At 56.7% G+C, this 274,666-nt stretch overlaps 13 protein-coding genes across 15 annotated transcripts; 6 read left to right on the top strand and 7 right to left on the bottom strand.

The window, feature by feature from the left end:
• Positions 1–5,648: 5,648 nt before the first annotated feature.
• Positions 5,649–13,614, bottom strand: SLC25A10 (solute carrier family 25 member 10). The gene is made up of 11 exons (XM_079904660.1): positions 13,386–13,614; positions 11,240–11,359; positions 10,557–10,671; positions 10,420–10,468; positions 10,123–10,164; positions 9,213–9,256; positions 8,993–9,063; positions 8,618–8,710; positions 8,220–8,297; positions 7,252–7,308; positions 5,649–7,162 (listed from the first exon to the last, which is right to left on the bottom strand). Exons 1-11 carry the CDS (start codon positions 13,476–13,478, stop codon positions 7,061–7,063), a joined length of 864 nt encoding a protein of 287 aa, XP_079760786.1. The 5' UTR covers positions 13,479–13,614; the 3' UTR covers positions 5,649–7,060.
• Positions 13,615–16,796: 3,182 nt separating this feature from the next.
• MRPL12 (mitochondrial ribosomal protein L12) lies at positions 16,797–20,558 on the bottom strand. Its single transcript, XM_079903604.1, has 5 exons — positions 20,370–20,558; positions 19,588–19,774; positions 19,331–19,414; positions 17,439–17,573; positions 16,797–17,341 (listed from the first exon to the last, which is right to left on the bottom strand). The coding sequence occupies exons 1-5, from the start codon at positions 20,441–20,443 to the stop codon at positions 17,225–17,227; spliced, it is 597 nt and encodes a 198-aa protein (XP_079759730.1). The 5' UTR covers positions 20,444–20,558; the 3' UTR covers positions 16,797–17,224.
• Positions 20,559–21,882: 1,324 nt separating this feature from the next.
• Positions 21,883–35,376, bottom strand: HGS (hepatocyte growth factor-regulated tyrosine kinase substrate). The gene is made up of 22 exons (XM_079903589.1): positions 35,268–35,376; positions 33,697–33,781; positions 33,298–33,373; positions 32,833–32,925; positions 31,210–31,333; positions 30,048–30,100; positions 29,558–29,626; positions 28,759–28,883; positions 27,645–27,723; positions 27,480–27,578; positions 27,296–27,391; positions 26,595–26,633; positions 26,377–26,517; positions 26,217–26,276; positions 25,506–25,716; positions 24,993–25,165; positions 24,778–24,918; positions 24,518–24,695; positions 23,666–23,799; positions 23,461–23,580; positions 23,214–23,303; positions 21,883–22,795 (listed from the first exon to the last, which is right to left on the bottom strand). Exons 1-22 carry the CDS (start codon positions 35,302–35,304, stop codon positions 22,685–22,687), a joined length of 2,334 nt encoding a protein of 777 aa, XP_079759715.1. The 5' UTR covers positions 35,305–35,376; the 3' UTR covers positions 21,883–22,684.
• A 127-nt stretch (positions 35,377–35,503) lies between these two features.
• On the top strand, positions 35,504–38,872 carry ARL16 (ARF like GTPase 16). Its single transcript, XM_079905202.1, is given in 5 exon segments — positions 35,504–35,682; positions 35,684–35,894; positions 36,528–36,641; positions 37,253–37,368; positions 37,507–38,872. Coding segments are annotated over 5 exon segments (708 nt in total). The 5' UTR covers positions 35,504–35,587; the 3' UTR covers positions 37,679–38,872.
• An 11,842-nt stretch (positions 38,873–50,714) lies between these two features.
• CCDC137 (coiled-coil domain containing 137) lies at positions 50,715–56,657 on the bottom strand. Its single transcript, XM_079905201.1, has 6 exons — positions 56,515–56,657; positions 55,959–56,092; positions 54,293–54,515; positions 52,730–52,812; positions 52,500–52,579; positions 50,715–52,324 (listed from the first exon to the last, which is right to left on the bottom strand). Exons 1-6 carry the CDS (start codon positions 56,652–56,654, stop codon positions 52,103–52,105), a joined length of 882 nt encoding a protein of 293 aa, XP_079761327.1. The 5' UTR covers positions 56,655–56,657; the 3' UTR covers positions 50,715–52,102.
• Positions 56,658–56,845: 188 nt separating this feature from the next.
• Positions 56,846–58,270, top strand: OXLD1 (oxidoreductase like domain containing 1). Its single transcript, XM_079904661.1, has 2 exons — positions 56,846–56,911; positions 57,730–58,270. Exons 1-2 carry the CDS (start codon positions 56,852–56,854, stop codon positions 58,129–58,131), a joined length of 462 nt encoding a protein of 153 aa, XP_079760787.1. The 5' UTR covers positions 56,846–56,851; the 3' UTR covers positions 58,132–58,270.
• Positions 58,271–61,524: 3,254 nt separating this feature from the next.
• Positions 61,525–62,809, top strand: PDE6G (phosphodiesterase 6G; the record flags this gene model as incomplete). Its single annotated transcript, XM_079904965.1, has 3 exons — positions 61,525–61,670; positions 62,170–62,210; positions 62,695–62,809. 3 exons carry the CDS (start codon positions 61,525–61,527, stop codon positions 62,769–62,771), a joined length of 264 nt encoding a protein of 87 aa, XP_079761091.1. The 3' UTR covers positions 62,772–62,809.
• Positions 62,810–64,509: 1,700 nt separating this feature from the next.
• Positions 64,510–68,230, bottom strand: TSPAN10 (tetraspanin 10; the record flags this gene model as incomplete). Its single annotated transcript, XM_079905297.1, has 3 exons — positions 68,192–68,230; positions 66,313–66,905; positions 64,510–64,972 (listed from the first exon to the last, which is right to left on the bottom strand). Exons 1-3 carry the CDS (start codon positions 68,225–68,227, stop codon positions 64,510–64,512), a joined length of 1,092 nt encoding a protein of 363 aa, XP_079761423.1. The 5' UTR covers positions 68,228–68,230.
• Positions 68,231–73,752: 5,522 nt separating this feature from the next.
• Positions 73,753–129,886, top strand: NPLOC4 (NPL4 homolog, ubiquitin recognition factor). Of its 2 annotated transcripts, XM_079903590.1 has the most exons (17): positions 73,757–74,039; positions 77,227–77,307; positions 84,957–85,069; positions 89,544–89,720; positions 91,739–91,787; positions 92,511–92,605; positions 94,782–94,905; positions 97,218–97,397; positions 100,562–100,648; positions 102,606–102,677; positions 103,099–103,225; positions 107,851–108,011; positions 118,274–118,345; positions 121,006–121,101; positions 122,256–122,372; positions 123,984–124,086; positions 127,559–129,886. In XM_079903590.1, the coding sequence occupies exons 1-17, from the start codon at positions 74,025–74,027 to the stop codon at positions 127,714–127,716; spliced, it is 1,827 nt and encodes a 608-aa protein (XP_079759716.1). In that variant the 5' UTR covers positions 73,757–74,024; the 3' UTR covers positions 127,717–129,886. The 2 variants fall into 2 exon arrangements, with proteins under 2 accessions (XP_079759717.1, XP_079759716.1); XM_079903591.1 differs by lacking the exon at positions 121,006–121,101 and having other exon boundaries at positions 73,753–74,039.
• A 2,822-nt stretch (positions 129,887–132,708) lies between these two features.
• FAAP100 (FA core complex associated protein 100) lies at positions 132,709–142,933 on the top strand. 2 transcript variants are annotated; one of them, XM_079903588.1, is made up of 10 exons: positions 132,709–132,935; positions 133,132–133,250; positions 134,096–135,057; positions 136,255–136,411; positions 136,955–137,727; positions 137,821–137,957; positions 139,209–139,325; positions 141,327–141,413; positions 141,833–141,970; positions 142,274–142,933. In XM_079903588.1, the coding sequence occupies exons 1-9, from the start codon at positions 132,771–132,773 to the stop codon at positions 141,962–141,964; spliced, it is 2,649 nt and encodes an 882-aa protein (XP_079759714.1). In that variant the 5' UTR covers positions 132,709–132,770; the 3' UTR covers positions 141,965–141,970; positions 142,274–142,933. The 2 variants fall into 2 exon arrangements, with proteins under 2 accessions (XP_079759714.1, XP_079759713.1); XM_079903587.1 differs by having other exon boundaries at positions 142,277–142,933.
• Positions 142,934–144,102: 1,169 nt separating this feature from the next.
• Positions 144,103–151,064, bottom strand: FSCN2 (fascin actin-bundling protein 2, retinal; the record flags this gene model as incomplete). Its single annotated transcript, XM_079905072.1, has 5 exons — positions 144,103–145,349; positions 145,487–145,654; positions 146,026–146,147; positions 146,609–146,765; positions 150,239–151,064. 5 exons carry the CDS (start codon positions 151,062–151,064, stop codon positions 145,144–145,146), a joined length of 1,479 nt encoding a protein of 492 aa, XP_079761198.1. The 3' UTR covers positions 144,103–145,143.
• Positions 151,065–166,217: 15,153 nt separating this feature from the next.
• ACTG1 (actin gamma 1) lies at positions 166,218–169,141 on the top strand. Its single transcript, XM_079904448.1, has 5 exons — positions 166,218–166,375; positions 166,813–167,181; positions 167,457–167,895; positions 167,997–168,178; positions 168,267–169,141. Exons 2-5 carry the CDS (start codon positions 166,819–166,821, stop codon positions 168,408–168,410), a joined length of 1,128 nt encoding a protein of 375 aa, XP_079760574.1. The 5' UTR covers positions 166,218–166,375; positions 166,813–166,818; the 3' UTR covers positions 168,411–169,141.
• A 37,617-nt stretch (positions 169,142–206,758) lies between these two features.
• On the bottom strand, positions 206,759–261,446 carry BAHCC1 (BAH domain and coiled-coil containing 1). Its single transcript, XM_079903663.1, has 27 exons — positions 260,939–261,446; positions 241,490–241,665; positions 231,326–231,460; positions 226,247–227,992; positions 225,856–225,964; positions 225,310–225,518; positions 224,999–225,157; positions 224,557–224,753; positions 224,045–224,378; positions 222,133–222,969; positions 217,951–218,150; positions 217,676–217,812; positions 216,931–217,041; positions 214,608–214,728; positions 213,476–213,771; positions 212,538–212,716; positions 212,137–212,438; positions 211,802–211,909; positions 211,580–211,715; positions 211,381–211,495; positions 211,204–211,279; positions 210,970–211,078; positions 210,114–210,233; positions 209,789–209,965; positions 208,496–209,682; positions 208,096–208,332; positions 206,759–207,504 (listed from the first exon to the last, which is right to left on the bottom strand). The coding sequence occupies exons 1-27, from the start codon at positions 261,118–261,120 to the stop codon at positions 207,298–207,300; spliced, it is 7,902 nt and encodes a 2,633-aa protein (XP_079759789.1). The 5' UTR covers positions 261,121–261,446; the 3' UTR covers positions 206,759–207,297.
• Positions 261,447–274,666: the final 13,220 nt, after the last annotated feature.

A 274,666-nucleotide genomic window follows, 5' to 3' on the forward strand; every position in this document is an offset into this window, starting at 1 on the left:
CGTGGATCTGAGCTCCAGGGACAGACCCCCAGCTTGTAGCACCAGCAGGACGGCAACTTGGCCGTGAGGACAAGCTGCACACGCCCCCCAGCCCCTGCCACTGCCAGGCAGTTGGGTGGTTGGGAAGGCCGCTGCCCAGCCCCTGGAGATGGGGAGGGCAGCTGTGGGAGCCGAGCTCAGAGCAGCCTCCCAGAGATGGTAGTGGGCCTCTGGGTGCTGTGTTGGGTGCTCCTGCCACCGCCTTTTGGTCCCTCCAGCTTGTCAGCAGTTAGGAGGTGGGGGAGAGGGTGGTGTCAGAAGGAGGGGAACCAAACCAAGTGACTCCTCTTTCCCGGTGTTTCCGTCATCTTTTGGGAACTAATATCTCTTGTAAAAAATAAATACTTTCCAATGACTGGAGATTCTTCCACCTCACTTCTGTTTTTATTTTTTCTGTTAAATTTAAGCAACGTGGGGAAAATACCTGGTGGCAGTGGTTGTTCTTCTGGGGAGGGGTCAGGGCCCGGGTTTGTCTGGAAGGAAGTAAATTATCCCCAGAAAACCCTGCTGTGTGTGCAAATTTGTATTGTGGTGAACCAACTTGAAACAAATATTTATAAACACATAGACTGACCATTGGCAGTAACAAGGGAGTAAGGCAGGAAGGACCTGGATGGCGCAGCCATGTCCCTGGGCTGGCTGGTGGAGGCCAGCTCCCTTCCCAGGCTGCCTGCCCTTACCTGCTCCATCTGGCCCTCTGTGCTCCTTTGGGCTGATTTCAAGATTCACGCCTCGTCCCCAGCTGTCCCAAATGTCAGCAGCCTCATTCCAGGATCCAAAATTCTACGAAGGGCTGGTTCAAAGGGCCGGAGCAGGGACTTTCCTGGTGGCGCAGTGGATAAGACTCCGTGCTCCCAATGCAGGGGACCTGGGTTCTATCCCTGGTCAGGGAACCAGATCCCACATGCATGCCACAACTAGGGATCCTGCAAGCTGTAACTAAGACCTGGCGCAACCAAATAAATAAATATTTTTTTAAAAGGGGGTGGGCCTGAGCAGGATGGGCACTTGTGAGGAGTGTGTACATCACAAAGATGTCCTCACGTCCCTTCTTTTCCCCAAAGTCCCCAGGGTCCATCATATCAGTGTGGCTCTCTGACCACCTCTGGCTCTGTGGGCGTGGCACCTGCATCCCTCATTTAATGTGTTCCTTGCATCAACCCAATTCTTTTTTCCAAGTTAAATATATTCATTTCCCTTCTAAGCAAAACATGTAATGAATACGAGATTTAACATTTTTATGAAACATTATAAATGATGACATATGCTGTGATCCCATCTTTTTTTTAATAAATTGATGGATTGATTGATTCATTGATTGGCTGTGTTGGGTCTTCGTTGCTGTGTGTGGGCTTTCTCCAGTTGTGGAGAGCGGGGCTACTCTTTGTTGCGGTGCACGGGCTTCTCATTGCGGTGGCTTCTCTTTGTTGCAGAGCACAGGGTCTAGGTATGCGGGCTGCAGTAGTTGTGGCACGTGGGCTGCAGTAGTTGTGGCTCGCAGGCTCTAGAGCGCTGGCTCAGTAGTTGTGGTGCACGGGCTTAGTTGCTCCGAGGCACGTGGTATCTTCCCGGACCAGGGCTCAAACCTGTGTCCTCTGCATTGGCAGGTGGATTCTTAACCACTGCGCCACCAGGGAAGTCCCGATATGATCCCATCTTAACGAGAAGTTTTCTTTCTGTGTCATCTACACCCACACCGGCTGACGAGGCATGGATAGACGTGGAAGCATATTTTTTATTTGTTTTGCTCTCTTCTCTCCACCATTCTGTATTGCTTGAATTTTTTTTAAATTGAAAAAATATGGACTGTTTCACAAATCCGCGTGTCGCCCTTGCACAGGGTCATGCTAATCTCTGTATCATTCCAATGTCATATATGTGCTGCCAGGGGGAGCACCAGACAGCATCACTGGGACACAGTCCGATGTCAGAGATAAACAGCTGGATGGTGGAGTGCAAAGGGCAGGTTCTAGTCAGCACTATACTCGCAGTGGGGACAATTCCAGGGTGAATTGAACTCAATTTCGATTTGTGTGGCGGTGACTGGTGTTTTAAAGTGAGAATGTGGGAATTGGGAGGGGTAGCTTAGTGGAGTCAGGCAGCAGACAGTTAAAGCATGCAGGCGCCTGGACCCTGAGACCCCCATCTGGTTCATGAACAGCGCTTGTCCAAGGTAAGCCTCTGTTTTCCCACAGAGACCCGAGATGCCCGTCCTCAGGCGGGCACTTTAAGGGGGGCTGGAGTCACCCCGGGGATGCGGCTTGAGCTGTCAGAAACCAAGGCTTTCTAGGCCTGATGCAGAAGCAGGCCCAGAGGAACCTGGCTGGAGTTTGGTCAAGGAGCGCAAACCTTGGTTACCACATACCATACAATCCCTCCATTCAAAGTGCACAATCTGGGCTTCCCTGGCGGTGCAGTCATTGAGAATCTTCCTGCCAATGCAGGGGGCACGGGTTCAAGCCCTGGTCCAGGAAGAGCCCACATGCCGCGGAACAACTGAGCCCGCGAGCTACAACTACTGAGCCTGCCTGCCACAACTACTGAAGCCCACGTACCTAGAGCCCGTGCTCCCCAACAAGAGAAGCCACTGCAGTGAGAAGCCCATGCACCACAAAGAGTAGCCCCCGCTCACCACAACTAGAGAAAGCCCGTGCACAGCAACAAAGACCCAACGCGGCCCCAAAAAAAAATAGATTTATTTAAAAAAAAATAAAGTGCACAATTCAGTGATTTTTAGTATATCCATAGAATTGTGCGACCATCACTCTACTACATTTGGAACATTTTCATGAGTCCAAAAGGAAACCAGTCTCCTTCAGTAGTCACTTCCCCCTTCCTCACACCGCATCCCGGCTCCTGGCAACCACTAATCTACTTCCTGTCTCTGGATTTGCCTGATCTGGACACTTCATACAAATGGAATCACATAATAATGTGTGGTCTTTAGTGACTGGCTTCTTCCACCCAGCGCAGCGTAATGTTTTCAAGGTTCATCTATGCTGTAGTGCGTCAGCGTTTCCTTCGTTTTTATGGCCAAATAGTATTGCATTGTACACAATATACCACATTTTACTTATCTGTTCATCAGGGAACGGACATTTGGGCTGTTGCCACCTTTTCGGCGTTATGAGTAATGCTGTTCTGAAGATGCCTGTGCAAGTTTCTGTGTGGATGTGTGTTTCTAAGCCCCTGTAGCAACCGGCCCAAACTTGGCCAACACCTGCCAGCTTCCCTAATTTCTGCCTCCGCTTCCAGCTCAGGACCAATCAGAGAAAGCCAAGTAGGCTCCCCTCAGCAACCACACAGGTTGCAGCACCTCCAGTTGGCCGCCCACAGCTTCCCCGAGCCCACTCGGGGCGCACCTGAGCCCCCCTTTCACTATGAAGCTGGCCCCTCCTCTGCCTGCCTTTGAGTCTCTGCCAACATGCAAGTGATGGGGCTGTCTCCCTGCTACAGCAAGCTGAGAACACAGCCCCGCTTGTTCTCATTTGCAGGGTCTTCGTTCATTTCTACAAGGTTTATAGTTTCAGCTTTGTGATCCATTTCCAGGCGGTTTGTGCATGTGTGTGGGAGGGTCCAAGCTCATTCTCCACGTGGACGTCCAAAACCATTTGTTGAAAAGACCGTCCTTCCCTGCTGCCTTGTCTTGGCACCCTTGTTGTAACTTCTTGACAACGGCTACTCATTGTGTAACTTTTTGTAAACGATCGTCTTTCTTTAAGAAAGAAAGGTGGAGATTGAGTCATGAAATGCTGAACTTGCTTCCCTGCCAGAGTGTGAAATCCATGCTTCCTTACCTGGGGTCAGGTGACCTGCAGGTGGGGCCGGCCCACTGCTTAGCTCACCTTCTCAGGCTGGTTCTGAACCCACAAAAGTGGAGAACTCCCCGGGGAAGGGCCTTGCCCCTGACCTGCCCCAACCTTCCTGCTGCCCCCGGTCTGTCTCGTTTTCTTTCCCCCCTCTGTGCCCCTGTCCAGGAAGCTGGGCCTCTGCAGGGCGGGTGGGCAGGCACTGTGCCCGAAGCCCACCCCTATGGCCTACCTGGAAACCTAGCATCCCTTCACTACCCTCTGCACCCCCACCCTGCAGTGCCCCACCCCAAACCAGACGGGGCTCCTCCCCCCACCACACACTGGTCCAGGGAGCGCCACATAAACTGGCTGGGCTGGAAGGAGGCTGGTGAAATGCCAACTTCCCGGCTTGCCCGGGCACTTCCGCAGGCAAGGAAAGAGGATCCCAACGCTCCAAACCAAAGCAGCTTTCAGGACAGAGAACGCGGCCCTGTGTGGGCAGCATTTCTGAACTACGCTGCCTTTTCAACCTGCCAGGGGTCCGAGAGAAGCAGCCTGCCCCACGAACAGCCACGCGCCCTCACCGCTCCCGCTTTACAGTGTGGGCTCTGGGTTCCAGCCGCTTCAGCGGGGCTCCAGCCTGAGCGCGGGGGCAGCATCAGGCCAGACCCAGGGCGAGGCTCCTTGTGAGACCCCCCACCCACCCACCTGCCCAGGGCCCAGGAAGTCTGGCCCGCACCCCAGCCCCCCACACCGACCATGCATTTCCAGGCCAGTAGCTGCCTCGCGCCCAAACGCTGAGGCAGGACATGCACTCCATACCCTGTACAGTAGCCCAGAAATGTGACCCTAATCCAGATCCATCTGCTGGTTTTAGGAAATTCACAGACGGAGGAAGGAGAGGCAGCTGGATCAAGGACCTGGCTTATCCTGTGAAGAAAGGATGGGGAGGGGACGCCGGCAATAGAGAGATGTGAGTAGGAGACCTCAGCTGGACTGGATTCAAACGAAACCAACTTGACAACACGCATGTGGCAACCGAGAAATCTGATGATGGTAACACGGGCCACTTTGTTTCCTACGTGTTAGTTACTATTGTAGTTATGTTAGATTTTCTTAAAGAGCATTTTCAGAGACTTGTGAAGTATTTATCTATAAATGACAGGACATCTGGGATTTGCTTCCAAATAATCCAGGGGTGGGGAGGGTCTGTGGGGTGTGAACACCTCAACATGAGTCTGGTGAGAGCTCACCGCTGAGGCTGGGGGCGGGGTGGGGGCATGTGGGTTTTATTTTTTATTTTTTTGCGGTACAAGGGCCTCTCACTGTTGTGGCCTCTCCCGTTGCGGAGCACAGGCTCCGGACGCGCAGGCTCTGCGGCACATGGGATCTTCCCGGACCGGGGCACAAACCCGTGTCCCCTGCATCGGCAGGCGGACTCTCAGCCACTGCGCCACCAGGGAAGCCCTGTTGTTTTTTTAAAGTAACAGCTTTGTTGCGATATAGTGGTTATCAGGTTACAGAGCTGTGCAACTATCACCAAGACCTAAAATTCTACTTTTTATCTGCTTGAAATGCTCCACAGTTCTCCTTGCTTCACGGCTAGGGTGCCAGAGGCGTTGATGTCTGAATGAACTGCCCAGGGCATCTGTCCTGTCCCCTGGCTGGGGCAGCAGGAGCCCTGGGGCAGCTTCCACCTGTCCTGGGACATCAAAAGGCCTCAGGATGGTACTCTCACCAGCTCCTGCCCTAGCCTGCCTGTCTGAGGGCCTGCAGCCCATAGAACCAGGGTCTCCCAGGCCCTTCTGGGTTTGCTGGACAATAGGCCAGTGTCCAAAACCCCAGGGCTCTGACTCAAGGGGCACCTCTAGGGAGACCAGCCAGTCCTACTGGGAAATCTTATTCCTAGGGGGTTTGTAGCACCAGATGCTTGCTGGGAAGGGGCAGTCCTGTGGGATCCACAGTGACCTGGATCCAGGACCTCAACACTGACCACCCCTAGATGTGCAGGCCCTGCTCTCGCCCCAGCCATCTGTCCACAGGCCATCCCAGTGTATCCAGGCAGGGCTGCAGCTTCTCCCCTCCTCTGGGCCCTACTCCTCCATAAACCCAAGAGCCCTCCTTGGAGGGTGCAGAGGATGGTCTTGTAGCCTGAGACAGCGAGGCAGACTAGTTAGTGGCCTGGACACAGAAACCAGACCCAGCACTTCACCGCCCTTTATTAACACCCCTGTAGGGCGACGTGGAAGTGCTGGCCACTTGCTGGGGGGGCGGGGGGTGTGGCACAGTGGCCAGGTGACTGGGGGAGGCGGACAGATGCAGCTCCCAGCCCATCTGCAGGCTGCTGTGGCGGTGGAACCTGGGCAGTGGCGTTTTGGCTGACCAGCTGCTGGGGACCTTGCAAGTGACCGCTGTGTAGACAGGAGCCCCTGTGGACATGCCACTCCTGCTCAGGGAGCCAGGAGGGGACACTGCACGCTTCATGAAGACAGCAGCCGCCTGCTGGCACTGAGAGGTTTTGGTGAAACTGATTGTTAAAGCAACTGGGGATGGGCTGGACCGGGGGGCAGGGGTGTGGGGCACCTGTGGGTCACACCCAGACCCTCCCTCCTGGGTACTCATTCTGCCCTGGCCCGGCAGCTGTGCGTGCGCAGCTACCTTTGAGAACATCATAAAAGCTATGGTCCCTCTCCTGGGATGAAAGTGCAGGTGCACGGGTCATTTGGTGAGCGATGCTGGGGGTCCACACCCCCACTCTATCACCCAGGTCCTCGGTGGAAGCTGCTGGAAGACAGTGCTGGGGGCCCTGGGCTTAGTGAAAGGAAGAGACTACAGGGGCTGGAGACTCCAGACTGCAGAAAGCCTGGACAGCCTGCCCCTCCCAACTCCAGGGTCAACTGCCTACTTGGGGAGAGAGAAAACTGAACCTGGGGCCTAGACACCTTCCTCTGAGGGAGTCACTGGTGTGCAGAGGAGGCCGCTGGACATCAGGTGGGGAGAGCCTGGGGTGGGCAGCAGGGGGTGGAGGTGTGGGCAGCAGCTCAGGAGGGGACGATGGTTACTGGGCTGGCCAGGCAGGCTGGGGCGGGGGTCCTGAGCCAGGGAGGAGGGGGTCGGAGCACGGCGGGCAGGTGCTGGGCTCAGGGGAGCGCTCAGCTGCTGACCCTCCAGGACTCTGGAAAATACTGGGGCAGGGGGCTGGGCATGACCCATCTGCTCCTACGGCCACATCAGGACGGCACTTTGATGCCGAAGTGTTTGCGAAGCTGCTCCAGAAACACAAACGTGAGTACGGTGTGGGGCATGAGGCGGATGCCGGCAGGCACGAGGCCCTGAGGGAGAGAGGAAGGGGGATGTGAAGATAGCCCTGGAGGGAACCCCCCTGCCCTGCCCCCCTGCCCCAGCTACGCCCCTGCTTAACCTTGTAAAAGGCCAGCGGCCCAAGCTTCGCTGTCTCCATGGCACAGTGCAGAACACCCTGCAAAAAACGCAAGATAATGCAATAAGATGGAAAGCTGCTTCTCGAAAGGCACAAACGCCCACCCCCCACCCCCGCACCTGATGGCAGGCATGAGTGTGCAAAGCAGCCTGCAAGTTCAAAGGTAAACACGGGAGGTGGGGTTGGCAGGCACAAAGGTCAAGGGCTGCCCTGCCCACTAACCAGGCAAAACTAGAATCTGAAAAAACACCCAGGGCCAGGCTGACCTGCCAGGCACCTACGGTGCTTGAGCGGCTGCCATAAAGGCACAGAAGACACTGTGCGTGATGGAGGGAGCCTCGGACAGGTGCTTGGCCCCAGGCGCTGGACCTGCCGACCTGCACCGTGCCGAGTTTCACTGACTGCAGTGATCCAACTGCCTCTGTTAACGAGTCAAAGAATCTGATTTAAAAACACATACAGGTGGCTTCCCTGGTGGCACACTGGTTAAGAATCCACCTGCCAATGTAGGGAACACAGGTTCGAGCCCTGGTCTGGGAAGATCCCACGTGCTGCAGAGGAACTAAGTCCGTGCGCCACAACTACTGAGCCTGCGCTCTAGAGCCCACGTGCCAACTCCTGAAGCCTGCACGCCTAGAGCCCGTGCTCTGCAAGAAGAGAAGCCACCGCAGTGAGAAGCCCGCGCACCGGAACGAAAAGTAGCCCCCGGCTCGCCACAACTAGAGAAAGCCCGCGCGCAGCAACAATGGACCCAACACAGCCAAAGATAAATAAATAAATAAACAAATTATTTAAAAAAAACAAAAACACACACAGAGCCCAGGCTGCTGCAGGCCTGACGGCAACCGGGAGGGATGCAGTCATGGGTGGAGGGGCAGAGCCTCATCCACACCCTGGCACAAGGACACAGGCTCACCCAGCAGCAGCAGCAGGGCGAGGCCCCCACTCACCTGATACTCGCCCTTGGCATTCATCAGCCGGGTCTTCAGCACATCCAGGGGCTGGCACAGGAATGTGGCGCATCCACCCTGGAAGGCAGGTTGTCGCCAATGGGTCTGCCAGGCAGGGCGGGTGGGCACCCCTCACCTCCCTCACCCCCCTCACCTCCCTCACCCCCCTCACCACAGGACTATCCTGGACCCCCAGGGCCATGGAGGACAACAGGAACAGTCTTGGCCTGGGCTCTGGGGGAATCCATGGCCTCCTCCCCAGGACCCTGGCGCCTACTAATGCAGCCTGAGAGGGGCAGCCGCCAGATGGGCCAAAGCCTCCTGCCGTTCTGAGCCCTTGCTCATCCCAGGCGCCCTCAGCTCCCAAGGCTGGTCAGGGCCCCACCCCCGCCACTCACCGCAATGAAGCTGGCGATAAAGTGAGTGAAGATGCTGTCGGACAAGTACCCCGTGCTGAGAACCAGCTGCTTGGCTTGGTCATAGCAGGACAGCTGTTGGGGGAGCAGGGATGCTCAGGGCCCAAGGGACAGCCCACAGCTCGGGGGAAAGCAGATGGGGCCCACGATGACACCAGCTGGACTGGCCAAGTACATGCTCTGTGGGTCATCCACCGTCACCACACCTGGGCGGACAGATGAGGCCCAGGCCGGCCTGAGCCCACCTCCCCGGCCCCATGTGTGTTTGTGCCCACTGCCTTCCTCTGGGACCTCTCAGAGGGCTGCGACCAGGCCCCCCAGATGCTGCCCGAGTCCCACCCCAAGCGGAAGCCCTACCTGGCCCACGGTGACCAACATCCCTCGACTGGACGCCATAGTTGCGCCCGAGAACAGCTTCTTCAGACCCTCTGTCGGGGGAAGGGAAGAGGTTGGGTGCCCGGCCCAAACCCCTCCGGCCTCCCCCCAAGTCCTTAACAGCGCTCTCCCTAGGCCCGCTCCTGGGTCCCAGCTGGAGGCTGCCCCAGGCCCCCACCGTGCAAAGGACCTCCCCTCTCACCTTCTCGGGCCACGCGGTACAGGCCGTCCAGGGCGTGGGCATAGCTGCCAGGGGACAGAGAGTGGGCCCATGTGAAGCTCTTCCTGACCACTGGCTCCCTTGGGAAGGTCCTCCCCATCACAGGCCATGCCCCCATCACAGGCCAGGAGGAAGTCAAAGTGCCACAGGGGCCAGAGAACAATGGCCTTTTCTGACAGCTCAGAGCAGTCTCCCTGCTCAGGGGACTTCAGGGCCTGAAGATCCCAAGTTCCACAGGAAAACACCCTCTGTTGGGGCGGGGGGGGGGGGCGGGCTGCCAGCTCTGAGGCTAGTCCTGTCTGCAGGCCGTTACCAGGGGCGAGAGGATGGGACGCCGTGCCGGGCCCCCTTCCCCACAGCCTATGCTCTGGCCAGCGAGTGGCCAGTGGGGCCACCTGGAGCCACACTTCTCCCTGGACTGGCCGATACCAGTGCCCAGCGTTTATTACAGCATCGGTCCATAAACAGGGCCTCAGAATCCAGGGTCTTAGGTTTCACGCAAAACGGTGTTTTTACCACGAAAACAACCACCCAGCTCCCAAACCCTTTTGAAGACCAAACTCATTTAAACTTCTAAACCACCCTTCATGCAAACGTGCACAGGTGCAAGAAGGAGTAAAGAGTGACCAACCCCTGCCCACCTCCCAGTCCAGCCCCCAACCCCGGGGTCCTCCCACAGGGGAAGAAGAACCCAGAGGTCCTGGAAGCCCCCTCAGGATTCCAAAACAGACGCTCACAATGTATGATTCCAAAGGCTGTCAGCCGCCCGACCTGCTCCCCGTGACCCCACAGGAGTGGTACCCTGTTGGAGTCCCCACCGGGTCCCGGCAGAGCTGCTCAGGGGTCTTCTCAGCCCCATCCCCCAAACCCTCGGGCACACCATGCTACTCACTTTCGGCGCTGATTCTGAGGCAGCTTCATGTCATTCTGCATCCTGAAACAAGCAGAGGGTTCAGGGGGCGGCAGGGCCAGACGCCCCACAGACCCCAGCAGGCGTCAGGGGCTCCCTCTGGCAGTGAGCAGCCGGCCCCGCCCAGGGCTGCCCCGCCACAGGCTCAGCGCCATCCCCCAGTGCCCCAGACCCTGAGGTCTGAGTGGCTTGTTCCAGGCTGAACACACTGAGACCCCAGCGAGCGAGGCCGGCCCCACCAGGGGACAGCAAGACCCCAGCCTCGGGGACTGCACTGACCTGACGTTGACCATGTCCGCGGGGGTCCCCACGAAACCGCCGATACAACCTGTCACAACAGCCAACATGTGACCATTGGCAAGGGGTCACATGACCCCCGCCCCACCTGCCCCGCCGCTGCCCAGCCGGCTGCTCACCACTGATGGAGCCCAACAAGACCTTCTTGTAGAAGGGCAGGGGGCCCTCGCTGCCCTTGGTTACCTGGTCCCGCACGGTCTCATAGATGGCAAATCGAGTCAGGGAGTAGGTCATCTGGGGAGAAGGGGCCCAGCTCAGAGGGTGCAGGGGGAGGGACAGCGCTGGGCACCCCCCACACCCCTGGCCCTCCAGTGCATGGTCGTCACCACGTGGACCACAGGGACACCCAGGGACCTCTCGGCCAGCAAGCAGCTGAGCCAATTCGTGAACCCAGGGCTAGCTGAGTCCAGGCCCCGCACCCTCCTCTTCTCCCGCCTCGCCCCTGCCAGCCTCAGTATCCCCATCTGTAGGCGGAGGTCTCGGGCCGGCTGTGAGAGCATGGCCAACTCTGTGCAAGGCAGAAGCACATCTCACACTGCCACGCCCTGCACCCACCCGGGGGGCTGCTGGCTCCCCAGGCCTTACGGTTCCTTCCTCCTAAGCAGCCTTGAAAAGGAGAAAGTAGCTTCCATGCCCACAGGGCATCCACGGTGGACAAGAGGCGCGACTGGCCTGGGGGAGGCCAGCGATCCCTCTGCCTCCTTGGGCTGAGTGTGGGCTCTGGGATCAAGACCTAAGGGACCCCTGGCCGTGAGTCCCACCCACCCACTACCCCGGGAGGTGGGGAGCCCCCCAGAGGTACCTGTCTGCACAGGGAGGCGCTCAGCCCATTGTAGAGAGCCAGGATGCCGTCGGAGCGCACCACCTGCAGCGCCATCCCCGTCATGCGCAGCTTCACCTCCTGCTGCGTCTGTAGATGCACCTGTGGGGAAGCGGGTCGCACCTGCTCAGAGCCACGGCCCATCTGGAGCTGACCAGGGCCAGCTCTGCTCTAAGCCCTTTTCCACAATCTTCCACCTTTACATGCTGAGCCTGTGGGCCAAGTGCTACCAGCACCCGCATTTAGAGACAGGAAACTGAAGCCTTAAAGGGCACCAGCTGGGGAGTGGAGCCGGGACTGTGTCCACGGCTGGCGCCAACCTCTTTTTCACACCACCATCTCACAAGAGACAATACCAGCCGACATGTGAGCCCAATTCCACCTGCCATGGGGTGGAGTCGTCAGCTCCACCCTTTAGATGTGGACACTAGGCAACTCCAGGTCCCCACTTTGTAGCCTCGCCTGCCTCTCGACAGAGGCAGAGTTAGGGGGGCTCAGAGTTGACCTGAAGAAACATGGGAGACTCGGAAGAGGTGGGTGAGAATCCGGGGGCGCACAGGGGGAAGGGCGCCTCAGAGTCCATCCCTGCAGCACACTCTCCAGCCAAGTCAGGTCCTGGCTGGACCCGCGGAGGCAAGTTACTGATTCTTCTGCCTCAGTTTCTCTCAGTGTGCTGTGAACTGGGAACAGAAGGCCCTCTGGGCCTGGGGGCAGGGCGGCCACACAGCAGCCTCCGTGAAGGCGAGAAGCCACAGTGAGGGTTCAGCCAAGACGTGGGGCAAAGGCAGAGCTCAAGGAGTTTTAAGATACTTTTTCCAAAGACGATGACGAGAAGTAAAAACCCTGGCCAGGGCCTCCCCTGCTGGAGGCCTCCATGGCTGCCGGCACCGCCCGCTTCACCCCAGCACGGGGCCGTGTGCTCCCTGGGCCAGAGGGCGGCCACATTCCTGTGTCTGCCGGCCTCCCAGACTCCCACCCCCACCCCAAGCGCTCTGCAGCAAAATAGCACCTGGGCGGAAGGGAGGGGGCAAGGGGCAGTGACGCCCCAAGGAGTCTTGGACAAGTGACTCTAGGCTGGCCCAGGGCCAGGGAGGGCTCCAAGAGCCCCCGGAGGCTGTGTCCACATCCAGGCAGAGACAGTGAGCCTCATCCTCCCGAGCCTGCGATGGGGGAGGCAGGAGGGCAAAGGGACCTGTACGGGCATCCAGAAAGTAAAACAAAACAGGCATGAGAAGGGGTTCCTCTCTCCACAAACCAAAAAGCACCTTCCTACCTGGCCCTGCTCTGCCAGGCCACGTCACAGGCCCTGGGGGCTACCAGGAGCCATGCAGGCCTCTCCCAGGTCTCTAAATGCCAGAGGGGCTACCAGCTTCAGCCCCATCCCCAACATCTGCTAATCCTGCTTTTCCTGGTGGCCAGGCTTGATGGGTGGCTGGGTCAGCCCAGGACACAGGTGCCAATCCCTCCCAGGGGGCCAATGTGGGGTGCAGGCTGCTCTGGGTGGGGATAAGGAAGGGGGTGGCCAGGGGGCTGCCCTTGCCAACAGGCCCCACAAGACCACAGCCCAGGTTCCCTGGCCCAGGGCCCACTGGCCAAAATTTGCTTTGTGCCTCTGGCCCTTCTTTGTTGTTTGTGGTGAGGAAAGGGCAGAAAATTGGCCTGCCTCAGGGACAAGGGAGTCTCTGTCTTGTTCTGCCCCATAAGCATTTTTTCAAAAAAACGCAGAAACAGTGATTGCTTCTCCCTGGGAGAAACAATCACCTTCACTGGGCAGGACCTGCATGCAGCCTTGGGATCATGGCTTCCAGATGCCCACCTCCCAGGAAGAAGCAGCCCAAAGCAAGGTTGCCGGCCACATCCTTCCTCCGTCTGTGTGTGTGTGCTTGGCACCCAGTAGGCAGAGGGAGCGCATGGTCCTGCCGGGGTGCCTCCAGCTGCGCTCAGAGAACCACCCCCTCAACGTGTCAGCCAGGAGAACGAGTGTCCTCAAAAGTGCAGGGTAAAGTGCCTCAGAGAGGCCAAGGGACCAGTCCAAGGTCACACAGGTAGCAAAGTGGGGACCATGGGGCACCTCCGCCGCCCGCTCCACGCAGAGCCTCTCGGCGGACCCTCCCCGCGCCGCACTCACCTTGACCAGGTCCAGCGGGTGCGTGCAGCAGGCGGCCCCGCACGACGCCAGCCCACCGAAGTACCAGCGCGACACGCGCGCCTCGGCCGCCATGGCCCGGACGCCGCCGCCACCGCCGCCGAGGAGCGTAGGTGTCCGGCCCCGACCCCGACACAGCCCTTGAAGCCCGGACACCAGCCCCGCCCCAGCCGCAAAACGGCCCGTTCCGCGCCGCCGCCCGTTCAAAGGGCTGCCGGCCACCCGCGCCCCGCACAGCCAATGCGCCCGCGCGGCCCGGGGGAGGAGCCGAGGGGGCGGGGCCCTTAAGACCCCGCCCCGAGCCCGGGGGCGGGGCCCCCGCCTTAAAGCGGCCGCGGCCGGCAGGTCAACCTCGTGGGCCCCACAGAGCCGCCTAGAGGACCCCCACTGGTGTGGGCCGCGCGAACCGCAGGGAGCTAGCGGGTGAACCTCCCTCACTCCCCCCAGGGACCTGCGTCCTCCCCCACCCTGCGCCGGCCAGCCCGCGGGGCCGCCCTGGAGCCTAGGGCACGTCTGCGAAGGTCACGGCCCGAGTGGCCTGGGCGCTTTGCCAGCCCCCACCCCTCCTAGAGGCCTGCCTCCCGTAAGTGCCCGCCCCCCGTCGCGGCCCTGGACTTGCACCCAGTGTCCCACCCCCGCGGCGCAGACTCCGGGACGCGTACAGCTGCTTAGAGGTTGCGGCAAACCTCCTTAGGACCAACCTGCGGATTACAGGAAAACTAGGGACAAAGGCAATTCGGAGAGACTAGCCGCCCCGCCTACCCGCCCCTCCCAGAACGCCCAGCCAATTCCAGCCTTAGGCCTGCTCTGACCACACGGCCCCAGGCAGCTACCCTGAGGCGGCCCAGGAGAGGGCTTTGGGGCGTGGGGCTCCGGCTCCTGGGAGGCGGCAATCAGCAAACTGCCTGCCCCAGCCTGGCTCCAGCAGGAGATGCACATCTCCCAGCAAACCGGAAGTGCAGGTGTGCTGCTAGCCCAAAGGCGCACCTGCCAGGCAGAGAAATCTGGGTCCCCAGGGCCGCTTTTGGGTGGGGCTACATGGACCTCGGGGGAGGCAGAGGCAGAGACCCCTGCACTAGTAAGGACCTGTATCCTGCTGTCCTAGCTTGGCCACTGCAGCCCTCACCCCAAGGGAGAAGGGTGACAGGCATCAGGGAAACAACCCCTGGCCCCCTGGGCCCACCGAGCACCCTGAATAACAAGTCCAGCCTGGTCTCTGAGCACCCAGTGATTCTCTGTGAGAGGCATTAGGTGCCTGAGCAAACCCTGCTATTTGCTTAAAGCGGCCACCTGGAGACTAAGGAAACTGTGTCTTCCAGAACCCCAGGAGACCTTGACCCCTGTCATCAGTTGGGAACATGAACAGCTGGCTCCAGATTTCCAGCCCAGAAATGCCAAGGAGCCCAGGGTGGGGCAAGGGGTAGTGCTTTGCTGAAAGGGCAGTTGGAAATGTGGGAGGAATCCTGGAAAACGGGAAGTGCCCCGAGACTGGAGCACCCTTTTTAGAAAAAGGTGGATTGTGCAAACTATAGGTCACGGAACTCAAAAAGATCCCAGATTCTCAAATGGATCCTAAAGACTTGTGCAGAAGTCTGAGAGAGTGATGGGGAGGTCAGGCGAGGGCTTAAGGACAGGGCTGCCAGGCCAGGCCTCTCTGGGATCTGGTGTCTGTGCTGCGGCATTTACACATTTCCTCTTGGTGCCTGGGCAGGGAGGATGGAGCCATGTGGGTAGCCTGGCAGACGCCAGGGTCCCTGGAATTGGCGGGGAGGGGGGTGGGGGTGTCTATGGGGGTGAGAAGCACGTGAGTCAGCTCTGGATCTCCCTCTGCTGCGTCCTCTGTGACCATTTCATGAGCCTGGACGAAGGCCAAATCCTACCAGGCTCCAATGGAATCTTGTAAGGTCTTGCACGGGTTTCAGCAGGGCAACTCAGGATGCCCAGCAGACCCACCTCCTAACGCCAAGCCTAAGGGCCAAGTGGGCTCCAGGGACCCAGGGTGATCCCCAGTGGCACACTCCACCCATTTCCAGGTCTGAGGCACTTTAGGGCCACCTACAGGCTGGAGCAGATCAGGGGGAGGTGGAGGGGCCAGGACCCCCAACAGGAGGCCTGGGCCAGGGAGCTGCCTGGGAAGGCAAGGCCCAGGATCTTCACAGAGCCTTCAGGTAGGACTTCAAGGTCAGGTGGGAGCACCATGGCAGCATCCCATGTGTTGTATACAAGGCGGGAGAAGTCGGGCCCGATGGTCCCAGAGGTGCAGTCACCCGCAGCATGGAACAGAGGGCCCCATCCTTGGGGGGTGGGGTGAGGGGAGCCCCAGTTGTCACACCAGCTGCCCTGGAAAGATGGAGGAGCTCAGAGCATAAGCAGCCTTTCCAGGTCACTGGCGGGTGGGGGAGGCCCCGTGACCACGAATGCCTGGGCGGGGGGGTGTCCCTGGGCCTGGAACCACTCCCTGCCCCTAGGAAAAGGCAGCAGGATCAGCAGGCCACACCCAGCCCCAGGTGGCCAACAGTCCCCTCTGCTAAGAAAAGGCACACCCAGAGATCTGCTGCTGGCGAATCAGTAACCTCATGGGCCACAGGCTTGGCCAGTGGGGCTCTCTGGTCAAGGGGCTGCCTACCCTGTCCTTGGACCCTTCCTACAATGAGGGCCAGCCGGGGGCACGTCCTCAAGGAGGACACCTAGGTGGCGTGGGGGATGCTGGGCACACCCACCTGGGAGCCTGGCAGCTCCTGGGCCTGTCCTGAGCCGTCCCACCGAGAGGGTGGCATTCCCAGACCTAGTGTCCCCTTCTGGTCCCTCAGAGCCAAGGGAGGGGGCTCCAGGTAGGACCTGGAGACCCAGGCCAGAAGGGGTGGGCCCCCATGGGTCACAGGAACTATGTGCCTTCCCAGAGTGGACACTCAAAATGCCCTGTAGCCACCTGCCCTCCCGCTCTGCCCAAAGCCCCAGGGGCCGCCTGCCATGGGCCAGTGAGGAAGGAATCTACCGCCCCCTCCCGGGCCCCGCTGAGATGGAGCTTCCCCAGGAGAAGGAAGACAGGGGTCCTTGGAGCAGGAGGGCACTAGGCAGGGCCTGCAAGCTTGGGCGGCCACGGCCATCTGTAAACACCACTCTGGCACCAGGCCACCTCTCGCACCTCGCCCCTGGCTCCACGACACAGCTCCCTGAGCCCCCTCTAAGGGAGCAGCTGACACCAACTGCTGCAGGTTGCAAAACACATCCTCCTGCCTGCTGGGCAGCCTCTCACAGGGCTGCTGTGCCCACTTATGGTACACACCTCACTCCCACCTGCCCAGGCCAGGGGCTGCATGTGCTATTGAAGACCGCCAAAGTTTAAGGGCAAGGAGTTCCACAGGCGCCCCACACCAGCTCCCAGGTGAAGATCTGGTACCAGCCACGCAGCAGCTGCTGCCCCTGCAAGCAGGACAGGCAATGCCCAGAGCCCCCTGTGCTGCCTCTGGGCTGCTGTCTGCAGTGGGATCTCAGAGGACAGCCCCCTGCATATAGTGCCCACCTGACAAACAACTCCACACACAGGGCCTGGACAATGCATTTTTCCCAGCAGCCACAGCGGGGCATGTACACTCTTGGTAGTTTCTAGAGTCCTCCCTGGGGCTGAACGGGCAGTGGCTGCCCCTCCCTCTCCATCTCAGCAGGTCCATCCACATCTGTCCCAGAACGGAGTTGGCCATGTAGTGCGGGTGCCCAGTTCTGCTCCGAGGCCACTCTGTCCGCTGAGCCTGGGTGCTTCGCGAGGAGCAGGTAGAGCCCCCCTCGGGGCCCGGGACCCCTGTCCACAGTCCTCTGGGCGGCTACTCCAGAACCACGGTGCCGCCCACCGCCTCTAGGGCCGCCTTGATCTTCTCGGCCTCGGCCTTGGCCACATTGGCTTTGATTTCCTGAGGCAGGGATTCCACCAGCTTCTTTGCCTGCCAGAGAGCAAAGTCAGAACCTGGCCTGGGCCTGGGCAGGCCTGAGAGCTGTCAGTGACGGTGGGAGAGGGCTGTGCGGTGCACGGAGCCTCACCTGGACGAGGTTGATGCCCTGGACGAAGTTCTTGATTTCCTTGATCAGCTTCACCTTGTCCACAGGTTTTGCCTCTGTCAGGCGGACGGTGAAATGCGTCTGTTCTTTTGGTTTGGGGATGTCTTCTTCTGCTGCCTGGGGGATGGAGGGAGGGAGGAAGTGGGTGGCGAGATGAGAAAGGATGGGGTGAAGCAAGCAGATTCACTCCTGGGCCACCATGTCCTGTAACCCCAAAGGCAAGGCCCAGGCCGGCTGCCCAGCAAAGCCTACGATCCCAGTGGGAGGCCACAGCAGGCCAGGTAGACCCAGGCTGCCCAACTGGGCGCTCTTCCTCCCTCACCCACTCCGCTCCATCTCTCCAGAGGCTGCTCGAAAACTGCCTTCTGTCCCCACCACCCAGCACTCTAGTTTCCTTGTCCTTTAAAAATTGTAACTTACGAGACAAGGAAGAGCGACACCAAAAGTGCTCTGCACATAAAATAACGCTACAGAAAAGCAGTGTTGGTGCAGCGGTCAGCCAAGCCCAAGGTTACATACTGATGACAAATATACAATCAGCTTCAGCTCCACCAAATGACCAACGATGGGACGACCGGGCATGACAGAGCTCCTACTGTCACGAGTGAGGACTGCAGCGCCCCTAGAGCAAGGACCACATGACCCAACAGCCTGGGGCAGTCCTGGTTTGGGTCTGCTGCCTAATTATTAACAGCACCCCTTTATTCTTAAAAGTGCTCCAGTTTAGACAAGTTACACAGTCTCTCTCTCCTTGCCCCAAATGTTCAGACTGTAAAGCCACCTTCCAGTTCACAGTAGAGGGAGAAGTGGATGACGCTGGTGGAACCATCAGACACATCTGGGACGTGGGACGTTCCACAGGACCCCTGACTTGGTTTCCTTAGTAGGTGATGGCTGGGGGGACGGGGCTGAGGGCAGCGACCCAGATTTAAGAGGCTTGAGAAACCCAACAACCAAATGCAACACACAGACCTTGTTTGGATTTGAGTAAACCGACTGTTTTAAAGAAAGTCTGGAACTATTAGCAAAACTTGAAAGGGCTGGGATAGAAAACCCTGCTAATTGTACTTGTTGTGCAAAAAAGCTCACGGCAAGGATGCTGGTCAGAATGGATGCTGCAGCACACGAGGCAAAACAGATCTGAAATCTGCCTCAATCTTCAAGAGATGGGAGAAGCAAATATGGCAAAACCTTTACGATTATTGAGGCTGGGAGATGGATATATGGGTAATTGTATTATCATTCCTCCTTTTGTTACAAGTTCGAGACTTGTAACAAAAATTACAAATAACCCAAACCAAACCATACCCAAAATTAGTTTGTGGACTCAAGTCTTCTGGTTTCCACAAAGAGACCCAAAGTTGCCCCAGCCATCCAGAGGATGGGGCTGCCCCTCACCTCCCCCACTCTCTGCTCCAGACTGACATGCTCTATGGCCCACGTGCCTGCCATCCCTCTGCCTCGCTGTCATCCTCAACTCCTCAAATTTTCCCTCAGAGTCACCTCCTCATTGCAGCCTTCCTTGAAACTGTAACCCTCCCCGTTTCTTAAGTTTCTTCCTTTTTCTTTTCCCCGTTCTGTTTGATAAAATTTCTTTTTTTCTCGTTTTCTCTCCTTTGGCTGTTCCCCTTCTACTAGGAACGTGGTCTTCATATGGGCAGGGACCTGCACATCCTTGGCAGGGAGGAGGTCCCAGGGAGGCTGCAGGGGCACCCATAGCCAGAAAGCGCACGCAGACTCGCAGCGTGTGTTTGGTTGATGCAGAAGCCAGATGAGGGACGAAGAGAGAAACCTGGCTATGTGAGGTGAGGCAAGACGGCAGCTGGACACCAGAGAAACACCTCTTTGTGCACGGGACCCCAGCCTGATCTCACCTCGGGGGCTGCTGCGGCAGGGGCAGCACCAGGCACCACGCCACCCATCGGCATGAACCCCACATCCTGGATCTTCAACGTTTTCTGCAGGAACAGAGAAAGGTAGTTTCAGGAGCTGGCCATCACACCAAGACACGCTCAGGGACATGCCTGGCAAGATCCTTGCATTCATGGAGCACCCTTTGGACAATTTACCAAATTCCCAAATACCCCAGGAAAGGGCCCCAGACCTCCCTACCCGGCCTGGGCCATGATACCTTCAGGAGCTCGTTGAGGTCTGAGATCTCCAGCAGCGTGAGGCTGGCAATGTCCTGGACCAGCTGCTGGATCTTGGGGGGGTACTCCTTGGGGGTGTTATCCAGGGGGGCACCAGCAAGGGCCTCCCCCCCTCGATGGCTGCTGCATCTCATCAGGCGCACGGAGCAGACACGAGGTACCTGTTGCCTAACCCCCATTCAAACAGAGTCATCAGCCTGGCACAAGCAGGTGACACGGACCAGGTAGGTAGGTGCCATGAGCTCAGAAGATCTAGCTCCTTGGTCCTGACTCAGGTTCTCAGACTCCAGGGTCCACGTGGATAAGAAAGGGATTTCCCAACTACTTTATGTTCTTCAAAGGGCCTTAGAAACCCACGTAACTGTAATGCAGACACGCTACCCACGACGTTGTTTCCGGCTTGGATGAACTATACCAACCCACAAAGGTAAGGCAATTACTTGAATGCATTTTGCGGCACAAAGCCTTTCAGAACCTAGGGCCCCTGGCGGCAGAACGCCAGATCCACTCATGGAAGTCCTACCATGTCACTGTGATGCCGGGGAAACTGAAGCTCGGAAATAATCAGGGACCGGTCCAAGGTCATCCTGGGCCACGCCGGAACTATCGGCGGCCCCCGCGGTTAGGGGATCGTCAGGAGGGGGCCCCGCGCCCACCACCCCCGTAGGGACCCACCGAGTCCGGGGTGGCCCCCCGCCCGCGGACGCCGCCCCGACCTGCACCCTCAGTGCCCGGCTGCCCGGCCCTCGGCGGCCTGCGGTACCTGGCGAGGCGGAGGGCGGCGGCTCGAAGCCTAAGACACGGCCCCCATAGAAGGCTTGCGGCCGCCGGCAGCATCGCTCCGCAAGCGAGAAGGTCACACGCGGCTCCCAGTAGGAGGGACGCTCTAGCTGCCCGGACCGCCGAGCATACGCGCTGGGGGAGGACGCTCTAGCCGCCAAGACCGTCGAGCATACGCTGTGGGGAGGGCGCTCTAGCCGCCAGGACCGCCGAGCATGCGAGCTGGGTGTCGGGGGAGGACGCTCTAGCCGCCAGGACCGCCGAACATAGGGGTTGGGGATGACGCTCTAGCCGCCCGGGCCATCGGGCATAGGAGCTGGGGGAGGACGCTCTAGCCGCCAGGGCCATCGGGTATAGGAGCTAGGGAGGACGCTCTAGCCGCCAGGGCCGCCGAGGAAACGAGCTGGAGGAGGACGCTCTCACCTCGACTTGCCTCCTCTCGCTCCCAGGTTACCCCGAAGACGATGGACGGGACAGGCGCAGACAACTCTGTGGTGGCGGCCGGACAGCGGCTGGCCCGGGCTCTCCGCCCCGGGGGGTGAATGAAGCCCAGAGAAGGCTGAGCCACGGCGTGGGTTCCGTCCGAGTCGGGCTGGACCCCCGGGCAGTCCCACTAGGGACGACCGGCCGGGACTTGGCCCTATTGGACGGCACAGTAATGCCTGCACCCGAGCCCGGGCTCGTGAAGTTTGCGCTACCGCAGGGCGGGCTCGAGGGTCCCCAGTTCCCTTCCTGGGTAGCTTCGCCCCGGGGGTCCGGCTGTCCGTGGCCTGTGGTCACCTGGCGGCAGGAGCGCCCCTACCCTCTGGGCCGCCTTCTCCTCGGTTTCCTCCTGTACCTAAACGGCTGCCTTTCCGGCCAGCACGGGCGCACCTTTTGTCCTTCCGTCCTGGCCACCCTGGAAGCCAGGCCGCCGCCCTCCGCCTGGACCAGACCCGCAGGGAGCTCGGGACTCGGCTTACAGCGTCTGCTAAGGGTTGTGATTGAGCCCGGAAGGGGTCAGACGGGGTCCTGGGAGAAGAGCATTTGTAAGCCTGGGCTCTGTCTCCACCTGCCAGAAGCCTCTGCATCCCTGCCTTAGTCCAGCTCCTAAACATCTGGCACATGGGGTATCCCAAGCCCTTCAGGTCCTGGGGCCTTTCCTCTTTAGATGCAACAGAGAGCATGCCCCCTCGCTGCTGTCCCAGACGCCACAGATGATTTCCTAAGAGCCCAGGCAGAACAGCCCTGACTTTAGATCAGAGCCAGGAGACAGCGCTGCTCTCGGCCCAGCACCTCTGTGATTCTGGCCATTCCTTTGACGTGAGCTCTGTGCCTATTAAACTAGTCCATTCCTTCGCAGACAAGCTAAAATGGGGGTCACCCAAGAGGTCTGTCCAAAGTCTGTGAAATGTTCCGAATCCTGAATGCAAGAGGCTGCGAGTCTGCGTTGTCTTAAATGTTTTCTTCTAGGCTACGACTCTCAACTGGCATCCCAGACTCAGACTGGCGTCAGGGCAGCACAGGGCTGGGTGGAGAGAGGACAGCTCCTCAGTGCTCAGTCTCAGGGAGGAAAACAGCAGATCTCAAGGCAGAGCAGCATCTACCAGTTGAGACTCCTGTGGAGCTGGGCCTGGGGCGAGAGGCAGCTGGCCTGTGGGGAGGCACCTTATACACCCCTGTCCACAGCTGGACCAGCTGCTCAGCACCTCTCTGTGCAGACACCCGAATACTTGTTGAAAGACATTTTATTATCACTGTTCCATTCTGTCTACTCAGGGCACTGGATGAGATGACGGCTCAGAAGCAGAGAAGCTGGAGACAGGCCCCACCCTTCCTGTGAGGGCCAGAGCACCCCTGCTGACAGCCTGCAGGGGAGGACTCTGGGGAGCACTCACGCTAGTCACAGGCCACAGGCCCTAAGGTGTCCTGGGTGGGAACGGGAGGGCATGAGCTGTGTGGGGCAGAGACCCCACTCCACCTGGCCCTCTCGGGACCCGACGTGCTGGGCTGGGGGCTTCCTCTCAGAGAAAGTCCTTCCCTACCACCCTCCCCGCCGAGGCCCAGCCCTGGGGAGAGGAGCCAGACACCAACTCAAGAAGACAGGGACAAGGATGGGGCCTGGGGGGGGACGAGAAGCCAGCAGGTGAGGACAAAGATGGAAAAGGGCCAGGGTGAAGGGTCACCCTGCCCGTGCAGAGCAGGGACACTACACGCAGAGGGGAGAGAACGAGGCAGAAGGACGACGCTAGTTAGAGACGGAGGCGGTGGTTTTGGAGAACCGTAGTGTTACTCTGGATGGGGAGCTCCCAGCCGTGGTCAGTCAAACGAGATGAGCTGGGCTTCGCTGCCCTGTGGCGGCGGCCCCTGTGGCGGCGGCTGCTGGGCCACTGGGGGCTGCTGCTGGGGAGGGCCGCTAGAGGGCGCCATCTGTTGGGGGGGGGACACATGGCCCATCGGTCTGTCCTCCCTCTCCAGGCCCCAGCCACCCCACCCTATACCGGCTCCTCTCCAGAACATGCCACATCCCAGCCTTGCCCTGGTACTCAGGCCCCTCGAGCCCACCCTCCCGACTCCCTGCACTCTTCCTGTCCCCAGCAGAGCCCAGACCCCAGGTGTTCCCGATTCATGTCTGTGGACCGGAGATGATGTGACCTTGGGCTTTTTAGTAAATGCGTGGTTTGGCACCTGTAGGTGTTGCTAAGTGTCTGTCCTGGTCCTGCCCGCAGAGCAGCCGTCCTGCCCCACACTGGCTGCACTTCCCAGGGCAGCCCCGCTGCTGAGGGGGGTCCACAGCAAAACCTGTCCCCCGTCATGACCCATGGTGTTGGCCCCGGGAGAGGCTCACCTGCGGGTACACGGGCTGCTGCCCCGAGATGTAGGGCTGCTGCGGGGGCGGCAGAGGTGCGTCTTGGCCGGGGAGGGTGGGCATGAGATTCTGTGGAGGATAAAACAACCCCACACTGAGAAAGGAGCTCTGTAACCAGATAAACACCAACCAGCGAGGAGAGGGCAGTGGAGGGGACGTGGGGCGATGAGCAGAGAGTGGAGCCTGCCCAGCACTGCCGCCACCCGATGCCCCCACAACCTCTCACCTGCATGCCGTAAGGCTGGTAGCCCATGGACACTGACTGGCTCCCCATGTAGCCCATGGTGCTGGACTGTGGAGGCTGGGAGATGGCCGGGAGGCTCTGCGGGGCCTGGGAAGCCACGTTCTATGGAGGGGAGGAGGCAATGGAAGAAGGCTGAGCCCAGTTGCCCCAGTGGCCTTGTAGGGGAGGGGGCGGCCTTCCCACCTACCTGATAGCCCTGCGTGGGAGTGGGCTGGTAGGATGAGTAGGCTGGGCTGGTGGTGGGCCCGGTGGGGCCCTGAGGGGCTGCCTGCGTGCCAGCGGCCCCTGCTGTGTACATGTAAGCGCTTACCATGCTGGGATCTGGAGGAAAAGAGGAAAGAGCTCACCACCCCGAAGTGGCGAGGACGGTGGGGGCCCTCTTCTGACCTTTCCTTCTCTTTATGACTTTTGGAACCAAGTTTGTGTTTCACATTCTCACGAAACGAAAGTAAGTGAAATCAACAAAGATAGCAAAGGACCCCCAGAATGTCACACTCTCCGAAGACCAGTGACACCCAAACAGGGGTTGTCTGCAAGATGACGGGCCAGTGCTCTTTGGGAAGTCAGTGTCACAGAATGCCAGGGCAGACCAAGAAACATTCTAGATTAAAGGAGGTGAGAGAAGCAGGACAGCTAAACATGTGACGGGTTTCCTGTTGTCACGAACGGGGTACTGGGACTCTGTGGGAGCTGAGCCGGCTATGGACACAGTCACAACACGGCCTCAGAGCCCTTGTTCCGGCATCTGTACCCAGGCCGTGGGGAGCATCCTGGTTTAGCAAATGCACCGAGGCCTCTAGGAGTGAAAGGCGTCACACCTGCCATGCACCCTAAATCGGGTCAGAAGAAAAAGTGTGTGTGGAGAGGGCAAGTGCTGACAAGGAAATGTCTGGGAATCTGAAAAATTCTTTGTACCATTCTGCCAACTGTTTTGTAACTCTGAAATCACACTGAAATAATAAAAGAAGAAAGGGATAGGGTCCGGGGCTCATCTGGGCTGTCGGCCCTCCGCCCGTCCGCCCCACCCCCACCCCGTTACCTGCTGCGGCCCCAGGCATGCTGGGGTAGGGGCCGCTGGTGGCTGGGGCCGGCTGGCTCATGTACATGGTGTGCATGGGAGAGCCCTCCACTGAGCCCGCTGGGCTGAAGGTCCCCGCAAAGCTTGCTGGGCCAGAGGGCTGGTACAGCACGCCCCCCGCTGCAGGCATGGCCTGGAGCTGGGGATAGAGAGACGGCTTTCAGGGCAGTTCTCAGTTACCAGGGTGCCTGGAGGGAGTGGGACGTGTGGCAGGCACGTGCCTGGGCATAGGGCAGGGAGAAGGCTGGCATCTGGGCCCGCATCTGGATGGTCTGCTTCTGCTGCTCCAGGCGCATCTGCCGCTCCTTCTCCTGCTCCTGCAGGCGCTGGATGGCCAGCTGCCGCTGCACCTCCAGGTACTCCTGTGGGCCATGAGGCAGCCGTCAGTGCTGGCTTTGCCCCCCACACCCCCAGGGCTGGGCCGCCGCTGCCGCACCTGCTTCTTCTGCCGCATGATCTCCAGCTTCTGGGCCAGCTGGATCTGGCGCTGGCGCTCGGCCTCCTCGGCTGCGCGGCGCAGCTTCTCCCGGTGCTCCTCCCGCAGGGCACTGAGTGCCCCCCGGGCGTCACGGATCTGCGCCAGCTTGTCCTGCAGCCCCTCGTAGTACACTGTGGGGAGAGGGCAGAGCGGGGGCCTTGGCAATGGCTCCCCAGCTGAGCGCTTGTCAACAGGGCACAGCTGGCATAAGGGCTCCAGGGTGGGTGGGCAAGCACGCACGCACGCACACACTTCCTCCAGCTGACTGTCCGGCGCTCAGTGGGACGTTTCCTGCCACTGGGACTATTTCTTGTAGAACCCAAGGTCCCTCAGGGCAGCCCTGCCCACACGACCCCAGGCCTGATGACGCCTGGTGGAGGGCACCCACTGCCCCGAGGGGATGTGGCCGGCCCCTGACGGGAGCCCCCGTAGCCCCGGAGGGACGCCCGGGAGGGTGTGTGCGGCACCTACGCCTGCGCTCATCCAGCTGGTTGAGCAGCTCGAGCAGCTGGGGGTGCATGCCGTTGATGGACTGGAAAAGGGACAGCACGGCTGAGTCGTTGGTGATGCTGCGGCCCCGCACGTGGTTGCTCTTCATGCGGTTGACAAAGGTGGTGACGGCATTCTGCAGGGCTTTCAGGAACTGTGCGTGGCTCTCCTCCGACTCCCCATTCTGGTATTGCTGCCGGGGCACAGGGGGTCTGGCTGAGTGCCTCCTTCGCCCCCAGGTCCCCGAGCAGGGGCAGGGACCCACCATCTGGCCGCTGAGCTCCGAACCTGCTGCACATCTGACTTGGTCCTCCCGGTGGGTCTGCAAGGGGCACCCTCAGCACCCGGTTCACACGTGAGGAAACTAAGGCCCAGGGAGGCTTGGGTTTTACCCAGAGACGCAGTGTGGCCGAGACAAGGCTGTCCTGGCTCTAGCCTCGTATTCCCCTGGGCACCAAAGTACAGAGCCCCAGAATATTCCAATCCATTCAGGGTAGGCCGCGAGTAGCCGAGCTCTGGCCCACAGCCAGCCCAGTGAGGTTCAACGGAGAGCCATGAGCTGCAATGGCCTGCCTCCAGGAGGTCACTGAGGACACAGCTCGGCCCTCCTGATAGATGCCTGGGCAGGGCCTAGCACACTGCGCTCCGGGAGGCCAAGTATGCCCCCAGCCTGAGGAGGGAGCCATGGCTTACCTCACTAAAGGGGCCTCCGGCCGGATTTACAGGTTGAGGGTCTGTCTCCGGGAGGGAAGTCTGGAAAACACCAGAGAGTGACTGGGACTCCGCCCCTGGCCTGTCCTGGCAGCCCCCTCCCAAGGGACCATGGCCAGGAGCCTGAGAGCAGCCCCCTTACCTCCACACTGGCAGGGACTGTGTGTGCCTCCCCAGGCTGGGCGGCGGGCTCTGCCAGAGGCACCGGTGCAGATGGCGTGGGGCTCTTCCGAGCCTCCTCCTGCTTCTTCTCCCAGTAGTTCCGGTTGAGGTACCGGGCGAGCTGCACAGGCAAGAGGGGGTCACTCCCAAGGGCCAGGAGGCAGCAAGGGGAAAGCACCACACACAGGGTGTCCTCACCTCGGGGTCGATGTCTTCAGCCAGAGGCGCCGACGAGTTCTGGGGAGATGTGGGGGGTGTGAGGCGTCATAGGCCGGAGCAGCAGCAACCCTGGCCATCGCTCAGGAGGCCTGGATGACGCAGCCGTGACAGTGGACCCTAGAGGCTGGCCAAAGCCTGTCTGAACCCCAAGGGGCTCCAAAACTGTAGAAAGGGCGCAGCGTGGTGCCCCACCAGCCCTCCCACGAACCACAGGTACAGGTGGGCAGGTGGCAGGGCTGCTCTCAGCCCCACCCACAGAGCCCTGCAGAGTTTGCAAGTGACTTTCTAAACCTTTTCTCCCACCTGCCACCCACCCCCTATTTACAAAGAGAACTGAGGCCAAAGAGAGGCTGGGTCCATCCCCAAAAAGCAGACCTGTGACGGCCCCACTGAAGGCCAGAAAAACGCAAAGCCCCTTTGACCCCAGGGGTTCTCACCTCCTCCTGCTCTTGGGGGTGTGAAAGAGACCAGGGTCTCGACAGTGAGACCGCCAGCCTTTACAGTGCCCTCTATCCCACAAGGGTCCCGACCAGGGAGCTGAGACCCGTGGGCGCCAGGCCGCACCCTGCCCCTGCCCATGAGACATGTGCCTCTAGGTTGGGGCACCCCCCCCCCGCCTCCCCACCCCACCATGGGAAGGGGGTCCAAGCCAGTGGGGCTGAGCCGGAGGGCGCGCTCACCACGGGCGAAGAGTACAGGCTGCTGGCAGGGGGTGCTGACGAGGCCACAGGTGTGGGCTCCGCCTTGGGGTACGCGGCATAGGCCGACTTCTGTCTCTGCAGGAGAACCAGGAGAAGGGTGTCGCGAGGGTGCCCCCGGACTCCCCTGGCAGCCCCAGACTCAGTGAGGCCACCCCCGGCTCACCATCCTCTCCTTCTCTTCGGCCTCGGACTGCGACAGGGCCAGGGCCAGCTGCAGCTCCTCTTCCTCTTGCAGGGCCGTCTCATCCCTCTTCGGGGGCAGCTGAGGATGGCAGGGCAGGGTGAGCCGGGCCCAGGGCTGAGGCGCCCCCGCAGGCCCGGGCAGTACCTGGGACTGCTGCGACAGGGGGCTGGTCAGGTACTCCGGGGGCAGCTCCGTCGTCGAGGCAGCCTTTCCCTCCGCTTTCCTGGAGGAGACAGGACGCTGTACGTTATCGGGCACTGTACCCCTGGCCCCCCACAAGTTCTCAGGACACAGCCTGGGGCTTCCCTCTGACGTCCCCACAGAAGGAAGACGGGGGTTCCACAGACCACATTCCAGAGAAAAGCTGGACCCTCAAACCAGCTGTCACCTCTGGGCTGTGGAGCCCTGGGTAAGTCACTGGCCTCAGCTACAGCTCCCCCTCCTGCAAATGGGGCTCAAACACCCGCCTGGCTCCGGCTTTCCACAGAAAAGGACCTCCTGGTGGAGCAGCCTGCAGACACCACTTCACCAAGGGATCAGATTCCATCACTGATGCTGGGACAGATGGACAGCACAGGCTCCCAGGCCAGAACCTGTCTCTAACCACGAGGAAACCTTGGACCCAAACCTAGGGATGTGCCACAACGGCCTAGGCCCCTCAGCGACGTCCTCGTCACAAAAAATGAAGCAAATAAAACATGCTGGGTTAGGAAACTGATGTGGTGGCTGGGTCCTGACAGGACAAAACCGCCGCAGGATGTTACTGGGACACGGGAACCCTGGACAGGGACTGGGCAGTAGGTGTCAGAACCACGCTGATGCTAAATGCCCCAACTCGACAGCCGGCAGCAGTCACATGGGGAAAGTTCATCCAGGGAAGCGCACGTAGGAGGTCGAGGCGAGGAGGACAGGGTGCCTGCAGCTCACTCTCAACTGGTTCGGGACACAACGCGTACGTGTCTGGACACGCAGGCAGATGCGGGGAGGGCAGGTGTGATGGAGTCAATGGGGCCGAGGGACCCGGGCTGCGGGAGGAGCAGGGTGTGTGTGTGGTCTCCAGACTGTTCCTGCATCTCTTCTCTAAGTGTCACTCCCAAACTAAGACGTTACAAAAAGAAACCTGAGCAATTAGCTAGCAGGTCTCAGAGCCGGGGGCCCTGCTGGGCTCTGTCCAAGTCTGCCGCTCCCCCCGCCTCCTTCGCCCGCCCCCGATTACCAAGGTAGAAGCTGGCTCCGCTCAGTGTCCAAGGGGACTTACTTGTTGAGCTGCTCGTAGCAGGGCTCGCACACACGCACCTCCTTCTCGATGCCAAACTTGGGGATGGTGGAATACTTGGAGGAGCATTTGCCGCAGAAGATCTGGCCGCATGCCCGGCAGTGGTGCTGCGACACGGGACAGGTCAGGGCAGCCTGGCCGGCCACCCCTCACGCCCACCCCCCGCCCAGCACCGCCCACTGCAGGACGCGCCAGACCAGGTCTCCCAGGCCAGGGTGGGCAGAAGGCAAGCCCAGGAGGCCACAAAGGCCCTGGGGGAACAGGGTGCACTTGCAAGCTCTCAACTGTAGCCTCCACTTTGAGGAAAAGAAGTCAAATTACGAAGAAAAATTCACAAAAAACATGCATGAGTTGTCCCGATAAACGAGTTTTGCTGGACGGTGAGTCCGGTGAGTCTGCTCAGATGCCCCAGGCCCCAGCCTTTGCCATGGCCAGCCTGGGCTTCGGTGGGAAGAGGGAGGGTCCAAGCTGCACAGGCCAAGTCAGCTGAGGAGACTTGGCCAAGGGGCTATTGGCCGAGGCAACGCAGACCCAAACCCCCAGCCCCGGGCGTGGGGTATACTCCCGTTCCCAGAGGGGTGCAGCCTTGCCCGAACTTCCCCTGACAGCACTGACCATCAGACACCAACCCTAGGTGACCACACTCCCTACACTGCCAGGTCCCAGCCAAGACAGAAAGGCCCGTGCGTGGGTGCGGTGGCCTTGTGATGACAGCAGGTGGCCTGGGGTCTGCCCCGGCCAGGCGTGGAGCCAGGTCCCTCCCCAAGGCGGGTGCACTCACCTTGCGGGTCATGACCCCGAACTGCACTCGGCACCGGTGGCACTCCTCAGCATCCACCCAGTCGGGGGCCTGGGGACAGGCAGAGTCGGGTCACATAGTCCCTGCCCTCCCTGCCGATCCCCGCTTCCCACAGGTGTGTGCAAGGGACTGGAGCCAACTCACTGCAGGCATGACTCGAGGAAGGATCCCCCTCCAAAACAGTCTTCCTTTCTTTCTAAAGACCTTACAGCAAGACTTCCTTCCCACAGCTTTGGGGATATCTAAGTATTTGTCTTCACGGCTGTGGGAACCACAGCCCGAAGGCACCTTGAACTGGTTCCTGTCTCGACCTGCAGACACAGCTGCATATTCTACTGAAAAAAGTCAAGCTTTCTCGTTCTTGAGACAGATCAGCAGCTCACCTGCTGCCAACAAGCCCAGATCCCAGGGCTTCCCTTCTGCCTTCTCACAGCAGCCTAACTCCTAGACCTCCAGCACCCCGTGAACTCACTCTCTCCGCCGCAAACATGGCATCGCTCTCCTTGAACTCCGGGAAGACGTGTCCTGGAGAAAGGAGGCCGCTGTTACCGCCAAGTGCTGCCTAGTGGGCGAGGCCCATAGCCTCACCTGCCCGAACCCATCTGCCCTGAGGCCTCCAGAGCTGCATCCTAGCTCTTGGCATCTGCCTCCCCAAACAGACAGAAGAGCCCAGAGCCCCGGGGCAGAAGGCACGGTGACCCCACACTGGGCAAGGGCGCCTTGGGGCACAGCTCAGCCGGCCCGCCCCCCAGCTGGGGTGGCTCCCCACAGGCCGCTCTGTCCTGGGGACCACACACAGAGCCAGGCATTGCTCCCACCTCATCAAGGCCTCATAGACATTCCCCAGTCCATCTGGCTCCTGGTCCCGCACCCCAGCCAGGCATGCTTCCCAGAGCTCTTAAAAGTTGGAGTTCCTAAGCTGTTTTTTGAGACATGGACCCCTTGGGAATCCCATGAAAGCTTTGTTTTTGTTTTTGGCCATGCCGTGTGGCTTATGGGGATCTTAGTTCCCCAACCAGGGGTCCACCCAGGCCCCCAGCAGTGAAAGCCTGGAATCTTAACCACTGAATCGGCAGGGAATTCCCCCCCGTAAAGCTTTGCGCGTTCTCTCTCGTGTATAAGGTCCAGGGATTGGGAGCTTGAGGCCAGCTCACCGACCTCATCACATAGTGTCTGCACGGTCCTGCCCACCCCGCGGCCAGCAGGCGCTGCCCCCGCTCCCACTCCATGCCTCATCTTCAGGGCCAGAGGACCTGCCCTCCCCCGCCACAGCACAGGTGGGAGAGGCCCCAGCCCAGTCCTCTCATTCCATGCCTGGTGAGAGCACCAACAAATCCTCCAAACAAGGCCTGAATCCACCGCCCTCCTTGCCAAAGCCCACCACCTCTCCGCTGGCACCGCAACAGCCGGGAGGAACGCGCGGTGGGCCTTAAGAAGCACACCTCAGCTGCCACACCCCCACTTACAACTCTCTAGGAGTTTCCGCTGTGCCCAGAGCACAGTGCTTCCCCCACTGCGCACGGGGCGGGCACAGCCACCCTTGGGCCCGCCTTGTGCAGGGCAGCCCCTCACCTCCTGGTGGCATGTCCCAGGCCTGGCGCTGGACCCTGCTGCTCCCCACTACCCTGACTCACCTTCCACCTTCATGATCTGGTACGTGTCCTGAACGACCTTGTATTTGGGCTCGTTCCGGAATGCATGCGCCCAGGCCTGAATCAGGTACAGGATCTTGTTTCGGACGTTTACTTCCACCTGCCTCTGTGGAGAAGGGAGGAAAGAAGATAAGAACCTTGGGAGAGGCAGGTGCCAAAGAGACATCTCGGCACGAAAAAGCAGCTGGCAAGACCCCAACACTCCGAGCAACTGGGGCTGGCAGAGGTGGGGCGGGTCCCCCAAGTGGGGCACCAGGGCCATGTAGTGACCCACTCCCCAGACCCAGGCCTACTTTAGGAAGCCCTGTCCCCAAGGACAAATCCATTGCACCTGTCTGCCCACTCAGGACCTGGACTTATCTTTAACCGCCTAGGTGAAGCTGCGCATCCCTCAGGTGGAGGCTCTCAAACCCCTACTGCCCCGTAACTACCTGCCTCTCCCCACCCCATCACCGTGCCCTACAGGACACTGACTGCCTAGCGAGCTCCTCAGCCTGTAACCCACTCTGTTGCCAGCTAAGGCCAGCCTCTGACAGGCAGAGCCAATCAGGCCTGGGCTGAGGAAGCAGATGCACGGTCGGCTGGCCCCCTCCTTCCAGTCATAGGCAGCGCGGGCAGGCGGGGGAGTGGCTCCAGAAAGTTCCCCACATACAGAGCCACCACCACCACCAAGCTGAAGCACAGACAAGCACATTTCTAGAGCTCTCTCAGGAGCCTGTCCACACACGATGCTCAGGATGGCGGGTCAAGGAAGCTGCTTCAAGACACCAAGCACAGCTCACGCGCCAGGGCTCCCACTCTCCCCTGTAATCGGGGTCTGGTCAGCGGACCCCTTTCCGGTAGCCCTGCCCCTGTGAGGACTCAGACCATGTACAGTGTGAACAGGACACGATTGTGCCAGGACAAGGAGGGCGGGTTCTAACTCCTCTGCTGTCACCCAGGCCAGAGCAGGGGCTGGCCAAGTCACTAGTCAGGGCTTTGGAGAAGCCCCGCCGTCAGCTCAGCCCCAGTCGGGCTCCTGGCTGTGAGGCCCACAGGCCCCCAAAGGGCCCAGGCCACAGTGGCGGCGGAGTTGGTGCTGGGGCTTCACTCCCTGGTTGCCACCTAGGGCACCCACACCCTCAGCTCCGTGGGATGCCCCTCACCCACGGGGGGCCGGGGGGCGTGTAAAACCCACTGCCCTGGCGTCCCTGCTCTGCTGTTGCTGTTCCCTAACTCTCCCTCCACAAGCACTCATGTGCCTCCCTGCTCAGAATTCTACCCGAGCCTTTGGGGACCCCAGGCCTCCACTTACAACCTCTGCCCATGGCACACAGCTCCCTCCCCACCTTCTCCACTGCTCAGTGAGCATCCCCTGCCCTTCAAGACTCAGCTCCTGCCCCCCAGGAAGCCTTCCCAACTTTGCAGGAGGAGTGGGGTCTCCTCCACACCCCCAGATGCAGCCCCGCTGACTTCTGGGAAGGCCTGACCTCACAAGGCAGGGACCACGAACGCTCGCCTTCCAGCCCTCCAGCACCTGGCACTGTTCCCACCAGCAAAGCCCCAAGAAGCCCGTGTGGTGGCGCACCCCAGTCTGGGCCTCCCTGCTCCCCACAGAGTGCCCACCTTCAGCAGCTCCTTCAGCTCCTCCATGGTCTGCTTGTTCGCCACCTCATCATGAACCGTCTGGCCACAGTTCTTCACCACGGACTCCATGACCTGCAGGCCCCAAGGTAGGGTAGACTTAAGTCTCTGGTCAGGGCAGGAACTCCCCGTCCTGGACGGGCCCACCTCCCCACAAGAAGGCAGGCCTCAACAGGGCCCTCAGGCCACCCAGCCGGACAAGAAAGCCCGCGTTACAGCCTCTGAGGCAGGAAGCAGCCAGGGGTACACCTGCTTCTTCTAACTCTGTGTTTTATCACCAGGGACAGACACTGGAGTCAACCTCAGGGCCCACACATGTCAGCCTCAGGTGGAACAGCTGAGGCATTGCTCCCAGTCCTGCCCCACGGCCCCAGTGCCTCCACTTCTGGCGGTGTGCCCATCCCTGCTATCCCCACCAGTGCCACCTGGCGTACAGGGTCTGATTACCTCTAGGGCATACAAGGCCACGTGGGGATTCTTGTCATTGACTTTCTTCTTAATGGAGCTCACTGCATATTTTGCTCTGACAGAAAAAGGCATTGATAAAAGCAGAAAGAGAAAAAGAGAAAGAAAACAGCCTCTAAGACTGAGAAAAGCCCACCCACCATCTGGTCCCTGAGACACCCCCCAGGCAAATGTCCAGGTAACTGTGCCCTCCCAAGCTGTACAGAGAAAGTCCTTTAATCGTCCCAAGATCTCAAAAACCCCAGCACACAGACCACACAGTCCTCCACCAGGGCCTCACACGGTTGGCTTCCATCCGGGCAGGATCTTGGAAGATGAGCGGACACCAAGCAACCCTAGTCCACGGGGTGGCCACCCCATTGCTTTTGAGGGAGCACTTACTGCGTGTCCCCCTGGCGGATCAGGTCACAGATCTGGAGGATGGACTCCCAGTCGGTCTCCAGAAGAAGTTGGCTGGTCGCTTTGTCTAAGACAGAAACTCACCATTACAGGGGCTCATCCTGCTCTGTAATTCCCCAGGTGGCCCCCCACCTCAGCAACAGGCAGGAAGGACTGCCCCCTTCCCATTTTAGACATTTGGACCAAACAGAAAACTACTGAAAATGCTCCTGACACCTGACAATAACCATGAAAGCACTGTCCTTCCTGAAAGACAGACAAACAGGTTGGAAAATAACAATGGAGAACGCTGTTGTGAGCTTTTTACGTGCCAAGTGCTGTTCCAAACATTTTTACGTGAACTCACTCAATTCTCACACAACCTTAAGAGTTAGGTGGTATTTCCACCTTCTCTGAAGACAGAGAAACTGAAACAGAGAGGTGAGGTCACTGCCTGAAGTCACAAAGCTTGCTGGGGCAAAGCCAGAATTCAACACTATACTCAGCTGTTTCTCAACAAAGAGAACTCTGCTGCCTCATCCCTCAGAGTCCCTGGTTTTTCAGAAGCTTAACCTATTTGATTAGGTCTCAGCTGAGGCATGGCTGGAGAGGCATGCAGCAGAGACCCCAGTGCTCTGTTTCACGTGTTTTGTGAGGCGCAGACAGGATCGACCCGCCAAGGATTCTCCAGCTACCACCTCTAGTCTATGTCGCTGTGGCCTCAGACAGACAGATGTGCTGCTCAGGGGTTGCTCTCCAGCCCAGCCAGTACCATCTTCCCTGGAGTTGTACAAATGGTCAACATGGATCTGGGAGTAACTTCTGGACTAACCACTGAAGGCCTGAACAACCTCATAAGCTGAGCTCCTCGGCCTGTATGTTCAATGAGCAAGAAAGGCGCCTCATCTGAGGTCCCTCTGAAACCATATTCAAGGAACAAGAAGGGCAGGCTCGGGTTGACCATTCCAGTACCCAGAGCACCGATCCCAAACACAGAGCACACACGGTTTCATGGAGTGGTGGGGGCTCGCCCATAAAAATCGATTTTCCTTCCTAAAATCTGTGACCTCCAGGAGGCTCAGAAGGATCAGCTATCCACCCCAGAAAACAGAGGAAACGCCTTCCTAGCCCTGGGCGCTTCCGGGAGCCCAGTGGGGACACAGGGCGCAGGTCTGGGTCCCTGGGGAAGCAGCGCTCCAAAGAGCTTGGCAGGACCTACAGAGGACATTGCTGGCTCCACCCTCTGGGGCCCATGTATGTGTCAGAACTCCCAAATCCCATGCAACCTAGGTTTCGGTATGGAGAGTCTACTGAGATTTTACTATTTCACTGAGTCACCCGTTTTCGTGACTCAGGACGTGAGGCCTGTTCGGCCAGACGCTGGTGGTCGTTTCCCCAAGGCTCCTGGCCCGTCTCCTACGCGGACCCTCCTTTACTCGGCCGGCGCCGGGGCCGCGCCCCGGACCGCCGGCCCTGCGTCGCCTGCGCGCCCGCCCAGGGCCCGGGTGGCACGGCGGTCGCCCCGGAGCGCTGGGGCCCAGGGGCTTTCGCTCCGGGGGCGGGGGCCGCGTTACCTAGGAGACGCTCGAAGGTGCCGCTGCCGCGCCCCATGGCGACCCAGGAACCCGACCTGACGCCGCAGCTCTCCCCGCTGCGAGCCGGCGCGCCCCCGACTTCCGCTTCCGCCTGCCGTCTCGAGTGCGCGCACGCGCACGTCGCTGGCCTGCTCGCGAGCCGCGGGGAGGCGGGCCTTTCCGCTCGCCCCAGACGCTGGGCGCAGATTGGACCGCGCCCACTGAGACGGTAAGCGCTGAGAACCAATGAGCAGCCCGGGGGCAAGGCCTGGCGTCGCCAGGACGCCGAGCCACGGGTGTAGAGTGGAGCGGGGAGCGGGATGTGTCTTCTGCTTGGGGCCACGGGTGTGGGGAAGACGCTGTTGGTGAAACGCTTGCAGACTATCCTTCCGCGCCGGGTCGGGGGGATGGGGCCTGGGGCGCAGGTCTGGGTCCGGGGCCTGGGGGTTCGGGGGCCGCTGGTGGCGAGCGGGGTGGGGGGCGCCCGGGCGGGGGGCGGGGCGCCCGGGGCGGGGTCCGGCCAGCGCTCCCTCCTCGGACCAGCTCGGAGACCTTGACTACCTCGCACAGCTGAGCTCCCGGGATGGGAAGGTCGACCTGGGCGATCTTCCCCCCACGCGGCCCACGGTAGGCGTCCGGCCTCTTGCAGGTTTAGGAGAAGTGGGTCCCCTTGCGGTTAGAAGAGCGCTTTGGGTTCCTTTTTTTTCTTTTTTGTAATATTTATTTATTTGGTTGTGGCAGGCGGGCTCCTTAGTTGCGGCATGCATGTGGGATCTAGTTCCCTGACCAGGGATCGAACCCAGGCCTCCTGCATTGGGAGCCCTGAGTCTTCACCACTGTGCCCCCAGGGAAGTCCCTGGGTTCCTTTAAATGGAAGCTGGGGTCTGGCGGGTCAGTGTGTTCAGTACAGACTTGAGGTGGTGTCGCCGCGGGGAGCCTGGCTCCGCCTGGACAGAGTCCCAGGGGATCCGGAGCCTCCCGCCCCTCACTACTGGTCAGACTGCATTTGCTGCTCGCCGCACAAGGCGAATCCCGCTGGTGGGCGTTGGTGCCCTGGCCACAGCCAGCCTTGAGGGTTCTGGACGCCTGGGAGCATCTTCAGGCCTCCTCCCTTACGGTTCCACCTTAGGGCCTAAACACTTGAGAAGACCTATGCTGGGGGTTAGGTTGGAGTGTAAAGGGCTGGGCACGTTGCTATCCAGGAGTTCCGTGTGGGAAAGCGCTTGTGGTGGTCTCTGTGCATCCTGTTTTTTTCCACAGGTGGGTACCAACCTAACGGACATCGTGGCTCAGAGAAGGATCACCATCCGGGAGCTGGGCGGGTGCATGGGCCCCATCTGGTCCAGTTACTATGGAAACTGTCATTCTCTCCTGGTAGGTCCTGTTGTTCTCTCCTGGTAGGTGGTAGTCTTTTGAACTTCCTTTGGGGAAGTATGTCCCTATTCTAGCGTTGTCTAGTCCCCAGTTTCACTTTGTGTGGGATAGAGTTTGGTTTCCTGGGCAACTGTGCGAGTCAGGGAAACAGGGTCCAGACTAGAGTTGCTTCCTTCTGGGACCCCAGCCTGATCCCTAGGGCTCCTGAGCCCAGGCTAACGTGAAAACTCACAGAAGGCTTGCTGAGGGCAGTGTTCCTTTTCTGCAGGTAACTGTGCCATCCACTCACTGCCTTATTGTCCTGGGTGTGTTTTTACATTTTATGTTTGAATTCTATATCCCCTGGTTCGTCCCATCCTGGCAAGGCCTGTGCCCCAAATTCTAGGACCCTTCCTTGGAAAAGTAATGGCCACACAAGTAGAGACTTCCGTGTAGGTGGAAACAAATAAATAACACCGGTCCTTCTTGCACAGCTCCCTCCCCTCTGCTTCTCCCTTTCTGGAAGCCTTTCTTGCTCTTCCTGAGCCAGGCCCGTAATGCGAGGAGAGGAGGTCTGGCAGGGATAGTGTTCCATTGCAGGGGGGTCCTAATTTCCATTTACTTCTTTCCAGTTCATGGTGGACACCTCTAACCCTACCCAGCTCTCTGCATCCTGTGTGCAGCTCCTGGCTCTCCTTTCGGCAGAACAACTTGCAGAAGCATCGGTTCTGATTCTCTTCAACAAAATGTACGTGTCTGTGAGCTGAGAGGAAATGCAGGGGTGCCCCAGGGCGGAGCTCCTGTGGAGTGTAGCCAGGAGGGTGGCTCGTTAGGGAGGGGGTGCAGCGATGGCAGCCCAGTCTGACAGGTATTGCTTTCACTCCAGTGACCTGCCGTGTTACATGACCATAGAAGAGATAAAGTCGTTAATCAGGCTCCCGGACCTCATTGCTTGTGCCAAGCAGAACATCACCACGGTAGAAATCAGTGCCCGGAAAGGCACTGGCTTGTCAGAAGTGCTGCGCTGGCTCGAGGACACCCACAGAACGAATGGTTGACTGCAGGGCCGAGAAGCATGGCTGGCCTGCTCTGTGGCAAGAAGGCAGAAGCAAGCATTACTTGGCCTCTGGCCATCTGCTGCTTTTATAAGGGCAGGATAAATCCTAGAAGATGGGGTTCTGTGCTGAGTTGCAGTGATGGGTAAACTGAGGCACCCAGGTTATAGAATTCCTGACATCTGCCCTCTGGCTCCAGAGCTGGGAGAGGAGGACAGGCCTTCCAGGTGGCTTGTGTCCTACACCATCCTGGGATGGTTCCAGGGGATTTGTTCCCCTGCCCACCAGGAGAGCTGCTCTCTCAACTCTGATACAAGCTCCAACCTGTTGAGTTTCTGATACCTTGACAGTACAAGGAAGCTTGTGGGAAAACACCTATTGCTTGGTGCATTTGTGTCCTAGGGCCTCTGTAACAAATCGCCACAAATGGTGGCTTGCAGCAGCATAAACTTACATTCACGGTGCTGGAAGCCAGAAGTGTGGAGGCTCTGAGGGAGAATCCATTCCCTGCTTCTAGTGGCTGCTCGTGCCGCTTGGTGTCGTTGGCTTGTGGCTCGCAGGACTTGAATCTCTGCCTCTGTCTTCACGTGGTCTTCTCTCCTCTTTTTATAAGGAGGATGTAGGGCCCACCCTAAATCCAAGGTGATTTCATCTCAAGATCCACAGTTACATGTGCAAAGATCCTTCTTCCAAAGGTCACCTTTGCATGTTCCGGGGGTTACAACTTGGACGTATCTTTTGGGGCCACTATTAAACCTACTGCAGTCTAGTAAGAAATCCTCTGCTTCTGCGTGTTGTTGTGAGTTTCCTACAACAGCTTCCTCTGTCTCAGCTGGTGGTCTAGCTCATTGGGCCATCGGCCCAGGCCCTCAGCCTCCTCACGGTTTCCAGTTGGTCACTCTGCGGGGGTGAGGGGAGCTCTGTTCTACAGAGGTTTTAAATGGTGCTCCGAGAAAGCTCTGTATGTCCTGCAGGGCAGTGCGGTCTCAAGTCTTCCTTTCCCTGTTGAAGCGATAGGCCTCCCAGTTCAGTGCTGCTGCTCCCTGGGAAGGTTCTCAATTGGCTCTTGGATGTGCAGGGCCGGTGCCACCTTCTCAGGCAGACCACGTAGTTGCCAGTGGCCCCCCTCCGTGGTGGGTCTGTGGAGATTTCACAGGACCCACAGTGACTGGCTGGCAGATGTCCCCCAATCTCAGGGCACTGAGGAGAGCGTGGCCAGACCTTGAAGTGTCAACCATTCATGGGTCACATGCCTAGTTCATCTTTTGGCTTGATGCAGGTGTGTTTTAACAAAGCATTTTAGCATTTTCCAAATGAGGCTGGTACAGGTGGCACTGTTGAGGCCCTCCGAGGGCTTTTGGAAGGCCGGCATGGCCCCCATTGGTCTCATGGGGACCCAGGGCCCCAGCACCCCTGGGTCTCTCTAGGGCGGGAACAGTTCACACCAGCCTGCCTCGGCCACCCCTGCGGTTGTGTCTTTGCCCCAGCCACTCTGACCCCAGGGCCAGACATCCAGGCCCAGAGGGGACAGGCAGGGCTACATCCGTACTCCAGGAGATTGGCCTGAGGGGTCTGGGCTCCCGTTGCCCTGTGTCCTCGACCCGCTCCTGTTTCCCTAGGTGCTCTGAGAAGTGGCTCTCGGTTGAGTAAATGTCCTCTGTGAAGAGATCCTGGAGCTGGGCAGGTGATCCTGAAGAGCCCTGAAAACAGTTTTCCCAAGACCTGCAGGACAGAGCAGCCAGTTTTGGGAGGTGGTGACTGGCTGGACGGCTCAGTCTGAGGCCATGGAACGGTGCTCTGCGGTGCCCATAACACCTGAACACGGGTGCAGCGGTGGTTTGGAGCCCTAGTGGGGACCGCTCTGTGACTGTGACCCTGGAGTGGGTGCTGGCCACCTGGAACCTGTCTTTTCCCTTCTGGGATGAAGCGAGGTTCTGAGCAGAGGCTGTCTGGGACCTGAGAATCTGGTGAGGGGCTAGGCACTCTCCCTGGAGAACATGCCACCTGCACATACTCCCCGTTCGCCCACGTTACAGGGTGAGCTTCTGAACACTGGGGTCCTGCTAGGCCCCCTAACACCACCCCGCAAGGTTGGCTATCAGAGGGGCCCATCCATCCTCAGTGTCCCCATTCTCAGAATTGCCTACAGAGCTTGGCAACATGGTGGCTGGACGGCCCCAGAGCTGCTGACGTGGCCTGGGTGCTGCTGGGGCCTCGCCACCTGCCTTGGTGGCTCCTGGACTTGGCCATGCTCTGGCTAGCCCCAGCCCTCCTTTCCTTCTGCCAAGCCTCCCACAGGGCCTCCTCTCCTCCCCTTCTGTGCCTTCCAATCCCCACAAGCCCCTGCTCAGTGTTTCCATCAGGTTGTCCCCCACCCCCACTCTGGTCAGCTGCGGGTAGAGAGCTCCAGGTCAGCCAGGGCTTCAGTTTCCACCAGGCCTTGCTTCAAACTGCTAATGTGCCAGAAATGGCACATAAATTCCACCTTCCATGTCCTCCACTGAGGGTGCTGGGGATTGTGCCAGAGAGCAGGAAAAAAACAAAACGGCTCAGGAAGAGACACAGGTCGGGGGAGAGACGGACCTGGGATTTCCAGGTCCCTGCTACGAGCAAAGGCCACAAATTTCAGGAGAGACAGTTCTGAACGGCCCCATCCAGTGATGGAAATGCCCACCGGCGCTTGGAAAAGCCATTGAGCCTGCATCTCCGAGTTTCCAAGTATGGACTCCAACCATGGAGTGAATGACACCTGGGAATAATGTGCTGCTCAGATCTGCTGGGTTTTATTACCAAGAAAAAAGCGTGTTTCAACTAGGGGAGGAGACTGCCTTCCTCTGTGGCTCCTAAGCTGACATGTAGAACAGGCCACCCTGAATGACAGCCTGATGTGCAAACCAGCAGGCCACCTGTTAGTGCACCTTATAAACTGGTGTGTCTGGTGGAGCGGACACACCTGCCCCTGCTGTTGGGTTCCTCTGCTGTTCTTGGTCTGGACCTAGTGAGTGCCGGGATCTAAAAGAAGGAGCAGCAGAGCTAAGTGGCCCTAAGAGGGAGGAGCTCTGTTCCCACACACACACAGCCCGAAGCTGGGGCAAGTACTCCATCCAGCGGGAGGGAAAGCAGCAGCCGTGATACTTGCCTGCACAGCCCACTATGGACCCTCAAATTCCATGTGGATGCCACAGGGCCCTCTGAACTCAGTACTGACGTCTCAAAAGTGCTGATGAAAAAAAAAAAAAGGGCTTCCCTGGTGGCGCAGTGGTTGAGAGTCCGCCTGCTGATGCAGGGGACGCAGGTTCGTGTCCCGGTCCGGGAAGATCCCACATGCCGCGGAGCGGCTGGGCCCGTGAGCCATGGCTGCTGAGCCTGCACCTCCGGAGCCTGTGCTCTGCAACGGGAGAGGCCACAGTAGTGAGAGGCCCGCGTACCGCAAAGAAAAAAAAAAAAAAAGTGCTGATACTGCCACCTGGTGTCTGTGTTCCCAGACTAGCTTCGGGGGTGCAAGAGTCCCCCAGGTATCAGGCAGGAGCAAAGCAAAGACCGCCTCCTGCTGGCCCCAGGCCCACAGCAGGCCTGGAGCACCAGTGCCATCACGTGCAAGTTTTGTATTTTGTATAAAGTATAAAACAATATGTTTAAGATAATTCACTTGCTCACCTGTTAAAAATGAGTAAAAGAAAATAGTTTTAAAATATCAGTAAAATTAGGGGAATTTCCTGGCGGTCCAGCGGTTAGGACTCTGTGCTTTCACTGCAGAGGGCCCAGGTTCAATCTCTGGTCCGGGAAACTTAAGATCCTACAAGACACGTGGCATGGCCAAAAAAAATACATCAGTAAAATTAGATAATTTAATGAATTGTGAATTTCATTCACAAAGTGATAGCTTTTTAATATTTAGGAGTAAACTGTCAAGAAATGTAAAGGACACATACGAAGGAAACCACAAACTAGCAGCAAGGAACAGAAAAGATTTATATACACAGTGGTTCTTAACTGGGGCAGTTTGGCCAGTCTGTAAGTATTTTGGATGGTACAGCTGCAGGGTAGGGACTGTGCTACAGCATCTATATGTATCTATAAATATAGAGAGAGGGAGAAAGAGAGAATGAAATTTATTTTAAGGAACTACCTCGGGACTTCCCTGGTGGTGCAGTGGTTGGGAATCCGCCTGCCAATGCAGGGGACACAGGTTCGAGCCCTGGTCCAGGAAGATCCCGCATTCCGCAGAGCAACTAAGCCCATGTGCCACAATTACTGAGTCTGTGCTCTAGAGCCTGTGAGCCACAACTACTGAAGCCCACACGCTCTAGAGCCTGTGCTCTGCAACAAGAGAAGCCACCACAATGAGAAGCCCGTGCACTGCAACGAAGAGTAGCCCCTGCTTGAAGCAACTAGAGAAGGGCCGCGCACAGCAATGAAGACCCAATGTCACCATAAATAAATAAATAAATAATAAGTTGAAAAAAATTTTAAAAATAAGAAAACATTTTAAAAAAGGAACTAGCTCATGTGATTTTGGAACCTGGCAAGTCCAAAATCTGCAGGATGAGCAGCAGGCTGGTGACCTGGGTTGGTGGTATATTTCCAGTCTGAAGGCCATCTAGGGCAGATTCCTTCTTGCTTTGAGGGGGAGGTCAGTCTTTTCTGTTAAGCTCTTCAACTGATTGGATGAAGCCCACCCACCTGTATTATGGAGGGTAATCTGCCCTACTCATAAGGTCTACTGATGTAAATGTTAATCTCATCTAAAAAACACCTTCACAGAAACATCTAGAATAATGTCTGTCCCATGGTGGACATGAAAGTGAGTTCCTTGGTCTGAAGAAGTGATGGTCTGCTGTCCAAACTGGTGCAATATCTTCTGTTGTGATTCTTTCATAGTATTCTGAGCATTTGCATCTACCACCAGGGCAGCAAAGCACAGTCCAGGGTTGGCGCCTCTTCATGTCAGGACCCCCTGTAGCCCCAGGCTCCTGGCATCAGTCTGACTTGCCCCCTATGCTCAGGGCCTGCCCACCAGGGCACCTGCTGTGCAGCCATCTGTGGTCTTGGTGTCTCACATTGGCAGATGGGACCGTTGTTACTGACATTTTGGGCCTCAGAGGGCGCAAGAGGACTACAGGCACCTCAGAGATACTGTGGGTTCCTGTCCAGACCACCGCAATAAAGCGAATATTGTAATAAAGTGAGCCACACAAACAGTTTGGTTCCCCAGTGCATACGTTTGAAATATTGTGAAAATTACCAAAATTTGACACAGAGACATGGAAGTGAGCAAGTGCTGTTGGAAAAATGGCAACCATAAACTTGCTTGACACAGGGTTATCACAAACCTTCAATTTGTAAAAAACACATTATCTATGAAGCGTAATAAAACGAGGTCTGCCTGTATGTCTAGATTCAGCCCATCTCTGCGTTGCTGCAGTGCCCCATGTCCACAGATTTCATGGACCCAGGTGGCTATCTCACGGGAGCATGTGGGGATAGTTTGTCAGTTCCAGTCACCTTCCAAACCCGGAAAGGGGTTCTTCTGATGGACACTAATATGTCCTACTCTAATGTGCCCCTCAAATTCCCACAGTGATTTCCACAGGGCTGTGCCCCGAATGGGCATCCTTTAATAAGCCAGGTTTCCACTGCCCTCCTGCCTGACCATATAGCCAGGCCACTGGCCACTACCCATGAGTAATAACTCAAACATATGGGCTTTTACCACTGCTCAGTTCTTCCATCATTGTTAGAAAAACTGCATGTAATTCAGCCCAAACGAGCTGGTCCATTTTTACCTTTTTCAGTTAGTCTCCATTCTCTGGTCTTTATGTAGCAGCTTTCCAAACGAGATGTTGTCCATTCACTTTGGAACTGCCGTCCACAAACCAAACAGCTCTTTGTTGGTCAGTCGAGAGCTGGTGATAGGGCACTGTCCAAGTGAAGGCAGAATCCAGCACTTCCTCATGCAGTTCCAGAGTCAGTGCTGGGGGCAAAAGAGGCTTCCTGCCTCCTACACCTCCTTGCTTTCCCCAGGCACCTTGGTCTGGTATAAACCATTTCCACTTTCATATTTATATGGAACCCTTCTGAGGACTGCCATCCCCATTAAAGTGCTTCTCTGACATCGTCCTAGACATCATAGCTTTGTAGGAGCTTTAAGATCATCTTATGTCCTTCAGTCATTGGGGTAGCTTCAGTTAATGTCAGATGGCAAGGTGGTAAACCTTGAGAGTGGTAAACCCCCCTCAAGTGGAAGTTCTCCTGTCCAAAGTCCCAGCAGCCGTCGCTGGGGGGTGCTCACAGGCTCTCACCCTCCACACAGGGCCACCGCACAGAGAATCTGTCCCTGACTAGCACCCCAGCTTCTACCCCCACACTGTGTGGGCTCAGCCAACCTTACCGGTTCCCATTTAGCATGTCCTGAAAGGCAGTTACATGCCTTCTGTTTTATAAGACTAGGTGGGGGGAATGTCCCCCAGGCAGGTACAATGTCCGTCCCCATAATACAATCAGGTAAAACAGATGCAACCACTTCACACAACGCCTGTTCAAACATGCCAATTCTACACACCCTTCCCTTACTTCCGTCAACTTTTACATTCCTAACTGTGGCCTCCGGTGTTTCAGTTTTACAACACTGGGTAGGGGAAGTGTCCCCAGCCATCCCTGTAAAATCCCTGTAAATTCAGGTTGGGAGAGACAACTTCTGTACATAATACTTGCCTAAACATTCCAACTCTCATAACCCCACCAACCGTGACACTGTCACATCCTCTCAGTCTGACTGCATCCAAGTCAGGGCTTCACCAGGCTTTTGGTACCAGTCTTTGGGCTCCTGGGTCAAGGAGTCCTGGAAACTTCTCTTCTCCACCCCCTATTTTACCCACTCTTGTGCAGAAGTCCCCAGCGAGGGGTTGAGCCAAGAGACCCAGGCCTTCAATCTTTATCTTGGTTAACTGACCTAACTGTTGACCCAAGTGATTGCTGGTTGGGATTCTCAGTGTAATCTCTGCCTTCCGGCTGTTAAATGTCTCCAAACTGGGGTAAACAGAGCAGACGTGTTTGGGGCCCTTTAATGTTGGGGCTCAACATAGGGTCCCTTTGGTCTGCCCAACCTAGGTATTAAAACCTTTGTTTTAACCCCATCAGTGTCTGTTTTATTCAACCCATTTCTTTTTTTTTTTGGCCACACCACAAGGCTTCCAAGATCTTAGTTCCCTGACCAGGGATCAAACCCGTGCCCTCTGCAGTGGCAGCTCAGAGTCCTAACCACTGGACCACCACGGAATTCCCCATCCCATTTCTTTTCTTTTCTTTTTTTTTTTTGCGGTACGCGGGCCTCTCACTATTGCGGCCTCTCCCGTTGCGGAGCACAGGCTCCAAACGCGCAGGCTCAGCGGCCACGGCTCATGGGTCCAGCTGCTCCGCTGCATATGGGATCTTCCCGGACCGGGGCACGAACCCGTGTCCCCTGCATCTGCAGGCGGACTCTCAACCACTGCGCCACCAGGGAAGCCCCCCATCCCATTTCTTAATAACCATCTAAAGGGGGGTGGGGGAAGGGTGAGGTTTGGGGTTAGCAGATGCAAACTATTATATATAGGATGGATAAACAAGATTTTACTGTATAAGCACAGGGAACTATATTCAATATCCTGTGATAAACCATAATGGAAAAGAATATGAAAAAAAAGTGTGTGTATATAACAATCACTGTGCTATACAGCAGAAATTAACACAACATTGTAAATCAACTATACTTCAATAAAAATAAATAACCATCTAATGACTGCTATCCTGCTCATCCCTTCCTGATTCCTTTTTTCTGTCTCTTTCAATATTTGCTCTATTCATCTTCTCATAACCCTTTAAAAATTTCCACCTTGTTGGGAAGAGCCCCTTCACTCTGCCCTGGGCCTCTCTCCATTCTCTTGTTAGCTAACATACTGTTCTCTGCAATACCCTTCAGTGCAAGCTGAGATAGCAAATTCCCTAAGGCTTCCCAAATTGTTTTTCGATTTTGCAGTAAGAGGGTGCCCAAGTGAAAGGGGCCCCCTTAATCACAGCATTTACCGTGACCTGGGTAACAGGCATATTCAGCAGCTGAATATCCCAGTCATCATAAAGCCAGTCCCACTGGCTTGCATACAAAGGATACCAGTGGCCTCATCTGGGGTGTTCCACGTGGCATTTACAGGGGGAGTAATATGTTTAGATAAGAGATATACCCATATATTCATATTTCATTTCTACTTACTGAAAATTCTTCTGCGGCCATTCTTCCTCCATTAAAATCAGTCTTCCTGGGCCAAATTTCACAGGCTTAAAAAACTTTAAGAACATCTTATTTCTTCTTTGAGTCTTCATTTTTTAAAGTCAGGAATGAATTTTACTGTTCTGACTGTAATAGGGAAGAACCTTGTATTCTATGACAAGTTTATCACTAAAGGGATGTTGCCTATTAGCTTAAATTACACATAATGGCCCATCTCTGGGAACCCTGCCTCCCAGGTAATGAGCATGAAGCTAAAATTCTTTTTTTTTTTTTTTTTTTTTTTTTTTTTGCGGTACGTGGGCCTCTCACTGTTGTGGCCTCTCCCGTTGCAGAGCACAGGCTCCAGACGTGCAGGCTCAGCGGCCATGGCTCACGGGCCCACCCACTCCGCGGCATGTGGGATCTTCCCGGACCAAGGCACGAACCCGTGTCCCCTGCATCGGCAGGCGGACTCTCAACCACTGCGCCACCAGGGAAGCCCGAAGCTAAAATTCTTTTAGCTCACAGGAAACATCCTGACCAGGTGCACCTGTGAAAGGGTGCAGGAGGAAAGCAACACTCCTGTCCAGAGTCTGGCTGGAACCAGGACTTTTACCCCCTTTCCTTTCAGTATAAAAGAAGCCTGAATTCTAACTTGGGAAGATGGTTCTTTGGGATGCTAGTCCACCACCTTCTCAGTCTGCTGGCTTTCTGAAAAAAGTTGCTATTCCTTGTCCCAACACCTCGTCTCTCAATTGGCCTGTCATGTGGCGAGCAGTATGAGCTAGAACTTGGTAGCATGACCAGTTTTTCTGTTGATTAGTTTTACCAATCCCATTTTTCTCAGGCAAGTTTTTGCACTTTCAGGACTCCCACAGGACACGATTCTCCTGGTGGTCTGGGGTCCTCTTCCCATTGTGCGGTTGGCTGTGTTGTCCGTGGCAGCACCACGCCTCCCTCTACTGGGTAAATGCTGACAGCGTGTAATGATGTCAAACACGTGAGAAGTTGCGGACAGTTTTCCCCACTAGGGAGACTTGTTTAGCCGAGTGCCCGATGGGGTCGCAACCCTGCAGGACGGTCCTTCTGGAGCCTCAACTCAATTCTGACACAACCCACCCCGAGATACAGATTCCACAGGTTAAGAGCTCAGTCTTACAAAACTGTAAAACTGCCCCCCACCTCCTTCAAAGGCCAATCACAAGCTTGAGTTGTTACCTCTGTTTTTGACCGACCAGCTATAAATCAGAGGTTCCCAGGACCTCTCCTCAGGTTCAATTAATTTGCTAGAGCGACTCACAGACTCAGAGACACAGTTCACTTACTAGATCACCAGTTTGTTATAAAAGAAAATGACTCAGCCAGATGGAAGATGCATAGCGCAAGGTATGGGGAAAGGGCAGAGCTCTCATGCCCTTTCCAGTGCACCACTCTCCCCATATCTCCATATGTTCACCAACCTGGAAGCTCTCTAAACCCTGTCCTTTGGGTTTTATAATTGATTGAATCATTAATTCAACTTCTAGGCCCTCTCCCCTCCCCCGAGGTTGGGTAGTAGGGGGTAATTGGAACTGAAAGGTTCTAACCCTCTAATCACAAGGTTGCTTCTCCTGGCAGCCAGCCCCCATCATTTGGTGAGCTCCAAAAGCCAATTCATTCACCTCACAAGAGACACCTTTGTTGCTCTAGTAAGAAAATTCCAAGGGTTTTAAGAGCTCTGTGCCAGAAATGGAGATGAAGACCACATCTACATTATACATAAAGCACACTATCACACATCGATTCCAAATTATTTTTCAGTATTCTCCCTATGGATGTCGAATCCACTGGGGTAGCCTTCAACTCTGTGTTCATTAATGGGCTAAACCAGGACTTTCTTGGTTAAGAGAATTACAATAGAATGGGAAACTATGTCCTCTCCAGACTTAATTTGGCAAACCTGCACCCTAGATGATTCTACTAAGAAAAAAACCATTAAAATCCTTAATATCCAACTTCAGCAGATGGAGTTCCCTAAGCAAAGTCCTCTCAGCCTCCGTCATTACTGTAAGAAGCCAGGATATTGGAAGAAAGACTTCTAGAAACCAAAACGCTCCAGGCATCTTCAGTCAACTCATCTTTCCAATGTCCTCCCACTTCCCAGTGATGGGACTCCAAGGAATCTGGAGCTTTTCCAAGCCTCCCTCTTACTCAGCTCAGAGAAACAACTCTCCAGACTGGGAATGAATTTCTATACTGGAGCTACACTCTCAGTGCTCAAGCCCATTACTACTGAACAGCCCGTGCCTCGGAGCACAATTCCAATAGTGGAGTTTCCAATAAACCTTAGCAAGTCATGAAAAAAGACAGGAATCCACAGGACTTAGTGCTCTTCCAACAGGAGTGAACACATCATGCCCTTACACCAGACTGGTGGTAATAAAGTGAGGGGGCTGGTTGATATTGCTGTTTAAAGTGTTGCACATTGTGAATTTTAATACCAGTGTGCAGGCTTCAATGTTGCTTTTCCAAGTAATGAATTCTCAGCTGACGATATCAAACTTTTAAAAAAATTTTTTAATGTTTTATTTTTGGCTGCATTTGGTCTTCATTGCTGCACGCGGGCTTTCTCTGGTTGCGGCGAGCAGGGGCTACTCTTCGTTGTGGTGCAAGGGCTTCTCACTGCAGTGGCTTCTCTTGTTGCGGAGCACAGGCTCTATCTAGGCTTGCGGGCTTCAGTAGTTGCAGCACGCAGGTTCAGTAGTTGTGGCTCATAGGCTCTAGAGTGCAGGCTCAGTAGTAATGGTGCACGGGCTTAGTTGCTCCGCGGCATGTGGGATCTTCCCAGACCAGGGCTCAAACCCGTGTCCCCTGCATTGGCAGGCGGATTCTTAACCACTGCGCCACCAGGGAAGCCCGATGATATCAAATATCATGCAGCATTTTGTGGGAAGCTGTTGGATCCAGGGTTGGTGTCACATTCCCAAAATAAAATCCAGAAAAACTGTCCACAATGCTCCCTCCCAGGAGCTCCAAATTGCCTGATGGACCATTCGACGTTTGCCAAGTGGGTTTCACAGAGCTGCCCACTATCTCATGGGTATAAATAATTCCTGGTAATGATGTGCATGTTTCCTCAGTGGACCGAAGCTTTTCCACGTAGACAAGCCACTGCTGCTCTGTGGCTAAGATCCCATGGGAGAGGAACGCTTCTTGAACTTCATAGTGATTGGGGATCCCACGTTATTTGGTCAAGTGCTACGAGTCTGTGCCATTTGGCCAGTTCTCATCAAAACCCCCTTGGGTCGGAGTAAGCGCCAATGAGAACGTGATCGGAAATCTCCCCCTAATATCAGGAGAGCTGGCTGATTCTGCAGCCCAACAATTATCACTTGACTCACTGGCTAAAATACTTTTAGACAACCACATAGCCTTCGATTTCCTACTTGCTGAACAAGGAGGCATTTGTACGATTGCAAATACTACATGGATAAACACTTTTGGAGAAGTAGAAACTCAATTACACAAAATGAGGACACAAGCCCAAATTTCACCTGACTCTCTCTGGTCCTTTGATTTGTTCAGCTGGCTACCTTCAGGTCTAGGGTCATGGTTTAGAACCGTCATACAAACTAAATGTCATATTATTTTTCATTCTGCTTTGCATATTTTTTATGGTTTTGTTTTGTTTTGGCCACACCTCGTGGCTTGTGGGGTCTTAGTTCCCCAACCAGGGATTGAACCTGGGCCTTTGGCAGTGAAAGCACAGAGCCCTAACCACTGGACAGCCAGGGAATTCCCCATTTTTAAACTTTGTACATGTTGCCTGTCAACCCCCTGTAGAAATGACACAATGAATAGTATGATGTTGGCTCAATGCCTTGAGATGACTGCCCATGCCTGTACCTTCATAAGACAAGATTTTAAGAGGGAAAATGGCTGAGAGTTCCTCCTTCTTTGTTACTCAAATGTGGGCTCACTTGGTTTCAATCACTATGCCCTTTTCCTCTGATGTGAGACATGACGTCCAGGAAAGGTCCTGGTGCTGAGGGACAAAACACAATTCCACTAAAACTGATCAGTGATGCTCTCAAGGAAAGATCTTCATCTAAAGGGGGGAATGTGGAAATGAGCAAAGGAAAGCTCAATCAGAATGGGGTAGGGAAGCTATGATGGGAGGGCTCTCAAGCATGCATCTCTCACCACAGCTCACAGACCCAGCAGGAAGGAAGGTCTCCATCTGGCCCAGCGACAAGCTACCCACTGATTGCAGCCAATGGAAAACCACCAGGGCCCTCCTAATTTCCTCCTAAAACCTAATAAAAGCTGACCTTCCGTTTGTCTCCTCCAACTTGCCAGTTTGCTTGTCCTAAACTGAAATTCTTCTGATTCCAAATAAACTCATTTTGGCTAAAGACCTTATGCCGTTCTTAAGGTCAACACCTTTAACCCGGGCCGAGTGTCTTGATGGCTGATCCTACCTGGGTTCTGTCTCTAGGGATGACCCGAGTGTGGGCTCCATTTCTGAGGGGTGATACCCAGCTTGTGGGTCCATCTCTGAGGGGTGACCCCTGGCCTAGTCACCATCTCTGATGGTAAAGCCAGCCTGAGCTAAGTTGATCCGTTTTAGGGGCACTCTGACAAGGGCCTGAGGGAATGTAATTTTCACATTTCATGTGACCAAAGGCAAACGTCCCTCACCACGACCTGTTTCCTCATTGCCACATTCATAACTGTACTTGCACTGTATCCAAGAAACACTGGTGTTTCTCAGCGACCCCACCTCACCCCTTGCTCTTGCTGCCCTGCCTGTGTCGGGACCCTATTGTGAGAAGGATGCCAACATTGAACCAGAGATGTGCTGCCTGCCCAACTGCCATGTGATGGGGGCAAATCCTGGCTACTGCAGAGCAACCAGCGCCTGGGCATCCCACGCGGGGGCCGGGGCCACCCGCCATGCAGAAACACACCCCGAAAGAGTGACAGCCCTGATTCCAGGTAGAGCTTCCACAACTTAAATTTTTTAATTCAAAAATAAACTTTGCAATGGGAGAGGCCACAACAGTGAGAGGCCCGCGTACCGCAAAAAACACAAAACAAAAAAATAAACTTCATTACATAAAATGCAAACTTGGGGAAGAGCAAAACAGATTCCACAGAACTCCACGCTCATTCTCTAGGATTGTCAGTACTGAGGCCTGGCGCTGACTGAGCTGTCCAGGCCATCTTTGCTGGCTAGAGAAGCCCAAGCCGGAGAGAGTGAGGGAGCCCGGCAGCTGTCCTTCTCCAACGGGGCTATGAGTGGCCTGCCCCTGTCCTTCCATGTTCAATTGCTAACAGTCTGTAAGCCCCATCCCCATTCTCTCATTTGTATCCCACATCTGAGCAGGATGATAAACCCAGGTGCTCCCTCCTTTGGCACCTGTGGGAGATTCAAACCTCGCCGGGCCCTGCCCTTGGCAGGAACTCACACGGCCCCTCTGACCACAAGAAAGTCCTGGGCTGGGCTCCTGTCCTTGCTGTCAAGCCACTCTAGACCTGCTGGAGAGCCCTGCCCTGTCCTCCCCAGAGACCTCGATGACATAAGGACCCAGCCTCCCCAAACCTCGATGTGGGTGGCTCAGTCTCCACACCCAAACATGAGCTGGGGTGGCTCCACCTGCCCTGCGAGGACTGTGACAGCAGTGCCGTGAGCTGGTCTAGGTGGCCTAGATGCTGACCCCCGCCCTTTCCCCACACCAACCTGCTGCCTGGCTCTCGCTCTAGCTGTACTGCTCTGTCGAATCCAGCAGAGCCTCGCTTATGGATTTAGTTAACCGAAACCGGCAGTGTCTACAACTAACTGGTATCTAGGGACAGGATTATGGGATTGGCCCTCTGTAAAGTGGCCCTAGGTTGTGTCTCAGCCTGGACCTCTGTTTCAGAACAAAGCTATATGTGACGCTAGGCTCAAGGGAATGATGCTGGCTGCATCTCACCCAGGCACTGGCCCCATCTCCGGGGGCTCAGGAGACAGACGACGCCCTGTGTGAGACATGGGGCCGGCGGGTGGTCACTCACGAAACAGCAGTCTTTAGGGAGAAAAAACAGGAGCCCTCTCCCCCACTTGAGTCCCAGGATGTGTGCCAGGGAGAGGACTGTTGACTGCAGGCCATCTGCCCATCTACCCCCAACCCAGGTGCAGCGTCTCTGGTCCCTCACCATCACAGCTGCGTCTTTGGTTTCTTCCCAGAACGGAGGTGGGGTGGCCGTGGTGACTGAGCCCCCTGCCGCTGCTGCTGCAGTTTCTTTAGCGCCCTGTAGGCGTTCACAGCCCGCTCTCTCTCCTCCGCCACGATCCGCTGTCTGGCCAGAGAGGGGGTCAGAGGCTGGGACACACCGCCAGGGCTTAAAAGCATCTTCAGCATCAGCGATTTCTTGCCAGGCTGAGGAAGAGAGAGAGGGAGGTTGAGGCACAGATTCAGGAAGGAGGGGAGGTAACAAAGAGCCTAGGCCAGCCCAATAGCTTAAGCCCAGTGAGAACATGGTGCTCTCCACCTGTGTGCCCTGAACCAGGCAGCACCGAGGGGCAAAAAGGGCAACTCCCCCACCCCTGCTTACCTGGCCCCTACTTGTGCTCATCCTGGGCTTGGCAGTCAGCTCTGGGGGCTGCAGGGCAACCTCACCAAACTTCACCGTGTCTGGAGGGGCAGAGAAGAACAACTGAGGCCTGCTGCCCACACAACCACTGCAGCCCTGGAACCCGGAGCCACTGTCCACCCACCCACCGACCCTGGGGAGACAAGGCTGCCCCGAACCAGGGCTGACACAATTGCTTTGTGAAGAGCTACCTCGGAGTAGCTCCTGCTCCAGCCTTTCTGCTGCCTTTTCCTCCCTCCTCTGCTGGACCTTAACCAGCCGTCGCTTCTGGAACCTGGGAAGAGAGCACAGTGCTGTTCACTTTCCTAAACTCTCAATTCACTGGACTCAGGAAGAGGCAGAGGTCACCCCTGCCCACGAGGGATGCATCAGGAAAGACCCCAGGTGGCTGCCTCTGAACCCCAGGACCCACAGAGAGCGCTCCGAACCTAGGAGGCCCCGCCAAAGTTCCAAGTCAGGGGTCCTCAGCGGCTGCGGCTGTACCTCTACAGCCCATCGGACAATGTCTGGAGATGTTCTGTGTTGTCACAACGTCGGGGGGAGAGGGGTGCTCCTGGCACCTCATGGGTGGAGGTCAGGAATGCTGCTCAATGCCCTACAGTGCACGGAATGGCCCCCACCCCAGAGAATCAGCTGTCCCAAGTGTCAACTGTGCTGCTGTGTGTAAACGGCCCCGCACAGCAACATGTGTGACATGGTCCCTTATTGTTACTAGAATCAACGTTCAATGAGTTTTAGAGATCACTGTGGCTTTAGGTGGTACCTGGGATATGTTTTGTGTGATGTAATTTTCACTGGCTAACGTAAGTACATGTATGGTAAGAATCTGGACGTAAGGAAACTCTACAAAGCTGAAAATGATCTAACTTTCACAGCTTTTAAAAGAATTTCTTCCTCTTTTTTTTTTTTAATTTAGGCCACACCGCATGGCATGCAGGATCTTAGTTCCCCAACCAGGGATCGAATCCACGCCCCCTGAAGCGGAAACTTGGAGTCTTAGCCCCTGGACCACCAAGGAAGTGCCCAGTTTTAGAGAAATTTCTGATGAAAGCCTGGCTTGATTCAAGACAAAAGTTGCAGTAAAGGCAGAAACACATCTCAAAAAGCATTTGTTTGCTGAAACTACTGCCCCAGCTCCCACCCACAGGCTCAGGGAGGTGGCACACAGCTTGCATCCCAGACTTCTCCAGGGCTGAGGGTAGGGATGGGCAGGGGAGCTGCAGCTGGCGGTGGGCTTCCTCCTGGTGCCAATTTCACCACTTTACCCACCAGGAAGCTGAGTCTGAGAGGTCACAGAACTTGTACAAATGACATAGCTACAGACTCTCAAATCTCTTCTGGGCTGGAAAGGTGAACCCTGGAAACCAGTTTCCGTGGGGTAGGCACAGTCCCCTGACGGCCTGCGGGCCCTCCTGGGAGGACACTGAGCCTCACTGTTTTTCTACTTCCCTGAAACAACTGGCCTGGGGTAGACAGCTGGCCCTCAACCTCCCTTGGCTCTTGGACACCTTGATGCTTTCCAGAGAGAGGCACAGACAGAGATAGGCCTTCGGAGCTCTGTGGGTTCAGAGCCTCCCAGAAACGCTGAGGTTAAGTGGCTGCAGTACAGAGAAAAACACCCACTGACTCCAGGTCCTGCTCGGCCTGAATCATGGGGTAGGTGGGGTGCCCCCTGGCAACAAGATGCTGTCAGTACAGAAGAAATCGGTGGCACCCCACAGCCCTGCCTCCCAGCCCCTGCAGCCCCCACTCACGCTTTCTTCCTCTCCGACTTCCCCTTCTTGGGAGCCGCCTGCACCTCAGGCTGCCGGCTGGCCTGGTTCTTGCTGAGGAACAGCACATGCTGCGCCTCCTGCGCCATGCGCTGCACATAGGCCCTGTCGGACTCCCACTTCTTCTGCTCGAACTTGGGTACAGCGATGTCCGGCTCCACTCCCTTTGCTTCCTTCTCCAATGTCTTACTGAAGGCCACCTGGGCTGAGGACAAAGGGAGACCTCAGAGGGGAAAGTCGTGAAGCGAAGGCAGGAGGGAGCAGGTGGCGCTGGGCTGGCCGCCCATGTTTATCTCCCCTCCCCAGGCCACGGGACGGGAAGACCACGTTCACGTGGGAGCTAAAAAGGATCTAAGATGCCAGCTGGGGGGAACCTGGGGTGGGACCCCTACAGCCCACTGGTACATGTCAAAGATGTCCTCTGCAGCTCGGTTGAAAAAGGAAACAGGAAACAACCTAAGTACCCGTCACTAGCTGACTGGCTGAGCGAATCCCCCTACGTTCATCCAGAGACGTCACTGCACAGCTGCTAGGAGCTCGGTAGAGCTACGATAAGGACGTGGAAAGACCTACAAAATCCACTGGTAGCGAAAACCCAGGACACCAAACAATATAGAGAATGAAGGTATAGCTTTTACCTCATAAATATGTGAAAATATGCATATTTCCCCTGGGAGGGTAAACAAGACAGACAGCAGTTTCTTTTAGGGGGAGGGAGCAGGATTGAAAGACAGGGAAGGAGGCCACGCCTCACCTCATATCTTTCAGTACTGTTTAATTTCACCACGTGTGTAACTTTATGTCTTTTAAATAACTTAAACCCCAAAAAGAGCTGATTCAATAGAGCATGGTTCAGAATGTGCCATCTTCCATCTGGGCCAGCGCCCTCCTCTACCCCTCCCCCTCCTCAACTCTTTATTTCACTATCGCTTTGGTAGCCATCTAGCCCCCAATGAAAAGCCTAAGGTTGACAAAGAAATTACAAAACAGCATTGCTGAAAAATCAGTCCCATGTTTGGGAAAACAAATAACTGTACGTGTACACAAAACACAAACACGCTGGACCCCATTCCCCAACATCTGGAGTGTTATCTCTGGCAGAGGCTGACAGCTGGGCACCCTACCTGGCCTTGGGGGAAGGGTGGGAGGGATGAGTTTCTCAGGGGGTCTGATCAACTCCCTCCATAACCTCTAGAAACCATACACTTCTCTCCACCATGATTTCTGCACTCAGGTCCAAGGAACCATCATCACTTCTTACTTGCAAGAGCCTTGCTGGCCTGCAGTGTCCTCTCGCCCCCTCGACTGTTACACAGTGACCTTTCCTTCAAGTAAATCTGAACTGACTGTCCCCTCTGATGGATCTCCACTACTCCTGGGAGGGGAAAATCAACGCTTCCACCTTGGCCCAGGAGGCCCCAGGGGCTCCTTTTGGAGCCTCACCTGAAACCACACCGCCACCTGCTGCCAGCCACCACTCTGGCCCTGGTGACACCAGCCTTTGGTCAGTCCTCCACATGCTCCTGCACCGCCTGACTGCTGGGGTGTGGCAGATTTCTTCTGCCTGAAACGCCACTGAATACTTGTGCAATTAAGTAGATTCAAACACGCAAGGCTTTATGGCCACCCAGCAAGGGCCTGCAGTTACCCTCTTTCTTCCTCTTCTTGTTACTGATGGGGTTTTTCATCTCCTGGCGGCTCCTCATGATCTCTCGGAGCCGGAAAGGGATTTCCTGTTCATCTTGGTTCTTAGGCTGGCAATTCACTTTCTTCTTTTCTTTGCTGGGAAGGAGAACACGGGGGTGAGACACGTCTCCAATCGAGCATAAGCAGAATCAGAGAAACCGAAGCTGAGCCTGGAGAAAGAAACTTCGCAGGCCATCCTGGCCGCTGTAGTGCGTGCCGGTCAAGGGAACACGGCCTCATCCTCGCCCGCCCGGAGGCTGTCCCTGGACCGGTTTCTCACAGGACGCTGGGTGGGGGGCGCTCCGAGAGCCCCAGGGAGGCCCGTCACTCCCTGACCTCGTCCAGGATAGCAAAGACGGCGCCCCGGAAGGTGACAAGTGCCACACCGGAGACTCCCTCACGCCTCCGCCCACCCGGCTGACCCTCCGGGCCGTCCACCGCACGGACCACACAGCGCGCTGGGCCCGGTGCGGGGAGGGGTGCCGGGGAGTCTTCAGGACGATGAGACCGGCACCCACCTGCGCGGCCCCGGCCGTGGCGCCGAGCGCTGCTTCCCCGGCTCCTGCTGCCTCCGGCCCTGCGGTCGCCCTGGGCTCCCTAGCCCAGCCGTCCCCGCCGTCCTCGCCGGCGCCGCAGCTCGGCGCCGGGTTCCCGCCATCTACACGCCCTGCGCTCAAAAGAGAAACCACTTCCGCACTCCCGCACGGTCCGGCCCCATGCCCACCATTTCCGCTTCCTGCGCTCACTGGGGCTGTGCAGCTCGCTGACGGGCCGGGATTGGCCAGAGCGGCCGCCATTCACAGCTCGGGCGGGGCCGACTGGGGGGCGCCTGCGCCGTGGGCCAGGCAGTGGGCGATGCTGCTGTGGAGTGTGGCTCGGGGAGGCTTGGCCGTGTCAGTCGCTGCCCGCGGCCTGGCAAGTACCGGCGAGGAGGGGGACGGGGTGCATTCGGGAGGCCGGGCGCCGCCGGGGCCGAGAAGCCCCGCTCTCCCGGCAGCCGGGCAGAGCCCAGGGTAGCGCCGGCGGGTTCTGAGCTCGTTCCCTCGTCCAGTACCTGTTGAACACCTGCTTTGTGCGAAGCCTTTGGGGAAACCTCAGTGTACAAGGAGTTGGCGCCCCTCGCAAGAGGAGTTAGAGAAATAAGTAAAGTTTGCGCCTGTGTTCAGTGCCCTGGAGACAGAGCAGGGAAGGGGACCCGGGGGCCGGGGTGGGGGCTGGAGGTGGGGAGAGGGCTGCCCACTGGCCTTTGGGAATGACTTGGGCTTCTCATGTGACAGAGAGAAACAGGAATGAAGGGGTGATGCGATTAGTCAGAATGCTCACGGGGGAGGGACGTGGCAGTACTGGTTGGAGAGGGAGAGGTGGCTGTGTGGGCTGGAGCTCACAGCCTTCTGCCCTCGCCATACTCCTGTCCACCGGGCAGAGGCATCTTAGCTGGAGGTGCAGTCTCAACCCCCACCATCTGCTGGAGGGCACGCATAGTGCGAGGCCTTGAACCCAGCATTTCTCATGAACCTGTGGCTCATCCTCGTACCAAGCGTTACATCCATTTTACAAATGGGAAACTGAGTCTATAGGTGAAGTAACTTGTCTAAGGTTACGCAGGAAGTGAGGAAACTGAGAAAGACGTGGAGCCCCCTGCCAGTGACAGGAGTCCGAAATTTCCCCAGAGCTGGAGGCAGGCAGAGCCTTACCAGCTTTCTGGAGACTCATGTGCTTATCTGAATCCTTAGGGGCCACTATCCAGCTGGGACTGGGGCCAAAGGCTTCCTGGAGGTGGCAGCATTCTTCACAGGATCCGAGTCCGTGAAGGCCACAGAGAGTTCAGGAAGGACCATGTGGAGGGGGGCTCCCAAGCAGGTGCAGCGGGCACTGGGCAGCCCGAGTCCTCCCTGCCTGGTGGGGGCCCCTCAGAACCCCTGTACCCGCCACCCCCTGAGCTCCAGCCCCCCACCAACTGCTGCATGAGCGGCTGCCCCAACTGCGTGTGGGTGGAATATGCAGACGCACTGCTGCAGCACTACCAGGACGGCGGGGAGCGGGCCCTGGCCGCCCTGGAGGAGCACGTGGCTGATGAGAACCTCAAGGCCTTCCTCCGGATGGAGATCCAGCTCCGTATGAGGAGTGGAAGCTGAGCCGCCTGGCCAGACAGCCTCACCCCGACAGACTCCTCCTCAGGATGCAGCACAGCCTCCTTTATCCACGGCCCCTTTGTGCAGCTGGTGTCGACGGGATTGTTTATTGACTTTGCCTGAGAATAAATAAGCTCTGTGTGGTGGTTAGACAGGAGGCTTTTGTGTTGTCATCCATAGGCGTGTATTACCTCAAGGAAAGCACGTGCAGATGTCATTGTATGTCCACTGGGCACCTACAGCCTTCACCAACCTGTGAGGTTGGCTAAACCTGTTTCCTTGACTATTCAAGTGACAGTGACCCCAGGGGCCCCCTTCTATGTCCCAGCATCCCAGAAGTCCCAGAGGTCAGCTCTGGTTACTCTCAGTGGTGCAGCAGAGGGAGGACCATCCGGTCCTGAGAGGTTGCTGTTAGCAAAGCTCTGGCAGGCACAAATGCCCGCAGATGGCCTGGAATGTGCCCCATTCATCCAGCTGCAGGCTTTCAAGCTCTGATACCAGTGGCCTGGACAGACAGGGTTAAATGAATTTATGCCTGTTTTATCTTCTCTCATTTAAGGGAAAAGCTTGGGTTGTTATAAGGCTTCACAAAGAATTTGAGCTGATAAGCAGGCCTTCCCAGGTAGGGGCCTTCAATGTAAAGCCAGAGTTTCCCACAGAGACAGATCTGTGGACAAGAGAATGAAACCACACAGCCACAAAACGTGCTGCCATGCTAATGCCTGGGGATACACCCGGTAGTGCGGGCTGTCTTGGCCAGCTAGTGATGTCATCCAGAAGCAGTTTTGGTTGGTTCAGAGAAACATGATTATAGCAATACATGTTTGTTACACTTTATGTCAGAGAGCATCTACTCCAACCCTGTCCTACAGATTTGAAAATGGCCCAGGAAGAGAAAGGTTTCCCTAGAGACAAAAGCACAGCAGAGCCTAGTGGGCTTGGGGCCCCCGAAGGGGTCTACAACATGGAGGTGGATTACCTCAGAGATGTAGGAAGAGGTTTACTGTATTTTTCTCAAAAACACATATTTGTGAAAGATTTTCTATGTGTGTATGATACCAGGGCAGATCTTTGAAGTCCCAGGAGGAGGGAACTAGGGGAAGGGGAGAGATGTACAATAGAAAATGCACCACATGGCATGAGCAGTAGGTGCAAAGGCCCTGGGGTGGAAGAGGCTCCTTGGAGCACAGAGAGCAAGAGGAAGGGATGAGAGGTGAGGCCAAAGAAGTGGATCGGGACAGGCTATGCAGGGTTTTGGGGGCCACAAAGGCAGGTTCCTCAGCAGTCAGGATAGTAAGGGTGGGGAGGCCTAAGACAGCAGCCAGTGCCGTCTCATCCTTGCTTCAAAAATGAGCAGCTTCGGGCTTCCCTGGTGGCGCAGTGGTTGAGAGTCTGCCTGCCGATGCAGGGGACACGGGTTCATGCCCCGGACCAGGAAGATCCCACATGCCGCGGAGCAGCTAGGCCCATGAGCCATGGCCGCTGAGCATGCGCGTCCGGAGCCTGTGCTCCACAACGGGAGAGGCCACAGCGGTGAGAGGCCCACGTACCGGAAAAAAAAAAAAAAAAAAAAAGAGCAGCTTCAGGAGAGTCGGGCTGTTCATGGTCACACGTTCCGTTCCTGCCCTGACCCTGCCCCCTGCTCGTCCTTCCTTCAGGCCCTTGACCGCACCTGAGCCCCTTCCCCCATCTCAGGGAGTCCTCGGTGCTGCTACCCACCCCACAATCTCATTAGTGTGGTGTCAAGGCACAGTCCTAATCAGATTACCCAGCTGCAGGATAAATGCCCAGCCAGCACCCTGCCTAAGGGAGGCCTGCCACTCACACCCATGGTCCCCTGAGACCTGCCCCGGTACTTGGTGAGTAATGACCTTCCCAGGTTGCTTTTCCTGGTGGCCACTTACCCAAGGGCGTTAGTGGGTATCTGCCCAGAGGGTGAGGAGTGGGCGGGATTTTCACCACCATCCTGAGGTCTGGGTCTGGGGGAGGCCACCTACTGCCCTGTTCAGAGAGGACACCCAGCCCATCACCTCCTCTGTTCCTCGTGCCAAATAGTGGTGCAGGCTGTCCCCCAGACTAGCAGTGGTCTCGGAGCCTCAGGCCACACACAGTCAGCCAACCTGAGTGGGCACCAGCCACAGGCCAGGCTACGGCTGGGGCAGCTTGGGCAGCGGTTTCCATGGGAACAGCATCTGATAGTTGGCTCTCTATCAGGGCTCAGAGCTGCCCACGCCAGGCCTGTGGCCTGGGACTAGAGAAGGGGTCCAGCTGGGCCTACACTACCTAGGCTGTGAGGAGTGGGTGTTGTGGGGTTTGAGCAGCCGGGGCCACCAGACCTGCTGCTGTCCAACTTGGACCCCGTGTAGATCCAGCTCCTGTCCCCTGGTTCCTCTCAGGCTGCTGCTGGTCCCGGCACAGAGACCGAACCTTAGGGAAGGAAGGTCCACAGTGGGGTCCACCGAATCCCAGGTGCCCTGGCACCTACAACCAGGCCTTCCTCGCTGGTAGAACCACCTGTTCTTGCCTCCCGGTTGATCTCAGCCCCTAATACTCTAACAGGCAGCTAGCGGTGGCCCCAGGCTGGAGTCAGGCATTGCAGCCCACAAGTGGGGAGGGGGGCAAGAAACAGGACCCAAGAAGTGGTGCCTGAGCACCGGCTCAGTGCCAGGGCAGTGGCTCCTCTCTGCATCATGTACTTAGCCCCAGAACTTTCTGGGCTTATAGTGGACCCTGAGGAATTAGGGTCTCCCTCTGGTGCTAATAGGCTTAGAGGAAGGTGAGCTGCCCCTGGCCTAGGTCACCAGGGCTTAGGGCCTCGAGGGGGGGACTCCGGGGGAGAGGAGGAGGGGAGGTCACCCTGTGCAGTGGGTTCAAGGACACCAGCAGGTGATGCTGGTGCCCAGTGAGTGGCTGGGGCGGGGTGGGGGGTGGGACGGGGGAGGTAGGGTATTTACCAGCAGAGGGAAGACGCTGCTGGGGCCAGGGCTACACAGCTCGCCTGGGCGTTTCATTGTGACACAGGCCCCTCCCCTGCCCGGGCACCCTGCCCTCCCATTTCTCGGGTTACCGTTATTGGCACCGCTAGGTGCCTAACATGCCACCATGAATGAGGCCAAGTGTCCCACCCCAGGGATTGGGATGGGGAATGCAGGAGAAGGGGGAGGCAGTGACGAGGGGCACACCGGGGGGCCACCCAGCACTCTCAGCCCCTGCCTGGGGCTCCCTGGGACAGGGGGCTGCTGTTTGAGTCATACTGGGGACCGGTGGGTCTCATGTTTCAGGGTTTCCTCTGCTCTGGTGGGTTGAGACCTGAGAGGTGGGTCGGAAGCAGGAGGGCCCACAGCGTGAGGGAGTCCAGAAGCCGAAGGTCACCGCGGGGTCTCTGCCAGCCTGGCCATGAACCTGGAGCCGCCGAAGGCCGAGATCCGGCCGGCCACCAGGGTGATTGGGGGGCCCGTCACTCCCAGGAAAGGGCCCCCCAAATTTAAGCAGCGGCAAACCAGGCAGTTCAAGAGCAAGCCCCCCAAGAAAGGCGTCCAAGGGTGAGCAGAGCTGTGGGAGGGCTGGCCCTGAGGGGGGTGGAGGGCCCACCTGCTGCACAGGAGGGAGATGGGGCCTTTCTGGTGCTAGAGGCCATGGCAGGGGCCTTCAGGTTGGGGGGCTGGGTGGGGCCTCAGCCACCCTTTCCTGGTGGAAGGTGGTCCCATCCTCTTAAGCAGGTGGTGCGGGTCTTGAGGGCCTGAGCCGGCCTGTCTCAGCGTCCCCCATTCCCTGGCATGGGGGGCGGGGGGTGGAGGGGACTCGGGGGGCGGGGCTCCTGTCACCCTCTCTAGCTGTTCTTGTCCGGAAAGCACACCCACCCGCGGCCACCCAGACACTCAGCCACAGCCCCACCAACTGATATGTCTCCCTGCACCCAAAGAGCCCCATGTGTACACACCCAGGACACACTCAGACACACCGCGTTCCCAGGAACCTGCACTCAAGTGTATGCACACCCCCTCTCCGCTCTTCCTGGCCCTGACCGCTCTGTTCTTGTAGGTTTGGTGACGACATCCCCGGAATGGAAGGCCTGGGAACAGGTATGACGGCCACTAGCGTCCACCCAGGTCCCCCCCACTTGCCCACCCCCCAGTGTGCCTGGGGCCCCATCAACCCTGCCCCTGCTTCCTCAGGCAGAGGCTCACTTAGGGCACCACCCCCAGCTGTCCTTCATTTTTTTTTCCCAACTTCAAGCTTCAGACACCACCCGAGTGGGGTTGTTCCTACTCAGCGGGTCCACCGAGTGCTTGGAGGGGCTGGAAAAGACCAAAGCTCTTGCTGTCCCCTCCCCCCAGCAGCAAGGCCCACCTTCCTCTGGCCCCCTCCCTGGGCCTGCTGCACCCACTCTCTTCCTGGGCAGGGCGCCCATTCGACACACCCCAAAGGTGGTATGTCCTGAAAAGAGGGCTGTACACCCTGGACTTGTACTCTCACCATTGGGGTGTGGACAACAGGGCCCGGAGGGGATGGTGGCTCCTGGGGCCATGGGACCCTCCTGGACTCACTGGCCCCCTTGTCCTGCAGACATCACTGTCATCTGCCCATGGGAGGCCTTCAACCACCTGGAGCTGCATGAGCTGGCCCAGTACGGCATCATCTAGCACTGGACCCCGGCCCTTGACCCCTCCATGCCGCTGCCCTTTCTGACCCCTGCTCAGGATTCCTGTGAGCAGGGCCGCCCCCCCACCGGAGGGTTCCAGAGTGTCCAGAGATTGTGTCTGGAGATCCCCGCAAGGCGGCGACCTCAGGCCCATGGAAGCTAGTTCCCGGGAACCCACCAACTCCCTGCAGGATACCCTCTCCGGCCGGCCAGGCCTGGCTTAACTTCTAGAGACACTGGTCCACAGACCCTCTCCTCCCATGGCTGGAAAGCTAGGGCAGGCCTCCCAGGAGTGTCCCCTGTCCTGCCTGTCTGGGCGTGAGGACAAGCTTCCCCCACTAGCCCTTCCCAGCTGAGGCCCTTGCACTGGCGGAGTGGGTGGCAGGAGTCCTGCGGGCGTCAGTGAAAGAGCAAGACCCCTCTGGACCTGTCACACCAGCAGGATGCTTGTCCTTTCCAACATGGCCCATGTCCTGTTTCAAATAAAATTAGCGTGTCCCCCACCACTTGTCTGGGATGTGTTGTCAGTGGGGGCAGGGCCCAAGGGTGGAGTCTCTTCAGCAAGAGTGGACGGATGTGGACATTGGTGGCAGGGATGGCAGGGGCCTGGCCAGGCTGAGGGAAGGAAGCACATCGGGCACTGAGCCAGCCTCTTGATGGCTGGACTGGGGCAAGGCAGGCAGCCCCACGTACTCCGGGGGCCAGAGCTCAGGTCAGGGGGAGGGAACACCTATCTGCTCCCCACAGGTGAGGAAACAGGTGCAGGGAGATTGGGCCCAGCCAGAGCATCCTTACTGTCCACTAAAGCTGGACAGTAACCTTACTGTCCACTAAAGCCTACCAGTAACCCTGCAATTCCGCTCCTGACACCACACCCAGGAGAAGCAGGGCACGCTGCCACACACAAACCTGCGGGAAACTGCCCCCAGTGGCAGTCATCTTCGGGAAGCTGCCCAAGTGCCTATCCACACGGACGTCGGGGGGTCCGTTCACACAGCAGTGACCAGAGAGTGACTCTCAGGAAGGGGGCCCCTGTGATCGTATTTATGTGAAGGCCAGAAAAAGCCACGCTAACCAAAGGCGACACAGTTCCAACAGGGGTGACCTCGAGGAGGAGATGAAGGACCCTGCTGGGGCTGGATCTAGACCTGGTAGTGGGTCCACAGGTGTGTGGATAAGTAAGAACCCTCAGGCTGCCCACTTAAGGTTGGTGCAATTTACTGTATGAGTGATACATCTCAATAAAACTTACCGCCCCCCCAAAAAAAAAGCACTCTGGAGGGAGAGGCCTGGGCCTCATCCTCAACCACCACAATGGACAGGAAAGGGGGAGGTGGCCCCAGAGGAGAGCAGGAGCCAGGCTATGGTGAGGACGTGGGGACTCATAGACTGGGCTTGGAGGTGTTGGAAGTGGGGGGGGTCAGTGGTGAGAGTCAAAAGTGGTCAGATGTGGAGATCGGAAGTGAAGGTTGGGGTGAGGGTCTGAGTTGGGGCTCAGTGGCAGGATTTCATCCAGTCTCGCTCGCCCCCCACTCTCCCTGCCAGCCAGGCTTTGCCTGCACCCTCTGTGGGAGGCAGACGCTGGCCAGGCAGTCGTTGGGGTCAGCTTACACTCGGACCATGGCAGCGTTTACAAGCAAATGGGCAGTGTGGGGGAAAGGGGACCCTGGGGAGGCAGAGGCCAGCAGGTGGAGGAGGCCTGGGGGCCCAAGGTGCGTGTCCACAAGCACCAAGGCGGGTTATTCTGACACCTTCCCTGGGAGGGGAGGGGAGGCCTGCAGCCCCAGACCCCATCCGGGTGCCCTGGTCTTTCGTCTCACCTGCCAGTCAGCCCGGGGCCAGTTTGGCAGAGGGGAGGGCACTGAGTCTGGGGGTCCTGTGGACAAGCCCTCACTCTCTGCTGCCCTCTTGTGGACAGCCAGGGCCCTCACCAGCTGGATGGCCAGCAGGAGCTCTGCCCCCTGGACCACCACGACAACGATGGCGTAGCCACCTGCAGCCCAGATGTTGCTGCGCAGCCACTGGAGGAGTGGGGGGCTGCAGCCCTCCAGGTGCACCACCCTCTGGGCCGCGTCCTCATCCAGGCCCAGGGCCCCGAAGCCACACTGGTCATTGACTGAGGCTCCATCTTCCCAGGGGTCGATACAGCAGGAGGCAGGAAGGCTGCAGGCCTGGACCCCAGGGGAGCTGCAGTTAAAGTACCTGCAAGGGCACATGGGAGCATCAATCTGGAGGCCAGGGCCCCTGGTCTTGGACCCCAGCGCTGTGTGGAATGTCTCCTACCCGCCTTCAAACTTCCATAGCCACACACACATAGGCACGCAGGCATGCACATGCGCATGCATGCAAGCACACAGGCAAGAATGCACACACACATGCACACTGGCAGGCATGTGCACACACACATGCACACGCACACACACTTGTGCACACACAGACACACACACGATACCCAGCTCTCTATAATTCATCCCAGCACTACATAGGCCTCTGTACAAGCTTGGTTAGAAGGCACACACTGCGTAAGACAGTTGAAGGGAGGCAAGGGTTTGATGGGGGCTGGAAGTAAGACGGCCTCACTCCACAGATGCTGCTGAGTTGGTCTGAGCCGCAGAGCTGGAGTGGGAGAAGGCGGGTTGAGGACTGGTAGAGGCTTCTGTAGTGGTCACCGGGTCGTGGTGGGGGCATGAGGGGCCACGCTGGGCAGCAACAAGGGATGGGAGGCTTGGGAGGAGCTCGCAGGGCCTCGAGAGAGTGTTGCTCTTGTCACTCACTTCAGGCAGCCCTCAGGTGCCCTTGGCCTTTGACTGGCATCCAGGGCCCTGTGACCAGCAGGCTCACCCTTCGCCCTCCCTCACAGGCACAGTCTCATCTCCTTGAAGAATGGGCTTCAGTAAGGCAGGGGCTTGGAGGTCGGCAGGCTGGGTGGCATCACAACACCAGAAAGGGCTGCCACCGACCCAAAGTCACGCTCGGCCACCAAATGAGAACAATCCAGATGGGTGCTTCTAAGGTGCCCAGGAAGAAGGGCCCAGCATGTCGCAGGGACTGTTGGGTACAAATGGCTGGTTTTCAAGAGTCTCCATATGGCTCTAAACACACCCATGTACACACACACACACAAACACACACACACACACACACACAGTGGAGGGAGAACTGTGGAGTCATAGTCCGAAATGATGTCCTGAATTAAACTAAAAGTTATTTTCAATTGACATTGAGATGTACGATGTCCTTACTGAAAAAGAAAAAAAAAACAACCCCCAAAAGTGACTTTCTAGCTCTACTGGCTGAGCTTCTCTATTAACATCCCTGCATGACCACGTGGCCCTGGCTGGGCCTGAGTGTGTACATGCGCAAGTGTGCCCACATGAGCGTGTGCGCACATATGTGTACAGGTGAGGAGCCTATACAGGTGAGTTTGTGTATAGGTGAGTATGTGCATGTGAGCGTGTGTGTGGCCTGCCTCCGCTCCAGCCCCAGGGACCCTGCCGGCCACCATGGGGCTGCCCTCCGCCCTTTCAGGCTCTAGGACTCACAGGTTCCGCTGCCAGTCCTGGTAGGAGGCCACCCCGCAGCACTGCAGCCCGAGCTGAACTTGGTCAATGAGGAAGCACAGGTCTGGGTCGTCTTGGTAGTGGGTGATGGCCATGCGTAGGACGTGCTCCAGGTCATCCTGTAACTGGCCCCAGAAGGCCACCACCAGGGCCCCTGCCACGGCCTCCAGCACCAGAAAGGCAAGGATGCCCCCAGAGAAGCAGCGCAGCAGAAAGGCGTTCTCGCAGAGGGCGCCCAGGCAGCCTGCCAGGCTCACCGCACTGAACGCCAGTCCGCCCAGCACCAGCCCCAGCATGGGGTCTGCGGGCAGGGGGCCCCCCCAACTACTCCCCAGAGACCCCTTGACGGCCAGGCCCCAGAGTCCGATGGCCAGGGCCAGCAGACTGAGCAGAGAGAAGACAAAGTTGGACAGGAAGATCAGGCACTTGAGGAAGCTGCTTCCCCAGGGGAAGCAGCAGGCCAGGACCCCCCCAGGGCCTGCCCTCCGGGCCTGGTCCTCCCAGGGTGCTGGCCCTGGGTGGCTTGAAGTGAGGGGGCTGCTTCTGGCGAGGGGTGGTTCCTGATCCCCAGCATCCTGCAGAGGGAGGAAGAAGAGGGAGGTCTCACCAGGGCAACCCTCTTCCCTCAGACCCTGTGACGCTCAGCTGGGAGCAGGGTCAGAGCCTGCAGGGGGGAGGAAGCTGGAAGGTGAAGTTGGAAGGTGAAGGCGGAAGGGGTGCACAAAGACCCTAGAAGGCCAGGGACATGGGGGCCTTAAGGCTTGTTCTGCTTGGCCGAGCAGCAGAGGGGACGGTGAGGGGCTCTGGGGGCAGGGAGAGGAGAGGCCAGGAGACCGGGGCTCTGTGGGGTGCAGGGCCTCCCGAGGACCCCACCTTGCCCTCCAGCGGGACACTCAGCCAAGCTTGGGGGCCCTGGCCTTACCACAGAGAAAATTAACAGGGTGCTGACGGTTGGGGGGTCACCCCCTCTCTCGGTTCCCCCCACCCTCCTCTTGGCTCCCCAACAGAGGACTGGCTCACTGATCATGAGGTTGGGAGAAGCTGCAAAGCCAGTTCCATTTGGCCCCTTGATGGACAGTCTCCACTTCAGATATGCCTGCCTCTGCAGCCCCTCCACTGGCAGGCAGGTATGGGAGGGCTTCTGCCCCCTCTCTGCAGGGGGAGGGGCAGCAGGCCCTTGAGTTTGGTTGTGGGGGAAGAATGAGGAAGCTAAGGCCCCAGGCCTGGGCAGGGCTCCCAGTTTACCAGGAAGAAGCTGGCCCTTCACTCCCCACCTGCCTGACCGCATCAGAGCACAGGAAAGGAGGGTTATTGATCAGCACCCCCCAGAACTCAACAAGTCAGTAAGAGCAAAAGGCCAGGCTGCCGGCTTGGCCTTCAGCCCCGTCTGCACCCTGAGCCAGAGCCCACCCCCCGACCCGCCAGATCCACGGGGAGGCCTGCCGGATCTCCTGTGCAGGGGCCATACCAGGCTGAGCGGATGGCAGCCTCGAGGAGGGGGCAACAGGGAGGTGAGAAGGCGGGGCAGGTCGCAGGTGGGTGGGGGACAGGGAAAATGTGAGGGTGGCCTGATGGCCCTGGTGGGCACCATCCCCTGGGTGTGCGCTTTCCTTGGGGTGTGGACACGCCCCATGCCGTGTCAAACACAAGGGCAAGGGCGGGTCACCTTTCAGAGTCTGAACAGGGCGCTGGGGGAGGTTAAGGCACCTGATTAATGAAGCCCCACCCCAATCTTAGCAGCCCCTCCTGAGCACCCACCTGCTGGCTAGCCCCAGCACACAACATGGCTCTGGGGGGCCAGGGTGGGGAGAACCCAGCCGGGGACATCTCCAACCCCAGCAGGCCTCCAGGCACGGCTTACCTGGGACAGCAGCGGGCTCCTTTCCCCCTCCTCCATCCTCCACCAGGAGAGGTGTGCTGGTCCCCCGCTGGCCTCTCTGGCTGGGACACCAGGGCTGGTGCTGCCTGTGCCCCCGGCTGCTCTGTGAGCTGTGAGCCCCACCGGGACTTTGCAGTCACGATCGGATCATGTGAGGAGTCATAGTTTAGGGCTTAAGACAGCCTCTGCTTGTTGAGATGCAAAGGATCCTTCTTGAGCCCAGATTCTTGGCCTCGCTCTGTGCAGGCATGACGTGGGTGGGGCTGTCAGGGGGCAGACCTCATGGGCATCTCCACAGGGCCCCCGTGTGGGCCTCAGCCTGGCGGGTCCAGTGGTGCCCCTCAGCTCAGCCCGAAGATCAGACCCTGGCTCCCAGTAACAGCCCGGGAGACCTGCCCACAGCTAAACGCCAATGTATTCCGATTTATTCACTGCAAGAAAGAAGTTTTATGTATATATGTGCATATACATACGTATACACATACATATATGTGTATGTATATATATTTTTAATTTTTATTTATTTTAATTTTATTTTTGGCTGCATTGGGTCTTCGTTGTTGTGCACAGGCTTTCTCCAGTTGCGGCGAGCAGGGGCTACTGCTCGTTGTGGTGCGTGGGCTTGTCGTTTCAGTGGCTTTTCTTGTTGTGGAGTATGGGCTGTAGGCGTGCAGACTTCAGCAGTTGTGGCTCACGGGTTCTAGAGCACAGGCTCAGTAGTTGTGGCGCACAGGCTTAGTTGATCTGCAGCATGTGGGATCTTCCCGGACCAGGGATCGAACTTGTGTTCCCTGCATTGGCAGGCGGATTCTTAACTACTGCGCCACCAGGGAAGTCCCTATAAGTGTATATTTGAAGTGCCTTTATTTTTTTTAAGAATTTATTTATTATTTATTTTATTTATTTTTGGCTGCATCGGGTCTTAGCTGTGGCCCGCAGGCTCCAGGGCGTGTGGGCTCTGTAGTTGGCGGCACGCAGGCTCTCTAACTGAGGTGCACGAGCTCAGTAGCTGTGGCGTGGGCTTAGTTGCCCCACAGCATGTGGGATCTTAGTTCGCCGACCAGGGATCGAACCCGCGTCCCCTGCATTGTAAGGCGGATTCTTTACCACTGGACCACCAGGGAAGTCCCCCTTTGTTTATTTATTTATTTTTTAATCACTGGCTAGATCACATCCTTCCTGGTTTTGAGGTGGCTGGGATCCCCCACCCTCTGAGCTTCTCAGGAGTAGGACTTTGTCACGGTTACTATTGTGCCCTAGTGCTTGGAGGGACCCCAGCCATGCAGCTGCCACCTCTGCAGGCAGCGATGTGCTCCAGGCTCTCTGACCCTGCATTGTCGGCCCTTTCACCCTGGCTTGGATGCGGTGGAAAGACTGGCTCAGAGCAGACCCCTACCAGCCAACAACTCTAGAAGACCTTGGGCACGCACTCCCACACCTCCTGGGTCCTGCTTGTGGAGTGCATGAGGCTATGACGTGCGTCGACGCTGCTGTTGGCTTCTGTGGCCGGAGGCCGTGGTGGGGGCAGAGGCTGCCAGGGGCCCCTCTGCAAACACGTGTGCGTGGCAGGAAAAAGGGTGGCCTCCGGGGTATGTGTGTGCCGCATCCCGTCTCCACCATCCTCCCCACTCCCTTTCTCAGCTTCTTCCGTTTGATGTTTAAGCCTAGCCTCTTTTCCTCCATTTAGTCACCATTTTACAGTCCAGCCACATGGGCTGCTTGCTGGGCCTGAAACGCCTGGCACTTGTGTGCCCTGACCTATGCCATCCCCTGAAATCTCCTCCTGGTGTTCAGTTCCAGAGTAGTACGGCCGAGGGAACACTTTTCATTTTTATTCGCTTCATTTGTCTGTGTTCTTGCTTTGGGTCCCCCACTAGCTTCTCCCAGAACAACTACCCCACGGAGCCCAGCCTACACTCCGGCAGAGGGCCAGCTGAGTTTTAAGCCACTGAATGAGGAGAGTTTGTTAACACAGCATTATTGTGAGCACAGATGACTGACACTGGGTTTATTCTCTGTCAGGGACTGTTCTGAGCCCTACAACAGTGAGGAAACCTGACAATCCCCCGTCATAAGGTGCTTACATTTGAGTACAGGGGAAGTCACAGAGTAAGCAAAGAAACCAGTAAATACATGCTATTTTATAAGGTCATGAGTGTTAGGAAGCAAGGAAAGGAAATGGCTGGTGGAGGGTGTTGTCTTATATCAGGTGATCAGAGAGGCCTCACTGTAGGAAAATGTTGGGTTCCTAGGTATACACCCAAAAGGATTGAAAACAGGGACTCACACAAATACATGGATATACACGTTCACAGCAGCCAAAAGGTGCAAACAACCCGGGTGTCCATCAATGAAGAATGGATGAACAAAACGTGCTCCATCCATACCGTGGATTATTCAGCCATAAAATGGAAAGAAGTTCTAACACAGGCTGCAACATGGATGAACCTTGAAAACATGGTGCTCAGTGAAAGAAGCCAGACACAGAAAGTCCACATACAGTACGATTCCACTTATATAAAATGTTCAGAATAGGTAAAGCCATAGAGACAGAAGGTAGATTAGTGGTTGCCAGTGGCTGGGGGAGGGGGAAGTGGCAGCTAATGCTGAAGGAGTGTAGGGCTTCCTTCCGGAGTGACGAAAATACTTTAGGACTAGATAGAGGAGGTGGTTGTACAACACTGGGAATGTACTACATGATACTGAGTTTTTCCCTTTAAAATGGTTAACTGTATGTTCTGTGAATTTCATATCGTTTTACAAAAATAAAAGAAGAGGGCTGAGAAGAAGCCGAAGGAAAAGAGGGAACGAGGGACTTCCCTGGTGGCCCAGTGGTTAAGACTCCACACTTCCAGTGCAAGCGGCGCGGGTTCAATCCGCAGTCAAGGAACTACGATCCCACACGCCGAATGGCGTGGCCAAGAAGAAAAAAAAAAGAAAAGAGGGAACGAACCTCGTGGATTTTCTCAGGTCAGGGTCCCTGCGAGGCCAACCCTGGTCACTGGGGAGTGTCTCAGGATCCAGACCCGGGAAGGAAACAGCATTGTGCCGGTGGAGGGAGAAGGCGAGCTGTCAGGCAATCTCAACAGAGTCCTTGGTGATCCCCGCAGCTCGGATGGCCTGCAGAGTCATCCCAGATTGAGACATGGGTATGCGCCTTGATAGCCATCCACTGTTATTGGGCATGAGCTGCCTGGGGAAGGGACCGTGATCTGGAGTGAGCACAGTCCCCGAAGGGGAGCTCAGCCAGGGCTGCCAGCAACTTCAGTCTGAGGGCAGTGCACTTGGCACACACTGTAACTGAATGTGGGGTCCAGCTGCTCGCTGCTCAAAAGCCAATAAAGAGGCAAGGCTGGTGGAAAGGAAAGTTTGCTTTATTTCTGAGGCTGGCAATGGCGGGGTCCGGGGAAGGGGAAGGGCAGACTCCTGTGCAAAGGCCGACTCCCCTCCACTGACAAGCAGTGGGCAAGAGCTTTTATAGACGGAGGGAGGGGGCTACATGCAGAGACAGCACAGTCAGCTCTGATGGTCATCTTGAAATTGGTCCTTGGTGGTCTGACCAGCATCATCTTGATTGTTCTAAGTACAGTTAATCTTCAGTTCCAGGGTCAGTTTGTTCCCATTTCCATGAGGCCAATTCTCAGAATTGTGGTAGCTTCTGTCATGGCTACAGTCTGGTCATCATGTAGTTAACTTCTACCTGGTGGGGGTTTCAGTACCTATAAAACAGCTCACATGGGCTTTCCTGGTGGCACAGTGGTTGAGAGTCCGCCTGCCGATGCAGGGGACACGGGTTCGTGCCCCAGTCCGGGAAGATCCCACGTGCCACGGAGCGGCTAGGCCCATGAGCCATTACACTGAAGCCTGCGCGTCTGGAGCCTGTGCTCCGCAATGGGAGAGGCCACAACAGTGAGAGACCGTGTACTGCAAAAAAAAAAAAAAAAAAAAAACAGCTCACAGGGCCCGGCTCAGAATACTATCTATAGCCCTTGAGGTGGAACTAAAGGTCCTTGACCTTGCTTACTGATAAACTATTATTGTTTTGTCCCCTTTGACTATTTTCCTTTGTTTCTGTATTTTCTCATTTCTCTGATTAAACTTATTCTTTGGCTAAAGTTTTTCCACAGACAAAAGGCAGGCGGAAGACATGGGGGGCATAGACCATAGGGTCCTGTTCTGTTTCAACACTAGGCTGACGTGTGCAGGAAGAGCGCTTCAGGCCTGTAAAGTACCTTAGGTGGGAGCAAGCCTGGAAAGTTTGAAGAAGAATGGCTGTTCGAATTTTGCTCCAAGTGAGATGGGGAGATGACAGGTGTTGAGTAATGTGCATTCCGACCTGACTCATGCTTTAAAAGGACCACTCAGGCTGCTGTGCTGCAGGCGGAAGGTCAGGGCAAGGACGGGAGCTGGAGGTCAGGCCTTGTGCAGCGAAACTGTGTCTCGTCCCTTCCTCAAAGGGGACACACCCAGCCTCATCAGTTACCGCAATCAGGCTCCAAAGCCAGGCTCTCTGGGAGATGGTCATCACCTCTCAGGCCCCATCTCAGCCTTGTTCTGATATAGAGTAGCCTTCGGATGAAATCATAGTTACCACTACTGTTATGGGCCGAACTGTGTCCCCCCAAATTTATATATTGAAGTCCCAACCCCAGCACCTCAGAATGAGACTTAGAGGTAGGGCCTTTAAAGAGGTAATTAACTTAAAATCAGGTCATTAGGACGGGCCATCCTCCAATGACCTTATAAGAAAAGGAAAATGGGACTCAGAGAGACACCAGGGATGCACCTGTGCAGAGGGAGGACACAGGAGGAAGGCAGCTGTCTGCAAGCCAAGGAGAGAGGCCTCAGAAGAAACCAAACCGGCTGTCCCCCTGATCTCAGACTTCCTGCGGGGGAGAGGAAATGAGAGTAACAACCTCCTAACTGTTTTCAACACAGGAGACAAACACAATCTGAAATTGAATCATGGGATTAAAAAACATAGTTTAGCCTCTTAGAGGTTTTCGTAACTTTTTTTTCATAATCATAGGCAAGGTCAGCTACCAAATGTGCAGGGCCCAGTGCAAAATAAAAATGTGGAGCTCCTTGCTGAAAACTATTAAAGGTTGCAAGACGGTGACGGCAGAGCATTGAATCAAGTGTGAGGCCATTCGGAGCCACACACGTGGGTGCCCATGAAGCTGGCCCTGAGGGCAATTTTAGGATATTGTATCTCCGTGGCAAAGAAGCATTTATCTAAAATGTGGTCGAAATTCATTCGTTTCTCTTATGTTAGATTCAGGGAAAATGCCTTCTTAAAAAATACATATCATGAAGGTATGATGTCACCTTCCCGAAGGTATTTCTCCATTTCCATGGGACCAGCGAGGCGCTGGGAACGTCCAATTCGAGACCACCGACCGCTCTCCTGGGCGAGACGCGCGTTAGTGCTTCCCTCCCAGCTTCTCTGCAGCGTCTCTCCACTGCGTGGCCAGCCGGGGGCGCCCCTCCGCGGGGAGCCCGGTGCGGGGCCGCCCTGCGCAGGCGCGGACCGTTGGTGGGGCCGGAACCTGGTTGAGCGGCCGGAACCTGATCGCGCGGCCGGAACCCGGTTGCGCGGCCGGAACCCGGTTGCGCGGTCGCGTGGCCGGGGGAGCGCGTCGGGCGAGGCACCGGACGTCGCGGCGGTGGCGGCCGGGCGGTGAAGCTGGAGCGGCGGTGGCGGCGGCGGCCGGAGGCCGGGGCTGGGGCTGAGGCGGGGGTCGGGGCTGCAAGGCCCGCGGGGCGGCAGGCAGCGGCGGCCCGGGGCTCAAGCCCGGATACGGGAGCGGCCACCATGGCCGAGAGCATCGTGAGTGGGGCGGCCGAGCGGGAGGGTGCCGGGATGAGGCAGCAGATTTGCCGGCGCGGCTTGCGGAGAGGCCCAGCGGCCCGCCCTCCTCTTCATGGGCCGGCCGGGTGGCCGGGCTCCCGACCTCCTCTTTTCAGCTCCTCCCGTCCCCGGCCGACGGGGGAGGCCGGGCCGTCCGCGGGGTGTGGGTTGTGCCGGCCTTTCCATTCCTGGTCGCGGGGGTCGCGCTTGGAGGGGCTGCAGTTCCTCGGGGCCGGGGCTACGATCCCTCCTCGCCTCCTGTCCGTCTGTCTTGCCTCCTTTCGTCGCCCCAGTGAGTGCCTTGTCATGGGTTCCTTAAAAGGAGAGCACTTTCTGTAAACGGGGACCCCATCCCACGAGAGGAAGCTGCTAAGAAGGGAAACGGTGGCCTGGTGGATGGCAAGGAGACCTTAACAGCTACCTGTCTGTAAAGGGATGTTATAAAGGTTGATCTCATTTTGTACCCTAAGTCAGGGATTGACACACTCCCTTTCCCTGCTTAAAGTTAAAAAAAAAAAAAAAGTGAAAATCGGAAAAAACTGGCCATCCCTTAACTTGTGGAAAGTTTCCTCTCAGAAGTCAGTATAGCCGGAAAAAAGCCAACAGACCAGCTGGACAGAAAAATTTTTGGTTAACGTTAAGGACCACCTGGGATTTCCTGGAGGAAGCAGAAGCAGTATGGGGTGGCAAGTCATGTTCAGAATTTGGCCATGGGAGAGCCTCTGCAGTTTTGCCAGGTGTCTGGGAATGGCATTCATCCTCCTCTCTGGATGCTCTGGGCTGCAAGAACCTCCAGCTCTGGACTTTCAGGCTTTCATCCGGTGACTCCTCCTAATGCAGCTCTCCATTCAGGGGCCCTGGCGTCTGCTCCGTGTTTCCCAGCCTGGAGATGAGCAGTGGGCATGAATGCCCCAAGAGAAACGAGCAACTGATTCCTTTTAAAATAAGATTTACTAGTCTTTGGTGACTCACTCTAGAAATAGGTTAAGAATTAGCACTCAAATCTGCTTCCAGACTTTCTCTTTACTGTAATATTTTTGACCAAATTGAAGTAACCGTGGACACGTGAGTTGTTTCAGAGAAGGCCACTTTTCTACTAGCGTATGTAAGGCTAGGGTCTCATTGATAGCATGGATCTCTTGTCGAATTTCTCAGATTGTCAGGAATTAAAACATGATTCTTCTGAAATTTATTTCAAAAGTTTTTATTTATTCAGAAAGAGGTCTTCTAAAATTTTCTATGGGATAACTAATTTTTATCTCACCAATTCTTTGACTCCCACAAGAAACATTCTGGGCTCATTTTCTTATAAATAGGGAAACTTAGTTACCAAGAAGCTATGTGTCCATGTTGCCTGGTCTGTCTCTTGTGTATTTTACTTTATACCATGTGTCAAAGGCCAAGTCATACCTTCCCTCAGTATGAATTATCTTTGTCTCTTGGAGTTAAATACTGAGCTTAGCTTGGAAACCTGGACTGCCGTGCCCTGTTGTAAATGAACAAGTAGAATAAGTTCTTAAGCTTTAGAGCTCTCCAGAAACGTGTTATCCTGACCTTTAGCTTCTCGAGGTGTGGAGTGTCATGCTCTTGGTCCTAAGTGAACAGTCAAAGCAACAGTCATAGAGTCCCTCAAAGAGAAGCAGAGTTCTTTACTTCTTAACCTGCCTCAGTGTTGGAGACAGATTTCAGAAACAAATAAATGGGAGTTTACCTAATGCCCAGGCTGTGTATTAAGAAGACATTTTTCTAGATGTTGAATCCAGAGTAAAGCGTACTAGAAATCAAAAGTCAAAATAACTTGAGTGCACATAGATGAGTGAGAAAGTTAAACAGATGTTGTTAAGAAGCAAAAAGAAAATATTTTATGCTCTTAACAATTGGGATTTCATAAGGCTTGTTCAACACAAAATCTTAAAAACTGAGAACAATATGGGACAAAGGCTTTTCAGTTAAGCAAAAGTTATTAGAAAATGAGAAAGACATAGGCAAGCTATTTCAGCAAAATCTAGATGATTCTTGTTTGATAAAGGTGGACAGATCGAAAGCCATTGTGGCATTTTGTCCTGTATCAGTGAAAGTCTTTTTAAAAACAACTGCTTGTGACATTTCTTGTCTGTATAGTGTTGTTTTGAATACAGTGTACTGTGCAGTAGTTGCTGAGGGGAGTAACTATAACATGAGTACTCATGTAACTATAACATGAGTACTTTCTGGCACATTCTGTTCCTCCCATGCCTCAGGTGGTTGGAACATCCTCTGTCTTGCTGGCGGCAGGGCATGCCGGTTTATGCTACCCACTGAGGCAGGACCTTGGATGGTTGGCCAGGGCATAATAGCACATTTTCACTGGGCTTCGATCAGCATGAAAATCAAGTCTAGAAAGTGATGCTCCGTCCAGTTGTCTTCCAGGCCTAGCAACCATTTCAGGCTTGCCATGAAAATACATTTTTTTAAAACCCTGCCAAGTTTTACCGTGGTATTAAACACCTTTTTTCTTTTCTTTTATTCTTTTTTATTGAAAGTAAATAACAAATTAGAGGATTTCCTGTGATCCTTTTTATGTTTTTAATTGTTTTTTTTTGTTTGTTTGTTTTGGCTGCGGGATCTTTGTTCCCTGACCAGGTATCTACCCCGTGTGCCCTCAGCTTTCACTGTGGAGTCCTAACCACTGGACCACCAGGGAATTCCCTGTGATCCTTTTTTTTTTTTTTTTCCTGTTATCCTTTTAAGTTAGTCTAGTCTGTGTATGGATCCTGGAACAAAGTGAGATATTTTTTAAAGAACTCAGTTGTTCATGATTCATGGTGGGTTTTTTCCTGCTGATTTAAAAAAAAATTTTTTTTGTAAATCGGAAGAGAAAAACGTTAGTGTTTCAGATATATTCTTTATAAATAATGGTTAAAAATTGAAGTCGTATTTTTCTTAGTGAAACGGTGAGAGTTGAGAATTAGGGCAGTCCTCTTAGGATGTCCTCCCATGAGCTGATGTCTCTCAGACCTCTGCTTCATTTTCTAGAAACATTGGGTTGGGTGTTGGCAAGGGGAAGGGTGAGGTTTGGCTCTAAGTTTCGGTGACCCAGATGCTGAAAGACTGCAGAGGTTAGTTTCAGTAATAGGTCAGGACCTTCCTAGTCTGTGCAGTAACCAACTTGTTTCATTTACCACAGATAATTCGTGTTCAGTCCCCAGATGGGGTGAAGCGGATCACAGCAACAAAGAGAGAAACAGCTGCAACATTTTTGAAAAAGGTACTTGTGGCTTGGGTATTGACCTTCCTTCATCCTCTACTGTTATTCCCTTCCTGTTGTGTACCTTTTCTCTTTTCCTCATTTCCTGAGTCCGCCCCCTCCCAAGTTCAGTCTCTTGTATTGCTTTTCTCTGTCATGATTGGTGGGACTGTTACAGGATCAGAAGTGTCACAGCTGACCACTGCTAACCATTGCAGGACCAAGGGCCCAAAGGTCAGTGTAAAAGGATTTCACAAGAGGAATATTTATGAGTGAAAAATCAGAGAATGAGAAACTTGAATTGTCCATCAAAGGGGAATTGCTAACATGTATAGAATGATCCCATTTTGTTCTTAAAAAATTAAAGCCACATACACAAATTGTTGTGTGAGAATATGGTTTGAAAGAGCACAAGCCAGACCTAAAAGGGGCAACCCCAGGAGGGGAGGCCAAAGTAAGGAGAGTGGCTTTTGCTTTATACTTCATACCAGAGGTTGGCAAAGCATGGCTTGTGGCTGGCTGCCTGTTTTCATTGGAACACAGCCACACTCATTGGTTTATGCACTGTCTGGCTGCTTTTGAGCTCCAGCAGCAGAGCTGAGTAGTTGTGACAGACTATATGGCCCTTTACAGAAAAAGTTTGCCAGCCTCTACTTTATACATTCTTTACTATTTGAATTTGTTGCAGGCAGCTGTTACCTTTGTAATGATAAAAAATATCATTTTTCACTGTTCATAAGCAAAAAAAATTGTCAGGTCACAGACTGTTAGAGCCAGAGGGAATCTTAGATGTCATGTAGTCTGATCTTTTTATTTTCACAAAGGTGGAAACTGAAGTCCAGGGAATAAAGAGATTTGCTGAGGATCACACTGTGTTCTGTTAGGGAAGCCACAGCACTTACCTGGGAAGTTTGGCTTCTGAAAGGTAGTTGCTATCCTGATTCCAACAGTGCTGCTTAAGTGACCGTATTTACAAGAATAAAAGGAAAAAATCAGGTGCAATAGACAGCAGAGAAGAGAATCTCTATGTCTTTGTGGACTTTTTAATATCTTACTCTTTGCTTTTTTAGTAACAGCTGACCATTGTCAGCTTGCTCCTGGAGATGGTGCTGGGATACATTAAATGCTCGAGTTCTTGAGAGATTGTCTGAGACAAAGATTAAGTATTATGTAGCTATTGCTTGGACAGTTGTGGGGATAAACATGAGATGTAAGAGGACTGCATACAGTTGTTCTTTACTTTTCTGAGTCTTTGTGATACGGAAATTTCTTAAACTTAAATCTGTAGTAACCAGGGGACTTCCCTGGTGGTCCAGTGATTAAGGCTCCACGCTTCCCCTGCAGGGGGCACAGGTTACAGGTTTGATCCCTTGTTGGGGAACCAAGATCCCGCATGCTGTGCAGTGTGCCCCAAAAAAAAACCTTAAAAAAAAAAAATCTAGTAGTCATGTAGAGATATCATTTCATTTTGTTTTTAACTTGAGACTTTTGTGCTTGGCATCAAATGTAGAGTTGTTGGACAGGTTAAATTCAGATGATTTCAGAGAAACCTAAAAAGTCAGGATTGTAGTTCTGACTTTTATTTGCCTCAGAAGTATTCCTAAAATCCTGGTGTTTCCTCTGGTAGTTAATTGTTGTCTTGCATAGGGAATATAGACACAATAACTGTCATTGGATGTGGATGGAGTCAGGGAGGTACAGTTTAGTGTTGACTGATTAATCGCTGAAGCCATCATCAACACGGTAGTCATTGTTTAGGAGAAATTTTCTTGGGAATACTCAAAAACAAACATTTATTACTCTGAAGTAATGTTTCCCCTCAAGTGAAAATCGTTTTCTCTGATTATACAGATAATATGGATTAATTATAAAAGGCTCAAAAACAATACAGGAAAGTATAAAGAAGTAAGAATAACTCAAGATTTTATTAGCCAGAAATAACTGTTAATGTAACGTCTTTATGTGTACACATGTGCAGACACACAGACACACACACACACCTCTCTGCATGTGCATGTACACATACTTTCACCAAAATGGGATCATACTATACTACTGCTGTATTTTCATCAAATCTGACTGAGTTTAAGGAGAAACATTTACTTATTTAGTTTTTAAAAAATTAATTAATTTAAAATTAATTTATTTAGTTTTGGCTTTGTTGGGTCTTCGTTGCTGCGTGCAGGCTTTCTCTAGTTGCGGCGATCAGGGGCTACTCTTCGTTGCGGTGCACGGTCTTCTCATTGCTGTGGCTTCTCTTGTTGCGGAGCACGGGCTCTAGGTGCGTGGGCTTCAGTAGTTGTGGCTCGTGGGCTCTAGAGCGCAGGCTCAGTAGCTGTGGTGCACCGGCTTAGTTGCTCCGTGGCATGTGGGATCTTCCTGGACCAGGGCTCGAACCCGTGTCACCTGCATTGGCAGGCGGATTCTAAACCACTGCACCACCAGGGAAGCCCAAGGAGAAACATTTATGTATCAGTAAGAAAGAAAAAAACGCTGTCACACCTACTTGTAGCATTTTATTTTATATGTAAAGTGCTTTTTTAGACTGATTTGGAAAATAATGTATTTTAATCATGTATTATGTATTTGTAATGAGGAAAATCCAATTGAAATTAATTGGGTAGGCTCTCCCTATGAAATCATATTCAGAGTCCAGCCCTCCTGAACCTTTTTTTTGACTCAGCTGTCAGCGTCATGCTTACTGATGGGGTCACTGTCTGCCCTCTCGGGAGGGTCAGTTTGCCAGCTGCCGACAGCTGTTCTGCAGGTGCTGGTGCTAGAGTGCTTACGAGCAGGGCTCAAAAACTGAGGTCCCTGTTCCTTCCTTGATTGATCATTAAATGGATTGTTTGATAGAAATGTTGAGGGGTGACAGTTGTTTAGCTAACTGGGTGACAGGTTTGCATGAGCCCAGGCAGTGACCCGTACGTATGTCAGCCCTGCTGCCCTGCAGGCAAGAGTTGTAAGCCTCTTGCTGTAAGATGCACCCGTTCTAGTGAAGTTCAAATCTCACCTTGTGATCATTTGTGTCCTGCTTTTTTTCACTTGACAATAGGTTATGGACATAGTTCTATGTCAATAAATGTAGTTTTACGTCTCTTTTTTTTCTGTGGTAAGAAAAATAACATAAAATTTGCCGTGTAAACCATGTTTAAGTGTACGGTTCAGTGGCATTAAGTACATTCACAGTGCTGTGCAGCCATCACCACCGTCCATCTCCAGAACTTTTCCATCTCCCCAAACTGAAACTCTGTCCCCATTAAACACTAACTCCCTCTCCCCCTCCCCCAGCCCTTGGTAATCATTCTACTTTCTATCTCTATGAATCTGACTCCAGGTATCTCACATAAGTGGACTCATACTGATTTTTTTTTTAAGATTTTTTTGATGTGGACCATTTTCTTAAAGTCTTTATTGAATTTGTTACAATACTGCTTCTGTGTTATGTTTTGTTTTTTTGGCTGAGAGACATGCAGCATATTAGCCCCCCGACCAGGGATTGAACCCGCACCCCCTGCATTGAAGGCAAAGTCCTAACCACTGGACTGCTGGGAAGTCCCTTGATTTTTAATAATTAATAATTTGTGCATTTGTGCCCTATAAGTGGGCTTTGAAATGGCCTTCCTGTCCCCTCACAGACTTGCCTGAAAAGTGTATATTGACCACTGTGAACATTGTTGGCTCCAACTTGCTGTCCCTATACTTGACAGCCTTACCCTGATTTAATATGTGGCATTATGCCCTCTAAGGAAATTGGTTTTGCGAGTGTGATGAGATGGCTTGCATTGAAAATCTCTCAGGATCTTGAGTTACTGGTTCCTTTGAGACCATCTAATGCTTCTCACTCAGGAATTCCTTCTCGGGCTTCCCTGGTGGTGCAGTGGTTGAGAATCTGCCTGCCAATGCAGGGGTCACGGGTTTGAGCCCTGGTCTGGGAAGATCCCACATGCCACTGAGCAGCTAGGCCCGTGAGCCACAACTACTGAGCCTGCGCATCTGGAGCCTGTGCCCCACAACAAGAAGAGGCCGCAACAGTGAAAGGCCTGTGCACCGCAATGAAGAGTGGCCCCCGCTTGCCACAACTAGAGAAAGCCCTCCCACAGAAACGAAGACCCAACACAGCCCAAAATAAATTAATTAATAAATTAATTTAAAAGAATAGGAACAATCATTAAAAAAAAAAAAAGAATTCCTTCTCTGTGAATCACCAGACCATAAACCCCTCCAGGACAAGTTCTTCTGGCTATCTTGCTCGCCGGTGTCTTCCTTCACCTCCACGACCCAGGAGTTTGCTTCTGCTGCTGTCACTCCCCTGAAGTGGCCCTTATTGAGTCACCCCAGATCCTACCTTTATCTTTTTTTTCTTTTTCTTTTGGCCACGCTGTGTGGCTTGTGGGATCTTAGTTCCCCAACCAGGGATTGAACCTGTGTCCTCGGCAGTGAAAGTGCTGGACCACCAGGGAATTCCCCTCAGTCCTATCTTAACTGGCCTCTCAGCAGCAAGTGACGTTTTCCCTTATAATACTTAAACTTTTTCTTTTAACTGTGAAATAAAATACTTGCTAAGAAATGCTTGAAAAATATGAACAGCCAAAATGATTGATGATGAAGCAAATACCCAGTGCCAGTCTCCAGCAACCATAGGTCAGCCTTCCTACTCCCTCACCCTGTCACCCCTCTCCTGACTTGATGGGGGTTGCTCCCCCACTTTTCTGTGTTTTACCACACAGTATGCATTCCTAAACCCTAAATTTTAGTTTTGCCTATTTTGAACTTGAGATAACTGGAATCATGCCATGTATTCTTTTCTGTTACCTTCAGTTATAAACATTTGTATTAATTTTACTTCGTACCATGTTTCTGGTTTTATTACCTCAGGTGTGAAATAAAATTTTTAAGATTTTAATCGTGCTTTTTTTTTTTTTTTTGTGGTACGCGGGCCTCCCACTGCCGCGGCCCCTCCCGTCGCGGAGCACAGGCTCCGGATGCGCAGGCCCAGCGGCCACGGCCCACGGACCCAGGCGCCCCGCGGCACGCAGGACCCTCCTGGACCGGGGCATGAACCCGCGTCCCCTGCATCGGCAGGCAGACTCCCAACCACTGTGCCACCAGGGAAGCCTTATTGTGCTTTTATAAGACTCTGCTAAGATTTTTTTTTTAATGCCTGGTACCTTATGTTAGATTTTTGTATCTTTAGATAGAGAATTCACAGAGTTCATAGAAGCGGTTATTTTCACAGGAGCATCATATAAAACCTAATACATGTATTTCTTCATCTCCCGAAAGTGGGCTTCAACATATGGGAAGTAATGTTGTTGGTTATCGTATTTGAAAATGCAGCTGAACCTCAGTCCTGGTATAAAGCACAGAGCTCAGTTATGTGGTCACAGGGAAGTTCCCTCTGCCCATAGGGCTGCCCACATAGCACCGTGCTCCACTCTGGAGATTGCCTTACATCCCAGGAGTGCTGTGCTAACTCACACAGCCGACATTCCTGGTACAAGAGTTCTTTCTCATTCTTGGCAATAATTGCAGTGCTTTGTCTACAGAAAAACAGAATGGTTTTGCAGAATAAAGTGCCACAATTTGTTAATTTCGGTTTATATCTGTTTCAGAAAAAGGAGTCATTAATTTTAGTCTTTATTTTTGCCTTTTTTGCTCTTGGGAATACAGATTTCATGGTCTTAATTTCCTGGTGCTTTATTTATTTTTATTTATTTATTTTTTTTGCGGTACATGGGCCTCTCACTGTTGTGGCCTCTCCCGCTGAGGAGCACAGGCTCCGGACGCGCAGGCTCAGTGGGCATGGCTCATGGGCCCAGCCGCCCCGCGGCATGTGGGATCTTCCCGGACCAGGGCACGAACCCGTGTCCCCTGCATTGGCAGGCGGACCCCCAACCACTGCACCACCAGGGAAGCTCAAAAATTTATTTATTTATTTTTGGCTGCGTTGGTTCTTCATTGCTGTACACAGGATTTCTCTTGTTGCAGCGAGCAGGGGCTACTCTTTGTTGTGGTGCGTGGGCTTCTCATTGTGGTGGCTTCTCTTGTTGCGGAGCATGGGCTCTAGGCGCGCGGGCTTTAGTAGTTGTGGCTCGCGGGCTCTAGAACACAGGCCCAGTAGTTGTGGCGCACAGGCTTAGTTGTTCTGCAGCATGTGGGATCTTCCCGGATCAGGGCTCGAAACCGTGTCTCCTGCATTGGCAGGCGGATTCTTTTTTTTTTTTTTTTTGGCGGTACGCGGGCCTCTGACTGTTGTGGCCTCTTCCGTTGCGGAGCACAGGCTCCGGATGCGCAGGCTCGGCGGCCATGGCTCACTGGCCCAGCCGCTCCACGGCATGTGGGATCTTCCCGGACCGGGGCACGAACCCCTGTCCCCTGCATCGGCAGGCGGACTCTCAACCACTGCGCCACCAGGGAAGCCTGGTAGGCGGATTCTTAACCACTGCGCCACCAGGAAAGGCCCTATAGATACTTTCAATCATTTTTTTAATCAGAAAGTACTGTTAGTACATAAAGTTAATCTTTAAACTCGTGTTTTCCTTACAGTAAATAAATTCTAGGTTTTATCAATAATTCCTTGTTAAAGGGCAAATCAATCATAGGTAAAAAGCAGCAGGTAGAACAAGGTATAAAATGGGGGGAGGGGGTGAGCCTTTGGGTGCCTCAGGGACATGCGGCTCCTCCCTGGTCCTGTTCCTGACCTGTGGTTGTTGCTCTGTCAGGATTCTCCTGGCAATTCTGTGATGGTTTCCTACTGTGTGATTTGGAGTTCTTACCTTTGTGTGTCCTCTGCGTCGGAGTTTCTGTCTGGTGTTGTTCAGCCTGAAGGACATCCTCTGGCATTTATTGTGGTGGAGGCTACGGGCAACAGGTGCCCTTGGGTCTTGTCAACCTGAGAACGTTTTCATTTTGCCCTTTTATTTGAAGGGTATTTTCTCCAGATGGAGAATTCTGAGTTGACAGATGTTTATTCCTGCCTCAGCACTTTAAAGATGTTGTTCCATTGTCTTCTGGTCTCCATTGATCTTTGGATTTTAGCAGTGTGATGATGACATGCCCAGGCGTAGTTTTCTCTTTATTTATCCTACTTTGGTTTTGCTGAACTTCCTGGATTTGTTACTTTTATGTTTTTCATCAAATTTGAGGGTTTTGGCCATTCTTTCTTCAAATGTTTTTCAGTCCTAGCCTTATTCTCTTCAACTGAGGATCATTTGATATTGTCCCAGGGGTTCCTAAGACTGTTCATTTTTCTTTCAAATCTCTGTCTTCAGATTATTTGGCTTCTGTTAACTCATCTTTAATTAACTTTGTTTTTGTCATCTCCCTTCTGATGATAAGCCCACCCAGTGAATTTTCTATTTCAGTTATTGTGTTTTTCAGTTGTAGAATTTTTGTTTGATTCTATTTTATCATTTCTATTTCTCTGCCAAGATTCCCTGTCTTTTCTTTGTTTAACTGTACTCTGATGATCCTAAAAGTCAAGCTCCAGATCTGACCCTTCTCTTGGCCCCAGACTCAAATTTCCTCATGAGAGAGCAAAATAACAAGAGAAATTTGGTTAATGAGGAGCAGTTTCTAAACTCACTAGTAATGTCTGATATATATGTGGTCAGGGTAGTGAGACTTCAATATTTTATTAAATCTCTGTTGTTTGGGTCTTGTTTTAGGTCGCAAAGGAGTTTGGCTTCCAAAATAACGGCTTCTCAGTTTACATCAATAGAAACAAGACTGGAGAAATAACAGCGTCATCTAACAAATCCCTCAACCTGCTGAAGATCAAGTGAGTGCCCGAGGGGAGAGGGCGGGGAGTAGGGAGGGCATGCTGGCACCAGTTACCCGCCTGAGGTTGCTTAGTTCTCTCCTTTTTCCTTCTCATGCTACTGTGATTACGGTCCTGAACGCAGACCAAAGTGCAGGTGACTGTGCTTCTTGCCAGGTGTTTGGCAGCCATGCTGAATCTGTAGTTACTGTTGAGCCGGTTTGATTGACTTGCGGAATTCGGGGATGTGTGTCACGAGAAGGAGTTATGGTCCTGGGTTGTGTGTGCACCTGCACACTCAGCTGCTTCACTGCGGAGAAGGACCTTGAATGTAGCTCTGTGCGTCGTTCTGCCTCAGGACCTGCTTGGTAGGTTGGGGGGCTGGCAGTACTGTGGCCTGTTGCCCACGCTGTATTTCTTGCTGGCAGGACACCCTGGAGTGCCTTAGAATTGATGGGTAATGTCAGAAGGAGTTTCTAGGTTGCAGAGACCTCTTCCTGCATCCCACTGCCTGTTTTTCTAGTTTTATGGGAGCACAGCCACATTCATTCATTTATGTGTTTTCATGCTACAAGGGCAGGGCTGAGTGATTGTGACAGAGACTGTATGGTCTGCAAAGCCGAAAACGTTTACTATTTGGCCCTTTACAGAAGAGGTTTGCTGACTCCTGTCTGAACTGCCTGGGCACACCTCACGTATCAGTGAGCAGAACCCTTCAAGTCATCTTAATCCTCAGACAGAGGGCAGGGAATTCTCCCATGGGGCTACAAGCAGCCTGGCTGCTGTAGCCACTGCCTGAGGGTTGGGCTGGGCTTTGCTGGCACTTGGCTGTGTGCCTTTTACCAGTCAGAATAATAGGCTATTTTGGCAGTTTGGTCATTTTTAGGTTCACAGCTAGTATATCAAGGGGGGAAAAATACAATTTCAGCATTAATTTATTTGTTCTTCAACAAATATTCGCTCGGTACCTGCTCTTTGCCTGCCGCTGTGATGATGTAAAGCCTTTCCCTGTTTACGTTCGTTTCCAGTGGGTGAGGGTCATCTTTCCTCCCAGCTTGCAAAGGGTTTTTGCATCTTGAGAATCACTTCCTATGGGCGTTACTCGGGTTTGGACTCACACCCAACACTCACTGGCGGTGTGCCTGGGAAGTCACCTAACCTCACTGGGCCTCACCACCCTTGTCTGCAAGGGGGTGGCGATGCCTCCTCCACATGGTTGTCCGGTGCCTGCACATGATGAGCACTGCAGGGGTGGCAGCTGTGTGTCTAAGCTATTCTGATGACTGGATGCCAGAAACGGGGGCTGCAGAGTGAAACACCCTGTCTACCTGAGGTGTGGTCACAGTTGGATGGCATGTCTTTCTGGATTATCCTAGAGCATGTCTTTCCAGTGATAGTTGTGATGCTTGTTGAGCAGCACAAGCCCAAACTTGAGAACCTTGTCCTGTCACCGCTCGAGAGTTACTGACCATGTCTGTAAGAGTGTGGTCACCTTGAGCTCCTTGTGGGTTTCACTCCACTACCTCTGCTTCCATTGTCGCAGTTCAGCTGGCTGTTATAATTCTCTTGTTCATTTGTAGGTTCTTTTTTTCTCCTCTGGCTGCTTTTAAGATCTTCTGTTTGTCTTGGGGTCCTGTGGTTTCTGTTTGACCTGTCCAGGTGTGGATTCCTAGTTGGTTGGTTGGTTGGTTTAATGCTATCTGATGTAAGATGTGTTTTCTGTATCTGCAGGTTAGGTCTAGAAAATTCTTGGCCATTATCTCTTTATTTTTTTTTAAGATATTTTATTTAATTTATTTTTATATTTTGTTTATTTATTTATTTGGCTGCGTCAGGTCTTAGCTGCGACACATGGGATCTTCGTTGCAGCACACAGGCTTCTGTCTCTAGTTGTGGCATGCAAGCTCAGTAGTTGCAGCACGCAGGCTCTAGAGCACGTTGGCTTATTAGTTGCCCCGCAGCACGTGGGATCTTAGTTCCCCAACCACGGATCGAACCTGCATCCCCTGTATTGGGAGGCGGATTCTTAACCACTGGACCACCAGGAAAGTCCACATTATATCTAAATATTACCTCTCCCCCATTCTCTCTATTATTTCAGTGATTACGTTTTTTACTTTTTTCTGTTTAATTCTGTTTGATTCCTTTCAGCCCTGGCTGTTAGGTCATGTGCTCGCAGGGGCTCCTTCCCAGCTCCTGCTGTGCTCTCACCCTGACCCCCAGGCTTCCAGTGAAGACTGCTGGGTTCCCTGGAGGCTCTGCCTTGGCCTATCACACACCGGATGCTTCCCTCTCGGGTCTTGAGGAGTCTGGGGTCTGTCTGCCCCGAGTGAATTCAGGGTTTGTGAGGATCCTTTCACACTGTTGCTGTTGTTGTCTAGCCTGTCCCTAAGCAGGGGATTTGGGAAGAACTGCCGAGTCTGCAGCCCCTCTGCCCACTCTCCGAGCCCCTTGTCATTGCGGATAGTCTCTTGTTGCTTGTACTCCTTTTGTTCCGTTTCCAGCTAGCATTCCATACGTAAGTTTATATTCTTTGTCTTGAATTCCACACCTGAAGTCCTTGGCTGTCTAAATCTTTTGATTGTTGTCTGCCCTCTGTTGCTCCCAGTGGCTTGTTTCTCTTTTATGTTTGGTGACTTTTATTTGAGAGCTTATATTTGGCCAATCTTGGTCTTAGGGGGCCCTGAAAGATTGGGGTTGGTGACTTTTCTGCGGAGAAGCCATTTGCTTCTCTCGGCACAAGGGGGCGTCATGGGCCCAGCACTTGAGTTAATTTCTGTCTGGTTTCCTGAACCAAGTAGCATCCCTGATTTTACCCCGGACACATGGCGGAGCAGGCCTTTGGTTACAGACTTCTCAGCAGTGATTTTTTCCCCTACAGCATAGTGGATGGAGGCAGACAGGATTCCTCCTTGATTCCTGTTTTTAACTGGTGGGTTTTTCCCAGCGGTTGAGACATCCTTCAGACATCTGGCTTTGTGTGGCATTTCAGGTTCAGCAGCTCGCTTTGGGCAGGCAGGCTCAAGGCCTCGTCTCTCGTGGCCCAGACAGTGGCTATAAGCCAAGCTCAGGGTTCCCATAATGGGCTGGCCGGAGGTTCCTTCACTATTCTTATTTGAGCTGCTGTGGGTTTTTGGACCCTTGGGGAAACTCTTTTCTTTAGAGCTCCACAGTGCATTTTAGAGGATATTTGTTAAAACTGATGTAGCATTTGAGCCATGTATCCTGAAGCTGGAGGGTGTTTAGGAATATCTCATTTGCTGTTAGAAACAAATCTTCAATTACAAGTTGGTGATTTTATCACCCTAAATTATGGGAGGGAAAAGAGGGGCGAGCAGACCCGTTGAAGAGCTGCAGCCCAGCCTCCTGCTGTCCCAGCTGTGGTACCTGCTCCTATTCTCTCCGTTTGTTGATTGGGGGCTGCAGGCAGTTCTTTCAGTCTTTCTTCCTGTATGTGCATCTTGTTGAGAGCAGTGAAATACTTGCTTGGTGGTGGTGCTACAGCTTTTCCTCCTGTACTGGTGTTGAACACGCTGAGTGTCTCGGGACCTGCAGTGCTCCCAGGTGGGGACTGTTCACCCATACCGGCGGGGTGGCAGTCAGGCTCTGGCAAAGTCAGTGGTGGGTCTGACAGTGGAAGGACGCCATTTACATTGAAAATGATCGAAAACCAAATATTGTCCTTTGCACTGTGAATCATGGCAGCCTTTGTGGAAAGCAGTACGTCAGTGGCTTTAGGAACAAACAAAACTCCTGAGGTCTAACGGGCCCTCTCCCAGAAATCCACCCTACGGCCGGGAGACCGTGCGACTGCCCGTCTCTGGGCGTTTCCGCGGTGGGGCCTGTGGTGGCAGTCCCACAGGGAGCCATGTCCGTCATGCGGGGAGCAGCAAAGCGTATTGTGAGGCAACTTCACTGCAGAACGTTGATTAGACGTAGACCGTGTTTGGAGGGATTATGAGAGAACAGCAAATGCAGAAAATGTGTCTCTTATCATCTCAGGTTTGTATATCAGTGACGTGTGTTATGTACACATGTATTTGTGAACGTAGAGAAAGCAGGTATGTCCCAGGCAAGTAAATGGGGGGCAGCTGAAGAGAAGGCCAGGGAACGAATGAGGGAAAGTGGGAGCTAAGCAGAGAAGGAAGAGGGAGGGGGCCATGCAGCTCCAGTGTCAGCTATGATTTTGTGTGTTCTTTGTGGAACCAGGTGCGTGTATGCGTGTGCAGCATAGATGGCGCAGCGTGGTTGTAAGGAAGTTATGTTACAGTCCAGAGAGCCTGCTGCTGACCTTCATGGGGGAAGAGGCATAGGGGAGGTGGGAAAAGAGAACTCTGGTCTCTTAAAATTGGAAGCCTCATTGTTTAGGCCTGCAGGGTGGTTGATGTTGCTGTTTGCAGGTTTCAGAGGTTCTCACACCTGAGTTGATCTTCTGTGCAGCTCAGGTTGTGAAGAAAGGAAGGCGGCCTCTACTTAACATTTGTCATTTGAACAGGCATGGAGATTTGTTGTTCCTGTTTCCCTCGAGCCTTGCTGGACCGTCGTCTGAGATGGAGACATCGGCCCCACTGGGGTTAAAGGCCTGTGGTGCTCCCAATGTGGTGGAAGATGAGATCGACCAGTACCTCAGCAGGCAGGACGGGAAGATCTACAGGAGCCGTGACCCACAGCTGTAAGTGCCTGCGGGGCCACAGTGTCAGTGAAGTGAAATGTCTGTAACGTGCCCTGATAAAGAAATGTAAGTTTTGAGTTTGACCATCTATTTTCAGATTACATCTCACTTCAAGCTGTTCTGTGAGCTTTTTCTCATTGTTTGAATCTCAAAGTATGCTCCACGTGTACTTTATTATTATTATTATTTAAAATACACTGTGATTGTCTTTTTTTTTAATTAATCAGTTTTTACTTTTGGCTGCGTTGGGTCTTCGTTGCTGCATGTGGGCTTTCTCTAGTTGTGGCGAGCGGGGGCTGCTCTTTGTTGCCGTGCGCAGGCTTCTTACTGCAGCGGCCTCTCTTGTTGCGGAGCACAGGCTCTAGGTGCACGGGCTTCAGTAGTTGTGGCACGCGGGCTCTAGAGCATAGGTTAAGTAGTTGTGGCATCAGGGCTTAGTTGCTTCGCGGCATCCCGGACCAGGGCTCGAACCTGTGTCCCCTGCACTGGCAGGCGGGTTCTTAACCACTGCGCCACCAGGTAAGCCCCACATGTAGTTTAAAATTTTCCAAGTGTTGAGAACTAAGAGTTCTAAGAAGTCCTCACCGTGGTGTTCCCCTGAGACACGTGCATGTGCAGAGTGGGCTTTAGCAAGTGTGACAGGGTGGAGGGGGTGGTACCTGGGCACCTGCTGGTGCAGGTCCTTGTTCACGTTGTCTCATTTAACTTTAGTGGAGGAATCTCAACCTTCCATATTCAGTACACTCTTTCCGTTCTTCTAGGGAACACTTCATTTGCTGAAGGTGCTGCTCCTTCTTTGAATATTCACTTTTCACCAAGGATTGTATAAAATGCTTATGCTTGTATACATTTGTTTATTATAGATTTTTTGCAGTTCTTTTTAAGGAAACTGTTTAGAAACATCTGAGTTCACACTCAATGATGTAAAATTGTCTGAGCGAAGATTGTCTCTTCAGTGGAGTCTTTGTAACTGCATCACCCTGTAATCAAGACATTGAGATACTGGGATTCCACATGCTGCATTAGTGACCTGTATGTCTCAGATCAAAGGGCCCCAGATTGTTCTGAGCTGCAGTTGGCGTGGAGCCACTCTGTGGCTGTGGCCATCAACTGGCTCTCTGCCCCCATTTGTGTTCTTCCCAGGGACCCAGTGCCACTCCTACCCCGATCCGTGTTTGTGAGGCCTCATTAGGAATCTTTTTGAGTGTGCACGTGCCTGTGCGTGCATCACCTGTAAGAGTCTGCCTGTTGGGAGACTCAGGCCCTTTCTTCTCTGAAATATAGAATGCGGTGCACCTAGGAGTTCTGACCCCATGTGAACAGTGCTGTGACTGAGCCTGTTGGCGCCTGAACGCATCTCCACTGTCCTACTATGCACAGACTGAAACCCACAGAGCCAAGCGTTATTTTCATGCTTTTTTCCAAAATATGCATGAAGTGGGTGTTTTCCACACTTTAGCTATTTATGTACCATTCTCAGGGTTTTTTTTTTACATCTTTATTGGAGTATAATTGCTTTACAATGGTGTGTTAGTTTCTGCTTTATAACAAAGTGAATCAGTTATACATATACATGTTCCCATATCTCTTCCCTCTTGCGTCTCTCTGCTTCCCACCCTCCCTGTCCCACCCCTCCAGGCGGTCACAAAGCACCGAGCTGATCTCCCATTCTCAGGGTTTTTGCCATGTCTATGTACCAACTTTCTTAGTCTTTACCAAACGTTTTTATTTAAATTGACTTTAAATCCATTCAGTTTTGCTTTTAGTTTGTGGTAATATCCATGAAATCAGTTAATATCCATGAAATCACAGGTTTGGTGCACTGGTCGGTGTTTTCTAATACACACCAAAATATTAAACCATTAAAAACTGTTCACCACATACCATTTCAGATAATTTCATGTGGATGGGGAAGTACTTTATTAGGTATGATGTGCCTTTTAAGTATCAACATTCAGGGAGGCAGCAGCAGAAGAGCAGTGTGCTGACACTGTGCGTTTCTCTTCCCTGTGCTCTAGGTGCCGACATGGGCCTCTGGGGAAGTGCGTGCACTGCGTTCCTCTAGAGGTGAGAGTCCGAGTAGAGTGAGTTCCCAGAGCCGTCTTGACACTTCCCCTAAGTCCCTGGGCTGGGTCAGAGTGGTTCAAGGAAGTTACCTATTTATTGCCCTGGGCCTCATATTCCCACTAGTGCAGGCTGCACTGAGAGGATGAGCCTTTATTTATGGGAGTGACCTTCTGGGTGGATTATGAACGGCTGGGACATGGGTATTGCTGTGATAAAGGGGCAGCATTTACACTGGGCTCCCTGGACAGTCCTTTTAAAACCTGACACAAAGCCGGGCCTGGCGGTTTTCATGCTCATCATTGTTTTGATTTACTCTACCCTGCATCTCACGTCTCCTCTACTGATTTGTCGTGGTGAGGTTGAGAGTTACCACAATAATGCCGACTGGTGACTGGTTGACACTGAATTTACGGCAGGAAGGCCAACCTGATTTTCTTCATGAGGCTCCTCTTGCTTCATCTTGTGGCTTTTTTTTTTTGCAAAATTTACCTGATATTTATTTGACTTAGAGCATTTTGTGTTTAATAGAGATTCATTTCAATCTTGAAAAGATAACTGGTACACAGAGAAGAACTTGGTTCTGACTTAGAACGATAGTGAGGACCCATCACCAGTTCCCCCTCACTGCCTGCCCACCCGCCTCGGGGTTTGGCGGGTGGAGGCTGCGACCGCGACCGCGACCCCAGCGGCGAGTGCATGACTGTTGACTGTGTGTTTTGGCAGCCTTTCGACGAGGACTACCTAAATCACCTGGAGCCTCCCGTGAAGCACATGTCCTTCCACGCCTACATCCGGAAGCTGACCGGAGGGGCCGACAAGTAAGCGGCCTGAGGGCAGGGGGCGGCACCCATGTGGCTTTGGGGCACAGAGTTCGTTTTCTCTCTCTGGCACGTGTTGCTTAAAGCCCCTGGGCATATGAGTGAGAAAAGTAAAGATCAAAGTCTGGGCATGAAGTCTTTGTATTCGTGAATCTTGTCCTGATTCTAAAAGAGAAACAAGTCGGGGGAGACTCTGGTCCCTGCTGTAATCCACAGTGCACAGTGCATGGGCAGAGGCCAAGCAGGCAGAGGCCAGGCTGTGGAGGCCCAGGGGCACCCCGCTGACCTTCCTTCGGGTATGCGGTACCCTGGCAACTTAGTTGTTTCTGAACCTGGATGAGATAAGGCGTGATGGTGGTCAGTCTTCTGTCTGTGGAGTCTGCCCTTTGCCCTGGAAGCTGCCTCTTTATCAACTCAATTTCACAGCTGTAGCGGGGCTGAGGCGGTGGCGCTGTCCATGGCTTGGCCTCTGGTGCCTCAGCATTGTTGTCCGCAGGCTCGGCCAGGCGGGCAGCGTGGGTGGGGTTGGGCAGTGGGGGCAGCTGTCTCTTGGCTCTTAGAGCATGCTGTGACAGTGGCAAGCTGAGAGCAGTTTGATTTCTTTTAAACTACGTCAGGTACTTGCCTGTGCAACCCCCTTCTGTTGATATGCTCACCTCACCAGAAAGTAACGGACTTCTTACTGTGATTTTATGATTCCTATCCATGCAGGGAGAGGAGACGGTGGCTGAACCCGAGTCAGCAACATTTTGTGAAGAATGTCATGTTGGCCTGCTCGTAGTTTTTCTCTGACAACCCGCTAACATCCTAAAATGACTTTTAAAAAAAGTTAGACCAGGAAAAAAAAGATCCCACCAGAAGCCCATTTTTGCCCACTTGTGGGGTAAGCTCTGGAGCTGTCTTGACCAGAGCATGAGTGTGCTGGGACCTGTCTGCCTTTTGTCCGTCTAGGTCAAGGGCTCACTTGTTGCTGTTGTTAACGTGCAGCCTAGGTGGCAGTCATTGCTTCCCAGGTGCCATCGTTCCAGCATGCCGCTGGCTTGTGAGGACAGGACTATTCACTGGACCATTTGTGAACGGGAAAGTGGCAGAGGGTGAAGTCACTTGTGCAGGCTCACCCCAAGTCCACAGTGGGGCCCAGGACATCCTCACTGACCAAAAGCAGAGTGAAGATATCTTTGTTATGTATCCTAATCAGGTTTTTTCTATGAATAAGAATTTTATACAGAAGTCTAAGTACTAGACTCATAAAGTAAATGTTTCTGATAAATTGATGGAACTTGAAAAGAACTTCATTTTCTGTCAATGGCATAGGTTAGATCTAGATATTTAGCAGTACTGTTGAAAATCTTATGCGGTACATATATACAATGGAATATTACTCAGCCATAGAAAGGAACGGAATTGGGTCATTTGTAGAGATGTGGATGGACCTTAGAGTGTCATACAGAGTGAAGTAAGCCAGAAAGAGAAAAACAAATATCATATATTAACGCATATATGTGGAATCTAGAAAAATGGTACACATGAACCTATTTGCAGGGCAGGAATAGAGACGCAGACATAGAGAACAGACATGTGGACACGGGGACGGGGAGTGTGGGACAAATTGGGAGATTAGTTTTGACATAAATACACTACCACGTGTAAAATAAATAGTGGGAACCTGCCGTATAGCACAGGGAGCTCAGCTCAGTTCTCTGTGACGACCTAGATGGGTGGAATGGGGGTGTGGGAGGGAGGTCCAAGAGGGAGGGGATATAGGTATACATATACATATATATGTAGTATATATGTGTATGCATATATACGTATATACATATATGTACATTCACTTCATTGTACAGTAGAAGCTAACACAACATTGTAAAGCAACTACAATTTAAAAAAAAAGAAAAAGGAAAAAAAATCTTCATAGATGTCAGTGGTAGTGAAAATTAAAACTGCTTTTATTGGAAAATAGTTTTGTATTCTTGTACAGTCTAGTGTACAGGACAGAAGCTACAACACCATTAGAATAAGTTTTAGCACATTTTCCCTGCTGTGGATACCACGTGCTTAGCTCCTGAGAACTCCCTTCAGGAAGTGTAAGATACCTGACATTTTATTTCCAGCCTCCTGCTACACTTTTCACCATTGTAATGTTTAATTAATTAAGTTGCCTTTTCTTTTTCAGGGGGAAATTTGTTGCCCTGGAGAACATCAGTTGCAAGATTAAATCAGGGTGTGAAGGACACCTTCCGTGGCCTAATGGCATCTGTACTAAGTGCCAGCCAAGTGCCATCACTCTGAATAGACAGGTGAGATGTTCGCTGTATCCATCTAGATGCAGAAAGCAGTAGATTTGTGTTCATGGCTGAGGAGTGAAAATGTCTGGAAAAGCCCCTCCTTGGAAAGGAGCTGCTGGTAGCAGTGTGAGTTACATGGGGCAGAGTCTCGGGTATTTTGGGGCTGATTGATTGACCCTTTTATGGAAATCATACACTGAGGACATTATTTGTAAGATCTCTAGCTCTTTCAAGCATAGAGGGGAGCCTTCAGTTTTCTGTTTTGTTGGCTTGTGTGGAGGCAGAATTTACTTGGCGACTGTTTAAAATGCTCAGTGGTTGTGACTTTACCTTTTAAGAAACTGCGGCTCTGGAAGTTGGTAGTTGAACAGAACTGCCCTGGGACCACCTCAGGGCATCTGTCCAGGCCAGGTTAAGAAGGGGGCTGGACTCAGGAAGGAGCGAAAAAAGAATCAGGGAAAACTGTGTGCAGTTATTCTGGCTTTTTCCACTCTTATTGTCCAGCCCTCCAAAAATAACCCTCCTCATCTTTCCCCTGCCACTGCCAGCCCATGTTTAGCTCCTTAGAATTCCATCCCTCCTTAACTGTTTGAGCACCTTTCTTCCCTTTCTTTCTCTCCTTCCCTCCATCCATCCCTCCCTCCCTCCCATTCTCTTCTTTCCTTCCTTCCTCCCTTCCTTCCTTTCTGTTTATTTTGGCTGCATTGGGTCTTCGTTGCTGTGCATGGTCTCTAGTTGTAGCGAGTGGGGGCTACTCTTCGTTGCCGTATGTGGGCTTCTCATTGCGGTGGCTTCTCTTGTTGCAGAGCACGGGCTCTAGGCACGCGGGCTTCAGTAGTTGCAGCATGTGGGCTTCAGTAGTTGTGGTCCTTGGGCTCTAGGGTGTGCAGGCTCAGTAGCTGTGGCACACGGGCTTAGATGCTCCGTGGCATGTGGGATCTTCCCGGACCAGAGATTGAACCCCTGTCCCCTGCATTGGCAGGTGGATTCTTAACCACTGCACCATCAGGGAACTCCCCTCCATTTTTTTTAAAATTTTGTTTTAATTTTTTTTGGCCGCGCTGCACGGCATGCAGGATCTCAGTTCCCCAACTAGGGATCGAACCCTCGCTCTCTGCAGTGGAAGCGCAGAGTCTTAACTGCTGGACCGCCAGGGAATTCCCCGTCTCTCTTTCTTTGTGTCTTAATTTCTTTTTGAAAACTTTTTTTTTGACCTAGAGATTGTGAAAACCTGCGTTTTAGGCAAAATCCCAGTAAGATTAATTTGAATTAATTTAATGAGAGTCCCACCCCTACCCCTCCCACCCACTAGAATCTGAAGTCGTCTTAAGGGCATAGCACATTCTTTTTTTTTTTTGGCCACCCCGTGTGGCATGCAGGATCTTAGTTCTCCAACCAGGGATCGAACCTGTGTCCACTGCATTGGGAGCGCAGAGTCTTAACCACTGGACTGCCAAGGAAGTCCCGAGAGTACATTCTTTTTTTAAAAAAAAATAATAAATTTATTTATTTATTTATTGGCTGCGTTGGGTCTTCATTGCTGTACGCAGGCTTTCTCTTGTTGCAGAGACTGGGGGCTATTCTTCATTGTGGTGCGCAGGCTTCTCATTGCGGTGGCTTCTCTTGTTGTGGAGCACGGGCTCTAGGCGCGTGGGCTTCAGTAGTTGTGGTGCATGGGCTTAAGTTGGTCCACGGCATGTGGGATCTTCCCTGACCAGGGCTCGAAGCCATGTCCCCTGCATTGGCAGGCGGATTCTTAACCATTGTGCCATCAGGGAAGCCCCCGAGAGTACATTCTTAAAGTAAGTGTGTGTGTGTGTGTGTGTGTGTGTGTGTGTGTGTGTGTGTGTGTGTGTGTGTGTGTGTGTGTGTGTGTGTGTGTGTGTTTTAAAAAGCTAGGTAAGGGCTTCCCTGATGGCGCAGTGGTTAAGAGCCCACCTGCCGATGCAGGGGACACGGGTTCGAGACCTGGTCGGGGAAGATCCCACATGCCGCGGAGCAACTAAGCCCGCAAACCACAGCTACTGAAGCCCGCGCACCTAGAGCCCGTGCTCTGCAACGAGAGAAGCCACTGCAATGAGAAACCACAGCTACTGAAGCCACTGTGCACCGCAATGAAGAGTAGCCCCCACTCGCTGCAACCAGAGAAAGCCCGTGCGCAGCAACAAAGACCCGACACAGCCAAAAATAAAATAAAATAAATAAATTTTGAAAAAAAAAAAAAAGGTAGGTAAAAGATACTTGTGAACAGTTTGTGATAAAATAGTAAATTATTTATTTTTGATGGAGTGTTTTAATTTAGCCCATTGTTGTTAACTCTACAGAAATACAGACATGTGGACAACATCATGTTTGAGAATCATACAGTTGCTGACCGCTTCCTTGACTTCTGGAGGAAGACAGGGAACCAGCACTTCGGGTACTTGTATGGACGGTACACGGAGCACAAAGACATTCCTCTTGGTATCAGGGCTGAAGTGGCTGCGATTTATGAACCTCCTCAGGTAGATGTGAACAGGATTTGCTGTCTACGGGTCTCTGTATTGCTTTGTTTTGAAGGCTGTATGGGAGCCCTTTCAGGTTGCATGCTGCTTCTCTTACTGTATCATTTGCCCAGTCTATCTCTCTCTCTATACACACACACACACAGTATTTATTTTCTGAATTATTGGAAAGTAAGATCATGGCCCCTAAATATTTCAGTGTATATTTCCAAAGAATAAGGACACGTTCTCATATAACAAGTACACTGAGCAACTTAAGTAAATTGAACTTCGATACAATATTTTTATCTAATCTGCCATCTTATTCAACTTTTGTCAGTTCCCCCAAAAGTGTCATACAGTTGCCCTCTCTCTTCTGCTTCTGTATCTCCTCTGTCCATGCCTACAATCAGCTGTCCCAGGATTTATGGAATTAGAGTCACAAAATTACTCAAGTTCTTTATCTTATGCCACACATGTAACTGTCTTAATAACAATATCAAAATTACCACCAGTGTAGGACTGAAAACAGTTCAAGATTGTTTTGGTGGGAGGGGAGGGCCCCTAGGGTATATCCCACTAGGGACCAGCAGTTGGTTACTGTGTTTTAAAGTCACTTGGAAGATCTTCCCTGTATGATTACGTCACCAACGAGTTACACGTTTACGTTCATTTGCTTTATTTTCAGTATTTAGGGATTGGATTTACGTATATATTTTTTATTTATTTATTAAATAGATTTACTTATTATTATTATTATTACTTATTTATTTATTTATTTATGGCTGCGTTGGGTCTTCGTTGCCGTGCGCGGGCTTTCTCTAGTTGTGGCGAGCGGGGGCTGCTCTTCGTTGCAATGCGCAACCGCTTCTCATTGCGGTGGCCTCTCTTGTTGCGGAGCATGGGCTCTAGGCGCGCGGGCTTTGGTAGTTGTGGTGCGTGGGCTCAGTAGTTGTGGCTCGTGGGCTCTAGAGCACAGGCTAAGGAGTTGTGGCTCACGGGTTTAGTTGCTCTGTGGCATGTGGGATCTTCCCGGACCAGGGCTCAAACCCGTGTCCCCTGCATTGGCAGGCGGATTCTTAACCACTGCGCCACCAGGGAAGCCCATATATATTTTTTAATTTGTATAATTATGTAAAATGTTTATATGGTTGTATAGTATATATTATATAAAATATTTATTTTGTCTTATAGTATATAAGTTTACTACAAAAGTGAAGATTGGAACTGTATTGCATCCTGGTTCATGATGTGCTGAGGTAGTTGGGGGAGGGTCTTGTGCCTGCAGGTGACTGTGATGTAAAAACACAAAAACATGGTGCGCTGAGGCATGGCCAGAGGGGTGAATGGAACACAGTAAATGTTAGTGGCTGAATTTGGTGGTGGGATATCGGTGTTCACTGTAAATTCTTTAACCTTTGCTGTATGTCTGAAATTTTTTATTTAAAAAAATGTTGGAAAAGTAAAAAAAAACTGCACATTTGCAAAGTGAGGTCTACAAACAACGTCTTCCCCTTCATCTAATTTCCTCCCTCTCCTACAGGTAGCCCCCACTTTAAGCAGTTTTTGGCTTAGATCTCTAAAGTTTGAATTTTTTTTACCATAAGCAGATATACAGATATTTCACACTATCCCCTCCTTTGTCTCTGGGTGGGCACCACGCCGTATACAGGTGTGTCACCTGTGCCATGTTCTGGAGATCTCACCGTGACTGGTCTACTTTTTAAATAAACTAGGGTCTGAAACTGCAGGCCTTGTGGCCACTGGCTGGTGTGCAGGTGTGTGGCTCCTGCACAGATGCTGTTTCTTCCCTGGCTGTATTTATACAGATTGTGTGTCATCTACTCCTTGGATATTCTCATTATTTACTGAGAGCTACAGATGAAATGTTTGACCAGGCCTTTTATGATGGTTCACTTCCAGGGAGACGTGAGATGGCAGTAGATGCTCACCCAGAGACCCTGCTTGTCTGACTCTTTGGGCACTGAGTGTGCTCTGTCAGTGGGAGCTGCTTTTGGAAGCACAAGACATTCCAATTCAGTTTTGAGGAGGGTCCTTTCATGAAGCATTTCAACAGTTCTGTTAAGAGTATGATTGAACAAAAATCGGAACAGAAGCCTCTGGTGTCCAGACTACTAACAACATCATCAGAGCTCCCAAATTGGGGATCTTGGAGGTTGAAACACTTGACCTCTAATAACCTCCAGCTCATTAGAAGTTGAAGCTCATGCTGCCACATGTCATGAAACAAAATCCTTAGGTTTGTTCTGAGTTTGTGCTTTGACCTGTGCTCTGGAGGTATTAATGATCTCCATATGGGTCATACCCAGCAACATAAAGTTCTTTTGTTATTTTGCCAGGATTTGACTAATTTACAAGGATATACCCAATTAGTATAACTCAATTTGGAATTACCTTCACTTTCATAATCTGTAGCCGGGTCTTCTGCTCAGTATGATGCTTAGCTTTATGAGCTGCATTTCAGTGCAGATTAAAGATTTCAGCAAGCTTTGTCCACTGCAGGAAGTGGGATCCTGTGGCCAGTGTAGGTTGCATGTGAGCCAGCCCAAGCCCCCCGCCACTGCCCCAAGCTGAGGGCTCTGCCCACCGGGTCAGCAGGTTACCGATTTCAGGTGTCCTATCCTTGGCTTAGGGTGTGTGTATCTGTTGTACTCTCTCACTCTGCCATGCCTGTGAAGCTAAGCACTGTCCCTGCAGGAGCTGCATACGAATTTTCAAAGACTGTTTTTTGGGAACGAACGTTACCTTACAGCTCTAATCTTACCTAATCTAGCCAAGCCTATTTGGAGTGAAAACTATTTATCCAAGGGAGTTTTGAAACTAACTTCTATCCCCAATGAAGGAACCTTAAGGTGTAGAGAGCCTTCCCTAGTCCTAAACAACCACATGTTTCATGTGGAGCTGCTGACATGAACCAGCCTGAATACAGCCTCTTCATGTTCTCTAAACCTTGATTAAAAGCAAAGCACAGCCCTAGACGGGAAGAGCCTGGAGGGCTTGGCCTGTGTTATCTGGTTGAGCTTTTCCCGCTGCCTTAACTCTCCTTTTTGGCAAGGGGGAGACCGGTGCTCCTTTGTGACACCTGAGCCAGAAATGGAACAGAGCTGCTGTGCTGCTTTTCTGAACCCCTCCTCTAAGTACATCTCTCTTTAATACCCCCACAGATTGGTACACAGAATAGCTTGGAGCTTCTTGAAGACCCAAAGGCTGAGGTGGTTGATGAAATTGCTGCCAAACTTGGCTTGAGGAAGGTACTGATTCTCTTGGCCTTGAGGGAGGCGCCCCGGCTCTGTGTTGGGGACATCTAGGTGGGTGGTATGGCCAGACCTGGTCTGGGACTGAACTCCCAACTGCACAAGGTCAGGTGCAGGCCTGGCACGTTTTGAAACCTTGCTCGTGTTTATTGGGTGCCCAAAAAAGGATCCCAGTGCAGGGACTGTTATATTTAAATCCACCAGACATACTTCTTAAGGATTGCCTCAAAGTGGGGGAGGAAAGAAGCAGCAGGAGCAAGACCCCTACTTCCTGCCGGAGGGGACCTTGACGCCAGGCTCTTAAGGCACATCCTCCTAGGTGTGAGCTCTCCCTTCACGTGTCTGTTTGCGCTCATCGTTTTCTGTCCCCCACACTTGGAGTTTCTCGTGGTCCCTCTTCAATCCTCATTGAACCTCCTGTTTATAATTGAGCCATCTGAGCGTGTAAGCCTTCTTAGTTTTCCTGGGCAGTTAGAAGACAGAAGAATTTTCTTTTTGAGTCTCATGATCTAGTTTATCTCACATCTTTGGTTAAGTTCCTAGGAACTATAAAGATGGCGTTTTATAGATAATGTTGAACTGTGAATTTGAACACATCTTAGGAATTCACTCTTAGTAGCTATGTAAGTTTTATCCTTTATTTCCTAATCAATTTAGACAGTGAGAAATAAACTCCCTACAGATAAACAGGGAAGACTGGAAATGTGCCTTATAACCCAGGAATGCTGCGGAACAAAGTCACTGTATCGTTTTAAGAACAAAAAAGTCCTGTTGTTTCTAACAAGGAGTCAGCATCATGATTTAGGGGCATGTTTTGGTTTAAATTCTGGAATTTTCTCGTGTTCAAAAGAGAAATCAGTGTCCCTGATTTTTTTTGCCTATGTTTGTTATAAATGTTTGGTCATGATAATCATAATTAGAAGATCTTGAAGTTACTTAAATGCCTTTCTCCAAACACTGGTTCCTTAGCCCTAATTTATCTCAGCTTGATTTTGGTTCTGCTTTATTTACTGCTGAGTTACATTTATCCTTTAAGTCTCATTTTCTCCATTGCCATCCTCCTCGGGGGTTTTGTTCATTTGGGCATTTTTAAAGAAAATGAAAGTCTCCAGATTTGCCTGGTCATGTCTGCAGGAGATGGAATTGAAGAGTTTCATGTCAGGGTTGTGCTAGAGAGGGTCACAAGCACCAGATCACTTCTCCGAAGGGCAGAAGTGGGTGTGTGTCTGGATTCCAGCCCTGCTCTTAGACCTCCCAGCCAGGTTCTGGTTCAGGAATGGTAATCAGCTGCGAGGTTCATGGGCACAGGAAGGCCAGGGATCACAGAGCACACAGACAGGCACTGTTGCTGTAGCAGGACGTGCCAGGGAGGCTGACCCTGCCCCAAGCCCTGGGACTGGCGTTTCAGATCCGTGTACCCTCAGATGCTTCCCTTAGCCCCACACCGGAGCTTAGAGGAGCAGCTGCGCAGTCTCCGTTCTATCATTCTTTTTTATTTTACATGCATTCTCTGGGGAGTATGTTTTCCTGTCTTACGGAGAAAGCCCTAGTATCTGAAGTGGCATTGTCTTTATTTGCTTGCTTGTTCTCTGTCTTCCTCTCTGGAGTGTAGATTCCCTTTTCACTGATGTTCTGTTAATTTTATGCACCCGGGGGTCCCCTGCACCTAGCATAGTGCAGGGCACAGAGGTGGTGCTGAGAAGACTTTTTCTAACGAATAAATGAGATGTGCTCGTTTGCCCTCATCTCCACCCGGCAGCACCAGGGGGAGGACGGCCAGTGTCAGCTGAGTAGAGTTTGAGAGCCCTGGTGTGGACAGTGGCTTAGCTGAGGAGCTGACTCACCTGGAAAGAAAGAACTGGCTTCCAGGAGTCTCCTCTCTTGGCAGAAGCTAGAAGACATTCGTCACCTGTTTCAGGGAGAGACTCAGAAGGTATTCTTCTCTTTTATGCAGGTTGGCTGGATATTTACAGACCTTGTCTCAGAAGATACCCGAAAGGGTACAGTTCGATATAGTCGAAATAAGGTGAGAGGGGGCAGGGATGCTCGCTCGGCCAGAGCTTGTTATGGACCAGCTCTGGGCTGCACTCTCCGGTGTCTCTGCACAGCTCACCCTGGCTTTTAGACCATGTTATTTTCAACACAGTGTTCTTGATAAATTAAGGCTGGGTCTGTTCATTCTGTCTCGGAGATCAGAGAGACTTTACCTTTATAAACCACTGCTTTTTGGAGGTCAGCCCATCAGGTGGATTGCCTGTGCTTCTAAGGCGTTACTGGTTACACGTGTTTTTCTGTAAGGAGTTGGTAACAGTCAGGAATTACAGGTACTTGCTTCACCGTAGTTTGTGATGTGTCATAGTTTAGTTCTTAATATTTTCTAAAGAAGAAATAGAAGCATATTTTGACATGATGCTATAAAACTTGGTATGCTGGTTCTCTTTTCTTAGGACACCTATTTCCTGAGTTCAGAAGAATGTATCACTGCAGGAGACTTTCAAAATAAGCATCCCAACATATGTCGACTCTCTCCAGATGGACATTTTGGATCCAAGTTTGTTACTGCAGTGGCTACAGGTATAAATGGGGACATTTATATTGTAAATATTACTACCTTGTTAATATGTTTTGTTCCTCTTTCAGTAGCTTTGCATTCTTAACTTAGTTACAATAGATTTTCTTTCTTTCCTTCTTTTTTTTTTTTTTTTTGGCTGCATCGCGCGGCATATGGGATCTTAGTTCCCTGACCAGGGATCGAACCCGTGCCTCCTGCAGTGGAAGTGTGGAGTCTTAACCACTGGACCGCCAGGGAAGTCCCTACAATAGATTTTCTTAATGGGCCTGTGAGACATAAGATTCTTCTTTTTTGGTTTGCGGCAAAAATCTTGAACTACTCAGCATCACACAAAACTACTAGAATTGCGGCCTCAGTGTAGCCCTCCTCTAGTCCATTCTCTTGGCCTCAGTCCAAGTTCACTTGGTTCTGGAGAGTTCTGGGCTATCTTTGCCCCTTTGCAGTAACCAAGGATGACTCTGTCTAGCTGTGCAGGAGAAGAGGGATTTACTGTTTCTGTTACTTTTTTATTTATGAGTGGGAGTGTCATTTTAAGAAACCATTTCCATAAAGCTTGTTTTTGGGAGTGATGAGTGTGTGTGTGTGAGATGTTGTGCACATCATACTACATGTTATGTACACCATGAATATATAATAATAAAAGACTGTGGCCTTAAACAAGTACCACCAAATCTTTTATACCATACTTGAGATGCTGTCCTAGAGAAAAGCCCGGCGTAAGACCGTATGATTTGAAAGAAGGAGGAACTTGAAACTTGGCGAACCAACTAATAAAAACAATCTCTTTGGTCAGTTTTTTAAAGTAAACACTAACCTCTATCCTGTGAAGACTTGGGTTCTACCATCACAGAGATGATAATCCAGTTTGTTCATGGTAACCATGCTTCCTCTAGTTCAAAATACCAGTTTACAAACAGCCCAAGCATGTAAGTAACTAGATCCCTTATTAATCCCAGCTGAGCCTGTTACCACTGCCATGGGAAGGAAAACATCTATCATACTGTCTGAATTTTTAAGATCCATTTGATTTGAGATCCATTTAGAGTGACCAGCACCTTCTTTTTGAAATGAATGTACTTTGGGGGCATGAGAGGCCATGGCTGCATTGTTCACATGTTAGCATAAATTAATGGGGTCAGATGCTTAAGGAAGTGGATGGGAGTTTGGACTGGGATTTGTGGAAGCAGTAATTCCGTAGCATAGAGTCCTTCCACGGGGGCAGATGGGGCAGGGGGCCTGTTGTGATGAGAGCGCTCAGGGTAGCAGGAGCCAAGGAGGAGAGCAGAGAAGAGACACGTTTTACATAATCAGAATTTTGCCAAGCCAGCTTTCTGTTTGATGAAGGGGAGGAAAGTATTCTCTTTCTACTCTCTGCATCACATAAACCCCTGCCCTCTTCATTTAGGCTGAGATTCTGGGTCCAGGCATTTAGGCTGGTGGTTCTCAAGCCTATCAGACTGGACACCCTCTCTTTAGAACATTTGTGACACCTCTTTACTATCCAGAAAGTGAAATTCATAGATAATATACCTGCCCACACACCTGATTCTAAAAAAGAAAGCAGAGTAGTAGGCTGACTGTAACATTGAGGAGAAATAATAGTGAAGGAGCATGCATGTAATAAGACAGTGCATTCTGCATGCCAGTGCTTGGGGACTGGTGCCTGCTGAGGAGAGCACAGGGGAGGAGCCGGAGCTGCCAACCTTGTGGGGCGGGGCCTGCACAGGCATCAGTGACGTGGTTCCCAGACACTCAGCAGCTCTCCACGGAGCTCTGAGCCAAGCAGGGCCCTTCCTCAGCTTATGTGGTATCATGCTCCTAGAGGATTCGCTGTGTGTTAAAGCTGGGCGTGTTTGTTTCTGTGGCTGTGTATAAAATATAATTGATTCTAATCCTAGATCATCACAAATAGGGGTTTTGCCTACAGGAGTGTTAGGGGGACATTTCAAGGCCATGTGGGATGTGGAACAGTTCTTTATTGTGTGGGACTCCCTGGTCACAGCAGGACGTCTGGTACCTTTGACTCTAGCCTGCTAAAACTGGCAGCCCCTGCCCCCCGCTGCCCCCCTTCGTTGAGACAACCAAAAATCATCTCCACAGATTTCCAGAACTGCTTCTTGTGAGAACTGCTGTTTTAGGCTTCCATGGGCTCCCATGGTAACCTAACCCCTTTAATTACTGTTTCTGTGGGGAATTATTCAGTGGGCCCAAAGAACTGGTACATGTTTTGAATTATAAATAGTTTCCAACTTGGGGGCTGCCTGTACTTTCAGTTATTGACTCAGTTGGAAATTTGGAAATCATAGATTGACCTTGGAATTTTTGCCTCCGAAATTGGCACTTTACTAGGGTTTTCGAACTATAAGGCAGAAAATCACTTAACTTATAATAAGATCTGCAGTTAGAGTCCTTTCACATCTGTGCTGATTTGTCCCTCTTGGTAATGCTGTGAGATGCTCAGACTCATAATTCCTCTCCCTTTCCCAGGGGGCAGCGATGGAAGGTGGTTATCCAAAGTGTCAGAGATCTTCTGACTCCAGACAGATTGTTCTCTTCCTCCTCTTCAGTGGTTCTTGACCAGGGACGTGTTGGTACCCTGGGGAGCTGTTTGAAATGCCCTTGCCGAAGTCCCATCCTTAAGACCCTGATGGGACAGGAAGGAGCAGTCCTGTGTGTTTATGGCCGTCTCCCGGGAGACTGGCTGGTGTGTCCCGGGGTTCATGGTGCTTCCATGGTCACGCTGCTGTCAGCTCCCCACAGCTGCTGCTGATGCTGCAGGCCCAGATGCTGGCTGGGGTGTGGGGGCCTTACCATTTGGCCTTGTGTCTGCAGATCCCTTCTAAGAACTTCTCTAGCTTGAAACCTTTAGGGGAAAAGAGTGATGATTACATGTGGGGTTTGCTCATGTGCACATGAAGGAGCTTGTGGAAGGAGAATCATCACAGAGTCCAAGTTTAAACTCCCTGCCACGATGCTGGTGTCTGTGTCTCGGTCACCTGGCACACTCGCACTCATTTCTCAGCTGTGCATGTTACTTTCTGGGCTGCGTCTCAGACTCAATAGCAGCTGTCCTTTATCACCGCCCCTTTCCATCACACAGTGGACTTCCTGATGGACTGATTTGGGAAGGGAATGAGAGTTAACTGGCCTGGCCTGCTTCATCTCTGGGACGGTACCAGAGCAAGGTTCAGAGAACCCCTCAGGACCTGGTTTCTTGCTTTTCCACATGGAATGGGGAGCTTGCGGTTCCTGTCAGTGACTCTGCCTTTGGAGACTGTCCATATGGACTGAGTTTGCTTTTTTTAAGAATCTTCTGTTTTATAAATACAGCTTTCCATTTTTCCCTGGTTCTCACAGGCCACATCTATCTCAAAACCAGCACAGGTTTACAGTACACACACCAAGGGCGGCTCCTCCAGGTTCCTTCCCGACCTCCTCTGCTCCTTGTGAACTGCACACTCGTTGTGCTATGACGTTCATTCCCCGGATTGCACCAGAGGGTCACATGCCCTGTGTTTGCTGCCTTGACCTTAGTTAGCGGTCACTGTCCAGGCCTGGCCACCTCCCCCGAGTGTGAGTTGAGGGCCAGAGAGAAGATGCTAGGCTTGACTATCCACCGGGCCTTTGGAGCCCAGCGTGACGCAGCATTTGGAAGCCAGCTGCTGTTGGCCTCTGGTGTGCAGAGTCGAGCAGACACAGGCCCCTGTTTGTCCCTTGGGGGCTGGCTCTGCCCTGTCCTTCACATTTTTGATTGCTTGGCCATCAGATCGGCTTTCTGGTAAATGTTTGAAAGCCAGACAGATAAAATTTCTGTTCCCTGATCAGTAACTTATTCTGTTTTTGTCAAAGAAACTAAGATAGAGATATTGAAGGTTTTTTAAAATTCTCCAAAGCCATAAAAATGATGGCTGTTACAGTTGTCAGTGTGTGACCCTGATTCTGCAGGGGAGGAAGATGGCTGCATGCTCGGTACTGCCTGACCTCCTGACCCGTTTGGGATGGGTTTTACCCTTGTCCCAAACTGTAAGCCCTACTGTGGGTTTCTTTGGAGCAGGGCCTGAGAGAGGTTAGAATGGAAGGCGTGGAGGGCAGGGCTCGGTGCAAGGAGAGCAACCTCCTAGGCATTGTGGTGGGGTCCACGCCTCCTTGATGTGCCGGCTGCACAGGTGTCTGAGGTCAGGGCTGCTCTCCATGCTATGCAGATACTGACACTGTGCTGGGAAAGGTTTCTGTGTTCTCCCATCCACTCCCATTCGTCTCCCTGCATTCACTCAAGAACAGAATTTGCTGGAACACAGGGCTCTGTCTGTTGTTCACATCTCTGTGATACTAAAAACCAGAAGCCCAAGTATGCTTTTGGGTGGGTGTTGGAGAAGGTTTAACAGTCTTGCCTCCCGATTCTGAGAGAGTGTGTCGCTGGTGGGGCCTGTTTGAGGAGCTGCAGTGGCATCTGCACACCCTGTGCTCAAGGCCTTGTGCCCAAGGCTGTCGTAAAACTGCTGTCAAACATTTTTGATTCTTACCCAAGACACACTCATGAGAGTTGGTTCTGCAGGTCCAAAGTAAAGGATGATACTTGTTTTGAACGTCCTTTGGAGGATTCTCGCTGAAGGTCTCTCTTTTGCAGGTGGCCCCGACAACCAGGTGCACTTTGAAGGGTACCAGGTGTCCAATCAGTGCATGGCGCTGGTCCGAGATGAGTGTTTGCTGCCCTGCAAGGACGCCCCTGAGCTCGGCTACGCCAAGGAGTCCAGCAGCGAGCAGTACGTGCCTGATGTGTTTTATAAGGTAAAAATGCAACGGTACCGAAAGAGAGAAGTGGATGGAGAGCAGCATGGACACTGACCTGTCCTGGACGTTGCTAACTTTGGTGCATTCTGGCCATGGGAGCTGTTGGTCAGCCGTGGTCGTCTAGAGCCTAGCTTGTGGATAAGGGACTCTTTGGCATTTCCAGGGCCTTTGTTAGCTACTCAGGCAGGCTTCTGTGGTGTTAGGGCTTATAAGCAGAAGTGGGGGTGACACGCCCTGGGTTTAGGGGTACATAATACAAGTGAAACCACTGCAACACCGACTGTTTCAGTTTCTGAAAAGGAGAAATGGTGCCTAACAGGGCCTCAGCAGGAGTGAAGGTTGGAGCTGTTTGGCAGAAGTTAGGCTCTCCTGAGGGGACCAAGTTTAGGTTAACCGCTTAGATGAGCAGTTCTCCATTTCTAAACCTTTGTTTCCTGTGAAAGCTATAAAAATGATTTTTTTGAAAACTGTGATCTGGTTTGAACAAGTCGGAGTTGGGTGCTTCCCTGGGAATTAGCAACACGGCTCCCATCCTCCTCATGGGAGTTGCTCTGGTCACAGGCAGGCATCCTGCCTGTTCCCCGTCCTGGGCAGACTTTGGTTTCCATCTGGCACTGCTCTGTCTTTAATATTTCTTGTGTTCCCGGCTGCTTTTGTGTGTCTGAGAAGTACGTTGTTCTCCATTTCTGAAGGATATTTTCACTGTGTAAGGAGTTCTAGGTTGACAGGTCTGCTCACAATCTCACTGCACTTAGGCCACAAAGACCTGCTGGCAGAAGGGGCCTGGAAATAAAATAGGCAAGCAATGAAAACCCAGAAAGAGTGATGATCTAATTTCTTTAAAATGATTTGATATCTTTCAGCAATTTTTTTATATCAGTGTGTGCATGTCTAGTCATCGTTTTGTTGTTTTTATTGTTCTAGCAAGTCTGCATTTTTTTTTTATTTATTTTTAAAAATTTTATTTAGTTTTTTAAAATTCTTTCTTAAAAATATTTATTTATTTATTTGGCTGCACCAGGTCTTAGTTGCTGCACGTGGGATCTTTGTTGCCGCATGTGGGATTTTCGTTGCGACATGTGGGATTTTTTAGTTGCAGCATGTGGGATCAAGTTCCCTGACCAGGGATCAAACCCAGGCCCCCTTCACTGGGAGCACGTAGTCTTAGCCACTGGACCAGGGAAGTCCCTAAGTCTGCATTTTTAAACAGCTTTATTGAGATGCAATTCACATACCACACAATTCACTCATTTAATGTGCCCGGCTCAGGGGCTCTTAGGATGTTCACAGGGTTGTGTAATCATCACCACAATCTAATTTTAGAACATTCTTGTCCCCCCAAAAGAAGCCCTACATCCTTTAACGGTTACTCCCCAGTCCTCCCAACTCCTGGCAACCGCTGATCTGCTTTCTCTGAGGTTTCCCTGATGGAATCCTACAGTGTGTGGTCTTTTGTGACTGACTTTTCACCACTAACCGTAATGTCTCAAGGTTCCTCCGTGCCTGCAGCCTGCAGTACTTCATTCTTTTCATTGCCGAATAGCATTCAGTGGTATGGGCGCAGCTTACTACCTGCGGGATGCATCAGACACCCAGGAGAGCGCCTAGAAGCTGAGGGGCTCTGGGGCCTCGTCCTGGTGGTGATTTGGAGACCAGAGACTACCTGATTGTGACAAAGACTTCACCTCTTCAGGGATCAGAAGTGGGGCTGAGACCCTGTCTAGAGCTGGCTTGTCCATGCTGTGGGTGTCTGTGGCAGTGGGTGATGTGCAAAGGAAGGGCACAAGGGCCTGAGAGTCTTGTCCCTGCTCCTGGTCTCCTCCTCAGCTCTTTGGAATGAAAGTCTTCAGTCTGCTTCTGAATCAGCGCTGCTGCGTGGTCCGAGGGCTGCGGGGGCGGGGACTGTCACTGAGCCAGGAAGGCCAGGCCAGTAGGTAGCGAGCAGTCTGTCTTTCCTCTGCAGCAGGCAGGCCTCGCTGTTGTATCTGCTCCTTTCAGGTGGTGGCAGTGGAGGGACAGAGTGAGGCTGGACTGTGACAACTTGCTTAGATGACCCCTCAGATTTGGGGACAGTAAGGAGCCCCAGGAAAGGGTTCTCCATATCATTCTTGAAAGAAAATATTTCCAAAGAGCCTTGTTTAGGAACTCCCATTGTATCTTCCCTCCTGTGGTGTTTAATAGCAATTACCTGGCTTGATAACACAGATCTCACCCTTACACAAATCCTGTGTAGGCATCAGGTACTTTGAAGAATCATTAGTTTTAAACCATTATTAAACATTCACACATCAAGTCACGCCACGCTGGGAACCAATGTGAGGGTTCAGTCTTTCCCTCAAAAGTTTCTATCTTATAAGATGCATTTGTATGGCACTGTTTTGTAATGTAGAATCTATGTTTTGACTCAGTTTTAGACCCTGAGACCTGGTGGTCCTGCTGGCTGCCGTCCTGAGCCTTTTGGCACAGCTCACTGGTCTGGGGGCCGTAACGGGGCCTGTTGTCCTTGTGGAGAGCCCCTCCCCTTTAGCCACAGAGGCTTGTGCAGCCCCGGTGCGCTCAGTGTGCATGAATACATTGCTCCAGGGTCATCAGGCTGCCATTTCTTTCTCTTTTCAGAGTTTTAAAAATTAAATATAGGGACTTCCCTGGTGGCACAGTGGTTAAGAATCCACCTGCCAATGCAGGGGACCAGGGTTTGAGCCCTGATCCAGGAAGATCCCACATGCCACAGAGCAACTAAGCCCATGCGCCACAACTACTGAGCCTGTGCTCTAGAGCCTACGAGCCACAACTACTGAGCCCGCGTGCCACAACTACTGAAGCCTGCGTGCCTAGAGTCCATGCTCCGCAATAAGAGAAGCCACTGCAGTGAGAAGCCTGCACACCACAACAAAGAGTAGCCACTACTTGCCGCAACTAGAGAAAGCCCACGCACAGCAACGAAGACCCAACACAGCCAAAAATAAATTAATTTAAAAAAATTAAATATTGAGTAGATATGAAAGATTATTTATAAAACATGTTTAAGGAATAAAAAAAGCAGAAATACCAATCCTGAGTCTCTACCCCAGAGTTAAGGACCAGAACGTTCCTGTGGCCTCTGAAGCTGCTGGATCCTTCTCTCTGCTTCTGTCTCCTTTTCTCCCCCCTCCAGAGGGAGCACTACCTTCGGGGGTGCACTATGACATTCTTGCTTTTCTTCTAGTTTTACCTCCTTTGTGTGTTTTCCTAAAGCAGGTGTTGAGTTTTATATGTTGCTGCACACTGTAGACCCAAAACTGTGTTCTTTTGTCCTTGGAGATGGGCCACATTCACTTATCCCGGTGTGGCCTGAGACCTGCCTGCATGTGGCCATCATGTCACCTCGGCATGTGCCCACTGCGAGCAGAATGCCGTGCGAACCACCACGCTCCGCAGCCTTGGGCCCGAGTCCCACTCCCCACTCAGACACTCATGAGGCATTTCCTTGAGCTGTAACTGTGCCGTCCTGATCATAAGTGAGGCCAGACTCCTTTTTCTTTGTTTGTTGGCTCGTCCTGTCTCCCGTAACGTGCTTGTTGTGTCTGTTTCCTCTTCTTCCCTGGGTGGTTCAATCTTTTTCTCCCTGCCTCTAACCCTGTCAGTCAGGGGTGTGACACCTCTGCCTCTCCACTCCCATGGTGTCATTGAGGCAGAAAGTTTATGTTTCCATGTGGTCAGTTTTCTGAATCTTGTCTTTATGGTTGGCATTTTGAATCACAAAGAAAGTCTGTTATCTTGTCTTCTCTAAGGTTGATGTTTTTGGATTCTTCTTCTACCTGGGATTATTTCAGATGTGTGGTGTGAGATAGGGGCCCAGTTTCCTTCTTAGTTTTTAGTCATATACTGTCTGAACACCATTTATTGGGAAAAACCCTCTTCTTTCTCTGTTGATCTGTGGTGCCTTTCCATTACCAGTCGTCTCTGTGATCGTGGCTGTGTCTCTGTCCTCCCTTCTGTCCACTGGCCGGTGTTCCTCAGCCAGCACCAACGTCGCACTGTCCGAGTCACTGTAACTTTACTCTTCGTCCCTGATCCATCACAGCCCTTCCCTGCTTTTCTTCCCGAGCTCTGACTGTTCCTGACCCTTCACTCCTTCATGGAGACTTGCCTGCAGGTTGCACACAACAAATAGGTCACGCCCCCCCCCCCCCCCCCCGCCCCGCAATGTGTGTGATGCTGCCCTTTGTTTCTTGTTCTTTGACCTCTCTCAGAAAGTTAGGATTTTTCTCCTTGAAAGCCTTGTCCGTCATTTGTTAGATTGTTCCTAGGTACTTTATAGTTTCTACATATTATAAAAACTACCATTTGGCAGTTCAGCTGTTACTTGTTCCTCTAATTTGTATGTGTGTTCTGGGTTCTCCACACAGATGAGTGTATTATCCAGGAGTGACAGTTCTTTTTCTCCCTTCCCTTCATTTTCACTCCTCGTGCTGGCTAGGGCTTCTGGAACAATGTCTAGTGATCAGCACTTTTGTCTGGTTTTTAATTGTAAAGGATGTGCTTTCGGGATTTCATCATTAACTATGAGTTTGCTGTGGGTTTTTTTGTTTTTGTTTTTTTGTAGTACCCTTTATCAGGTTGGAAATTTGCTTTTTATTTCCATGCCTTGTAAGTTCCTTGCCCTTAAGAAGAGAGCTCCCTTTTGCCGTGGAACACACGTTATTTCCTTAATCATGCTGCTGTTTTCTTAGATCGCTCACTTGCCTGTTAGTGAGAGCAGGCTAGAAGGGCTTCCCAGGATTGTTTATAGCCCTGTAGGATTTGAGACACTCATTTCTCATACGTTTCAGGAAAATACCAGTTTGAGCAAAGAGACCTATGAAAGCAAACATTTAAGTAATCCTTTTAGTCCTCCTGTGGGCTTTGGGGTTGGATTTAAAATATACCTTGTAAACAGGACACGTACCCATATTTGTCTAAGGCTGTTCATCATGGTGTTATCTGTGGTAACAAAAACTTAAAGCAATCTAAAAGTCTAATAACGGGCATTAAATTACAATACATCTATATGGTGGGATATTCTGTGATCACTAAAGGTGTGTGTTTGAAAATTACTTGAAGGTATGGGATAAAACTCATGATGTAAAATTACAAATGTATCTATATACAGTAAAATCCCAATTAACTTTTTGTTTTTTAAAGGCACACTTGTAGATGTTGATGCCTGTACGTATACACGTTTGTATGTGCGTTCACACAGGAGATGGGGGTGGAAAGCTTGAGGGTCCACCCTTGTCTACAGCTCTGATCTGTCTGTCCTAGGAAGTCCCGTGCAGCCAGTGAAAGAACGGCCGGGGAGCACCTCCTGTAAAGGTGGGGAGAGGTGCACACAGAGGAGGGTTTTGGAGCGAGGATCTAGTCAGCCGGCGAGGGGATGCTTGGGGACGGGCAGCAGAACGGTGAGGTGCATGGTTCCATGTGCATTAGGAGTGCAAGCCTTCTAAATATTAACTAAGAACATTTTATTAATGTGAAATCAAATGTATATTTTTTATGGGAAATCCTGCATTACAGGTTAATAAGGAAATAGATACCCCAACACGCCTCTTCACCTGTCCTTCCAGCACCCCGCGTGCATGCATGGACACGTGGACGTTGACAGGGCCTTGCCTCTGGAACCGCAGCCTCTGCACTCGGTCCAGCTGTGGATAGGGTGCGGCGTCCCTCGCCAGACCCCGGGGCTACAGTGATGAGCAAGTCACAATCATCCTCTCTTCCCAGGTGGTCTGTTGGTGGCTGTTGAGGTGTCCAGTGCAGCGTGGAAGTTAGCCAGGTGGGGAGGAAGCCCATCTGGGGGCCACACGTCCAGAGGGCATGGTGCATCTAGGGGTCCCAGGCTCAGTCTGGCTGGAATGTGCACGTGATGGGGGTGGTGGGCAATGAGAAGCCAAAGAAAGAAAGATGGAAGGTGATTCTGGAACAATCTTGCTGGATGTGGCGTGAAGGGGGGTCTGGAGGCAGGAGGCTTTTGCAGCAACATGAGTGTCAAATGCCAGGGCCGATCCAGGAGGGGCAGCAGGAGAGAGATGTGCGGTGGGGTCTACCGTCCAGTGTGAGGTGCGGCTGGAGGAGCTGAAGGCCAGGCCGTGGGGAGGGAGCTCCCCGGTGTGGAAGATTCTTTCTGGGTACAGAGTCCGGTGGCCAGTGAGAAGGCTGGTGCCACAGTCCAGGTGACATGTGTCTGCTCCCCATGGCATTTGGGGATGGAGAGGGTGTCCTGGAGCCAAGAGCTCCATGGGCCTTGCACGGTCCCGGGGAGGACAGGATGGAACTGGGTCTCTGGTTTGGGTGAGTGGTGGGTGCTGGAGTTGTAAACCTTGATGAGTAGTGGTGAGAGCAGGGGGGGTGGGGTGAGTTCAGATGCCCGTGTTTGAAGTTTGATGTGGTGGGACCGGAAGGAGGTTGAGAGGCCCTTTTCACGGTTATCTGCCCAGAAACCCCAAATTAAAGCCTTGGAAGTAGAGGAGAGAAGCCGAGATTGGAGACCCCAGGGAACACTGCTCTTAGGCAGCTGCCCAGGTGGAGGGGCAGCAGGGTGGGTTCCTGGCATGAAGGGTGGTTGTGGGCTCAGTGCTGAGGAGTTGGAAGAGTTGACAGGTGGCTGCAGCAGGGAGGAGAGAGCATGCAGGCAGCTGCGGCGTCGCGGCTGTGGAGGGGACCAGCGCTCTCTGGGGGGACTGTGGAGTCTTCTCTGTCCTAGGCATCATTTACTGACCTGTCCTCAGCCCGACACGGGTTTGTCCCAGCATCTGGCACTTACCAGAAGTGCTTTGTGGCTCATCCAGGAGCTCACTCCATGTGTGTGCTGAGTTACTTGAGACATTCCAAGCAAACCATTCCATGCGTTGTTTTGTCAAAGGATAACATATATTTCAAGGGTTTCGTGTGGTCTCCCAAAGTTCCTCCAAGAAGGCTGCAGTTACATGCTCAGACTGTGCCGCAGGCCAGCCCTGCGCTAGTCTGCTTGCCTGCCTGGGCCCTGCTCTCAGGACCCCATGCTCTGCACTCACTCTGTCCCAAGTCCCCTGTGTGTGTTGGTGTTTTCTTTATGAATCGCCTCTGTGTGCCCTGAGGTATTTGTAAGGTGGTTCATCACTTTCACATTCGTTTGTGAAGTCTTTATACATTAACCCTTTGTCATATATTGCAGACACATGCCAGGATATCATTTTCTTTATACTTTTCATACAAAGTAAGGTGTAACATTTTGTGATTTCAAAGGTACGTTAATCCTTTTTCATTGTAATTCCTGCCTTTGTCATCATACTTAGGAAGTAATTCTTTACCTCAAAGCTGTATATTTACCTACATTTTCTTTTAGTGCTTTTACTTTTTTTAATTTTTAAATTAAAAATTTTTTCTTTTATTTGGCTGCATTGGGTCTTTGTTGCGGTGTGCGGGCTCCTCATTGCGGTGGCTTCTCTTGTTGTGGAGCACGGGCTCTAGGCACGCGGGCTTCAGTAGTTGCAGCACGCGGGCTCGGTAGTTGCGGCACGCAGGCTCTAGAGAGCAGGCTCTGTAGTTGTGGCGCGTGGGCTTAGTTACTCCGTGGCATGTGGGATGTTCTCGGACCAGAACTCGAACCCGTGTCCCCAGCATAGGCAGGCGGCTTCTTAACCACTGCACCACCAGGGTAGTCCTAAACGGGATTCTTTAAGAAACTTTGTCCTGAGAAATTTTTTTCTTGCTTTATTCTGCGAAGTCTCAGAAACTGCTAGTTTCACTTGTTACCTTCTTGCCAGTTTTGTAAGAAGAAAAGCAATACATTAAGGATTTCATTTTCCTTTTCCAAAGCAAGATGGTGCCACCCAGTAAGTGGAGTTTGCTGTTGTCCTGGCACAAAGCCTGCCTGCCTTTGAGCTAACAAAGACAGAGATCCCTGGATTTCTTGTTGATGTTTCCAGACATGGCCAATAGCAGGTAGCGAGGCACCAGGGACCTCAATTTCTGACTCTCCCAGTGTCTTGCTCCAGGTGGAGATAAAATTTCTGACACTTTGGCAGCTGCCAAACTAAGAATTAAGGTGTCTTCCTCCTAGTGTACTCTGCCTGACATTTGCTAACGCCCATAAAAAGTAATTGCCTTTTAAAATGGTGTATGGGGCTAAGGCTTGGTTGGCAAAAACATTTGAGTGAAGGCATGGGGGAGAGATAGAAGGTACCTGCTTTTCCTCCAGGGAAGAGAAGGGGATGCAGCACCTTTATTTTCTTGGGGAGCAGAAGGATGCAGTGGGGTAGTTAAATTTGAAAGAGAATAGCATGACACACAAAAAAGAGAGGGGGGCATTTAACAAGAATCATCCCTAGAGGGGAAGATTAAAGCGAACAGGTGCTGGGAAAATGTCTCTGCATATTAGAGCTTAATTAGATTTGAAGATGAATTCCAGACGGGCTAATTATGTGTGAATTGTTGCAGGTTGTTTCTTGTAGGGGCAAGCGTATATTTTTGGAAATGGTGATTTAGTTCGATTGGGTTTGATTCCCGCCTCCTACCGTATTTCCTCCAGTAGAAACTACCGCTTCTGGGGCCCCAGGACCCACTCAGCAGGCCTCATACCTTGGGCTGCCACTGTCAAAGCTGGTAGAGCCACGGAAAGCCAGGCCCAGCCTACCTGCTGCAGCAACGAGCATGCGGAAGGACCAGGGACTCTTGCCCAGGTGGAAGGGACCGTATTCCAACCTCAAAGGAAGGCAGACAGACAGAACGGACACTGTTTCCAGGAACCTGTCCTTTGATGGTGCTCCTGCTCCCTATGTGGCTGGCTTAGATGTGTTTGGTTAGATGTATTTGGACCGTTTTCTGGAAGGGCAGAGGGGCAGGCTCTTGCTAGCAACTCTCTGGGTTGTGAACAGAGAAAAGGTAGGGAAGGTGTGGATAATCTGAGATGTGCTGCGGACCAGAGAGTTTAATTTCTGGGGAAAATAAAATAAAAAAAGAGCAGGGCCACATGGAGCCTCTGGAATTCCTATTAGGATAATGGACTCGGTTTAATGTAGGACAGCCTGAGAAGGTTGTCTCAAAAGATGGCATGGGCCTCGGACATCCCCGGAAGGTGTGATGTGCTAGGGGTGGCTTTGTGTCACCTGCACACCTCAGAGAGATCTGCTTGACACCCATTAGGGTCTGAGCTTTAATAAACATAAACTTTTATGTAAGGCCCCATAATTGGAAATTATGGATGTATAATTTATATATGACTTGAATGATTTATATAACGTTAAGTGATGATTTAAATAGAAAATATGACCCCCTCTTGCAGAATCTTTAATGAAAAGTGTTGGTTCTTATGAATTTATTTCTAGAGCTGTGTTTGAACTCAGCAAGTTTGACATAAATCAGATCTCATTTTCATTTTATGATTAATGAACATATGCTGGCCATTTTTCCCCATAATTAAACTATGTTCCATGCATCTGATAAAGCAAAAGAAGTTTAGACTTTGACAGATTGGTGGTGGTGGTTTTCCATGTCTGCGTATTTGTGTGTATGTGTACTGATTTGTGTGTGTGTTTATTTTATTAATGTATAAGGATTAAGTTTCCATGAAGTTGGGTTTCCAGAGGTGTGTGTAAGGTTGTTAAGAGTTAGCATTCAGGTGTGAGACTAGGAGAGCTTATAGAGGAGGAGGGGTACAGATGTAGCCTGACGGGGTGGGAGCCCGGGGTCTGTGTCTCCACAGCTTTAGCACCAGGCTGGTGCGCTCTCTCTCTCTCTCTCTCTCTCTCTCTATATATATATATATTTGTTTGTTGCTACGTTGGGTCTTCGTTGCAGTGCGTGGGATTCTCATTGTGGTGGCTTCTCTTGTTGTGGAGCATGGGCTCTAGGTGCGCGGGCTTCAGTAGTTGTGGTGCATGGGCTTAGTAATTGTGGCTCACGGACTCTAGAGCATAGGCTCAATAGTTGTGGCGCATAGGCTTAGTTGCTCTGCGGCATATGGGATCTTTCCCGACCAGAGCTCGAACCTGTGTACTCTGCATTGGCAGGCAGATTCTTAACCACTGTGCCACCAGGGAAGCCCCCAAGGCTGCTTTCTTGAGTCTTGGCCGTCATCAAGAGCTCCAAGAAGTGATGGAAGGTGGATTCACTGCAAAAATATGCACATTTTCCTCTCTGCTTTTCATATACTTCAACAAGAATTGTAGTAATTTAAGGGCTGAGACAAGCGTGTGAATGGAAAACCTGTCACAGGTCGGCACACCTGCACTCACCCCCTGGACCTTTGTCTTGTGTTTCAGGACATAGACAAGTTTGGCAACGAGATTACCCAGCTGGCTCGCCCCCTGCCCGTGGAGTATCTGATCATAGACGTAAGTGTGTGTCATCTCCCCCTGGAGGTCAGGACGGCTTGGGGTGGCCTCGCAAGGGTGGCGGCTTGAATACCTGCTCTTCTGCCTGCACAGGACAGGCATCCAGAGGTGTTCTGAGTCACTGAGCTCCTGGCATCCCTGAAAAGCTAGAAACCTTAAGGGCTTTTCATTTTTTATTTCCTTAAAAACAATTTAGGGGGTTAACTTCTCCCAACCTAAAGTGTAGCAAAGGACCACCGACAAGGCCAAGCAGCCTCTGGAGGTCAGCGAGCCTCTCCCTGGCTCTGTGCACAGGTGCTGCCCTGGCCACAGCTCAGAGGCCCACTCGTGGGGGCAGCATGGTCTCCAGGGGGCACTCCAGGAGCCAAGAAGGTACCTGGTACCGACACGCCTTCCCCAAGTCTCAGCTCCTTTCTGGGGGTGTGCTCTGCTCACGGAGATGTGGCCACAGTGCAGAGGGGAGTGCGTGCTGCAGGACTAGAGCCTGATGCATTTGCAGTAGTCAGCGCTCTGTCCAAAGGGTATGGGAGGCGGCTCATTTCCTAATTGCTGCCTGCCAGGATGAATTCAGGCTGCATTTGGACTAGGATGGGCATATGATTCAGGCCATAAAGTATCATTGCATTTGGAGCAGTGGGTCCCTGTGAGCTGAGCCCGCCAACGCTCCATTCCAACTGACAGCTCCCGAGAACATATTTATTACCTAGGCCATAAAGGCATCTGCTTTTTAGACTACCTAGGGTGTAATTAAGATGAAAACAGATTGATGGAGCATACACTTAGGAGGAGTCTGTGTGATTTAAAGCCAGCTTCCTGAGGTCTTCTCTCCCAGTGGCCTCCCCATCCCTTTCCTTTCACAAAGGAGCTAAGTTCTTGCCTTAGTGGTTGTCACTGTAGTGTTTGGTTGATGGGGGAGCATTCCACCCTGTGATACCCAAGCGCTCTCTTACTGTGTAAGGAGGTTGGAGCAGGTGCCCAGACAGGTGTGCTCAGCTCCTCGCCCGGCCCCAGACCCCAACCTGACCAGGGCATCTGATGACTAAACCTCATGACCAGGTGGCTCTTCCAGGCTTCTGCAGAGGTGCTCTGCAGGTGGCCAGGCATCAGCTAGGTGACAAGGCAGGCTGGGTAGGGAGAGGATTTGAGCACAAAACAAAGTGCTCACCACCCTGCATCCTCTCCCCCGGCATCTCGGATGTTCAGGCTGCAGTGTGAACCTCGGTTCTGTTGCTCTCCAAGGTCTGTTGCAATTACAGGTCTAACAAATACTTCCCTAATTCCACATTTACTTAACTAGTGGGTCTACTGTTGTTGCTGGTCCACTCCTTTATCTGCCTTTCAAAGCGAGGGGCGAGAGCAGGCCACAGGCCTTGCCTCTGCAGCAGAGTGGCCCCTCTGCCATCTCTAGAATCATGACAACAGTTGAGACTGAGCCCCACATGTGCCACCCATTCTGTGGGCTCCACGTGTCTGGGTGCATTTGATCCTCACGGCAGCCTTAGGAGGCTTGGGCTCTCTGGTCGTCTGTATCTCTCTGATGAACAGAGCGAGGCCTCACAGTAGGACTTGGCAGTGTGCTCAAGGCCACACCTTGTGCCCTGAGGCCACGTGGTCTCGTCCATAAAAGGCCAGCGGGGCTCGATTTAGGGAGCTGCTGATGGCTCAGCTTACCGTTCACAGCGCTGGCACAGTCACAGCAGGTCCTGGGCCAGCAGGCCTGGAACAGCTCGCTGCCTTCACTGATGCAGAAAACAGGCCAGAGCAACATTTTCATTCTTTAGAAATAGTCCCGAAGGAACCAGAATAGCTACGCTAAATCTGGACGAGGTATAATCTGCTGCTGCTAGTGTTATATTGCAGAGAAAAAGCTGTGTCAACCAAAAGATGGCTGATGATGGCTAACACTTGGGTGTGTTTTGGGGGAGGAGCATCTGCCAGGAGGAATGAGAAACTGTACTTGTATTGATTCTTGCACATTTGCCACTGTCCCTGTAGCTTCTATTGATTGTAGGATTTAAAATCCCCTCTGTCGTTTCTAAAGCATGTCTGAGCCAAATGAAGGGCTTAGGCTCCCCTTTGGACACAAGCTCCTGACTCCAGCCATCTTCAGGCGAGAACCATGCCTACATCTCAATGGCCTTGCTTCTCTTCCTGCCTGGACATGCCCAGGCTCCATGGAGTGGTGCCTGGGAATTCAGAAGGCTTCAGCCAGCTCGCTGGAGGGCACTGTGGCTCTCAAAACCATCAGGGGCTGGTTCTGCACATGCCCTCCAGACCCGGTGACAGGAACAGAGTCTGCTCCTGAGATGGCGCTCACACCTGTGCTCTTTCCTGTGGCCCACTCTCTGGTTCACCCGCGGCAGCAGGAGAGCAGCTGTGTGAGAGGCCGTCCCAGTGGGGCTGGAGTTAGGAACCTGCCCACAGGCACCATGATCTTACCAGTCATGAAAAACAATTCTTCCGTTTGCCTTCCAGAGTCACAGTTTTCAGAGTTTTCATTTAGGGGCTGTCCTAATAGTTAAGCATTCCCTTCAGTGTAGAACAGTTAGGACTCTTGCTGCTGTGAGCAGCTCAGGGCTCCAGGGAGGGGTGTGCTCAGGGCCCACACCCTTGTTTATAGCACAGTTAATTTATCACGGGTTTGTGTTTTCGTTCATTAGATCACAACAACTTTCCCCAAGGATCCAGTTTATACTTTTTCTATTTCACAAAATCCATTTCCTATTGAAAACCGGGATGTATTGGGTGAGACACAGGTAAGCTCTTTGTCTTTAGAAACATAATTTAGAGTCCCTACTGTTTGTTTATCTAGTGTCACTATTGTTTTTCTAGAAAGTAGCAAGCTTTCTGACTCTCCTGATTTGTTTTTGTGACAAAACCTGGCTAGGCCTTTGTCTAAGACACTGCTGATCACATGAGCCCTCTCCAGGGCAGGGGCAGTGGATGAGCACAGAGGCAAATCCCTGTAAGCCCTCAGGCCTGTGGATTTGCTGGAAGGACCATTCTCAGGGGGCCTGTTTTATTGGTCACTTCTTGTCCTCTCCCAACAACGTTATTGATTGTTGGTAAGCGTTGTCTTTTGTGACAATGTCTCACTTTGCTGCGTGCTCTGCCCCCTACCTCATTACCCTGCCATGTTTCTCAGGCACCATCCAAGCCGTGGGGGCTCATGTGGCCTGGCCACCTTGGCTCTCACCTGCACATCAGGCCCGATCAGAACTGCTGTGACTGCCTTGTCCTGCCACATCAATGGTCTGTGAACACACATCCCAAGTTGATAACAGGCACTACAGAAAGGGGCCTGGTTAAAGAATGTGTACAGTGAGATTGTCTTCTGAAGCTGTGATTAGTGTACAAGGCCTCTCTGATGCTTTGGTTTCCTCACTGCCCATCTGCCCAGGTGCTTGTGGAGGTGCAGAGCCACTGACTGGGGTGGCACTCTTGAATCTCCCGCTTTCACTCCTGTTGAAAGTGTTAGTGTCACGTAATCCTCCCCACCGCCCCCCGATTCCTACTCCTCACTACCGTGCTGCCCTGGATCAACAATGTACCTAGACAGACGGGGCTTCTCCCAGCCCCGCAGTGGCCCTTCCCACTCCCACTGGCCCCCAGAGGTGAGTTTGAACATGTCTCACAGCTGGGTCAGCTTCACAGACATGTTGCTTACACTCTTCCATAAGTCAAATGTACTGAGAGTGTTTTCCTGGGAGATGAGGCCACAGCTTATTCTGCAACTGTGCATTCCTCTGTCCTTGGCTCCCAGTAAGTGGTTCTGGAAGGAGACGGGGAGGCCCATCCATCAGCGCCGAACGTGTTCAGTTCCATCTTTGTAGGACAGTGGCTTTCCTGCGACTCTGGCTTGGGACTAACGGGTGCTCGTGTCTGTCTCCCCCCATACCTGGCACTCCAGGACTTCCACAGCCTGGCCACCTACCTGTCTCAGAACACCTCATCCGTGTTCCTGGACACTATCTCGGATTTCCACCTCCTGCTGTTCCTGGTCACCAATGACGTCATGCCTCTGCAGGTACGGGCCAAGTGGGCTTCTACTCCTCAGACCAGAGCATGCTGGGCAGCACCAGAGCAGCTAAGTCCCCCTTAACCTGTCCTGTGGGCAGCAGCTTTGCACAAAGGCCTTGATAGAAAGGTGAATTTTTCACTTGCAGCGTTTACACTGGAACAGCTTGTTCAAAAGTGTCTGCCCTCTGTGATGGAGGACAGTTCCTCCATTTGTTAGAACCACATGGGACGCAGAGGCCGCTTAGCTCTGTGTCCTTCTAGTGGGAACATGAGGGATCCAACAATTTAAAAATTCCTGTTGGAACAGTTTGAGAATCCCAGCCTCTGCTTCTTCCCGATCTCTCTCCCCTCTTCCCGAATCAGCTCCAGTTTATCACCTTGGCCCAGAAGGTTGGCCAGCGTCCAGGCCCCAGGCACACAGCTGCACAGTTGGCGTTTTTAAGACATGCTGTTGGGGGGGATGAGGGCGAGTGTTACAGATGGCGGCTGCTTTCTGAGCAGCACAGGGCCAGCAGGGCCGGCCAGGAAGCCCTTGCGTGGGTTGTGTCATGGCTGTCCTTTTACTTTGGCCCTTTTCCTGCTTGGGACCCAAGGAAATGCATTTCTGCGAGGTGACAGAGTAGAAAGGAGAGGCTCCTTCCTCCCACTGCTTTTCTATGTCAGGTGGCCTATAGCTGTTCTTATATCTTGTGTCTGTGTTTTGTCCAAACTACCCATTTGTGATACTTGACACCAGGCACCCCGAAACTTTTCACTGGCTTTGCCTTCCCTGTTAAGCCCAGAGAGTTGCACCTCCAGCCCCCGGCTTAGCTGCTGCCCCTCCGGTTGGGGAGGTGGTGAAAGCTTAGGGCCTTCTCCCTGGAAAACGTGTGCTGTTTTGCAGTCACTTACTTGTTAGGAAGCATTTTCTGTAAATACTGCCTGAGAGCCCCTGGAAGGCTTTCGAAGTCTCTCGTTATAAAAACTATTTAGGGCTTCCCTGGTGGCGCAGTGGTTGAGAGTCCGCCTGCCAATGCAGGGGACACGGGTTCGTGCCCCGGTCCGGGAAGATCCCACATGCCGTGGAGCAGCTGGGCCCGTGAGCCATGGTCGCTGAGCCTGCGCGTCCGGAGCCTGTGCTCTGCAATGGGAGAGGCCACAACAGTGAGAGGCCCTCGTACAGCAAAAAAAAAATAAAAATAAAAACTATTTAGTTCTCTTCACTTTGACCCTGGAGGCCTAGGATGCAGAGTGTATTGAGATACAGACGTGATGGAGAAAACAGAGGGCCGAGGGGGTTGTGAGGGAAGAGGGTGGGCCTCACGGCCATGAGGCTCCTGCCCATCCACCCAGGCCCTCAGGAGAAGGACTGTGAGCTGTGATTACTTAGTGGGTGGAGCACAGCCAGCCTGGGACACAGAGTAGCACAGCGGCCAACCTGGGGATCTCTGGGAAGAATTTAGCACTTGTATTTATAAAACTAAGTGTGTGGTGTTTTGCATGTCATAGTGACAGCCTGTGAGATTTTTGAAATTCCCTCTGAAGTGTGTCTTGATGTTGGGGAAAAAGAAACTTGTGAACAAGTCTATCTACTACGTCAGTGAAGCGAGTTGGAACCTTCTTATTTGGCTTCTTGCAGGACAGCATCAGCTTGCTGCTGGAGGCTGTGAGGACCAGAAATGAGGAGCTCGCCCAGACGTGGAAGAAGTCTGAGCAGTGGGCCACCATCGAGCAGCTCTGCAGTAAGTGTCTTACCCTCCCGCAGTCCCCATTGCCAGGGCCCAAACTCCTGCCCTTCAGGGCTCCAGTACTTCTTCCCGGGCCCTGGACACCTGACCCCAGATGCCTTCTGATAGCATCGTGGGCAATGGAACAAGCAGACCTCTGCCGGGGCTCACAGATGTTTTCATCACTATAACATACGCGTAAAGGCCACAGATTTTGGGTATACCGTTCCATGGATTTTTGTACACGTACATACCAGATACGCTATTCTTCAAGCATCTTAGGAGCAGTTTGAAAGTCATTGTTTTAGATGAACAGAAACTTCACACTCACCTAAGTGCTGAGTGCGGAGACCTTCTGGACTCCTCCGGCTTTTCTTTTCCCCTTCCCCATCAGTTCTCAGAGCATTCTTGGTGGCTAAGGAGGAAAAGAGTTAGAGAATAGAGTTCGGGGATCTTGTGTCTCCCGGGTGAGCGCCTCTGTCAATCAGCCTTGGGAGCTGCCCCCACGCTGCCAGTGCCGTGGCCACCAAGCCCCCCAGCTGAGAGCTCAAGAGGGCAGTGACCATGGTGGCCCTTTTCCCTGCGGCTTTGAGAAGTACTGTAACGCCCCCTGAAGACAACAATGAAAGTACATATAAAAAAGTGTTTAAATATTTTCTCAATCTAGTGGGCTGATACTTGAGCCAAAATTAGCCAGGAAACCCTCAGTGGAACCCAAGGCACAGGGAGTCCAGCAGGGTTCTTATTTTCTCTCGACACTAAGTACCTAGAAGCTCAGGGGTTGGAGCTTTGGTATTCATTGTGTCGTCCTTCTTAATTTTTCTTTTTATATGATTCTTACAACCAAACAGTAAAAGGGCTGGATGTGCCATGTACTCTTCTTGCCCTCACGTTCTGAAACAGAGGACTCATTGTTCCCACCAAATTCCCTACAGTGAAGCCCACGGCCTTGTGTCCTTGGGTGGACAGTGGTGAGGTGCCGGCCAGGATCTCAGCACCTGGTCCAACTCTCCTATGTATGGGGCTCTCCAGGCCCCTGGTGTTATTCTTCAAATGCTTCACACACAGACATTGAGTGCAGCAGCTTTAGTAGTTGGGAGCCCTCTCTCTCAGCCCAGAAAGTGCACACAGGGAAGCCGGGACAGGGGGTGGCTTAGCTAAGAGGTTATCCTGGACAAGCATTGGCCCAGTTGGGGGAATGGAAAACTAGATCAGGAAAGGTTTCAGTCTGAGCATTTGGCTTGCTTTTGCCAACCCCATTAGACACTAATGAAAAACTAGTGACCCCATAGGAGCTGGGTCCCATTGGCTTCATGCCTCATACTTAGGGTGGGAAGAAACCCAAGCCCGAGTCAGGTGTCAGTCCTCCGGCAGCAGGGTGACACTGTCTGGACCTGCTGCCTGCAGCCTCTGTTGGGAGAGCGCCTGGTGTTCACCGACACTCACTTTGCTAAAAAAGTGCTACGTGATTGTCAAATGCTGTCAACAGATACACTACTCGTGGAATTCCAGTCACTGCATAGGGCTGGTAACACAAATTAGCAATAGAGTACCCTTTACAGATGCAGAGTCACAGAACATGAGAGTTCTCGGGACATAGTCAGTGGAAGCTACGTAAGAGCTCTTTGCTGAAAACTAACACTCTGCCAGAAGAAGAGCTAAGCAAATGGAAAAGAAATCCCACTATCTGGACTGGAAGACAAGATATTTTTAACATGTCAGTTTTCCCTAAATTGATCAGTACAATCTCAGTCAAAATTCCTGTAGACAGGGCTTCCCTGGTGGCACAGTGGTTAAAGTCCGCCTGCCGATGCAGGGTACACGGGTTCGTGCCTCGGTCCGGGAAGATCCCACATGCCGCGGAGCGGCTGGGCCTGTGAGCCATGGCCGCTGAGCCTGCGCGTCCAGAGCCTGTGCTCCGCAGCGGGAGAGGCCACAACAGTGAGAGGCCCGCGTACCACAAAAACAAACAAACAAAAATTGGTCAGGACTTCCCTCGTGGTACAGTGGTTAAGAATCCGCCTGCCAATGCAGGGGACACAGGTTTGAGCCCTGGTCCGGGAAGATCCCACATGCTGCAGAGCAACTAAGCCCGTGCGCCACAACTACTGAGCCTGCGCTCTAGAGCCCACAAGCCACAACTACTGAGCCCAAGTGCCACAACTACTGCAGCCCACATGCCTAGAGCCCATGCTCTGCAACAAGAGAAGCCACCCCTGTGAGAAGCCCACACACCGCAACGAAGAGTAGTCCCCGCTCGCCGCAACTAGAGAAAGCCTGTGCGCAGCAACAAAGACCCAGTGCAGCCATAAATAAATAAATTTATTTTAAAAAAGAAAAGATTGGTCAGTTGGACTTTATCAGAATGAAACACTTAGGCTTATCGAGAGACGCTGTCAAAAACTTGAAAAGGCGGGCTTCCCCTGTGGCGCAGTGGTTGAGAGTCCGCCTGCCGATGCAGGGGACACGGGTTCATGCCCCGGTCCGGGAAGATCCCACATGCCGCGGAGTGGCTGGGCCCGTGAGCCATGGCCGCTGAGCCTGCGCATCCGGAGCCTGTGCTCCGCAACGGGAGAGGCCACAACAGTGAGAGGCCCGCATACCGCAAAAAAAAAAAAAACTTGAAAAGGCAAGGAACAGACTGGGAGAAGATATTCCACAGAAGATGTTCCATAAAAAGAATTACAGTGATGGTCACCATCAGTCATCAGAAGAATGAAAATTAAACGAGGTACCATTACACGTCTTGAGGGTGGCTGAGATGCAAACACTGGCCGCATCGCGTGCTCACGAGCTCCCACAGCAGCTGGAGCTCTCGCACGCCCAGTGAGGATGACCCAGCGAGCCCACTGCTACCCAAGAGACATGCAAACACAGATCCACACCAAGATTTGTTTTAAGAATATTCGCAGTGGGCCTGCCGATGCGGGGGACATGGGTTCGTGCCCCAGTCCGGTAGGATCCCACGTGCCGCAGAGCAGCTGGGCCCACGGGCCGTGGCCGCTGGGCCTGCGCGTCTGGAGCCTGTGCTCCGCAACGGGAGAGGCCATAGCAGTGAGAGGCCCGCGTACTGCAAAAAAAAAAAAAAAAAAAAAGAATATTCATGGCAGGGCTCAAACTTGGCAGTGACTCAACTGTCTATCAGGAGGGGGATAGATAACTAGGGATGGTGTTCACACTGAGCTCTACTGCTCAGCAGTGAGAAGGAAGGAACCACTGACACAGCAAGCAAGGAGGCTGGGCAGGTGCATGAGTGGCCACAGCTGACAGCTTTCCGCTCTGCAGACAGCAGCTTTACTTATCGGTGTTCTGTGTTTGAGCAGGGGACCCACAGTAGGGGCTCTCAAGCCGCATCTGTCCACGCCTGCAGCAGTTGCTTTTAGAGTCCACTCCTACCCTGATAAGCAGCTGTGCAGAGCTCTCAGATGGGGTGGGACAGCTTCCCAGTGCAGAAATGATGAACACTGCTTCTCTTCCTGCCCCACAGGCACAGTCGGTGTGCAGCTTCCAGGCCTCCACGAGTACGGAGCCGTCGGGGGCTCTGCACACACCACCTCGGCCGCCATGTGGGCTTGTCAGCACTGCACCTTCATGAACCAGCCAGGCACCGGCCACTGCGAGATGTGCAGCCTCCCCAGGACCTAGGGCTCCCGGGCCCTGCTGCCCGGACTGGGCCCACCCTAGCCCTCTCTGAAGCCAGGATTGTTGCAACCATGCCCCACCGCAGGCAGCCCTGAAGGCGAGGCGGGGGCGGCTGCCCTGGGGGGTCTCTGACCCATGAAGCTTCTCAGCACCAGGCTTCCCTGGAGGGAGGGAGCCAGGCTGGTGCTCTTGGGCTGGAACCAGTCTCTTGGTGGAGGCACCGTATGGCCTCATCCGGATGCCCTGCAGCAGCTCCTACTGTGGTAGAAGGACTAGGTGCCTCTAAATCATCACCTGGAATTGAGGGGTGGGAGGGCTTGCTGGCACCATCCAGCTTTCTTTTTTCCTTCCTTTGGATGCTTTTGGTTCCCATGTTTTTGGTTGGGAGCTCTTGGTGACCTCTGTACCCCGTTGCTCTGGGGCAGACCCTGCCTGTGAGGGCCACCTCTTCCCCTTCCAGTAGCCATCGTGTGGTGGAAACGCGTGGCCACGGGCTCACTGGTCTTCTGTCCGCTTGGTCTGCAGGTGAATCTGCTGCCCGCCCTTTCCTGCTCTCACCCAGCGTCCAGGGGGGACCTTAAAGTCTGCTTTGGTTGTAATAACAGTTACCAGTAATTCCTGCGAAGAAGACTTCTATTTATTTTTTTTAAGATAAAAACTGCATAAAAGGAGAGAGACTAGTTTCCACCTTCGTCCCTCCTTCAGTGAGTCCCTGGAGGTGTTTGCAGGCTGGGTGGGTGGACAGGGGACCCACAGTCAGGTCTCCTCACAAATGAACCTCAGTGCCTGAGACTTTCCTGCCAAGCCACACGGCTGGGACAGGTGCAGACCCAGGTAGTCCGAGCAGGAAAGCTAGTGCTGGCTCCCACTGAGCAGGCAGCCTCTCCGGGGGGCCAGCACTGCTGACCAGGCCTGCATGGGGTGAGCTGGGTGGCCCAGGCAGAGCTGGAAGCTCTGGTCCCCTTCACCCCACACACCATTCCTTCCTGTTGTCCTGCCCAGGCCCTGGCCTCTGGCACGGTGATGTGGCCCCGGTACAGGCCAGGCCACAGTACAGCAGCTGTGGGGCTGCTGTGGGGACGTTGGAAAGTAGGTACCGTGCTGAGGTATGGGTCCAGGCTATTCCAGGACAAAGGTTGTGGTCAGACTTTGCATGTGCTTTGGGGTCCCTGCGTTTCCTCTGTGGTTGGGCTCCGGTCTGGCCTTTCCCTGGGAGCCGTGGACATCCTGATGCCTCTTTGCCTTAACAAGAGCCGTATCTCTGAGCTGCACTGCACCCACCCATGGGAGAGGCTGACCCAGACACAGGCTGCTTGGGGACTTCATGTCTCTGTCCTAGGGCAGGAGGCAAGCCTGTGTGACCCTCCCTCACCCTTGGCCTGTGAACAGAGAGCACTTGGGCATGTGTTCACCTGTGGCAAGGGCTGTGCCTGGCACTCCAGGTCCACCTGGCATGGGACACCAAGTGGCCAGTGGGGTTGGGTCTGGCTACAGCGGATCTGTTCTGGGGGGCAGGAGGTGCAGAGCCCCCTGTTTCCCCAGTTCATCTGTGGCCACCTGCCAGCAAGCTGGAAGGACCATCTGGCCCAAGTCATCTGCTCCTTTGATCAGATGTGAGTCTGCAGGGGGAGCAGGAGGGCGCTGACCTCAGACCTCGCGGCCCCCACCGTTCCTCCTGTACTTGCTCTGGTCTTTATCTACCGAGCTAATTTCCTTTTCTCTTTGACCAGTGTCCTACTCACCCTGAAGTTCTGGCATCTGCATAGTTCGTTTCCTTTTATCTTTTAGCTAAAGAAAAAGTGTTGTGATTTCTCTGCTTCTGGTTTTGAGTCACTCTGTTCAGTAATGCACTTTATTTTGTCCAAAGAGAGTCGGGGGTCAACATAAGGAGTGGGGGTACCTGCCAACAGGCTTGGGCCCAGGCAGCTTAGCCATCTCCTCTTGCATAGGGGAGGGGCACCCAGCTCCACTTTCATCCTTCCTGCCCTTGTGTGGACACACCCTCTCATGCCACCAGGCACCACAGCTCAGCGAGGGGGGCCCAGGTGCCCGGCCTCCACCAACCAGTCTGCTCCCGGTGCTCCCACTTGGGGCTTGCAGGTGTGTGTCGGTTGGGTTTGTAGTAGCATTGCCTGGACTCCAGCCCTGCAGTTGAACCAATAAAAGCACCTGAAGTGACCGCCAGCGCCCTGTTTGTCCTTCCTGGGCCCCAAGGCCTCTCCCTGCCCCGAGCCTTGACTTGCCTACCTTGTCAGGCGACTTGATGACTTTCCCCTCCACACATCACTGTTCTCTGCTGACATGTTTAGAGTATTGAAGGGTAGAGACCCACTCCTCCTGCCCAGGCTCCTTGGCCCTGTGCTCCCAGTGTAATGTCCACTGGAGGAGCAGAGCCTGGCCTCCCTCCATGCCTTTTCTGCACCTTTTCTGCCTGTCAGCCATGTGGCTGCTCCTGGCCTCTTCGTGGTGGGTGAGGTGCACTCCGCCAGGCGGCAGGTGAAGGATAGTGCCCAGAATCCCCCAGGCTTGCACAGATGCAAGGGGAGCAAGGCCTGGAGGGGACACTTGTCGAGTGACAGCCAGGGGGCGCTCCCCCTGATGTTCAGTTACCAGCCTTCACACGCACCTTACAACCCATTCTGTCCTTTGGCCACTGGCTCACTGCTCCTGAACAAGTATGTAAGAAACACTGCCCACTGATGTCCAAGGGGCCCTGGGGAGAGGCAGGCCCAGCCTAGCTTCTGGACTGGGGTGGGTGGGCCCTCAGCACCTGGCTCCAGTCCTGTCCCTGAGCTTGCCTACTTTTACCAGCAGTGTCCTGCTCTCTCTGTGGCTCAGGCTGCTGGGCTTGTTGGTTCTGTGAAGTGATGAGGTTCTGGAACGTCATCCCTCCCCCTGAAATCAAGCAAGTGGAGTGTACTGCTTGGAAATAGAACTCAGGGTCCTGCCACCCCCTTTCCTGGCATGTTCAACATGTTGGCAGGCTGTGCTGCCTATAAGTGCCTGGCACAGCCTGCAGCTTCCCTGCACATGCTGTGTCCTGTCCCTCCCCACCCCTAATGCTGTCTGGTGGTAGTTTGTCCTTGGGAAGATGTAGCCCCCACATGTGGCATAGAGACCACTGACTGTCCACAGCACGCTCTGCTGTCTCACAGGCCTCCTGCCACAGGCCTTCCAGGTACACCCACATGAGGGGCCCCTCACTCCACATCACCCCTGAGCTGGCTAAGCCCTTTGCTCTGTAACCTCTGGGGGGATCAGCGTTCAGGGCCCCCTCGCTGTTTAGATAGACTGCTGATGGTCATAAATCCTTGTATCACAGTGTGGGTCTTGCCTGGACTTGGGGCCAGGAGCCTGCTAGCCCCCCTGAGCAGAAGGGAGTGGGAGGGAGGAATGACCAACTTTACAGTGCCTGGCCAGTCAGGGCTGAACCTGGGAGGTGAGGCCTGGCCAGCTTAGCCCACCTCCCAGATGCACTTCCCCATGTGGTCATTTTCTCTAGGACAATCCTGGTGTGGTTCCCTTGGTTTCCCTTGGAAATAGTCTGGGAGGGCCAGGTTGGGAATTGGTGTGAGCATGTGGCCACAAGGATTGGTGGTCAGAAGACCAGCCAAGAACACTTGTGCACTCAGGTTGGGGGGGGTGGGGGGTGGAGGTGGGATTCAGAGTGGTGTTTCTCTTGAAAGGACCATGTCCTCACTTCTAGTTCCAAAAGCCACATGGGAGCTGGTCTTGAGAGGGCAAATGACAGACTGCAAATGCCATATTGATGCTGGGTCCAACCCAGAAACACTGGAACAGTAGAGGTCCACTGCCCTGGGGGTTGAGCACCAACCTCAACAAGGGGAATTAGAACTTTTGCTACTGGTTCTTTGTTTTGGCAGGTACACCAGCCTTGGTGCGGTCAGCTTAACTCAAGCCCAGAAAACACTTGGCAGCTGGGCTCCTTCAACTTGCCCTGTCTGGCCACACCCCTCCAGATGCCTCTTTCATTCATAAGTGTTTGACCTTGGAGCCTCTCCCATTGGCTTCTTAAAGGAGAGGGGTGTGATTGACCTGTCTGCAGGCACCTTTCAGGGTCGCTCTGGGTCTGTCTCATTCGGAGAACTCTTGGCCCCTTTGATAGGCACCTCTCCCCAGAGCCTTGGAGGACAGGGTTGGGAAGGAGAGGTGTCTTGCCCTGTCTTCACCCTGACCCTCCACGCTGACTGATGGTGAGCTGCCCCCCTTACCAAGGTCCAGCCAGTCATTTTCTTCATGGTCTTCTGCCCTCAACCCAGAATTCCTCTGGCTTACCCTTTTTCCCCACTGTCCGTTCAGACCAACACACCCACAGACAGTTCGTTCAGCCATGAAAGAAGGGACACTTCTGTCCATGTTAAGCTCAGACGCAGCAGTGTCCTGGGGACGGGGTAGGCGTGGGTGTGTCTCAGCAGCTCAGAAGGAGGAGACTCATCCCAGACCGAGGGTCCCTCCCCCCAGCCCCCGGCTGTGGAAGTGGCAAGACCTGACACTGCCCGCCCCCTCCTAGAATTCGCAGATCTAACCGCCCCCCAGAACGCTAGAAGGTCACTTTAGGAGCGCACCGTCCGCTCGGAGGAGACGCGTTCTGACGGGCCGCCGCCCTGGGGAAGTCAGTGTACTTGCCCGGGTCCCGGAGCCGGCCCGGCCGGCCCTCGGGCGCACGAGGGAAGCGCGACTTCGGGCGGGTCCAATGGAGCCCCGGGGGAGGACGGACGAGTGGAGAGACCAACGCCCTTGGGCTTCCCGTGTTTGGCTTTAAACACGTTGGCCCTTTGCCAAACCGTTCTGTGTCCACTAGCTTTACCTCAACGGCGTGACCTTCGACCCAGGGGCCTGGGTTCCCGCGGGGACCCCAACACCTGACGCGCAGCCGCCCCGCCCCCGGATCCGGCCCCGCCCCCGCCACGCCGCTGTACGGCGGAGGCCGCGCTGCGACCTGGGCGGCCGTAAAGCGCCGCGCCCCGTCCCGCCCCTGGCACCGGCGCTGCGAGCTCGAGACCCCTCCGGTGGCCGGGCTCCCTGGCGACCCCACGATGGCCGGCCTCGCGCCGCGGGTCGAATACCTGGCGGGCTTCTGCTGCCCGCTCGGAGGCCTGGCGGTGGGCAAGCCTCGCGTGCTGTGCCACGGGGCGGAGGTCTTCCTGTCCACCGGGAGCGAGCTGGTCTATGTCTACGACCGGGAGGGGCGGCTGCTGATCGTGAGCACCCCCTGCCGGGGAGGGGCCAGGGACCTGGGGAGAGGGCGGGGCGGAGTGGAGCGGGGTTCCTGAGCCCTGGAGGGGGCGGGGCCGGGCGGGAATCCACCGAAGGCCCGGCGTATTTGAGGAGTTTGTACTCCGCCTCTTCTGGGCCCCACGCGCCCGGCCTGACTCTGCGTTCTCCCCGGACGTCCAGGCCGTGTACAAGTTTCCCGGTAAGGTGTGGCACCTGGAGCTCCTGGCCCTTCGCAGGGCGCTCTACGTTCTGTGCGCCCGGAGTGGCATCTACTGCTTGTCTTTGGACCAGGCGAGCAGGTGAGGCATGGTCGCTGGACGGCACTGCTTTGGGCGGGTCCACACTTGCCTCTCCGGGGTTGAGGCGAACATGGCCTCAGATGGGCTTCTCGCTGTCTCTGACTGGTACTTCCCTGCCCTCCTCAAACACTGCCCCTGTGACCTATACGGTCCTTTTACCCCTGGACTGGGTTCAGAATGAGCACTCACCAGGCCTCCAAGGTGGGGATGGTGGGCTCAGGGCCAGCTCTGAAGTCTTGGGGGCCCCTGTCCTCAGCACCTGCCTTCTCTAACAGGCTCCTGCTCACAGAGAATTCTTAGTAAACGGGGTTCAAGCGGCTGAGTCTGCAGCCGGAGCAGGATGCTGCCCCTTTGGCTTTGATGGGCCTTGGTGGGTCTGGCATGACACACCTATGAGGTGGGTCTCTGTGAACCCTGAGTCAGTGGTTAAAGGAGTTTCACCATCCCACCCCCGCCTCCGCCACCCCTCAGTACCAGTGCAGAGCCTAGAGCCTAGACTCGGGCACCTATTCACTACTGGTTTAGAAAATAAAAAGGTAGCAGGTGTGATTCACGGCTGAGGCCTTGGGGGTCTGACAGTTCTGCACTGATGAGAATTTTCTGTCCAAACCCCATTTCTGGAAGGCTTGGTACATCCTATTATGCACGTGTCCCTGGGCGACTGGTGGGGAGCCAAGCAGTCCGTGGAGCAGGTGGGAGGCACTGTGGCACGCCAGCTGCTCCCTGGTGGCTATAAGTCACTGAGATCGCTCCTTGTACAGACCCCAGGCCCATCATGTCAGTGGTAGGCTGTCACGAAGGGAGCTTGTGAGCACTGTAACTGACATTTGCCTGTGTTCTCAAAGGTCTGTGAGCCGGGATGACAAGGATGACAGGGACGACCAGGACAGTGAGGATGGGCAGGTCGATGAGCTCCCTGTCCCTGTGATCCCCGTGCACCCAGACACCTGTGTGCTCCCCAGTGCCACACTGCATGCCTTCACCGTGCTCGATGACGTGCTCATCACCCTGGCACAGGGCCCCACCCAGTGGAAGGTGCAGCTGTTTGAGTGTCCGTGTCCAGGGGAGGACCCTAGGCCCGGAGGCCAGATTGGCGAGGTGGAGTTGTCCACCTGCACCCCCCCAGCTGGGAGCCTGGGGGAGCCCACAGCCCCCCGCTTCCTCCCAGTGCTGTGCTGTGCGTCACCACCAGGCTCCAGGGCCCCACATGGCCACCCGTGGGGCTCTGGGGGCGTCACGCTGGAGGGAGCCCTCTTTGGGCTACTCTTTGGAACCGATGCCTCCCTCCTGGAGTCGCCCGTGATCCTCTGCGGTCTCCCCGATGGCCAGCTCTGCTGTGTGGTCCTCAAGACCCTGGTCACCTCTAGGTCTGCCCCTGGTGATCCGAAGGCCCTTGTCAAGATCCTCCATCACCTGGAAGAGCCTGTCATCTTCATTGGAGCCTTGAGGACAGAGCCGCTGTCCGAGGATGTGGAGGACGTGTACTGTGACTGCCTGGTGGCACTTGGTCACCATGGCCGGACACTGGCCATCAAGGCCAGCTGGGACGAGGCAGGGCATCTGGTGCCAGAGCTGCGGGAGTACAGCCTCCCGGGGCCTGTGCTCTGTGCGGCCTGCGGCAGGGGCGGCCGTGTGTACCACAGCACCCCCTCGGACCTCTGTGTAGTGGACCTGGCTCAGGAGGTCTGCCCCTGGGACCTCACGCAGCGTGACGGGGCCCCAGGAGGCCTGCCCCCTCTGCTGTGTCCAGCCAGCTTGAGTGTCTGCAGCGTCGTCACCCTCTCTGTGTCATCTAGGGCGCCTGAAGGTACGAGCCACGGCTGAAAGCAAAAACCAAAGCCATGGGGTGGGTGGAGCCTCTTTGATGTCTCCTCCCTGTGAACTGTCCGTTCTCCTCTCCCTGCCTCATTCCTGTTCTCCATAAAACTGCCCAGGCAGGCCTACCCTCCCCTGGCATAGCCTCATGGTTGATGCTTCTTGTCTTGGGGTCCTGTGTGGGTTTAGGGGCGGGGGCTGTGCTACTCTGCCTGGGTAGGGTCTACACCTGAGTGACCCTGGGCAAGAGCATCTTCCCATGGCCAGTAGTGCAATGGAAATTCAAATTGGTTTAGGTCAAACCTTTATGGGTTTTTTTCACACTTCCTTACCATGTGGCCTCCAACGAGTCCACCCTGCACCAAAGGCAGGGGGCATCGCCAAGCTCTGATGTGTGTGTTCTCCCCAGACAGAACCGGAGGGGGTTTCAGCCATGTTTGCCCAATGTTAAGGGGGAGATATAAGAGCCCCCCTCCCCCTAGCGCATATTCCCCTTAAGATAGCCTAAGAATGCATTGTAAGGCCTACCGTGGACCATACTTGATACGAAAGAAATGCTTTTGAAGTGAAAAGACTGCTGTCTTTCCCACAGGGAAAGAGAGACACATGTGGCAGGGAATGGGGGAGCCACACCTCTGGGTGGGTCTCAGGGCCTAGTGGTACTGGACTTGGAGAACCAGCAGGTCACAGGAGATGGAGCCTGTTTCCCGGGGAGCTCCCTGGTAGGCCAGGAGTGGGAAAGGAGACAGAAAGATGTCGAGGAGAGGTGGCAGGCTTCCAGAAAGGCCCCAGTGAGAGCCGACTGGCCAGTGGAGGAGGCCTGGGGCCTGTGTAGCACCTCCTTCTCTTAGGAAATCTCAGAGCAGCTTTGCTAGGGATTGGGAGGGCTGTTGAAGGGGGGATGCACCCAGCTGATTTGATGGCCCTTGTCTGGTCCCTTTTAGTCCTGTCCATGTATAAGATGACACCTCTGCTGTGCTGACACCCAGTCCCAGGGAGGGCCCTTCACAGCATATGCCCAGCCCAGTACACACCCCAGGCTCTTCGGGGATGTCTCCAGAACCCTCTTTTCCTCACCTGAGCACAGGCGTTCTGCCAACACTTATCTGAGTCCTGGGAACTGCTGCATGTTCCCAGCAGCATGCCTCTCCCTGCCCGTTGACCAGGCCCCATGTGTGTCCGCCTGCAGGGGGTGCTGAGCTCCTGGCCCTGTCTGCCAAAGGCCGGCTGATGACCTGCAGCCTGGACCCGCACTCTGAGACGCCTCACCCCACCAGAGTGACCTCGGCGAATGCTGGCCAAAAAATTAAGGAGTTGCTGTCTGGAATTGGCACTGTCTCTGAGAGGTGACCAGTGGGCTGAGACTCGGGCAGAGGCTGGCATGGTGTCCACGGAAGGCGGTGTCCTGGGTGGTGGCACTGGTCCGGGACAGGCCTGTTACTTTGCCTCTGACCCCCGCGATAGCCCCAGACGTTGTGTTGCCTGGCCAAAGGCGGCACTAAAGGCCAGCTGTGGGCGCCAAGCCCCTGTGTTTTAGGGTCATTTCTAGGGTGCCTGCCATCCTCTGGGATGTCACTGTGGCACCGCAGAGGAGCAAAGGAGCCAACTTGGAACACGTTGGGGAGCCCGGTGGGGGTGGCCAGCCCCACCGTGGGCACCCCTGGCTCAGTGGCCCTGAAGGGGGTGGGGGGAAGTCTCCGTGAGCCCGGTGGGCGAGGCCAGGCTGCCAAGTACAGGCTGCCCCAGCTCCATCCTCTGCTGCTGGAGAAGGAGGTTGGGTCAGACGATTGCATGGGCAGGACAGGAGCCCCTGAGGTGGGGACTCTTCACCTGACGCTCGAGGAAGAACGAGGTCTGGGCCCTCCCTCAGCAGCCATGTCTGTTTCCAGAGTGTCTTCTCTGAAGAAGGCGGTTGACCAGCGGGACAAGGCCCTGACCTGCCTCAACGAAGCCATGAACGTGAGCTGCGCCCTGCTGTCGAGCCGGGAGGGTCCCAGGCCCATCTCCTGCACCATCAGCACCTCCTGGAGCCGCCTGCAGCTGCAGGACGTGCTGACAGCTACCTGCCTGCTGGAGAACAGCAGCGGCTTCAGCCTGGACCGGGGCTGGGCCCTGTGCATCCAGGTGCGCCGCAGCTCCCGGGCCTTGGACCTGGACTCGGCTGTCTCGGCCATCACCTACACCATCCCCGTGGACCAGCTCGGCCCTGGCGGTCAGCGTGAGGTGACGCTGCCTCTGGGCCCGGGAGAGGACGGTGCGCTTGACCTGCCCGTGACCGTGTCCTGCGCACTCTTCTACAGCCTCAGGGAGGTCGTGGGTGGGGCCCTTGCCCTCACGGACCCTTTCAAGGACCCCTCTTCGAACGAACGCACCCCTGACGTCCTGCCTGAGCAGGACGGCGTGTGCCTGCCCCTGAGCGAGCACACGGTGGACATGCTGCAGGGCCTGCGCTTCCCCGGCCTGGCTGCACCCCACACGCAGGCCCTGGGCCCACTCAGCCCTGCCAGGGACCCCATCCACACCTTCCTGGAAACTTGCTGCGGGCCGGTCAGCCAGCCCGCAGGACCAGCGTCCCTGCGGGCCAAGTACCTGCCCCCGTCAGTGGCCACCGTCAAGGTGTCGGCGGAGTTGCTCAGGGCCGCCCTAGGGGACGATCACGCAGGTTGGTGGCACCAGCTGGCTTCGCTGAGGCCTGGGACCCTTCCTCCCTCTCCCAGGATCTGATCGGCCTCACAGCCGCACCTCTCTCCTCCAGGCGTGTCCCTGTGTTCTGCCACCCTGCAGTGGCTCCTTGCCGAGAATGCCATCGCGGACATCGTGAGGGCCCAAGCACTGTCCTCCGTCCAGGGAGTGGCCCCAGATGGCACTGATGTCCACCTCATCATCCGCGAGGCAAGCAGGGGTCAGCTGTCCTGCCTGTGGGGAAATCGGCCTCGACATCAGCAGTTCTGAGTAGGGTCCCTGGGTTGCTCGAGAGGAATCAGATTCTGGGGCCCACCCTCCAGAGGATTCCGACACATCCGAGTTCGAGAGGCGGGCTGTGATGGGGTGGCCTTCGTGGGGCCAGGGGCAGCGTCGGCTCCCAGCCAGGTCTCCATGAGTACCGCCCTGTCCAGCGCTCTCCACGCGTGGCCCCTGCCCTGCGTACTGCTGGAGTTCACAGCCAGCCCGAGCGGGTTGCTCACTTGTACCCCCAGGGGCAGCACGAGCGACTCCAGACTCCAGGCCACTAAACCCCTAGACCACCAGGGTGCCGGGCCCCATCACAGACGCCCCATGTGCAGGGGCCGCTGAGACACCAAGGTGGAGCTCAGTCCTCTAGCCCCATTCCTCGCACAAACCTTCCTTCCCGAGACCCTCCTGGCAGCCTCGGGGTCATGTCCAGCAGACCCTTGTGCTACTGCGTTGGAAGCTCTGGCGGAGCATCCCGTGTGGCCGGGCACACCTTGCTGAGGATGGTGGTTGGAGGCTGCCCACTAGACAGCCTTTTCAGGTCAGGCCACGATTAGGCAGTGTCAAGGTCGGGTGTCCCTGGGGCCTGGTGGTGGTTCTGCAGGTGGCAGAGAGGGGTGGGTGCCCCAGTGCGTCCTACGATTCCAGAAGGAAGAGCTGCCGGAGACAGAGTCCTTCCTAAGGTCCCTAGGCCCCTGGGGTCTTGCCTTGTGTCCTGGCTCTCACCCATCTTCGCCAGATCTCATGTTTGGCTGGAGGGCACTGGGCTGACCTCACTTGCCCAGCCCCCTCCCTGTTCTCACACCTGCAACCCTGACCCTGCTGTCTAGTGCCTCAGGATGCACAGTGTGGGCCATGGTGGGTCCAGGCGTGGGCTGTCCGTGGCAGTGCAGCCACAGCAGGCACTGAGTGAGTGCCACGGATCTGGGTGCCGAGGGAAGAGGGGTCTTCCTGGACAGATATTCCAAAGGAGCAGCTTTGCTGTTGCTTGGCTAGCTGGTTCTTCAGGTGAAAATTCACGTTGAGTGTGGAGATCAGCCCCGGGAGCCCCCTGAGCTTTGCCCACAGTGGGATGTAGAGCGCGAGCCCAGGCTTCACGCGCCGCTGCCAGCTTGGACACTCCCGCCGGCCACGCTGCCCTCGGGCAGGTCAGGGCTGTGGACGGCCAGTGACGTTCCTTGTGTGTTGCAGGTGGCTGTGACCGACCTGTGCCCAGCAGGGCCCATCCAGGCCATGGAGATCCAGGTGGAGAGCTCCTCTCTGGCCAACATGTGCAGGGCACACCACGCCATCGTCGGGCGTTTGCAGGTCTGTCGGTCATCATGGGCTTGTTTGGGAAGTCTCTGTGGGGTGGTGGGGACACAGGACCCTGGTGGTCTGTGGCTTCCTGCCTGGGGTTGCAGGTAAGCTGTGGGCGGTTGGGAGGTGGGTGGGGACTTGCTGCTCACCCTCCTGGCAGTAGCTCCTAGTGGCCTGTGAGCACACGTGGTAAAGGGAGACAGTCCGCTGGAGACCAGCGTGAGATTTCTTCTACACTCGCATGGAGAAGCCATGCTCGGGCCCTGGGACCAGGTGTCTGCTCGTCTGGGCCTCCACATCTTCGCCAAGAAAGCGGGAGTTGGCCGCCAGCCCCTCGCATACACACAGCCCCAGGGGCCCTTCCTGCTGCTTCACTGCCGCGCGGCTGCTGGGGCTTCAAGCCCAGGATCTGAGGGGAGGTCTTTGTGTTCCGGAGGGAAGCTGTCAGCTAGTGCCCTTGGCAGGCTGGGCACAGGGTCAGGTGGCCCATCTCCTGCCTGTTCTGAGTGTGTGCACCCTCGGCTGCGCAGAGGGGTCCGAGGTGGCAGTTATCAACTGATTCCCACGCTTTTCCTTAAACATGGACTTTGTGTCAGCCTCACCTGGGAACTTGGTGCACGTCCCCAGGCCCCACCCCAGACCCCAAGAGTCGGAGAACCTGCAGTCCAAGCTCCGCCAGGGATCCGAGGCTGCTGTTCTAGACCTACCAGTGCACCCAGGCGAGCCTGGGGGCCAAGCCATGACCAGAGGTCCCCCTCAGGCACTACTGTGATGGCCCTGCTGTGGCACATCCATGGCTTCACTCCCGGGCTCGGGAGTCCCCTGTCCCTAGAGCAGAGCTCCCACGCCTGCATTTCTCTCCCCCAGGGGGCGCCCCGTGTTGCTCTTGCGGGCCTGAAACAAGCAGGGCTGTCTCCAGACCCGCTGAGCGCGGCAGTTGAGAGGTGGACAGTTAGTGAGAAGCCGGGAGAGGAGCATACCGACCAGACTTCCAGCAAGAAGGGGAGTTAGTGTCCTGGGGCTGCGGGAACAAAGTGCCGCAGATGGGACACAGTGCGTTCACTTTGGAGACAGGGATCCAGGTGTCCGCAGGGTGGTTCCTTCTGAGGCCTCTCTTCTGGGCGCGTGGATGGCCGACTCCTCCCTATGTCCTCATATGGTCATCCCTCTGCATATCCGTGTCCTGATCTTTTCTTAGAAGGACACCAGTCCTATGGGAGTAAAGCCAACCCACGTGACCTCGTTTTAACTTGATTATCTGTGGAGACCCTCTCTCCAAACACAATCACCAGGGGTGCTGGGAGCTGGGGCTTCCAAGTGTGAATTTGGGAGGCATGCTTCAGCCCCCAGTGGAACGCTGGGGACACTCCCTCGATGGGAATCTTCTTGTGGGCTGCAGACCTCTGTCCTCCGTCTGCTGACACTGTGCTTGTGGAATGGGAGTGTTCTCGTGACAACTGGCGTTCATTCACCTGGCCGCTTGGAATCTGGGGGGCCTTGTCAGGTGTGCAGCTTCTGCCACTGGCAGCATCTCCTGCTGCCCCTTGGGGTGTCGGGGTCTCTTCTCAGTGCTCTGCCCTGGAGGCCAGCGGGAGCCTTGCTTCCTGGGTCAGTCTGCAAGCTTGGGTTCAGCCCTGAGAGCCGGCCAGACTGCCTCCAGAAAGCAGGACGTGAAGCAGCTCTTTCATGGGCCAAGATAGGAACAGCGGTGCCAAGGCCTGAGGCCAAGGATGGGGAAGGGGTGGCGGTAGGAGGTGGGTAGTGAGGGGAAAGGGCTGAGAAGAAAGTTACTTCCAAGTAAATGATCGTCAGGGTGGGGCTAGCATGCCCTGCCGCCCGAGGTGAAGGTTAACTGGGGGCGAGGCAGGGAGGCCTGATGGATGGTTCGGGGAGGGAGAAGGGCCACCTGCCTCTGCGGGCTGGAGGACAGGTGCCAGGAGCCCCGGGCACTACGTTGGGACACACGGGAGAAGCACCCTCTCCAGCCGTGTGCCCCTTGTGTCCCCCCAGAGGCTGGTCATGGAGCAGGCTGCCCGGGGCTCCAGCCCGCCTGACCTCCGCCTGCAGTATCTCCACCAGATCCAGGCCAACCATGAGGTGAGGTCCTTCAGGGATCCACGCCCGGAACCTTCCCCCAGCCTGGGCTCCTCTGGGGACACGCACAGGCACTGGGGTGTTGCCCAGCTTGGCAGGGGCTCCCAGTCCTCACAGCCGAGTCGGGTCTGGGCTCCTGCTGCAGGGGTGAGGTGGGGACAGAGTGGGCATGGCCACTCCTCCAACCTGTCCCACATTGGCTAGGACACGCCTGTCCCCTGGGGACATGGTCTTCCCTCAGCCCAGCCACGCCTCCTGTCCCGAGGGGTCATCACGTTAAGGCCACAGATGAGTGTTTTTCCTGGACCACCTACCACAGTCCGAGTAGGATCTGCGCATGGTGGGTGTCCCCCAGAGGGACCCGCTGACGTGCCCAGTGGGAAGGTGGGGCCCTAGCTGTTGCCGCCCATTCCTTCCTGTAGACGCTGCTGCGGGAGGTGCAGACCCTGCGGGACCGGCTGTGCACGGAGGACGAAGCCAGCTCCTGTGCCACCGCCCAGAGGCTCCTGCAGGTGTACAGGCAGCTCCGCAGCCCCAGCCTCCTCCTGCTGTGATGCCAGGTAAACCCCACCCTGCCCCAGCTCTGTCCCTGCTTCCGGCCCCTCTAACAACTCACAGTACCTTCATGGTTTTATGGAGAAAACCTGGCTCCTGACCTGGGCGGCACTGTGGGCCTGGTTACAGCTGGGGAAGGTCTGGGGTGAGTGCAGCTGGCCCCCCGGATAGCCACCTGGCACCCCGGGGGGGGGTGTGCTCAGAAGAGGCAGCTCGTTTAGCAGGTGTGTCAGGGTAGCGAGGTGGTCTGTGACCCCGCTGGGCAGGGGCCTGCTCGTCCTCCCGCATCACTGCTTCCTTTCCTCCAGCAGCTGCCACGGCCTCTGCGCTCAGCCTCGACACTGCTGGGCCGCCTCCCACCCAGAACGTCGGGGCTGGATCATGGACATCCCTCCACTTGGAAGCAGGGCCCCGGCCATGGGGTCCAGACTCCAGAGCAGGAGCGTCGTTGCTCTAGCGGCCTGCAGAGGCCGCAGAGACAGGGCTTCTGGGTTGAGCCTCGGGCGGGTGTGTTTTGGTGGTTGTCGCATTCCCACCGTGGTGCCCAGGGCCCAGGGCTGCCCCTCTTGGCAGCACCACCCGCCCACCCACAGACCTGTTGTCCAGCACTGTCCACACCTGTCCGGCCGCCTCGCTCTGGGTGCCTTGGCCCCGCTTCTCTGCAGCCGCTGGGGTTACCGGTGGGAGGTGCTCCCTGTGACCAAAGCACAATGACTGTGGGGGAGGGGGTGTTCCTGCAGGTGCCCTGTGGCCAAAACAACAACTTGGTGCCTCTGGCCGGGGCCACACCCAGCGCCCAGCACTGTGCATTGTTTCCAAGGGTCCCTGGGGGCAGACAGCAGCCCCAGCGTGGCTCCGGTGCTTTGGGGGGGGTGTCTCTCCCCCAGACTTCACGCGGTGCTTTCCTGCTGGTGCTTTCCTGCTGTGTGTGCAGGGCCTGTGAGGCACCCGCCTCAAGAAGTGACACTTTCTGGTGCTCTGCCTTGGCCTTGGCTGTTTTTTAGCTCTCCCCCTTCAGTCTGGTGGCAGGTTTGACCTGGATTCCTGGACACACCCCCAGCTCCAAGCCCCCAACAAGTCTGGTGGCCACTGCATGGCCCAGATGCGCCTTGAACTGACCTCTAGGGGGCCCTCAGGCCAGCAGGAAGCTTCAACACTGGAGTGAAGTGGTCCCTGCGGGGCCGTTCAGGCCATGAGGGTCGCTGCCCAGGAGGACCAAGGCCACCTCCTCATCGCCCTCCATGGAGGGAGGGGGGCTGGTGGGGTGCTCCAAGTTGGGGTCTGGGAGAGTGGCTGATCGCCACATGGACCCAGCACTGAAGGGTTCTTCAGGGTGGGAGGAAGATGGGGCGGGGGGCCAGCCCACTCAGTACTGTCCTGTTCCTTCTGTCCCTGAGTTTGCTGGGAGCAGTGTGACAGCTGCCTTCTCCACGGATGAGCAAGCAGTCCACCTCCAGCTTCTGCTGGTCCTTAATGCAGCGTGGAGGGGAGCTGTGGCCCAGCCAGTGAAGGGCCTGCACCCCCTTAGTCCTGTCCCCAGCTGTTTCTGAGGGTCATCTTTCTGTCACCTCCCTGAGTGCCACGGGGGAGGATGGAGTGGCCAGTCCAGCCCAAAGGGACCCCCAAGCACTCTTCCCTGCCTCCCTTCTCCAGCTGCTGCCCCAGGCTGTGCGGGCTCCACTCAGCGATTGTCTGAAGCCAAGTCCACTGTCTGGTCAAGGTCAGCAAACAGGAAACCCCTCCTTGGCACCCTGTGGAGCACCTGAGCTCTGGTGCCAGCTTCTTTCAGGTCAAGAGTGCCCCACAGATGAGCCCCCAACCTTCCTGTTCCATATGCCACCAGGGGGCAGTGCAGACCACAGCTCAGGACAGTCACTCCGTCCCTCTGGGGCCAGGCTCCTGCATCTGGTACTTGCACGGTCAGTTGGAGCCCACTTTGAAGTGTGTTGGCCCATTTGGCTCCCAGCCCTTCTTCATTCCTAAGGTGAGGGGAGGCCAGCAAGGTGGGGAGTCAGCCAAGGGGGGCCCTGGGGAGAGACTGGGGAGGGGTCCTTGCTGGTCTTCCCCACCCCCAGGATGCCTCACCCCTTCCTGTCCTCCCTGGCCATATGTGTCCACTCCCCTCTGGAACCAGCTCTGTACTCCTTCCTTGCTGCCCTCCTTTCCCAAAGTGCCTCACACTGGCCAGACTCACTGGAGGTGGGGCTTCAGGCCCCAGGCAAGGGTGGGGGCTGCCCAGGGTGGGGAGAGGGGTGTGGGCTGAGGGGAAGGGTTCATGAGGTCACCTGTGTCTGTGGTCTCCCCCTACTTCAGGCTCTAGACTGTACCCCCAGCCCTCCATCACCCCAGTCCCCAAGGTCCAGGCCAATCCCTGGGGGCATGCCTCTCACCCCACTCCCACCTCCAATGGTCCAAGGTTACCCAGCTCATAAGAGACACTGCCCTGGGTGGGGGTCCTTGGGGACCCAGGGGTTTTGGGTGCCAGCTGGTTTGGGGAGGCACATGGGTGAACCATGGGCCTTGTCCTGGTCATCCACCCTTCCTAGGCTGGGTGGCAGCAGGCTGGTGCAGAGGCTGAGAAGGGTCCTCTCCCCCATGGCTGACCACAGCCCTGTTTGGGACAGGTGGGTGTCACTTCTCCATCAGGTGCTTCCAGGATTCTCTAAGACCCCACCTTTGGGGAAGGGAGCAGTGATGTGCGCTGTGGAGACTCCAAAGACCCTCTGACCTACCTGACTTGCTGGGGCCTAGGACCAGGCTCCTTCCAGCTCCCCCACCCCACCCCGGTCCTGCTGAGTAGAGTGGGGGTCCCCTCTCCCGGGCTTAGGGAGGGACGTGCGCCAAGGAGACACAATCCCGGGGGCAGGGGGCGGACAAGAGGAGGCCCGGGACTGGTTGTCCAGGGTGGGGTTGTGGGACGTTCAATCGGCTGGACCCCCCTGGACAAGCCCCAACCTTGGATTTTCTGGGCATGAGGGATTGGGGGGTAGGGGGTAGTTGTCCAGCGGCCATCGCAGGAGCCCCAGGGCGGAGGGGCCAGGGACTGCTCCTGTGCAGCACTCTGAGACCAGCGAGCCTGCAGACCCTCCGCGCACACCCTTCCCCACCCCGAGCGGCGCCACTGACCCGCGAGCCGCTGGTCACAGACACGGTTTAATGGGGGACAGGAGGACGGCACTCAGTACTCCCAGAGCGCAAACCCGGCCGGTGCGTCTGCGTCCGCGCGCAGCAGCCCCGAGGCGCCGCCGCGCAGGTACTTTCCGCTGCGGGCGCGGATGGCCAGGCGGCCGCGCTCACGGAACTCAAACAGGAAGTCCTCGGCGCGCTCGCCGTCGCTGCACACGCTGCCGTGGCTGCCGGTGTGCCAGAACCCGCCGCCGCGGCCTGGGGGATAAGGGGAGCGGGGGTCGGCGGGCGGCACGCTCCCGGCCCCGCGCTCCCCCTATCCCCCTCGGCGCCCCCCACTCTCTCAGGGCCCCAGCTCCTCGCGCTCCCCCCGCCCCCATCCCGCACGCCCGCACCTCGGATCTGGTAGGCGCCGTCGCTGAAGCTCAGGTGGAACACGTCGTAGACGGAGCGGTTGGTGTCCAGCTGGTTGGAGCCTCGGCGGTGGCAGACGAAGCCGTCCAGGCCCCGCAGCACGAGGATGGGCCGGTTGATGAGCTTGAGGATAAACTCCTCGTCCTCACCTGATGGCGAGAAAGGGGTTGAGGGGCCTTAACGGAGCTCCCCTGGAAGAGCTCCAGGCCCGGACTCACTGCCCAGCTTGTGTGCCTCGATCTGCCACTGCCACTGTCTTATGTGGCCTTAGCCAGGGGCCTGCGGCCGTTGAGCCCCCGGTTCCCCAGATGTGCAGCAGTGATCAGGGTGCTCTGGATCTGCTCCCCCACGTCAGGAACAATGATCTGGACTAGCAAGTATGACTACTGTCATGGACAGCAGCAGCTTCACGGGGAGGGAGCGGGGCCAGCCCTCGTGGAGACAGGGTCTCCGAGCTGGCCCTGTCCCCAGGCAGAGGGCCCCCACCCCGGTCTCCCCAGGGAATGAGGGGAGTGCTCACCCACAAAATCGCTGATGGCCGCCAGCTGCCCATTCTTCTTCATGCACACATAGCGCCCATTGCTGGCCTTGAGGGCCACCCGCCGACCCCGCCACTCCATCTCAAACATGGTGTTCTCAGAACTGGAAGGGGCAGGTCAAGGTCCCCTCAGAGGAGCAGGACGTGGGGGCTTAGGGTCAGGCCTCCCCATCCCCCTCAAGTCCAATACCACTCCCTCAGGGGGAGGGACGGGCACTTGCCTTCCACTGATACCCCCACCACCATTAAGAGCTGTCCCTCACCCCCGTGGGCATTCTTCCCTGGCTGGGCTGCTGTGTGGTCCCCGTGGTTGAGGTGGAGGTGGTGATGCAGGTGGTAGTGGTAATAGAGATGATGGTGGAGGTGATGATGGTGATGGTGGAGGTGATGATGGTGATGGTGGAGGTGGTGGTGATGGTGGAGGTGATGATGGTGATGGTGGAGGGGGTGGTGGTGATGGTGATGGCAGAGATGGTGATGGTGGAGGTGATGATGGTGGAGGTGGTGATGGTGATGGTGGAGGTGGAGGTGAAGGTGGTCACAGAGGTGGGGATGGTGCACTCACACTTGTGTGGCTGTGGCCTGGATCCCCCCGTGGGTGACCAGGGTCCAGTAGCCCCCAGTGCTGGAATAGAAGGTGCACTTCCTTGTCTCCCGGTCAATTTGCATCAGGAAAGTTTCATGATCCAGTTCTTCATCTTGGTTGGCTGAGACATTGATCCCTGGAGGGAGGAGATGGGAAGCCCCTCACGCCTCACCCTGGGTGGGGTGGGGAGCAGAGGGATGGGGAGGCATGCTCTTGGGGCAACCCTGAAGTCAGCGGGGGTCTCATCTAGAACCCTCTGGACTCTAGAAGATTTGGAGCTCTGCCCCAGGGCCAAGTGGGTGCGTCATGGACCAATACACACTGCTCCCTAAAGGTACTTGCCCAGCTCCCACTGCAGCCCCAGGAACCAGGCCCTTCCGTGCTGGCAAATCCCCTGCCTCTGCTAATCGTCAGGTAATCTGCTTGCTCCTGCTCTCTCGACCCAGGACTTACACCAGCCTCTATTTATAACTCTCCCCTAAGCCACTGGATGGACACTGGGGTCCTGTCCTTCCCCAGCCGTGGCTCAGGACACAGCAGGGGCCTGGGGTTTGCTCCTGGGCGCTGAGCAGGGATTGGACCCCTGTCACCTCCCCAGCCCCTCACTCACATGTGCGTGGTCTCCCAAGAACCCTGAGGGAGGGCAAGTCTACTTGGGGCTCTGCCTGGGGTTCCTGGGAGGGAGACGAAGGGGTCATCCATGACCAGGGTGGGGGCAGCAGGCAGGCCGTGGAGCCTCCCCAGTATCTTCCCTTAAACCACATCCCTGTTCCATCACAACTGGCCACGAGATATGGCAGATCACAGAGGTCCCCTGAGGCTGGGCTCCAGTGGCTCCAGCTAGGGGAGCAGGAGGGAGTGTGGCAGACCCCCATCAGAGCCTGAGGGTCAGGGCCACATCCTGTCCTGCCCTACCCACAGCAGGTAGAGCCCAGACTGCAGAGGCCAGGACCTGTCACCCTTCATGGCTGTGCCCTCCACAGCCCCCCAGGCTGGGGTCTGTCACCCTTCTTACACAGATCATTGCTCAGAGCCAAAGAAGGTGACCCAGCATTCTCACTGCCAATCCCACCGTCCCATCAGCAATACTGAACAAAGTGAGCGCCAGCTGCCCCTGGGCCCGCGATCAGTAACAAAACAGACAGCGGCCCTTGCCCTTCTAGCACTGGTCCATGGGGGGCGGCGGACAACAAGAATGGTGGTACAGCCAGTGCCCATGAATGCTGTGGGTTTTGGCCAGGGACAGCCTCACTGAAGCAGACCTGAGGAGGTGAGGGAGCCATCCCCACAGGGGCTAAGTGGGGAGCGAGGCTGCACCTCCACCCCCATCTCTGAGGCCAAGCCATTGGTGTCCCCAGCATTGCCCCACACACACCCGTTCCAGACAGGATGCAGCCTAGGGGCTCCATCTCACACAGCCGGCTGCTCCTGCGGCCCCGACCTCGAGGCAGGAGAGGCTCCACGGAGCCCTGGTTGCCCGCAAAGAGTGTGGACCCCACCGTTCCAGGGGGGATTGGTCAAGTGGTGGGTGTCTGAGCAAGAAGGGGTGTCTGAGAGCATTTACAGGAGAACTTTCCTTACTCCTGCGAAGACTCAGAAGAGCCAGTGCCCCTCTTTCCTTTGGACTCTGTCCTGTCTGGATGTGAGCCTGGAACAGCAGCAGCCGTCTTGCGACCACAAGGGCACCAGCGTGAGGTCAGAGCTGTCCTGGGAGAGAGGTTCCTCGAAGAGGAAAGAGTGGAGGACTTTGGTGATGCCACTGAGCTGGCAGTGGTGCCTGCCGGGGATCCCACCACCCCCGTGCCTGCAGACTTCCGTTTAGGTGAGATAATCAGTGTCCTTGTGGCTTAAGCCAATTTGCGGCCATTGTTACTTGCAGCAACGAACACTGCCTGCTGGGCGGCCCCACAGCAATGCCACATCAGTGAGGGCCGGCAGCGGGCACAGCAGAAACAGAGCCTGGCTGATAGAGGCTGCAAAAGAAAAATATTGGCAGGAGAAGCCAGGGTGCTCACAAACACTCCAGGGGGAAGGAGACGGGTTTGGGGGCTGCCTGACCAGTAGAATGACAGGGACCGAGAAACCACCACTCCACAGATGCCGCCGCTCCAGCTACCTTGGAATCTAGTGGCGCCGCTGCCCTCCTCCCGCAGCACTGAGATGCCACCCTCCACTTGCTCGAATCACTGGTAGCCAAGTCAGCATCTGAATAGCTCGGGGCCAGGTCCTATGCCCTCAGGCTTATTGTAAGCAAAGCAAGGAGGCGAATGTGCGGTACCTCTGGTCTCTATAGTGGGAGGCAAATCTGGTCCTTTGTGGGGGACATCCCCCATTAAAGGGATGGGGTCAGATGCAGGGTAGTCCAGAGAATGAAAAATGGTTTGTACAGCTACCATCCCTCACCACCACCATCATCATCACCACCATCATCACCATCTCCATCACTACCAGCACCACCACCATCACTAGCAGAATCACTAGCACCGTCTCTATTACCACAGCCTGTCTTACCATCACCACCACCATCACCTCCAGCTTCAGCGCCATCCCCACTACCACCACCACAAGATTCACAAGCTGAACAGGGACAAATACTTTGTATCCAGCATCTCCTTTGACTCACAGAGAAAGCTTTTTCACACTGCTGCCCACCCTTTAATGACAAACCAAGCATATGGGCCTTGGCCCAGGTCAGAAAGCAGTGTGGCCAGACAGTAGGACCTGACATGGGAAGGACCAGGGCTGTCTGTCTTCCCTCACGCCCCAGGACCCGACCACATGCCGCAAGTGCTTGGGGGTGTTTGCTGAATGCCGGTCCCTGCTCTGCGCTAGCCTTGAAGACCTGGACTACAGGCTGGGGCCCCTAGAGCCACAGCTGGGCCACCCCTCCAGGTGCTCAGGGCCGGGTCTCTCCCTTCTGGACCAGGTGGTGGCAGTGAGCCGGCTCAGGGTATGCCCAGCCACTCCTGGGTGCACAGAGGCAGGAGCCCAAGCAGCTTGGGGCCACTCTGGGACCTCACCTTCTTCGAGGTGAAGTAGGAACTGCCCACGTTCACCCCACAGGCATGTGATCACATGTGGAAGGGCCCACCGGTCACATGAAGCAGGTGACCGATGATCCAGGACTTGGGGGGAGCCACGCCACACCTGTTGGGTAGAGACAGTGTCTCCCCACCAAGGAGTCCAGGCCCTGGAGGGGCTGCTTACATCCCGCTGGACTGGAGGAACCCCAAGACCTCCCCACTCCACTCTTGCTGTCTCTCCTTGCCCTGCCCTTGGTCGCCTTCCAAACCCTTTAAAGTTCAGAAGTGGGGTGATAGAAGGGAAGGGGAGGGGCGGGCAGGGGGCCAGCCCAGTGTGGGCGGGGCCTGCCCTCCTACCCCTCATAGCAGCTGGCCTGGGCCTCAACCACCTCCAGATGAGCGCTGCCCATCTTGCATCCAGTAGCTGTCCAGCGGGCCCAAGGCTCAGCAGGGACCCCATACGCGGCCCACAGCCCACCCACCTACGCTGTGTGCTGCCGCACACATGTCCCCACCCATCAGCCGCAGTGCCACTCGCTGCACGAGCCCCACGCTGAGAGCATGGCCGGCCCCGCAGCCTCATTACCTTGCCGCACGGACACGTAGCGGTGGTTGGCGGCCACCAGCACCACCTGCGGGTGACTCTCCTCCAGGTCGAAGAGCTCATCCTTGCCGGGCCGTGTGTTGCGGCCAGCCCTGAGCGTGCCTGTGGGTCCCACGGGCGCCAGGTAGCGGCCGTCACAGTCCTTGAAGGCCAGCTTGCCCGCCTTGAACTCGAGTGTGTAGCGGGTGTGAGCCTCAGGCTCCCAGACAAGGCGGCCATCGCTGCGCAGGTAGCGGCTGTCGCAGGACTTGAGGCAGTACTGCCGGTTCTGGAAGATGAGCGTGACGAGCGCGTCCACGCCCCACGGTGTGTTGCTGTCCGCCGCGATCTCGTCCTCCTGCGGGCACAGGTGCGCGTAGCGCCGCCGGCTCACACTCAGCAGGTGGGCCTGCGGGTGGATGGCCAGGTGCACGGTCCACAGCTCAGCCGGGGTGATGGCTGTGGCGAAGCAGGACAGCTGGTCCTCAGTGCCGCCGAAGAAGCGGCCGTGCGGCTCCGACTGCAGCGCCCAGCGCCCATCAGGCTGCGGCAGGACCAGGAAGCGGCAGTCGGGGCCCGGCCGCTCCGCCTCGCAGGCCACGCGCCCGTCCTCCTCGGCTGACAGGTAACGGCCCAGATGGCTGCTGCGAAACAGCACAGCTGTGCCCTGGCCCGGGTCTGGCTCCAGCAACCACATCTGCTTCCTCTTGAGGCTGGGTGCTGAGGCGTTGACCTTGAAGCCGAAGCTCTCAGCCGTCAGGTAACGGTCAGTATCATTGACGAGGCCGAACTGGATCTTCAGCACCTGGTGTAGGCCATTGGTGGGCATCTTTGGGCCTGGCTGAGGTCCCCAAGAGGGGCCTGGGAAGCTCTCTCTGTGTGCTCACGGCCCCCGAGGTCCTCCAGAGGCCTGGCTCGACGGGGTCGGCCCGTGGCCCCCAGGCCCAGCCGGCGTCATGGACCTGCTGCCCGCTCGGATGCTGCCTCTGGCCAGCGGTCACGGGCCCAGGCAGCTCTTACATGGCCAGCGGGCAGCAGAGGGCGGGTGGGAGGGCGGATCAGAGCTGTGTCGGCTTAGGAACAGCAGCAGACTTTCGTTACCCCAGCTTGGATTTCAGCCACTCCCGGACTGCCCAGGGGCCAGAGCCCAGGGCCGGCAGGGCTGGAGAGCGCCACCCGCCACAGGGCCGACCACCTCCTTGTCCTCGCTGGCAGCTGCCCGGGCCCCAACGCGGGCTCTGTGCCCCGGCCTCTGGCCACTGCACGTCTTGGCCTCTCTCCTTGCCCCCCACCTCCGGGCCCCCAGACCCACTGCACAGACTCCCCAGCCCAGCCCAGCTCTTTCCCACTGCACAGACTCCCCAGCCCAGCCCAGCTCTTTCCGCCTGGTGGAAAACTTGCATGTGGCCGCAACCCGATCGCAGCCCTCCACCCTCAGCCGCCAGATCCAGTTACCGCTTCTCTGATTCCTGCTGCCAGGAGTGCGGCAAGGCCCCCAACCTGGGCGGCCGCAGCTGAGTCGCATGCCATCCCCCTCAGTGGCCCCTGGGTCACAGCCTGCAGCCCTGAGTCTGATGCTTCCCGAGGGTGGCCTGTGGCTGGGAAAGTGGCAGGAGGGCTGTTGAGTGGGGCCAGGCGCCCCACCCCCATCCTGGCACCCATGGCACCCAGATCCGAACCAGGTGTGGAGAGGCAGCCGCTTGGCCGAATGCACACTGGCCGGGGAGCCTGGTGCGTTGGGCCCCAGGAAAAGAGCCCTTGGTTTGGGCTGAGGTGGCAGCTGTATGATGGAAAGTTACACCCGCCTTGCAGGTTGCACAGTGGGAGTGTGACATGGGAGCATGAACGTGGAGCAGACATGATTCCAGGCAGCACAAGGAGGTGGCAGGCTGTCAGACTCGGCGTCACGGGGCCAGGCTCTGACCTGAGCCCTGTACCCTGAGCAACTCTCAGGGCCCGTAAGGTTGCTCTGTCTTCTACGGGCAAGCTCTGGTGAAGCCAGCCTTGATGGTGGCCTTGGAGACCCCTGATCTGCCGTTCACATTGCCAGAGCGACTGGCCTGACTGCAGGGTCTTTATGGGCTGGGTCCGGGGATCACATAGGGTGAAGCTTTCCCAGCAGAGGGACGAGGCCAGCAGGCTAGGAGAAGCCAGAGCTGGCTACCTCTGACCCGGCATCTCCCAGCCCAGCCTCTGGGGCCGCCCCATTGCACCTCCCCGCGCCCCCAACGCTAGGCCTGGGGGGCTGTCTTCGGGAGCTGCAGCGGGCCTGCTCAGCTTTGCCCTGCCTGTCTGTCTCTTGCACCTGCCTCAGGGGCCGGGAGCCAAGTAGTGAAACCAGAGCTGCCTGTCCTGGGCCCGGGCCAGCCTTGGTGTCCTCTTCCTCATCACAGCGTGTGACCCTCAGGCCTCCCTGCTCTGGGGACCAGGACTGGGAGCCACAGGGCACTTCCAGCCACGGCCCCCAGAGTCTTGCCCTTGATGTTCTAGGCATCACCCCTCCATCCCTTTCGAGGCCATATGGGGGTCCAACAGAATGAAGGGGCCTTGGGCCGGGCATGCATAGGCCCCAGGGAGTGGGTGGGGCAGAGGGGCACATGGGTCAGGAGTCGTTCCTCCATTTTCCAGGTCCCGGACAGTGACCTCCCCAGGCACGTGCAGACACTGAGGAGGAGACCAGGAGCCCCGATTCCTTGCTTGGGGGTTTCAGATTGGGGTTCAGGGAGGTAGGCCTGCACACAAATCCCCATGACAGCGTAGTGCACGCCACAGGTCAGCTGAGCGGGGGGCTGGTCTTGCTCTCCCTGAGGGCTACTGCTGTCCACCTCTGCGACCCACACGTTTATAGGGCATCGACTGGGTGCCTGGCTAGGCTGCGTGCCAGGTACCCCATGGTAGGGAGATGCAGTCTGGGGTTGCACCCCCCTCCCCAGAGATGATGCCCACAAAAAATCCCCCCAAGTTCCTATGGGACTGGGTTGCCCAGGGAAATGTCCTGGTTCGGAGGTACAAGCCATGATGCTGTCCACACTTCAGGCCACATGTGTACGGGGGTGGGGGGGTGGGCTGAGGGGCAGCTGTGCCTATGGCCACCTCCAGGCATGGGCACTGGTCTCTCCTCTGCACCCCCAACTCCCAGTCAGGCTGCAAAGGAGCTGGCCTGTTCCGATTAGCATGACGGCCTCATTAGCGCTGACTGGTGCTGGCAGGGCGCTCATGGGCATCACGTGCCCCACGGGAGGAAGCCCAGCCGCCAGGCACTAAGTGGGCCTGGCTCCAGGCAGCTTCTCAGCAGCAGAGCCAGAAAGAAGGGCCTGTGGCCTCTCAATTCTAGGGCCCCACAGCCCCAGGTGGGGGTGGGGTGGGGCTCCTTGGCACTAACCCAGGGGTGTGAGCCATGGGCTGGCCTTTCAGGCCCCAGGGGGACTCTGAGAGGCGAGCCTTCCAGCCCAGGCTTCCTCGGAGGGAGGTAGTTTGCACAGATGGTCCCCCCTCCCTCCCTCCCCCTCAGGATCTCAGGCCCTCGTCAGCTGCCTGCTAGGGTCATGGTTCCTTTCTGGATCCCCCGAAAGATTCTGGCACACAGTAGGTACTTAAGAAGTGCCTGTGAATGTTTGATGTGGGATTCTTATGTGATGGGCTGAGCCTCTGCTGATAGATGGAGTGGGGTGCATGGGAGTCTGGGCCCCTCGTGTGTGTGTGTGTGTGTGTGTGTGTGTGTGTGTGTGTGTGTGTGTTTAAGTACACACAGACAGGAACTGGGCAGAGTGCGCCATGGCCACCTGCTGGGTCAGCCCCAGTCTGGAGATGCTGCTCTGGATCCCAGCCTCAGAGCCCACTCGTATCTGCCCAGCAGGGCGACCAGGCTGCGCACAGCATAAGGGGCGCTCCTCACACCCCAGATGTACACTCCTCATGAGAGCCTGTGGCAGGCTGGCTCCTCAGGCGATAGGGAGCACCCTTCTCACAGAACCCCATCCCCCTGCCAGAACTTGTCCACACAGCCGCCCACTGGGGGCACAAACGTGCCCACCACTGCCCTGTCCAGCCTACACTCTGGGGCATCCAAAGTCCCTGCCACTCTGGGACCCCCATTCACCTGCCCCTTCTCACTTCTTAACCTGACACAGTCCCTTCCCAGGGGTGAGGGCACAAACCCAGTGTGTCCACACCACCCTGGGCTCGCATCTGCAACCTGGACCAGGCCTGGGCACAGACGTCAGGCCACCTGACACACCAACTTTAATATGTTTGACTTGAGGAGGGCACCTTTTCCTAAGGTGAGCAGCACCTCTGGCTCCCTACTTCAGGGAGTGGCCACCTGCAGATGGACACAGCCAGATGGCCCCTTATGGCCACAGCTGGGCCCAGAGGGCAGGGGTGGCCTCAGCTGTCAGAGGCTCCAGCAGAAAAGGCTGGGGCCGATCCTCAGCCTCTTGCCCTCTTAGTGTCCAGCTAGGGCCAAGAGCAGAGAGGGCCTTAGAGCCCCCCAGGCCCCTGGCATCCACCCTGGAGCTCTCAGGAAACCGTTCCTTTCCTGGGGTGCTGGGGGATGGGCAGGCTTGGCCATTTGGAGGGTCCACCTCCCACTCCACCCAGCCAGGCCCCTCTGGCGCTACCAGGGAAAGCACACCCACCTCCGCATGTCTAGACAGCCAGCCCTAGATGCTAGAGCCCAGCCTGGGCTCCTGCCAGCACACTACCTGCTGCCATGGTGACCAGCGCATGCACCAGGCTCAGTGCCCGGGCAACACTGATGCTGGTGGTGTGAGTTGGCACAGGTGCTCTGTGTGTGCAGGCTGGGGGAAGGGGCCCTCCCCACCTCAGCTGGCCTGGAGCCTGGAAACTGGGAAATGGCCCAGGATGGAGGCCAGGACAGCCCCACCGGCTGAGGGACCTCCACAGTCACACCTTTCCCAGACTAAAGTCTTGGCCCCCTGCGTTGAGCAATGCCAGATAGACCCATCCCGCAGGGCAGTGAGTCTCTGGGAATTACTCCTCACAGAGGAGATCCCCAGTGCCCCACCCCGCTTTCCAGAGCCTGCGCCTCAGCCCAGGCCCTGCCCAGCTGCTGCTCTAGTTGGCATTCCTCTCCCAGGCCATCCCGGGTACTCTGCCCCTCCCATGGCCAGGCCTCCGCCACCCCTTTGGCCCTCTGCCCCCGAACTTCTTGGCCCCGCAAGGAGGTGAGGGCCACTCTGCTGGTCCAGATGCTGCTGGGCACAGCCTGAGGCCCTGATTTCTTCACTCCTGGGCCCATCACCTTCTCCTGGGGTCCAGCTTGGCAGGCACCCAGGGCCCAGCCCCCTGCATTGTTCCGGAAACAGGCCCACAGCTTGGTGTCCTCATGATTTTTTCATGGCAGAGCTCTCCGCTGCCCCACAGTTCCACTTACATGGGCGGGCGGGGGCCTAGGTTGGTTTACTGGAGGCCTGCAGGCGGTTTAGGGTGACAGTTCCCCTCAGCAGGGCAGAAGGGAGGGGGCTCGCACATCTCAGACTGCGCTGTGTGTGCAAACACTGGGGATGCCCAGCCTGTGCCTCCCGCTTGCTCCATGTGAAAATCCACACCCACCACCATCTCTCAAGACCCCTCCCTTCCCCCACCCTATATCCCCCTCAAGACCCTCGTCTTCACACACACGCACCCAGATACACACAGTCTTGGCAAAGCAGCTCCTTGCAAACCTCTCCTGCCTGGTCCCCCCGCCCCGCTTCAAGCAGAGAGCTGCTGGCTGGGCTGGGGAGGCCCCCACTTAGAGCTTTCAGGGTACAAAGCTGGTGCAGTCTCCTGGCTTTTGTCTCTTATAAAACCATAAGGTCAGGGGGCGGGGAGAGGGGGAGATGAGGGCTATATCCAGCAGGAGAGGGGAGGGAGAGACCAGAGGCCTCTGGAACCCAGCAAGGCCGAAAGTTCCCGAAGGGACCACGAGGACAGGACTGAGGGCACCTCAGCAAGCTCAGATGTCCCATGACCACTGGGCCATCTTCCAGCACCCAAACCTCAGGACCTTTGCACATTCCTGGGACAAGAGAGGAACACTTGCAATATCTGAGCGTGAGCCCCGGCTGCATGGGGCTGAGTGAGGACCAGGGCAACTTCATCAAAATGTGCATATTTACTGCCCACCTGGGCTTGCAGACACGCAGGTGCCCAAGATGTGTCAACACCTGGCATGGACGATCAGGAGCTCACAACTCCGCAGGTGACCATGGCAGCCTCTGCCCAGCCCCTGTCTATGTGCGCCTTCACACACATGCCCAGACACACAGACACACAGACACACAGACACACACACACAGACACCCGTGCACAACGCCAAATCTATCTGCAGAGGCTCAGCGCATCGTGAAAGAACCAGACTCCCCACGTCAAATAATCACAGGCACTTATTAAGTACCTACTCTTGTACCTACACTTATTAAGTACCTACACACTTATTAAGTGTGCCAGAAATCTTGCTGGGGATCCAAAAGGGAATAAACTCCATCTCTGACTGCTGGGCCAAAACAGAAATGGTCCATTGCCTTCTACAGTCAAACAGGCTCTGCACGTGGTCACCTTCCTTTGTCAAATGGCTCCCATGGGGACAGTGTCATGCCACTTAGCTCGAGGCATTAGTGCTGGTCTGCTTCTAATAAAAATCTTCTCACCTATAGGTGATGCTATAAACGGTGCAGAGAACAGGAGAGAGGCCCTGGGGATTAAGTATGTCATAGGTTAGGACAACTAAATGCAATACAGATCCTGGATTAGGTCAGGGAAAAATGCTATGTAGGACATTATTGGGACAACTGTCATCACTGAAATTTAGATTTCAGATTAGATGAACTGTGCCATATTCATGTGAAATTGCCTGATTTTGGTTGCTATACTGTGGTTATATAAGACAATGTCCCTGTTCTTTGGAAAAAGACACTGAAATATTAAGGAGTAAAGGGCAGGACGTCTGAGACTGACTCCCAAATGGTTTAGATAGGAAAAGGGAAAGATAAAAAGAAGATAAGGCAAGTGTGACAAATGGTAAAAATTTATTAAGTTCTCTAAAAAATTTTAAAAACCATAATAATTAGAATTTAAAATCCCACTGAAGGGTCAGAAGAAGTCAAATATTCCAGGAAGTTAAAAAAGATAAATAGATAGAAGAAAAAATAAGACAATTAAAGGATTCAACTAGGAGATATGACCAGCCAATTAACAGAAATCCCCAAACAAAAGAACAGAAAAAAAATAAAACAGGAAAGAGGGAAATTATGAAAAAAATAACACAAGAAAATTCCCAAGAACTGAAGGACATTGAGGGCCTAGGGCCTAGAAGTGACCAAGACAAGAATGAGGTCTTCAGCACGGGTACCCCAGAAATCTCAGATCGACTGGAAAAAAGGGAAAAGCCCAAACGCTTGTGCAGAAACACGAAAAACCATGGACGCTGGATCGGGACTCAAATGACAACCATTTCCCAAGAGCAACAGTAGGAAGAGTTGGGAGTCAAGCCTTCAAAGTCTGAGGGAACATGGGACTTCCCTGGTGGTCCTGTGGTTAAGACTTATTGTTTCCACTGCAGGGGTCACAGGTTTGTTCCCTGGTCAGGGAACTAAGATCCTGCATGTTGCGCGGTGCGGCCACACAGAAAAAAAAATCTGAGGGAACATTATCGTCTCGAAACTCCCTCCCTTGTTCCCAGGTAGGTAAAACACAGGCACCTGCAGATATGCAAACTCAACTCCTGCTTACAGACCCCAGGCCTGTCCCTTCCCAGCTGGGTGGCTCCCCACCCCGCCCCCCATGCTCAGTCTGTGCCCGGGCAAAGTGGGGAAGAGAATGTTGGGAGCAGGAGTGGGTGTGTGAGTCTGCTCAGCACTGCTGACCTTGGCTGCAGCTCCTGTGGGTCAGGGCTGCTCCTGGGGGCTGGCTCCCTGAGACGATTCACTCACACAGGCCCTGGTAGACGTACAGGTAGGGCCGACCCACCTGTCACCCAGGGAGGTAGAGGTACAGCTCTGGCCACCAGCCCATGGGCATCCTCTGTCCTTCCCCAGGAATGGCCTAACCCCAACCTGGCTCTCTCTGCCCCCCACCCATCCATCTTCAGGGTGTTCCGTGTCTCTCTGCTGCCCTGGTGTGGCAATCCAGGTCCCCCGGAGGCTGCATCCCTACCGGCTCCCTCTCCCACCTTCCTGGGGCTAGCCCAGTCCCAAATGACCTAGCCCCACAGCTCACAGCCCTTGGGCAGCCCCTGGAGAAGAGGAATGAACTCACACCCCTTTGTCCCCCAACCTCTGCCTCCCCATAGCCAACAGGGTGTGTATAGTTGGGGGAGGGGGCTCACAGTCCCACCCCCTCCAATCCTGCTGTGTGACCTGGAACCAACCTCAGCCTCTCTGAGCCTCCCTCTCCTCTCTGAATTGGTTATCTATGGCCATCTGCCCAGGTGGCCTAGCTGCTGAAATAACCCAGTGTGTCCAATGAGCAGACAGCATGGCAGCTGGCATCTGAACCCTCCCAGGGAACCAGCTGTGTATTCAACAGACACACTCAGGTCCAGGGTCTGCCCTAGCTTTGGGGTCCCTCTGTGGGTGCTGCCCGCTCCCTGAACAGAAGGCACAGGGACAGCCCTGCCTGGCTGAGTGGAGGCCCTGGCCCTCCCCTCTTCCGTTGCCCTGGGTGCTGGCTGACCCCAATCCCACCTTGTCACCCTGTGTCAGCACCGGCTGAGGTCACCGGCCACTCCCAAGCCGCTCCCTGTCACCCTCGGGCGGCAGTGACTCAGGGGCCACTGGCAGCATCCTCCCCAGCCCGAGTCAATGGCTGCGGGGGTCGTCCGGGCTCTGGGGAGGGCCGGGGTAGTTGGGATGGGTCGGCAGGTGCGACCCCGACTCCTCTTCCGGCCCGGGCCGCTTAGCCGCGATACCGGGACCCACCTGGCGGCCCACGTGGGAATGACAGCAGCCTGCTTCAGAGCTGGGCGCTCGGGGCCGCCGCAGCCGGCCAGAGCGCCATCTCCTGGCCCAGGCCGCAGAGCTCTCTCCGCGTGGGAGATGACCCCGCACCCAGCCCGTGCCTGACCGCGAGAGGCGCGTCCTGAGTGTGCGCACTGCGCCCATCTCCCCCGTCCGCAGGGCCCCGGGTGCCGTGCCCTGCCCGCAAACCGCCGGGGCAGAGGAGATGCGGCTTGTGCGGTGCAGGGGAGGGGGCTCTGACCCCAGGTCCGAAACCAGCTAACGGAGGGGGTGCAGAATGGCCGCGGGTGGCAGGGCGCCCCAGGCCTCCGGCCCTGGTTGGCACTGCTTCGGTGGCAGCCTGTTCCGCACCCCCTCGGCCGCCCGCTGGACCTAGTCTCTCCCGGGACTCCCGCGCTGACACCAAAGGGCTCAGAGAAAGCTGGTGCTGGGGTCAGGCTCCCAGAGGTGGAGGCGGGCCGGGGCGCAGGAAGGTGCACGCTACGACTCGTGGCCCGGGAACTGCCCCAGGACCAAATTAGGACACGCGGCCCTGGGCCCAGGGGGGGTGTGAGCACCCGGAGCCCTGCCCCCAGCCCGCCAGGGCGATGCGTCCCAAACCGGCTGGAGCGGGCGGGGCTGAGAGCAGCAGGGCCCGCCCCCTGGGCGCCGCTTCTCTGGGAAGTCCAAAACCCGGAAGGAGAGCGCCGGGAAGGCCTGGGTGGCCGGTGCGGAGCCGGGACTCGACGTAAGCCGTGACCTCACCTCCCTCCACTCTGCCCACTCCAGCTGCAGCCTTTGGAGCAGTGGCGGGGAGGACAGAGCGCCCAGAGCAGCGGCCTCCTGTCCGTGTCTTACCAGGGGTGGGGACACCTGTCACGGCAGCCCTGACCTTGTCCAGCTCAAGAGAGTTTGGCTGGCCGGGCGAGCTCCCCGCAGCACTGTGCCAGAGCGGGAAGGGCAGGAGGGGTGCCCCACCCTTGTCCCCTGCAACCCCCGTGAGCCTACCAGCTTGGGTGCTGGGAGAGGGTCCCTGAGGGCAGTCAGGCCTCTGCTCCCTTCCCTCTCAGCTCTAGAGCTATATCCTCTCTTTGAATATTGGAGTCAGGGTTGGGGGAACAGCTCGGCAGCTCCCCTGTCCCCCTTCTGACTCTCAGGGAAGGCCCTTCCCTCTTTCAGGGCTGGAGCCCTACTCTCTCCATTCCTTCTGCCTACATTCCTGCTTCCTTCCCCTGTATAGGTACCAGGGGACACCAGCTTCACCTTGTGTCCAGAGAACCTACACTCTGGGGCAGAGGGCAGGGACAAACTGAATAACCAACATTCAGGTGGGAGGTGGGGACTTGCCCCAAGGCCAGGGGATGACCTGGAGGCCTGCAGGGAGGAGGTGGCCAACGGGAAAAACTTTCTGGGCAGGTGCTGGTCCTAGGCTGGAGGGCAGTGAGTGAGAGGTATAGTAGGTGAAAGGGTGGAGGATCAGGCAGAGTTTGCCATGAAAGCCTCCAGCAATAGAGTAAGGGGTTCAGGTTCTATCGAGGCAGTGGGTGGCATGGGGAGCAGGGTGATGTGATTTGTAATATTAATTGTGGGGAACCAGGAGGCTGACAGCTGGACTGGACACAGGTCAGGGATGTGCAGAGCGTGCCATGGTCTGGTGGGCACCCTGGTTTCTGACTTTTTATTTTTGAGCACACCGTGGGCCATGCGGGATCTTAGTTCCCCGACCAGGGATGAAACCCATGCCCCCTGCATTGGGAGTATGAAGCCTTAAACCACTGGACTGCCAGGGAAGTCCCTGGTTTCTGGCTTTAGCCACATGCTGAGGTGGAACTGTCATGAAGCAGCTGGAGGCCTGGCCTCCTGGGTTTAATCCTTGGTTCCCCTTTGCAATCTGTGGACACAGCTCACCGAGAGTAAGAACTATGCAGAGGTGAAAAGTGGTGACCTCTGGGGGCAGGGCCCACACAGGTGGGCAGTGTGTGCAGCAAAGATGAAGAGCAGACTGTGACCATTTCTGGACCACTGTACCAGGTCCAGCAGCCTGCTCAGTGGTGTAGGCAGCGCTGTCACTGTCCCCCAAGGCCCAGTGGAACAAGGCCTGGGGGGGTGTGCCCTTGAAAGCAGAGTAAGGAGGCCGCCGCTCCTGGTAATCTCAGGTCTGACACACAGAGGCGCTGAGCGAGTACAGCTTAATCATCATCGAAAACTGAATGCCTGGGGACATTGAGGCCAGAGGTCTGGAAAACCTCAGTGGTGCGGCTTGGGGAAAGTTCACTGGGCCACCCAATGGTCTCCTGTCCCCAGACCTATCATCCAGTGCAGGAGGGGTACCAGCCTCAGAGCCTCTGGTGGGCCACACACCCCTCACATCATTGGCCCATCTTCTTTACAGAAGTTGAGGCTCAGAACTCAGGTCCTGACTCCCAACCCAGTGTTCTTCCAGAGGCCTCCTTGGTTCCTGCTGCACCACAGTGGGGCGATGGGAACCTCCAATAAACTCCAGTGGGGCCTGTCTTCAAAATGCCTGGAGCCCTCCACTGCCGGAGCAGTGAAGCCTTGGCCTGGGTGTCTCTGTGTACCTGACACCCCAACTTCATGTGGGGGCTGCACACTGCGAGCCTCAGTTTCCCTGCCTTATGCAGTGAGGACTGGATGACACACGAAGAGGCCTGGCCCAGTGCATGCTGGCACAGAACAAATGGCAGGGTTGAGCACAGAGCACCTGACAACTCACCAATGCCTAAGTGCCCGAGCAGCTGGCCGCCAGGGTGGCTCCGCAGGGCGTGGGGCTGGAGCCCTGGCCTCCAGGGTGCCTTGGGATATATGGACCCTCCATGACTGTCCGTAAAGTGCCGGCAGGAGAACAAGCCCCACTGGACACTTAAGACCAGAGACAGAAATGTGTGGCCCTGACTCTGTTCATTGACCTGAAACTCAGAGGCAGGCTGGCCAAGCCAGCAGTAAGCTGACCTTGCCTACCAGGGCAGCCTGGGGACCCTTGTTCCAAGCAGACAGAGCCACTCCACAGGCTGCCCCTGCCCCAGTGGGAGCCAGCCCAGTGACCTGGAGAAGGTTTTAGGTGGCAGAACACTCATCTTGCATTTGATCCACAAGCCTGAGAGAATAGGACAGTGAGCTGAGGATAGGGAAACTTTGGTTTTCCTTGGCTTTTTTTATTTTTTTGGCTGCACCGCTCCGCACGTGGAACTTCCCTGACCAGGGATTGAATCCACACCCCCTGCAGTGGAAGCGCGGAGTCTTAACCACTGGACCACCAGGGAAGTACTCCTTGGTATTTTTAAAATGAAGTTTTTATTATGAGATAATTTTAGATTTACACAAATGTCACAAAGACAGTATTAGCATTTCTGCAGCCTCTCTACCCGGTTTCCCCTAATGTTAACATCTTACACAGTCATGGTACAATTGTACTGAGAGATTGACTTTGGTACTTAATTAATTAAACTCCAGACTTTATTCGGATTTCATCAGTTCTTCCACTACCGTCTTCTTTTGTGTTCCAGGATCCAACTCAGGATCCCATGTTGTATTTGGAGGGAGGGGAAGGAAAGACATTCCTGGCAGAGGCAAAGGCCCGAAGGGGGACTTGTTACCAAGTTCCCTACCCTGTCTGCCTGGCAAGTAACTGGCTAGTTGGGAGGTGGAGAGAGGCAGAAGGCAGGGGTGGGGTGATGGGCTAGGGGTGAGGCTACCAGGTGCAGAGGTGACCTGGATCCCGGGAAGCATCCCTGGAGGCTGGAGCAAGGAGACGCCAGGCTGGTGTGGGTGTCAGAGGGAGGGACAAGGGAAGGACCCTGAGCTGGGGTTGCCTGGCAGTGTCCAGGGCTGGGGAGGCCTGGGGCTAAGTCTCAGCTACGCCAGACTTCCTTGCAAGGTGATGCCACCTCCCTGCACCACTGTCTTCTCAGCCGTTAAATGGATAGAAGATGAAACGAGATGCAGCAAGGTCACAATAAATGCACCAAACCAGCACTGGGCTAAAAAACTCACATCATTTCTCTGAGCCCCAAGTCTGCATCCTCAAGCTGGGAAGGACACACCCACTTCTGGGCAGAAGTGCAGTTGCTGACTCTCCCTCCTCCCAGGGCCTCCCTGCTGACCCAAGCCAGGGGCTGCCACATCCGTGTGGTCCCCTCCCAAGGGGCTCCAGGGCCTCTCCAGCTTCAGGAGGGGTGGGGGCAGCCGTGCGCTTCCACGAGCACAGCCCTGAGGTGACCTTGGGCGAGGCCTCGCACTGCCCGATTGCAAAACAGAAAAATCTCAGCGCAGAATGCGGCTTTCCCCAACCCCCTGTTTGGGGCTTGGAGGTCTCGCTCTATCTGGGGCCCGGTCCCTGGACCCAAGGCGTCCACTTACTCCTGGTTCCGGATGGTGCTTCCTAGGAGGGTCGTCGCCCCCTGCCCGCCCCCCCACCGCCAAGCCTCCAGCTCCGCTTCCCCCCGCCCGGGCCACGTGACCTCTGGGCCCGCGCGCACCCCCACGCTGCACTCTCGCGGCCGGGCGTGACGCGATGCAGCGAGGTCTCCCGGACCCGCGGAGGCCCGCGGAGGCCCGCGGTGAGGGTGGGAGAAGCTGCCGGTGCCCTCCCCGCCCCGCCCCGCCTCGCCTCGCCTCCTCGAAGGCGCCGGGGCCTCCCCGCCCCCCGCCACCGCCCCTTTGTTCCGCCGGCCAATCCGCGGCCTCCTTGACTAAATAAGGCTAGGAGCGCGCCCGGCGCCCCCAGTCCATTACTTCCGCCCCCCGCCCGGCCGGTGACTCAGGGCCGGCGGCGGGCGGGGACGGGGCTGCCCAGGCTGCGGCTTCCCGGGCGATGGGCGGGGCTCCGCCGGCGCCGAAATGGCCAAATATGGCCGCGCCGCGCGCCACCACCCCGCACCCGCACACCTGCGGCCTCACCTTGACCCCCGCCCCACCGCGCCGGGTGACACAGCCGCGGAACTGGAAACTGCTCCCCCACCCCAGCCAGCGCCAGGCCGGCTGAGAGCGCCCCTTGCCCTCCCCCGCAGCCCGGCCCTGCTGGTGGCGGGCTGGCGGCCTACCGAAGGGGGAAGCCCCGGAAATCTCGGGGCTCCCAGGCCCCGCCCCACTTCCCCCCACAACCCTTCGGCCGTGCACCCAGCGCCCTGCGGACTGCAAGGTGAGAAAGAAGGAAGGGGGAACGGGGACAGAGGTTCCAACGGCCTCTGCCCCCTCCCCATCTGTCCCACGAAGCAGCCCGGGCACACCAGACAAAGGAGTGCCAGAGGGAACTGGAGTCCGAGGAGGGGAGGCCCCCGCAGTCGAGGGAGCCTGAGTGGAATGCGGGGTGGGCAGACACAGGACGCGACGCCTTGGATACTGGATACTTCCCACTTCTCGTGTGTGACATCTTGGGACCCCCAAATGTTGCAGTCTTCTTCGCACACTGACGCCCCCACCTGGGGGTTGAAGGCCGGTGGTTGTGCCCAGGAGCGCCTGTAAGGGTGGGTTTTCCGGAGGCCCAGCCCCAAGTTCTTCCATGGGTGGAGCACACACCTGATGGACAGTAGCCTTGCCCTACACCCTTGGAAAGTCTGGGGAGTCTGGGACCCAGCTAGGCCTGGTGGCATGGGTGGCCATAGGCATGGCCTTGGCATCTGGGTGACTGCAGTCCGCAGGTGGGCTGGGCGGCTGCTTTACCTGCCTAGCCCAAGGTAGATGTGGACACCAGCTGACCTTTCAGGGCTCTTGGGGCGCCCGGCCTCGCCCCCCATCAGACATCAGCCCGGGTAGAGCCCAGCGCGCCCGGACCTTGGACGAGTCCCCAGACTCACTCAGTCCGGCACCACTGTCACCCCTCATGGCCAGTGTGCTCTTACACATGACTCCTCTGATGTTTAATTCTGTGCTGAGCAATCCCGAAAGCTTACAAGTAAGTCCAAGGAAACCGTAGTACCTGGTTCCCTCCGGGCATAACGAAAGCCCTGGAAGCAGCAGGTGTGACCAGGACCCTGCCAGAGATGACAGGTCTTCAAGAGCAGGCTCCTGGGGAAAAGGGCGCGCCCTGGACCCGGGAAAACCACAGCCCCAGGGCTGCCGGGGTCCACTGGGTTTACTTCTAGTGTCATAAACAGAAGAGAGAGTTCCCCTTCTCAAGTTTAGGGGTGAGTTGACAGTTCAAGCGGTCAAAACTACTCTTCCCTGCCTCAGTTTCCCTACGATGCCCAAAGATGACTAAAGTGAAACAAAGCTCCACCCTCTCCCCAACGGACAGGGAGGGGGTGGTCCCAAACCCGGAGTGGAGCCCCCGCCTGGGGACAATCGGGCTTGCGGTTTGAGGGGCAGGATGTATTGGGTGTGGTATAACGGGGCCAGTCTCTGCACCGCCAGGGACCCCGTTTCTGCACCATCAGGGACCCCCGAGCGCCCCAACTCCGGCGGAGGGGACTACGCGGTCATGGCTGCGCTAGGGAACGGGCGGCTCCTTTCCATCGTGACAGGGGCGAGGTCACGGCTCCCCGGGACTCCCCCGGACCATGGGGCCCACAATGCCGCATGGGCAGCCGGCGGGGACCACCACCCACCCCTCCCCCAGCCCGGCGCCGGGAACCCGCCTTCGCGGCCTGCAGAGCCTCGGGGAGAAAGCTCGAAGGGGGCGCCCGGGGAGCAAAGCCCCCCCCCCCTGCGGGGCCGGCCGCGGGCGCACAACCGGCTCCGAATGCCGCCCAGCCCCGGGCCAGGCAGTTTCGGGGTGCAGCCGGGCCCTCCCCAACAGCGCCCAGCAGTCCCGGGGCGGGGCCGGCGGGTCAGCTCCGCGGCATCCTCTGCACCCCGCCCTGCGATCCCCGGGGACGCCCACCCACCCCGCCCCCGCTCCGGCCAGCGCCAGCCCGCGCGTGGTCTCGCTCGCAGGGTCTCGGGCGCGCGGGGGCGGCGCGGGCGGGGCGGTTGGGGGCGGGGCGGGTGGGGGGCGGGACCGGGCGCGGGGCCCCACGTGCCCCTGCCGGGCGGGCCAATGGGCGCCCGGCGTTCGGAAAGATCGCCATATATGGACATGTTCTGGGGCCGCGCGCGCCGCCGGCCCGCGCGCGCGCCCCGCTCCGCTTAAATACGGGCGGGGGAGGCCGTGGTCGATCTCACTCGCCGCAGCCGGCTCGCGCTCCTTGTCTTCTCGTCGCTTGTCTGCTCGTTTTTCCGCGTCCTACGGCCGCCTCCTCCGCCGGTAAGTGAGCAGGCCTGTGTGGCCTGGCCCGGTATCCGGGCCCCCGCGCCCCTTCGCAGGCCCGCTTTTCGCTCCTGGCCCCAGAGGCCCGGCCGCGCCGACGCCGGGAACAAAGGGTAGCCGGGCGGGGTGGAGTGGGTGAGGTGGGACGCGCCCCAGCGGGTCCATGGAGGACTCAGTGGGGGTGCTGCCGGCGGAGGGGGCAGGGCGAGGGCGGGGCCGGGACCGGACCGCAGTACTGAGAGCACCCGGCCGTGTCTTCGCGGAACAACGCTGCTGGGGGCGTTACATAAAAGCCAGTCTCGGTTCCAGACGGTTACTCTGTTGTCGGGGCGGCTGGTCGGGGGGGGAGGCGGAACGTCTCGCGGCGAGGGCATTTGTGCAGGGGCTGTTCCTGGGCTCCAGGGCGCGCCTGAGATGGTTGCATTTTTGAGTAGATCGCAATGGAAGAAGAAATCGCCGCGCTCGTCATCGATAATGGCTCTGGCATGTGCAAAGCGGGCTTTGCTGGGGATGACGCTCCCCGGGCCGTGTTCCCGTCCATCGTTGGGCGTCCCCGACACCAGGGCGTCATGGTGGGCATGGGGCAGAAGGACAGCTACGTGGGCGACGAGGCCCAGAGCAAGCGTGGCATCCTGACTCTCAAGTACCCCATTGAGCACGGCATTGTCACCAATTGGGACGACATGGAGAAGATCTGGCACCACACCTTCTACAACGAGCTGCGTGTGGCCCCCGAGGAGCACCCTGTGCTGCTGACGGAGGCCCCCCTGAATCCCAAGGCCAACCGTGAGAAGATGACCCAGGTAAGCGTGGCCGGGTCGATTGGGCCGTTCCATCTGTTTCACAAGTCATTTCATGCTCAGTTTTGATTTTTGAAATTCAAGGTTTTCTTTCACTATTTCCAGGGTTCTGTTCTTCTGGCATTTCCTCCCTGAAGTCTCAAGGTTTCTTATTTGTGTTTCTGCTTGCGTCTTTTTCTTTTCTTCACACATCACATTTGTGGCATGCTGGCATGGTGTGTGAGCATGGGGTGGTCCTGGGTCCTTTCCATTGACTAAGGAGCTGTTGCCTCTTGCAGATCATGTTCGAGACTTTCAACACTCCGGCCATGTACGTGGCCATCCAGGCTGTGCTGTCTCTGTATGCTTCTGGCCGCACCACTGGTATAGTCATGGACTCTGGGGATGGGGTCACCCACACGGTGCCCATCTACGAGGGGTACGCCCTCCCCCACGCCATCCTGCGTCTGGACCTGGCTGGCCGGGACCTGACAGACTACCTCATGAAGATCCTCACGGAGCGTGGCTACAGCTTCACCACCACAGCTGAGCGGGAAATCGTGCGTGACATCAAGGAGAAGCTCTGCTACGTTGCCCTGGACTTCGAGCAGGAGATGGCCACCGCCGCGTCCTCCTCCTCCTTGGAGAAGAGCTACGAGCTGCCTGATGGTCAGGTGATCACCATCGGCAATGAGCGGTTCCGGTGTCCAGAGGCGCTCTTCCAGCCCTCTTTCTTGGGTAGGTGTCAGGCAGGCAGCATGACCTCCGTCTGAGGCTGTTGAGAGCCGAGGTGCCTTTCACCTTGAATGTGACCGCTGAGAGTGAGCTTTGTCTCTTAGGTATGGAGTCCTGTGGCATCCACGAGACTACCTTCAACTCTATCATGAAGTGTGATGTCGACATCCGGAAGGACCTGTATGCCAACACGGTGCTGTCTGGTGGGACCACCATGTATCCCGGCATCGCCGACAGGATGCAGAAGGAGATCACGGCTCTGGCCCCCAGCACAATGAAGATCAAGGTGAGTCAGAGGTGGTTGTGGGCTTGGGCTTGGCGGCCTTTCTGGGAAGACAATGCCACTGACTAAAACCACGTTCTTGTTTTTCCAGATCATCGCTCCTCCCGAGCGCAAGTACTCAGTGTGGATCGGGGGCTCCATCCTGGCCTCGCTGTCCACCTTCCAGCAGATGTGGATCAGCAAGCAGGAGTACGACGAGTCAGGCCCCTCCATTGTCCACCGCAAATGCTTCTAAACGGACTGCGAGCAGATGCGTAGCATTTGCTGCATGAGTTAATTCAGAAGTATAAATTTGCCTTGGCAAATGTATACACCTCATGCTAGCCTCATGAAACTGGAATAAGCCTTTGAAAAGAAATTTGTCCTAGAAGCTTGTATCTGATATCAGCACTGGATTGTAGAACTTGTTGCTGATTTTGATCTTGTATTCAAGTTAACTCTTCCCTTGGTATATGTTTAATATCCTGTGCATATCTTTGATTTAAACCCCTAGTTAACACGCGGCTCCGTCACTTTGTGGCTGAGGTGAGAACACATTTATGGAAGAGAAATCCAATGGCTTGATGAGAATCTGGGAGACCAGGAGTCTCTCGATCTGTGCAGGGTATTAATGTGTCAGAGCTGCCTATTCCAGGATTTCTCTAGAGGCTGGCAGGAGTCCTGAACCAGTTGTCATTTCTGTTTTGCCGGTCTTACGGGGTTGGGAAGGTCTGAGCCTTAGGACTTGCTTTCCTTTCTTACCGAAGTTTTCCCGCCAGAACACCGTGGGTTGTTACTTACCTTGAGTTGGAAAACAGTTTGCATTCACACCTGTAAATTTATTCTTTTAATTTATGTAAGGTTTTTGTACGCAATTCTCAATTCTCTAAGAGATGACAACAGATTTTGGTTTTCTACTGTCATGTGAGAACATTAGGCCCCAGCAATGCGTCATTGTGAGGAAATAAAAGTGCTGCAGTAAACTGATCAGTGCCTCCTGTTTTGGGGAATGGAAGGTTGGGTGAGGGTGGAACAACCTCGGCTCAAATAAGGCAACAGTTTGGTTTCACCCAAACCAGAGGTGAGCAAGTGGTCCTAATGAACATCTCTTCACAGCTGGAATCTGCCTCACGTTGTGGGCTTGGGGGCTTCTAGGGAAAGAACCTGGCTGGGGTTGGCCCCCAAGCTGGTGGAAGGAGGAATCTTTTTATGCTTGGTGTTCTCAATTTAGCGTAGGGCTGTGCTGCCATAGAAGCACTTGGGGCCGCGAAGGGCGTGGCTTTCTCCACACACAAGTAGTGGAGGGCGTGGCTTTCTCCACACACTGGTAGTGGTAGGGTGAGACTTGCTCTTTGGTCAGCATATCAAAGTGGAACAACCGTGGGGGTAATAAAATAGAGCCTGACCGTTGAGCCATGGAACCTGCGATCTGATGATAGAAGTGTCATCTGGTGACATGAACATGACTCTCGCAGGCTCTGAGCTCCTTGATGGCTTCTGCCCCAAAACTTTATGTAAAGGCAGGCAGAGTCTTCCTCGGGTATTTCAGATTTTCAAATAATTCTTTGCAGGTTGGGTCAGAAAGGTAAGCTTTCTTCGCTAGATTGAAAAAGCTTAAGGGTTTGGAAGAACATGTTTTTGAAATCTGGAGATTTCATGCCTTTGCTGTTGGGAAGCAAGTTTCACCAGTGGGGGCTGGTGGTGCTTTCTAGCTTAACCTCCAGGTAGTTGGGGAGAGGGCTTCAGGGTCCAGGGAGGGAGGCCCTGTTAGGCTGGGCTGGATTGGGAGTAAGGGGCCCCAAGAACATACAACTGAGGGAGATGTGGAGTCTCTCCTTTGGGGGGCAGAAGGTGGACCCTGCCAGTCTCACACCTCCGTCTGCTTTGCCCCTGTCCCCTTGCTCATAACCTCCCTGTGACCACCTGTGGAACGCACAAGAGTGACAGGTCAGAAATTACTGTTTTGCCCTGGGCAGTATTCCGCTTTCAGTCAGGACTAGAAAATCTGATCTGAAGCATGAGCAGATTCAGGGAACAGGATAGACCGGACTGAGGAGAGCCGCCGGGGAGGACAGAACACCTTTAGGAACTGGGAGGAAAAAGGTGGCTGCCTGGGTGGCCACGATCCCAGCTCCATCCACTCTTCTTGCATTGGGCACGGTGGGCAAGGCCCTCTACTCCCGGCCTCCATCTCCTCTGTCCCCTCTGCAAACTGGAGAGCGGTGCCTGCTCCACGCGGAGGCCAGGACACCCTCCCTGTGCGTGGAAGGGGCATGTCAGCCCACCCTCCTGCTCCTGTGGGGTATAGCAGAATTTCGGCAGCACAGAAGACACTGGCCATTCTTTGTGGTGCTCTGGGGACAGTAACCGGATGTCAAACCCAATCAGTGTACCCACTGGATGACGGCCGTTGCCTGGCCGAGCCTATTGGAGAGCTTGGCACGCTGCCATCCATCAAAAGACACTTCACTGCCAAAGGGAGGCACTCACGGTGACCTCTCCCCTCGGGTCCCTCCTCCAGCCCCTGTGGAACATCTCACCTTTTGTCAGCATCGTTTCTCCGGGTAGCTCTGCGTACTGAATGCACGAAAATGCTAGGCTTTGCAAAGGAGAGGGAGCTTGAGGAAAAGATTGACTGTAGCCACCATGACTTTCCACACGGAATCTGCTCAAACCAAAGCAAGATGTGGCCAGCTCTGCCTACTTCTACAGAAGGAGAAAGGAGCTTTTCACGGGAGAACGTTATCAACAGGCACTCGGGATGCAGCAGCTTCAAAGTGGAAAACAGGATGAATCTCCAGACCGTGGAAGGACTGGAGATCTGCAAGGAAAAGTTGGGAGAACGTGTAGGCAAATGAGAGAAAAGTATTCAAATGGGCCACTTAGGGAAGATGAAACCTCAAAGGCTGATTGTCTTAATGTTAATCAGCTTAATGAATGGAAGCTTCTGGAAGGGCTGCCTCAGAGAAATGTCTCATATCCTGGGGGACTCCATGATGTGAACCCTCGAGAGGCTCCCCTTCCCCAGGTCCCCCAGGTGTCCTGATGCTGAGACAAGTGGAGGATGCCCTCTGAGTGGAGCAGGAAGCTCATGGGTGCCTCCTTCCTGCAGTGCAAGGAGCCTGTCCACGTGCCCAGCGGACAGTCAGCAACCACTCCAACTCAGAGTTACCATACCCTGGCAGGAGGTGGACGTTGTGTTTATTGGATGCAATTTCAAGTTCAAGGCCCTTTCATCCCAAGTGGTCAGTGTTTGAGTAGAGGACAGAAACCGTTTCAAGGAGGGAGTTCAAGGATTCACATTAGAAAGGCTGGTCTCTGGTGACCGAGAGATTGTGGCTTCCCAGGACCCTTTCCTGGTTAGAGGCCCTAAACATCAGACCTGGAGAGCTCCCCATGGGGTGTTCCCCCAAGAAGCACATGAGCCGCCACTGCTGGGGCTGCGTGCTGCACACAGAGCCCCACATGGTCCCCCACAGCTGTGCTGGCCTGCACCATCAACCCCCAATGACCAATGGCCATCCAAGATGTTCTCTCCTGCAGGAAGCTCTACCTCCCCTTTCAGCTCCCTGCTAGGACCAGGAGGGTGCCCTCCAGGGGGGCCTGCCTCAGTGCATGGTTCTCAGGCGTCCTCTAACACTTGCAAGAGGCTGCCCCTCTCTGGTGCCCGTTCCACTTCCCACCCCACTGATGGCGTGTTTGACCCTGGACACGTAGACAGTGAAATAGGAGTGAAGGGGCTTTAGGAGCCAGTGTGGGAGCCAGCCTACTCTCTTTTCCCTCTGCTCTGGGACCACAGTGTTCCAGAGAAGGGCTTCTCCATCAGCCTGGAGGCCTGAGAGACACCATCAGAGCCAACATGGTCAGACATACAGCCTGAGCAAGAAAGAAATCCTTACTGCTGTAAGTTGATGAGATTGTAGAGTCACTTGTTATGCAGCATAATCAAGCCTCACCTGCTTGATACAGCATCATCGTATATATGAGTGGCAACCCCTAGAGTTGTGCAGTGCACCACCTGTGCAGCTGTCCATGGTATCCCTGCACAGCCCAGCCCTGCCACCTGGTGCACCTATCCCCCCACTTCAATGCCTGTGTTATTTGTCTCCCTCCCTGGTCTGTAAGTTTTTTTAGTTTTCTATTTCTTTCTTGTGGTAAACATATGCATCACATAAAACTTATCCTTTTTACAATAGCATCAAAAAGAATAAAATATTTAGGAATGAATTTCACCAAGGAGATGGAAGACTTGTACAATGAAAACTACAAAACATTGCTAAAAGAAATAAGACACAACACATCCCATGTTCATGGATTGGAACACAATATTGTTAAAATGTCAGTATTACCCAAAGCAATCTGCAGATTCAATGCAATTCCTATCAACATCCCAATGACATTTTTTTTTTTGCAGAAATAGAAAAATCCATCCTAAATTTCATATACAATCTCAGGCACCCTGCATAGCCAAAACAATTTGGAAAGAGCACAATGCTGGAGGGCAAACACTTTCTGATTTCAAAACTTACTACAAAGCACAAGTAAGCAAAACAGTGTGGTCCTGGGACTTCCCTGGTGGCACAGTGGTTAAGAATCCACCTGCCAATGCAGGGGACACGGGTTCGATCCCTGGTCCTGGAAGATCCCACATGCTGCAGAGCAACTAAGCCCGTGCGCCACAACTACCAAGCCCATGCACCACAACCACTGAAGCCTGCACTCCTAGAGCCCGTGCTCTGCAACAAGAGAAGCCTCCGCAATCAGAAGCCCACACACTGCAACGAAGAGTAGCCCCCACTTGCCACAACTAGAGAAAGCCCGTGCACAGCAATGAAGACCCAATGCAGCCAAAAATAATTAATTAAAACAAAAACAAAAAAACAGTGTGGTCCTAGCATGAAGACAGACATAAACCAATGGGACAGAACAGAGAACCCAGGGGCTTCCCTGGTGGCACGGTGGTTAAGAATCCACCTGCCAATGCAGGAGACACGGGTTCGAGCCCTGGTCCGGGAAGATCCACATGCCGCGGAGCAACTAAGCCCGTGCGCCACAACTACTGAAGTCCGCGAGCCTAAAGCCTGTGCTCCACAACAAGAGAAGCCACCGCAATGAGAAGACCACACACTGCAACAAAGAGTAGCCCCCGCTCGCTGCAACTAGAGAAAGGCCGCACACAGCAACAAAGACCCAATGCAGCCAAAAATTAAATAAATATATAAATTTATTTAAAAAAAAAAAAAGAACAGAGAACCCAGAAATACACCCATATATGGTCAAATGATTTTCAACGAGGTTGCTAAGACCTTTCTTTTTTTTTTAACTTTTTTTTTTTTTTTTGGCCATGCCACATGGCTTGTGGGATCATAGTTCCGCAAGCAGGGATTGAACCCAGGCCCTTGGCAGTGAGAACGTGGAGTCCTATCAACTGGACTGCCAGGGAATTTCCAACTAAAACTTTTCAATGGAGAAAGGATAGTCCTGCCAACAAATGGTGCTGGGAAAACTGGACCTCCACATGCAAAAGAAATGAAGTTGGACCCTTACCTAACACCATATACAAAAATTAACTCAAAATGGATTAAGGGACTTCCCTGGTGGCGCAGTGGTTAAGAATCCACCTGCCAATGCAGGGGACACAGGTTCGAGCCCTGGTCCGGGAAGATCCCACATGCCGTGGAGCAACTAAGCCCGTGCGCCACAACTACTGAAGCCCGCGTGCCACAACTACTGAAGCCCGCGTACCTAGAGCCTGTGCTCCGCAACAAGAGAAGCCACCGCAGTGAGAATCCCACGCACCACAACAAGGAGTAGCCCCTGCTCGCCACAACTAGAGAAAGCCCGCGTGTAGCAACAAAGACCCAGTGCAGCCAAAAATAAATAAATAAATAATAATAAATAAACGAATTTATTTTAAAAAATGGATTAAGGACCTAAATGTAAAACCTAAAACTATAAAACTCTTAGAAGAAAACAGGACAAAAGCTTCATGACATTGGATTTGGTGTGCACACATACATATATATTTCTGTATACAACCATCTGTATCTACATTAAGCTAAACATGAGTTCCTACTGTTGTCCCCAACTCTAATCATTACCATTAGATCAGTCTACACTTTGCCCTTTGTTTATCTGTAAACTCTCACTCTGACAGTGAGAAACCTAGCTCCCAGCATCCACCATGCGTTCACTTAATCGTTCAGTTCCAGTGTATATGTTCAGGCAGAACTGAGATATTGCAGGTTTGGGTCCAGATCACCAGAATAAAGCAAATATTGAAATAAAGCGAGTCACATGAATTTTTTGGTTTCCGGTGCATATAAAAGTTATGTTTACACTATACTGTAGTTATTAAGTGTGCAGCATTGTCTAAAAGAAATGTATATACCTTAATTAAATACTTTATTGCTAAAAAAGGCTAACCATCATCTGAGCCTTTAGTGAGTCCTGTAGTAACATCAAAGATCACAGGTCACTGTAACACATACGATAATAATGAAAAAGTTTGAAATATTGTGAGAATTACCAAAATGTGACACAGAGACACGAAGTGAGCGAATGCTGTTGGAAAAGTGGGGCGGACAGACTTGCTCAACACAGAATTGTCAACAAACCTTTGATTTGTAAAAATCGCAATGAAGTGAAGCTCAATAAAATGAGGTCTGCCTGCACAGCGGTTTCAGAATTAACCAGTACCAGCGGGAAACAATTTTACCAACTACAGTATGGGTCTGTGTACTGTTCTTTTGCCTTTAGTCTTAGGGATCCACTCATTCCTGAAGTTACTTAGGTCAGCACCTTTCCCCCAACCCATTTAGTGAGGCGGTTTCATCCGTTTGTAACAGTCTGCATTCCTTCCTGGGATCCCTTGATCTTCTAAATGTTTTTTTTGTTTTGTTTTGCGGTACGTGGGCCTCTCACTGTTGTGGCCTCTCCCATTGCGGAGCACAGGCTCTGGACGCGCAGGCTCAGCAGCCATGGCTCACGGGCCCAGGCGCTCCGTGGCATGTGGGATCTTCGCGGACTGGGGCACGAACCCGCGTCCCCTGCATCGGCAGGCGGACTCCCAACCACTGCGCCACTAGGGAAGCCCGCATCTGCCTTTTTATCACTGAATAGTAGTCAATCGTCTGGATATTCCACAGCTTGTTTATCCATTCCCCTATTGAAGGACATCTTGGTTGTTTCCAGATTTTGGTAATTATGAATAAAGGTGCTATAAACATTTTTGTGGAGACTTTTGTGTGAACGTAAAGGTTTTAGATCCATCGGGCAAAAATCCTAGGAGCATAACCTCTGGATTGTATGGTAAGATTGTGTTTATCTTTGTAAGAAACAGCCAAATTGTTTTCCAAAGCGGCTGAACCGTTCTGCATTCCTGCCAGCAATGAAAGAGAATTCCTGTTGCTCCACATCCTCGCCAGAATTTGGTGTTGTCAGTGTTTTAAAATTTTAGTCATTTGTTAGATGTTAGTGGTCTCTCAATGTGGTCTTAATTTGCATTTTCCTGATGAATCATGATGTTGAGCATCTCTTTATGTGTTTATCGGTCTATTTTATATCTTCTTTTGTGAAGCATATATTCTAATCTTTTGCCCATTTTTACTGAGTTGTTGGTCTTTTTTATTATTATTGGGTGGTAAGAGTTCTTTATCCTGTATACTAATAATTTATCAGATGCATATATTGCAAATACTTTCACTCTATAACTTGCCTTTTCTTTTTCTTTTCTTTTCTTTTTTTTTTTTTTTTTGGCAGCGCTGCATGGCATGCAGGATCTTAATTCCCTGAGCAGGGAATCTAACCTGCGCCCCCTGCAGTGGAAGCCCTGAGTCTTAACCACTGGACCACCAGGGAATTCTCCCATTTTTCCGTTTATAATTAGTGGGTTTTTTAAAAAATTAATTAATTAATTTATTTTTGGCTGTGTTGGATCTTTGTTGCTGCACATGGGCTTTCTCTAGTTGTGGCCAGTGGAGGCTACTCTTCGTTGTGGTGCGTGGGCTTCTGATTTCAGTGGCTTCTCTTGTTGCGGAGCACCAGCTCTAGGCGTGCAGGCTTCAGTAGTTGTGGCACACGGGCTCAGCAGTTGTGGTGCACGGGCTTAGTTGCTCCGTGGCATGTGGGATCTTCCCGGACCCGTGTCCCCTGCATTGGCAGGCGGATTCTCAACCACTGTGCCACCAGGGATGTCCCTCACTAGTGTTTTTTGCATCCTATTGTAAGGTCATCAAGATTTTCTCCTATGTTTTTTTCCAGAAGTTCTATGGTTCTAACTTTTACATTCATATCTATGATTAATTTAAAGCTGATTTTTGTGAATGGTGTGAGGTAAGAGTTCATTTTTTCCCTCAAAGATATCCAGCTGTTTCAGCACCATTTGTTGAAAAGACTTTCTTTATTGAATTGTCTTGAAACTTGTGTCAGAAATCAACTGACCATATGTGTGGGTCTATTTCTGACCTCTTCCTCCTGACCCACTGGCCTATATATACATCCTCCTGCTCTCACCACACCCTTGATGACTTCAGCTTTATATTAAGTCTTGAAATGAAGCGGTGTGCATCCTCCACCTTGTTTTTTTGTTTTTTGTTTTTTTTTGCGGTACACGGGCCTCTCACTGTTGTGGCCTCTCCCGTTGCAGAGCATAGGCTCCAGATGCGCAGGCTCAGCGGCCATGGCTCACGGGCCCAGCCGCTCCGCGGCATGTGGGATCTTCCCAGACCGGGGCACGAACCCGCATCCCCTGCATCGGCAGGCAGACTCCCAACCACTGGGCCACCAGGGAGGCCCCACCTTGTTCTTTTTTTCTTAAAATTGATTTGGCCAGTCTAAGTCCTTTTCATTCCATATCCATTTTAGAATCAGGTTGTCGTTTTCAACAAACAAAAGCCTCCTGTGATTTTGATTAGGACTGCATTAAATCTACAGTTCAATTTGAGAAGAACTGACATCTTCACAACACTGTCTTCCAAATTATGAACACTTTCTATCCCTCCATCTATTTAGGTCTTCTTTCACTTCTCTCAGTAAGATTTTAGAGTTTTCAGTTGAGGGGTGGTACATAGATTTTATTCAGTTTATTCTTAGGTATTTGATGTTTGGGGCTATCCTGGTAAATGGTCTTGTTCTTTTCACTTTCCAGTCGCTCATTGCTAGTTAGAGAAATAGTAACAACTGATTTTTGCATCTGCCCTGGCATCCTGCGATCTTGCTAATTCACCTGTTAATTCCAGAAGCAGGTGTTCTACATGCATGACCAGATCTGTGAATAAGGAATGTTTTAATTTTATTCTTTCAGATGTATTTGCCTTTAATTTAATTATTATTTTTGTCTTTTTGTACTTGCTAGCATCTCCTGTGTGATAATTCAACAGACTGAACAGGAGTGATGAGAATAGTACACTATCTTAGGGGGAAAGCTCTCTGTCTTTCATCATTCAGTGTGGTCAGCTGTGGGTTTTTCATAGATATTTTTATCAGGTTCAGGAATTTCCCTTCTATTTTTATTTTGATATGAGGTTTTTTAAAAATCATAAATAGGTATTGAATTTTGTCAAATAATTTTTCTGCCTCATTGAGAAGACCTTGTGTTCTTCCCCTTTACTCTGTTATCACGGTGAATTACAGCGATTGATTGTTGAGTGTTTTTTTTTAAAATAAACTTATTTATTTATTTATGGCTGCATTGGGTCTTCGTTTTTGCACGCAGACTTTCTCTAGTTGTGGTGAGCAGGGGCTACTCTTTGTCACGGTGCACAGGCTTCTCATTGCGGTGGCTTCTCTTGTTGCAGAGCACGGCCTTCAGTAGTTGTGGCATGTGGGCTCAGTAGTTGTGGCTCGCAGGCTCAGTAGTTGTGGCGCAGGGGCTTAGTTGCTCCGTGGCATGTGGGATCTTCCCGGGCCAGGGCTTGAACCTGTGTCCCCCGCATTGGCAGGCAGATTCTTAGCCACTGTGCCACCAGGGAGGTGCCAATTGTTGAGTGTTAAACCAATCTTGTATTCCTGGGTTAAACCCCACTTTTTCATGATTCTTTTATATATTTTTGATTTGGTCTGCTAGTATGTTAAGTGTTTCTGAATCTGTGTTTTTGAGTGACATTCATTTGTATACAGTATTCTTGTAGTATCTTTGCCAACTTTTGGTGTCAGGGTTTGTGATTTTTCTCTTTTTTTTTTGACCAGTTTTGTTAGTTTGCTAGAGCTGCCATAGCAGATTACTACAGACCAGGGGGGCTTAACCAATAAACATTTATTTTCTCACAATTCTGGAGGCTAATAGTCTGAGATCAAGGTGCCGGCAGGGTTGTTTCTCCTGAGGCCTCTCTCCTAGGCCGTTTCCTCCCTGGGTCCTCACAAGGTTGCCCTTTGTGTGTGTGTCTGTGTCTTCATCTCTTCTCATAAGGACACCAGTCATGTGGTAGATTAGGGCCCATTCACATGACCTCGTTTTAACTTAATTACCTCTTTAAAGACCCCCATTTCCAAATACAATCACATTCTGAGGTACTGGGGGTTAGGACTTCAACACACGAATTTTGGGGGGGGACACAATTCGGCCCATAACACTCAGTGCAGCTAAAGTTTTATCAAAGTTATTGAAGTTCTCAAAGAACTAGCTTTTGCTTTCATTGATTTTTCTCTCCTGCATATTCACTTTTTATACCATTTTTATTGGTTTTTTCTATTTTCTTTGTCCTTCCTTCTATTTTGGGTTTAATCTTCTCTTTTCTAGGTCTTAACCACAGAAGCATAGATCATGGATTTGGGGCCTTCTTTTTTTATATAAACATTTAAAACTATGTATACCTTCTAATCGCTGTTTTAGCTGCATCCCCAAAATGTTGATATATTGTGTTTTTTCTCCTCTGTGATTTAGTTTGGATAGTGTCTATTGTTGTGTCCTCCAGCTCTTTGGTATTCAGTTTTGCTTGTCTATCTATCTGCTGTTAAGTCCATGTGGTTCATTCTTAATTTCAGGTATTGTATTGTTCAGCTTTAGAAGTTCCATTTGGCTTCTTTTAGATCATCTCTTTCTCTTTATTAGGTTTGTGTTTTGTTTTACGTTTGTGAACAAATATGTGATATCTCTTTTAAAATCCTTGTCTGCTAATTCCAGCATCTCTCTCATATCTGGGCCTGTTTCTATTGACTGATTTTTCCCTGGTATGGGTCACATTTGCCTGCTTCTACATGTCCAGTAGTTTTTCATCAAATGTTGGACGTTGTAAGTGTTATATTGTTGAGCCTCTGGATTTTATTGCCCTTTTTGTAGAGTGTTGAAGTTTGTTCTCACAGGAAGTCAACTTACTTGCAGAGAAGTTTGATCTTTTTGAGGCAATTTTAAAGCTTGGTTAGACTGAGTCTAGATTAGCCTTTGATTCTGGTTTAGCTCTGCTACTAGTATGACTCTTACGGAATCTCCATGAAATGCCCTGAGTGCTTAATGAGGTCTGTTAGGAACCCAAATGTCTCTGAGCTCTGGGAATTGTTCAGCTTCACACCTCTCCAGGAGTTGTTCTTTGCTGAGTCTCATGGGGTTTCCTGTACATGTGCACAGTTTAACATTCATAATTAAGGGGACCTCTGTATAGATTTCCAGAGCCCATTGTCTGCACAGCTACCTCCTTAGGCACTCTGCTTTGCAAATCCCAGCCGTTTCAGCAGCTCTAAACTCCAGTCTCTGTGTCAGCTCACAAGACCTCTGTGTTCTGTACCTCAGCCCAGAAACTACCTCCAGACAGAAAGCCAAGGTAACTGTAGGGCTCACATCTGATGTTTCCCTTCTCTTAGGAATCACAGTCCTGGGCTGCCTATTGTCCAATGTCTAAAAACAGTGGCCTCATGTTTTTTCTTTCCAGTTTTCTAATTGTTAATGTCAGGAGGGCTAATTCCATACCAATTATCCCATGATGGACAGAAGTAGAAGTCCCTCCTATACTTTGTAATGTATATATTGACATATTTTTATGCATAAAGTTATATTTTTCCATGACCTGATTTTTCTTTTCTTTTTTTTTGGCCATGCTGTGTGGCATGTGGGATGTTAGTTCCCAACCAGGGATCAAACCCAGGCCCCCTGCAGTGGAAGCATGGAGTCTTAACCACTGGACCACCAGGGAAGTGCCTGATTTTTCTTTTACTGACATGTTAGTGACGTCTTTCCATGACAATACATTTAAAGGTACCTTCCTCACAGCTACATAGTATTCTGCTATGGAAATTTACCATCAGTTAACTACCTCTCTACTGATGGTTACTGAGGTGGCTTTAAATTTATTACTAATTCACATAACACAGTGACAGGCTTTCTTATTTACGCATCTTTGTGAACTTGTCTGGAAATGCTCACTTTTGCAAACCTCTCAGCCAACCAACCTTGAGCTTTCTTCAACAGCATTTGCTTTTTAAGACTCTTCCTAATTTTCATGGGGAAATTTCTGTTTAAATGTGGAGACTCTTCCAAACCTTTCTGCCAACTAAATGCAAATCGGGCAGGCCCATGCAACTGGTTTCTTGCTTTCAGTAAATAATACTTCATCAGACTTTGCCAAGACAACCACAGGCCCATCCTGCTCTTTTTATTTGCCATTTTAACCCAAGCCATCTACCCAGATTATTAAATCTTCTTTGTAGGGATGGCTGGACCAGGATTCACATACTCTCCCCATTGGAAAAGGTGGCTGCTGCCACGGGTTGTGGTCATAATCCTCCCTGTTGTGATGACACAGGTGTTAGCGCTTCCCCACCGTTCCTACCACCATCCTGGAGAGAGATTACCTAACGTGAAAGCACTGGGCCTAACCCTAACCCCAATGCATAGTGGCTAATGTGGGGGGGCGTGGATGATGGGAGGTCACCCCAACAGGCAGGAAGCAGTGAAGCCAGGGGTTAGGGGCACGGCTTCAAAGCCAGCCTGAGGGCCTGAATCCTGGCTCTGCCACGCGACAGCTGTGGGATCTTAGATGGGTTCCTCGGCCTCTCTGAGCCTCAGTCTCAGTAGTAACATTGGAGCACCTGCCTTGTGGGGGTTGCAGGGACTATTGTGTGAACCTGTGTAAGTGCTATTATCCTCCTCACCACCTCCGCCTTCTGATGAAAAATAGACTGCAAGTTGCTACTGCCTGCCCCGAGTCAGCAACGTTTATTAAGCACCCACTGTATGCCAGGTGCGGTCCAAGCAGATCCTTGAACTTGGGTAATGCCTGCTCAGGCCGGGGGGCAGGGGGATGACTCCATGGCGGAGGGAGTGCCTGTGCAGGCAGAAGCTCCCTGGAAGGTGGGCAGGAGAGGGCCTTCCAGTGCACAGGAGGGCCGAGAACTTTCTGGGCAGAAGGAACTCTATGTGCAAGAATGCCAGGATGGGGAATTCCCTGGTGGTCCAGCGGTTAGGGCTCTGCGCTTCCACTGTAGGGGGCATGGGTTCGATCCCTGGTCAGGGAACTAAGATCTCACAAGCCTGGAGGCATGGCCAAAAAAGAATGCCAGGGTGGACAGCTGACCACAGAGTTGGCCAGCAGCCCCCAGGGAATGGGGACCTGCAAGGCCTGGGCCAGGACTCCACCCCAGGGCTCTGACCCCAAATCCAGGCTCCACCCGCTGTCCCTTGTCAGGAAAAGAAAACCATGTAGCCACGGGGTCCCGTCCCTTCTGTCCTCTTCCGTTTTCATAACCCACTCATCGAGGATGCCGGGCTCTGTCTATGCGGTCTGCTGCTTTTGGTGGTGGGCGGGTCTTCTCTTTGTGTAACCAACTGCCCCAAAACTCAGAGTCTTAAAACAACCATATCCGAGGGTCAGGAATCGGCCTCCCCGGGTGGTCCTGGCTCAGGGTCTCCCGCAAGGTTGTGGTCAGGCTGTGGGCTGGGCCCATGGTATCTGAAAACTCAACGGGGACCGGCTCACGTGACTGTTGGCAGGAGACCTGTGTTCCGTGCCGAGAGGAGGAGGTGATGGAGAGAGCCGCGGTCTCACAAGCTGCTCTCAGAAGTGCCATGGCTCCACCCTCCTCTGCTGACCACCAGATCTGCCCTGGCCCAGTGTGGGAGAGGATGGGGGCTTGAGGACCAGGAGGCGGGGCCACTGGGCCACCTTGGAGGCGGTCACCACAGTTGGCTGCTGTTGCGTGTCTGCCTATCTATGTGTTTGGGTTTTTGTTTTTTCTTTCTTTTGGCCTCACCTCGTGGCTTGTGGGATCTTAGTTCCCTGACCAGGGATCGAACCCAGGCCCCCCCGGCAGTGGAAACAGGGAGTCCTAACCACTGGACTGCCAGGGAATCCCCTATGTGTTTGTTTTCAAAGCTAATTAGCCAGTTTTATTCTTAAGACACCTCAAGTCCATCTGAAGCAGGTTAATGCTCTCCTACTGGCATTATTCCAGAATCCTTTCTTGGGAGGTCCTATGGGCTCAGATGGCCTCAGCCTGTCCAGTGTAGGCAAAGAATTACCTTGGATTCCTTCTCCAGACTTCTTTTTGCTGAAAACACTCATTTGCTGCAAATAAATCCCTTTTTGTGATGCTCACAGATCTTGCCTGTCTTGGTGATTTAGGCAAAGAAGTAATCCAAACTGTCCCTGCAGCTTTGTCAGGCCCAAGGAGGGGTCCACACCCCCACCCCTACTCCAGCCCCAAGACCGCCTATCTCCCTGGGAGGCATGGATGAGAGAGGCCCGGTCCAGGAGTGCCGCCTGACAGGGGTCTCCTGGACTTTATGGGTGCCCACAGCTATGCAGAAATGAACCAGCTGCCAAGGACAGCACCAGCTCTGATGTCACTGCACGGGGAGTGGCCCAGAGCCAAACTGAGAAGCGTCCAGGAGAAGGGGGCGGGGCCTTCAGCACAGGGGACCCATTACATCAGCCATCCAGGGTCAGGAGATGACTTGTCCGCTTTTTGCCCCACATGGCCCCTGTGGAAATCAAACAAGCAGTCTTGCCCATTTTTAAAGATAAATTAAATGCATCAATATAGAACGTCAGGCAGCAACATGGAAGGGAGAGGGTAGAGAGGTGGCTGGAGTTGTGTGATTTACCGGCTCTTTAATAAGCATTTCTGGGGCTGCTCTGGCAGCCTCCCACCGACCACACAGTGCCCGAGGGCCCCTTCACTGAAGCTGTGAACAGAGCCAACCCCTGGTCTTGGCACCCACTGGCCAGGCCAGAGACGTGTGTGTTCTCTCAGCTGGTGTCTGGGAACATCGAATACAAACTGCATTGGGGAAGAGATGAGAAGGAGCAAGGGGCGGGCAGGCGGGGGGCCATCCTGGCCGGGGAAGGTCTCACCAGCTACCTTGGGGCCAGGCCAGGCTCTCCTGTGTGGTTACACTTTGGGAGCCTTAGCACAGCTGAGTGCCTGTTGGAGCTGGAGCAGAGCGGGCCCCCGCTGGCTGTGCTCTCCGGTGTCCTCAGTGAAACTGCAAGGGCCCTTCGAGAGCTTCTGCCCTCCCTTCTCCTCTCTCCCACCATGGGCACCTTTTCCTCGCATCCCACCAACACCAGCTACAACCACCCAGAAAATGTTTGCCAGTCTGGTAGGTGACAAACGACACCTCCTGGCGCCTGACTGACTTTTGGAGGGCTACAGCATCTTTTCATTTGTTTGGGGCCGTCGTGGAATGTCTTATCGTAACTGTTGCCTATTTTCTATTGAAGTACTGCTGTTGTTCCTTGATGGTTAATGAAGACCCTCTGCTGTGTGGAGAATGTTAATGTTACTCTGTGTATGTTATACACAGTGGCCTGGCCTATTGCCACGGCACTGGCTCTGGTGTGTAGCTGGGAGAAGGGTCGACCTTGATCTGAAAGGTGGTCTGCAGACTTTCTGGGTTTATATTCACTACTTTATTGTCAACAAATACTTAGAGAGGGCCTCCTGGGAGCCAAGCAGGATACAGCCGGAAACGCAACGGGCAGAAAAAACTCACATCCTAGTGGGGTGGTGGTGTGTGTGGGGGGAAACAGACTCTTAAAACAAGAAAACTGCAGTGCATTGGAGGGGATGCTAGCTGCAGGGAAGCAAAGCTGGGGGACTGGGGAGGGGGTGAAACTTTAAGGGGGGTTAGAGGAGGCCCCTCTGAGAAGACAACATTTGAACAAAGGAGGAGATGGCGGGCAAAAGAACAGTCCCCAGAGAGATGGACAGTGCAAATGCTCTGGGATAAGCGCAGGCCTGGGTGTATTCCAGGAACTACAGGGAGGTCAGTGCATCTGGAGGCCTAAGAGTCTGGGGTCGTGAGATGCTGGTGGACAAAGCAGGGAGTTCAGATTAGGCAGGGCCTGTGGGTTCTCTCAGTGGTGCGTGGGCGGGCTGTCAATCCTCTGCAGGGCAGTACAGGCAACAAAATAGCATTCCCAGTTTGCGTGAGGCCACTGAGGCTGGGAGCAGAGTGACTTACAGAGGTTTACAGAGACAGAGGCAAAGCCCCGCCCAGCCCTGAGTCCACAGGCCCCTCTGAGGACCTCCTGGTCTGCTCTGCCCTCCTCCTCTCTGGGAGTTGGGGTTTCTGATCCGTACCCAGGCAGCTCTTGGGGAGCAAAGGCCCAGGCCTGGTGACAGGAAGGGTAGGGAGATGGGGGTGATGGATTTCCCCAGTCACACGTCCCTACAGCTGGGGGAGGGGGCATTATGCACAGGGCCGAGGGGCTGCCTGCCCTGCTACCCATGTCCTTCTCCACAGGGCTCCCCAACCAAGCTGGGTTCCCCGGAAGGAGTGGGGCAGGGCACATGCTCGCCAGCCCTCTCACTCAGCCCATTCTCCTTTCTGGAGGCGCCACTGGCCTGGAGGGCCCCCTGTGGTCTGCCCTGGGGCCTCACTCTCAATCATCGGGGACCAGGTCACACGCGAGGGCCTGAGGTCGCCGGTCCCAGCGGCCTTTGTGCAGAGCCCCGCCCTGGACACCTGGGCTGGCCTGAGGCGGAAGCAGTGGCGCCCTCCGCCCCGAGACCTAGCTTGCCCGACGGGTGGAGAGGGGGCGGGGGCCCGCGAGGGGCCAGGCTCCCAAGGGAAGGGACAAGATCCTGTCCAGGAAGTGCCCTGTTTCCCGAGGGCCCTTCAGAACCCCTGATAAGTTATCTTCACAGAAGGGGAGGGGGTCGCGGCCGCCCTTGATTCTACTAGTTATTCCCCGAATCAGAGCTGACTTAACGAAAATTCTCCTGAAGCTTTTTCTCTTAACCTTACCGCTCGGCTGCGGGGCTGGGGGGAGGGAAGGGAGGCGAGCGGAGGGAGGGGAGGAAAAGAGGGAGGGGAGGAAAAGAGGGAGGGGAGAAGGGGGGAAAGGGCGGGAGAGGCGGAAAGGACCTGGAAGGAATGGGAGGGGGAGGGGAAGGGGGAGGAAGGAGGGGAAGCAAAACGCGGGGGTGGGGGCAAGCCCGCCCTGAAGTCGAGGTGGGGGAGTGGTGGGACGCGATCCGCCACCAAGAGCCCCCGCCACCCCCAGGTGCCGCCTACCCGCGCCCGCCCGCAGGACTGACAGGGGCCCCCCGCCACTGCGGCCTCGCGGGCCCGGGGGCTCCTTTGTCTCTGGATAAAGGGACACCTCTCGCAGCCAGATGTCGCCCACGGGCTCTGAGGGGGCCATCTCATAAATTCTGCGTCTCCCTTTTGTACTGAAGCGTTTATTCTTTTACAGTAACGACAGTTCTGCAGCAAAAGAGGCTTCCACCTCCCGGTCCTGGTTAGAGGGTCCGGGGGATGCGTGGCCCCCGGAAGGGGAAGGGAGCCCGACTCTCGGTCAGGGCGGGGGCCTCCATACGGCCGGGGAGGGGCGACGCATCTGCAAGACTCCCTGCCCGCGCCCCCCAGGTCTAAAGCCGGGAGGAAAAACTGGTTAACACGCGGCGCGAGGACCCTAAGATAGCGACCCCCCAGAGGCGGGGGCGGGGCCGCGCTCAGGGCCCAGTGCGCACGCGCCCGCTGCCGCCCGCCAGCCTCGTCCGCACTGGGCGAGCCGGGCCGCCGTCCCCGTGATTGGCTCGGGCGGCCGCGCTCTCCGCCAATGGGCGCGCGGCTCCCGGAGCTCGGCCGTAGAAGAGATGGCGGCGGGGGCGGGCAGGGGGTTCAGCCTGGCGCCACCTTCCCGGGTTCTCGGGTCTCTCCTTAAACTTTCTCCGCCGCCCTTCAGTAAGGGAAACGAGGCTGCGAGCGAGCCCTCGATCCTGGTCGCCTCTAAAGGTCGCCTCTCCTTTGCACAGAACTGCAGTCTGCCGGATGTGAAGACCCCGTCCCAACCCACGCTGGCAGCGGGTTGCCCTCAGCCTTAGAAAATTAGCAAACGAGCCTACACTTGTAAAAACCGACAGTATCACCCAAAGTTAGCCGTGGTCTTCTCTAGGTGGTGGGGTTGGAGATGAATACAAAGTGTTTTTCTTCTTTGTAGTTTGTAAGTTATTTTCAACAAATAGATATTTTGTAATGAAAACATTACTTAAAAAATTCATTTGTTTAATGATGAAAGTAACAAGTGTTGGTGAGATTGTAGAGAAATTCGAACCTTCATACAATGCTGGTGCAGCCTTACGGAAAACAATTTGGTCACCCTCAAAAAAATAAAGATAGATTTCCTTTCACTCCTAAGTACACACTCCTGAGCAGGGGCTGGAACAGATACTTGTAGGCCAGTGTTCCTTGTAACATTATTCACAATGGGGAAAATGTCCATAAACAGATGAATGGATAAACAAAATGTGGTCTATCCAGACTAAGGAATACTATTCAGCCATGACAAGGAATGAAGTTCCGCCATACGCAGCAACATGGATGGACCTTGAAGACATTATGCTGCGTGACATAAGCCAGACATAAAAGCACAAATATTGTATCATTTCACTTATATGAAACATCTAAAATAGGCAAATTCATAGAGACAGATTAGAGGTTATGAGGTACGGGAGGAGGGAGGAATGGGAAGTTATTGCTTAATTGGTACAGAGTTTCTCTTTGGGATGATGAGAAAGCTCTGGAAATGGATAGCGGTGGTGGTTGCTGAACACTGTGAATGTATTTAATGCCACTGACCTGTACACTTGATAATGGTTTTATTTTTTTAATTATTATTTTAAAAATTAATTTATTTATTTCTTGCCGTGTTGGGTCTTTGTTGCTGTGCACGGGCTTTCTTTAGTGGCAGCGAGTGGGGGCTACTCTTCATTGGGGTACGCAGGCTTCTCATTGTGGTGGCTTCTCTTGTTGCTGAGCTCGGGCTCTAGCTGCGCGGGCTTCAGTAGTTTTGATGGGAAGAACTCTAGAGCGCAGGCTCAGTAGTTGTGGTGCAGGGGCTTAGTTGCTCCACGGCATGTGGGATCTTCCCCGACCAGGGCTCGAACCCGTGTCCCCTGCATTGACAGGAGGATTCTTAACCTCTGCACCACCAGGGAAGTCCTGATAATGGTTTTTAGTGTTTTGTTTTGTTTTTTTGCGGTACGCGGGCCTCTCACTGCCGTGGCCTCTCCCGTTGCGGAGCACAGGCTCCGGACGCGCTGGCTCACATAGCTCACGGGCCCAGCCGCTCTGAGGCATGTGGGATCTTTCCGGACCGGGGCACGAACCCGTGTTCCCTGCATCGGCAGGCGAACTCTCAACGACTGCGCCACCAGGAAAGCCCCTGATAATGGTTTTTAAATGACATATTTCGTTACACATATTTACCACAATTTAAAAATTTAATATACCCAAACTATGTAATTGTACACTTTAAACGGGCGAATTGTATGGGGTGTGTGAGTTATATTGGAAACAGTGCTCACCGTCTCTTTGCTCCGAAAGTGCTCTGGGCCTAGGTGTGGCAGGATTTGAGTTCGGAGGTGTTGGTTGTTCCTGGCTGGGATAGGACCCGCTGCTTTATTAGGTGTGTGTGCTACTACTCTTCTCCACTCCACCTGGTGAGCTGCGAAGGGCAGAGTGCCTCATGGGGCAGCTCCCTTTTTAGTTACCAAGTTACCTGCGATCCAGTCAAGAATACTGGGCGCCGAGAGGGGCGGGGGCGCTGGGGTGCGGAGGGGCTCCTCAGGCTGGATCCGTGAGGGCCGCCAGCGTCCCCCGCAACCGGTGCGCTCCCTGAGCCGCCCGCTCTTCGGGTCCTTAGGTCGGCCGCCGTCCCGGCCGCAGCCGCTGGAGGGCGCCCCCGCACCGCCCCTGCCGGCCGCCTGCTCCCCCGAGGAGAGCCCTTGAGGGCGCCGGAGATTGATCTCTTGGTTCACACGAGGATTGGTAGACCGAGGGTGGGAGCGGGCGGGCGGCGACTTCCCGCCCCGAGGCTGCACCGCAGCTGGCGAGGTCGGGGCCTAAAATGCAGCAAAGGCTCAGTGGAGGAAGCAAGCGCAGTTCCTTCCTTCCAGGGCCCCGTGCCTCCCTGTTAACTGCTCCTCTGTAAGCAAACCTGCACTAATCCCACCCTCCTGAGGGGGTGCCTGCCAGGAGGCCTGAACACTCACTTCCCTTAAGACAAGGCACTAGATGGCCAAGACCTGATATCCCTCTCGGGTTCCTGTGGCCCATCCTCAACACCTCCATGCCTCAGAACTCTATCCATGGGGGAGGTGACGGGGGTCTGAGTTTGGGGGTCCTCAGCAGGTGACATGCAAGCAAAAACCAGGAAATCGATTGCCACCTTCTCCCCCCCCTCCTCCCCTGGCAGGACCCTTGGCTATAGCAGTTGGGCCCAGGATTCGGCCTGTGTCCCTGTGGCCTCGCCGGAAAAGGGCAGCATCCACACTGACAGCCCTGGCTAGGGGCTGTGGCAGCTGCAAGAGTCTCCTCTTCATCTCCCAGTGAATTAACCCTGGTCCCAGGCTAATTTATGGAAGTGGGACTCTCAGCCAGTCCCCGGCCCAGACACTGGTCAGTGCCCTTTCTCAGCCTCTGCCCCGTGAAAGTCTCCCAATGACCAACCCCTCTGTGGAAGTTTGCTGATGAGACACCGTCTATCTCAGGTGGCCCAGTAATGGTTATTTGACATCAAGGGTCAGATGTCTGGCTGTCCAGAGTGACAGTGAGATCATCACCACCGTGGCATTTGAAGAGCAGGGCAAACGTACTTTGGCGAGTGCCTGTACCAGGGTGGCAGCTGGGGGTGGGTGGGTGCTGGCCCAACTCACAGAAACCCTGCCCCTGCAACAGCAGCCGGAGGAGGCAGCACCCACCCCAGGACTCTGGGGAAGGGCATTTGAGGAGATGGCTCTGCTGCCCTTGCTAGAGTTAGGGAATGGTGCAGCACTGGCAGGGGGACGCTCCAGCAGCTGCTTGGCCTCCCAAGCACTGGCCAGCCCTGGGTCAGCTGGGTCACAGAGCAGCCGGCTCCTAAATCATTCTGGGCCTGCCCAAGGGGAGGCTTCCGCTCCAGGTGGGTGACCAGCTGCCCTTGCTATCACCTCCAAAGTCTGTTTCCTCTTCCCTCTGCTGGCTCCTCCAACCTCCCTGGGCAGCCTCCTCTCTCTTGGGTAGAGCCTCCAGCTCCCGGAGGCCTCCATGTGAGAGCAACAAAATGCCATTGAAAGGAGCCTGTGGTGTTGGGGAGCTCTGGTGCCCCAAGGATCTGTAGGGCAGATGGCTGAGAAGCCCAGAGGGCCTACATCCTGGATGGAGAAATGGGCCAGTCCCTGCTGAGTTTCCTCCCTGTCACCCCCTCGTAACTTGCTCCAGCACCCCTGGCTGGCTTTTGCTTTTGCCCCATGACCCTCCCTCCCTGTGGTCTGCATAGAGGGTCCCTGCCCCCAAACAGCCAGAAAGGGGGTGTGTTCCACTTGCCTCTTCACCCTGAACCCTCACTGGCGAGATGCCCCTGAGATGGGCCGTGTTGCCCCCTTGCCTCTGCTCCTCTCTCCTTCCCATTCACTGGGCTCCCGGCCACCCCGATGGGGCCTGTTTCATTGATTCAATTTGTCCAACAGTGAAAAACAGTCCGCAGATGTCAGGCTCCCAGCACCCCACCCCCAGGGAGCCAGCAGACACCTGCCAAGGCCCTGAGGCTGGGAGTCCTTCCAGGGGCCACTATAGCCAGGCTGCGGGGAAGGCCTCTGACCCCCATGCTGCTTGCTAGGAGCTGGAGCGGGTGGCCCAGCACACCAGAGAAGAGGAGTCACAGTGGCTGAGGGACTGCTCCATTGATGGCATGAAGAGGCATTCTGACCCTGATCAGATTCGAATCTGTCTTCCTCAGGGAATTACATTTTTACAGACTCTTAGGTCCGGGGTGGTCTTGGAGGTGACTCCCATTTTGGTCAAGCTGCTGTCCCTGAGCCACCATCAGGGCTCCATCTTCTCCATCAACACTGGTTTGGGGGCTTTTCCAGGCTAATGGGGGTTGGGAAGGGTGCTGAGGAATCCCTGGGCCTGACCTCCTCCCTTGCAAGGGCCTGTTCCTCCTGTCATTCAGTGGTCTCCTTGGTTACCACCTCATGGAAGGAAAGGGGCTGAGACTCCGGGCTCCCAGGGGTCGGTGCGGGACCCTGAGCAGGAGGGGACCTCAGGCCCCAGTCTAGAGATCGGGGCCCTGTGTCCACAGCCTGGGCAGCAATGCAGCCTGGCTGCCTCCAGAGATTTGTATGTGGCCACCATCTCACTGGGAATTGCCTCCAGGCACTTTCTGGGGGAAGGTGTTGGGCTGGGTGGAAAAGGGACCAGACCTGAACCTCTGACCCCCAGCCCAGCCCAGGGCCCTCTCTCCCTGCAAGGGCCCCTGGCTCCTGGGGCCACCACTTTCCACCCCAGAGGGAGGCCACTGTGAAGTGATGGAAGAGGGAGGATGATTTAGGGAGAGTTTGCACAGCTGGCCAGGCTGAGGCAGGGTCTTCTGCCCCATCCCCCACCCAGCCCCTCTGATTAGGAAAGGACTGTCACTCTGAATACAGTCTCAAGTTAGCAACATCCGGACACTTCGTCTCCTCTCCTCGACCATCTTCCCCTCAGAAAAAATCAGAGACTTTCTATCACTCACTGGGTGCATTTTAGCGAGAGCCTGAGCTCTTTTTTTTTTTTTTTTTAAATTATTTATTTATTTTTGGCTGTGTTGGGTCTTTCTCAACTAGGGCTTTCTCTAGTTGCAGCATGCGGGGGCCACTTTTCATCGCGGTGCGCGGGCTTCTCACTATCGCGGCCTCTCTTGTTGTGGGCTCCAGACGCGCAGGCTCAGTAGTTGTGGCTCAGGGGCCTAGTTGCTCCGCGGCATGTGGGATCTTCCCAGACCAGGGCTCGAACCCGTGTCCCCTGCATTGGCAAGCAGATTCTCAACCACTGTGCCACCAGGGAAGCCCCTAGCTCATTTTTTATGGGCTCTCCTTGTCCACAAGTCCTCTGAGACAGAGAGAAAGCAAGGGTAAGGGAACCGAGGGACAGAACTGAAAGGGCTTGTCCAAGGTCACCCCTGGGCAGGCCGCGTTTCAGGCGGCTGGTTCTTTCTCCTGTGTATGAGCAAGTTGCGGGTGGGGAGGGGGCTGAAGGGGGGCCGTCCTCCGGAGCGGTCAGCTAGGAAGGGCCTCGGCTGCTGCCTGCAGCCCCCCGGCAGCACCCGACGGCCCCAACCCCGGCTCTGGGGTGGGGGCACCCGCGGCGTGCAGCCCAAGCGGCAGGGGACCCCGAGGCGGGGCTCGTGGTGCCGCGGAGGAAAGAACAAAAGGAAGCCCCGCCCCTCCCTGGCCCGCTCCCCTCAGCCAATTGGCGAGGCAGCTGCTGACAACGCCCTCTGATTGGCTGCTCTTCGGCCAATCGGGCGCCGGGGTCGCGAGCCCGTACGGCCCCACGTGGGGCGCCGTGCCCGGCGGTTCTCTGGCCGAGATGGGCGGGGCGCGTACACTTTGGTGCGACGGGGAGATAGGAGAGCGACCCGATCCCTCGCACCGCGCCGCGCCGGGGACCCCCGCCCCGAGGACCCCCGGTCGTCCCCGAGGGTCCCCGAGTGCCCTTTGTGCGCAAAGCCCTGTGCCATCTTCTGGGTCATCTGCTGTGCGGGGCCGGGGTCGTGGCTGCTCCCTTTGCACACGTGAAGTGACAGCTTCAAAGCCACCCAGCCTGTTAGGGTGAAGGCCCCTGGAGACCCGGTTCCCGATGCCGCTGCTCGGCCGCGGGCCCTCGTCTTCCCTGGGGGCTTGGGCACAGGGCTTCTCCACTCACCCACCGCTGTATCCTGCCCCCTGCCCTCAGGAGATGAGGAAGGAAGGGGCGTTCCATCTGGGCTTGGCCGTGGAGGCTGAAGCGGGTCGGGTGGAAGGAAGGAAGAGGCAATCTGCTGTTGGTGGTGGAGGGACCAGGTGGGATCAATTCATTCATTCATTGAGTCAGTTATTGACACCTCCTGCTGTTATCCTGGGGACACAAACAGCGGTGGCCCCAGGGGAGGCTTGGAGGCTAACCTCCCCCTAGTTTCCATTAGTCTCCCCTCTGAGCTACTCCAAGTGGAACATACAAAAGTGTTCTTTATGGGCAATTGACGTGGTCTTAGTCTTACATTTTTATGGCACCCTCAGACAGGGTATTTGAGGAGAGTTGAATAAATGGAAAATGAATGAATTAAAGGAGAGGTGGTGCAGCCCAGGGCCAGCAACAAAGGGGAGCTATTACCGCTTTGAACTGAAGGGTAGCTGTAGCCATAGGAGAGGCCCATCCAGCATGAGTCCTGACCTTGGAAGGAGGGACACAGCAACCTGGTTGGGAGGAGCCTGGTGATATATATACCGACCTCACTTTCCTCCTGCCTGCTCCTCTCATCTGCAGGCTCCTTTTTGGCTGAATTCCTATTAACACTGTGCCCACGGGTCAGCCTCAAGCCACAAGGTAGGGCAGCTGGGGCAGAGAAATGAGGAGGTGTCCAGCACCTGTTCTGAAGTGTGAATAAAAGCATCTTAGAAACATTGCTGTTTTGTAGGCAGTGACATAGGATGTAAGTGAAACCCCTGTGTAATCCTGTGCAGAGGTAGTTGAGAAATGAAGGGGCCAGTGTTGGGCTGAGCCCCTCCCTCCCTGGTGCAGAACCATTCCAAGCCTTTCAGGAGTGGGAAGACAACATGCAAGTGGTGAGTTGAACACAGAGACAGAGCAGTGGATGTGGAGCATGCCTGTCAGTGCACGTGGGCCGTGCAGTTCAAGCGCCTCCTCCTCCAGGAGCTCTCCCTGATGCTCCGTTTCCATAAGCAGTTGTCACAGGGCACTGTTGGGACCGTAAGTTCCAGGGGCAGGGACTGGTCTTGCTCACTGTTGTCTCCTCCTGGTGCCTGCACCCATCCACAGGTGCTCAGCACACACTGGAGATGGATGGCCCATGTGTTTTGCCTTGGCGAGGTCTGACAGGCTTCCCTCTGAGGCAGGGAGCGTTTATGCACTCAATACATCTTTTCAGGGGGCCTTTCTCTGCCAGGCCAGGTCTCAGCCCCAGGAGGCTCCAAGGAGGAAAGGATGTGTTCCAGGTGTGTTCATGGTCCAACAGATACAGCCAGAACAAATTCAGGATGAGGCGCCCCGAGCCAAGGACCCCTGGGAGGTTCGGGAGGGAGGGGACTCCTTGCAGAATGGAGATGAGGGAAGGAGGTGGCGCTTGAGGTGGCTTTGAAGGGCAGGTGGGAGTTGGAGCACTGGAGAAGGTGAAGAAAGGCACAGGGCACAGAGGTGAAACTTCGAGGTCCAAAGATGTGGCTCTGGGGAGTCTGGCTGTGTGCACACCCCACTACGTGGGAGTCAGGGGACCCAGACCAGGTACCCCCACCTTGGTTTCCCACCTTGGTTTCCCACCTGTCATATGGTCGTAATAACAGGATTATCAGGCAGGTTGAAAGAGAATCTACGTGATGTGCTTAGCAGTCTTGTACTTGGTAATTATGGGCTCAATAGATACACGTGAGCTGTCATTGTAAGCATTCGTTGTTGTCAGGGAGGTGGTGGGTTTGGTGGGATTCAAGGAGCCTGTATGGGGGGCAGTGAAGATGGCCCTCAGGGACAGCAAGGTTGCCTTGCGTTCCTCCATCACATATGGCAGATGTCACTAATCCATCAGCCACTCTTTTCTGAGGAGCCCAGAGGTGGCCTCAGAATCCTTCTCAACACATTCTCCAGGCAGCCCTCTAATCAGCACATTCTCCGGGCAGCCCTCTAATCAATCGCAGCTGGCACATAAGGTGACATAAGATGGCCGATTTGCCATCCCTGACTTGGCCAAGATCAGAAGTTGGGATCTGATGGCCTGGAATCAGGAGTGCCAGTTTCAGACCTGGGTTCTCCCACTGTGTGGAAGGAAGCCAGGGCAGGTGGACGGGATACTGCTCAGGAGTGGGGAGGGTGTGTCCTTAAGAGCACGAGCACCTTCTGGCGTGCAGGGTCAGGATGTGCATGTGCCCTTGGCTCTGTCAGAACAGCCCCGACCCAAGGCCAGGGAGGCCAGTGTGGTGGTGCCTGTCAAGGTCAAAGAGAGAGAACGGATCGGAAGGAGCATGAGAGCACAGAAGCACACGGCTGCTGGGAGTGTGGGGCTTGGCTGGGGGACTGTGCAGAGTCCAGAGCCTCAGGGCGGGAGACCAGCGAGTCCTGAACAGAAGAGGGGATAGAGGAGGAGGAGGAATGAGGGCTGGTCTGGGGGGTTACAGTGACAAGACTGTCCTGTGGACCCATGTTCTGTGTCCCCAGACCATGCCTCCTCTTTTTAGAAATTCATCTATGGACTTCCCTGGTGGTCCAGTGGTTAAGACTCCGCACTTCCACTGCAGGGGCACGGGTTCGATCCCTGGTCTTGGAATTTCTGCATGCTGCGTGGTGTGGCCAAAAAAAGAAAATTAAAAATCAATCAGGGACTTCCCTGGTGGCGCAGTGGTTAAGAATCCTCCTGCCAATGTAGGGGACACGGGTTCGAGTCCTGGTCCGGGAGGATCCCACATGCTGCGGAGCAACTAAGCCCGTGCGCCACAACTACTGAGCCCACGCGCCACAAGTACTGAAGCCCTGGCGCCTAGAGCCCGTGCTCTGCAACAAGAGAAGCCACCGCAGTGAGAAGCCAGCACACCGCAATGAAGAGTAGCCCCAGCTCGCCACAACTAGAGAAAGCCCACGTGCAGCGACGAAGACCCAACATAGCCCCAAATAAACAAATTTATTTTTAAAAAATCAATCAATCAATCAGTTCATCTAAAAATCCTGAGGTGAGAACACCAATCTCAGATTTACGGGTGGATGGACTTTCCATTTGTGTTCACCATGCAACCACCATCCCACCCAGATAACTGCCCACCAGAGGCTCCGTGGTGCCCCCTCTCATCCCAAACCCCAGAAGTGCCCCCTAGAGATAAGTTTTGCCTGATCTTTATATTCCTGTTAATGGAGCCACACCGCCTGTCCTGAGGCTGGCCTCGTTCCTTTCTCCCATGCTGGGTGTGTCCGTGCTGTGTTCTTTTGCACTGCCGGGTTGTATCCTGTTGTGTGGGCATGCCAGTTTATTCGCCCAGTCTCCTGTTAATGGACATGCAAATAAATCTCCAAAGTTTGCAAACAGTGCTGCTGTGAACATTCTAGTGCACATCTTCCGAGTTTGTGCCTGGCAGCGGGGTTGCTGAGGAGGCAATATTTAACTTTAGTGGATGCCACCAGTTCTCTAAATGTCAGTCCTGACCGCCTCTCTTACCAGTGGTGTGGGTGATTTCTGGTGGCCCCCACGCCTATGTCAGCACTTGAGATTGTCTGTCTTTTACTGTTAGCCATTGGGGTTTGGGGGAACATGTTCCACCTCCTGATCTTCCTAATGCCCCTGTGAATAGGATGCTTACCTGGGTGGGGGTGGTATTATCCCATTGATAGGACAGGAAGAGGGGGAGGGCCTGAGAAGTGAAGCCACACCACCAGTAAGCACTGGATCTGCTTCTGGAGTTCCAGTGTCAATTCTTTCCTCACCTCTGAAACCAGAACTCAGAAACTGAAATGTGGCTGGTGTGGATAGCTGGAAGGCCCTGGGGCTTGGAGATCCAGTGCAAGATCAGAACTGGTGCAGAGCAAGGAGAGCTGTGGAGGGAACTCTGGGCATTGGGGGAGGGAGGGCAAGGGAGGACGGTGGGAAGCAGTAGGGGCTGTGGGCGCTGAGGAGTGGGGGTGGGGAGAACAGTGGTGTCAGCAGGGCCAGCACCCACCTGGTGCACACTTGTGCCCAGGCCCTGAGCTGGGCACAGGGACATAATGTTGAACCCACACAGGCAGGGGCCCTGCCCTCACATTAATGACAGTCCTGGGAAGCAGGCAATCAAGGAAATCCACAATAAATACATAATTACAGGCTGTGATGAGCGCTCTGTGCTGTGAGAGGGCCCGACCTGGTAGTGACGTCAGGACTGAGAATGAACCACATCAGAGATCACATTGCCCGAGGGACCCTTAAAAGAGGTGTCCCAGCAGAATGGGGGTGGGGTTCTGGGAGGGAATGGCAGCAGGAGGTGGAAGTGGAAGTCCTCAGCACTGACAGAGAAGCAGCAAGAAAAGGAGAGCCTGAGAGATGGGTGGTGGAGTGAACCAGATCCAACACTCAGTGAGGATTAGATTTCATTTCCACAGAAACTCCAAAATAACAGTGACTTAAAACAATGGAGAGATTTCTTTCTCTTTCACATAAAGCCTCCAGGGCAGCTTTGGAGGCTCCACAGTCATCCACAGTTCCTCCACAGAAGGAACCCAGGCTCCTTCTCCTTCTGTCTTGTTGCTCTACTGTTCTCAAATGTAGCTTCCTCCTCATGATCCAAGATGGCTGCTCAAGCTCCAGCCATCACATGTACATTCTAACCAGCAGGAAAGGAGAAAGGACAAAGAAGAGCACAGCCCCTATGTTAAGGACACATCCCATTGCACATGATATTGCTGTTCACCCTCATTGCCCAGAACTCAGAATAGCTGCAAGGGAAGTTGGGAAATGTGATCTTGACTCTGGACAGCCAGGTGCCCAGTTACAAGTGTGGTTCTATTACTGAGGAAAAAGGGGAAGACAGATATTGGAGCAACACAGTCTCTGCCTCTTCTGGTAACTGGAAACGAGGAGATGATGCTGAAGACAAGAAATGACCAGTGGACTGTACCTCTGTTCCTCCCTGCAGATAGTGTCATTGTTTAGGCCCAGCAGCTCAGAGACCATGGGGTACACAGAGCATGCAGGAGTCTCCACCAATGAGCTGTCCTGTTGGCCTCACAGTTCATCTCATTTTCACAGACAGGGAAAGTAGGTCTCAGGCAGGAAAGTGGCTTGTCCAAGGGTCCATAGCTGGGACACAGGCCAAGAGAAACAGACCCTGCTAAGAACTTTGCAAACTTCCACCCATCTGGTGAAGGGGGCTCAAGACCATGAAGCTCCCATCACTTCCTTCCCCGAGATGCCCAAGGCTGTCCCCCTACTCTTTAAGTAGGACACAGGAGTGGCCATAACCACCCCCCTTGCCCCCATCTTCCCAGAGCATAGGAGGCAAGGCAGGGACTGGAGGCAGGTGGCCAAGCTCTGGATGACTGATGTGCCCTTGGTGCTGGAGAGGAGCACAGGCAGAGAGGGGAGGACATGGGAGCTGCCCCTCTTAGTCCCAGCACACACCCCAACCCTGGCATTAGCCCCTCATTTGGGCTGGAGGGCGGCGTCCTCCCCCTGCCAGAACTGGGCTGCTTCTTCCTTAGTCAGCAGATCACAGGGCTCCACGGAGGCCATGGGTTTTCGGCAGGAGCAGAGGCTCCAGTGGCTCCTGTTCCTTCAGGGCTTTCCTGGCCTCCTCTGTGTGCACCCTTCCTGTCCCATGTTGGACAGCTGCTGGGTACACCTGCTTATGGCCAGGTGGGCTGGGGAGCACCCAGTTTATATTGAACAGTTGGGTTTCAAGTTCAACCCATTGTCCCGCAGTAGCAAATAAATATATGATGTCGGGTTAAATTTATTATTTATTTATTAAAAAAAATTTTTTTTTTGACGGTGCCACGCGGTATGCGGGACCTTAGTTCCCTGACCGGGGATCCAACTTGTGCCCCCTGCAGTGGAAGCACGGAGTCTTAACCACTGGACCGCCAGGGAAGTCCCAGGATGTTGGGTTAAATTTAAATCTCAGACAAACATTGAATAATTTTTAGTATAAGTATACCCCTATTACTGCATGCACCATACTTCTACTAGAAGTTATTTGTTTATCTGAAAGTCGAATTAAACTGGGCGTCCTGTTTCTTCTCCAGTGGCCAGATCAGGTCAGGGGTTGGTTCTGCAGGAGGCTGGTACCAAGCCAGGAGATAGAGGCTTCACCTGCGTTACCGTGGGCTCATGCACCCCACCTGGCTTTCGAAGCAGGGCTGGGCTTACATCTCCAGCTCACCTGAGAATCCCAGGATTAGACCCTGATTGGCTCAGCTTGGGTCACATACACACTTCAAAACCAACCACTGTGGCAGAAGCACCCTGATTGGCTAGGCTGAGGTTATATGACTAGAGTGTGGCCTGGCTGCCCGCATGACCTCATATGTGCTGTGTGATGCAGTTCTCCCTGGTCATCTGGGTGTGGACTGCAGAGGAGGCTCTTCCTGCTGGGCCAGGGGCTTCTAGGCCCCTGGGACAGTGGCCTTGGGCAGCCTCCAAGTGCTTTGGCTTTCTGCATGCACGTGTGGCCTCAGGAGGGAGTCCCGTGGGGCTGGGGCGGCGTGGTTTCCCTGCTGATCCCACGGAATTTTTGGTGGCTTGAGCAGAGGCTGCCCTGGCGCTGTCCTGTCCTTGGCAGTGGGCTAGTGTCCCCTTCTTGCTGGGTCCCTCCACACCCACTTCCAGCCTGCGTCCAACGGGCACCCCAAGAAGGGAGACATTGCAGGAACCTTGGGGAGCCCCAGGGCCGGGATGCTTTGCCCAGGATCAGAGGGGTCGGCTGAAGGACCTGGTGGAGAAAAATATAATTGCCCTGTCAGTGTGGAGTCTCCTGACACTCCCCCTGCTCACCGGCGGCCCCCGAGTCTGTTTTTTATAAGTGAAAACAGATTTCCTGACAAGGGGCAAGATCTTAAACTTGTTCAAAAGCTCCCAAATAGGGACTTCCTTGGTTGCTCAGTGGTTAAGAATCCGCCTGCCAATGCAGGGGACACGGGTTCGAGCCCTAGGTCCAGGAAGATCCCACATGCCGTGGAGCAACTAAGCCCATGCGCCACAACTACTGAAGCCTGCGCGCCTAGAGCCTGTGCTCCGCAACAAGAGAAACCACTGCAATGAGAAGCCTGCGCACCACAGTGAAGAGTAGCCCCTGCTCGCCGCAACTAGAGAAAGCCCACACACAGCAACGAAGACCCAACACAGCCAAATAAATAAATAAAATAAAAAGTACTCTGCCCTTTAAAAAAAAAAAAGGGTGGCTTTAACTTTCCCCTCTTAGCAAACCAAATTGTGAGGAGGCCTCTGGACCATTCCGTCACTGCGGGTAGGATTGGGGAGCCTGAGGCTCCTGACTGCTGGGAACCTTGGGGCAGAGGGGCTGTGGGAGGCCTTGGGTTTAGCCCACCCCACTGCCACGTGGAGCGCTTTTTCTCAGTGGAGCCCCAGTCTCCACTCCCAGGCTCAGGAAGAGCAGAGCTCCTGCTGGCCTCAGGGCCAGGCTGCCCCAGAGCTGAGAACTCAGGCCTAGAGTTGTTCTCCGTGTCACTGTTTTCTGGGGTGATGCCAGTGGAAGATGGTTCCCACCCAGCAAACCCCTAGTCCTGCCGTCCTCTGAAAGCTGCTTCAGCTGTAATTTTTTTCTTCAGATTAAACCAGTTAAAGGAAGCAGCTGTGGATGCCCCTAGAAGCACTTCTGTCAGGGGCTGAGTTTCCTGGGAGAGGAGCTCCCCTCCCCCGCACCGGGTCCTTGACCTGGATTTCTCGGCCCTGCAGCTGCTCTGTGCTAAGGAGGGCCCTGCACAGCTTCTGAGTTCACTGGATGCCGTGGTTTCTGTGCCAGCCTTCTTCCCTGTTGAGCTCAAGCTCTTGGAGGGCGGGGATTTGGGGTAATGCCCTCGACGCTTCATTCTGGTGCCTGGCACAGGGCCCAGCACACAGTAGGTCTTCAGCACATACTTGTTGAAATAATAGACGGATGCATGGATGAGTGGACAGATGGAAACAAGTTGTGCTCTTGCCAGGAACAGATCACATCTGCGGGAGTTGAGAAATGATGTAGGCCATGTCCTTCTCTGACGGGCAGGATGGCTGATTCTAGGATGTTTGGAAAGGGCGGGAGGCGTTGGCTGTTTTCCCGCTAGCCCTGGGTATCACCAGGGGCCCCTGTCCTCCATCGAGGGAGTTAGGACTGGTGAAGTTTTTCCCCGAACAATAGTCATTGGCCCAGCAAGCGTAGGGTGCTGGGTCAGTCTCTTGCCTTTTCTTTCTGAAGATGGATGCAGTCTGCCTCCGGAGCCCCACAGTCAGATGGGAAACTCATTCGAGTAGGCCCCGCTGACCCTGAGCTGGGGTGGCTTGCGACGGAGAGCGCCTGAAAGCTCAGTTTAAGGAGAGGAAGGGGGCAAAGGATGCTGTCAGGGGAACTTGGAACCTAAGAAAATAAAAGCTTTGCCAAGCTCTGCAGTGGCATTAGGTGCCCACAGCTGTGTGGCAAGCTTGTTCCAAGCCCGTCTCTCGGTTCTGAGCTGCTCACTCTCGGTCAGCAAAGTAACAGGACAATTCTTCGGCTGCTCTTCCGAGATGGCTGGTTCTAGACGCTGCTTCTTCCTCTTGGGGAGGGCCTTCTCCCCAGCTGTCGAGATTCGAGTAGGCCGAAGACAAGTTGAAACGTGTCTGAACTTCAGAGCTGATGTAAGGCCCGGAGAGCTCTGGCTCCAGACTCGATTCCTTCAATATGGCACCAAACACAGAGGAGTAGTTTGGAGACCAGCCTGTCCTCTTTCTGCCTGAACTGGGCCCTCCCAGGTCTCGTGAGGGTGTGGGGCGGGGACAGGAACCTCTGAGGAGGGGGCGTTAAGACAGCAGAATGTGGAGTCAGGGAGCCGGACAACTCAGGGGCCTGCCCCTCCCAGGCTGTTCGGTTTATGGCCTTGGTTTCCATGTCCTGCAGCGGCCTCGCGCTGTGCTGGCCAGCCTATCTAGATGTGACCGAATCTGCCATGCCTTGAGTAACCGACCCGCCTTCTGTTCTCACCAGAGCTGGTCTGGGCTCCTGGTGAGGGGGGTGAAGGAAGGCGCCCCATGCTGTCCGTCAGGGCCCACACCACCGTCCAGCACCACAGCTCCCAGGGGGCTGGTCCCTGGCAGATCTGGTGGAGGCTGTCCCTGGGGCCTGGGCTGGCCTCAGAAGGACACAGAGTTTGACAAATGAGCAGCGCACCTGTCAGGCTGAGTTCTGGGAGCTGGAGCCTGGCGAAGGGGCAGCCGGTAGGTGGAAGGGGGCCAGGCAGGAAGGAGGAACATTGGCCCCCAGCCCAGTTTGCTGCTCAGAGCGCTCCCACCCTCGGTCCCTCTGCTCACCCCGTTTCTCTCCCTCGGGTCCTCTTTGTCCCAGAGCGCTGTTCCCAGCAGCCCCCACGCTCCTGCCATCTTCAGGGCTGGGCTGGGGGCTGCACGGGGGCCCTGGGGTCCCAGGATAGCGCAGAGGGAGGGAAGTGTGGCTTTGGGGACCCACCAGGCATCCCCTCTCACATAGGGCAGCAAGTGGATGCATATCTGACATCTAGATGGCTCCGTGAGTATTTGTTGGGGAGGGTAGGCAGTGCCCCCAGGGCAGCCAGAGGGGAGCCCCATCAACCCCCAGCCAAGCCCCTGGGGAGGCCGGGGGCTCCTTGGTGGAGTTGCTGGGGCAGCTTCCTGGGTGTTGAGGCATCCCCAAGTGGGGGAGAGCCAGGCCCCTGAGGCAGACAGTGGGTGGAATCCAGCTCCACTATGTCCAGCCCGGGGCCTGCGTGTGTCCCCACACTCTGAGCCTTGTCACTGCCAGCCAGGAGGGCATAGAGGGGTGGCGTGGCAGACAGTGTGAGGCGCCCGGCCCAGGGCCCTGACGGTCACTCTCTTCCTACCTGGGCAGTGGCGTGTGGCCCACAGAAAGGGCTCTGCCCACATGTGGATTCAGAAATCCCTTGCTATCTCCCATGAACCTCACCCCGTTCCCATAAGCAGGCAAGCGTCAGGGACCCGGTTCACAGACTAGGACTCTGCGCTCCCACCGGCCACCTTGCCCAGCCCGCTTCCTCCCGTCCTTCTCTCCAGAGGCCCGAGTCACTCGGGCCTCTTCTCGCCCCTGCTAGTGGCACTCTGGTCCCGGAGGCCGCGCTGAGTGGGGCCTCACCTTGGTGATCCCTAGCCTGTCTGTCTGCCTGGACCTTGTGCACCGAGCAGCCCTGCTCTCGTCACTGTCCTGGATCTCAGAAGGTGGCCTGACTTTTAGAGCAGAAATGGCTTGGAAGGGGTGCTAGCTTGTCACCGGGAGCCCTGGGGAATGGGGTGGGTGGCAGCAGAGGGCGGGGGCATGGAGGTTGGAGGTCCGGACCCCAGCTTCTCTCTGGGAGCCAGGGAGCCCTTAGGGTCACCCTATTTGGTGCTGCCCTGGTCCACTTCCTCACTCAGGGGCCCCAGAGGTGGGTCCCTCCTAACCTGGTAGGGCCTCTGCACAGACTCAGGAGGCCGCCCAGGGCCTGGCTGGTCATCGGCCTTTGGCTGGCTTGAGTGCCCAGGTGACCTCTTAATGGCTAGGCTGCAGAGTCGAGCTCCCCCATCCCTGGCCTGGGTCTGAGCTCCCCACCCAGCCCCCAGCCACCTCGCCCCAACCAGGCACGAACATTTCAACCCCTGTCCCCGGTTGGTTTGTGGTATTAAAAACAAATTGTGATCAGCCAGATTGTCATTTCTACCTGATAAAACATCACTTTTATTGATCTCACTCACCCAATGCCATCACTTATCTTGCTTCAGCGTTTCACATAATGGCTCGTTTGTCTTGATTCAAGTGTAGTCCCGTGTGTTTAACCCTTGGGGCTCTGCAGCCTCACGTGCCCACTGCCGTCCCTTGCCCAGGCCCTATTCTGGGAGGCAGGAGGTTCTGGAAGGCAAGGGCCACCCTGTCTGAGTTAAGGTGGGAAGAGGGGGTGGGTGGGGGAAGGGAGGAGGAGATGGGGCCGCTGGGGATGGACCCCTCGGGGCTCACCTAATCCTGCTGTGGTCCTCACTTGCTGTGACCCAGTAGTCACCTGCCTCCCAGCTCACCCCCACCTGCCCACATTCCTGGGCCCATTGGCACCCCTCCCTGGTTTCTGGCCCTCAGGGCCCCCTTACCCCCCAGCCTAAAACTGTGCACCTGCCCCCACCCCAGGCCCTTAGAGTCTCTGGTGTCAACTCCTCCCTCAGGTGCTGGACAAGCCCCTGTAACTCTGACTCTGGGGTCACAGAGGGAGTGGTCTCAATCTGATTTCGGACTCTGCCTAGAGCCTTCGTGTGTCCCGTTGTCCAGCAGACAATGCAGACCCTGTCTAGGCCCTCAGGGTTTAGCCCCTGCCACAGTCCGGCTCCAGCTTCCGGCCCTCCTGGCCACCAGCTGTGCTCCTCACCTATCCTCTTCCCTGCTCTGGCCCAGGTCCTGCGTGGACTCTGCTGCAGCACGTAACCGAAGGTACTGAAGACGGGCCTTCCATGCCCACAGGGGGTCTCTGCCCCCTTTCCCCCCGACAGAGGGGCTCTGAGCCAGAAACCCTGGTCCGCAGGCATTCCCTTCTCAGACCTCTTCTGTCACTCGTCTTGGTCCCAAGGCCTCCTCTGGACCTACTCGCTCCCTCTCCCTGCTGCAGCCCTTGGAATTGGGCTTCCCTCCTGAGCAGCTGGAGGGCTGCACTTTGTGCAACTCACCTGCACAAAGTGGGGGCTGCTGACTCACGGACGGAGAATCCAAGGGCTAGGTCGCCTGCCTTCAGGCGCAGCTGAACCTGGGCACTCAGACTGTTTGTCCCAACGCCTTGCGGCCCCAGGCGGCCGGCTCAGGAGTCTCGCTCTAACCACTCTCGCTTGCTGGGCTCGGAAGGGGCCAAGGGAAGAGACTGTCAAGCCTCGCCTGGCCTCGGTCCCCATGCTCTGGGCCCTGGCCTGTCCTTTTGCATCCCAGGGAGGGGTTTTGCCCCTCTGTTCTCTCGGAGGAAAGGGGCGTGGTCAGGGCTGGCCCGGGACAGCCCCAGAGTGGGTGGGCTGGCAGTGTTGTCTGTGCATATGTGAAAATGGCCCGCAGCTCCTGACACGCCAGCAGGGGTGGGTGGTGGTGGTGCGGGGTGGCGGTGGTGGGGTGGGGGTGGGGGGTTGGTGAGTGCTGGTCACACTGGTCACAGCCCCACGCCCCATGCTTATCTGCCCTGACCTAGGGTCCCCTCATCAGGGTCCCCAATCCCAGCTGAGGGGGTCACTGCCCAGGGGGTCCTAGAGGTGGAGGAAAAACAGCACCCCCCCCAAATTGGTAGGGTTCCTGGAAAGCCCTCGGGGCTGCAGCCTCACTGGGTGGGGCTCTCTGGCTGGGGGATGCATTGAGATGTACCCCCGCCCAACACCCCTCAGGCCCTGGGGGGCCAACCTGCTGTTGAACGATCAGGACTGCTGTTTACTCCTGCACAGCTGAAAATGTTTCTCAAATGAGTCAATTCATGCCTTCCTTGAGGAGGGCGTCTGCTGTCTGGTCTGCACAGACCCCTCCCCTGCACTGTGGGGACCACCCTTCCTCCTGTGTCTGGGCCCTCCACTCCTCCCCGCCAGGGGCACCCGGCCTGGCCACGTGGACTGGTTCAGGCTGAACATCTCACCCACCGTGGGGGAGATCTACTAAGATAAGGGACCCTCATCCTGGGGGGTTTCAAAGGCCAAGGCCACCCCAAAATCATTCTGGTTGCATGTGCCTCTCACGGGCCCAGCACCCCAAGGGGCTCTGCTCGGCTGCCGCAGCCGACGTAGCCCTGACCCAGATGTCCCAGTCCCTCCAGGGAGTCCCCATGGGACACGCACACGGACACCAGGGTGAAGTTAGGATTCTGGACCATTGAAAACCTGCACAATAGTTCATATATTTATTCTTAAGCAAGTTATCAATAAAAAATTTAATACTAAAATGCCTTTACATAGAGTTTGCTGTTCATAAAACCTTTGTATTTTTTTTGTTTGTTTTTAGTGTTTACATTGAAAAACAATTCAACCGTCCTCTTAGTTTACACATGTACAAGAGTCGTGCTTTTGCCAGGTTTAACCATGGTGGGAAGGGCCGCGCTGTCCGCAGGCGCACGGACAGAGGGGGATGGGAAGAGAAAAGCAAAGGACAAAAGTCCATGGACTAGGGAGAAGAACCCATGGGAGGGCGGGAGGCCAAGAAAAGGCTGCCTGTTCGTTCGCTCCTGCCTCGGTGCTTGGGGTTGGAAGTAGCCTCAGGTTCTAATTTCTGTGGTTGGGGCTTCCCCACACACGCCTTGGCACTGGCCGCGTCGCCCCACAGCATCTTGCCACTTCCCCAGCCGCCAGCAGGACCTCAGCCGCCTCTCCAGGACGACCACCAGAATGAAATATTGCACTCGAGCAGAGACAAAGTGGAGAGTTGGGGTGGGAGAAGAAAGCTGCGGTGCAGGGGAATCCCTCCATGTCCCTATACTTCCCGTGGAGCCACCAGGAGCGGGGGAGGGGTGATTTCCTGGTTGGAAAGAAAAAGGGGCCCGGGCACCCACTGACATCCCTTATTTCCCAGGTACCTGGCCTGTGCCTGTGGGTCACACAAGAGCCCGTCCTAAGGAGCAGTGGCTAACTTGGGAGGCCTTCCTGGGGCTCCCATTGTGGCCAGGGGAGACTTAGCATGGTGAGACATGGGAGCACGTGGCCCTCAGTGCGTATTTTCGGGGACAAGGGCTGCTGGGCCACGGGTCTGGCTTGCCCTGCTTGTCCCTCTTGGCCTCAGGAGAAGTGGAGGTGTGATGAGTTCTCCAGGGTTACGGGGGTGGTGCTGAGGGTCTGGGACACCCACACGGCACAACGGTAGCCAGGGCGCTGGGCAGAGGGCTGCTCCGTGCACCTGAGGCTGGGTTGTAGGCAGGACGGAACCCTGCTCTGTGCCCCAAGCACTACCCTGCCAGGCCAGCGGCCCTGCCAAGTGGCCGCAGAAAAGTCCCAGAAACCTCCACATGAGTTGGCGGGGGCCAGTTCCTTCCTTGCTCTGAGTGAAGGCTGGACAAGCTGGCCATTGAGACGGAAATCAGAAATAACTTGGAACATTCAGGAAATAAAATCAAAACATCACTTTTTCTTATCGATAGTTTAAAATATTTGTTCATTTTTGCTTTGTTTTAAACAGAGGTAAGATACACATATGGCTGCCGTCACGCTCTCGGGCTGGGGAGCCTGCTCTGGCATCCCTTCTCTCCCCGAGGGACCCTTATCGTCAAGCCCGCCCCCCAATCCTTTTTTTCCCAGGAGATGAATTAAAAGGAAATAAACTTGAGTGTGACTTCCATCTTAGACAGTCCCCCCAAGATATCAACAGGTGTAACCTAGGGTCCTGTCTGACCTCTCCTGTGCCCTCCGGCCCCCCTGCCCCCACCCCCAGCTGCCTCTGTCGTCACAGACGCCCCAGTTGGAACTCAGCTAGGCTGAGGAAAACAGTGCATTTTCAAAGAAACCCACCCCCCCCCAAGAACAAAATCTCTACACACACACACACACACACACACACACACACACAGACACACACACACACACACACACACTCACGCACGCATACCCTCGTTACGCATGTGAGGAAAAAAAAATCCTTTTCGGCTTTTTTTCCATAAAACTTTCCCGCAGAAATACAATATTTACATAGAGAAATAAATAGACAACACACCTGATTTCTGCTTTCCCTGGTGGGAGACAGTCGGAGGTACTAGGGAAAATATGGCTTGGATTCTAATCTCTCGTGAACTGCCGATGTGGGAAAACAGAGAGGGCCGGTAGGTCCCAGTCGGGGCACAGCCGACCCTCCGCAGCAGACGGATGAACTGGGTTCTGATGCCCAAAAGCTCTCTCTCCTTCCAGGGAAAATAATAAAAAAGCCTGGATCTTGCCTTGGTGGGTTTGCATATTTGCTCAGACCTGCCCCTCCGAGGTGTGGGCCAGCCTCCCGCTCGGAGGCATGGGGCTGGGTCCTCATGTCCTCACGTCCCTGTGGCTCTGGCACTGGGCATGGCGGGGCAGGTGGGTCACCTGCAGCCGGTCTGTGCAGGCTCAGCACAGGATGGGCACACCATCGGCCGTCACCAGGCGCCCGGTGGTGGGGTCGTAGGTGCCCGCCAGGTAGTAGAGGTCCCGCCGGTCCTGGCACTTGCGGCTCCGTGTCATCTGCTCATACTGCTCGCGCCCCACTACCTGGCACTTGTGGGAGATGGTCTGCACGTCGTTCTCATCCTCGTGGCAGGACTGGTACAGCGCGTTCTGCTGGGGAAGGGGGCGAGGAGCGCTCGGCGTCAGGTCTGGCCTTGGCCAGCGGACCCCACCTGACCCAGGACCCTCAGTTCTGGATAAGCTCTTAACTGTGTGGCCGGGGTCTGCGCCCGGACCCCCAGCAGGCTGGCAGAATTGGAGAAACACTTGTTTCTGCACCGTCTGCAAACATGGTTCTCAGGGAAGACTGGAGAGTGAGCTGGGGGCATTTTCTGTCTTGGGTTGACCTTGGGAGGCAGGGATCAGCAGGCCCGTGGCGGGGGACATGGGCTGCTGTGGGCCACAGCCCCCCACAAGGTGAAACTGTCACCCATTGCGTGGGGAGCCACAAAGGCCCAGCTGGGGAGGGATCCAGGTGGCCTGGCTCTGGGGCCTGAGTCCTCAGCTGTGTTACTCTCTGTGGGGCCCACGGCACCCTTGGGCCGGGAGGCCTTGAGGTGTGGGAACCGGGGGCGAGGGATGTCCATAGATGACCACTCCCCTTCTGGCTGCTGGTGCCAGTTGCTGAGGTACCCCTTCCCAGGCCCCCCACTCTGAGCCTGCCCATTACCCCCGGACCCCCTGCCCCACCCCGGTCCCCACCTTCCCGTCGCTCTGCCGCTTCCCCAGCTTGGTCTCCTCTGGGTGGTAGAACCACTTGACCTTCACCACCATGTTGCTGCCCCACGACTCCCACATGCTCTCAATGCGGCCGATGTAGGGCAGGTTGGGCCGCCCAGCTGACAGGAAGACGGCACAGTCCCCGATGCGAAGCGTCTCCTTGCCCCGGACGATGGCCTTGTAGAACAGCTTCCTGGCCTTCCCCTTCATGCCGCGTCTCTGTAGGAGACAGCCAGGGGCAGAGGGCAGTGAGGACAGGAGCCTCGGGGACAGGCGGCGGGCAGGGGACACAGGACAGAATGACAGAGACAGACGCAGGGAGTGTGTAGGAGAGAAAGATGGTGTGTCTTGTGTGTCAGTGTGCATGGTCGGGCCCACCTACCTGTGTGGGGTTCCCCGACCACTTCCAGAGCTGCCGGGCAGGCAGGAAGGCTGAGATCTTTGGCCGGTTTTCCACGGAGGGCAGCCGCTGCCTCCGGGACAGCTCTTTGGCTTTGGAGAAGCTCAGGGCCTCCTTGCGCTTGAGCCTGGGTCTGCCACTGCTGGGGCCCGCGCCCACGCCCCCACCGGCCACCGCGGCCCTGGACAGGAAGCAGCGCTGGGCGTGCGGGTGTGGGCCAGCCCCCTTGGAGCGCAGGGCCTCGGGCTGGGCCAGGAGGGCGGGCACCGGGTGGGTGAGGCAGGTCTGCAGCAGCAGGGCTGGGTCCTCCTCGTCTGAGCTGTAGGAGGAGCCCTCGTCATCCGAGGAGCAGAGGCTGGAGGTGGACAGGGAGCCAGAGGAGGAGGAGGTGGATGAGCCCGAGGAGGAGGAGGACACGGAAAGGCGGGCGAGGAAGCGGGAGGGCACGCCGGGGGCCAGGCCAGGCCCGTCCTCCTCCTCGTCCGAGTAGGAGCTGTGGCAGTCACTGTCGCAGGGCAGCGGGTACTCAGCCTGGCCTGCGAACTTGCGCAGCGCCAGCCCCATGGGCAGCGGGTGGACAGGCGACCGCCCCTTCCTGTCCTTGCCCACAAGGGCCGGGTGCCCATAGCTGGGGCCGGGCAGGGGCCTCCCTGGCCTGGGCCCCACATCCTTGTCACCCGCGTGCAGCGCCTTGCAGTTCTTGCTCTTGGGGGAGGTCACGCCCTCATGGTCCAGCTTGACCAGGAACTCGCCGCCCGCCCGCCGCCGCCCGCCCTTCTCGGCCTCCGCCCGCTCGGCCTTCTTGGCCCGCAGCAGCTTGTGGGCACCCCCGGGCAGGCCGGGCCCGGCCCCGCCGACAAAGGGAGCATAGGAGCTGGCCAGGCTGCTGAAGGAGTCGGCGCGGAAGCCGTTGCCAAACACGGGAGCAGCCACGCTGTGGACGGGGAAGAGCGCCTCGCGGGCCCGCAGCTTCCTGGCGCTGCCGTTGAGTTGGAAGAGGTTCTGCAGCACGCCCGGCCCCTTGCCACCTGCTGCGGCCGTGGCCACCGCCTTCCGCTTGGTCTGCGCCACCGCGGACCAGCTCAGCAGCGGGCTGCCCCGGCGGCCCAGGAAGTGGTCTGAGGCCCCCGCGGAGGGCTTGGTACCAGAGGCCAGGAGCTCCGCTTTGCCTGGGGAGAGGCCAGGGAGAGTCAGAGGAACTACCTGCCCGCCCCTTCTGGCCCCCCACTCCCGAGGGTGCCTCCCCACCCGAGGTCCCCGCAGTCCCGCGAGTACCAGCTTTGTCTTTGCCTGCGGATTTCTTCCCGGGGGTCTTTGAGGCTTCAGGGCCATCGTGTGCCTTGGGAGACAGGCTGGGAGCGGCGGCCTCACCAGGTGGGGGCGCCTCGCAGGAAGATTTCTTGGTCCTTCGGCAGCCGCTGGACACCAGCAGGGCTGGCGAGGGCTCTGTGCCTGCAGAGTGGACCAGTGGCCTCAGCGCCGTGCTGCCAGGGTGACCGCCTCCCCTTGCTCCCTCCTTGGGAGACTGTCAGCCCGACTCCAGCCATAGGGGCCGACCCAGAAAGGTAAGGACCCCACGCTGGAGGGCCCTGGGGCTCACACTGGATCTTGAAGTCCGGAGGCAGCAGCCTGATGTTGGAGACAGCAATGTGGCCGGTGTCCCCATCGTCAAACTCCACCACCACGGAGTCCAGGTCGTCTTCCTCATCACTGGAGGCGCCTGGAGACAGGGCCCACCTGAGCACGGGGCCCTCTGCTCGGGGCCCACGGGGTTCTCCCTGGTGGCCGGGTGGCCGGGACGGGAGGATGACAGGATGGGCTCCGTAGCGCCTGACAGATGACGCTGGGATATTCTGCTCCCTGATCACATTTGACCTTGGAGCTGCCATGGCAGCTGGGAGCAGCCTGCCTCCCCTCCACCTCCTGGAGTGCGGCCGGAGAGGCAATATTACCGCCATCCATCACCCGCATCCCAGGGCACACTCACAGGGACGTGGGGCCCCGGCCTCCCCCTACGCACACGCGCATGTGTGCAAACACATGCCTGGTTGAGGCCCGCCCGCCCCCCTGCCCCCGACCTGTCAGACCGCAGGGTCCCCGCGTCCTGTGCCTGGGGGAGGGGGCAGAAGGATTTACCCCAGGAAAGCTGGTGCCCAGGTGACCAGTTTATAACCCCCAGGTCTGGGGCTCTGGGGCCCCTTCTCTGCTAGGCCTTCTGGACAGCCAGAGGCTCCACCCTGTCCTCACCCCAGGTCCCCCCTCGCCTTTTCCTGGCGACCAGGGAGCTGATGTTATCATCTGCTCTGTCTGACCCGCTCCAGCTTGGGAAGCAGGGCTGGCGGGAGGCCCTCCTTGAGAGACAGGGTCTCCTCCCTGGCACTCGGGTCTCTCATCTTCAGCTTCGCCTAAGGGGAGGGGCTGATGGGCCTCCCTGGGGGTCCTTGGGCGGGGCTTACCTCGCACTACGCTGCCTGGGTACAGGCAGCGGGACTTCTGGCTCCAGTAGGCACAGACCCTCGTGCCGGGCGGGAGGTACCTGCTGGACTGTGGCCGGACATCAAGAACCTGCGGGACCAGTGGGGGCGGCGGCCGTGAGTGGGTGGGGCTGGCCAAGGGGTGCCCGGGAGGGGCTGGGCGCAGCCAGGTCCACCTCCCTGGGGTGGTGAGCCGAGCAGGGGCTGTCCCCTCACCGCCTCCTGCAGCAGCTGCTCCAGTGAGTAGATCCTCTGCCGGTTGCCTCTCTCACCCTCGATGACGATGCTGTAGCTGAGGGGCATGGGTGGGGGAGCATGAGACAGGCCTGCGCATCCACCACCTCCCGCTCAGGCCTCAGCCCACACCCCTCCCTGTGCACGCCCAGGCCTTACATGTCGGGGGGCTGCAGGGTCCTGACGCTGCCTGCGTATAGCAGACTGTCCTCTTTGGGGATGAGCACGGGCAGCCCGTCCTGTAGGTCCTCCTTGTGGATGGTGCACGAGCGTGCTGGGGAGATGGGGGTGTCAGCACCTGGCCCCTCTCCGCCCACTGCTGGCCCCAGACGCTCGGCATCCCCTCCTGGCCGCTCACCCAAGGCGGCGCTCTGCTCGGCGCTCAGGGGGCCCCTGGCCTCCTCCTCCTCTGAGAGGCTGCTGCTGTCTTCAAACTCAAAGTCGTCCTCCACTGCGAAGCTCTCCAGCAGCCGGCTCACCGCCCGGCCCTTGCCCTGGGGGGTCAGAAGTGTCAGCTCTCTTGGGAGGGGCAGGAGAGGTCAGGGCTGGCTGGGTCCCAAGGTCGGGGTGGGGATGCTACCTGTTTGCCGGCAGCCTTGGTTTTCACCTTGCCCGCTTTCCTGCCCCTCCCCAGGATGGCCTTGGCGTTGCGGGGCGACAGGGCGATGGACAGGGCCCCGTTCTTCCGCTGTCGGAGGGGAGGGGCTGAGGTGAGGGCGGCACCAGCCTTCCTGCCCCCAGCCTGACCATGGTGTGACTCAGGCCGACCCTGAGTGTGACCCTGAATAGGAGTCCCAGAGTGTGACTTGGTGTAGCAAGTGGAGAGAAAGAGTGGAGTAAATGTCCCCGAAGGCCCTTCACATCTGGCACCCACCCTGCTGGGCCCAGGACCCTGGGGTGCCCGCTGGCCCTCACCCGCAGCCCTGGCTGGAGCACCGTGCTCTTGCGCGTGGCTCTCTTGAGGCGCTCACTGGCCAGCCTGCTGCCCTCCTCGTGGCAGGTGAAGGCCCGGGTGGGGCTGCAGAGGGCTTCCCTGCCGGGTGTGGCCCCCGGCTCTGCCCGCAGGCTGCCCTTGGCCTTGCCCTTGGCTTTCTTCTTGCCAGGCCCACCTGGGGGCCTGCGCCCCGGGGCCCGCTCCAGCTTGCCGCCCACCTTGGCCTTCACCGTCCTCCTCTTGACCTTGACCTCACTCTCGGGGCTGGACAGGCGGCAGGCCCCTGGGGAGGGAGGGAGGGAAGCCGTTGCAGGAGCCCCAGCTGCCTGCTGGGGCCCTCGTCGGCCAGGCCTGCCCCAGCCCGCCTTCACCCCCTGGGTACCTAGCAAGCCCTGCCTCTCCTTCTTCTTCTTGGCCTTCTGGTTGGCCTCCATCTTGACCACGGAGGAGGGCGAGGGCCCCAGCACGGCCACGCGGGCCCCAGCGTGCAGTGCCAGCCCGGGGTCCTTGGGAGGTGCCTCTGTTTCCAACAGACCCTCGCAGTTTTCACTGTCCGAGCCGCTGCCTGGGGAGAGGCGGGTGGTCCAGGTGATTTGAAACCAGAGCAGTGCCATTTTGGGGTGGGTTCGGGGGGGCGGATGTGCTGGGGGCTGAGTGGAGCCCGTCACTGTCATCCCGGGGCTGCTTCGAGGGCAGGCACCTGGGCCAGGTGTCCAGGTGAGGGTGTTTGGACCAGAAAGGAGAAGGGGCTGCCTCTGACCTCCCTTTTTCTGCCTCAGTTTTCCTTTCTTATGCGCTGGGCAGTGGAGCACCCGCCTTGCAGGGCTGGGGACCCCCTTCCCCAGGGCAGCCCCTTCCCCTCCCTCGTCCCCCTGCCAGATGCCCTCCTGTTTCCTGCTTCCTCTTCCCTCCCTTTGTTCTTTCTCAGTCGGGACCTGGGGGAGGGGGCAGGGGCTGGCAGGGAGGAAGCATCTATTTTTCCAGGCTCCTGTTTCTGGACATGTGTGTTTGCTGGGGGCCAGATAACCCCTCCAGGTCACTGGGCCGGACGCTGCAGGAAGGCAGGCTGGAGCGGGCAGAAGGGCTATTTTTAGCCCCTCTTTCCAGGATGCATCCAGCAGCCTCTTTTCTCCCTGTGGCCCCCCCCGTGTGGGGGTGGGGCACGGAGAACCCATCCTGGGCCAGTGAGAGCTTCTCCCTGTGTCCGGCATACGCAATGAGCCCTGACCAGGCTCTGATGGCTGTCCCAGCTCCCGCCCACCCACTCCCCCAGCCTCCAGTGACCGTGGAGGTCCTGGCTGTGCAGCTCAGACCGACAACTTGCCTGCCTCATGTGTTGTGGCCGCTGCCGGCTGGGCTGGGAACTTAGGTGTCTCCCTGCCAGCAGCACCACCATCTGGCTGTGGGTGCCGGGCTGCCCCAGACACCTTGGCGCTCTTGGCTCGCGACAGCTTCTTCCGGATGCGACCCCCTGGGGTGGCCTCCTTCCGCCGGAAGGGGCTGAGGCTGGTGGGCAGCCCCTTGCTCTTGACCTTCGGCTTCAGCTGGGCCACCTTGTGGGCCACTGCAGATGCCAGGTCGCCCTGACCGCTGCTCTTCTTGCACCGAACCTTCTCCTGTAGTAAACGGGCAGGTGGAGGCTGCAGTCACCGGGTCCCCCGCCCTGAGCCACGGCCCTGCGGCCTTCGGCCTCCCCTCTGCCAGCGCTGGGCCTGGAAGGTGACACTTCGCTGGCCTTGCCCTCCAAAATGCCCGAGAGGGAATCTGGCCCCGGGGCACAGGGCCTGCCCACTGGAGCCTAAGCTTGTGCCTGTCCTGTCCCCCATGGCACAGCCTCCCCGGACGGCCCAGCCTACTCAGCTTGGCGGAGGGTGGCCAAGGGCCCAGGTGTGTGTCATGTCCTAGAGAGAGGGACCAGCCTCCTGCTCCGGGAGGGACAGGCAAAGTGACAACAGACTCAGACCCACCTCTCACCTGTCCCTCCCAGGACCCTAGAATAGGTGAGGGGTGGGAGGCACCCACTGTACTGAGAAGGAATGGGGTGCTGGCACCCCTGGGGAAGCCTGTCCCAAGGGAGGGGCAGTGCCCTCGGTCCACCCACTACACCAGGTATGCACCTGACATGGTGGACATCGTGAGCCCTCCCTCCTGTGACCTGTGATGACTGTGTGTTGCTTTCCTCCCGCTGGAGTGAGCAGAGGAGAGCGAGGGGTCGTGGAGCATAACCAGCCCGGGTCACACCTGCAGCCTCACAGGCTCGCCTCTGTGTGACGCACACGAAGCTCGCCGGACCTTGTCTGCTCATCTGAGCAGTGGGGCCCCAGCCGGATGGTGACACGGGGCAGGGCGGGGTGGCAGTGTTTGGCCTGGGGCTGGTCTACCGCCTGCCCCCTGTCCTGTCCATCTGACATCCTGCCCCCGGGCTTGAGGGTGAGGCTGCTGTGGGACTCACCGCAGATGCGGGTTGCAGGCCCACGTAGGTGCCCTTCTCCAGCCGGCCTCGCTTCTTCGAGGGCTCATCATCGCCGCCCCGCAGCTCGGTGCACAGCAGGCTCAGGCTGGACCGCACTGCCCTGGGAGCACGGGGGGCGCGGGTCACACCTGCGCACCTGGGCCTTGTCCCCGAGACAGTCCCTGTGGCAGCAGCCAGGGCACCGCGGTGGGTCGTGTGGTGCAGCTGCATGTCTGGGAGACCCACTTGCCCCTGTAAGGGCCCTGCTTCTTTCCTGGCCAAGGCTGTGCCCCTGGGCCAGTCTCCTCTAAGCACACAGAGCTGCTGGGAGGCCAGGGGGGCCAAGCCAGTGCTGAGCCCCCCGGCCCCCGCTACCTAGCTAGCCCCCTCTGCCCACTGACTGGGGAGGGGCAGCCCACTGCTTGGGGGCCAGGGCTCTGTGGCCAGCTGGGCCACTGTGTGACCTGGGCTGTGGCCTCAGTCTATCTACCTGGAAAATGGGGATGCTTTAAATTGTGCCTCTGTGCAAGGCTGGGGTGGGATCATGCTGGCCTTTGCACTCACTGAGGTCACTGAGTGAGTGCAAAGGCCAGCAGCTACCTCAGTTAGGAACAAAAAGGGCATCAGGAGAGGCCCCTGAGAAAGGGATCCACCCCGAGCATCTTTGCCACCGCCAGGAAGAGGATGTGGGGGACAGCGGCCAGAGAAACTCGTGCCCAGGCTCTGCCTCCTAGCCCCCAGGGACCCCCAGTGCTGGGCTCAGACCCCTCAGAGCTTTGTCCCCTGCCCTCAATTCTCCGTCTCAAAGGAGAAACTCTGCACCACCCCCCCCCCCCAGCTCCCAGATGGGGCCCTGGAAGCTGCTGACTCTGAGCCTGTTTCCCTGTGTCCCACAGGTGTGAGGCTGGGAGCTTGGCTGCCGGTCCTTTGCCAGACAGGGGCTGGGGGCTAGGCCTCTCACCTACTCCCTCCCTTACCCACATAGCATTAATGAAAATGAGTCACAGATGGAGGCTGAGGGCCCTGGCCCGGCCCTGGCCTTGTGCGGCCAGACGTCAACTTTTACCTTCCTGCCCAGAGAGGCCAGGCAGGAAGCCGGCCCGGAACCATGCTTGGCCCCCAGGCCTCGGCCCTCCCACTTCCTGCCTGGGTCCAACTGTCAGCAGCTACTGAAGGGCAGGGGCCCCCCAGAGGGATGGAGAGTGGGCAGGAGCCTGAGATGGGGAGAGGGCGGGAGGGAACCCCGATCCTTAGGAAGGGAGGGCCCTGGCCTTGGCTTCCTTCCTCGTCCAGCCAGGGCCTGTTTTCTCAGGTCAGTGGAGAAAGTGGCCACAATGCAAGCACCAGGATGGGGCTTCCAGGGTCAGGCAGGGGCTTGGCGCCAGGCGGGCTCGAGCAAAGCATGGGGCAGCTTCGCCAGGGGCTCCCCAACAGGGCCCCCTGCCAGGCCCTGGTCTTAGCCAGCAGCCCCTACAGTTCTGGCTGGTCCTCAAAGGGAGGCCCCTGGAGCCCCCGCCGGGTGACACCTGGGCAGGGCGGAGGGACAGCCTGGGGAGGCCCCCCAGCCATATGGTGCATCCCCTCCCCGTCCGCAGCAGCCTACGCGAACTCCCCTCCCTGTAACCTTCTCCGCGTTTGCTAATGTTTTGTGACATAAAGCCCTGAGATTAATTTTTTGCCTCTGTCTTAATTGAAGGAACCATTTAGTGCCGATTTAACTATTATTACCAAATCATCAGGATTGATGCAGTGCGCACACGCCGCGCCAATCGTATTTGGAGGAGCTCGAGGATTTATGCAAATGGGCCTGCCGGGAGAGGCAATTTGTAGCCGAGAAGGACAATTATACCAGGCCCGGGAGTGCGCCAATGACTGCGCCGGGCGGGTAATGGATAATAACCGCGCGCCGGCAGCCGTGCGCAGCACCGCAGCGTGACCAACGACTCTATACGGTGCAGATAAAGAGGCTTTTACGCAACGCCGCCTCGCACTCGTGGGGCCGGGCTGGGGCCGGGGCCTGGCAGGAGGGACGCCACGGCCCCAGCCGGCCACGGCCAGGTGCGTGGAGCTGGTGCGGCCATGCCCCAGGCCCAGGGGGAGGGGCTTGTCTGCTACGGGCTCAGTGCCCCAGACGCTCCCCACCGCGGCTGGTCCGGGGTTCTGGATCTTCAGGAGAAGCTGTGACGGAGGCCCAGCGGCCACGGAAGCCAGAGAGGAGCCCAGTCCCCACTGCCCGGGCCTCAAGGGCACCTGGGCCAGCCCAGCGCCACTGAGTAACCTCCGGCCCCACGCACCCCACGGGGCCCATGCATGCAAGACTCACTTGACTTTCTTGCCTTCGCTGGGTCGCAGGGCAGGCAGCAAGCTGGAGTATTTGCGCTTCCGTGGCCGGCCGGGGCCTCGCCTGGCAGGGCTCCGCGAGCTCTCGTCTCTCCTGGGAGCCACAGGAGGGGTGGTCAGAGGCTGACGCCTGTCCTGGCTCCCTGACAGGGGTCCAGGAGAGGGCAATACCCTTGGGGGCTGTGGCGGGGGGCGGGCCCTCCCAAGATTTGGCGGGAGCCTGGTCCCCAAACGGAGGGCAAGGCTGAGCCAGCGTCCCCGCTGCCCCCACCATCCCTGCTTCCCAGTTTCAGCCGTCCTGCACACTCCAGTCAGGTGAGCTCCCCGCACTGCTACGGCAACTTTAGGGGCTCCCTCCGCCCTCCCACACCCCAATCCTGCCCCGGCCTCCCAGCCCCCTCTCAGATACCACTATTCTCACCCTTTGCCCCCCTATCATGAGGACCGGCCTCTGCCTCGCACCAGTCTCTGTTGGGTGGTCCTTCCACCCCTCCACTCTCCCTTGGTTTCTCCACTGAGTGAACGCCTCAACCTTCCACTACCTCTGGGGACCCTCCCAGGCCCCCACTTCTGGCCCAACTCATCCCAGCATACACAGGTTGACCTCTTCCCACAAGGCGGTGGCCCTGGGCTGGGCTGTGCCCACATCTGCCCCAGTGCCTGAACTGGGGGTGTCTCCACAAGCCACGCTCCAGCCCTCCCCACCCCACTGCCAGCCTGGGCCATACTCATGGTCATGCCTGCGCTGCAGCCGGGCCAGCTCCCGCTGCTTCTCCTTGTAGCGCCTCTGCAACTCCGCCAGCTGCACGCGCATCTCTACCTCCTGTGTGTCCAGACGGTCGATGGCAGCCTTCAGTGGGCATACCTAGTAGGCAGGGGCACAGGGGCCCGTGAGCCCAGCTAGGGGACCAAGATGGGGTGGGTAGGTGGCCAGCCTGGGCACTCGAGGCCTCCCCCAGGTCACGGCACTGGGCAATGGGGGCGACCAGGGCCCCCCACTCACAGGCTTGGTCTTGGGGGTCCAGGTGTCCTTGCGCTGCAGGATCTGCATGCGGGGGGTGAGCGTGGGAGCCCTGCAGGAGTCGGCAGTGGAGGGCGGGGCCAAGGAGGCGGGGCTTTCCAGGCCAGCAGCCTCTACCAGGGACCAGGCTGAGGCCAGCGTGGCCAGGCGCTGCAGGTTGAAGGCTAGCACATTCTCCTCCTCTGCAGGGGACATGAGGGTCAGTGTGTGTGCAGGAGGCTCCTGATGTCAGCCTGCATCTCAGCACAGCCCAGACTACTCCCTCCTACCCCACGTACCCACCCCCACCCCCAGACGCCCGGAGGCAGCCGCACTCCCTGAGACGCGCAGTGAGGCGGCCTGGAACAATGAGATGGGCACCTAACACTCGCCTCTGCTCTGGGTGGGAGAGATGTCACCCTTGGTTACTGTGGGCCAGGCCGGCTGGGATGGCACAAGTCCTCAGGACAGTGCCCACACCATTCAGGCACGTGGCTTGCTATGCTCGTAACAGAAACTGCCTCGCATTTTTGCCCTCTTCCAGATCCATGAAAACCCGGAGAGTCAGCCCTGGTGGGTGGGGAGGGATGGCCCAGTGCAGGGTCAGAGCCGAGCCAGTGGAGGGCAGTGTCCATCCAGGGGACAGGCCTGGAGTGGAGACTTGGGACTGAGCGCAACCACGGGGAGAGGGTGGTGGCAGAAATGGGGGTTGGGCATGCACAGGTGGGCTGATCCTACGAGGCGTTACAGCTGGGGAAGGAATCAGCCAGGATGAGCCCTGTGGGGTCAGACAGGGTGCCTAGAGCTGGAGGTGTCAGTGGGCAGTCGTGATTTCTAGAACACACAGCCAGCTCTGCCCTCTGAGAAGGCCTGAGAGCAGCAACACCCCAGTAGCAACGAGCACACCTAGCACCCTGAACTTGGCTTCTAAAATTCTCTGAGGAAGCGAACTGGGCTCCTTGGAGAAATGGCTGATTCCAGGGACTGGGACGTTCGGGGTGAGCTGGGAACACAGGAAGTTCTCAGAGGATGATCCAGCTGAAGGGGCCAAATCTGAGATAATTCAATCACCAAAATTAAATAGTGACAGTGACAAATTATAACGGATTGAAGCGAATAAAACTCCACAAGTCACACTGATATAGATAAATGAATCCAATGTTTGAAGGGGAAGGGGATATCACACCATTTCAAAGTCCCTCCCCACGAAATACTTAGTAACTACAAAAGGGGAAGTGCCCAGCCATAGCCTTGATGGAGTTATCACCGTGACCCACCCTCAGTAATGGGACAAAGCACAGGTGGACACCGGAAGTTCAACCCTCTGTACGCAGTGCTGGGTCAAGGCCAGAGGTGGGTTGCTGGGTCAAAGGTGCCCTGGGAAGGTGGGGGAGGCGCTGAGGGGGCTTTCTCCTCCCACCTCCAGCTGGGGCAGGGATATCTGCAAGCCCCATTTCAGCTAAAAGTTCCACAGGGTCTCCTCATCTCTTGGGGTCCCTGTGACTGCTAGGAAGCCCCTCTGTTCCTCCCTGAAGCCCCCCCACCCCGGCCCCCACTCCTCAGGCTAAGCCTGCTGAGACTGCAAAGTCCTGCAGGGTGAGCTCTGCGAGGGGATGGTGGGCTCGGGGAGATGGCGGGGGTGGTGGTGCTGCTGGGCTCTTCTCTGGCCTCCAAACAACCGGCCTTGCTCTCCATTTCAGGGAGCTGTGCGGCAGACAATAACAGCCCCACCCCCAAGCCTCGGGGGTCTATAATCCCTGTCCCGGAAGAGATGTAGGGCTGGGCTGTCCAGGCAGATTGAGGGCTCCACAGGCACAGAAGAGGGCCAAGGCTTGGACTTCCCCCAACCAGCCAGGCCGGTAGAAGCTGTTGGGGCCAGGAGAAGGTGGGAGGAGGGGTGCAGGTCAGCAGGGAAGTTCAAAAGGGGGGTCTGGGATCTTGACTCACCTAAACCAGGTGGGTCACTCAGGAACAAGGGGCAACCATACTCCGGAAGGGACAGGGCCTGGCCTTCCCAAAATTCCAGGGTGGATGGGAAGCCCAGTGGGCACCATGCCCCCCAGTGGCCCCTCCAAATGCAGAGTGGAGCATTTTGGGTGTCTTGGGGATGGGCCCTTGCAGGCAGGCCCCAGCATCCACGCCAGCCAAGTGAACGGCCAGAGAAGTGTCCGACTCCCTCCCACCCCAGGGCTCCATCTGGGGCCTGAGTCCCTGCCCCCCGCGATGGCGGTCCGCGGGCTGGGCAGCCTGCCCACTGAGCTCCCTAGACTTGAGCCCAGGTGGGGGATAAGCCAGGGTCCTGCGGCCAAGTCCTACTGGTGCGGGGTGTGAGGGCTCTGGACGCCCACATCAGTGAGGGTGGGGCTGGCCCCAGCCTGGGAGCAAAGAGCCCGGGACCTGAATACCAGCTCCACTCAGCCCGGCTATGGGAGTTGGGGGCCATGTCACCTTTCAGAACCTGGTTACCTCCTCACCCCCACTTCTCAGGGGCCGCCACCTGGCCTTTCACCAGCTCTGCCTGGCCTGGGAGGTACTTCAGGGGGTCTCCTCTGGGAGGAGGGGGCAGGAGGCCCCGATGTCCCTCTGGATCTCTACCCCTCCCTCTCCCCTCTGTACCCTGGCCCGTTCCCGGCATGGTCTTCTCCCGCCTCCTCTGTCTGTGAGTCCTGCCTTTTGCTCAGAAAATGAACTGATTTCCTAAGTAATTTCAGGCAAAGCAGTCACTGAGCTTGTAGGGAACGGCTCTAGAGCTGAGAGGCTGCGCAGACGGGCCAAGTAACTGGGACAGGGGGAGGGTGGGGGCCTGGGAGCAGCAGGAGGGGAGGGTGAAGGCCTGAGGGCTCCAAGAGGGGAGGGCGGGGGTTTTGGGAGAAACAGGAGGGGAGAGGAGGGTTTGGAGGTTCCAGAAGGGAAGGGTTGGGTGGAGACCCAGCAGTGGCAGCAGGGCCTGGCCTGGGCTGGCAGCTGCAATACCCACAATGGGACACACGTGGTCTACACGTGAGCATCCATTCAATGAACGGGCACGGGTCCAGCAGGCATTCACGTGCACAGACCGGTGGCCACACACATGGCGCCCGGCAGCCTGCTCGGTGCACCCGCACGCCAGCCACACTTGCTCGGTGGCTCTGGGCAGCAAGGCCCTGACTGGGGCAGCCCCGCCTCACGCTACAGCTCCAGGCGAGGCCCTCCCAGAGTTCCTGACCGGCAAGGGCCCCCCGGCTTACTCTCTTCAGCACAGTGGTGGCCCCTCTGGTCAGACAAGAGAGGAGTGACACAGAGACCTTCAGGGAAATTAACTTTACAAGAACCTTCCCGTAGCTCCATGCAGCACAAGAGGTGCTGGTGGCTGGCAGTGGGCAGTGGAGAGCTTCACGCGGTGGGAAAACGAGTGGGCCAGCTGAGGACTTTGTTGGGTTCTTTCTATAAGTATCAACGGGGCACAAAGCCTGGCTGGGGGTGCTCCCCTCACCGCCTGAGGGGTTCCGGCAGGGAGCGCCTGGGAGGGGTCCCTGTGGGGGACCTAAGTGCTAGAGAGGCCTAAGCAAACACCTGGCCCTTGGGCTCTGGTCCGAGTCAGGGCGGCACCAGCCCTGGGCTGGCACCCTGGGGACCTTGGGCAGGGCGCAGGGAGCCCAGGAGCATCTTGTCCCACAGGTCAGCCCCAAGGCCTAGTGAGGCTGAGGGGGACGTGGGGGGTGCCACCTCCCTGGGGCCTGGGAGGCGAGGTTGCCACGTCCTGAGCTGGGCCCCGTGCAGGCTAGGTTCGGAAGCTGCAGAACCCAAGGAAGTGAAAGCTTATAGCGAGAGCACCGTCTTTCCTACCCGCTTCCTGGCTGTGAGGCCGTAGTTTAGTGACCTGACCCCCCCACCCCCACCCCTGTGGGCCTTGGCATCCTTGTGTGTAAACTGGAGACACCCTCAAGCCCCTTCAGGGCATCGTGAATACACACAGCCACCTTTCTGACACCATCGTCAGGGTGCAGGCCTGGCCCTGAGGCCCTACCCCATGGCTCACCCTGCAGCCAGGGCTGGGGGTAACACCGTGTGGGCACACCTGCCTGGTTTCCTGACAAGGGGCCACATTGTGGGGACAACGGAGCAGGGCTGAAGGCCACTGGCCGGCTGACCCTGAGCCTATGCCCAAAGGTCCAGCTCCTGGGGCTCCGGAGGGATGGGGCTTACCTTGTAGGTCTGGCTCAGTCCTCTGCTGCTGGATTTCCAGGTCGGCCAGCTCGCTGAGCAGGGCAATGCCATGAATCCCTGAGCTACGGGGCAGGGGAGCTGTGCTGGGTGGCCCAGGGACAGTGCGGGGCTGAGGGTCCAGTGGGCTGACAGCGGGCAGATCCCCCAGGTTGATGGTGGCTGCCACCAGGGCGTCCAGACCCGGCAGCTCCCTGGGCGGCTGGCTGTTTTCGGGAGTCAGCCCCCAGTCCTCCTCCTCCTCCTCCTCCAGCTCGGCCTCCTTGAACTTGGCCGCCTCCTCCGCCTCTGCTTCTGCAGGGGCCTGCTGCTCGCCCGGCGTGGCCTGATCCGGGGCACCCAGGCTCCTTGCCGGCTGCTCTGTGGCCTGGGGGCTGGCCCCCAGTGAGGGCCCCTGCTCTCCCTCCTCCCGTCCCTCCTCTGTGGTCCTCTCCTCTTGGGCCCCTCCCTGAGTAGAATCAGCCTGGCCAGTGGCCTCAGGTCCCCCTCCCTCGAGGAGGGCCCCACACCGCAGTTCTCGCAGCCCCTCCAGTGGGCTGGGGTCCGCTGCCTTCCCCGGGGGTCCCCGCTCGGCAGGGTTGGGGTGTGCGGCAAGGTCCTGGGTGGCCTCCCTGGCCCCTGAGGGCAGCCCAGGCTCCTCCAGGTTCTGGGGGCTGTGTGGGCCCAGCTCCCCGGGTGGGAACGTCCTGGCCAGCTCAGGCTGGGCCCCCGGCGGGGCGGTTTGCATAGTTTCGGGGTCCGAGAGGTCAGATGAGTGCACAATGCGGGGCAGGGAGAAGCCCGAGCCCGCCGCAGGGCACGTGTATCCGGGAGGCAGGTCTGCAAAAGAGGGCGCTGTCAGGAGAGAGCAGCTGGGGGTGAGGGTGACCTCAAACACCTCAGACCCACACCTGACGGGGAGGATCCCCAGCCAACCCTCTGCCTGTGAAATGTGTGAGGCAGGAATGGGGACGTGGTATGTTGAGGGGGGCAGCAGGGGAGCACCGGGTGCAGGAGGGGAAGCCCCCAGGCCCTCCTCCTTGGCCAGGACAGCTGTGTGCTCCCCAGCTCGAGCCACTGCCTCGTGCGGGGGTGGGGCGGGGGTGGGGGGGGTCCATGGCGGTCCCTGGAGGCCATCTCTGGTCTGTGTGGTGTGGCTAACCAGAAAAGGGGGATTTTAAAACAAGACACTTGAATCAGGGCTTTCCCTGAACCAGAACGAGCTGGCAGCCTGTCGGAGGCATTATGCCCCATTAACTACAATAAAAGAAAAAAAAAAAGGAAAAAAACTCTGAAAAAAAAAACCCAACAACCTCGGATGGCTTCAGCCTCCTTCTTGTGGAACTGGGACGAATTTTATGTTCGCCACACGGGCTTCCCGTGTACACACTCAGCCTAATTGAGAGAGAATCAAATAGCTGTGGAGGAGCTGCGGGGCGGAGGGTGGGAGGGCAGCTGCAGAGGCCGAGGCTGGGCCTGGACCCTCCACCATAGGCTGCCTCTCCTTGCCTTGGGCCCAAGTGGTGGCATTTCGGGCCCTGACAGTGAGGATGAGCTCCCTTGCCCAGCTTCGTGCCTGCTGCCCTGTGGTCCTGCCACTGTCCCCGGCAGGCCAGGCGCTTCCTTATCCACAAGGCTCCAGTGCCAGCCGGCTGGGCCTGACCTTCATCCTGCCCCATCTGCCAGGGGCGGGGGCCCTGAGTGCCTCCCCTGTGGGTCCCCCAGTAGGACTGTGGAGAAGAAGGAAGAGAAAGAGCAGAGGGACAGGCGACCTTGCCCCAGGCCCTACTGGGGGGACTGGGTCTGTGAGGACACCCTTGAAGGTGCTAAGCCAGGCAGCCCTGCCCACCAGACAAGTGACAGGCCTGAGTGGAGGGGGGCAGGCCAAGGCCAGCCCAGTGCCGCCCGCTCTCACCTGGTTCCAACGTGTTGAGGTCGGCTCCGGGCCGCTGGCCCTCCCCACTCTTCTCCTCGGCGCTGGGCAGCTTGGAGCCTGGCCCGGGGCTGCCGGTGGGGCAGACGGATAAAGTGCACGGGGCGCCAGGATGCGGCGGTGGTGTAGGGCAGCTGGCGGCGGGGGGCTTCGGGGCGGGAGAGTGGCAGCAGGGTGACAGCTTGGCAGGGCCTGCGGTGGCGGGTGAGGGGGTGCCCTTGGCCGTGGGGGTTAAGGCAACTGGCTTGTGGGTGGACTTCAAGGCCTTCTCCTGGGCGGGCTCCTCCAGCTCCAGGTGGCGGTCCTCAGGCTTCTGCTGTTGGGTTGGGGCAGAGGCTCAGCCCGGTTGGGCCCCCTGCTCAGGGCATCACATCAGCGTGGGGCAGGGGTGGGGGGAGTGTGCAGTGGGGACTCCTGGGCCAGGCCAGGTTGCAGCAGAGAGGCAGCCAGCAGTGTCCTGGGTCCCAGCTGGGTGTGGCCGAGGGGGCAGGTACCTGGAACTGGGTGGCCCGCTGCTGCTCCAGAGCCTGAGCGGCCCGCTGCTGCTGCTGCTGCAGGGCGTAGAGCTCCTGCTGCCGTAGGAACTGGGACCGCGAGTAGACAGGGAGCTGGCCTGGGTGCTGCATGTGGGAGGCAGGGCCCCGGCCCCCGTACATGGGGGGCCACAGTGAAGCCTGGTCCATGACATCAGCTGTGGGCCGGGCCAAAGGGCTCGTCAGCCCCCGGCGGCGACAGAGCGCCGGGCTGCATCCCAGCCACCGAGCTGGCCTCTGCCAGCCCTCACCTCCCGCTCGACCGCCTCGCACCTGCCTCCCGGGCTCTGGCCGGGTGCCTGACTCCCTGTCCCTTCCCCTACCCCCGTGGGGGGCTGCTCCCTTCCTCAGACCCACTTCTGACAGCCGCACACGCGAATAGCCTGGCCCGGGGGGCCCTTACCAAGCGCATGGGGGGCGGCGTGGGGCGTGGGCTCAGGAGGCAGGATGACGAGCTGTGTGGGGGCATCCTGGGAGAGGGGGAAGACGGGGGGCATGGAGCCAGGCACGGACGCAGGGAAGCCGGGGGGCAGGTTCTGGTGCAGGGCAGGGTGCCCGAGGCCTGGGGAGACAGGGCACTGAGGTCAGGCAGTGCGGGGCAGGAAGCAGGGCTCCAGGCTGAGGGCTGTCAGCCCCAGGCCAGCAATGGCCACCACGCCCGGCCAGGACTCTTGTCCTGCCCCATGCACCCCTACCTGCCCTCAGAGCACTGACCGTAGGAATGTCCCCCCATCCACAGGGAGGGGCTGCGGGTGCGGGGCAGCCAGGGGGGGTGGGCAGGGTGGGGATGGGGGGCTGGGTCCCCGCCCAGCTGGCTGCTCTGCAGGGAGGAGCCCCCGGCGATCATGAGATGGGGGGCCAGGTCTCCAGGGCAGCCGCTTGACGGGTGGATCCGGGCGAACTCCACGAGGTCCTTGTTGTCCCTGTACGTCACGGGGGATGGGTGGGGGGCTCAGCACAGCTGCCATCCCTGGCCCAGCTCCTCCACCTCACCCCTCGGGGTCACGCTCAGCGCCAGAGGTATCTGTCCCAGCAGCAGTCCCCCAGCAGAAGGAGAATTAGCAGAGGAGGGAGGGGGAGTTAGCAGAACTCCCTCCAACAGCGACAGAAACCCCAGCAAAGCCTGGGGTGGGTGCACAGCTGTGCCTGAGACAGGCCACAAAACCTGACACAGCGGCCACTTAATCCCACACGGCAATATCGGGTGAGCCCAGAGGCACGGCCCGGACCCCACCCCGAAGGCTGCAGCCCGGTTCTTACTGCAGCAGCAGCTCACGGCCGGCGAGCCCCAAGCGGTCCTCGCACAGACGCACCCTTTCCTCCTCGGCCTCCAGGTCCAGAGCGTGGGCGGAGCGGGGCCCACCGCCAGCTGCACAGGTTAAAGATGGTAGAAAGGGGCGAGGGTTGGGGCGGCTGGGGAGCCAGCAGGAACCCTACTTCGAGCCAGGGGGGCCGATGAACTAAGAGAGGGTTTTCTGCCCCGTGGCCCTCGCAGGGAAGGGGCAGGGCAGGGCAGCCCTGGGAGGGCCTGGAGACATGGGGAGGTGATGGGCACAAAGGCCCAGGGCACAGCCCTGGGAGCCTCAGGTGCGTGGATGAGGGCAGGTCAGCAACACAGCCCCACGCCTCCCTCTCTGTGGAGGGGCCATACCTTTGAAGGCGGGGGCTGCCCGGCCCTGCCGCCCTGTGTTGGCACTGTAGGCTGACTCCGCCCGGCTCACCGTGTCCTTCTGCCGGGCCAAGGCCACCGCAATGCCCACAGGCGGCTGCCGCACCTCCCCATCGCCATGCGGAGCGTCGTGCTCTCGGCTTCGGGCACAGTCGGGCCTTTCCATGTCGCCGGGAGCCTGGCCCGTGCCCTTGGAGGCGGGGAACTTCCCGTCCTGCTGGGCACAGCTGGCCTTCAGGCCCCCCAGGCCCACGAAGGGCACCTTCTGGCCGACGACCAGTGCTTGGTTGCTGTACTTGAGCAGGTTCTTCATGGCCGAGACCTCGTCAGGCGGGGCGGGCAGGTCCTGAGGCAGGAGGGCGGCCTGCTGCAGGGTGCCGCCAAAGGGGTCCAAGTAGGCGCCAGCCTTGCACTCCTCGCTGATGGCCACGGTGGCCCCCTGGCCCGACTGGACACTCCAGGGGTGCGGGGGCGGCCCGCCGTAGCCCAGAGACGCCAGCTCCAGAGACTTGCGCTTGGCCTCAGCCCCGCTGCCCCCCGGCTCTACCTCGGGGGCCACCGACTGCTGCTGATGCCGGATACGAGCCACCTTCTGGGCCCCGGGGGCACCCACAGGGGTCTCCTTGCTGGCAGTCTTGTCTAAAGTGCAGCAGGCCTGGGTGACTTTCCCGCCCAACGGGTCCTGGTGACTTGGCCGGGCGCAGTCCTGTGAGGGGGCGGGTAACTCAAAGTAGCCGCTTTTGTCCAGACCTGCTTTGGGGAGCCCCGGGAAGGGGGCCTCGGGGCCTGCGCTGTCCAGGTACTCCAGGCCCTTCAGCCGGGGGTTGAGGGCCGCCTCGAAGCTCCCGGGCCGCCGCTCGCCCTTGCCCTCGGCCTTCAGGTGGGCATAGGAGACCCCATAAAGCGCAGCATGGTCAGGCACTGCAGCCCCATCCAGGTGCCGGTCCTTGCCCTCACCCGCCACGGCACAGGCCTCGGCCACCTGGAACGGGCGGCTCTTGTCGGCCAGGTGTCCCACGGAAGGCACGAAGGTGGGCCCGCTGGCCTTCGGGTCCCGGGGGACTTTGTCCTGCAGGGGGCAGAGCCCATCCGGGCCCCCATGCAGCTGCAGGCAGGGGAAGGAGCCGGCGGCCGTGCTGAGGGGTGGGGGCGGCCCGGCGGGCAGGCCAGACGGCACCGTGTAGGGCACGGCATGGTGCAGCAGCTGCCTCCGCTCCAGGCACTCGCCGAAGGCTGGCCCAGGCTCCACGGGGCCGGCTGCCTCCTTGGTGCAGCGTCCGGAGGCCGGCACGCCCACACCCGGCCGCCCCAGCACACCCCCCGCGCAGCTGGCCAGCGCGGACCTGCCCAGCTCACCGTCGAGCACCTTGGTGTTGAGAAGGCAGGAGGCCAGGTGTTTGGGGCGGCCCTCGCAGGCACCCCGGGCCACGCCACCCTCCTTGCAGTGCGAGTCCCCCGGTATGGGCAGCACCAGCTTGTGCCGCCCCCTGACGACGTCCTCCTCCACCGCCGGCCGCTCCTTGCCCTCGGCCGCCTTGCCGGCTTTCTCTTTGCCCATGAGGAAGCGGTCGAACTCCTTGGCGCCCTTCTGCAGGTGGCCGGCCTCGCCCCGGTCGCGGCTGCAGGAGCCGATGGGGTGGCCGGGGGCGGCCCGGGCCACGCTGGGGAAGTTGTGGTTGGCGGGCAGGAGCGTGGGCTGGGGCGGCAGGTTGCGCAGGTAGAAGTTATCTGTGTGCCGAGAGAGCTGAGGTCACCGGGAAGCCTGGGGCAGGGGCTGGAGGGCTCAGTGCCCCCAAGACACTGTGCCAGGTGCCTCCCCACTGCCAGCTGACACTGACCCACTGGCACTTTATGAGGAAGGTTTATAATTGTAAAATACACGTGATGTAAACATCACCACTTTAACCATTTTTAAGTGTGCCGTTCAGTGGTAATTAGTACACTCGTGTGATGCAGCCTTCACCACTGTCCATCTCCGGAATTCTTCATCTCCCAATCTGAAGCTCTGTCCCCATTAAACACTGACTCCCCATGCCCCAGAGCTTTTGACTTATGTTCAGCCCCTAGGAGATGGGAGCTGCAAAGAGCCCAGCCCCTGTGCCCGGCTGTACCCATGGAGATTAGTGAAGGGAAGGCAGGAGCGGGCGGCAGTGTGCCCTGACCAGAGCCAGGGGGTGAGGTCTGGGGCCACGGGCCTCTCCCCCAACCCCACACGATGCTGGGGGAGTGTAAACTGGTTGGGTCTCTACAAACAGCTGTCAGAACCTTAAAAGCTGCGGAGGCTGTGGGCTCACAGTTGGGGAATGGCTAAGTGCACAGCACACAGCTCAGGATGCCCAGCCACGTGGAGAGTTGCCTGAGAGACGCCCCTGTAAGCAGGACCGTGCACTGTGGACAGTAAAGTGGACAGCCTTTAGTAGCCCCCTGTAAGTGCTAAGACCCCCAGGAGGAAGTGAGGCCCAGGGCAGGTATGTGTCTGAGAATGGGCCGGGTGTGAAGGACCGGGCCCACCTACCTCCTGAATACCCTGGGAGGCCCCCAGCCAGGCTGGGGGCCTAGGATCATTTAAAGAAAGGAAAATGGTCCCAGATGGCCGTCCCCACCTAGTCCACTATGGGCTCTCAATGCCTCTACAGCTCTGGGCCCATCCAGCTTGGGTGGGTGGCAGGTGTACCCCAGCTCCCTGCGCTGGGCCACGGCTTGCTGTCCAGCATGGGCCCTCAACCTGGGGTGCCTTGCTCTCTACCTGGGTCCCCAGCCAGCCCTGGGGACACCCACAGCTCCCTAAGCCTGTCTCTGGGGACCCTGGAGGGCCAACCCCATCTACACCCAGCTGGCACCCTGGATGGCATGGAGCAGAGAGGGAACAAAAGAAACCTTCAGAACTTGTAAAACCGTCCTGAGTCATGTAAATTACTAGTCAATTTCCTGCTAATTAAAGCAAGGGGGAAGAGTGTAGCTAAAGCTAATTAGCTCAATTTCCAAAACCAAAGTGCTCTTGGGTGGGGCTCCTCCACAGCACTGTGAAAGCAGGAGGCCGCCAGCCAGTGAGTGCTCCTGGAAGCCGGGGGCCCACACCCTGGAGGGGGTCCCTAGCTGTGGGTCCGATTTCTGGGGCTGGGACCACCTGCTTGCTCCTGACAAGCACTGTCAGCAGCACACAAGCGGCTGATGTGGGAGTTTGAGGTGCTCAGCCTGACGCCTGCGGGGGGCTGTCCTCTGGGCAGCAGTGCACCTGGCCTCCAGCCCCGAGGAGACTTGGTTCCCTGGGAGCGTCCAGCGTCCATCCCTACCCTTGATGGGGCTGGGAGCTCTCCTGGCCCTGTCTGTAGGCGGGGTCTTACTTGCACCCATCAAAGCTGGCCAGCCCTGGGCTGGGCCAAGGCCTTCCCTAGCCCTGCCTGGACAAAGATGCAAGATGGGCTCCAGGACATAGACAAGCTGAGGTCACAGAGTGGGAGGCTGTGAGAAGGGGCTGGGGACGGCGGTGGAAGGGCAGGAGGGCTGGCCACAGGCCCGCCGCCAACCTGCCTCGCAGGGTCACCTCTCTGGGGTCCCCTTCCTTCTGTGAGACCCTTCAGGACTCTCTCCTGCTTAGCTGCTGCCACCTGAAGCCGACCCCCACTCAGAGCCCTGATCTTGGGGATCCTTGGGCTCCCCGGAGCTGCTTCTGTCCTTATCCACCCTCCTTACCCAGGTGGTCCCTCTCCTTGGCCTGGGTCAACCTCTTAACCTGCCCCTCTGGCACTGACCCCCCACCATGAATGTCCAGTCACCCCTGGGAAGGCAGGTCCCCCAGTCCCTCTGCAAGGAAGCTGAACTCACCCCTCCCCTCTGAACTGCTCCTCTGCAGGTGCGCCGCCCTCCTACAGCCTGGGCCATAAATGGGGGGTTATCTGGGAACCCCCTGACCCTCATGCCCATTTCAGGTCTCCCATGGGATCCCATGTCCCCATTCAAGTCCATTATTTGTCATCTAAACACAGTAACTAACCGAAAAATCTCTCTGCCCCAGCTTCTTGGGCACCACCCCCAGAAGATCTTTATAAAATGCAAATGAGACGTCACCCCACCAAGGAAAATCCTGCAGACAGGGCAGCAAGGCCTCATGCCACTCCCCACACCTGTCTCATCTCCAGGTGGCTACATCTCCCACGGGCTCCTTGAGGCTGGGCCTTTGCACGCAGACGTGTGAGTGTGTGTGTGCATGGCATGAGCATATGCCCTCTTCACGGAATGCCCTACTTTGCACGCAGACGTGAGTGTGTGTGTGCATGGCGTGAGCATGCCCTCTTCACGGAATGCCCTCCTTTGCACGCAGACGTGTGAGTGTGTGTGTGCATGGCGTGAGCATATGCCCTCTTCACGGAATGCCCTCCCCATGGCTCCACCAACCCCGCCTTCTCATCAGCAAAGCCTCAACCTCAGCATCCCCTCTCCAGCGACACCTCCTGCCAACAGGGTAGATGTTCCTCTGTCTGCTGGGGGCACGCTATTGCCCCCCTTCCCTGCTGCCGCCCGCCCCCCCCCGCCACCCGTCCCCTGCCCTGTCTTGACCTCAGGCCCAGGTGTGGGGTGGGTCCTGGGCCTCGTGTTGCCTAGCTTGGTGAGGCACTAAGTACAGGCTTCTGGGGGGCCTTCCCTACTCCCACCCGATGTCCCTGGGACCCCTGTTGGGGCGGGGCAGGGGGTGCTACAGCAAAAGGCCAGGTGCTGAGGGACCTGGGTGCCACCCCTCAGGGCCACGGTTGTTTGCGATGCTTCCATCTGAGCCACGAGAGCTCAGGGAGCTCGGCTGTGTTTTCAGCGAGCTCGCCTGACCCCGGCAGGTAACCTGCTGCTTGGCTGTGGTCCTGGGCCCTGCAGTTCAAAGTCTCCAGTGGCCTGAGAAGCAGGCCCACCCTCCTCCAGCCCCTATCCCTGCCGTGGCCTGAGACCTGGAGGTGAGGGTTCACCCAGGCTGGCCACGTTTACCTGGCACCCCAGAAGCCCCCAGCCCTGCCCTCCACCCCTCCAGGATGACCTGTGCCCCAGGCCCCACGCAATCCCTCACGGCCCCACACCAGCACTTGCCTTTTTGGGTTCCATAGAAACGATGTTGCCCATAGAGAACATTGCTGTTTCCATGGTGATCCAAGTGGCTCATGGGTAGGAAAGTAGATGCCAGACTCCCTGAAAATCTGGGGTACCCTGGAGCTAGAGAAGCAAGGAGACAGCTGTAGAGGCACCTCCAGGCCCCAGGCTCGCACCCGCCCTGACCCCAGGGAGGCGAGAAGCTGGCGGGTGGCCCGGGAGCGATGCCCCGTGGAGCCTGGTGCGTGCAGCCCGCCGGTGGGAAATCAACCCATCAATACATCATATTAACTCTGACTCGACTAATACCATCCCTCCGGTGTGGCACAAATTGAATTGCTGATGGGCTGGGGAGAGAGTGGAGGATGGAGGAGGGAGCCTTTGATTTCTCACCCAGCAGCACTTAGCAGTGCGGGAGCTTTGAGGCAGGGCAACAAAAGGGGCTCTGAAGAGCGTCCTGGGAGGAGGGAGACGCGGTGGTCACACACAGTGGACAGAGGCCCTTGCAGCCCTGGCTGAGCGTCTGGCCAGGAGGGGCAGGGCTGGACACGACCTGGGCCTGCACCACCCATAGCCTCCAGGTGAGCAAGCGGCTCTGGGGTCAGTGACCCACACCCCGGGGCTGACTTAGTTGGGTGTGACAGGCTTCTGCCTTGCTGGAGGCCGCAGGTATGGGGCTCTCCACCAGCCGGGCCTCCTCTGTGCTGTGAGATCTGCAAAAGGAGCTGGTGCCCAGCCGTGGCAGCATCGCCCCCAGGAGAGTTCCCTGCATTGGTCCCCAGCCTGAGACCCTCCCTGGAGCTTCCCAGTCAGGTCAAGCAGGCCCCTCTCTGTCCCTCTGAGGGGCCGGGACTTGTCCTCCTGGCCTGGCCCTGCCCAGCACAGGAACACCAGCCACACCCTGGACCTCGCTCTGGCCACCTGGGACACACACCCTGCCCCCCAGAAGGGATGAAGACAGACAGAACTAACACTTGGCCGGGGAGGCCCGTCTGGGCACTGGTGTCCTGGCCAGGCACATCCAGGGGAGGTGCGTCTGCTGGACGCCCGGAGCTACCAGCCACTTGGAATGCGGCTCCTCACAGCTGGTCCTTCCCCACCAGGCCCAGCAGTGAGGGGGCAGGGGTGGGTGGAGGGCCTGCAGCTGGGATGGCCGAGTTGGCTGGGCTGGGGTGGGCAGGACGCTGTCTTACTCCACAACGCATGCTTTGAGCTAATGCTCTGAACATTTTCCCCATGGAAAATGAGTTTGTCTTGGGGACCCCATGATTGTCCCAAGAGTGACCGGCTGCTGGGAGCGGCTTCCCACCTGACTTCTGGGGCTCCTGGGCTTTGACGAGGGAGTAGGAGTCACCGGGTCTCCCCAGGGCGCAGTGGCCTCAGGGACAGGGAGAGGGAGGGGCTGGAGCAGGGCCCTGAGGCAGCAGTCCCCGAGGGGAAGGCGCGGGTCGCAGGGCAAGTGTTTGAACAAGGTCATGACTGTGCCTTGAAACAAGGGAGCTGCGAGCCCCATGCCTGGGGAGCAGGGGTGCCAGCACCCCACTTAGTGCGTCGTGTTGAAGTCACGGACGAGTCTGAGTCAGGGAGTTCCGTGTGAACCTGCTCATTAACTGTTTTCCAAACTCCTTTTAGGACAGAAGCCCTTTGCCGTTTCAGTGGAACTCCTTGTGGCAACTCATGGCCGCACGCTCCGCTCCACTCCACAGAATACACGAGACAAACACCTTTCCAGAAGGGGAGGCTCAGAGCCATAGCACAGACCTCCAGGCCCCCAGGCCCTCAGAGGCCTGGAGGCCGGCCTGCCATGTTGCTGCAGCTGTTGAGATGGAGAGTGAAGGCCGGCTCTGTCTCAGCGCTGGGGGCATCTGTGGGGGCATGGGGGGCAGCCCTGGAGCTCACCGTGAGCGTGGGGGGCCCAGAGGCCCCTTGGCAGGTCTGAGGCTGAGGGGGAGCTATGCCAGCGTGGGTGGGGCTGTGGAACCCAGCTCAGAGGGAGGGATGGACAAGGAGCCCCAGGAGTACCACTCAGAATGGGAAATGGGCAGGCATCCAACAGGGACACTCTGGGATGCCCCAGGATCAAGGCCCCCAGTCCAAATGGCGCACCCTGCACCCTGCTCCTGGCAGCCCCCTCGGCAGTAGCCACCGTTCAGCCCTAATGACGCAGTGTCACGTTCTCTAGCCCAGGGGATCTGAGGTCAAGCTCTGGAACGCTATCCCCAAGGGGTGCTCCACGCAGAACACGGCCCGTGCCAGCCCCATTCGGAGGCTCTCCACCAGCGTGCACGTTGTGAAAGCTCTGAGAAGTCCCAAGACGTCTCCCCACTGGGGGTTCACATCCCAGGCCCATCTGAGGACGCAGGGAAGGTGCCCACCGCCCCCCAGGCCTGTCCCCCTGCAGCCCCCTCCTGCGAGGGCACGGCTGAGTTCGGAGAGCGTGGCCAACTGGCCTGGTTTGTGTGCAGAGACACATCTGGAGCAGATGTTCCCTAGATTAAACGCAGCTCCTGGAAGACTTGACAAAAGCAGAGAGCCGGACGGGGGTGGGGCGGGCCGGGGCAGGGGGGCAGAGGCCTGTGTGTGTAGTATGGGGAGCGGTTAAACCACCACAGCTGTCCTCCTTTAATTGGCTGCTGTTAAATGTTTTACGGGGCCTCGTTTTGGTAAACAGAAGTCTGTAAATTCCTCCTTCCCAGACGCCGTTTCCCAGGCACAGACCCCCATGACCCCTCGGGAGGTCTGGGCCTCCCGCCCACCCGCCCTCCGGGGAGCAGGCATTCAGCTGGCCAAGTGGTGGGCTCCTTCCTGCCGCACCCTTTGGGGGCAGTGGGAGGGCGATGGCCATGCACGTCCTTCCACTTCTGACCCTGAGATGGTGGCCAGGGATGAGGGGACAGAAATCTACCAGGGGCCCTTCCCCCATCTCCAGCCTGCCTGAAGCCCCACCCTCTGGGACCCCAGAAGGGGAATTAAGGTTCAGGGAGGAAGGAGGGAGCAGCTGGGGGAGACGGAAGAAGAAGCAGAGGGGGTATGGGCCAGGGCTGAGTGGGGTGGCCGGGGCGAGTGTGAGGAAAGAGGCCCGGACGGGTGGGTATCTGGGGTGGGGGGCAGCGAGGGAGGAAGGGGAGAAGTCCTTCCAGCCCAGCCACAGAAAGGACCCTTTCTTTTCCCAACAAGACTGTACTCTCTGAACTGAAGAAGAAAATAAAAAATGATTTTCATGAATCAGAGCAGCTGTTCTGAAACCAGAAGCCAGGGCCGCTGCGTCCAGCCTGGGAGAAGGGGCTTCTGCAGAGGAGAACGTGGTGGTAGTGCAGGGCTCTCGAGGGGGCTCAGGGAGCAGCGGACGGGTGTCAGAGTTCCTCTACCCAGTACTCTTTCAGGGGTGGTGTGGTCCAGAACCCCGTCATTCCCAGGCCCTCACACCCCTTGAGGTCGGGCTACTGTGATCACCCCAACTGACACGCGAGCCCACGCTGTATCCCTGGGCCCTGCTGCCCTCGGAGCCCTGGAGGCCCCTGGTGAGCTCCGGGGAGAGGCCCTGGGCCTCAGGGAACACCTCACTGAGGATGCCCCCCATCCTGGCCCCACGCTCTGAGTCGCCAGGAGGCAACCCAATCCTGTGACATAAGTGGCAACGGAGGACAAAAGGTTGACGCCATCAGCACCTAATGAGGTGCAGTGAAGTGGAAGCAGTCTTGAACGGGGCAGGGGCAGCACAGACCAGGTCCTTGGGCCGCTGGGACGCCCCGGCACCCCGCCCCCAGCATCCCCTATGGTGGGAGTGCTCCTGGCCAGGTCCTGGGGGAGGGGTGCATGGCCAGCCAACAGAGGACCAGAATCCCCGGAGCGGGGTGGGGGTCAGGGGTCCTCCCACCACAGGGTCCCTCGAGATCCCCACCCCCAGGCCCACAGAGCTCAGTGCAGACACTGAAGGCTTAGCAAACTCTTCCAGGGGCCTGACGCACAGGGCTCTGATCACCCCCATGCTACCAGGGTCCTGCCCCAGCTCCCTGTACGCACACCCACGAGGGCAAGGCCTTCTGCAACGGATGCCCCCTGCCCCCCATGCTACCTTGACAAAGGCATTGCCACCTCTCTGGAGGCTCAAGTTGCTAGAAAGTTCTCCCCACCACTGAGCCCTGAGTTAAGGCCAGGGGCTGCCAGCAGGGTTCTGGCATCAGGTCCCAAGGGCAGCTGCCCACAACATGACTGGCTGAGCCCCCAACCCCTGGGACCAGGAACCATCCTTTTACATAGCCAGCCATTCTGGGCAGGCTCTGGGAAACCTGGATCGGACCATCTCAACTACCCATCTCCTCTGGGTCGGGGCCACCCTCCAGGGCTCAGCAGAGGCTAAAGTCCCTCTGGATAGAGCCCCACCAGACCACGCCATCCCTGCACCCATGTCCTGCCAGCCCTGAGAGATCCCATCCTTTCTCGACCCACAGCAATCCCTGCAGACACCTAGGCAAACCACCCTTGCTCCTGGGGTCCTGCACACTCCTGTCATTTTGAATTCTGCCACACGTGCCAGGCTAGGGGTCCCAACCCAATGCCCAACACTAACTGGGTGCTGGCTCTCTCCCATGTGACACCCCTTTCACTCAGGGTGCCAATGGGTTTCGACTGTGGTGCGTAAGACTACTAAACGATAGTGACCACCCAGAATGCTGGATTAAGAAGGATTCTGAGGCTGCATCCACATGCAGTTTAGAAAGTGCTGCGATTGACTAATAATGTCTGCCCTGGGTACAGGAGGGGCATTGGCAACAAGTTGGGAGGACGCTTGCCACCACCCCTGCTCTAGTATCTGAAGTGGGTAACCTTGCAACAGCCCCCTCCCCATGTCCTCCCTCTTCCTTGCCAAACACTCCGGCTTCTGTCCATAAGCCCTCTCAGGTTTACAGTGGTCAGAACCCATGGGTGTCCAGGCCGTGCATCAAAGTGCAGCTCCCAGGACCAACCACCCTGGGCTTTGCTGGGAGGAGCCTAGCGAGACCCCTTCTGGGGCTGAAGGTGGCTTTGGAAGCTGGGCCCCTCAGGGAGTGGCCAGGCCTCAGCCTCTCACAGTTGGGGGCTGGGGTGGGGGCCCGAGGGCGGCACAGGATGATTCCTGTTCCACTCCATCCCATCAGAGTTGGCCCACCACGCACGCACACTGACCCCCAGTCACCCCAGGTTTGGGCCTGGCAGCCTCGGTCTGTTCCCAGGCCGGGAGGAGTGGCTCAGAGCCGGGGGAAGGTGCCAGGCTGCCGCGGGCACCTCTGGAACAAAAGCAGCGGGCAGCTAGCCCAGGAGCCAGGCGGTTGTGGACAGTCCTGGGCTCCTGGCACGTGCTGCGCAGGGAGGAGCTGGGCTCAGGCCGCACAGAGCAGAGATGCAGGGCTCGGCAACAGTCCCTGCAAGGGAGCAAGGCCTGCGGGCTGGGGAGGGTTGGGTCCCAGGGCTCGCTGCAGGACTAAAGATGGAGAAGATAACAGAATCTCAGAGCTTGGAGCTGGGAACAAGCTGGCACGACCTCCCAAACCCTCACGAACACCCCATCCGGCAGCTCTGACTGCCAGGGAGCTCAGCTGGAGGGAACCCTTGCACCGCCCCTGCCCAGGCCTCCTGCACCCGGCTCCGCACGCTGCCTTCTTGCACACTCCAAGCCTCGTCTCCCCCCGCCACCACCCCGGGGTGTCTAAGACACGGGGCGTGGGGCCACAGGAACAATGCAAGCCAGCCCCACACCCGGATGTGACACCAGGCCTCTCCCCAGCCCTGTCAGGCCCAGGGCTGCCCACACACACCCCTGCTGCAATGTCAGCGCAGGAAGGCACCACGGCCCCCGGCCCAGCAGTGGACAGTTGCTACAGGGGACCTGCAAGGACAGAGGGGTCCCCAGAGGCTGAGACCCTGATGAGGAGGCGGGCTGACGCAAGGCCAAGTGAGGGGCCAAGGTCACAGGGAGGGCTGGCCCAAGAAGGCTCTGGAGGGGGTCAGAGGTCCAGACGGGACAGGCCTCCTTCTGACTAAGATGAAGCTGGCGGGAGAGGGCCTGTCTGGCAGGGCAGCCCTGATCCCCACATCTGGATCTGGGTAGCTCGGGCCCTTCCCCCATGCTGTCCAAGATCTCAGAGGAGCCAGCTGCTCCCACTGACCCAGCTCCTCGCCTCCAGCATGGGCAGGGCCAGGTGGGCAGAGTGAGGGGTGCCGCTGAGACGTGGGGGCATCTTCACTGGGCGGGGGGCAGGGATCGTCAGCGGTCCTGTGGGGGCCGATTCAGAGGCCATTTTGGCCACCAAGAAAACTGAGGCCAGGAGAAGGGGTTGGAGCTGCCAGGGTCTGGGGGAAAAGGACCAGGTCCAGGGCAGGGACCTGCCTCAGAGAAGGGCTGGTGGAGGGCTCGTCTAGACGGTGTCACCACACACAGATGGTGACACTGGCTGGGACCTTTGTCCCTCACACAGACATGCTCCCAGAAGCCCTGGTGAGCCCTGAAGCCTCAGAGGGGACAGAGGGGGACAGAGGGACAGCTGACAGGGCTCAGGGAAGCTGGGGCGCCGGGAACGGCAGGGGGTGCCCAGTGGCCCTTTGGTGCAGCCCCTGCCCCCACGGGAGGTCAGCCCAGCCTTGGATGGAGAAGTGGCTGCCGGGGTGGGTGCGGCTCTGCCAACAGGTCGGGCAGGCTAACGGGCAGCGCTGGCACAGGTGCCTGCTGCCTCTCGAGGCTCCCCCTCCAGGTGGCACAAGAGACCATAAGCAGCCCAGGCTGTGGGAGCACAGCAGCTCCGGCCCCCACCCCTCCCCAGCTGAACCCCCAGGAACAGAATCCCCTTTCATGGCCCTGCGGGTGGTCCCACCAGGCCGCCGGGGGTGGGGTAGGGAGGGAGGGGGCCAGGCTTGCTGACAATAGGACCAGCTGTGCTGCACCCCACCCCCGCTAGGACCCACCCAGGACAGGCTGGCTGGACACTGGTTCACCCCTGCCTTGGGCCAGTTCCGCCGCCCACCCCACCCCAGGCCCCAGAAGGGAAAGTCTAGTCTCTGGCAGGACCCCTCACTTGGGTGAACCTGGGGGGCCAGGAGGCCCGAGGGCTGCACAGACGAGCTCTGCCCCAGGCCAGATGTTCCTGGGCGGCTCCTCCAGCTCCGGGGTGCTTCTCCTGCACCCCAGCTGCTCCACCAGGGAACCAGGAAGCTCTGGCCCCTGCTCTAGCAGTTGTCCCACAGATGGTGGACTGGGTCCACCCACGGAGAGCTGGGGGGCCCTGCCTGGAGTGGAAAGGCGCCTGGGCCCATACCCCTCCTGGCCCACGCTGACAATCCCCGAGCCCATCCTGGCCTCCTTGCCCTTAAGCTAAGAACCCCTTCAAGGGCCTAGCCCTGACCAGCCCCAGGCTGGGGAGGGGGCGGCAAGCAGGCTTTGCCAGGCACCTGTCTTCCCACCCATCCCGGGGGTGGTGAAAGGATGAGGGTGAGGTCAGACCTCTGAGCAGCCCGCCCAGGCAGCCCACCGTGCCTGCCGGCCCCCGCTCTCCAGCCATGTCGCGTGCCCCCCGCCCACCTCTCCCCCCTTTCCCCTGAACACACACGGCAGAGAAACAGGCCCCGGCACGCAGGGAGCCAGCTGGCACCCAGTCAAACTAGCAGCCCGGCAAGCTGCCAGGGCAGCCCGCCAGCAAGCACTGCCACTCGGCCCCGCCCGCCGGCCTCTACGCCGGGAGCTCACAGCGAGGCAGCCACACCACGTGGCCTGTCGGAGCGAGGCTGCAGAGGGCGGAGGGCAGGGGAACCCCGTAGGAAGGGGATCCCAGGCTGGGCAGCCTACCCGGAGGCAGAGAAGGGGGGAGTGTGAGGGGGAGACCGAGGCACAGGCCTGGGAGGTGGTGTGGTCCCCAGGACAGATGCACTAGCTACCTCAGGTGGGACCCGGCAGGTTGGGGTGCTCTCCCTAGGGGCTGCTGCTCTCCCACACTCATCTTTAGCCCCGGATGGGCCCTGCTCCCCACCCACCCCGTGTTCCAGAGGCTGTGTTGAGGTGGGAGGCTCGGAGGCCCCATCTGCTTCCCCTTGTCCTGCATCCACCAGTGTTTGCCCACTGAGCCCAGTGCCCCACACGCGTGCCCTCCCCCGTGAGACCATGGGCACGTCCAGCCTGAGGAGGACCCGGGGCTGTTTCAGGGCTGCTCAAACTGCCCTTGCCTCGAAGTAGCTGCCTCCCCAACATGCAGGATGGGCAGGGTGGGTAGGGGACCGGCACAGCCAGGGTGCTACCCCCACGCTGGTCCCATCCCACTGGGTGGTGACAACTGTCACTGCCAGGTGGCTCTGAGGCTGTGGCTGTGGGCGGCGGGGTGTCCCACAAGCAGCTCCGCCGAGGCAGCCGTTGGCCGGGGGAAGTGAGTGTCTGGAGGCCGTTGAGGGTGCTATCTGCAGGCTGCCTCCCACCCGCCTCTCCCCAGCAGTCCCCAGAGGGGCAAGACAGGGGCACCTTCTCCCCGGGCCCCAGGGCAGGTGGCACTGCCCACAAACTGCCCTCCTTGCCGGCAAGGTCCCCAAGGGTGGGCCGGAGCGGCGGGGGATATATGTCTCCTGACGCAGAGCTCTGCCGTCCTGACCCTGACCGGGGCCACCGTTGCAGCCAGCCTGGCTGTGCCCACACACCTGTGGCTGGGCCAGGGCAGGGCAGCGGCCGTTAGTTCGGTCGAGGTGGTCCCACATGGCTGCCGTGGGTATCCCCTGCCCTCGCCACAGCAATCGGCCCTCTCCTCCCTCCCACAGACGTCCTGGGAGCCAGATGCTCCCACCAGGGCCAGGAGTGGGCCTGACAGCCACAGAAGGCGGAAGGGCTGGAAAGAGCAGGGGAGCGAGGGGTGCCACGAGCCTGTGGGGTCCACCCATGGCCGGCCCAGGAAGCCCCGAACCAGGGCCTGGCACTGTTGCACCAGGTCTCCCCCGGGGAGGCTGCTAAGAGGCAGGGGTGGGAAGCAGGCAGCAGAGGTGTCTCGGCCAGGGAGCCTGCTCTGCCCACCTGGGTCCTCAGGGCCAGCCCGGCCTCCCCTCCACCGGGGAGGAGAACTGCTCCTTATCGCCTGCCCAACATGTGCGCTCCACACGGCGCTTAAAGCCCAGATTATTTTAACAACTGTCCCTCACTCGTCACCTGTCCTGTTTGGAAAACAGCCCCTTTCTTATTGCACAAAGAGAAGTTTCTCTCGCTCTCCAGCAGGACTGGGCGCTAATCTCCCCGCCTGGAACGCGGGTGGCAGCGGGCGCGGTGTGTGGGTCCACGTGCTCTGCAAACACAACGCCCGCTGCTCAGCAGTCATTGAGTTACGGCGGTGCCGGTGCCAGGAGCGGAGAGCCCTCTGTGCCCGCTGCCAACTGCAATTACCTCTCCGTGTGCCAGCCGCTGTCGGGTTTAACCCTTCCCACGCTGTGGTGGCCAAGCCAATACCAGGAAGCTCGGGTGGGGGACACTGGGGCCCAGGGCCTCTGCCCACGTCACAGTGCCCAGGGGCTGAGCGGACAGTGGGGAGCTGGGCGGTGCGGAGCTCTGTCCCTCCGTGGGCAAGCCAAGGGGAGCCCCAGGGTCCTAGAAGGGTCTGCAGGGGCCCTTCTCCAGCTACGAGGCCTGAGACACATGAGGCACCTACTGTGTGTGTGAGGCTGCAAGCGATGGGGAGGAAGGGGCCGGGAGGGGCTCTGTTCTCGGCCAGGCCCCCAGGGTGGCAGCTGGAGTCTGCTGACAGCTCTCTCCTCCCCACCCCTCCCTCCCAGCTGACACATCTGGAGCCCATGCCTCCCCGAGTCTAGGAGGTGGGCGCAGCCCTGCCCGGCCAGCCCAGCTGTGTTCCACATTTCCTCGGCTCCCCAGAGCCTTCCTGGCCCCACCCCCTTCTTCCCTCTCTGACCATCTCTGGTGCACATCTGGCCAGGATCACTGACTGGCGAGACTGGCCCCCTGTTTCCAACCAACTACCACCTCCCCCGTGGGGGCTTCCTCAACAGGGAGGCAGCCCCTCGCCAGAGTGCTTGGCATGGTCTGCCAGCTGGCTCTTGCCAGCCACAGCGGGGGAGCCCTTTGCCTCACCACTGGCCCTGGGCACCACAGTCAGTGGCTCCAGCCGCGCGGTGCGGCTGGGAGCCCCGGCCCCGACTTACCTTCGTGGGAGTGGGAGAACCAGATCTGGGAGGTGGTGGGGTGGGAGCCACGGTAGGCCTGATCCGAGGGGGAGGGGTTGGGGCCACTGGGATGCGCGGAGGCCGCTGAGCCCAGACTGCTGGTGAGGAAACTGCCCATGAAAGAGGAGGCCGGAGAGTTCCCCATCAGGCGGCTGCTGGCTGTGGACACAGGGGGCAAGAGTGAGTCTGGGCAGGGACAGCGCTAAGGAGCCCTTCTCCAGGGCTGACTATCAGGTCCCAAGCTCCCTGGGCTTCTGTCTTCAAACAGCCAAGAAGCCAAGGTGGGAGAAGCTGCCCGCTCAGGCCCCTGAGGCCCTGACACCCTCTCGTTACTGCAAAACCCCCAAGAATGGCACTTTTGCCGAATGACCCACCTTCACCCCCACCCCCATCAGCCAGGTGCCACGTACTGTGGGCCCCAGGGCCTGTAGGAAACAGGTGGCCCTGTGGGCGGGCCTTCGACTCGGAGGCTCTGACTCTGACTCTCGCAGGCCAAGGCCTCTTAGCTGCCGGCAGACCTGCTAGAGTAGATATCTCCTGGATAGGTCCAGGAGCAGCAGGTGCACGGCAGTCTCTGCCCACCCCCTGGGTGGCACTGGGAGGGCCGGCCTTTCCCCCAGGCAGCATCTTCAACCTTCTCCCCAGGTCCAGTTAACCACCTCATCAGACTGGGGTGCCCTCTCCCAGGTGACCAAGAAAAGGAGCCAAGACAGAGGAAGAGAGACATGCAAGAGGAGCCCGAGGATGGAGGTGTCGGCATCTGCTTTAACGCCCCCAGGGTTTCTCAGGGTCAGGCCCTGACTGGCGGCAGCGGGATGCAGGCAGTCACTTATGGTCCAGGACACTCCTGGAGTTTCCCCTGGCAGCCAGCCTCCGTAGCCTGCCCACCTGCACCCTCCGACACTGTATACCCTATCTGCCCAAGCCCAGTGGCCAAGGCCAGGATGATCAAGCCTCCTCAGGTTACCGTGGCGACCAGTGGATCGCATAGGAAGGATGTACACAGAGTACTCCGCGCAGAGCAGCACCCGGTGCCTGGTGGGTGGTCTGGGCTGCACTGCTCAGCCCCCACCCCGGCAGGGCCCCCGGCACCTTGTCTCCTCTACTCCATGGGCAGAGAGCCTAGCTTGGGACCATCCCAGGGGACAGGGAACTGGAACCTGGGGGCCCACCATCCCATTAGGCTGAGTGTAGGGGCCTGGCGGGGTTTGCAAGGGTTTTGGGGGCCCCAGAAGGCTGCAGGCCCGGCCCAAGGTGAGTCAGGGCAGCTGTTTCCCTGCCCGGGAGGCAGGGGGAATTTGTGAATTTGTGATGCCTCATCCAGCCTGGCTTGGCCCTGGGAGCTTCCCAGACACCGGGTGACTCAGCAGAGAGGCAGCACGGCCCTGAAGCGGGGGAGAGGGAGGGGCTGCCCCGCCGGGACCCTGGCAGCTCCCCTCCCCTTCCCTCCACTCCCGTGCGGGAATGGGACATGTGGACGAGAGAGGCCTCTCCTGGCCACGGGCCTCAGAGGAAGAGTCTGTGAGAACTGCCGGGCACCAAGGTGTGAACTGACCTCTGTGGTGGGTATCAGGCCAAAGGGAGACCGTGCGAGGACCCAGGGGCAGGGGGCGAAGGTGCCCAGGAGCCAGGGACTTCCCAGACCGCAAGGCTGGGACTTCCATGGGCCCCAGCCAGACCACAGGCATGTCCAGCCAGGGAAGGGGACTCTGGGCTGGGAAGGGAAGTGCTGGACTCCCAGGCTGGCGGGTAGAGCCTGCAGGAGATGGAGGGCGGCCCCTGCTGTGCTCCAGGGATCCTGGAGGCGGAGGGCCATGCCTGTGGGATGACTGAGGCCTCTTCCTGCCTCGCCCGGGCCCACCCCATGTCCCCCAGGCCTTCCCACCCCCGCACCCTCCCAGGGAAGTCCCTCCGCCCTGCCCTTCCCGGGGACAGTGGGAAGCAACTGAGTCCAGGAGTCGGTCTGGATAAAGGATTTCTCCAGGAGCTTGGCCTGAGAACCTTGAGTTCTCCCACACCACGGTGGGTGGGGGCAGTGGGCAGGCCCCAGGCTGGGTGGAAGAAGCGGCCTGGCGTCCCATAGGGCCCTTCCGGTTTGAGGATCCAGGAAAACCGAGGCTCAGAGGCGGCCCCCTCACAGGGTCTCCCACGCCTGGGGGCCCTGCACGGGCAGCAGGCCACCTCTGCAGACCCACCACCCACACCCCCAAGGACCACCCACCTGGGGCAGGGGCAGGTAGGAAGCAGGCCTGAGGCCCAGAGGGGTGTCTGACCTGACTGGTCCCCTAAGCTGGAATTGGGGTGGGGGTGGGGGAGGCATGGGACTTCATGCCCTCCTCCCCCGGGAGACCGATCCTGGCCCTGGATGGGGACTCTCAAGGGTGCCTGTTTTGACACCATCCCAGAAGGGGGTCCCACTGCATGGGAGATTTGTGGGGGGTGCTGCAGCTCAGCCGGCCCCAGTCCCGGCTCCACGGGGCAGGGGACAAACCAGTAACAGGCAGAGTTTCCTGCTGTGTGCCTACCTTGCCCCATGCCAGCCAGTCTCCCAACTTGGGGCACCCTCTTGGGGCCCTTCCTGAGTCCATAATGAAGGAATCTCTGTCCCAGAGTGTGGTAAGTGAGCAAATGGGACAGCGCTCCAGCCCTGCACTCTGGCCTCGGTTCTGGGCTCTCCAGGGCCCCCCTTTGCTCCGAGCCTTCTGGGCTGCCCCTGCCGCTCCACCTCTCCCAGCCTCGTGGGCAGCTTGCAGCCCCCTGTGTCCTGCCTCAGTCTGGGCCATTTATCTGGGGTGTCTTTTCCTTCCTTTTTCCTTTCATGTTGAAAACGGAAGAGGCTTGTCACATGAATATTATGTCTTTATATCTTCACTGTAAGACGTTCCAATGATAGACACAGCAAGGAAGGAAACAGAGGTCACGGGAGACCCCACTGCCCTGGGGCAGAGCCACACACGTGTCCCAGGGACCACCTTCTGGGCACTCACCCACTCGCCCTGGTGGGAGACCTGTGCAGGTACCCAGGTGGCCTCTCCTCTGAAAACCCCAGCCCATGGCAGCAGGTCCTGCCAAGGGCTCTCATACTCTCTGACCAGCAGGCCAGCCCTGGGGGATGCACGCTGGGCAGGTGCAAAGACAGCTCCCTGATGGGGCCCCCAGCCTGGGCCCGCACGATGGGGCTCCATGAGCCTTGCTCGGAAGCGGTCCGTTTCTCCCCCGCCATCCTGGGCTAGAAGTTTGGAAGCAGACAAAGTCCTACAGGCTTTGCTGGGCGGGCACTGCCATGGTGGGTGTGGGGGAGGGGACTGCTGGTACCCAGAGTCCCCCCATCCCCCCCAGCTGGCCCCTGACCCTCAGACAGAGCGTGCGGGCTCCTGTGTCACTTCCACCTCCAAGGAGTTTGGCCATGGCACCGTGCCCAGCCAGCAGAGGCGTGGGCAGACCTGGCTGCCACCTCCCCAGCCCCCGCCCGCCGACCAGTAGCCAGGCCCAGACAGAGCCTGAGCAGAGGCGGCCTGGGCCCTGGCCAGGGCTGGAGCTGCACGGCCAAGTCTGGCTGGGAACTGGGCTGGAGGCTTCTTTCCTCTTGGCAAGGTCCTTGCCCACGGAGTGCTGTGGTTAGCAACCTGGGAGGGGACAGTGGGAGCCCCAAGCAGCAGGGAGGGCCAAAGGGGCTTTCAGCTCAGAGCCCCCGGGCTGGGAGCTCCGAGCCTGGCACCATCTGCACTAGCCCTTCTCTCGGCAAGGGCTTTATGAACCTGGTATCAATTCAGGTCTTCGCAATCCCAGGTGGCGGTCCCACCACGGGGCTGACAAAGGAATGGGCATCATCAGTGCTGGCCCCACGGCCCCAAGTGCCCGGGCTGGGGTTTGGATGAGGCTTGTCCACTCCAAGGCTGCCCTGGCCCCTCCAGTGAGCATGGTCACGGTGGCCAGTGCCCTGCATCCTCTGCAGGCTCTCATCACAGCGATCTGGCCAAGGTTAGCATCGTCTTGGGACAGGGACCCGAATGCGGTGTGAGGTGTCAGGCTGTGTGAGGCAGGCCGTTCTGTACTACGCACCAGCCCCCAGCTGGCCATCCCCACTGCCCGGCTGGCCCAATCCAGGGTTTGCGGCCCCAGACACAGGGCTCCAGCCCCAACTCCAGCGCTGCCTCAGCTCTGCCTAGGACACCACGGAGGCCTGGCCCGGGTGCCGGGCTGGCTGAGAAAACCACTCCGGAAGCCAGAATGCCCAGGAGGGCTGGTCGACACCCCCCACCCACTGCCATGGCCCAGTTCCTCAGGCCAGGCCCCACCCCCAGAGGCCCAACCTTTCCCACGCTCCAAGGCCCAGACAACCTGGACCGGGAGACAGGCCGTACCTGGACCCTGGCTGTGTGGCTACTTCCCTCCCAGCTGCCCCAGCTGGACGGAGCTGGGCGGGAATGCCCTGACCACTAAGCCCAGCCTTTGCTCACAGGGCCTCTATGTGCTGGCCGTGGTAGAGGTGACCGCACATGCCCAGGCAAAACCAGGGGAGGGGCCTTCCTCTGTCAACCTGTGCCAGGCCCACCTGCTGCAGCCGAGACGGTCAACAGATGCTGGGCGGGCCCGAGGGGTGCTGAGGGCATTCCTGGAGCCCACGTGCTACCCCGGGGAGCCTCCAGTCCAGGGAGGGGCTGACCGGCAGCAAAGCCCCAGAGCGCGAGGGGCTGGCACACCAGAGGCCAGGTCCGGAGCCCTGGACAGCCAGGTGCGCACCGCGCCTGCTCACCCCCTCTCCCTCCAGCCTCCACCTTCATGCCAGGCTGACAGAGGGACAGAGAAGGGCCTCGGAGAGCTGGGGAGAGCGAGCGGGAGCGCAGAGCTACAGCAGAACGAGCATTTGTTTTGACTTAAGTGAGCTACCTTTTCTGGAAACGGTGAAACGGGTTGTAAAAAACAAAAAGGGCCTCGTTGCGACGGCTGGCGGCCGCTGCGGAGAAGCAAGCCCCTTCCCAGGCTCTCCTGATGCTTCTGGAGGCCCAGCTGACAGGCTGCTGGCACCGGGCTCCCCAGCTCTGCGTCTGGCGGCTGCACCCTCCGCCCGAAACAGCTCCCGCCCTCCTGCTCACACCTGCTCAGGCTCCCCACGGCCTCCAGCCCCCTGCAGAGCCTGCCTGGGCGTGGGGACACCCAGCTCCCCTGAGGCCATCCCTGGGTCTCCCTCAGGACACCAGGGGCGGCCTGCCTAGGAGGCCAAAGTGCCCCTCCAGTGCTGGGCCAGGCTCCAGAGGGAGCGGACTGGAGAAGAGGAGGCAGGAAGGATAACAGCCCACTGTGTGGACCCGGCCCACATTCCTCTCATTCCAGGAGAAGGAAGGGGAGGGAGGATGTCCACCCTGGGTGTCCGCGTGGACGGGGGTGGAGAAGCTTCAGTCCAGCCTGCTCGAAGGCAGGTGGGTGTCCATCTGTCTGACCACCCAGGAGCAGAATGGGGGGAGGGGGACAGGGATGGGGATACCAGGCCCTGGTGGGAGGGGCCGCTTTGGACTGCCCCACAGGAAACCCGAAGTGGCCACAGCAGGGGCCACAGAGGCTGCACCACACCACCGGCCACCAGACCCACTCTAGGTGTACACGAGTTTGCAAGCTCAATTCCTGATGCCACCAGGGACACTCCCTGCTGGGCTGGAACCCACCAGTGGCCCAGGCATGAGATAATGTGTGTGCCTGGGTGTGTGTCTGTGTACAGGGGCACAGAGGCAGCGATGGGACTATGTGTGGGCACTCAGGGTGTGTCTGGGTGTGTGTGCATGGCTGAGTGTGCATGTGGGCAATGGCCGTGCACACAGGCACAGATGTGCATGCAGGTCTGGGGCAGAGGCTCCGAGGGTGCACTCGACGTGGGTGTGCACACCTGGCTCCAAGTGTGCGCAAGGTGGTGACTTGTTCTTGTGTGAGGGAGTCACACACGGGTTGGGCCGGCCCTGAGGGATGCTGCTTCCCAGGGTCACACTGCCACCAAACCGGTCTCCTTCCTGGGCCCGACTCTGAAAAAGCCTCCTGGCCTTTAATTCTGCCTGATGCCTGTGGTGGCAGGCGAGAAACAACAGGACACCCCCCTCCTTCTCCACCCCGGGGGGCACATCCAGCTTACTCACGGTGGAAGGGGAACTCTAGTCTCAAGCCTGTACCGAGCGGCAGCACCAAGACCCCCGACCCCCTCCTGCCTGGGAGTCGGCCCCCTCCCCAGCCCAGCTGCTCAGCCCCCAGCCACCCGGACCTGAAAGCGGGTCCAGCGGTTGTGTGGATTCTGGGGGCAGTTGGCAGGTCACGTGGCTGGGGCCATCTCCCCACAGACAGCCTGATTCCTCTGTGGTGGAGAAGCAGCTCAGAAGCCCCCTCCGATCTGGGACCCGCTCCGGGCAGGCCCAGCCTCACCAGGCAGGCTCTCCAGGACACAGAAATTATCGGGATCTGCGGCAGTCCCCTCCAGCCACAAACCGGTGGCCTCCAGATGTCGGCCTGTCTGACCCCCCTCACTCACTTGGTCTCACCGGACACGGAGCCTGCCCTGCTTCAAGCCACCCCCTGCTGCCACAGTCCCAGAATCCCTGAGGATGCCACCCAATGACCCCAGCTGCCATCCACAGCCCCGAGAAGACAGGGGGACAAGAAGAGGAGGCCGAGACAGGCACGGGGAGGAAGGAAGGACAGAAGAGAAGGAGGAGGCTGGAGGCAGAGAGAGACAGCTGCAGCCGTGGGAGAGGGGGTGCTGGTGGGGGAGGGGCGTGGGGGCAGCAGCAGTGGGGGCAGAACGCGAGCCTCCGCTAGCCCGGCCGTGGGACGCAGGGGCAGCCCCGGTGAGGGGTGCCCGCCCAGAAACATGAGTGCGTCACAGGGGAAGCCCCTCTCTGCTGGTCCAGGAGAACCTTCTAGAAGACCCGGTTGGCCCAAAGGCCGTGTCTCACAGGCCATAATAGGAAAACTCTGTGGTTGCTGAGCCACCAGGCCCACAAATATAGAGGCAACGATGACAGGGGACGGGCCCAACCACCAACAGCCCAGAACTAATAAAAGAAAAGGAAAACCGGATATAAGTCTGGTTCTTATTAAAAGGGTAAATTTAGCCTTTTGGCTAGGCGGGGAGCGCGGGGTGGCCAACACTCCCCACCAGGGCCGCCTCGGACTCTGGCCGAGAGTGACTCAGAGGGCTGCCCCCCACCCCCTCCTATTCTTCACACCTTCTGGGGTCTCCGCCTCCCTTCCCTCTCACACCCTCCCTGGCGAATGACCAGCACTCCCCCTCCAGGACGCCCCTGAAGGCCAGCAAACAGGCGGGGGGCGGGGGGGCGCGGGGAGGTGACCAGGGCTGGTCGGCGCCACCCCCTCCAAACCCCGCCAGCTGGAGGAGCGTCTCCAGCCAAGGCAAGGCTTCCCTTCACACCATCCTGAACTAAGCCAGCTGCAGGGAGACAAACGCCCTAGTGGTTGCAGTCCAGTGTAGACGGCAGGGTGCACACTCACGCCCTAGCCCCACCGGTCCCCTCAGAGGGAGAGCCCATCTGGACAGGGTCGGAGGGGCCCACCCCGCTCTCCTGCATCCCATCCCCTGGACCCAGGCACCCAGCACCTCGAGCTGGCCTGAACACGCCTCTTTCTCAGCTGTGGGCAGGCAGGGGAAGAGGGCACCCAACACTCCCAGTTCATTCCCAGCAGATGGGGGGGTACCCTGTGCTTCTCCCGGCAGAGCCTTCCAGGGAGCCCACATTCTGGAATTTCTGACAGGCCACCCTCTGCACCCCATCCCTGCCTTCTGAGGCTCTCAGCAGACCTGCCCTCCCAACCCGACTCTAATGTCTGTGACCAGAAGCAGGGAAAGGCCTGGCACCGCGGCTGCCCACGGCTCCTGGTGGGAGGAGCATTTGGGGGGCAGCCCGCTGGGGAGCAGGGATCCCCCACAGTGTGCTCCTGGGGGCAGCGCTACACCCCCATAAGAAGGGAGATGGGGTGGGGGCAGGACGCACCCAGGGCTCTGTATCCTTGTAGTTTCTTCTAACAGCGCCGCTTTGACAAACCACCCCACTTCCTTCGAAGAACGGAGAGAAAGTATTTTAATTTCTAAAGACGGTGAGTATAAGTAGGGAGAAAACCTCAATTCTCTGACGTAAAACTCCGGTGTTTCTGGGAACTCTTGAAGTGAACAGGGCAAGGAGAGCTGTTTCTGGGGTGAAGTGCACCCCACTGGTCTGGGGGTCCCAAATGGGGATGGAGTGCCAGCCAGCCCAGGGGAGCCAGCGGGGAACCAGCCTCGGGGCGGCCCAGCAAGAGCTCCCAACGGAGGGAAGACCCCTGCCCCGTGCAGCTCACCCAGCCCTGTGCTCCCCCAGCCCCACCCCATGCCAGGGGCGGGGGGCTCAGGCAGAGAACCAGCCTTGGACCTCCAGCCCAGAAGCCTGTGCTCCTGGGTGGCTCCCGATGTGACCACAGAGCAAGCACGTGGCCTTGCTGAGCCTCCACCTGGACCCCACCTGCCTCAGGACCAGGGGGCAGCAGGGGACTCAGCCCTGAGCCTGAGGACTGACCCCTCGCCCGATTCACATGCTGGGCTCCGACCAAGTGTCGTGTGTGGAAAAGGCTCTGCTGCCAGACCAGGGGAGGGGGCTCTGGGCTGGGCTGCCCGGGTGGAATGAGGTCTCCAAAGGGTGCCCCCCACACAGTCTAGAGACCTCAAGATGCACCATGCCCTCCGGCCACCTGGTCCAGCGGCCCTCGGGAGCCAGGGCCTGGTGGGGCCGCCCTGAACCTCCATCGGCTCCAGGCAGTCCAGGAGGAGTGCCCAGGTAAGCCCGGGGCACTTGCTGACCTCACTAGGGCAGGCAGCTGGCGTGGGAACATCGGAAGAAAGTGCTGTCCAGACCGGACAGCACAAACGTCCTTGTCACCCAAGCCACAGACTGGGCCCTGAGCCCCGTCCAGAGAATGGAGTTCTAACCCAGCTCACTCGTTACACAAACAGTTACTGAGTGGCTGCAGCGTGCAGGGTCACTCACCCTCACCCTGGAATCCCAGGAAGTCGCGGGCTGCCCGGGCACCCTGGCTTCCAACAATGGCCCTCGGACCTCTTGGTGACCCACAACCTTGCGCAGCTGCTTGGGGCCGTCTCGCTGGCCTGTGTCTTGGAGCAGATGTTTGACAGGTGGAAAGATGACGCTGCTCGTGTGCACCTTCCCAACTTTTCTTGATTTTATCTGTATTCACACTCGTTAAGGGCTTTTTAAGAGTTCGCCTAAAGATGCATTGCGATTTAATTTAGATTTAATTTTAATATTAATTTAAAACAAATTGAAAGCTTATTTTTAGGAGACCCAAAGGGATGCAAAATGTCTCAAAAAGGGGACTGGCTTCAGGCAAACTGCCCTCAGGTGACCTGCTGGCCAGGCCTGTGGGAGGCCAGCTGGACAGGGCAGCTGCCTCACCAGGCAAACAGGCAAGTCCTGGGGGGCCACAGGTCCGGCTCCTTCCCCGGCATCCTGTGTAGGGTGAGAAAGGCTGTGCACACAGGCCAGGCACAGAGGGACCTGCTGGCACCCTTCTGCACGGTGCTGCTGAGGCCAGGAGGCGGGCGGGAGCCCCGGTCCTGCCCTCCCCACGTCCATGTCCAATACTGGGTCCTGAATCCCCACCTGCCGGCCGCCAGGACCCTATAGGGAGTGATGGGAAGAGGCATCAAGGGCCTGTGCCCCACTGAGTACAAAGTGCAGGCGTGTGAGCGCTGCCTGGGGGAGAGAAGCGACCAGGATCTGGAGACTCAGGGCTTGTGGGGAAGAGCCGCCACGAGATGTGCAGGCAGGGGTGTGCCACTAACTGGCACCAGCCCCGGGCAGCCACGCACCCCTCCCAGACCGGGCACTGGGGCCCAAACCAGGAGCGGCTCCGAAGCCTCCTGGTGTGTAAATGCTGGAAAGCAGAGTGGTGCGGCGAGCGGGCCCCACCTGGCAACACAATGCTCCAGTGCCTGCAGCCCCTCGCTGCCATGCCTGACTGCCCGGGATGGAGATGGAGCAGACGGCGAGGGGCCACAGCCCTGCTCCCTCATCTCTCCTGTGCCCTCATTTCCCTTTTGTTGGTTGTCCACCCCCCCCAGCCCCTGCCTATGCAGCCACCCACACAGCCACCACAGAAGGGAGAGGAGGGGAGCGGGCAGCTCTCCCCCAGCGTCTGTCCCCCCTCGCCCACCAGGCCCTAAGGCCCAGGTGAAGCCGCTGGCTTCTGTCCTCCAATCTATCGTAGGTGCCCCACCACACATGTTGACGGTTAGGGAGTCACCTGCAGGGGCCAGTCAGGGGACAGGCAGAAAGTGGTCCCACCCGGTGCCCAGCTCCTGCACCACCAGGTCCCTCCCTTACTGCAGGGGGAGGGGGTAGCGGTGTCTCCGCAGGGACAGTCCCATCCTGAGCCTTGTTCTATCTCCACTGGTCCCCCTCTCCACTGCACAACCTCACGCGTGCGCCCAGAGGCCAGCCCGCATGCCACAAGGATGACGCTGGGCTGCACTGCCCGGTGGACCTCTCACTGCCACCCCCTCACCCCGTCACTGGGTGTGACACTAAGAAGGAGGGGATTGTCCTCTCTGCCAATCTTTTTAGCTCTGACACCTCTTTTAAATGGAGTGCACACAGTCTGGGAGCCTCTGCGGACGAAAGAAGATGCTTCTGGAAGGTAAGGAGATGCTGACCTGGCCCCTGGGAGGTGGCCACACAGGCTGGAGATACTGCCCACGTGAACGTCCCCATGTATGTGTGGTCGGGTGTCGGGCGGGCATCTTGGTTTTTAGTGAAGAGACCAGGGCCAATTCAGAATCCGGTGTCTCCTGCCCTTCTCTTCCTCGTGAGGTTCTCCCAGAGGGTTATCGTCTCGATTTTCCAGTGTGGGGTCAAAATTGCAGGAGAAAAAAAACGAACAGGGCTCTTTTCATGTCCCCAGGCACGTGTGTGCCTTACCCAAGTGTGGACAGGCACGCACACCCCGTCTCGGCCCCAGCCATCCTGCACGGGAGGGAGGCCAGCAACGGCCAGGCCCAGCTCTGGGGGAACCAAGGGATGGAGGGCACAGACACCCAGACTCAGGACGCTGGGGTCCCACGGGGAAGATGGCCCCGCGTGGAGAAGGGCGGGGGTGCTGCAAGGCCTGGGGGGACAGACTGCCAAGGGCGGTCAGGGCCGGAGGTCACGGACCATGCGGGTGGAGCCTGGGCACTGGTGGCTGTAGGGGCTGCCCAGGTGGGGAGACTCCAGGAGGGACAGGGGAAGGGGAGCAGAGGAGGTACCTGGGGCAGCAAAGAGGGGAGTACAGGTGGCCAGAGCCTGTGGGTGGCTTGGCACATGTGCTGAGTGTTGGGAACCTTCGGGGACAGTGATATGACAAGGGTGGTAGGTGGGAGCTGACCTACGGTGTAGGGGGCTTGGGTAAGGGAGGCCCCAAGGGAAGGAGAAGCAGGGCTGAAGGCTCAGACAGGCTTGGGGCTGACCTGCAGGTAGAGGCAGAGCAGGGAAGCTGACCGGCACCTCCTGGAGGAATTGGATGTGGGGATAGCTTCATTCGAAGCAGAAGCCTGGGGCGGGTGCTGGGAAAGGACCAGCTCCAGTTCAGCAGAAGCCAGTGACACAGTGAAGAAGGGGGCTGAAGCGGGGGTGGGCAGCTCACCAGCACCAAGCTCTGCACATCAGGCCCTCAGTCTGCCACCGAGGGTCACTGGGGACCTGCAGGCTCCATCCCCGGCAGGTGGCCAGGAGCTGAAGGATGGAGCAGGTGGCGGGAACTGGAGACAGATCAGAAAGCACATTCCGACTGCGGGGCGGGCTGGCTCTCCCAGGGGCCAACCGGGATGTGACTCCTTGAAGGCCAGTTGTGAGTGTCCGTGAGCGAGTGTCTGCATGAGTGTGAGCAGGTGTGGGTGTAAGGACATGCCTGGGGGTGTGAGCACACGTGAGCAGGTGTGACGTGTGTCCATTCACTGTGGGCTCATGTGAGCTCAGCCAGTTAATGCCCTGGAGGGCCTGTGGGGACGTTGGGGTCTGCAGGGTAGGTCTGTGCCTCTGCCCCCAAAGGGAACACGGGCTGAGCCAGGCAGCAATGCCTGTGCTGAGACGGAGCCTGCCACAGGGTGCTGTGAGATGCTCGTGAGATGCTGGTGGACAGCGGCCTGGGAGCGCAGCCCCTTCCTTACACCCCCACCGCGTCCCCACCCTGGGTTCCGCCCCTTGGTTGTTCCCAAACTGCCTTCTTTTCACCCCCATCCAGCTGTGCTCCCAGCATGCCTGCCTTGATGGTGGGGGGCCCTGCCTGGTCTGGCTCTGTGATGATGGGGCCATGGTGCCCTCCCCAGAGTTGCCTTCAGAAGGAAGTCCCAGGGAAGAAAGGCTCTGGCTTCCCTGAAGGAGGAGCAAAGGGATCCAGCCAAGACTGCCTCTTCCCAAGAAGATGGCAGAGCGTGGTTTAGTTAGTAAACCGCCACTAAAATGTGGCTGATGGGTCTGTCTTACTTGGCGAGGCTCCCCAAGAAGACACCACCCCAGGCCACCCTTGGGGACCCCAGCCTACTGCTCAGAGGCCTCTCTCAGCAGCACACCTATCCTCTGCCCCTTCCCTGCATTTCTGGTAATTTCTAGAGGAAACCAAGTTCCTATACTTAGATGAAGCAGGGCTGCTTGAACTTTCCTTCCGGTTCCAGGCACACAGTGGGTCCCCCCTTCCCCAGCCTCAAAAGTCTTTGGATCTAAAAACACTGGACTCTTTGTTGGGGGCCCTGGGGGAGGGGAGAGGGGGCAGGGAACCCAACCCACCTGTTCATTCCCTCCTCCCCCTCCCCCACCCTAGGTCAGAAAGAAAAAAAAAGCTTCCTGGCTGATCCAATCTGGAACCTAATCGTCTGGACAGCTGCAGCAGCCCTCAGATGCCAGCCCGGCTGGCTCCCAGCTTGGGCACTGGATGCCTCTCCGCCAGGCCCGCAGCCTACTGCAAACCCACACCAATCCCATAAGCGGGGAGGGGGCAACCCCCACCCGGCGCCCCCCTACCTCCTCTAAGCCCACACCCAGTTCCCACCGACCGGTCCCCGTCCTCCAGTGGCAGCTGCTGGCAGGGCCACAGGAGGCAGTAATATTATATATTACAACAAACAGGGGCGGCCCACTGACAAATAGGCCTGCATGATCTAAATGGTATATTATCCCATAAAAACGTCATCGGGCAGGGCGTCAAAGCCGAGACGGAGCAGCGGTCTTGGAGTGCGGGCTGCAAAACCCGAACCTTCCTTGGCGTGGCCCGGGGCTTTGGGGACATGTTCTAGACAGTGCATGCTGGTTGTAATTTTGTTGTTTGCTTTTAATCTGGAGTCTTTGGTGGGAGAAAGGAGGTCCCAGAGGTTAATGGGGACTGGGGAACCCCGGGGAGCCATCCCCTGGCGGGCAAGGCAGGAGGAAGCCCTGCAGTGCAAGTTACCTACTGCCAAACAGACAGGGTACATGCTGCATCCCAAAGCCCTGAGGTCGGCCTCAGCTCGAGAGCTGTGGCGCAAGTCCCAGCAAAGACCTCCAACGAGGGCCTTTCCCAAGGGGTGCCCACCTCTCCAGGAGGCTGTCGGGAGCGGCAGGAGTGAGAACTTTCTCTGGATGGGTGATGATGGGCTAGGCCTTCCTTCCAGAGGGGCTAGGGCAGCACTCCCGTCCTGGGGGGATGGTTTCTGTTCATCAAAAGTCATCCAGGTGGATACTGGTCAATACGGCATTGATAGGGTTTACTGCCGCCTGTCAGTGGGAGGCTGGGGAGTGGGGCGCTGCCCCAAAGTCTGTGCAGGGTTTTCTCATGGGACTCTCTAGGCAGAGATGCCCTGATGCCACCCAGGTGGAGTCCCCACGTCCCTTCCAAGCTGACCCTTTGCCAGTGTGACCAGGGCCCCTCTGAGAAGGCCACGTGCAATGGGCTGGGATCAGGGCATATGGTGGGAATCCCCCTGGGACTCTGGCCACGCCAATCAAGGCAGCTGCCCTCTGCACAGGGTGCCCCTGGGGCAGAGGGGCAGCTCCCATCTTTTGGGGCCTATATTCAGATATTTATGGTAGGGAGGAAGCCAAGCAGGGCCCAGAGGCCTCTTTCAGGAGGAAGGGCAAGGGGTTACTGGAGGTGGCAACCAAGGCCCCTTCCGCCCAGAAAGCACTCATTCCCAGTGGCACTGGCTGAACTCTATCTGAGCTTGGGAATTCCCAGCTCAGGGCCGGTCCCAGGCTCAGACCCTGGAGCTAGACCAGGAGCATTCTGGGAAGTGTAGTCCTTTGGGAGTTGGGAGGGCCTGCTGGGATTTCCAGGGGCGTCTCATCAAGAGCAAGCAAGAGGACAGAGCGAAGGAGGTTACCCTGACTGTAATTCCAAGGTGGAAGTTTGACATTCCTGGGAAATGGCTGAACTTAAGACATCTGCTCCCTGAAAAGATACCAGCCAACGCTGGATTCCAGCCTCAGATCATAACCGCAGTGGTCTCTCTGAGAGCAAGCCATCTGGAGCTCTTATTTTGGTGGGAAGACCTGGGAACTCCCCAGAGGGAAAAAAACCCTGCCTGAAGTGCCCCGACTTCTATCCTCCTCTGGCAGCTGCCCCCAGACAGCAGGAGAGACAAGGGTGCTACCTGCCGGGCTCCTGGAGAGGCTGTAGCGCATCCCGCACACTCTCGCACATTATTTATGCTCACAGCCCCCGCTGATGACATATGTAAGTTGACAGCGAACATCCTATCAACTTGCTGGAGTGTATCTTGATTGTTAAAACACACTCTTAAAGGTATACGATCATTTATCAAATTAAAATAGCGGCGCCTTGCCTGTCCTCTTTTCTGCCTTCCCTGACCACTCCCCTGCAGCCTCCCTCCTCTGGCCTCCTGGGCATCCTGCCCTTGCACCCAGGCCCTGCTCCTCGGGTTGGTGGGGAGACACTGCCCTGCTTCCAGGGACCCAGACTCAGCACCCCATCCCCACCCTACCCCAGGCCAGGGCAAGCCCACTAATCGCCAAGAAGTGACAAACGCCAGAAGCCCCACCAATTAAATCTAAACTCAAGCAAAGCTCAGTGGCCAGTAAATTATTATTTTTATTAGCTTGAACCAAGTTCCCGTAAGAGAGAAAGTCAACTTGCTCCCATGAATGGTTCTTGTATAATTTATTTAACTCTGTGCTCTTTGCCAAAGCCTGGAATATTTTTAGCTCGTTCTGTTGTTGGATTTGGCTTTTTTATGTGTGTTTCTGAGGGGTATTTTTAGCTCCCTCCATGTTATTCTAACAGCCTCCTGTGCGTTTTGTCCTGTCTGTGCGGGCTGTTGAACCCAGTCTCACAGCAGACGAGGGAGATTTCTAAGAATACACGGGAGTGTTTGGGGGTGATGAGGGATGGCACAAGGCTGCTCCCTGCCTCGCTGGCTAATTTGCCTTAGTGCTCACATGACCTGGATATTCCTATAGGAATATCCTTGTAGGAAAAATCAGACATGGGGGCAGTACAAGCCCCACTGAGAAAAAACCCACATTCCAAAAATGGCTTCACTGGGGTGGGCGAGGCGGCCACAGCCTGGCCGATCCACGAGGCCACTGGATTCCTGGCTCCGCAGGGCAGCCTTGGCTTTGATGTCTGCTTCTGTCACTTAACAGAGCAGGATGGGTAGAGTCTTCGGAAAGTAACTCTTTTCACACCTACTTAATGTTGGTAACTGTTGCAGAAACACTCCACCGTGTCACTGAGTTAATGAGGTATTTACGAAAATGTATTTTTTTTTCCTTTACAAAAAAATATCCCATGAGGAGGGAGGGGGACCCTTTGATGGGGTCTTTTTACACCCAGAAATTATCTTTTTTTCCTCTGCATTTTTCTTTTCTTTTTCTTTTCCTTTTTTTTTTTTTTTTTGAGATTGGCAATCAGAAGCACTGTTAGCAGGAGAGAAGTTTGTGGTTCTCCCACCAGAAGGAACGTGCCGTCCTGTTTACTCCCAACAACCGCAGGCCCAGGGCACCTGGCTTCCAGGCCCGGCCATTTACACCCCAAAGAAGCCGGGAGAAGGGGCGGAGAGGAGAACCCACCCGCTGTCACATTGCTGAAACCAAGACTTGATCGGCTCCTCCGCCTTCCTCGGGTGGAGACCCGGTGATTCTCGAAGGTTCAGCCCTGAGGGGGACGTACAGAGAAGGATGGAGGGCAGGAGCTGACCGGCTAGAAGAGGGGGCGGGGACTGGGCTTCTCCCAGGCCGGGCTGCCTCCTACTAAACGCGCTCGGAGGAGAGGCGCGATCCCCAATCGCTCCAGGCAGTAGCGCTGATGAAAAATCTTGGGTTGGTGCGTTGTTGATTTTCCTTTTTTTTCCCCTAGATTTCACAGCTTTGCCTCCGGACCATCTGTATTAGAGACAAAATCTAACACTGCACTAAAAATAACGATTCCAAACATTCTAATTACACCTTTTGGTGACAAGGTTACTGGAACAGCACTTTACCATAAAACCCTTCAGCCCGATGGTAAAGCTATCGGCACTTTCAGTTTTAGAAAAACAATGGAAGGAGCCCTGGAGCCCAATATCCCATCGGGGTCCCTCAAGCTGACATTTTGAAAGCACTGGGTGGGGACGAGGAAGGGCAGCACTGGCGGAGGGCAGGAAGGGAGACCCTTGGCCAGGCCGTGTGTCTGTGCCAGGGACGAGCAATCCTCAGAAGCCAGGGACTCAATCTCCGGTGGCTGGATCTTACTCCCATGTTAGAGCCGGACAAATAGGAAGAAGCTCGGAGCAATTTTCCTTTCAGCAGGGTAGTCAGTGCAGGGAGGGGCGGGATGGGCTGCTGCAGCCGTGGCCTGTGGACCTGAGGCCATCCGCGAAAATGGGAAGAAAGTCTGCCAAACTGGCCATTTTGAAATCCATACAAGAGATGCAAAAAATATTTTAACTTAATTATACCTTTTTCTTTTTAAACTAGATCATATACAGATACAGACCAAAGCAAAGTAGTCTGGGGTATAATTCCTTTTAAAAAAAATTGATGTAGCTATATTTTAAAACCAATACAAGATACTGGCTTTCAGCAATTTCAAAAGGCTTTCAGCGGCAGATGTTTCTAGCTGGACGCCCTGTAGGCCAGCCTTCCCGTCACAAATGGGTTGAACATCTCCAAGCACAATAGGTCTCTTTGGTCCCCCGGGAGGTGCAAACAGCCTCCAGGAGCAGGGGACACGTGGCCCTCCAGCTCCCCCCCCCCCAGGGTGCCCTGGGGACCTCCAGCGCCTCCTAGAGCACCCTGCATATGGGGGAGGTGGGTAGGGTCTGGGTCAAGGACACAGACCAAGCCAGCACCCATCCAATTTCTCCAAACCCTCCATGGCCTACGATCCAAGAACCACGTGGTCAAACTTGGAATGAACAAGACAATGGTTTGGGCCACCCAGACCACGTTCCCACCTGACTCGGTGGTGCCGGCATCTGGATATAAGAACAGAAAGGGGAAATGGCGGCTGACCAGGGCCTGGGGAGGGCCGTGGGCTGTTGAATGGGGACGAGAGAGACAGCAGTGACCTGAACTGACGGGGAATCTGGTCTGGCCCTGCCCCACCCCATGGGGGGCACAGCCCCAGCCTGTCTGTGTACTACTGGGAGAGCCTTGGTGTCGGGGGCCCTTCTGGACTGGTCTCTGTACCCTCCAGGCTAGAGGGTATGGCATATGCGGGGTGTGTGTGTGTGTGCAGCCAGAAGGGGCTAGGGAAACTGTAGCACTGTCCCTGCTGCCACCACAAGCCCCCAACCTCAACCCCCCAGTGTGGGCTGAGCTGGGCGGGCAGCATGTCTAATGCAGGGGCAGGAGAGACAACCACAGGAACAGCAAGGACAGATATTTAAAATCACCAATTGCCCAGGCAAGTACTTTTGCTTTTTTGAGTTATAAATCTATAAGAGAAAAAAGCAAGGGAGAGGAAGAAGGAAGAGCAAGGAAGAGAAAAAAAGCAGCCTTGCAGAAGGCTCGCACTGGAACAGGAAACGCGGGCGAAGGGCTGATTCCAGGAGAGTGCTGAGTCCAGCCCCTCTACTCCCAGCGTGCTCGAACTTTTCGTATCTCACGTTGTAAATGCTAAACGCCCATTAGTAATCAAGCAATTTCTCGTATTTTTTTTCTTTTTAGGTAATTTATGTTTTTCTTTCTGACTGCCCTCCCTTCTGACATTTTCCCTTTTAGCCTGACTCTGCCATCCGTTTTAATCCACACACTAATTGTAATCCCATTAAAGCAGATATAATTTTATTAGTATTCACAGTTCATCAAGCTAGCAATAACTGTTACTGCCAAATTAACAACAACAAAAAAAGCGGCAAACAACATTTCTGATGTTTAGAACAAACTGTAAACAAAAGCAAGCCAACCTTTCAGGGTGACCAGCGGGTCCCCACACGCGCAGCCCCTCCAGCTTCCTGCAAACTCAGCCGGCACTGGCCAGTAACCTCCAGGGTCTCAGGCGAGATCGCGGCCCCTTCGTCACCCTCTGCCCGGCCCTGCTTCTCTTCTGACCTGGCTCGACAGTAATATCAAAGCCACCCGAGACGGGGGCTGCTCTGGAGGCCTGGGTCAGCTCTGCCAAGGAACAGCGCTCTCCGGGAGAGAACTGGAGAAGACCCGAGTGCAGGGCGGCCCCAGCTCTCTCCTCCTGGAGCAAATTTGCTGCGAACTCGCCTGCACCGAAATCCGTCGGCGGCCCCCGCGCCGCCCCCAGCCGAGCCGGCGCCGGCGCTGCGCTCCCCCAGGGCGCAGGCCGCGGGGCTGGGCCGCGATCTGGCCACGCTTTGTCCGGCTTTAGCAGGATACCAGAGGCACTTGTTAAAGCAAATGCATCCCCTGCAAACCCATTCTCGCCCTGACACTTCAAGGCTTTATATAGAAACAGGATTTGCTCGTCTTACACCAGCAGTCCCTATTAACGCTCACCCCGCGCACACACCGCCCTAATCCGAGAGGCCGCGGCACCCCCCCCCCCACCTTCACAACGGCCGTTTTGTTCCCGCAGAATGTGCCTCGTTGTCCCAGCCCCGGAATGTTTTAAGGATGTGAATGCAGAATGCAGAATGCAGAAATGAGGTTTCCGCGGAATTTAGTTCTTTTGCAGGAAGGGGTGGGGGAGGGTGGCAGGAGGGGAAAGGCTTTATTTTTAGCCGGCTCCGAGGCTGCCCCTCCGAGACACTGGGGGACCCTGGGGAAGGCCGTTCTAAACCGCGATGATCCGGCTCGGGGCGCCCATAGGATGCGCGGGCCGCCACCGGTGCCGGTGCAGGGAAATGAAACCGAAGGCTTCTCCGCAAATGCTCCAAGGAGAGGAGGGGCAGGCTCCCGTACGACCCTCGACCGTGCCCACCTCGCGGCAGGGCCTCCTCTCCCGCGCCCACCCGGCCGGCACTGACCTGTGTGCGAAGCCATGGGCAGCGGCGACGGGAAGTACTTTCCGGGCTGGAAGTGCGCCGGGGGCTGCGCAGCGGGCCCGGCCGGGGCGAGGCGCGCGGCAGCGGCGGCGCTGCGGTGGCCCAGGCTCCCGCGGTCCGACAGCAGATGCGGCGGCGGTGCGAAGTCGCGGCCATCCATGCCGGGCCCCGGCCCCGGCCCCGGCCCGCCGCCGCCTCCCGGGAGCAGCGCGGCCGGGGCCCGGGGGCGGCTCGGCGCGCGGACGGCGCGCGGGAGGCGCGGAGGAGGCGGCGTCCGGGGTCACTGGCGGCGGCGGCGGCGGGGCCGGTCAGCACGCCGGCGGACTGGTCTCCTCGGCGGGCGGCCGCGTGCCGAGCCGGCGGCCGCCGTGCGGGTCCATAGTCTGCGGAGGCAAGCAGAGGAGACTTGGTGACTCTGGGGCTCGGCTCGCCCGGGGGTCTCTGCCCCGCCCGCCCCCCACCCCGTCGGCCCGAGCCTCGCGGCCAGGCCCGGCGGCCGGGTCCGGAGAGCTCCGCGCGTCTCCCCGCTGCACGCGCGCGCGCTGGCCACCCGGGCCGCCCCGATCCCCGCGCGCACACGCACCGTCCCGGCCACGCTCCGCCCGGAGGAGCCTGAGGGAACCCGGCCGTACAGCTCGACGCTTCCCCTTCGCGGATCCCTGCGACGAGGGCGCCTCGGCGAAAGGCTGCTGGCTCCTCTGGGTGATAAAAACCCAAATCTGCGAAGCCATCACGCACGCACACACACACACACACACACACTCACACGCACACCCTCTCCCCTCCCCCGCTGCCCAAAGGTGTCTCTGAGGGAAGGCCTGGGGTCGACGCTAGCTTTTTTCCTCTCCCCCCATTCCGAGGTTCAGCTTTTACTGCATTCTGCTTAACCGAATGACCATGCTAATTAAGCGAGTAATTTTATTGATTGTAACTCAAGAGTTTTTTTTTTTTTAATAACCTTCATTTTCTCCCCTCTCCCATCCCCCTCATGCGTCTTTCGGCCCATTCTTTTGAACCCGCCGCGCCCCCCCCAACATCCCTAACGGGACCAGGCCCCCACTCCGCATTGCCGAGCCAGGACCCCGGGCCAGCTCCCCGGAGCCCCAGGGGTCTACGTCCGCCGGCGGCGTCACCTGGGCCGCCACGCCGCAGTGCCCGGTCGGCCGTCCCGGAGCCGGGAGCTTCCTGGAGAGCCTGGAACAATCACCCCGCCCCCCAGTCAAATTCGCCCAGGATCTTCCTCTGAGGATTGGAGGTTTGGAGAGGGGCGATTTGAGAGTCAGAAATTGTTTTCTCTCAACGCCCCAAATCGGCCACATTATTTCTCCCTTCAGCGCCTGCCCCGGGTCGCCGAGCCGAGGCCTGTCTCTGCACGGCCGGGGGACGTGGGGTTTGCGACGCTGGGCTGGGCCCTGGGGAGGCGGACAAGTGCCTGGGCCCAGCGCAACCTTCACCGCTGCCCAGGTCCCAGCAGACCCCCGGCCTCCGTCGTCCACCTCCACCTCCTGGCTGGGCACTTAATGCCCCCCACCTCCCTTCTCTTTCACCCCCACCCAACGCCGAGAGTCCACTCGGAAGCGAAATTGGGGGTAATTTCAGACGCTGAGCGCGGAACGGCGGAGCATACACATAGACTGGACGGCTGTGCGCCCGCGTGGAGGACCGCTTTCATTCGACACATTTCTCCTCATTTCCTAAATCTGCATTGTTTTAATGTTTGATATCACCTTAACAACAGGGAGATGGGTAGGCTTAATATTCTTCACTGTGAACTTTGCAGAAAGTCTTCTGATTTTTTTTAGCCGTCCCATCGTGACAATAAAGCGATTAAGATGTTTTCCATTTTGTGAATACCATTTTAAATTGCTATGTTTAATGTTACAGGTTCTACACGTCTTATTTGCAGACTATTTTGTGTTTGATTTAATCTACAACCGAAAACATAATGTATTAAGTGAATACATATTTGCTCAGCTGATAAGCTTTTTAATATTTATTCGGAGAGCTTTTGCATTGTAAATAAACGGAACCTACACAAAGAGTTCTCTTTGTCTCTCAACTTTATACAAAGGGGTTTGGGGCTTCCTCCCTCTGGGGATCGTCAGCTCTCTACCCCGGTCTAACAAATAACTCGGCTCGCCGCCGCTCCGGCCTGCAGAGCAAGCGCCCGGCCACCAGGGCCGGGGGAGCGCCGGGCGAGGGGGCTGCCCGCGCCGGGGTCAGGGGAGGGAGGGGCTGCCCGCGCCGGGCTAGGGGCCGGGGGGCACGGGGAGGGACAAAGGGAAAGGAGGGGAGGGAGGTCGGGAACCTGCGGCTTCAAAGGCGCGGAGGGCCCGGGGCTGCGCGCGCGGGGGGTGGGGGGCTTCCCGGCGGCCTCCGGGGAGCCGTGTATGCTATGCTTTTGTTTTGTGGGGTTTCTTTTTACCGATAAGAAATTCCAAAATTGTCGAGAAAGAAAGAGTTGCTCTCGATTCTCGGGACGCGGGCTTGGTTACCAGCAGCAATTTTAATCTTCACCTTCAGCGGGTGGATCGCGGGCTGGATTGATCCTTCCCCACTAGCCCGCTAGACTTTTTACGCGGAAGGAGGTGGGTTATTGTCGCTCGTCTGTGCCGCAGAGATTCTTACCAGGTCGGAGGGAGCTTTTCTTTGTGTTCTTTGCTCGCGGGGAGAGGCCGCGCTGCGCCTCACCGCCCGCCAGAGAGCGGCTCCTGGGTGCCTGCGGAACACGAGCCAGGCAGGGAGCGGGGCGGCGACGCACGGCCGCCCCGGCCTGGGCCCGGCGCCCCGAGCCCGGAGCTCAGGCGCCGCCATTCGCGAGTCCTAGGGCTCCGAGCCCCCTCCCCCCAGCTCCAGGAGAGGCCGCAGAAAAGGACAGCTCCAGCCTCGGATCGGGCCGGACTCAGAGAGGAAACGGAGCGAAAACGGTGGCGGGCACGGGGCCCCATGCCGGCTGGAAAATCGCTGACAAGGGTATTTTGGAAACAGCCGAACCTCGGAAAGCCGGGCTCTTCCCCAGGACCCCGCGGCGCGGTCCCTGGAGCCGCCCGTTCCTCTGCGCGTGGCTCAAGCGCTCCAGGATGTGGGGCTCCTTCGGGTTTCCTTCGGTTTTAACTTATACACGGAAAAACCTGCCCTTGCTTCGGCCTCCCGCATCCCCCGGCGCCGTCTCCGAGTGCGCTGGCGTTGTGGGACCTGCAGGCTGGGCTGGGGCCCGGCGCGCGCTGCTCGGGCGCCGCCACAGAACCCGCTCCCTGCGAAACGGTCGCGCCCGACACCATCCCCCCCGCACGCCGGGAGAGGACCGAGGCCCTGGGCCGCGCCGGACCCCCGCACCCCAGGGCGCACCCGCCCGCAGACCCCGCCTCACGGGCGGTGGCCTGAGCCCCGCACACCGCCCGGAATGCGCGCGGGGAGAAAGCCCCGCTGCGCTAGCCTCGCTTGGCCACCTACCTCCTCCACCCTCACCCCCCCCGGAAAAAATTTTCTGAAATGCCCTAAAATGAATTAGGCTCTGGGAAACGAACCCCCCAAAACCTCGCGGTTACCCCTTTCCGCCCGGTCCCTCGCCCCGCACACGGCCGGCGGCCGGCAAGCCCCTCTGTTAGGCGGCTCGGGCCGCCTCGGCCAGCGCGAGCCAGCCGGTTCCCGGCGCCGCGGAGCGACCGGGCGGGGCTGACCCGAGGCTGCTCGGGGGAGGGGAGCAGGGTGTGTGAGGGCCGAACAACTGGGGTTCGTTCGTGGTGCCGCCAGAGCCGGGAGCGCGTTGGGTGCGTCGGGGACCTCGCCGACTGTCCACCCGGAGCCGCCCGCGCGGCTTGCGCCAGACGCAGCCTGGCGGTCCCTGTCCTGTCGCGATCATTTATTTTTAATGCTGGGTGTCGATCGAGACAACAAGCGCTCAGAGCAAAGCAAGGACGCATTACGGGGGGAATTTTAAAGCGATCGATAAGATTTTTCAAAGGGAGAAAAAATCGCTCTTATATATAGTCCATCTTTAAAAAAAAAAAAGCCTGCTCGACATTATAACGGATTTTTTAAAAGGGAAGATATATACTTCTTAACATCGCAACCCTGAATTTCTCCTACTAAAAAAATTGTAAACCCCAAAGCCAAAATAAAAAATAAAATAATAAAAATACAAAAACAAAAAAATGAAAGCAATTTCAGTTACTTACTGGAGGCTGTTTCCTGGATACAATTGAATGCAATACAATTAAACCAGTAAATGTGACTTTGTTTTGTATTCCTATTGGTATTTTCAATGTGCTGACTGTTGCACTGTAAATGCACCGCTTCCACAACAACGACTCTAGCGAGCCCATCCAGAGCGGCTCTCAAACCTGCAGCCCGGCGCGGCGAGCCACGGGCCCTGCATACTAATAAGCTCGTGCCACTCAGCCCCGAGCAGCCTGCGCGCTGATTGGCCGCGCGGCCCTCCTCTGCCGGGAGCTCATGCCACTCATTCAGCGTAAACAGGCCTCCCAATAGGCTGGCGCCGGGCCAGGGAGCTGCCAATCAGGGAGCAGCAGGGCTACTACTGAGCCCGATGGCGCCTAATTCAAGCCCGGCGACTGCGCAGCTCCTTTGCGCAGATCGTTGCTGCTGAATGGGAATGTGTTGGCGCAGGGCGGGAGAGGGAGCAGGGGCGAGTGGGAGCCCGTGTCCACGCCGAGGGGAAGGCTTTTGCTTTTTTTTTTTTTTTTTTAATTTAACCCAGCAGGTATAAAGTTTGGCGTCTGGAGCACAGAGGCCAGGAGAAGAAACAGCAACACACGTTGAAGCAGATGCTCTTTAAAATACCTGGGATCTGTCTGGCAGGTGGCTGAACCCGGCACAGGTAGGCCCGAGTCCCAAGCATGGAGGCCTCCCCGGGTTGCCCGGCCCTTCCACCACTCCGAGGCCTCCGCCTGCTCTGACCGAGCTCAGGAATGTCCCATGCCCACAACCTGGGTATCACGGGCTCTAGAGTCGCCTGCCTGGTCTTCTCCTCCCCCTGCCCCAGGAATCAGACCCTGGGGAGAAGGTCCTGTATCTCTGGCCACCTATCTGCGGAACCTCAGTTTTTATCTCTCTTGGCTACATTTTGCAACGCAGCACCGATCAAAATGAAAATCGGGGGTTTATGGCCATAACAAAGATTTCCCCTTCTTCATCTGCAACTAGATTTTTAAAATATGTTCACCTTGATACCCACGGTGTGGAAACCATGCATGGTATTTTTCAATGTTGCTTTCCTGCATATCTGCTAAATTCTATGTTGCTTTCCTGCATATCTGCTAAATTCTCGCCTCAATTAAAAGAGCCACTGAACGAATATCTTCATCGTAATCAGATGCAAACTACTTTTAAAGATATTCTCCAAATATTTCTGTTAGATTAGGTTTCCCAACAATATGCTATTTATTCTCTGGAGTCAAGGCGATGCCTTAGTGGCGATGGCTACATTATTTTTACTTCTCTTTCTCCACGTGAAGCTCTGCCTGCCCCTCTGGGGGACCAAAAAAAAAAGGTATTTATACTAGATGCCAAGCAACACAGGCACACGCGTTAGAAATTCTCCGCCGGCTCATTCCGGTAGGGACACGAAGGGGTTAAGCCGGAGGCCTTCTGTTGTCACCTTCCTTTCCCCGCCCCCCCGCCCTCTCCCGCAGGACCTCCGGGATTGGCTGGCACTCCGCCAGTAGGCTGTCAATCACCGAGTGTAAACAAGGCGCTGATTGGCTGTTGTCTAGTCCGCACAGGGCCTCCTGAAAAAAGCAATTACTGGCTCCGCGGTTTCAAGGCGGCCCGAGGCCGCTTGATGAAAGGAGATAAGCTGGGGACCGTTTCCAGGACCCCCGCGGGCCGACCCCGGCAGCCCCGGAGCCGAGGTGCTGCAGAGAGCCAGCGGATCAAAGGAATTCAGAGAGAAAGGGGAAGCGGGCGCACGGCCCCGGCCGGCCTTTCCCTGCGGGTATCTCTGACCTGGGTGGGGGCTCGGGCCGCGGGCGGGGCTCCGGAATTGGGAGCCCGCTTCGGGCGGCACGGCTGGCGGGGCAGCTCCGGAGAGCCCGGGGCTGGCAGGTAAGCGCCGGGCTCCGCGGGCCGGGGCCGGGGACTCAGGACAGGGCGCGCGGCCCCGAGTCCCGGCTCCGGCGACACCCCTACCGGGCGATGAGGACCCCCGCCCCCCATGGCCCGAGCTCCTGGCCAGTCCCACTTGGTGCCTTCGGAAGCGACCCCGGGTGGTGCGCGTCGGCCGCGAGAGGAGAGGCGGCACGCATAAATTCATAAGCGTTCGGAGATCTGATTAGCGCACGGCTATTCATTAGGCCGGGGGCGATTGAATTAGGTCCCGGGTGCGGGCCCGGGGGGGCCGGCGCGGGCTGGGCGCAGCCTTCAGTACAAGGAGGATGCGGTTATGGCGCGGACCACCGGGCTTGTGCCATGGCTTCCGGAGGAAGAAGTCAAAGCATCGGCCCCGGAGTGAGTGTTGAGGGGACGGGTTCCTCCAGGTCCTGCCCTAGCGGGTGCGTGCGGAGGCCGTCCGCTTCCCACGCACACCAAGGAAAGCCAGCCTGAGCCTGGCCCGGCTCCGGAGAAATCGCGCCCTCGGAGGGGTGGGTGGGTGGCTGGCTGGCTGGCTGGCTGGCTGGCTGGGTGGGCGGGGGCGGCCTCGGCTCCTGGACCCAGCGCAGGACCAGGCGGGGCCGGAGCTAGGCCTGGGAGCAAATAGCTGTGCCGTCCCTGAGCTCGCTGGGCTCCCACCGCCCCTGATCCGGTGGCCTGGCGCGCCGAGGCGGCCGGGTCCGCACGCCCAGGGGCCCCGCCAGCTTCCCTCAGCCCTCGGAGTTCCGGCCCCCAGCAGGGCGCCCCTAGCCCCCGCACGTTTCCCACTCGTTTGGAAGCGGAATTCCCCATTACTTCTCCGATGAGCTTGTTTTCTGGCCCAGAAACTTTTTTTTACCTTAAGTTTTAAAGCTCCATTTGAAATTTTAAAAAATTATAAAAAGTGTATAAGAGAAAAATCCTCCATCCAAGAGAAAACACCTTGGCAACCCGCGGCGTCCCTGGAGTTACGCCGAGTTCCCGGAGCGCGCGCCGCTGCTATCCCGCCGGCGCGCAAGAGTCAGGAAGGGGCTCCAGCCTGTGACCGCCAGGTGGGGGCGGGGCCTCCAGACTCCCACTCTACTTCCGAGTGTGTGAGGAGGGGCATCCGCTGCGAGGCCCCTCCGGGGCCCCCAACCCTGTCCCCATCCCCCGCGGGCAGAATTGTCCGAGGGTCCTGGAGCCTGGCTGATGGGCCCCACCCCAGACACAATCCAAGACACGCAGGGTGCCAGCGAGATGGGAGGACAGAGGACGGCAGGGGTTCGGGTCCGCCCTCCCCTGCGAAGGCTGCCTCAGATCCTTCCAGCTCGCCTTTGCCACATTCCTAATTCAAGGGGTGAGAACTTGCTTTCAGAACCCCCAGTTCTGTCCCCTGCCCCTCCTGTCGCATCCTGAGAGAGAGGCTGCCCGCGTGGGGAGGGCGAAGCGCAGCCCCCTGTTCACCTGGCTTCCCCCCTTCTCTCCCCAGTGTCACTTGAAAACAAATCTAGTGGGATTTTTTTTTTTTTAATACTGTTTCAAAACAGTTGTTACAGCAAATAGCTGCAGACGGGCCTGCTGGATGTGGCAGGGGCTGGCAGCTGCCCAGCGCAGGCGCCTGGCCGCTCGGCAGCTCCCGCAGTACCAAAATAAGCTCCCCGTGTTCCCCCTCGGAAGACGCGGCCTACCGAGGCTCCGGCCGGCCGGGGCATGTTTGGCTGGGCGCACTATCAGGTCAGAGAAAACCTCCCTGGTTTCCTTTTTTACTCTCCCTGCTGTCCAGAGCTAACAAATGTTTTTAATTTTAGAGGAACATGGTGTAGGGATCTGCAGACCAGCCTTCCACTGGGGAGGGAGAGAGAACCAGGGTGGGGAAGGAGAAAGGAGAGGGGATAGAAATGTGAGGTCAGGGTTGAGCTGGGGTGTCCAGGTTTCTGCAGTTGCCCACAGTTTCACAAATGAATGGGCTCCCAGTCAGGCGAGGCCCACCCACCCTGGCACACTACCTGGGTGTCCTTGAACCCCCAGCTCTCTTTTTCTCTGGCAGGGCCACAGGCCTGGCAGGTACCTGAGCTTGGCCTATGGCTCCACGCAGCCAGCTGTACCCTGACACCTGGGCATGCACCCTTGCAGATCACCCATCCACACTCCACTCTCTCACATGCACACACATACATACACGAACATCACATGGGCACATCACACACCGACACGTTCACAGCACACACTGGCACCAGTGCTCTGGAGAACCTGCCTTCCCTCGCCCAACCTATCCCCAGCCCTAGGGCCCCTCCCCGAACTTGCCCCCGCACACTGTTCCCCTGAGAGCAGCAGCAAATCCAGGGCTCCTCGCTCCCGCTCCCGAAAGACCACCATCCCGCTCTGTCTGAAATCATGAAATTAATCATTTTTTAACGCAAGGGGGTGGAGGTGTTGGGTGAGTTACATAAAATTGTGAATTAGTCGCCGCTCTGAATAAACGCCTGCTTGGGCCAGAGAGCAGCAGAGCTGCGCTGGGTAATTGTGTGTCGGGTGTCTCTCCATTGTTCCCTGGGCCATTAGTCAAAGGGCAAATTAGAAACAATTTCTTGACAAAGATTGACTCTTAATTTTTCCCACCAGAGGCACAGGGGGCCAGGTCCAGAGGCTGGGCCAGGGCGCAGGCAGGCCCATCCGGAGGGGCTCCGGGATCACTGGTTTGCACTTGCCCAGCCTGCAGCATGGGGAACTGGGGCCCCAGTGTGGTTCATGGTACCCCCCACCCTCCCTCAGCTGGAGGGCAGCGTTACCCCACCCCACATGGCATCTGGTGCAGGGATTAGGGGTTTGCTTCTCCCTCTCAAGTAAGTGGGGTAGAAGAAAAAATAAAATGCACTCCCAGAGGTGCCTGGGCTGGAGGAGCTCAGCCTCAGCACCACTCCAGCTCCAGGAAGGAGGGCTGGGCCCCACCCCATCCCCTGAAGGAGGTCTTCTGCCACCAGATGTGGGAGGTGGTTCTTTTCACCGAGGCCTTTGGCTGATCGACTGAAGGGGGCAGGGGTGTGGGGGGAAGGTCTGAGGGTGCCAGCCCAGACCAGGCCCCAGAAGCCCCCACGTCCCACCCTGGCTCCCACTCACTAGGCACTCATTAGAGCAGCCTGCGCCCCTGCCTGCCCAAGTGCCCTCAGCTCTGGCTGTGAGTGGGGTTGAGAAGCCACCACCCCATCCCCGAGGGTCCTCTCCAAGGTGCTGCAGGGGGAATTTGTGCCTAGACCGGGGGTGGCCTTCTTTTCGGCCCATCTTCTGTCTGCGGGCTTAAGCTTTGTTGGGGCAGGCCTATGTTGGAGGGGAGAGGAAGGCAAAGATCTCCCAGACACCCCCTACCAAGGGAAGGGGGCTGCCCCCACTGAAAACAAAGCCTCCAGTCACAGCCTCTTCATTATCTAGCAGGGCCTGCAGGGGCCCAGGGGGCTAGGTGGCAGGGGAGGGGGCCGCTCTGAGGCCCAGGGTCAAGGGGAAGCAGCCGACAGAGGATGAAGAGTTGTCAGGAGCCAGGCCAGGCGGGAGGGTCCTCCAGTCACACAGCCCGCCCACGAGGCCTTCCTCCAGCATTTCCCAGGCCCTGTGCGCTGGGCTGAATCCCTTCCTAGAGGTCCCAGCTCAGGCCCGAGCAAGGGGCCTGCATGCTGAGGCCTGAGCCCTGCTCAGTTGGAGCCCCCGGCATGTCAGGGAGGCACAGCTGGTCTCTGCAGGCCACAGACAGGCTCCAAGACAGACTTGGGGATGTGGCTGGAAGTTTTAAAAGGCAACAAGAGCAGCAGGGGAGCCAGACTTTGAAGGCAGATGAACAGCTTTCCCCGGGCCCCGCCCTCCTGGGGGGGGTGTGATTCTGTCACTGGTTTGTCCAACCAGGTCAGGAGGCTGCCCAGCCCCCTCCGCTCAGGAAAGGTTAAACACAGAGTCGTAACTTGCGGCTGCTGCTTTAAATATAAGCCGGTGTGTTCACACGGAAAGTATAATTCAGGGTGCTGGTTGTGTGAGGTTATCAACCAGGAGGCCCATCTGGGTTAAATTGAAGTGATTTTCATAAATGGGTAGGAGCATCCCATTGCCAGGCTCCTCCCTGACCTTTTATTAGTGACAGGGTGATTGTTATTAGTGTTAAAGGGGATAATGGGAGTGGGGGACTCCTGAGACCCCAGGGGAGGGGGAAGGGGAGCCTCCCCACTGCCCTCCCTACTCCCCTCTGTCCTGTCCCTCCAGCCTCCCAGTCACTTTCTCATCTAGGCCGGAGGAAGGCAGGGGACTCGTCAGGGAGTCTTGAAAAGAACCAATGGTGCCAGGCTGCCCTCCCCAAAGGCCAGCACTGCTCCTTCCCCACAGGAAGTCTGGGGGTGGCCCGCGGAAGGCAATGGGAGGGAGAGGGAAGCAGGTTCTCTGGGGACCTATACTCACCCTCTAATGCTGAAATTGGGGGTGATGCACTGAGGCACCTCCTCGCAGGCGGCTGACCCAAACTGGGCCCTCTGTCTTCCTGCTTGTAAGGAAGGACCCTACTGCCCAGAGCCCAGACCCGGCCTGCGGGTATAGGGGCAGATGGCAGTGGCTGGAACTGCCCCTCCTGGGGACAAAAGCTCTGCAGGGCCTAATGAGGGGTGGGTTACAGGTTACTTGGTGCTTCCAGGCACACCCCCAACCAGACCCTGGCTGCCGCCCTCCCTGGAAAGACACCTGCCTCCCTCCAGACCCGTCCTCGGAGCCCAGCCACAGGAAGTGCCGAGTAAGCATTGCTGCCCAGGCTGCTCTGCTCATTCACGGCTGTGTTTGGGTGTGTTTACACGTGTCACTGTCAGAGTATGTCTGGACAGGGCCTCCAGGGCTGGACTTCCCAGGCCTGGTCTCACATTGGCGGGAGGGCCCTGGGAGAGGGGCGCAGGCTGGGTGTCAGGGTCTCCCCTGATGAAATCCAGCTGGCCCCGGCAGAGCCAGAGCAGGCCAACCGGGCCAGGAGTAGAACCTAAAGGACAGGGACTGGGACTGGCAACCCCTAATCTGCTGGGCCACAGCTCATCAGCTCCCACCCCCACCACTCTGTCCAGCAAATTCCTCTAAGCACCAATTTCAGAGCCCAGGCGGCAGGAGCGGCATCTGCCCCTTCCACCTCGAAGTCAGCTTCCCCACTGGATTTCTTCAAATTCCCAGACTTGGAAAAGCCCCAGCCCCCAGCAGACTCCCCCTCCCAAATCTGCCCCAGCAGCGGGCTCCAGAGGGTAAAGGGCTGCCCATTCAGACTTGCTTCTGACACGCAAAATGGAGGCCTGGGCGGTTCCTGTCTCAGGGGCCACACACCCCACCCTCCAGTTCTCATCCTGCTCTAAGGTTGTGCCTGCCAAGCTCCCCACTCACACCCGGGCCCAGCAATCTGGGCCCCCACCCCACAAACCTGCCCTTGGGCTGAGTCACACCCCCATCCTGTCCTGTAGCCCTAGGACTTTCTCCTGTGTCTGATGACCAAGTCTGGGGGCTCCCTCCCCAGGCTGCCTTTGGGAAGAACCCAGGGCTGGGCATGAGGGCTGGGAAGGCGACAAACACACCTTTTCCTCCTGTCTCTTATTTCTGGGGAAGGTGGGTGTTGAGTCCTTGGCCTGGTTACCTGCAGCATATATAGACCAAAAATAAATTACTCCCATCAAAATTCCCACAGAGCAGCCAGGGCCTGCAGCAAAGCCCTTTCCCCCCAGTCCTCAGAGGCAGGTAGCCCGTCTGGCGGGCTCAGCTACACCACCACTGATCAGGCCTGGCCTAAGCACGGCCACCGCCTCTGGCCACCGCCTCTTACAGGACAGTCGAACCATTTAATTAAAAATCATTCAATAGGTCTGTTTTCTTCTGACCTGTACGAATACGTATTCCACCCCAATTCATGATTCATCAATACCCGCTACAGGCGGTAATGGGGGGGGCAGGAAAGTGTCCCAAAGGGTGACTCCCCAGAAAACTCCCTCTTCCAACGATTCAAACCAGGATGGCCAGAGGAGTCTACCCTGGGGCCAGCACCAAGCCGGGCTCTGTGCTGCCTGCCCCCGCCCCCCCCCGCCCCCGCCGCTTCTGCCAGAGCCTTTCTGACCACCTTCCACCAGGACTGGGTCTCTGGCAGGCTCTGGGCCCAGGTCCATTTCAATAAGCACGCCCCAAGGCTGGCCGGCCGATTTCTGCTCTTGCGGGTGGAAGCGCAGACGCAAACATGGGTTTTTCTTTCCACCAGAACTGATTTTGTTTAGTTTGCATTTGTATTTTTTAATAGGAGGAATTTTCGATGCAAAAACCCTCCCGAGGCGGGTGAGGAAAAATCAGCGTCCGTACATCCCAGCCAGAAACAAAAGCCCTTTGGAACTGCGCCGCAGGGCGGGCGGAGCCGGGCGCCCCTGACCCGCGTCAGGAGAAGCGGCGCACAGCACCTACCGCTCGGCGGCTCCAAAGCGGTTCCGGCTCCGGTCCGGGCAGCCGGTGTCCGATCTGCTCGCCCGAGTCCGCCCGGTCCCTAGAATGGGAGGGCGGCCGGAGGCGCCATAATCGCAAATTTATGGCCTGGGTGACGTGCTTCCCTCTCCCACAATGGGGCCCGGTGACATTAAACAGAAAATTGATGAGAGCGGAGCGAAATCTAATCTCTCTCCCCCACGCCGGCTCTCCGCGCCTTCGGGGAGGGGCTGGGGGACAAGAGGCCGAGTGGTCGCGTTAGTTGGTGCGCTCGGAAGCCCCGCGCCAATGCTTCCTCCCGAATTCAGGCTCCTGGCCGGCGTACTGGGGGAGGGACCGCGACCCTCGCCCCGGCCCCCATCTCCCGCGGCCCGCCGACTCTCCGCCGGGTTTCGGGCGGAATCTCCGCTCCTTTCCACGCGCCCCGGGCAGAGCGGAGAGCGAAGCACCTCGTTGTCTCCTGCTCGGAGGGCCCCGGGCCGGGATAGGGGCGCCAACGCGCCCCCGGCCCTCCCCACCCCTCGCATCCAGCGCGGAGCTCCCCGCCCCCACCAAGACGAACCGGCGCCGGGAGAAGAGGGGAGGACCCCGGCCACCCAGCCCCCACTCCAAGGAAGTGGGGAAAAGAGGGCAAGCGACCATGCAGGGCACTCCTGGGGCCTCTGGCCGAGAGAGCCCGCTCTCCTCCGCCCGCTGCACAGTACCCGCCGGGGCGCCCCGGGCCCTTTCAGTCACTGACCCCGCCGCGCCACGTCCTTAAAGGCGCCGCCAGTCCTCCCGGCCTTTGTCCCCTTGGCTGGGAAGGTCACGCCAGGGACTCTGGGCAGCCGCATGGCCCCTCGAAGCACTTGCCCCCCACCCTCCTCCACCTCCAAAATTTACACCATGGCCCTCCCTGCCCTGCCCGCTGGCCTGGAGGAGGTCCCCACTTAGCAACCACCTGGCCACGTGCTGCCTGAGACCTCCAGGCTTGGACAAGTTACATTGTCCTGCTGGGGTACACAGCTGGGGCTGAGGAGCTGCCTTTTAACAAGTGAGGGTTGAGGGGGGTGCTTCTCAGAGAGAGAATGAATGAGGGACCCCCAGTGGGGCCAATGGGAGAAAGAACTGCCAATATTCCCAAGAGAGAACACAGCCCCACCAGGTAGCCTTGCTGCCCGCCTCCCCCATAAGAG

This window comes from Stenella coeruleoalba (genome assembly GCF_951394435.1).
Source record: "Stenella coeruleoalba genome assembly, chromosome: 19".
Lineage (NCBI taxonomy): Eukaryota > Metazoa > Chordata > Mammalia > Artiodactyla > Delphinidae > Stenella > Stenella coeruleoalba.

What these genes read in the sequence shown, in the direction of transcription:
- OXLD1 (XM_079904661.1), top strand. Translation starts at nt 56,852, where the DNA reads ATGCTGCTGTGGAGTGTGGCTCGGGGAGGCTTGGCCGTGTCAGTCGCT. An exon ending in CAGTCGCTGCCCGCGGCCTG is followed by an intron (nt 56,912 to 57,729) that starts GCAAGTACCGGC and finishes CTGAATCCTTAG; the next exon opens with GGGCCACTATCCAGCTGGGA.
- FAAP100 (XM_079903588.1), top strand. Translation starts at nt 132,771, where the DNA reads ATGGCCGGCCTCGCGCCGCGGGTCGAATACCTGGCGGGCTTCTGCTGC. An exon ending in TCTTTGGACCAGGCGAGCAG is followed by an intron (nt 133,251 to 134,095) that starts GTGAGGCATGGT and finishes GTGTTCTCAAAG; the next exon opens with GTCTGTGAGCCGGGATGACA. An exon ending in ATTGGCACTGTCTCTGAGAG is followed by an intron (nt 136,412 to 136,954) that starts GTGACCAGTGGG and finishes GTCTGTTTCCAG; the next exon opens with AGTGTCTTCTCTGAAGAAGG.
- NPLOC4 (XM_079903590.1), top strand. An exon ending in CTGACCGGAGGGGCCGACAA is followed by an intron (nt 92,606 to 94,781) that starts GTAAGCGGCCTG and finishes TTTCTTTTTCAG; the next exon opens with GGGGAAATTTGTTGCCCTGG. An exon ending in TTCGATATAGTCGAAATAAG is followed by an intron (nt 102,678 to 103,098) that starts GTGAGAGGGGGC and finishes CTCTTTTCTTAG; the next exon opens with GACACCTATTTCCTGAGTTC.
- BAHCC1 (XM_079903663.1), bottom strand. Translation starts at nt 261,120, where the DNA reads ATGGATGGCCGCGACTTCGCACCGCCGCCGCATCTGCTGTCGGACCGC. An exon ending in GGACCCCCAAGACCAAGCCT is followed by an intron (nt 217,813 to 217,950) that starts GTGAGTGGGGGG and finishes CCTGCCTACTAG; the next exon opens with GTATGCCCACTGAAGGCTGC. An exon ending in TGCTCCAGCCAGGGCTGCGG is followed by an intron (nt 211,910 to 212,136) that starts GTGAGGGCCAGC and finishes CCCCTCCGACAG; the next exon opens with CGGAAGAACGGGGCCCTGTC.
- MRPL12 (XM_079903604.1), bottom strand. Translation starts at nt 20,443, where the DNA reads ATGCTGCCGGCGGCCGCAAGCCTTCTATGGGGGCCGTGTCTTAGGCTT. An exon ending in ACCTCAACGAGCTCCTGAAG is followed by an intron (nt 19,415 to 19,587) that starts GTATCATGGCCC and finishes CTGTTCCTGCAG; the next exon opens with AAAACGTTGAAGATCCAGGA. An exon ending in AGGGCATCAACCTCGTCCAG is followed by an intron (nt 17,342 to 17,438) that starts GTGAGGCTCCGT and finishes GCTCTCTGGCAG; the next exon opens with GCAAAGAAGCTGGTGGAATC.
- HGS (XM_079903589.1), bottom strand. Translation starts at nt 35,304, where the DNA reads ATGGGGCGCGGCAGCGGCACCTTCGAGCGTCTCCTAG. An exon ending in CCAGATCATGAAGGTGGAAG is followed by an intron (nt 30,101 to 31,209) that starts GTGAGTCAGGGT and finishes TCCTTTCTCCAG; the next exon opens with GACACGTCTTCCCGGAGTTC. An exon ending in CCATGTTTGCGGCGGAGAGA is followed by an intron (nt 29,627 to 30,047) that starts GTGAGTTCACGG and finishes GCCTGTCCCCAG; the next exon opens with GCCCCCGACTGGGTGGATGC.
- SLC25A10 (XM_079904660.1), bottom strand. Translation starts at nt 13,478, where the DNA reads ATGGCGGCCGAGGCGCGCGTGTCGCGCTGGTACTTCGGTGGGCTGGCG. An exon ending in GTACCGCGTGGCCCGAGAAG is followed by an intron (nt 9,064 to 9,212) that starts GTGAGAGGGGAG and finishes TTCCCCCGACAG; the next exon opens with AGGGTCTGAAGAAGCTGTTC. An exon ending in TGTTGGTCACCGTGGGCCAG is followed by an intron (nt 8,711 to 8,992) that starts GTAGGGCTTCCG and finishes CTCCCCCAACAG; the next exon opens with CTGTCCTGCTATGACCAAGC.
- ACTG1 (XM_079904448.1), top strand. Translation starts at nt 166,819, where the DNA reads ATGGAAGAAGAAATCGCCGCGCTCGTCATCGATAATGGCTCTGGCATG. An exon ending in CTTCCAGCCCTCTTTCTTGG is followed by an intron (nt 167,896 to 167,996) that starts GTAGGTGTCAGG and finishes TTTGTCTCTTAG; the next exon opens with GTATGGAGTCCTGTGGCATC. An exon ending in CCAGCACAATGAAGATCAAG is followed by an intron (nt 168,179 to 168,266) that starts GTGAGTCAGAGG and finishes TTGTTTTTCCAG; the next exon opens with ATCATCGCTCCTCCCGAGCG.
- CCDC137 (XM_079905201.1), bottom strand. Translation starts at nt 56,654, where the DNA reads ATGGCGGGAACCCGGCGCCGAGCTGCGGCGCCGGCGAGGACGGCGGGG. An exon ending in AAGTCGGAGAGGAAGAAAGC is followed by an intron (nt 52,813 to 54,292) that starts GTGAGTGGGGGC and finishes CTCTCTTCCCAG; the next exon opens with GTTCCAGAAGCGACGGCTGG. An exon ending in GGAGCAGGAGCTACTCCGAG is followed by an intron (nt 52,580 to 52,729) that starts GTAGCTCTTCAC and finishes CTGCCCCTCCAG; the next exon opens with ACACGGTGAAGTTTGGTGAG.